This window comes from Lucilia sericata, unplaced genomic scaffold (assembly GCF_015586225.1).
Source record: "Lucilia sericata isolate MDLA Ls3-8-SP2 unplaced genomic scaffold, ASM1558622v1 Contig000289F_arrow, whole genome shotgun sequence".
Classification (NCBI taxonomy): Eukaryota; Metazoa; Arthropoda; class Insecta; order Diptera; family Calliphoridae; genus Lucilia; species Lucilia sericata.
Genome location: NW_023994314.1, coordinates 90,004 through 371,119, shown reverse-complemented (window position 1 = coordinate 371,119; position 281,116 = coordinate 90,004). Strand labels below are relative to the sequence as shown.

Below are 281,116 nucleotides of genomic sequence, written 5' to 3'. Positions count from 1 at the left end.
TAAAATAATCGATTTAAAAAGTTTAGGGCAGTAAACATGAAAAAGTTTTTAAACTGAACTAAAACTAGAACTGAACTAGAACTGAACTATAACTGAACTAGAACTGAACTAGTACTGAACTAGAACTGAACTAGAACTGAACTAGCACTGAACTTGAACTGAACTAGAACTGATGGTCCTTAGCATAACGTACTTTACACATTTATTTTATTCCTGACTAATGAATTTAACAATATGAAATTTGATTAGTTAAAAAACTTATATGTCCTGTTATTTGCAACTATATTCAATACTCTAATGAAAACACTGCAAAATTGAACGAGCTTTCCTATTTATAGCAATCGCCTATGTACGTGGTAATATAAAGCAAAACCACTCAGCAAAAATAAACTACAACATATGCCAATTAGGCAAATGGTCTAAGTCATCGCCTACAGAAAATTCATCAAATCATGAAAAGACAATTTCTAATCATGCTAAAAATAAATTCAATTTCATACAAACGCTAATAAGCTTTAACTATGTCACACATTTTCTTATTATTTTCATACAAACTCCCTACCAGAGTCTTAACAGCTTAATACGTTTCAACTGTCACCTTGTAGTATACGAGTACGATTGAATGAATATAATCGAATAATCAAACAAAATCAAAACAATATCGATTTTTCTTTGCTAAGAACCAGGAAATTAATTAAATTTTATGAAAGAATGAAACAAGAACTACGACAAAAAGAAATTCAATTCGTTATACTACTCGGCTAAATACACATACAAACATATAAGTAAATATTTATTGGGGAAAGAGATTACGATTCTTATTATGAAAAAAAGTAGCAGCATCATCATCATCATCATTTGCTTTATTATGACCGGGACACGAGCAAAACAATCAATATTATAAGGATTCTATACTGTACAAATACTTTTATATGTAACAATACAGATTTATTTTGCTTTATTCTCCTGATTCAAGTTTCACTGTTAGTTAACATCATTATCATCATCGGCATCGCCATCATCAAAATGTTGTTAAATCATCTTTATTTTTTGTTTTTGTGCCAATACAAACTCAATGAAGCTGTATGTGGAAAATGACAAGAAAAACTCTAATCACAGACTATAACTGTTGTATGGTAGTGTTATTGCCCTCTAGTTTAACCAAGTCAGAGTGTTAGAGCCCTAAATACACAGACGAAAAAAAACGAAAAAAAGCAAATCATCTATTCACTATTGGCATCCAACTAATATCGGGTGTTTTTTGTAGGGCCGATAGAACTTGAAATTGTAAAAATTAGTCAAACAAGTAACTTTAAGTAAACATAGTTTTTTTCCGAAAGATCGGTATTTAAAAATGATTTTAGGCCGCTGTTCTTGACGGAGTGTGCTTTTCTCGTAAAATATTGGTAGATTGTTTCGAACATTTCCAAGGAGTCATTTGCTGTCGGTTTATCATCGCTAAACTCAATTTTGTGATAAAGTCAATCGATTCATGATAATTTACCCGAGATCATAAATGTCAAAAAGTACATTCTACGGTTACTTTCTGACATATATGATATTGGGAAAATCATCATGAATCGATTGGTCTGATGTTTAAACACCGTTCGTTTGAGACTTAACCCTTCAGTTAATTCGACCTTAAAAAGACACCCTTTACTAGTAATTCACAATCTACTACTTTATTCATCATTTAAGTATAAAGTGTCCGTTGTCTATTGGAAAAAAGACAAACGTTTGTATTAAGGTGTGTCAAAAAAAAAAAAAAAAAAAAAAAAAAAAAAAAAAAACTTTTTTGAAACATCAATTTCTTATTAAGGGTCAATATTGTATCGATTACAAACGTAATTAAAATATCTCTGTTCTTCCGATTTTAATGCGTAAATATGAAATGTTGTAGAGTTTAAGCTAAAATTTTAAACTTTACTCTAGATTAGTTTGGATCAGATTATTTCAAGTGGTCGTATAGAATTCTATTTCGAACTTTACAAAATTTAAACTTTTTTAGACAAGTTTTAACTTGTTAATGTTTTTGGAAAAGTTATTAAGATTATGTAAATATATTTGTTTATGATTAAAATGACTTTTTAAACTGCTGTCGTAAGTATATGTATGTATGTTCATATTAGTAGTGAGTGGATGTTTACATGTCTATATGTGTTTTTGGGTACATATTTGTTGCTTCGTCTACAGTTTTATGCTGAATTTTCGAAACACATTAAGGAAGACATTCAAATCGAAAACGATTAAGGATAAAACGTTGATAAACAAAATTGTCTAAGTTTCTAGTTTCACAAAGTATATGTATAGATGTTTAAACATATACAATGATTTACAGGGTTTTGATAAATATATTTGTTATAATATTATAAAATATTTATAATATAATATTTGTTAGCGAAACAAAAGTTTTTATATTTTTGTGTTTTTTTATAATTTATTTTAGATATGTATGCTGAAATTTAGCAATTTATATACAATTTTTTACACTATGCGTATGATTGATAAAATATTACTCATACCTGCAGTAGAACAAATTTTTATTTCGAATTGAAGACACATGAAGAAGTTTTTTTTAAAAAAATACCAATTGTAACACCCTTTATTTCAAACTACTTTTTCTACTAGTTTATCTCTCTTTTGAATTCCATTAAATTTTTGTGTGTTTTTTTGTATGTGTGTATTTATACAACTACTGTTTTTTATCCAATATTAGTTTTGTTTTCTATTTAAGTTTGAGTTATAGTTTTTTTTGTTGGTCTTCTATTTTTCATTCGTTAGCATCCCAGCAAAAACTCGGTAATGGGTTGTACTTACATAACCACTTACTTTTCAATGACTACTACTTACCCTCTGCATTACATAGAAGTACTCTAGTAATGACTTTCTTATAATCTGATATAGAAGTACTTTATTTTCGGCTTTGTCATTTTGTTTGCACATTTTATTTAATTGCTTTCTAAGAATTGTGTTTTACAAAAAATAAAACAAAATTAGTTTTGTTCGTGAAAACCATTATTTGACGCGCAATAAAATAGCTAAGCAGTGGTGCAGTGTGTAGAACATTTGACTAACAAACCGAAGTCCCTGGTTCGTATTCTAGCTGGCTCTTTTTATTATTAAAAAACAAAACAACTTACTCAACAACTGTTTTGTAAGAGAAATTGCAAGTACTTCTTTAACTCCCTATTTGTAAGCGTGCGTAGAAGTACTTGCCTCCAATGACATCACCGTGTAAAAATAATGACTTTAAATGCTAATGAAGAAGTAGTGAAAAGAGGTTTTATTAGCTTTTTAACTGATTATTTTTCAATGTAAGTTTTTCCTGGGATAACTAATGTCATGTCACATTAGGGCATTCAAATATAAAATTGTATATGTGTTTGTTCTCCTTACAACTATTGGTTCGAACAGAGTACAAATTCTCTATCTCAACCATTTAAATATATGTATTAGGCTACTTTGACTGCATCCAAAGGTTTTTACTTCCATTTATAGGTGTATGGGCAAATTTTTGTATATATGTCGTTTATTTTTGTGTATCTTTTTTTTAGACAAAAGAAAAACACCTTTTATGTTAAGGATACAAAACAAATATTTAAATAAATTTTCAATATACAGTCTTACTTATGTATGTAATAGATTGGCTTGATAGGAAAATGAAATATGAGAGGAACAAAAAGATAAATAAAGTGGGAAATAACATGTTATTTTGAACTTGTAATATACAGTGGACGTCCAATAGTACGTATACTCTTTATTACGAATATCCAATAATACGAATGGCAAAATTGTTGCATTGTCTACTCTATAGTACGAATAAAGTCACAATTTTTCTGTTCGATAGTACGAATAACGCATTTTTTATGGGAATTTTGGTTTTATTTACGTATGAATGAAGTTTTTATTATGTTTTTATTTTATTATTTCGGTATCATTCACCTTAAGCTCAGTAATTTTGAAGTTTTTTTGTATTTATTACAAGTGTTTTGTATTTTTAAAAATCCTATACACACAATTTACTGCATGTATATTTACAAATCCACAATTATTTAGTATTATTAATTTATTTTATTGGAATTTTGATGACCCAAGAGAAGAAATTAAATTGGATGATAACGCCAATGAGGAAAGTATTTTGTTAGTTCCCGACAATAACTCTGCTGAGAACAATATTGAAGCCTCAAAAGCGCTGTTATTGAAAAAGCCGTAAGAATCATTTTACAATGTAATAAACATCGATGTTAAATGATGGATTTTTTAATAAGTAAAATGATATTTATATACATATGTATGTATGAACTGTTAATTTTGAAAGTAGTGTGACTCCACATTCCAAACAATGGGTTTAAGGATAACTATTCTAATTTTTAAGAGAAAATTATAAATTAGAGAATTGTGGTATATTCCATTCAAGTTTCTAATAAAAGTTTTATGTAATCTGAACATTTTAATACATTTTAGAACACATATGTAAATTGCAAATTGTCTTTGGCACACATCTTTTTAAAAAATTAAAATTTAAAACCTTCTACATATATCTCATTTCAACAATTGGACTCACGATACTTTCAAAATTAACAATTCATATACGTAAATATGTCCCTTTTATGCCTGTTTATGTACAAGAAATTTATTTAAAATAATACACATTTATTATATTTTGTTCCGTTATGTAATTTTTCATGAAAAATAAAACAAAAATAAATAAAATCCAATATTTTATGTGTATTATTTGAATTTAAACATACAAAATGTGTTGTTCAATAATACGAATTTTTCGGTATTACGAAAGGGCCTGACACTATATAATTCGTACTAGTGGACGTCCACTGTAATTTGTTAATAAATGTTTGTATTTTTGGTTACGTATTAAAAATGCTATGGCTTTAAACGGGTTATAAAAAGTGAAATATGATAAAATTCGTTATAAAAATGTAAATTTTTTCAAAATTGTAACAAATATCTGAATTTCTTATTAAGTAGTGAGTTTGAAAGAGAGATGTATGTTACATAAGATGAGAAGAAATACAGTTAGGCCACTATCAGGCAATATTCGACATTTTTGGCTACATCTTCAGTAATTGAAATATAAATGGGCGCAATCTACAGTGGGTGTGGCAATTCCCTTTAAAAGTAACTATTTTATTACCATTGTATGTTATTATTATAATAATAAGCGGATTTAAAAAAGGGGCGTGGCACTTAAATAAACCAGAAGCCATTTTAGAGGTTGCGAAATAAAAACGAATGAAATTTTTGAAAAAAGTAAAAATTGGGCCGAATCCGCTCGAATCTAGAAAATTGCATTAAACAAAACATTCATGGGCTCTTTAAATGTTCCGCAATGGAGGGTACTTCCTATAGAAAATTTCATTGCAATTAGATTAAATTTGGCCACGAAGACAATTAAAGAAAATTTTCAGTTTAAAAAAATTTAAAGGAATTTTTATCAAATTGTGGTGGAAAGAACCACAGAGATCCTTTGAGCTGAACCAAACGAAATGGGAAGAAAAAGAATACTGAACATTTTTCAGTAATATTTACTTTTTTTAAAACAACAAATATGAGTTAAAAGCTTAAACTCGGCAATGCTTTCTTTTATTAAAACATTTAAATAACATCATATATCGTATAAATATGTATGTGACTTGCTGAATAATCAGGATCCCAGGTCTTAGTGTACGGTTTTTAAATCCTTTTTCTTAATTTTCTTTAAATATTTCTTTTTTTTTCATAAATATGCTTTATTTAACGATTTAATGGCAAAAACTTTATGTTCCAGATAAAGAACGAATAAAAGTGTATAAAAAGTAAGATTGTAAAACATTAAAGAAAATTAAATTATTGTCTCACCTATAAACACAATCACACATATGCATTATCCTGCAGTTCGGAGGGGCTATCCTGAAATAGTGATTTTAGAAATCGTTTACTTTTGTAAAGATTACTTAATAATCACAAAGTGACTATAGACAATCTCTTTGCATAACGTGAGATGAAATTTCCTAAAGGTATACATTGACCCCTAGGAAAACTGACGGGATATAGACTCACACAAAGAGATGACATTGAAGCATACTGACGCAATGTGGCATGTCATTCGTTTATGCAGCCTTAAAGTATGCAACCAAACAAAACTAATCATATTACAATAATGTTGTTTTTCTGCTCATACTATACAGGTGGCAGGAGTCAAAGGCAGACCACTTGGTAGGATAGCTGGTCGGTTGGTAAGTTGGTTGGCTGGTTGGTTGGTTGGTTAGTCTGCGTATATTGCTGGATATTTGACATGACATGAGAGTGATACATTGTTCCGAACGTTAAATGTCAGCAACATGTGTTGTACTGTGTGATATGTTCCAAAGAAGTGTGCGCGATTATATTGTTTTTTCCTTGAACACAAAAAAAAATTATTGAAAAACGAACGGCAAAAAAAAAAGGAAGAAAAATGAAACAGGAAATATGTTCAAGCCATAAATTTGTCATATTTGTTGTATTTATTAGAACTCTAATATACGTAAACATCTCTAACCTTTATACATACACACAATATGAATGTGAGGTTAGAGGTTGGAAAAAAACCATAATATTGTCATTGTGTTTGTTAGTTTTTTGAAAAAATAATATAAAAGTAAATAAAAAATACATATAAGGATATAACATAAAATATGTATGTACATTTTACAGTGCTGGTGCTATATTTTTATATAAAAAGATATTAGAGTGATTCTACTTTATCTAACGTTAGCAGCAAAAAAAAACTTAGACATATTTCATTTCGTCTTCAGATTCAACTTCGTTGCTGTGATAATTTAAATGTTTGTATAATGAATTTTGTTTAAATTATCTGGTACCACCCTAACATACATACTTTCACGAACACTTACTTTATGTACAATTTCCTTTTTAACGGTGTATTTGCGATATTGTTAAAGATAACACCATTTTACTGTAGGATTATTATACTAATAAATGATAAACTTATTGCAACCACACATTTATGTGTTTTCATATGTTTATGTATATATATGTATACATATTTAAATATTTACGGTTATATTGGTAAACTTGGTAAACTCTTTTAGAGATTTCTTTCTTGTTTATCCTGGTTTATTAAAACTAATAAATTTGAGTACTTTTGATATTCAAGTACTTTATCTTGGTAATTTATTTAAACAAACTTTTATTTTATATACACACGTCAAATCTGGTATAAGTATATATCTCGTGTTATGGAAAATTATGTTTCATCATCTTAGCATGAATGAAATTGTTTACTTTTTTTTGATTAGTTGACCGACTAGCTCCTTCCAGAGACAGATTTACATAGGTAGATCGACTTAGAATCGAATAAGGACTTAAAATATACATATACATTTTGCGTGTTGATCCACATTAAAACTTTTTAATCTCTATATTCTGAAATCAAGTGGGAATCGATCTCAAATCAAGTATACATTTGAGATAAAATCAAACCAAAAATTCTTAAAAAGTACATTTTAAGATCAATTTGACAAAAAAAAAAAAGAAAACAAATAAGATTGTATAGACGGGCATGGCCGACCATATGACACAACACATTATGTTAAAAAAGCACAACTTCATCTTGATATTAGCATTTATAAGTGAATTTTGACTTTCAAGTCATGTTTTTGAAGGTGCCTTTGTATAGGGGCTTGAGTAAAATTAATCCCGAACATTACAAACTTACCGACTTTTGGAGAGATACAAAAACATTTAACATATTTACGACTTCAAAAGCCCTATTCGGAGGTTTTATGGGGCTACGCGAAATAATTGGACCGATTTTAACCATTTTTAATAGGCTTCGTCCTTGGACCAAAAGAGAAAGAATTTCATTAAATTGTTTCAGAAATTGCGACCTGTAGCATGCGCACAAGGTTTACATTGCCACACTGACGGACGGACAGATGCCAAATTTCATCAAATAATCTTGACAGACGGACATAGGCAAATCAACTCAGAAAGTGAGTATGAGTCGATTGGTATAATTTAAGGTGTATATCCAATATTTTTGGGTGTTACAAACGTCAAACGCATAATACCCTCCCCACTATAGTGGTGTAGGGTATAATTATTAAATTATGTGTTTCGTACTTAATGACTTCAAGTATTTTATTTGGTATTTGGTTCAAGGAAAACAGTACTTAACATACTTCTGAAATCACTATGGATTGATTTAAGAGCGGATTCTTTTTTTAATGGATTGAGCTAAATTCACATAAGGTTTCCTCCGATAGAGAAATTTTGACACCAAATTAGGCCTTTATTAGGCCTTATTTCTAAAGTTCGTTTAAATACAGTTCCAAAAAAGAGAGGATCGGTCAGTATTTGTCAGAGCTGTACGGCATAATAAGTTCGAGCATGATGACTTCGTAGGGTATTTTTGTAAACATTTCGTTCCTAAATTTAAGTATAAATTCCATTAAAAATTTGCAACCTTTTTGCTGGTTTATCCTTTTGAAGTTCTAAATGTTTATAAAATTGCAAAAAAAAAAAAAACGAATAAATAAATATCTAACTTATGCAAATGGTATTTTTCAAATGAAAGTATTTTGTTTTTGTCTTAAGATTTGCCATGTCAAACAAAATATTACCCAAAAGTTTTCAGAAAAAAATTGTTTGTTTACACAGAACCTAAGAAAAAGGTTGTCTTTAAAATATGGTATTAACTGAAGGCATAAAATTACTTAAAAAGCTAAATATTTGGTTAAAATTATTACTTTTTTTTGAAATACTTTATTAATTAAAAAATGTGTTATCAAAGTAAAAATTCTAATTTAATCTAAATAAAGGCTTAAATAAACTTAATGTGTAACAAAAGCTAAAATATTTAATTAAATTGTTTGTTTTATATTTAAGTTTTAAACAATTGTTGCTGGTAAATAAGGTAACAATGATTAATTTTGAAATATTAAGCAATTAAATTTCTTTTAACTTTAGAAACTATAAATTTGTGGATATGGAATAAAAACACAAAACATGAAAAAATTTTAGTTAAACTCCTGCCACAAGTACCAGTATTGTAAAGCAGTTTTTGACATATAAACGTAATAAATCTTTAAAAGCTCTAACCCTAAATCTTTTATTAAAAAACAATTATTTGCTCAAATACGTTTAATACTTGACAACATTTAGGCAATAATTTCAAAAAAGGATTACAAGATAAAGAAAAATCGATTTAAACCTAAAATGTAATAAAAAGAAAAGAAAACGACAGATTAAATGTAAGAATATTTTCAATTATGTTGCTTTAAAATAACCTCTATCAATACTTTGTGAACATTAGGGTGAATTTGTTTTGAATTTAGAATAGTGTTGACTCATGCTGAATCAATTTTGAAGCTAAATTATTCCACCGGCACCTTCAATACCTTGGAAAGAAATTGTATTTGTATAATTTGAATTACGTTTCGGTAAAATTAAAAAAAAAAATGTTCACCCTAATGTACATACATATATTTACTTTTCATTATAATTTTCTACAAAAAAGAACTATACAAAATTAAATAAAATAAAGGTGTTAATGTTAGTAAACAACCTTTAGGCTAAAAAAACATTTATTATTGAATAAATAGCCCAATATTCCAGTTGAAAAAAAAAACTAATACGATTAAGTACGTCTGTTTTTTATAATACTCAAAATATCCATTTAATTTCTTATCCATAAAATACATTTTATTGTTTAATTGTAAAATAACATTTTTACGACACTTTCAATTTAATAAAATTTTAATTGAATTTAAAATAAAGTAAAAAAACTAAAACATTTTATTATCCTTAACAAAATCTACTAAAAAATTTATTAAATTCTTTTAGCACATGCCCTTAATGCTTTAAAGTGTTTGGATAAAACAACCAGATATTTTTTTTTTGTGTATATGTATACTAAAATATATAGTGTTATCTTAGTAGTAAGAAAAAAATGCCAAAAAAAAAAAAAAAAAAGTAAATAGCCGAAAATACTTAAGTTTTATGTAATAACAACAGAGAAAAACATAAAGATTGACACAGCTTTACAACAATTTACAAAATACTTTTACTACTATTGTTCAGTCACTCATTCCCCCATTTATTCTCCTTAGTGATTCATTCTGTCATTATGACTGTCAGTACATATGAACACAAGAGTTCGACAACATTTTCATCAAAGACTTTTACGCGAACGTGTTTGTGGCCACAAACGTGACGGTCGGTAGATGTTTATCTCTTAAATAAAAGGGAATTAATGTTTATGAATCTTAACATGCATGTCCTGGTTTATAAGTGTGTGTGTGTTTTAAATTATACATATGCATAGATAAGGGTGGTACATATAATCCTGGGAATGTTGAATTAGAATTGAACATGACTGACCTACAACTGGACTAGAACTGAACTAGAACTGAACTAGAACTGAACTAGAACTGAACTAGAACTGAACTAGAACTGAACTAGAACTGAACTAGAACTGAAACTAGAACTGAACTAGAACTGAACTAGAACTGAACTAGAACTGAACTAGAACTGAACTAGAACTGAACTAGAACTGAACTAGAACTGAACTAGAACTGAACTAGAACTGAACTAGAACTGAACTAGAACTGAACTAGAACTGAACTAGAACTGAACTAGAACTGAACTAGAACTGAACTAGAACTGAACTAGAACTGAACTAGAACTGAACTAGAACTGAACTAGAACTGAACTAGAACTGAACTAGAACTGAACTAGAACTGAACTAGAACTGAACTAGAACTGAACTAGAACTGAACTAGAACTGAACTAGAACTGAACTAGAACTGAACTAGAACTGAACTAGAACTGAACTAGAACTGAACTAGAACTGAACTAGAACTGAACTAGAACTGAACTAGAACTGAACTAGAACTGAACTAGAACTGAACTAGAACTGAACTAGAACTGAACTAGAACTGAACTAGAACTGAACTAGAACTGAACTAGAACTGAACTAGAACTGAACTAGAACTGAACTAGAACTGAACTAGAACTGAACTAGAAACTGAACTAGAACTGAACTAGAACTGAACTAGAACTGAACTAGACTACTGAACTAGAACTGAACTAGAACTGAACTAGAACTGAACTAGAACTGAACTAGAACTGACTAGAACTGAACTAGAAACTGAACTAGAACTGAACTAGAACTGAACTAGAACTGAACTAGAACTGAACTAGAACTGAACTAGAACTGAACTAGAACTGAACTAGAACTGAACTAGAACTGAACTAGAACTGAACTAGAACTGAACTAGAACTGAACTAGAACTGAACTAGAACTGAACTAGAACTGAACTAGAACTGAACTAGAACTGACCTAGAACTGAACTAGAAACTGAACTAGAACTGAACTAGAACTGAACTAGAACTGAACTAGAACTGAACTAGAACTGAACTAGAACTGAACTAGAACTGAACTAGAACTGAACTAGAACTGAACTAGAACTGAACTAGAACTGAACTAGAACTGAACTAGAACTGAACTAGAACTGAACTAACTGAACTAGAACTGAACTAGAACTGAACTAGAACTGAACTAGAACTGAACTAGAACTGAACTAGAACTGAACTAGAACTGAACTAGAACTGAACTAGAACTGAACTAGAACTGAACTAGAACTGAACTAGAACTGAACTAGAACTGAACTAGAACTGAACTAGAACTGAACTAGAACTGAACTAGAACTGAACTAGAACTGAACTAGAACTGAACTAGAACTGAACTAGAACGAACTAGAACTGAACTAGAACTGAACTAGAACTGAACTAGAACTGAACTAGAACTGAACTAGAACTGAACTAGAACTGAACTAGAACTGAACTAGAACTGAACTAGAACTGAACTAGAACTGAACTAGAACTGAACTAGAACTGAACTAGAACTGAACTAGAACTGAACTAGAACTGAACTAGAACTGAACTAGAACTAGAACTGAACTAGAACTGAACTAGAACTGAACTAGAACTGAACTAGAACTGAACTAGAACTAGAACTGAACTAGAACTGAACTAGAACTGAACTAGAACTGAACTAGAACTGAACTAGAACTGAACTAGAACTGAACTAGAACTGAACTAGAACTGAACTAGAACTGAACTAGAACTGAACTAGAACTGAACTAGAACTGAACTAGAACTGAACTAGAACTGAACTAGAACTGAACTAGAACTGAACTAGAACTGAACTAGAACTGAACTAGAACTGAACTAGAACTGAACTAGAACTGAACTAGAACTAGAACTCAACTAGAACTGAATTAGAAATGCACTCTAATCGATAATATAAATCGTAAATTTTCTGTTCAAGTTCACAAAATCGTCCATATTAATGAATGCAATTTTTAAGGTCATTTTAAACAGTTCAATCGTAGTACTAGCTCAACAAGCTATTAAAAAAATTAACGCCCTAATAATTTTATGCCTGTGTATTGCCGCCCATAACACATGTAACTAAACAATTTGTACTATATTATATTAAAACTTTAATTTTTCCTTTTGGTTTATAATTTAAAGAGGTTTTTACTTATACTTTTCCGCATTTAATACTTAATTGTATGCAAAAGGTAGTAAAATAAATATAAAAAGAACAACAACAATTTCACACCTTTTTAAACTGTTTCTTCAATGTTGGTATGAGAGTTTTAATGTACATATACATATGTAATACATATATGTATGTATATTTAAAATTTTATATATGTATTTGAATTTGCATAATTTAAACTGTCCAGATTTACGTATGGATGTATGTGTATACAACACATGTATGCATGTACATTAATTACTTTACACATGCAAACTTAAACATGAGACTTATGTAGATTGTATACAAATGTAAATAGGTATACAAAGTATTCTTTCATTTGTATTTAAAATTAAATTTCATATCTTTTCATTCAGTGCTGTGTTTTTGTGGTGATGCTTTTTTATATTGCAAACAAAGCATGTACTGGGTATGGTGTTTTATTTTATTATTTTTTTAACTTTTTTGCAATTTAACACATAAAAATGTAAATAAGGCAAATGTAGAAAGGAAAATATTGCCAGAAGTTTTGATATCTGAGGAATTTATTTAGAGAGTAGAATAGAATAATTATGTTACTATGGAAAACCTTTAATTATTGCACTTTTTGCAACAGTTTCGAATAGTTGCTATGACATCAATTCTTTTAAGAGAAATCTCATTTTAAAAACGTCATAAGTTTTTAAATGTATTATAATTCCAATACATTTTTGTATCAAAATAGGTTATATTTCAAATATTTTTCAATACTCCACTTCATTTCTGACCATTAAAATCGTTTACTTATATTTACCCCAACTATTTCCTTTGCAAACTATGACATTTCCTGTGTTTCTTAAAGTTTGTTATTCCAACAAATAACTTCCTGATTTCTTGTCAGGTTACGCGTTTCCGTTTTCCATAAAACTATAAATCTGGCATCTTTCTCCAATAAATAGTACAATGTATATACTCAAGTTAATAATGTTAACATGCTTTAATGTATGTAAATTAATGTTGAATGATATAAAGAAAATAAAAAAACAAATGTGAAAAAATAAAGTTGCAACATACCACCGACTACTGTAATATTAAACATTAAACAAATAATTCTTTTTTTTACAGCACGGAAATACGTATGTATGTAAGTGCCCAGCAGTTTAAAAAGTAGTTATGGTTATATAGTAGATATGGTTTCATTGCGAAACTAATTATATAAAACTTAGTTGTGCCGATTTCTGAAAAGATACTTCTTTCTTTGTCATAGTTATGAGCTAAAAAGCCTAAATCGTAATATCCAGTTGTATGAGGTCAAGGTGAAATAATGGAACGGTTTCAACCACTTTCAATAGACTTCGTCATTAGGCCGAAAAACAAGTAGTTAAATTTCGATCAGAATATCTTGCGCACAAGACTTGCATGGACAGCCAGACAGCTGGACAGACGGGTATAGGAATTATTTTTATTAGAAATTAAATATTTTTATAAAAAGTATCTTAAGATTGTTCTTTTCGTTTGCCCGATTTTTTATTTTTACTTATCTTCGACAACCCCCTTCTATTTTAGTCTATTCGCTCTATATGAATCACGTATTGTGAGTTGTCTGTACGTACACAATATCTGCAGCTTATGATAGTCTTTTTATTTACCTTTAAATATATATATAAAATAAACACTCTCATACATAAGTGTAAACATTTGCCATGTTATTTTTAAAATTTTTCTGCAAAATATAGCATTTTTTATAATTACTGTACCGTACGTGACAGTAAATGGCAAATTTTTCTTAAATTTACAATGATAATATTGGAACAACGTGTATTTGAATATTTTATATAAGTATGTATATCAGAAATTACATAAGACTCTTCTCATATCATTTCATTATCAAATTCGTAAATAATTTCATCAATATACATATTTATAAAGCACTTTCCAATTCGTTTTTACTTTAAAAATTGATTTGTTAACATTATTTTTACACTCCTTACACTTACACTTTAATATTGCACTGTGCTATGCTCTGCTTCACTTACTTTCTACATCAACACTTAAGTTTCCTGTTTTGCAATTTCCGCTTCTTTTTATTGCATATACAGACATACATAATTAACTCATGTCTAAATGTTAAAATGAATAAAAAAAGAAATGAATAAAAAAATAAAATGGCATGTACAAGTATGAGTATTAAACCAGAAAACAAAAACAACAAAAGTGTGTTAACTAATGCATTTTATTTTCTTATTGCACATATTTTTATTATTTTAAAACATGTTTCTTTATACTTAATTGTATACAATATATATTTATATTTATTTATATGTTTAAGTACACATATGAGAGCAGTCTTAAAAGCGATTTTAAAATTGAATTAAAGTTTAATAAATCAGTTATCTGCACTAACGGAACATTTCGCCCATTAAATAATTTACATTTTTGTTTATTAACGAAAACTATTAGTACCCAGCAAAAACTTACATTGAAAAGTAATGAGTTAAAAAGCTTTTACCTTCTTCTTTTCAACATTGTGTTCGATACGGCTGTGATTACTGGGACTTGGGAATCTAACGATATTAAATATGATCTTAATCCAAGTCAAATCCAAAAGTAAGAGAAATTAGCTGACCTTGAAGTCAGTAGCTAAAAAACCAAATGGGAACTAGTATACTTATGCAAAAGCGATTGAAAGATGTTTTAGGAAATACGTTGAGGAAGCTGAATATTCAGAATCAGTTCTTAGTCGATTAAGCCAAATATGTCCGGCTATATCTCCATGTAATAGGTCTATATATAGGTCACAATTTTCAAGATAATTTGGTAAAAAATTGTGGAAATCGTTTCATTATTTCCACAAATCCTATACAGTCGTCCAAGCTCATAATTATGTTAAATGTTTTAGTATCTATACAAATGATGCCGATTTTCGTCATGATCGGGTTTCAGTTAACCCTAGCCCCATACAAATTCCCCCTTGGTAAATGAATTAAAGGACAGTAATTCACTTTTAAACATTAGTACCACGATGGCATACTACATAAACAACTTTAATATAAAAGTAAATCCCTCTACCAAAATTTACAAGTTGCGCTCATATTTAGACTTACTCCCATATAACCCCTCTTTCAGAAAATCACTTTTTGTCAACAAAATTTTAAAATATTTCGGAATTGAGGTAAGCAAGTAAAAGTTCTATATTCGGTTGTGCCGAATCTTATGTACCCTTCACCATAGTGTGTTTAAAAAAACAGTCAAGCTTACTATTATAAATTTTCAATTTATCACGGCCCTATATGTATAATTCTAGATTCAATAATTCATAAAATCAAAAAGTACCACTTGAATGACGAAAAAGTACAAGAAAATAATTAAGTAAATTTTAATTCAGTCCGTATGTTGCATGTTAATTTTGAGCTCTTTTAGCATCAATATTATAATATATTCAAAAAGTACCGTTTGAAGAACAAAAAGTATCAACAAATTCTTTCTTATAGATTTTAATTATGTCAGGATATATGTACATTGCACATATGTCTGACTATATGTTTCAAGGTTCAATATTTGTATTAAAGCCAAAAGGTACCAAAAAGCTTAATTTTATATGTTGTCAATTACTTCAATACTTCATGTTTCTACTTTCAATATTATAAAAATTTATAACAGTACCTTCTGAAGACGAATATACCAAAATATCCCTTTTTATACCCACCATCAGTGGCCTCCGGTAGGTTAGTGGTTAGTGTTTTAGTCTAGTAGACCGGAGGTGATGGGTTCGATTCCCATCTGAGGTACTGGTTAAGGAGCGCACAACAGGCCCGATAGAGGCCTAGGTGTATTTTTTCGGATTTGATGTATATACATCCTCCTTTCAAACTAACTAACTAACTATACCCACCATCAAAAAAGATAGGGTGTATATTGATTTTGTCATTCCGTTTGTAACACATTGAAATATTGGTCATAGACCCACAAAAGTATATATATTCTGGGCCCTACTTAAATTCTAAGACGATCTACCTTTAAAGCTCATTACTGGCTATAAAATACGAGTAAAGAGATGAAATTCGACACACATAAGTGAGGATCGGACCATAATTGACACTAGCCGTATATAGAGTCCCCTTCAGAAAATTACTTTAATGATTATTTCTGGCTTAAAAATAAGCGTACAATTATGAAATTTGATATAAGAAACTTTTATAGGAACTCAAATCTTCCTACCGAATTTCATGCGTAAAGTTTCTTTAACTTGACCTACCCGTCCATATAAGAACGCCTCCAGAAAATTGCTTTAACGATAATTACTGGCATAAAAATGCGAGTACAGCGATTATATTCGATGTAAGCATGTTTATATATGGTGGGTATATGAATATATGGTGGGTATCGGAACAGCCGAATATAATACTCTCACTTGTTATAGGTTCTTATTTACTCCGGGCTCTACAGGCTTAACTTCATGTTTCTAGGTTCAACATTATAGAGAATTCAAAAAGTACCTTTTGAAGAACGAAAAAGTACCAAATAGTTATTTTTACATGTTCTTATTTACTCCAGTTGCAGGCGATTGTTTTAAGTACTTACTTAACTCCCCACTTGTAAGCGAGCGTGGTAAGTATTTGACTTCAACGTCATCACCGTGTGTAACGTGTAAGTAAATTTTAGCATTTTAACCCTTTTTTTTCTCAATGTAAGTTTTTACTGGGTATGTACGTTTTTATAATTTCTCTTTTTTATTCCAACTTCAGGCGATTGTTGTAAGTACTTACTTAACTCCCTACTTGTAAGCAAGCGTGGTAAGTATTTGACTCCAATGTCACCACCGTGCGTATTGTATAAGTAAATTTTAACCAAATACTTTTCAATGTAAGCTTTTGCTGGGTATGTACGTATAAGATTCAACAACACGAATAATTTAACTTGTTATAATTTCTAGATTTTTTTTAGATTGCCCTCATAAGTATTCAATGACTTGTACTATGATTGACAAAAGTAAGTGGATACCAGTATATTACTTTATGTGCTTAAAATAAAAAATACTAGAGTTAAATTTATAAAAGGGCTTTAAAATCGACCAACTTTTCAGAAAATGTTGATGAAATATTCGCTCAATTTAAAAAAAAAGTGTACTATAAGAATTCTAAACAATCTCGCACTAAGACAAAGCGATAAATATTCGAACTGTGTAAATTTTTATAAAATAAACAAACATTAGTTTCGTAATCCTTAGTGAACTTGTTAATAGATGCAAATCAAAAAAAGTTAAATAATAATTCATTACTTTTCACTTAATTTTGACACTCACAGTACCTATTGCTGATGGCGTTTAACATTTTATTTTTAATTTTCTATAAATTTTTTTTTATTATTTATTTTTCATGTGGAAGAAAAATAAACTTTTCATATGAATGTGTTGCAAGTATTTGTGTTTTTGTACACGCTGGCGTTTTTACGGTTTAACTAAAAGTGTTTATGAAGTGTTTTGTCTATCTATGAGAATTTTGTTGCATGTATGCCTGTATGATGGTTGTATATTCATGTGAGTATCATTGTATGTGTATATTTGTTTTATTCATTTATATGTGTGTTTATCGTTTGTTTGGTAGCATGAGATGGTTTTTCAAAAGTTAAGTGTCATTTGAGTGACATTAAGTGCTTTTGAAATATAAGTGCATACGTAGTGAGTTTCTTATTCCGCAAAGTTGGGTACTTTTGCATATCAAAGCAAAGTGAAAGACTTAATTTATTAATAATTTAACTGGCCATTTTAGAAATCAAACAGTAGAAAAGACATGAACAACTCAACATGCGGCAGCGAAATCATAAAAAAAAGTAAAGATATTTATACTTTTAATTTGAAGGAAATTTTATGAACCTGAGTTTTTATAACATTTTATTTAAACTCTTATCTTTAAAAACCAAATTTAAATAATATTAAACACTCATTCCATTCTTAATAAAATACTTTTTTTAATTTCTGTTAAATTATCATTAATTATTAAAATCTATTTATCTTTAGCTCCAGTAACGGGTACAACATACAATACTTCCTCTTAAGTATAAAAAATTTTAAATGTGTGCGTGTGTTTTTTTTTTGTAAAACAAATACTCTCAAAGTACTTGTTAAGTACAAAGATATACTAAAGTCAGCAGCATTTACTTAACCTTAATTATTTCAATATTTAATGACAATAAAGAAATTGTCAAACACTCATGATAGAAACTCATAAGTGTGCGTGTGTATATATGTTTTTATAATGGACCCTTAACAATGACAGAGACAATATTCTGACTGGGTGTGTGGGTGCTGCACATTGAAGTTGTGGTAGTATCAATTTAAAATTTTCCCTTTTTTGTGGTTCGAGTTAAAAACAAGTTAAAGTAAATGAACGTATTCTCCAGTGTAAGCAATTAAAGTGAACCGGAGGTATTGAGAAAGATATATTTATATGTAATTTAGGGTGGCCAGGTTTGTATGGAGAAAAAATAAGGTGTTGATTTTCCCACCGAAAATGAAAGCTTGGTTCATTCCAGACGTCAATATTTGGTGGATGCGATCAAAGGATACAAATTAACTACATTTTCATTTTCGGCGGGATCATAAGCATTATACATTATACGAAGCTTATTGATAATACCGAACTTTCCAATAACTACGTCAAATATACTAATATATCTTCAGAAATCGGCACAAGCAAGTTTTATACAATCATAAATGACACTGACGATTTATGCAATGATCGGTCCTCATTTGATCCCAGACACCGTAAAAATTTATTTTGTCTATTGTTCCATATCGTCGGTCATGCCCAACAATACTTCTTTAAATGACAAAATAGTTTTTTTTTAATTTAGTCTTTTTAGAGTTAGTACTTTTTGAATATATGAAAAAATCTCTTAATAGATTATTTTATGGAATATGAAAACTTTTCAATAATCCTCAATATTTTTTGTAAATTAACAAACGGTGACAACCTAGGATACTTATATAGAGTATATAGAGTTTTTATACATGTACCCATAACTATTTACTTATATACATAGATACATATATACCTAGATTGAAATAATATTAAAAAGAAGTGTATCCTTAAAATACTTAAATTTTAAAAAAATGTTAACAATTTGATCAAATAAAGTTGAAATCTGTATACCTATGCGAAATCTAGAGCCAAAAGATTTTAAGTTTATAAATTATAAGTGTTATTTTTTTCCCGTTTTTGTTTGGATTAATGTAAAAGTTTTTTGAAAGCCATTGTTTGCGAACATGACATCTAACATTTTCTAATTCTAAACTAATCCTACAAACATAACTACATACATATTTGCCTGTATGCTTAACACTGTGCAAAAAGTAAAATAAAACGGATGTAAAATAACAAATATTTTTTTTAGAGCAAATTCCATAAAACGTTATGAGTACTCGTGGAAATGTCCTTAAAAAGTTTTATAGACAACTTTTTTTACACGCTAAAACAGAAACCCACAAAAGGAAAAAAATGAAATCTGACAAAAAAAATCAACAAATAGGTTGTATAGAATTACATAAGTATATACTCTGGGGAAAGGAATGTTTGTATATGAATATATTGTTGGGACTAAAATGGCACGTATCTCGAAAATAAAAAGTACACAAATAAAAGAGGAACCATGAAGTAGTGAGGCTGCAACAAATGGAAATAAAGCTCAACGCAAGAAACTTTTATAGCTGAAAAGTAAATGTGTAACGAATTTTTGTTTCAGCTGTTTGTTTTCCATGTATTTCCTTATTGTTAGACTTAAAAATGGAAGGTTAAAATTATTTACTTAAATACACACACACATGTGTAGAAAAAGTAAATAATTTGCACATTGTTGTAGTAAGAATGGACATAAACGTGGAAAATATAGGTAAGGGCTAACGAATATATGCGTTAGGATAATCTCGTTAGAATGGAAAACAATTTGTGAAACGTTTTCGAAAGGTTTTTATTTGTAATTATCAATATGAAATATAGCATCCATCCATCCAGCTAGGGTTACGTTAGGTTGATAGGAGGATGTATCTACATAAGTACCGAAGAAATACACCCAGGCCATTATCGGGTCTGTTGCGTGCTCCTTTTCATGGAAAATACATTGGAATCCGCACGTCCAATTTTGTATAGTAGTGCCCGTAGTGCGTGTCCACTCAGGATACGTACCATCATACTATCCATAAAATTGTTCATTTTGAGCTGGCTTCTCGTCCTGCTCTCGTTAGGGTCAACCGATTCCGTTATTGTGCAGACTTTTTCCTGGAAGCTAGTGATGTGATTAGGTAAACGGTGATATCTTTTTATTTCGGGTCTTCAATATACTAACTTCAAGGATTAACTAACTAAACTAACTAACTAACTAACTAACTAACTAACTAACTAACTAACTAACTACTAACTAACTAACTAACTAACTAACTAACTACTACTAACTAACTACTAACTAACTAACTAACTAACTAACTAACTACTAACTAACTAACTAACTAACTACTAACTAACTAACTAACTAACTAACTAACTAACTAACTAACTAACTAACTAACTAACTAACTAACTAACTAACTAACTAACTAACTAACTAACTACTAACTAACTAACTAACTAACTAACTAACTAACTAACTAACTAACTAACTAACTAACTAACTAACTAACTAACTAACTAACTAACTAACTAACTAACTAACTAACTAACTAACTAACTAACTAACTAACTAACTAACTAACTAACTAACTAACTAACTAACTAACTAACTAACTAACTAACTAACTAACTAACTAACTAACTAACTAACTAACTAACTAACTAACTACTAACTAACTAACTAACTACTAACTAACTAACTAACTACTAACTAACTAACTAACTAACTAACTAACTAACTAACTAACTAACTAACTAACTAACAACTAACTAACTAACAACTAATCTAACTAAACTAAACGAACTAACTAAACGAACGAACCTAACTAACTAACTAAACTAACTACTACTAACCTAAACTAATAACAACTAACGAAACTAACTAACTAACGAACGAACGAAACTAACTAACTAATAACTAACGAATCGAACTGAACAAATAAGAACTAACTAATAACTAACTAAAACTTAACAACCTAACTCTACTAACTAATAAAACGAACTAACTAAACTACTAACTAACTAACTAGAACTAACTAACTAACTAACTAACTAACTAACTAACTAACTAACTAACTAACTAACTTCTAAGGAAATGGCTTCAGCTTTCTTTTGAGTAAAAAAACAATCACATCCCGTTAAGCGGCTATAAAGTCGTTAAAGGAAATTTTATAAGCTTTCTTTTGAGACAAAAATAGGGGCCCATTAATAAAAATTAAAAACAAAAATTCTTTAAATGTTTGCTCTCACCAGTAGGTGAAAAGCTACACTCATTTGAAAAGAAGCCTGTATGACCAAAATGTTAACTCTGACCCCCTCTAACTGCAGTTCTTGTCCTGTAAAGCTAAAAATTCTGTCTGGCCTATTATCCAATAGTACTAAACTTGATACAAATTTCATCTAAATCGATTTTAAAGTCAAATTAAACATACAAAACCTTTTTAAAATTAAATGCTTTATAACAAAATAAAATTTGTAGATTTTCATAAGTCCCTTACATATAAAAAACAAATGCAAAAAATATTTAACTTTGCTAGGAAAATAGCAACACTTGTTTATGGCGTGTGAATGATTTTATATTTCTGTTAAAAGATTGAAAATCTGGCACATACACTCAACCATATTTAAATATTTATATATTATAAAATGCTAAATATTAAAAAAAACCTTAACAGTTTTTAATTTCTTTTAAAAATCACTTGAACCCAACAAAGTAAAAGACTTTTTGTTCACATTGCTGTAGAAAGAGAAACTGTCAGTATGTTGTCAGTTACATATTTTAGATTTATTTTGTAATTTTTTTTTTCAAACTTTTTCATTTTATCCTCTAGGGTCATGAGTATAAACCTCATGGTGCCTTTGAATGTATAAATAAATAAATGCGTTTGAAACCAGAATAAAAGTTCATATACATTGTATCATTTTTATTTAGAATTTATTCTGTCATAGTTTAGGTTGTTTTTCTGCAATTAGTTTTGTGTATGTGTAATTATGCTTTATTAACTTTACCTGAATACTCGAATTTGCATGAAGTTTAATTTTAAATGATTTACGTGGCGTATGATCGATATGTAATTATTCATACCACATGTGGTACGTGTTTTTTTGATAGACAAGTTAAAGAGAAAATTTGTTCACAGAAAATTAAATTAAAATTTCTTTGTTTTAAATTTATAAAAATTATAAAAAAATCTTGGATGATAAATCATATGATTTAGTTCAACTTGAAAAAGGATTTTTAATATAAGTCCATAATTGATTATATATAAGTATATATAGTTTCCTTCTTTTTAAACGAAAAATTTGAATGAAATCATTTTAAATCTGTTCATATACATATCTGCAAAATTTCAATTATAATTTAACATCTTTTATATTATTCCCTTCATTAAAACTCAATCCAGTGAATTGAATTGGAAAATGATTTCAATAAATTTCATACATTTTAAATAAATAATATAAATATGTAGAGTAAATACAATCCAGAAGCATTTTGCAAATAAACACAAAGATCTTTTTATCAAAAAGCAATTACTGTTCATACTCCCTGCTTGTGTCAAATGTGGCAGTTGTAAAACACTGAGGGTTGTCTATAACAAGATTCAAGATAAAATGTTGATGATATAATTTTAAATTTTGCATCATTATTTTGAATAATTTTATTTTTTGTTTGCTCTTATTTTTTTGTGCTGTGATAAACCAAGGCTGAAAGATATTCGATTTATTTTAACACGTTTGGTCTACATCATTATTTAAAATAAAAAAATAAAAGCTGTTAAAAGTTGCAAAAATCTTGGTAACATAATAAAATATTAATTATATTCAATTGTCAAGGAAATCTACAGACGCACGCATAAACACATCCTTAAATATATGTACATACATATGTATGTATAATATGTATATATTCTGTAATATTGAAATATCTACTTGTATTCCCTTAATCCCAATTCTGTATTATTTTGCAAGAAATAAATAAAAAGAATATTTTTCAAGACTTGTTCTTTAACTTAAATTTATCGTATATAAACGTTTGTAGTATTATGAATTTTACCCTGTAAATCATCGAACGGATACGATGGGTATATTATTAATTGTTGATTTGTCGCAGAGAATTTTATATGTATATGTAGGTATGTTGATTATATTCAAAATAAATATGTACTTGTTTTCAAATATAGAGAAAATTTTTACTATATAACGTCCACTTCGGGTAGGTATGGTAACTAGTAATTTGAAAAAGTAATAATAAATCTATCGCAAGTTTTCCAGTTGGCATTTGCAACCTGCAGGGTACTGCCCTTATATAGTGATATATTATTTACTGCATGACTGGTATATCTCAAAATTCTGAGTACTATAATATATGAGACATTCTAAAGGATTTCATATAGATTTGTATGACGCCTGGTTCAAGTGTTAGTTAATACATGCAAACTGTTAAATGTAAATGCCGAAGTGATTTACGTGAGTACCTGCCGTGTTGGCCCAACTCACGGTGGTCTTTTTCATCCACAGGGTGAGCAAAAATACATTACTCACTACCGCCCCTATGTGTTTGTTACACACAGGTTGCAATTTACGTATATGGATGCCGGTTCGTTATACGCGCACTTTGTTCAGGTACTCTAGCTATCAAATCTCTTGCCATAGTAGTCCCGTTGATGAAAAACAGGTGTCATGAGCAAGCTCAATCTAACCCCGACAAAAGTAAAACCTTATATGTCACTCAACCACACTATTGAGATGGCTCTGTTGATTCGGCAACAGCACCTAGGGGACGTAGTTGGTAGTCCGAAACACGGATCATTTTAACAGACAAGACTTATTTCAGTGGCCACAAAGACCCACTGTGATAAGTTGAGCATGTTTTAGAGTAAACTCCAACACACTCTACCGTGAAAGGAAAATTACCGATAATACAAAACCGATCCCGTTCTAGCTACCTTATCTGCCTATTTAATTTAAAGTATGCACAGGTACCCAAACTATGGTGATGTTAGACAGAAGACCCTTGTCAGATCATTCTTACATTGTCTCTCCAATAGAGAAGTGGTAGTGGTAACAATATAACAGATATCTGTATTTAACAATTTTCAGTGGGAAATCGGTTTTTTGTTATAAACATCAAAGCCCTTATTCATAAACAAATTTTTATTTTATAAACCGTTTACAAATCAAATTTTGTAGGTAAATTTTGTTTTATAAACCTTTTATAAAATAAAATGTTGTTTATGAGTAAGGGGGCAAAAGTAAAACTCATGTTTTAATTTAAAGTGATAACGATGCTTTTTGAGTTACACCATTTTTGTAGTAAACAAGCTATATACGTATATATTTGTTTGTGTTGGTGAAAGTTAAGATTTTCTTTATCTCTTAAGAAAAATACATACATACAAGTCACTATTGATTGTATGTGTGAATTCTAAAGTTGTAGATGTGTATGTACGTGTTCATGCATATCCTTTTCTTGATTTTTCCTTTTAATTTTCCTCTTGTTTATGTGCACGAAAGTGTATAGTGTATATATCTTTTTATTTTCTTTACTTTATTCGCAAAAATCTCTATATAAGGATGTACAGTAGTGCAAACAAAAAAACTAGAATAAAATTATATAAACTTAGTTTATATTGCTTTTTTGCCTTCGAAATCCAAGAAGAACATTTTTTAAATTATTAAGTCTGGAAAACTAGTTCAGATTGATTATGGCCATTCGGAAATTTGAGCCTCTCAACATTTTATGTCTGGTATTCGAACGGGATTATAAAGCTATTTCTTCTTTCCTCTTTCTCATCCTTATACCTCATCTTGCATCCTTCATATATAACACATTTGTTTACACGAAAGGGACTAAAATTTGCAAAGAGCTAATTTCTTTTTTTACAAAGAAAATCTTAAAATTTCTTTCACAATCTCGACCCACTGTAAAATAAACAAGTAGTTATTAAAACGTGTATATGCATGTATGCCTGATAATTTCACTTCCACAATCTACTCTCACAAGTTCACATTTGCACCTCCTTTCGTTCTTACAGTTCGTTTAGTCATTTCATTTCTTTGCTTCCTTTTTTGTCGGTGAAAAACAAAATAAAATTTTAACATCAGCACGCTAAACAAATAGACGATTCACCAAATTGCTATCATTTGTATTATTTTTGCATGGTAACGTATTTTCACAACTTCAGCTAAAGTCTCAGCCACCAACCATTACGCTTTCCTTATGAAAGTCAGTATAGCAATGTGTGCGTTTTTTAAATTGTATTTCCTACACTTCTTTTTTATGTTTATTCCATACATACTATAATTTCGAGTTGTCGAGCATAAACTTGCTTAGATATTTGCCGAAGACACACGTTTACAATATTGGTTCTATTCCCGGTAGAATTTTGTTTTAGAAACAACTTAAAAAGTGCATCATTTTCATTTATTCTTTGACGATAATTTTACTTTTCTTCTTTTATTTTGTGAAAAGAAGTGCGATTTCTATTATTTTGCTGCGCTAGTTTTAAAAGCATGCATATATATCATTTTGCAAATTGTTGTATTTTTTATTTTTTGTTCTGTTGAATTTTGTTTCCTATTTTTTCTTTTGCCTGCTGTTGATTCGTATGCCTAAGAATTCAATAATGTTGACGATGACAATATTAAAGCACTGCAAATAAAACTGTATCTAAACTCTTTCTCAGCTGCTCAAATAAAAACACAATACATTGTAGCAGACATGGAAATTTGAAATTTTAAAATGGTACTAACATATACAAAAAATATTATTGACTAAAAGTACACTACTTAGTTTTCGTCTTATTAAATATATTTCAATAAAAAAGCTACAGTCTTTTAGCTATAGAATTCTCAACTATAGAATGGACTATATACTAGACTATAGAGTAGACTATACTATAGACTACATTATAGACTATATACCAGACTATGGACTAGACTATAGACTACATTGTATACTAGACTACAGACTAGACTATAAACTAGACTATAGACTAGACCATAGACTAAACCATAGACTAGACTAGACTAGACTATAGGCTAGACTATAGACTAGACTATAGACTAGACTATAGACTAGACTATACTATAGACTAGACTATAGACTAGACTATAGACTAGACTATAGACTAGACTATAGACTAGACTATAGACTAGACTATAGACTAGACTATAGACTAGACTATAGACTAGACTATAGACTAGACTATAGACTAGACTATAGACTAGACTATAGACTAGACTATAGACTAGACTATAGACTAGACTATAGACTAGACTATAGACTAGACTATAGACTATAGACTAGACTATAGACTAGACTATAGACTAGACTATAGACTAGACTATAGACTATAGACTAGACTATAGACTAGACTATAGACTAGACTATAGACTAGACTATAGACTAGACTATAGACTAGACTATAGACTATAGACTAGACTATAGACTAGACTATAGACTAGACTATAGACTAGACTATAGACTAGACTATAGACTAGACTATAGACTAGACTATAGACTAGACTATAGACTAGACTATAGACTAGACTATAGACTAGACTATAGACAAGACTATAGACTAGACTATAGACTAGACTATAGACTAGACTATAGACTAGACTATAGACTAGACTATAGACTAGACTATAGACTAGACTATAGACTAGACTATAGACTAGACTATAGACTAGACTATAGACTAGACTATAGACTAGACTATAGACTAGACTATAGACTAGACTATAGACTAGACTATAGACTAGACTATAGACTAGACTATAGACTAGACTATAGACTAGACTATAGACTAGACTATAGACTAGACTATAGACTAGACTATAGACTAGACTATAGACTAGACTATAGACTAGACTATAGACTAGACTATAGACTAGACTGTAGACTAGACTATAGACTAGACTATAGACTAGACTGTAGACTAGACTATAGACTAGACTATAGACTAGACTATAGACTAGACTATAGACTAGACTATAGACTAGACTATAGACTAGACTATAGACTAGACTATAGACTAGACTATAGACTAGACTATAGACTAGACTATAGACTAGACTATAGACTAGACTAGACTATAGACTAGACTATAGACTAGACTATAGACTAGACTATAGACTAGACTATAGACTAGACTAGACTAGACTATAGACTAGACTATAGACTAGACTATAGACTAGACTATAGACTAGACTATAGACTAGACTATAGACTAGACTATAGACTAGACTATAGACTAGACTATAGACTAGACTATAGACTAGACTATAGACTAGACTATAGACTAGACTATAGACTAGACTATAGACTAGACTATAGACTAGACTATAGACTAGACTATAGACTAGACTATAGACTAGACTATAGACTAGACTATAGACTAGACTATAGACTAGACTATAGACTAGACTATAGACTAGACTATAGACTAGACTATAGACTAGACTATAGACTAGACTATAGACTAGACTATAGACTAGACTATAGACTAGACTATAGACTAGACTATAGACTAGACTATAGACTAGACTATAGACTAGACTATAGACTAGACTATAGACTAGACTATAGACTAGACTATAGACTAGACTATAGACTAGACTAGACTAGACTATAGACTAGACTATAGACTAGACTATAGACTAGACTATAGACTAGACTATAGACTAGACTATAGACTAGACTATAGACTAGACTATAGACTAGACTAGACTATAGACTAGACTATAGACTAGACTATAGACTAGACTATAGACTAGACTATAGACTAGACTATAGACTAGACTATAGACTAGACTATAGAGTAGGCTACAGACAATACTATAGACAATACTATAGACTACACTATAGACTACACTATAGACTAGACTATAGACTAAACTATAGATTAAACTATAGACTGGACTATAGACTAGACTATAGACTAGACTATAGACTAGACTATAGACTAGACTATAGACTAGACTATAGACTAGACTATAGACTGGACTATAGACTAGACTATAGACTAGACTATAGACTAGACTATAGACTAGACTATAGACTAGACTATAGACTAGACTATAGACTAGACTATAGACTAGACTATAGACTAAACTATAGACTAGACTATAGACTACACTATAGACTAGACTATAGACTACACTATAGACTACACTATAGAATTTTATTTTATAGCTTTTTAATTTTTGCAGTTAGTACCAAAAAATTAATAAAAACATTTAACCAACTCTGAAACAAGTAGGAGGCTTTTTCTATGAATGCACACATTCTAATACATTGTGTTAGAATGCCTTTGACACGTAAAGGAATCAACAAATAAATGTCTTTAGTAAACATATTGAGCACAGAAAAATGTTATTCGTATCTATTAATATGTATGAATGTGTGTTAAGTTAACATGCAACAATGTTTCTTCTATGTGACATTTGTAAATTGCAATTTAATACAAATAAGAAACAAAACGAACAGTAGCTGCCATAACACACAGCTCCTCCCATTTGCAACAGAAGTTTCACAAACATTGTCAGTAACAAATTTTATTAAATTATCAATGCTGCTGCTGTTTCTATTGTTTTTGTGTGTTAAATGGAAATGAGCAAACTAGAAAAGGAATATGAACATTGGAAGATTGTGCAAATTAAATGTGATTTAAATATAGTAATTAAGACTTAAATGGAATATTTATGCAGAAATTAGATTGAAATTAAATATTGATTTTATGTTTAGAAATTAGAAAATTTTTTAGAATACCAATGACAACTCGATTATTATCTAATAAATTAAATTCACTCAAAATTAATTATGTTAGTAACTATATACGTGGCTTTTATAAATATAGTTAGTTATATTACTAATGAACTGAAATGAAATATTTGTATTATTGAGAAGTGTAAATTTTTTCTGTATTTACGGACATTAGACATTTATATCTCATTTTTTCAATATTTCTCACGAACGAATTCATGTTCAGCCATTTGTATTAAAAAAAAATTACAATTCGATGGAAAAATTAATGAATTTGAAATGACATTTAATCTGTGAAATTCATAAAAAGAAAACAGCTCCAATATACATACCTAAAAATATGTACATATGTAATTGGAAAATGTATTTGTGTATATTAGGGCATCCTCGTTTGAATGGTGAAGAAAGTTTGTTTCAGGATACCGTTTTCTTTTTTGTCACGGAGTTAATAGTTGGTAAACTGATTCAAATTAATATTGAAAAAATAATCACATATATCGTGCGACATGTCTTTGAGAGGTGCTTTCAATAATATTCTATCATTTTTACATTCATATGAGAGGGCGTGGCACCTCCCATATGATATAATTGTATAAATTCCTAGAACTGAGAATATATTAGAGCTTGAATCCTTAAAAATTTGCATGGGTAATAATAAAATTCATATAAGGAATTTGGAGAAAATTTGTCGGACTAGAAATTGGTTGCGTGGTACCTCCCATATGAATTATATACAAAAATTCCTATATCTGAGAAACTATTGGAGCTAGAATTCTTCTTTGCTAGCATCAATCTGACGACCAAGTTAACATTTGGTTGTTAAACTGGCAGATTAGCAGAAGGGGGCATAACTTCCCGCATATGAATTAAATACAAAATTAATAACTGGAAAACCATAACCATAATCCTCAAATTTTGCACGGGTACAGCAATAGTGGGCGTGGCACATCACATGATGATTAAATACATATATCTGGAAAACTATAAGAGTTGGAATCCTCAAACTTTATTAGGGGAAAAAGTGGGCAACTTATTATTACCACAAAGAAAGTATGAGGCACACAAGTTCGAAATGGAAATGGATTTTTAAATATTAAAATGAAATACAAACTAAATAGGGTTTTGAAAAACAGAAAAAATTACTGTGAAATTATTAATGTGTAGATACAATACCGCTGTAGATTTGAACTACCTTAATATTATAAGTACTTACGTACACCAAATACAGTTCGGAACACACACAAACAATATTGGGAATAAATGTTACAAAAAAAAAAATTCATGTCCTTGTTTTTCTCACAACCATTCAGTCATTCTATTTAACCACTATCCACATGTGGCCGTTTTTATGTATTGGTATAAACATATAACAACACAGTGTCAAATTCACACATATGTATGTACAATCTGCACACACATTAAGTATCCTGTAATTTCTGCTTAGTTGGCCGTGTTTAAATATTTACCAAAAAAAAAAAGCAAAAAACAAACAAAAAATCCAACATTAGTGGTGAATAAACGCGAGTGGATGAGTCTGTGTGTCAGCATCATTTAAAATAAATGGAAAATGAAATTAAAGTCTTTTTTCCTATTTGGTTTAATGATAATTAAAATACTTTATTTTAATGGATGTTACACAAAAATGTCATTGCTTTAGTTTATTTTTGTCACGACACAAAAACGATGTCGGAGTGAAATGAACAATTTAAAACATTCATGAATATTTGTTTAGAGTAATTTGTTGTGTTTATTGTTTAATATGTAATTAAATTTTATTATCAAAAGTTATTTTTATTCTATTCAATATTCAAATCACCATAACAATTGAGGTTATGTAAAAATTTTTAGTGATTATGTCATGGTGTTTTTAATGTAAAGGAATTTAATGAATAGAAACTTAGAGCTTTAAGTAGTAATAGTAGTAGTATAAAATAAAATGAATGGTATTGAAGAGAAAATCATTACTTTAGTGTCTCTAAGTAATCTTTAAAGTGTCTACTTTTAAAAGTAGCAATCTAAATAAATAAAATGTATTAAATTTATAAAAGCATATTTTGTGAAATTGGTTTGGTGCTCTAACCTCTTGTGAATTTAATTGTTTTCGTTTTCCACAAGCGTTTTGTTACTATAATAATAAGAATATCCATCAATGTCTATTTTTTTTTTATTTTTTTTTTTTTTGCTAAAGATTAACTATTGTTGGCTTCTGTTTTTGTATAGAAACAATTGGCAACATAATCAATCAAAAAATAGAAGTCCTTAAAATCCCAATGTTAAACTGCATAGCATAAGGAATATAAGTAATTCAACTAATATACAAAGAAAACAAGTCACAGACATTTTCAATAAAAATCTTATATTATACTATTTTGTTCGAGGCTGACACTGGTTTCATTTAATATTTTATATTTTACATCACTATCTATATTTGTAAGGATAATAACTGTTTGTACTAATATTTATAAAAATACGCAAAATAAAGGCTGCTATACCCATCTCTATGTTTGTCTGTCTGTCTGTTTGTCTGTCTGCTTGTCTGTCTGTATGTCTGTCTATCCATCTGTCAGTCAGTGTGTATGAATGTCGAAGTGCTTTACGTGAACACCAGCCTTAAATGCCCTATTTTACAGAGGTATTTTTCAACCATTATGTGAGCTTTTGCAACAACTCACTGTCGCCCCATTGTGCTTCTTACATGCCAGTGGCAATTTCGGTATATGGAATTTCCGAGTGCTCGAGCTATCTAATCTCTGACCATTGCTGCCCCGTTGTTTAACTTTCGAGATACAAAACATCACTTCCGTTTACAACCATGCAGATGGGATGGCCTCTGTTAAGTCAACTACAGCAACTAAAGACGTAACCGGTAGACCGAAGTACGAATCCATCAAATAAGCCCAAACTTTGTTCTTACTCACAGTGGCACTTAGTGGTAATTCTGGTATGAACAGAGTTTACTCTCAACATACCTGGACAAGGAAGAAAAATTCAATGGTATCACTTGTATAAGATACCTTTCATCCATTACCATTCAACCCAGCAAACATCTCATTTATCCAACACACTCATAAGAGAACAACATACGACACACTTATTCTAGTTATACGGGTTGACACGGGCCCGTATACTCCTACATTCATACTGTATCATATACAATTAACACCAACTCATTTCTAACGCTTAATCCCACAGTCACTACTCTGTGGGGTATCTGTTGTCATTCGACGACAGCTCCGAAATTATCCCAAAATATAGACTTCACCGTGCATCAGTCATTTAAACGCAAATCACTCTTCCCGCGAGTTTAAACCACAGCCACTACGTGGGTCCCGAAGGAACCTCAACCAAATAACCAGCCAGGATAAGTCCTGCGGGAAACTGGCCAACCATAGTACCAGATTATGTGGTTCTCTGGTTAGACCACATATCAAATCATTCCAAGATCTAGCCGGGGAGTGAAGTGGCATCACCAGTTTATAGTCCCAGCAGACTAGAGGTACTGGTAGCACCTCTTTATCCTGGGATTGTAATACACCAAGATGAGGGTCTTTCATCAAGGAAACATGCAGCTGGGCGTCAGTCAGTGTGAATGTTGAAATCAGTTTTCAGAAGACCTCAGATATCTGCGATAATCTTGGGAAGAACGGTATTTAAAATCAGAAAAATCGGTCCATAAATAACGTAGATATGAGCAAAAATCTGAGACAACCTCTGAATATTTCATCAAAAACAATCACCAACAACACACATATCATACGGTAAATTTTGTTCTTGAGCCTTCTTGTTTATAAAAATAAAGCAGTGCAAGAACAACACGTTACAAAGTACGGACAACCTATAAAAGGCGATATTTTGGTACTTTTTCATACTTCAAAAGGTACTTTTTCGAATTTGCTATATTATATTAAACCTAAAAACATGAAATTATGAATGTAAGGCCAGGAATAAGTGAAAACCTATAAAAGGGACATTTTTTGGTACTTTTTCCGTCTTCAAAAGGTACTTTTTGAATTTTCTATAATATTGAGCCTAGAAACATGAAATTAAGCATATAGGGCGTGGAGTAAATGAAAATCTATAAAAGGTTACTTTTTAGTACTTTTTTGTTCTTCAAAATGTACTTTTAATAATATAGAATCTAGAAACATAAAACCAAACATTCAAATCTATAAAAGGGAACATTCAAATACGTACTGTGTGTTTTTGTTTAACACACTATGATGAAGGGTATATAAGATTCAGCACAGCCGAATATAGACCTCTTGTTAATATTCTTGTTATTATAGGTTTTTTATGAAACCAAAAATTACTGGTTAATTTTCTTGACATTATTTTTCATTTAAACACATTATAAATTTTTTAAACGATTTTTAATCTTTGGTCATTAAAAACTGTAATTATTATTACTTGTTTTTGGCTTGATAATGTGTTTAATGCATCAGATTTGCATATAAAGTGGAGTAATGTTATAAAAGACATACTTTTTGTGGTGATATAAAAATACAAAAATATTTTTGTTTTTTATTTATTTAATATTAGGGAAATAATTTGGTAACTTCTACATAAACGATTTGTCCGATTGTAATGAAATTGCACATACGTAAAGAGGAAGTGTTGTCGAATTTAAGTTTTGAATTTGGTTCTCATGGGCCTTGTATGAGGATTGGAAATTAGGTTTACTTTTTAGAAACTGTTTACTAAATAAAAAATTTATGGAAGACTTTTGTAAAAATGTGACAAAAATACCTTTATGTTGCATTTTTTGTGAAGATAAATATTTATATGGATGTCAATGACATTCTTTAAGACTCTTACTGCTGCAGTTTCTTATTTAGTTTTAGTTTCAAAACAAAAAGTAATAATTCCTTCCAGACATCTAGGAAGAAAGTGTGAAAACTTCATATATTTCTGATCCAGATTAATGTTATATGCATACACATTGTGTTAATTATCTTATGAAAGTATACCAGTTTATAAAATAAACTCCAACAGTGATTCGATTATAACAAAAACATTAAATTATGTACATTGAAATTTTCGGATTAGAAAATAGCATTTAAAAGTTTGAATCCGATTGTACCAAATATATATTTTTGCAAATTTATATCAATATAAAACAAAAGCATTTCAAGCCGACTTCTTCAGCCAGTCAGAACTAGTCAATATTTGTATGTTTCAATAAGTAAGTTCATTAGTCAATATTGACTAGACAATAAGCTATAGAATAGACGGGAGATTAGTCTATAATTAGACAATAAACTAGTATATAGAGTTTTTATACTAGTCCAAAGACTTCATAGAATAGTCCTTGAAATACTTTAAAGGTCTAGTTAAAGGTACTTTAAAACTATAGATTAGTCATTATACTAAACCAAAGACTTCATAGAATAGTCATTGAAATACTTTAAGGGTCTAGTTAAAGGGACTTTAAAACTATAGATTAGTCATTATACTAGTCAACGAATAAGACCATTTAGTCAATACACTTGTTCTTAGACTAGTCAATAGACAGTATATTGTCTTTCTAGAGGATAGAGTAGTCTATAAACTAGACAAAAGACTAGTATATAGATTACGCATTAGATTATTTAATTGTCTGGTCTCTAAAATTGTCCATATAATAGTCCAAAGACTACTTCCAGGATTCTTTACAATATCCACTTTCGACGTTTAGTAAAAATTAGACCTAAGCCGGTACATCTTTGAACTTTGTGTTAAAAGTACAATTTTTAAATGATCATTTCAATAAGGGAATGTATTTTGAAATTGTACAAAAAAAAAAGGTCATTGCTGTACAATTGTACTTTTGAAGATCGAATTGTACAAAAAAGTACAATTGTACCAGTTCTGCCAGTTCGAATATGTATTCGAAAATTAGGTAAAAAACAATCATTTCTAAAAAAAAAAAATTAAATTCTTACTATTTCAAACTATCTTCTTATAAAATTGTTATGCATCTTCAATAATTTAACGTTTTCTTTTATATTGAAGTATTGTAGAAAGAAAATATAAAAAAATAATATTTAACAATGACAAACAGAGCAAAAAGGAAAGAACATATTAATTTGACCCAGTTTAGATTTAATGACAACATTTCTAACAAAAGGCACCATGTTTTAAAAAATAATAATTGTTGTTCAAGTAGTAGACAGAGTCACAATAGTAGTAATGGATTACTCTTTGCATCCCTAAACTTATCAGGGTTAATTAATTACAGGAATGCGAAAGAATTAAAGCAGAACAAAAAGGAAAATAAGGAATTTTTTTAAATATTTAAAAGAAATATTAAAAAAAATTTTATTATACTCAATGTTTCTTTCCCATTTTACTATTCTAAAGTGGCTAAGTGTAAAGTAATAGAAAGTCATGTTATAATTTATGTATTCATTTCTTACAATTCTGATTTAAGACATTACACAGCAAAAATTCCTATTACCAAGTAAAGGATTGAAATTCTGTTATAATCACTTTTCTTTACTTAAGCATTACAATTTGATTCGTTATTAACTATTACATGAAGTTCTCTATCGGAAACAAGTTATGCTATTCACCACTCAAACTATTATTTAATAAATAACATAAACTTTTACAAAACTAATAATGGTTATTCCGAGAACATTTTTTTAAAAATTCTGTAACAAATTCCTGTAATAATATTATTTTATCATATAAATTTAAAACAGTTTAAAATAAATAAATAAAATTCATAGAAAAATAATGCCTTAAAACAAAATATTTTTAAATAAAAACAATTCCAATAAAGACCATAAACCAATACATACATATTTATATACATTAGGGCAATAACCGCTAAAAGAGAATTTTCGCAAATATTAAAAATATCATAGCAATACCTTGTAGAGCGTGAAAAAATGTTACGTAATTTGATATTATTTTTTTCGCGATCATGCAAAAAGTTCCCGCGATTAAATTTTGTAAAAATATCACATTTTCTAAATGAACAAAATTAATATTTTGCTTTAATATTTTACCTTCCAAAAATAGTTATCACCCTAATGTACATGTATATATACGTATACACAAAAGCATTTATTGTAAATAGTCACTTACATACATAGCAATTCATCCTTTTTTTCGAACCAGAACTGTCAAACGGTTGGAACATTTAGAAACAAAAACTAATTATAAAAAAATAAAGAGGTCACTAAAAGGTTCACGTGGTGGCCTTTGTTGGACCTAAAACGTGGAAAGAGTATGATGTTTAAAGGATTGATACACAGTGAAATCTATATTTCGAGATAAGTTTCATGCTATTGCCGAAGAGACAACAGATACCGCTCAGAGTAGTGACTATGGGGTTAAGCGTTTAGAATGGGTTGAGGTCAAATGCATAATACGAGATATAGGGAATGAAATGAGAAGATATTTGCCATCAAATTCGACCGGATGGAATGTCGAAATAGAACAATACATAAATTAAAAAATATTATATCAGATAATATTATACATTCTGATGGAATAAATTCTGAATTTAAAATTACTTAATTTTTTTTATGTAAGATGTTATGCTGTTGAAGTAACTATTCGACCATCCCTCGTAATCTATATATATAAAATTCTAACGTTACTGACTGACTGACTGATTCGCTGACTGATTCATCATCGCACAGCCTAAACGGTTGAAGCTAAAGAGCTGAAATTTGGACAGGAGGTTGGTCTCCCGCCAAATAGATCCACTAAGACGGGATTTTTGGAAATTCGAATGTTTAGGGGGTAAAAACGGGTAAATTCGGTAACCTTATATCTCCTAAACTAGAAAAGATACAAAAACAGTTTAAAGCTTATCGCCGTTCATTTAAAAAATAAACGGACAGGTATCTGGTACTTTTTTAAAATTCGGCCCCTTTAGGGAATAAACGGGTAAAAACTGTATTTTGGTACTTTTTTCGCACCCCATGTATCTTTTAAACCAGTGCACATTCAAAAAATATTTTTGACTCCTTCATAACTTAACGAAAAAAAAATATATATGAATTTAGTACTTTTTGGATATTCGGACGTTTAAGGGGTTAAAATTGTACCTATTTTTGGTACTTTTTTCATAAAACATTGTTTTTGGTTTATTAACTTATACATATGAATACATAATAACAGGCTCCCACTACGATGTTGCAACTTTTTGGAATATAATTTTTATTTCGTTAATGGGGAGGAAAAAAGTACCAAAAGGGGTAAAAACGGGAAATTTGATTTTATTCAACCACAATGATCCAATTTAGATAAAATTTTTAAATTTAGAAACACTAAATATCCTAATGGGGTGTTATTTGGAACCCCGGTATCAAGTGATATTTTTTTGGTACTTTTCATTCTCCAACTGGTCCTTTTTGAGTTTTCTATGATATTGAAATAGAAACATGAAATTAATAATAAAGGGACTTTTCGCTACTTTTTCGTTCTACACAGGTACTTTTTTGAGTTTTCTTTAAAATTAAAGCTAGAAACATGAAATTAAGCATGTAGAGCTCGGAGTAAATGAGAATCTATAAAATGGGACTTTTTGGTACTTTTTCGTTCTTCAAAAGGTACTTTTTGAATTTTCTATAATATTGAACCTAGAAACATGAAATTAAACATGTAGAGACCGGAGTAAATGAGAATCTATAAAAGGGGACTTTTTGGTACTTTTTCGTCCTTCGACTGGTACTTTTTGAGTTTTCTATAAAATTTAACCTAGAAACATGAAATTAAGCATGTAGAGCCCGGAGTAAATGAGAATCTATATAAGGGGACTTTTTGGTACTTTTTCGTCCTTCGACTGGTACTTTTTGAGTTTTCTGTAAAATTTAACCTAGAAACATAAAATTAAGCATGTAGAGCCCTTAGTAAATGAGAATCTATAAAAGGGGACTTTTTGGTACTTTTTCGTCTTTCGACTGGTACTTTTTGAGTTTTCTATAAAATTTAACCTAGAAACATGAAATTAAGCATGTAGAGCCCTTAGTAAATGAGAATCTATAAAAGGGGACTTTTTGGTACTTTTTCGTCTTTCGACTGGTACTTTTTGAGTTTTCTATAAAATTTAACCTAGAAACATGAAATTAAGCATGCGGAGGCCTTAGTTAATGAGAATCTATAAAAGGGGACTTTTTGGTACTTTTTCGTCTTTCGACTGGTACTTTTTGAATTTTCTATAATATTGATCCTAGAAGCATGAAATTAAGCATGTAGAGCCTGAAGTAAATGAGAATCTATAAAAGGGGACTTTTTGGTACTTTTTCGTCCTTCGACTGGTACTTTTTGAGTTTTCTATTAAATTGAACCTAGAAACATGAAAATAAGCATTTAGAGCCCGTAGTAAATGAGAATCTATAAAAGGGGACTTTTTGGTACTTTTTCGTTCTTCAAAAGGTACTTTATGAATTTTCTATAATATTGAAAATAGAAACATGAAAGTATGCATGTAGAGCCTGGATTAAGTGAGAAACTATAAAAGGGGACTTTTTGGTACTTTTTTGTTGTTCAAAAGGTACTTTTTGAATTTTCTATAATATTGAACCTAGAAACATGAAATTAAACATGTAGAGCCCGAATTAAGTGAGGACCTATAAAAGGGGACTTTTTGGTACTTTTTCGTTCTTCAAAAGGTACTTTTTGAATTTTCTATAATATTGATCCTAGAAGCATGAAATTAAGCATGTAGAGCCTGGAGTAAATGAGAATCTATAAAAGGGGACTTTTTGGTACTTTTTTGTTCTTCAAAAGGTACTTTTTGAATTTTCTATAATATTGATCCTAGAAGCATGAAATTAAGCATATAGAGCCTGGAGTAAATGAGAATCTATAAGAGGGGACTTTTTGGTACTTTTTCGTTCTTCAAAAGGTACTTTTTGAATTTTCTATAATATTGAACCTAGAAACATGAAATTAAGCAAGTACAGCCAAGATTAAGTGATAACCTATAAAAGGGATCTTTTCGGCACTTTTTCGTTCTTCAAAAGGTACTTTTTGAATTTTCTATAATATTGAACCTAGAAACATGAAATTAAGTACGTAGAGCCCGGAGTAAGTGAGAACATATAAAAGAGGACTTTTTGGTAATTTTTCGTTCTTCAAAAGGTACTTTTTGTGTTTTTTATAACATGAAATTAACCATGTGGAGCCCGGAGTTAATGAGAATCTATAAAAGGGGACCCTTTGGTAATTTTTCGTTCTTCAACTGGTACTTTTTTAATTTTCTATAATATTGAACTTAGGAACATGAAATTAAATAAAAGAGGTCTTTTGTTACTTTTTCGTACTTCATTGGTACTTTTTGAGTTTTCTAAAATATTGAATATATAAACATAAACTTAAATAGGGGGCTTTTTGATATTGCAGATATATATACATTTACAATAATATTTATTTTATTTCATTACGATGAGGGTAGCGAAGCACACTGGGTATAGCTAGTTATAAATAAAGAAACTAAAATAAATTGGTCAGCAGCTGGTCACAACTTTTACCATAACATTGATAAAATTTTTTTTATTTGTATTTACACTGACACATAAATATTTACATATTTACACATACAACCACTTTCTTTTTTACCTTAACAATATGCTCATACAGATGTATGTATGTACAAATCGGTCATTTACTACAAGAGTGACATAATTCCAAAATTCGGTTTTTTCAAGTGAGATTTAACAAATTTCAAATATGCAGTTCTAGGTTCAGTTCTAGTCAGTTCTAGTTCAGTTCTAGTTCAGAATTCTAGTTCAGTTCTAGTTCAGTTCTAGTTCAGTTCTAGTTTCAGTTCTAGTTCAGTTCTAGTTCAGTTCTAGTTCAGTTCTAGTTCAGTTCTAGTTCAGTTCTAGTTCAGTTCTTAGTTCAGTTCTAGTTCAGGTCTATTCTAGTTCAGTTCTAGTTCAGTTCTAGTTCAGTTCTAGTTCAGTTCTAGTTCAGTTCTAGTTCAGTTCTAGTTCAGTTCTAGTTCAGTTCTAGTTCAGTTCTAGTTCAGTTCTAGTCAGTTCTAGTTCAGTTCTAGTTCAGTTCTAGTTCAGTTCTAGTTCAGTTCTAGTTCAGTTCTAGTTCTAGTTCAGTTCTAGTTCAGTTCTAGTTCAGTTCTAGTTCAGTTCTAGTTCAGTTCTAGTTCAGTTCTAGTTCAGTTCTAGTTCAGTTCTAGTTCAGTTCTAGTTCAGTTCTAGTTCAGTTCTAGTTCAGTTCTAGTTCAGTTCTAGTTCAGTTCTAGTTCAGTTCTAGTCAGTTCTAGTTCAGTTCTAGTTCAGTTCTAGTTCAGTTCTAGTTCAGTTCTAGTTCAGTTCTAGTTCAGTTCTAGTTCAGTTCTAGTTCAGTTCTAGTTCAGTTCTAGTTCAGTTCTAGTTCAGTTCTAGTTCAGTTCTAGTTCAGTTCTAGTTCAGTTCTAGTTCAGTTCTAGTTCAGTTCTAGTTTCAGGTTCTAGTTCAGTTCTAGTTCAGTTCTAGTTCAGTTCTAGTTCAGTTTAGTGTTCAGTTCTAGATTCAGTTCTAGTTCAGTTCTAGTCAGTTCTAGTTAGTTCTAGTTCAGTTCTAGTTCAGTTCTCGTTCAGTTCTAGTTCAGTTCTAGTTCAGGTTCTAGTTCCAGTTCTAGTTCAGTTCTAGTTCAGTTCTAGTTTCAGTTCTAGTTCAGTTCTAGTTCAGTTCTAGTTCTTTCAGTTCTAGTTCAGTTCTAGTTCAGTTCTAGTTCAGTTCTAGTTCAGTTCTAGTTCAGTTTCTAGTTCAGGTTCTAGTTCAGTTCTAGTTCAGATTTCTAGTTCAGTTCTAGTTCAGTTCTAGTTCCAGTTCTAGTCAGTTCTGTTCAGTTATAGTTCAGTTCTAGTCAGTTCTAGTTCAGTTCTAGTTCAGTTCTAGTTCAGTTCAGTTCAGTTCTAGTTCAGTTCTAGTTCAGTTCTAGTTCAGTTCTAGTTCAGTTCTAGTTCAGTTCTAGTTCAGTTCTAGTTCAGTTCTAGTTCAGTTCTAGTTCAGTTCTAGTTCAGTTCTAGTTCAGTTCTAGTTCAGTTCTAGTTCAGTTCTAGTTCAGTTCTAGTTCAGTTCTAGTTCAGTTCTAGTTCAGTTCTAGTTCAGTTCTAGTTCAGTTCTAGTTCAGTTCTAGTTCAGTTCTAGTTCAGTTCTAGTTCAGTTCTAGTTCAGTTCTAGTTCAGTTTCTAGTTCAGTTCTAGTTCAGTTCTAGTTCAGTTCTAGTTCAGTTCTAGTTCAGTTCTAGTTCAGTTCTAGTTCAGTTCTAGTTCAGTTCTAGTTCAGTTCTAGTTCAGTTCTAGTTCAGTTCTAGTTCAGTTCTAGTTCAGTTCTAGTTCAGTTCTAGTTCAGTTCTAGTTCAGTTCTAGTTCAGTTCTAGTTCAGTTCTAGTTCAGTTCTAGTTCAGTTCTAGTTCAGTTCTAGTTCAGTTCTAGTTCAGTTCTAGTTCAGTTCTAGTTCAGTTCTAGTTCAGTTCTAGTTCAGTTCTAGTTCAGTTCTAGTTCAGTTGTAGTTCAGTTCTAGTTCAGTTCTAGTTCAGTTCTAGTTCAGTTCTGGTTCAGCTCTAGTTCAGTTCTTGCTCATTTCTAGTTCAGTTCTAGCTCATTTCTATTTCAATTCTATTTTTTTTCGTTGTGGGATTGGTATTTTGTTGTAAACGTAGAAATTAAAACTAATGTTTGCACGAATATTAGATTATTAAAATTTCAATCTCGTGAAACGATTTTTTTTGGATTATGCTAGTCTTGTAGTAAATGAGCGATATGTATGTATTATATAAAAGATATGTATTTGCATTTAGTATGTATTTAATTTTGCTAGCTCTTTTTTGCCATTCGCTATAAGTGACAAAGAATTTAAGTATATTAATTTTTCAATCCATTTGTGTCAATAAATTTAGACGAACTAGTCAAAAAACACCAATATATGAAATGTCTCTATGGATTTAAATAAGCTGCATAATAATAGCTAGTCTCAAAGTTCTTTAAAAGTTCAATAGGGTAGAGTATTCTCTAGTACATTATCCTATTTATATTTTTAATTTCTAAAATCTTTTTGTAATGAGTGAAGGGTATTTATGATTCGTGACAGCCATACGTAGTTCTTTTAGTTTTTTTTCGTAAGCCTTAAACTGTTTACATATATACTGTGTCGGTGCCGTATTGCACTTGATTCTATATGTATGCCTTTTGTAACTAAATTAACCCTAAAATAATGAACATTTTTTTTGTTGTATTTTGCTGTTTGTTATTGCTTTTAAGGATGCAAATTGTAATGGAAATTTGTCATTTTTCAAAATGTCATGAATTGAAATGAGACCCACAACCAAAAAGAGATGTGTTGTGTCAAAGCAAAAGGCAGATGATAGACACCAAAAATAAATTAAGTTAAACCTCATAAATTACTGGCATCAACTTTTGATGTCATTTTTTTTTTAAATGTAAATTTGACAATTTGATTCTGTATACATATATATTTTTTTGCTTTCCAGTATTAAGTGACTCATTTTTTTTAAACATAAAAAGCCAACATAATTTATTATGGGTTTTTTGGGATAAAAATATTATTATTTGTATGTATAAGAAGCAAGTAAAACATAATGTTGTTTGATGTTTTTAATTAGCATTTTTTATGTTTTTAAATAAATTATAAATTAATCGCTCCCTTTAATGAATATTGCATGTTAATGCTGTTTAAAAAAAGAAGAGCTTAAATAATTTATATGTGACAAAATGAAACCAAATATTATGTAATTAAATATTTAAATACCAGATCTTTAACTACAAAATGTTTGTTTCAACTAACTCTTTAATTTGTACAGAATCTCTATTCAAATTTCTACAAAATTCTTTTTTAAACCATCTTATCCAAAATTTCTATGGCAACTGCATTAAGGCAGTTACAAGTAATGACCACAATGTGATGCTGCATGAACATTGAATAATATTATTTCATTAAATAACATTCTACTCAGTTGCAGTGTTAATGGACTAAACGTATTTATATTTTAAACAAAAACTTTAAAGAAAAAAACTATAATGGTTAAACAATACCACTAAAAGAGAATGAGAGAGAAATGTAGTGAAAGAGTTGTGCGCAAAAGTTGATGAAGAACTGCTTTATTGTTCACAAAAACAAAAAAAAAAAACATAGAAATCATTGTCTTTTTGGTTACCATGTCAATTGGTCATATAGTATAAGCTCCATTACTTAATACTTTTTATTTGGTTTTGCTTTTTCCATTGTTTCTTTGGAAAATTTAATAAAAACAAAAACCTCATAGCTCTGGTTAAACTAAATACATACATACAAGTAAGAGTATTATACAGTGCTAAACCGAATGTTATATACCCACCAATAATGAATGTATCCCTACATTCCAGAAGAGGGGTTGAGATCAATGTTGCGCTGATCCTCATAAAATTTGTTAGAAAGATACCCAGCAAAAACTGGGTAATTGCTTTCAATGGTAAGTACTTTACTAACAACATACTTTTCAATGACTACTACATACGGTCTGGATTACATAGAAGTAGTCTAATAAGGTCTTACTAATAATGTGTTATATAAATACTTTCTAATTCGTTAGTCATGTTAGCAGTGAAGATACTGATGCTGTATACGTTCATGTGATTTACAATGATTACTTTTTCTAATTACTTGTAAACGTTTGTGGTAAGTACTTGCCTTCAATAACATCAGCGTGTTAAAAAAACAATTTCCATTGAAATACTCTGTAATTAAAAAGCTTTCGAAAACCAATGTAATTATTATATCCCTCGTGAGATACCAACATTGATCCTCAACAGATTAAGTGTCATAGAGCCAGATTTTTTATGCAAAATTACCATAATGTGTGTAAGAGTAACATATTATGGTTAAATTTATGATTGTCGTCTAAACATACTATGGTTATTGTAACTATTTTACAATATCGTATTATGATTAAAACTAGTTACAATATTTTATCATAATATTTTCCTATTTATCATAACATTGTCAAACATGATCATATTATAATCCAAAGTGATATATTACAATTTCATTTCAAAATTAATTTTAACTTTTGAAACCAATTCGACTGATTTTATTGTAATTTTACCTGCTGAACCCGAATCTGATAACTGTTTTTCTCTATCACCCACCATTTTCTCGCAAAATGGCATTGAATATTTTGTTCAAATATAACGGACTTTTTTATGTAATTATAAGGGTTAATTTTGATTTTTTCAACGTCATCATAAATACGGGTTTTCAAAATATATTTTTCCTAAGTTTCATTTAAATCGGTTGAAAACTAAATAATGTTTTACTATGACTTCAAGAAAATTTCACAATATTGCATATCTTGAGTTTGACCTTCACTGTTAATGGGTTAATATTATTCGATTTTACTAAAACTTCATATATATGTTTCATATTATCGTAAATTGTATAATCTGGAAAATTTTTATATAAAATACATAACAGTAAAGAATATAACCTGTTTTCCATAAATTTTAACAAAAATAGTTTTCTCCGAAATTAGGTACTTCTTAACTATTTGATTCCTTTCTTTATTGTCCATATGTCGCATGAAGATCTTTCCAAAAATTAAAAAATTGCTTAAAAAAATTACTAAAAGTTTGAAACTGGAGTTTTGAAACTGCCGGAAACGGCTTACGCTATATAATGAGGATAAAAACTCACATTTAAGTTAATACGAATATATTTAATGTAATGGTATCATTTTATTTCCCAAAATTTGTTAAGTTTTTCTGTTATTTCCTGTTCAAATCCGAAAAAAAAATTTTATGCCAAAAATTTTGTCAAAATCGTTATCCACTTCAGACCCCTGGTGCCAGCAGATAACGTGGTCCTATCGCACTAAATTTGTCCACAATCCATTTCTATAACTTAAAGTATATGTCTACACAGAGGGAAAAAGACGTTTTAAAATTATACACTCCTGGTACCAAATTGACATCAAAGTGTTTATAATTTTTCAATAACATCCGTAGTCAAATTATGTATGGAACATACTTTGACAACAACAAAAATATAAAAAATGATCGAGGTTATCAAATCAACAAAAAATTTTAATGTGTTACCAAAGTGACAACGATATGTTGTCAAACAGAACGTTGCGCTGTCGAAATGACAACGATTCGTTATCAAAATCACAACGATGCATTCATAAAATGACACAAAGATCGATTCTATGGAAATGATGCATAAACGATCCAAAAATTCTGAACTATAGTCCTTCCATTATGTAAGATAGAATAATAAACCAACAATAAAGACTTGGAAACGTGGACAAAATTTTATAAATACAGATTTAAAATATATTTAATTGAGTATTTCATTATTCTTAACTCAAGATTTATACTAAATTTTGATTTTTCCTCGACTTTTCGAATAATTGCAAAATTATATTCCAATAAGTAGTAAAATTTTGAACTTAAAAATTTTAAAAATGATTTCAAAATGTTTATAAACAGAATATTAGACAAATATTCAAAACATTACAGAAAACTCTGATAAAATTTCAAGTGTTACAAACACCCTTCTTTTACTATTATAGTACTGTAGGGCTAAAAAGCAGCTTGAGCAATACATAAAATACTTTCTAATAATACAGTAAAAAAACGAAATACAAAAGTTTATTAACTGAAAAAAGTCGTAAACATTTAAAGCTGACCATATGGTCTCGTCAAGAAAATAAGCTTAAAAGAGATTATATTTATTTTTTATAACATTTAAATGTAAACGAATTTAATCGCCCGGATGTGGAATTAAAAAAAAAATAAATTTTATGTATAATAAAAAAGCGGAGTATTTGTACATTTTAATAGGGATCAATATTTAAATAATATACGAGGGAAATAAGAAAAAAGTTTAAAAATTGATAAAACACCTTACTTAACTACCTATTTGTAAGCGGGCGTGGTAATGACTTATTTAACTACTTATTTGTAATCGTGCGTGTAACTATGCAAGTTCTAATCCGCAATAAACAGGACATACCGAGGTTGCTTGAAGTAATAACTCACGGCTATAGATTGGGTATAATACTATACATGTAACGATCTACTTGACACTTTGCGCGATGGCATGTTAAGTAAACAATCGATGCCATGGTAAGTAAACAATCGAGCATGTAAGTACTTGCCTCCAATAAAAAGTGGATTTTAAGTTCATTATTCTTTGAGTGCGAAAGACATGGGTGGTCTTTGGGAAACTCATTTAAACTAAAATACACAACGACTTGGCAATATTGTCTTAATATTTTGGAATTTTCCTATATTACAAAACTCAATTCTTCCCCTTTTACCACAATATGGCATTTTCATTAAATACTACATTTAACTATACTTCCGCTCTATATTTAAGAAAATACAAAAAAAAAAGAATAAGTTTCCGTTACAGAAAACTTTTGTGCACTTTTATAGATTCATTTACAGAAGTTATAGAAAAAACAAAGACTGCAATCTATTGTCTAAAATTAAGTATCATAAACTAAGTATTATTTGCATTGAGAAAATGTTTATATGAATATGTAAAATAACAATATTGTTTGTTCTAAATTTTTTTTATTTTCTCGTTTCTACACTCGTATTCAAGTGTATTGTCTGAGTCGAAAAATAAAAAGTTTGAAAACTTTAATATTTTTACAAACTTTTCAACAGCATTGTATGTACTCGAGTGTATTGTTATCTAGCAACAAAAAGTATGTAATTCTAAATAATTTTTTTTTATACGAGTTTAAAGCCTTTAAACAATGTACTTTGACAAGTTTATTTAGTTTAGTAACTGTTAATGAAAAAAAAAAAAATTTTGTGTCTAATGGTTACCACAATCAAATGCCTATGTGGCAAAAATTTATATTAAATAAAATAATTACAATATTTTGCCATAGTGTTGGCAAAATCAAAAGCAATCTAAAACATTAAGTTTTGGAGAAAAATTTACGAAATTCGATGGTTGATTTCAAGATGGATTAAAATGATTTAAGTATAACATTCCATTAAAGTGTTTCACTTCACATTTTTTTTTGATATAAAATTCAAATCTCTTGTTTACGGAGTGATTTAAGTTATTTATTCTTAATTTAATTAAATCATTTTCTCAAAACTATTGATTTTACCGATCAACCTTAAATCAATTTCTTAGTCGATTTAGCTTTATCGCTCTGTCCATCCATGTTAACAGTTTAATCAGATTACAGATTTAAAACGAAACTTACTGCGAATTGTAGACCCATCAGACCATACATAATTAATACCAATAACCAAATACTATATAATATCTGAGTCATAAAGATATCTAAGACAAGACTTAACAAGTAAGAAACAATAGTCGGGCGTGGTCGACCATATGATGCCCTACACCAATTGTGAATATATGTTGAATCTTACATAGATTTCAAATGTACGATTGTATGCTGACTAGGAGAAATAAAAGACCGATTTCAATAATTTTCAACAGTTTTTGTCATTGGACCCAGACATGACACATTGGAACCATGTGACAAATTATATTAAAAATTTCGATCTGTAGCGTGCACACACAGTTTACACGGTCACACAGACGGACATAGCTTAATCGAATCAACCGACTGGTATACTTAAGGACAATTTTTTTTTGAGTGTTCCAAACAATAGCACATTGTGCCGATTTTTAGATAGATAATAGACGTTGTTAAGAGATGAAAGGCTCAAATCGTAAGGTCCGGTTGTATGGGGGCTAGGGCAGAAATTGAGCGAGTCTTATAAAATTTATTGTTGCGAATTATGTTTATATAAAAACTTATTTGTGCAAAATTTCATCGTGATACTAGTGTTTATAAGTGAATTGTGGTCATTCAAGTCATTTTCTGAAGGGGACTTTGTATGGCGGCTAAGATCAAATAATACCCGATTATTATGACGTAGTTATGAGCTAAACAGGCCAAATAGGAAGGTGCGGTTATATGGGGGCTAGTAACGATCCTTATAAAATGTATTGTCAGGATTTATGTTTATATAAAACTTATTTGTGCCAAATTTCATCGTGATACAAGTGTTTATAAGTGAATTGTGGACATTCAAGTCATTTTCTGAGGGCGACTTTGAAGGGGGGTCAAATGATGACCGATCTATACGAAAATTGCTGGAATTATTAAGACTTATATAAAACTAATTTTCGCTAATTTTTGTAGAGATAGTAGATCATTTAACATTATTATGAGGTCAAAAGCCCTATTCGTGGGTCAAAAAATTACCAATCTTTACGAAAATTGCTAGAATTATTAAGATTTATATAAAACTAAGTTTCGCTAATTTTTGTAGAGATAGTAGATCATTTAACATAATTATGGGGTTAAAAGCCCTACTCGGGGGTCCGGTTGTATGGGAGCTAGGTGAAATAATGGACCGATTCGTCCTTGGATCAAAAGAAGAGCACGTTCCAAATTTCATCAAATTATCTTAAAAATTGCGACCACAAGGTTTACATCGACACAATGACAGACTGACGGATATATGGACATATCTTAATCGACTCAGGAAGTAATTCTGAACCGATTGGTATACCTTAAGATTTTTGGGTGTTACTAACATCAGCACAAACGCATAGTACCCTCCCCACTATAGTGGTGTAGGGTATAACTAAGAGGTGGTGTGTAATACCTAGGGCTTCAAATAGTCATAATTTAGGATATGCTTAAGAATTATCCCAGATAGCTCCTCCATTCCTGACAGAAAGTACAAGAGTACCAATGAAATGCTCTCTGTTCTCGATAAATGTCGGGTAATACATTAGTAGATGGGAAACTGTCTCATATTCCTCTTCATTATGACAACTTCTTCTGGCATGGGTGTCCATGGCACTGAGTCCTGTAATTGCTGTTTAAAACATTTAAACATTTAAAACCTGAGAACATCATATAAAGACCTGGTTCCACCCGATTCGGACTTCTTCGTACAGTTCATTTTGAACAAGTGTCTTACAAAGGATAGTACCAGTAAATAAGTCGATTACTTCATCCCTTTTCAACGAGCCGTTCCCGTCTAATTCATGCATTTACCCTGACATTTGTTATTAGTGTTTTACTAGAATGTCTAGCTAGATTCCTAATTGCAGCATTGCTGTCAGTATATATACATACATGTATCCCCCGATATATGATATTACCTCAGCCAGTTCGCTGCTCGTCTGATAGCAGACATTTCTGCCTAAAAGAACACTTTAGTTAGGCAAATTGTAGGATAATTTACAATAAAGAAATCACCACCCACTACACACAGAGAAAAAACATGATTCGATGTGGTTACTTCAACTATACTATGTTCATTGTAACAATATATTGTTAAACAAAAAAAATCATTTATATTTTTATTAAATTTGAACAATGTTTTAGTTACTGTAAACATTTTAATGTTAAGGAAACATAACTGCTAAGGAAACATAACTATTGTTCCAACAATGAGAGAATGATAACAATGCAAATATATTATGAATTTTCAACCATTTAACTCACAAACAACCATTATATATTACGCTGTTATATGTCTGTTGGTACAACAAGAAATAACTAAGGGTAGCCACCTATTTGCAATTTGTTTAAGAATTAATGCATTCCACACCTTTTATCTAATATCACATACTGTATGAAATACCATTAAATGAAAATTTATATTAGATCGACTCACTTTAGCATGGGAGGCAAAGTGAAAATTCCTAATATATTTTGAATCTAGCTGACTTGCTGGTCGTATTTTGTAGCGATTTAAAACAATTTTTTTTTTCAGTTATTTTTTTTAAATTATTGTTCTTTTTAAAGTGGAGAACAATTTTGAATTTAACGTTTCAAATTTTAGTTGAAACTCAAGAACGGTCTACGCTAAAGTCCAAATATTTTGCGAAACACCCTATGACAGAAACAAATATATTTTGAAAAAGCTAACACAGCGCCACTATTTTCTGTGAGTTGGTCTAATGAATATACATATTTGGTTAAATTAAATTAAATATTTATATTTGCAAATTGATTTAATAATTTAATTTAATTAAGTAGTAACACTTACTTATCATCTTATGCCGCCTCAAGTGAAGTTAATCCTTTTTTTATTGCCCCCAAAAAAAAGGATCTAAAATTTTATAATGAAGATTTTTTTTTGTGATTATTTTTATAGTTAGCTATACTTTCGTTCCTGTTAGAGAAGATTCGGCTCTTTTAAGACACTCTAATTTATAGTATTATTGCAAAGTTTTAGAAGTTTTTTTTTTTGTATATTTTGTTATTTGCTTTCTTTTGAAACTGGATTTAAACTTTAAAAACACTAATTAGCACATGAGGGTAAAAATTTCCAAAAACTTTTTGTATTTTCTTTTGTTTTATATCTTTTCTTTATGATAAAATTCACTTTATGTTATATTTTCCTTTTTCTTTGATGCTGATAATTTGATGCCCGAAAACTTTATATTTATCCTTTATTTTACTTATTCTCTTCCGTTTATTTTTCAAATCCGTCTGGTTTTATTTTTTCCTTTTTTTTAATTTAAAATATAAAAAAACTTTTTTATTTAAGACGTTTTAAGATTTTAAACTTTGTTGTTTTGTTTAGTAAAAATAATCTTGTTTGTTTGCTTTTTTATCGTTTGATGACTTTCACTATATTGTTGTTGTTGTTATTGTTGCAATAGACAACAACACACTTACACTCTGTATATATTTTTCTATTTAACAACAACAATTGAAACAAAATTTATATAAGACATTAACTTGTCTGCTTGTTGTTGTAGCTGTTGCCTAATTCTTTTTTACTACACTTTACTATATGTTGGCACTTTTATTGCAGGATTTTCTTAGGTTATTTTTGCTTCAATTGAAATGCGTTGCGATTTGTTAATTTCCGCGTAACCGTTGCAAACAAGTCGTAGTCCTTTCACAAACTGTGGTGCGTATTTTTGCGAAATGTTCTTATTTGATTGTTGCTCCTTTTTCAGTTCTTTGTGTAAAACTGTTATACCACAACTGCTCACGCAGTTTTTATATCAGAGAGAGATATAGAGAGAAAGTCTCAAAATTATAACGGCAATTTTAACTAAAGAGAGCTGTTTTATACTGTGTGTTATTTAAAAAGAGCGAAAGCATCCCTAGAAAAGAAATGAAATAAAATAATTTTGTTAAAGACAAAAATGTTAATTTTTTAAGCAACAGTGTTTTATGAGGGTAATAAAATATAATTTTTTTATACCGTGATATACAAGGATATTTTTCTTTTGGTTTATTAAAAAAATGTTAAGGTTATAAATCAAAATAATAATTTATTAGCAATAAAATGAAGTAAATGGTCATTAATATTTGGCATTTTTTATTTTTTTTGTTTTTAATTTTTAAATTTTATGTTTATGAAAATACAAACAAGATCAAGTACAAATTTTACTAATGATTCAGAGTTACCCAGGGAAGTGATACTATTTTGTACCCTACACCGCCATAGTGGGGAGGGTATTATAACTTTGTGCTGAGGTTTGTAACGCACAAAAATATTGGTGCTACACCCACCTTAAAGTATATCAATCGACGAGAATCACTTTCTGAGTCGATCTGTCCGTCCGGCTGGCTGGCTGTCCATGTAAACCTTCTGCGCAAGGTACAACTCGCAATTTTCAAGACCATACGGACCATACGTGTTTTTCGGCCCAACGACGAAGCCTATTGGAAATGGTTGAAATCGGTCCATTATTTCACCTAGCCCCCATACAACCCTACCCCTCGAAAAGGGCTTTTGAGTTCATAAAAAATCGGCAAAACTTAGTTCTATATTTGTCATAATAATACTACCGATTTTCGTAATAATCGGACTATATTTGACCCTAGACCCCATACAAAAGCCTCTTCAGAAAATGACTTAAAGATCAATAATTTACTTATAAACACTAGTATCACGATGAAATCCAGCATACATAATTCTAATGTAAACTTAAAGCTATGTACCAAAATTTATAAGGATAGGCCCATATTTACCCTTGCCCCCATATAACCTTCTATCTATCTATCTATCTATCTATCTATCTATCTATCTATCTATCTATCTATCTATCTATCTATCTATCTATCTATCTATCTATCTATCTATCTATCTATCTATCTATCTATCTATCTATCTATCTATCTATCTATCTATCTATCTATCTATCTATCTATCTATCTATCTATCTATCTATCTATCTATCTATCTATCTATCTATCTATCTATCTATTTATCTATCTATCTATCTAAAAAAAATCTATCTATGAAAAATTTTAAAAAAGGCGATTTTGGTACCTATTTTTGCCCTTTATAACTTTTAAACTAATAAACTTAATACAATTTTTGTAAATATATTGAATATATCTTCAAAAATTATGAGACACCTGTTTCGTACTTTTTTAAAGTTTTTTGGGTGTAAAGACTGTATTTTTGGTAATTTTTTAGCACATTAAGAAAACTTTTTCGACTTATTGACGTATACCTAATTTATTAATTTATTCAAACAATTTGAGCCAATTTTTATAAAATTTGAAAAAGTAGTTAATTTATTCACACAAAATAAGCTATTGGTATATTATTTTGGAATTCGAGTACTAAGATCTATATAGGACAAAATTCGGGTAAATTGTTTAGTACTTTTTGAAACTACAATTTTTCTGGAACAAATGAATGCAGATTTCAATCGTTTGAGTTTTATCTGTGATATATAGATTTAAACACGGCATATTTTGTAAACTGAATTCTCGAAAAAGTCTATTCCTTGACGAAAAGGAGGAAATGTTATTCTTTTTATTAGTACTTTCCAAAAAGATGGAATTTATTCCACTTTTCGTCCTTTTTCTTTCTTCAAATGATACTCTTTGTATGTTCTATGGTATGAGTCCAAAACACATGACTATTATACATACTCTATCCGTTTAAAATATGATTCTTTAAGAGAAAACTTTTTAGTACTTTTTATCTCTCAAATTATACTTTTTGAATTTCTAAAATATTCTACCTTGGAACATAAATTTGAACATACATGGTCCTGACTGAATAATAATATGTAAGTGGGGATTCTTTGGTATTTATCCATTCTTCAAATGGTACCTTTTGTATTCTTTTTAATGAGAAACAGGAACACATGATACAGTGTGGAAGCTAAAAGAATGAAAATAAAAATACACGCTCCTCTTTGGATGCGAATTTATTCACATGATAAATTTCGATAATATTGAATATAAAATAACAGAAATATTAAAAAAATGTTTATTCAATTAAAATTTTCTATAAAAGTAATAAAAATTGTGTATGTATGTATTTAATTTTGGTTAGGGTAGCGAAGCACTCGAGTTATTCTAGTTAACACTAAATCAAAGACGTTATTTCCATCAATATATAATTTAAAAAGAAAAAGATATGAACATTAATAATAAAAATATTTAATAATATTCTACGAAATTGTAAAAATTGGTTAACATAGCTATCGTTAGAAATTTTTAAATTAATATATAATTAAATGTTGAAAAACATAAATAAAACCCCAAAGTATGTAAGTAAAAGTTTTTCTATGCTAATTATTTACAATGAAATGAAAGATCCATTCATATAAAATGTATTTACTTGTTATCAACGAAAAAAAGGAACTTTATGGCAATTACTTTTACAATTAAAAACTCCTACATTATGAATGTTAATTGAAAATTTCGCTTGAAATATGAGTTTATTACTTTGAGAAATGTTTGTTTTTTTTAATGAATTCATATTGTCCGTTAGACATTTCATGTCCATTTGAATTAATTTGCTTTAATTAACATTTGTGATTTCTTTTGCACTTGATTTCTTATGTCTTTTTTATATTTATTTTCACAGTTTTCCGACTAAGGCTATAATTATTTGGATGGTGTTGTATGTTTGTTAATAAAGTGCTTTTGTTTGTCTTATATAAACGAGGATAGAATGGAAATTATTTTAAAATCTTACCAGTAAAAGATCATCAATAACATTTTTTCAACGATTCTTGTTGTTGTCTTTAAAAAATATATAATAGTCAATCATTACAAAAACCACTTTAAAAAGGGTTCGTATATGGCAGTGTAAAAAATTTGAAATAAATTGAAAAATTTATTAACTTATAAATCTATCCTCATAAAGTTTACCAAAAGACTTACTTTGTCTTCTGTTTTTAATTCAATTTTTTGTAATTTAGTTGTTCGAAGGCGTATACTTAACAAATGTTTGAAAATTAAAGTCGTTCATACGCCCCAATGAATCTTGATTAACAGAACATTCTTTGTGGTAATAAAAAGAAAAATTATTGTAAAATAGCAAAACACATGCATATACAAACGCTAAAACTTTTAAAACTTTTTTATATTTTATTTCTCAGAAAAAAAAACAGCAACAACAACTAAACAAAGAAAATAAGTGTTTTATGTTCTCTTAGCAAAAGTATTTCAAAACAAAAAATGAAAAAAAAATTAAAAAAAGAACAAGTAGCCAAAAAACTTCTATGACAAAGAATTATGCTAAATTCAAAGTGAAATAAATGTTGTAAAGTAAAAGAAAAATAAGAGAAAAATATAATCAGGAGTGATGAATCAATTATTACGCTACAACAGCTAATCGACCTGTTTATCGCGCATTTTGTGCAAATTATAAAACCAAATCTACAGAGCCCATGAAGAACCTCGATATTGATAAATTAGATTAAATTAAATTTCCTAGATTAAGGACACATATGAAACGATCTTGATAAAAATTTGGAATTTGGTTATAGATTCATATAAAACTTATTTATGATGAATTTGTTTCCGCTATTGATGAATTAAGTTAATTATGAAAGTTGGGATATACTTAAATCAATTCAGAAAGTTATTCCTACTTGCAGGCGTACTTATAACCATCACAAACATTATCATTGTTTATAATATCCTACTAAAGTTTGAAGTTTATAAACACTAACATCAATGGCATAAACATCAACTACTCTTAAGATTAGTTCTAAAAAAAACTTTAATACTTTTTAAATCTTATGCATACTCCAGCAAATAAATATATAGTACTTCTCTTTTCCTGTTCTCCACTACAAAATTGCCATTTCTATACGAAAATTCAAGCAGATTTTTTGAAAAAATTATACAACAAATAACGGCAATAGCAACAGCAACAAATTGTTGCTTCTCTCGCAACAGTTTGTGTTATATACGTAATATTTATATAATAAAAGGAAGAAAACTGTTATACAAATGTTAAGTAAAGAATTCTCTCACAGAAGTACAACCACCTAGCAGTTTAACAATGAGCCATAGCATCCGTTTAGCCAATATTTTTCAAGAAATGTCTAATCGTTACCAAAGTGGTGCTTAGTAATGAAACTTCTAGTCAATCTTTACATCAATGTTCCTAAATAGTCTAGAGAGGGCTCACTTGATCTTTTGTAGTGCAGTTATTTTAACTGGTAATCTCCTAGATTCAGTTTAGAGCCTACATCGGCAGAGAGTAAAAAATAAGTTCTCTTACAGGTTTTTATCGTTTTTTATACATGTTTAAGCATACAAGTGTGAAATTAAGAGTGCAAGAAGGCTCTTAACAAAGCTCTTTGCCGATTAGGGGTTTAGAGTGATTCTTGTATGGGAGTGACCAATTGAATTTTACGGTACACGTTTTTGTCACAAAATTATTCTGTAAACAGCAGTAAAGCAAAAGGTAAATAAAAATGACTAGTTTTGGGATAGCCACCCAGTACTGCAGGGGCACTTTCTTTCAATATATATACATATGGAAGTTTTTCTCTCTTTATTTCTTATATAAGCGTTATAAAAATGCACAAATAATCATGCTGTATATTTTTCTGCGAAATGAAAAGTATAGCAAATGCTGTGCACAGTGGTTCCATTATATACGAAAATCTCTTAAGGGATATTTTAAAACTAAGTATTAGGCCCATAATTTCAATCTGTGGTTATTTTTATAGGAATTCCATTTAAAATTTACAACATTTTTCTTATAGTCATCGATAACCTTTTGAAAACTGTGGTAACCCTATAGCTTTAAAAGTGCATACAAATTTCGTAACCATGTGATGGTAATTAAAATTTTATTTTGAAAATGACCTTTCATTGGATACATTCCCTAGAAAAGTTTGTTTTCCTGTCAAAGACTTATCACTTTTCTACTATTACCTTAGCATTTTTGCCGCCAAAAATTGCGCTAATGCATCACTGTGCACTAAAACATTATAAAAAAAAGTATTTTAAAATTATTTCTTGTATATTCCAACATACACTAACTCACGCACACAGATCATCATGCCATACACAGAGGGAAACAGAAATATACACGCCTAGTACCAAATTGACACCAAACTGTTTATAATTTTTCAATAACATCCGTTAGCAAAGTATATACGTACGACAACACTATGTAATGTCGACAATATTGCAACAATTCGTTGTTGAAATCTAAAGTTTATACACATCCGTTGTCTAAATGTTAACAAAAGTGGTAAGTTTACTATTGACAAACAATCCGTTGCCAATAGTGAGCTTACCACGTTTGTTAACATTTAGACAACGGATGTGTATAAACTTTAGATTTCGACAACGAATTGTTGTAAAGTTAACAGCGTTGCGTTGTCAACATTAAATAGTGTTGTCGTACGTATGTATATACATTGACAACAGATGTTATTGAAAAATCATAAAATCTTTGGTGTCAATTTGGTACCAGGCGTGTCTTTTTCCCTCTGTGTACTTACTAAACAAATAAACATGTTCCACAAACTGGCAAAAGGACTTTTCCTGCTTAATGTCAGTTCCTAAAACAGAGATATCAATAATGTGCTACCCATTCTTAAGCCATATTGTACGTCAACTCCTTATTATTTTCGGCAAAAAAAAAAATTCAACAACAACTTTAAGATTATTTCTTTAAAAAAAAATGTGAAAGTAACACAAAAGAATGGGAAGATGTTAAAAACAAGAGGAAAGATATTAGCAACAGGAGCAATACAGAAGCTTAAGCATCAGCTGCTTCCAAACACATAGTGTTTTCATACACTGAATATGAGAGTGTGTATATTTTTTGTTATGTTGTATGTTTTGTCAGGAGTTTTATGGGAGGTATGACTGGCAAGGAGGGGATTTAACACTGTAAGTAGTCTTCTCATTTTCAATACGTACATTTTAATAATACACAACCATAAACCACAGCAACAGTTTGGCGTTCTTGTGTGTAAATGTGTTTTCCTTTCTTTAATTTTTTTCTTCCACATCCTATATATAGCTATATGGGAAAGGGAATTATATATGTATGCTGATGTTTGTAATGTACTAAAATCTTGGCCTAAAACTCTTTAAGAAACTCTTTAATCGATTGTTATACATACGTTTGTCTATCTGCTTTGTTGTCTCTGAAAACTTTATGATTTAAGAAGAAACTGTTTTTAAAATAGTTGAAATTTTTTTAGGATTTAACCTAGCTTTCAGGCAAACCTGGTTCCGAAATATTCTTTCATCGCCTTGTTCTACATATGGTCGGCCATGACCAACTATACTTTTTTTCCTTTTGGTAAACGAAAATTATCATCACCAGAAAAGGAATGAATACTTGTGCATTTAAGCATAATTTTATGTTCAACACACAGGAGGCAATACTATATAGCATTCTGTCCTGAGAACCAAGAGAAAGCAAACATTTTATTTGTTTTTATACTTGTTGGAGGCTACAGTGCCAGAAGCTTTACTAAAATGCAAAATTCCAGCTGATTTTATTATACCCTACACCACTATAGTGGGGAGGGTATTATGCGTTTGTGCTGATGTTTGTAACACCCAATAATATTAGTCCTACACCCACCTTAAAGTGTACCAATCGGCTCAGAATCACTCTACAGGTCGCAATTTTCAAGATAATTTGATGAAATTTGACACATCTTCTTCGTATAGACCCCATACAACCGTACCCCCCGAATATGGCTTTTGAGCTCATAAATATGTTAAGTGTTCTTGTATCACTTCAAAAATCGTCAAAACATAGTTTTATATAAGTCTTAATGATACTACTGATTTTCGTAATGATCGGGCCTCATTTGACCCTATCCCGCATACTTTGTTTTTAAAAAAATAATCAAAATTTGTAACACAATCACTGATGTAGGGTATCTATCATATGGTCGGTCATGCTCGACTACAAATTTTTACTTGTTTTTTTTTTTCATAAAATTAACTCAGAATTACGCCTTTTGAGAATACTTAACTAGATTCCCTTCATAGGCATTTTTATAGCAATACGTTTACTACTCATCTGCTAATTTAACACACAAAAAAAGGAACTATTAATAATTTCAGCCACCTTTCCATGAAATATGCCACAGTGGACCAGCTTAAATATATTATGAAAGGTTAATTTTAGTAACAAATGTAGTAAACGACATAAAATGTCGTGGAAATAAAAGGAAACGAAAAACAAAATAACATGTAGACAGTGGAAGTGGTTAAAATATTTAATGTATGAACGAGTATAAGTTTTAAAAGGAGAAAAAAACCCAACTCAGGAATTTGTAGGCTTTAGTAAAGTAAAAAAACCAAAGAAAAAATATTTCTTACTTTTACTTTACCAACACACATACATACAATACAAATACTATAACTTTTAGTATTTGATTTTACTTTACATGTAAGCATACTTGCATGTACGTATGTATGTTAGTAACTGTATGTAAACTTCCACATTGTAGGTATGTATGTGTAGGAAATTGAAGCATTTCTGAATTCCTTTTTTTTTTGCTCTTTAAGTTTTGCCCCAACTTTGTTGTAGTATATGTATGTATATGTGTGAGCTCTTTGTATGGTTTTTGGTTGTTTTTTGTTGTTGTAAAGTCGAGTAGTATTTCTTAGCTGATGGCAATAGTCGTCGACATTTAACAACAGGCATTAGCATAATCAAGAAGGATTGAAGTAGTATTTTTCTTTATTTCCACTTTTATTTACAGAAATGTCCAAACTAGTTTTTCATTAATAGTGTGTAATTTAAAATCTAAGATGAGTACATTTACTGAATTTATTACATTACAACCTACTAAACAGGATAATTTTTGAAACGAACAATATCTATTGTGACTAGTTATTTCACCTACTTCCCATATAGCCGAATCATCCGTTTTTGACATTAACGTTCTCAACTTATGTGATCTCATATATATGATTTCCAAACAGAAATTTACAAATTTATTTGAATAATTTGATATTAATGACACAGGCCGACAAAATTTGAAAAATGTCGAAAACCTGAGATCATGTTAGACGTTTCTAAAGGATTCTAGAATGGACTTTCAGATGGTATACAATATTTAACAAATTAAGTTGCCATGGCGCTGTTATAACGGTCATAAATTGCGATTTTTTCAAACTTCATGACACAATAGCTCAAATCCCAGAGTAATAAATGCGTTCAAATTGATTTCTCTCGCGAGAGATATTCGAGCGAAACAAATTGTTTACTTTATTGTGAATATTTTTTCTTTTCTCCTGAGCTTTTATAATATATTTCACGAGAAATATTTAGATTTAAGGAGCGGAAAATAATGTTCCCTCACGAAACGAGTACAAATGCATTTATCGGGACTTTTATAATAGTGTACATAAAGTTAATTTATTGAAAAAGACATTTCTCAGAAGTTCGGTCGGACAGTCCCGAACTATCTAGGCCACCGATTTCCCAGGTAACTAGCTATTTTAAAATGTGCTTGTCCTACGAAGTCAATTGTCACCCCATAGATTACGAAGTTACGAAAAATAGCTTAAGTTTGTGTTTTAAGAGTCCACTATCTCGCTTACAAAGGGGAAGCTAAAGTGACGATGATCTTCACTATCGTTTACAAAGAATATATCCGTGACGAAAGACGAATTAGAGCCAACCAGGTGGCTAGATGTTAGTGGAAATCACTGTATTTTTCGGATGCATTGATTCTTTGTCGAACTGATGGGTTTACATCGCACAATCATGCACACACACGCACATATGTGAGTTTTATTCAAATTCTATTCATTTTGATATCTCTTGTGAGAGAAATTAAATAAAGCAAAATGCATAGATATCGTTCATGAAGTGAACATAAAAAATGAAGAGTTTAAATAAAAATACTTCTCGTGAGTTTAAAAATAAAACTCATGAAAATGAGTTGTATAACGAGAGAAATAAATAAAATAGTTTTCAAGAGTACAAAAACTAGGTTTATTAATTCTATAAAAGTTTAAGTTGAAAAAAATTTATAAGAACAAGTTGTGTTAAACCATACAAATCTTATGAATCAGGGAGAGAGATAGATTAGCTTGTGTTTGCTATAAGCTGACCGTGTTGAATTATTATTGAACATTCAATGCTATTCTCTGCTTCATATGGATATTTAGCCACTCAACTGTGATCAACTGCAATTACTTGGAATAATGGAATATTGGCTAGAACCATCACAAACCAAACGAAGGCATTCAATGCCAAATATTTTGACCGTGATATTATTCACAATATTACCTTCCTCAGGGGGACTTATTAGAACTACATACAGGAATGTGGGTTTTCAAACTTTTCACGATAATACTTTCATAGATCATTCTATAATGTTTTTACTATCAACCTAACTATACTATTATCATGATTTTTAAACGATTTATTGACATTAAAGGAGTGGGGTCAATTATGTACCGGTTCTATTCAAATTTGATAGAGAGATTCTTATTTGCACATAAAGAAATCTGTATCTCGAAAATGTTAATTTCGTTTCATTATTATAAAAAATATTTTAGAACCAATTTTTCCAAAACAATTATCCAATAAATTTCTTTACTTCCGTGCCTTATTATGGGCACGGTCCATGTCCATATCCTGTGTTGATTATTATTGTATTGTAATTTCTTTTTTCCGTTCTTAAACAGATCCTTTTCAATAAATACTGCTATATTTGCAGAAATACATTTTTATTTTATTTAAATCCATGTTCTTAATTTTTTTCCTTTTTTATTCATGCCAGTTTGAATTAAGGGAGTTACCATGTGTTGGGTTTTGCAGAGTCGGTTGGTTGGTTGTTTCTATGGTTCAGTTGTATTGTATTGTTGTTTCTGTTTCTGTTCATGTTTGTTGTTTTTGTCACTAATACTTTGCACTTTTCCTTAATAATGCCCTGCCATATTATTATTTATGCAAATTTATGTTAATGCATTTGCGAGAAAGGCTACAAGGATGATAGATGATGATAAAGATGGCGGTGCCAGCGGTAGTGTTGGATGGTGTTGAGGGTAGGTGTTAAAGTTAAAGTGCTGAATAAGTTGATTTAGTAAAAGTTGGCTTGAATTTATAAATTGAAGTTGGTAATTGCTAAAAACTGATTGAGTTATTACAAAAAGGAAAGTTTAGGGGGAAAGGCTAATAAGGTGTGTATGTGTGTGTGAGAGTAAAAGTTTACTTTCATTTCGTCTGGGCTTGCTACTTGTTGAATAATAATACAAAAAAAAGGAAATGTTTACAAATATAAAAGAACATTTAGTATGTCATTTATAAAATTTGATTTAATAAAATTCTACTTTTCAACACCTTTCGTTCTTTTTTGCCTTTCTTTGTCCTCTGTTGTTCAACCATTATTATTTAATGACTCGTTTAACAAAAAAAATAGCAGTAAGAAATTGTTTCTGAGAATTAAAAAAGATAGGAAAAGGGTGCGGTGTTGTTGTCGGTTAGTTGGGGTTAAACTTTCGAATTAAATGAACATTTACTTTTCGTTGACATCAGCATAACTAACATACATTTCATTTTACTTTGGAAGAATTGTGTTTGAACTTTTGTAGGTTGATAAGAATTTATAAATGTTTAGACGTTTTATTATCATCTAGCTGAAACTATACGCAGTATGTATGTATTCTTACACACAGCCATTAGCATTAACATCTCCCCTCAAAAAAAAAAAAAAAAAGAAATAATGTATTGAAAATTATAAGGAAAGCAGTCTAGAGGAAAGGTTTATATGTATGTCCTTAGGTAAATAGATAAAACTTGAAAGGTACAAAAATATACTTGGATATACATACAACACTTAAACTAACATATAAACGTCTATATTCAGGCATATAATCTAATAGTTCAGTAAGCCAGTGTGTATTAGGGAAATCAAGAACAGAGTTGTCCATGTTCAACAACTGGAGATTAATATGTAAGTAGAAATATGTCGTATTATCTGTATACTTTTACAGGCTTGAACTGTGATAAACAGGTGTCTTTCTGTTCAGGATGATGCCTTGGTCAAAGGTAAGTCGATTGTATTGCCGAAGCTACTTTAAATTTGGGAGGTTTATATATTTTTGATTACATGAGTCGTTCGCAATTAAGGCTATTTATAGTTTCTTATAATTTAAGACAGAACTTACTAGAATCTAGTGGATTGACTGGTTCTTCAAATAAATTTCCTTTAGCGATTTAATAGTCGATCTCATGAAAGGCGTTTGTATCATGATAACTGAATCTGTGTTTCCTGTACAACTCCCATGGTACAATACCAGGAATTTTTCATATAGGAATCCATGTCTACGACTTGCTTGAGAGTTCCATTCAATCTCAGTCTTTGTTCAGATTTTCTTAAGATATGCCCAAGGCGTTGAAAGTCGTTTGTATCATGATAACTGAATCTGTGTTCCCTGTGCGACACCTATCGTAAAATACCCCGAATTTTTCATATAAGCATCCATATCTATGACTTTCTTGAGAGTTCCATTCAATCTAAGCCTTTGTTCAGATTTTCTTAAGGTATGCCCAAGATATCGCCATTTTCTTCTAAGGATCTATTCTTTAATTTGGCTCATTTAATGCAATAACATTTGGTTTTAGATAGTTCTAACCCAAAATATTCTCAGTATTCGTCATAGGCAGTGGTTTACAAAAATCTGAACAGCGTTCTTATCCTTCCCAGAATAATTTGATATGCATTAGCTAAGGATAAATATTATCCATTCCGGGAGCATTGTCACTCTTTAAGAATTTATGGTGGTGGGTTTAAAGAAATATAATCTCTTACAGAATGGAACACACAATTAATGGTGTCTGCTTTCTTTGTCTGCAATGGTTTGCTGTTGGAAAAGTTCTTGGTTTCCATCTTCTTTTATCCCAACGGCTCCTTTCTTATCAAATGAGTATTTACCTTATTTTAAAGGAACTTTGCTTTGCCTCTTTGGTCAATTGTGCTCCAAGTTTGCTCAGATATCGGAAGCTTTCTATTTGTATCCGATGACTAGATGATGGTCTATTTGGTTTTGGTTTGGTGAAGAAATGATATTCCTAACACTACCAGATGCTTTGGGTTATTCCACACAAGGCCGGACGACAGATACACATTTGTTATTCGCAAAATGTGTCACTAGCAGAAGCAGTTGCCAGTTGAGTAGAAGGCGCTATAAGAGCTGAACATCACTACCCAGAGCACTAAGTCCTCTTTCTAATATCAAATTTTGTAACTTCTAAAAATCCATTTTACACCTAGCATATAAAAACATCTAAAGCCATTAACAATTTATAGACTCCATAAAATTTCGGTAATTTTATTAAATACTTTTACAACTTAAAGGTTTAACATTTAATCTACACAAATATTTGTCATTCTCTAAAATAATGTAAGAAAAAAACGTTTATTTAACAACTTCCTACCTCAAAAACGTCTAATTAAAAATAGTTTTACCTGAAGAAACATAATAAATAAAACATATAAAATAAAACTATAAAAACTTGTCTAACAGAAAAACTTTATAAATAGTAACTTAAATTATTTATCTCAAATTTAAGATTTCGTTAAAGTTAGTTGAACTTTTCGTTTTGGAGGAAAAAAAATATAAAACATTTTGTACGACATAAATACCAACTAAAATATTAGGATGGTGGTGTTTTAAGAAATTTATATTTGAGAAAAATCTACTTGGCATAAAAGATTTGAAATGGTATTGTGCTGGTCAATAGGTTTGGGAGTCGTGGATTCGATTGCCACTAAAAGCTCTAGTTGGTAGTGTTGGGGTCGATTCCCCTCAGCGACATTAGCCTGTTCTCACTACCTTGTTACCTTCTTGCTCAGTAAATTAAATTAAAATATTAGACAAAAATTATAAAAAAAATTACAACCTTACTAATGCTTAAGAATTTATACCATTATCCTTATTGCCAGTGTGACTGGTTAATAAAAGGAACAACAACAACAACAAGAAAGTACATAATAAATTTTTTCTGTGTAAGGCCCTAAAAGTACATCTGGGATAAAGATGAGAAAAACAAAATGAACATTAAAAACATTGTCATATACTCGTAAGTAAATTAAAATGATGACACAAGTACGAGTTGTATGGATGATGTCCTGTTCGTGGTAGACTATTTTCTACAATCGAAAGGTGGCGAAAGAAATATTTAGTACGTTTGCTCTTTGTACTCGTAACACATCCGTTTTATATGGACAATGATGTGTATAGGCACAGTGTACTGGATTAGTTTTCTAGAATTCAAGAAGATGACGAGACTTAACATGTTTTTATTTCAAGAATTGTATTCTTGATTTATGTACGAACTCATACTTAATTCCAGAAATCAAAACATTTCAGCAAAAAAAGTTCATAACCAAAAGCAGTTATTAAATATGACATTTTGAGGGAGCGTTTTACTTTGATCGAAATAAATAATAGTCGAACGGGGCAAGGTCAGGACAATAAGTTGGTAAAGAAAAACGTTCCAATGTTTTAATAAGTATTGCAACATTAGGACGAAAGTTATCGGTGTATGTTCGCTTTAAACGAATCAGTTCTGCAGCTCCTAAAGATAGAACCTTTTTAGCCCCACTAAATACAGAGCATTACCTTAGCGCCAAAAATATTTGACTTTAGTATCGATTCGGCAGATTGGTCCATCTTTTATGCTTCGAATTATCACTATGAATCGATTTTTCATCGCAAGTAGTGATCGCAAAATTATCTTTCGATGTATCTTGACTTGGGTAAATACTGCTGTGCGTTATTATTTTGAAATTGCTGCTTGAATATCTACCAACTCTTGTTGAGTTTTACATTAATCTTTATGGAGTAATACCTTTAATTCCCTTGGCTTCATAGAATATTCACGTTCAGCCTCTCTCTCAACCATATTCAGGTTAAGGTCATTTTTATTCCCAAAAGGTGTCAAAAGAAGTCAAAAACTTTCGTCCAATTAGTCTTTCATCTTTTCAGATCAAAACGCTGGGAAGACTCATTGACTCACATATTAGGCAATGACTAGACAAGTGATCGCAACTTTCAACTAGGCAACATGCTCACTTTAAAGCACGATCTACAGATACAGCTCCACTTGAGGTTTTCAGAGTTATAGAAAGATCACTCAAGTTTAAACAGTATACTATGGAAGCCTTAGATAGAAGAATGGAAGCCTTAGATAAAAGAATTCAACAAGCTCTTGCTAAGAGTATATCTGTAACAAGTTAGCGGCTATATTGAAATCTATAGTTACGGCAAGTTTTGGTAAGAACGTCAAGTCCAAGTGGAACGAGACACACCACAGGCCGGCGTATTTTCTCCACTACTTTGGCTCATTGTTTTTACCTCGATTCTTATTGAATTGGACAACAGAGGGATAAAAGTCGTTGCTTACGAGGACGATGTTGTGATACTGGTATCAAGAATCTTCCCGATATTATGTTTAATGCTCTGGTGCTACTAAATAACGGGGCCACAGACAATGGCCTACTAGTAAACCGAAGCAAGACAGAGCTGGTACTATTCACAATAAAGACCAAGATTCTAAGCTTCAACTTGCCGCAGTTAAAGAACTGTGAAACCCCCTTATCAGGCAATATCAAATATCTAGGAATTCTCCTAGACTCCAAATTAGCATGGAAACTTAACATCCAAAACAGATTCAAGAAGGCTATGGTCACCTATTATTCCGGTTGTAAGGTAACAGGACACTGAGTGCTAGGCAGATATGCGCTCGGCTTGGGCTTCCCTTCAATGAGTATTGTCGCAGTTTCAAAGACAGGGAAAGGGAATAAATGGTCTTCCATCTTATCTATGAATGCCCTGCTCTAGCCGCTAAGGGATCTAGTTATCTTAACAGATACTTCATATCCTACCTTTCGGAGATATCTGGGTATATACTTAATGACTTCCTGAGATTTCTCACGACTACAGGCTGGATCTAATACTACATCTGAGTGGTGGAGTGGAGTGGTCTGGTCAAAATGGGACCACTTCGACTTTGTCAAAGGCCCAACTTCTGAACTGCACAAACAATATTTTGCACGATGCAACCTATGAAATACTTTCACCATAACCTTGGTTTAACTTAAAAATTAAAGAATGTAATTTTTCTATCTGTCAAGTTGGAATTATTCATTGCTTCGATCTATTTATATTAAAGTTTGTATAAACTTTATGACAATTCCAAACATTCACATGGATGTTTTATATTCCACTGTAAAACGATAATAATTTAAAATCTATGTAGCAATAGTACATATAGACAAATTTTAATTCTTAACTTAAAACCCAAACACGGTATATTTATTTGTAAATGTCTTACATGAAAATGATGTTATAAAAAATGACACACAAAGGATCAAATGAAAATTGAGACGTGTGTTGCGTGTAAAGGATATTAATTATTGGAGACATACTAGACCATTGTATTATGTAATACACACACACATACATACGTACATACCTCACATCCGTAAATACCTACTAGTACAAATCTAAGTAGATAGGAAAAGAACAAACAATAGAAGTACCGGTCGCAAGGATAATAACTAACATTGGAATTTAAGGCAATTTTTCTTTATTTTTGTTTTCTTTTTTTTACCTTGAGAGACAAAGATAAAGGAAAATAATGAAACTGGAAAATATTAAGCTTTATATAGGAGGAGACTATCAGTCTCCTCCTCAGTGATGGTTTAAAATTTATAAATTCTTTTAAATTCTTTAAGAAATAAATGTTTATAAAAAATGAAATTCAACAAATTTTTTCATAGGTTAGGTTATAGGTTCCGATATATCTGTATATAATTTCGATGAAAGCCTGGCAATAACAAAGAAAGCATTCCTATTTTCACCTGAATAAATCATACAAATTGAGTTCGTACCTCTGGGTAGTGACAATCTGCTAAAGAGTGCGAGTGGCGGATAGTGATGGACAAACTGTCCTCTCCCAACTATGGTTTCATCTATGGTGAGAATATCAGATTGTTCACCATTGATAAAAATTGAATAACAGATTAATCGATAGCCTGGACTTATCATCCACTGTACCTTTCGGAACGCTCTTTGCTTTAAAAAAAATCTGTTAACTTTGGTTTTCCAAAACCGGTTCCAGATAAAGTCAACACTTGTGATCGATGTAGGTCACACACAAGATAAAGATTCAGATGTAAACCATTTTCTTCAACCATTTCTGAGATCACCACGGTATTGAAAATTCAGGGCCGGTGATCACGTTAAGCATTTACTCTTAGTTAGTGCCCACACTAATTTGGTTTTGGAAATATGGTATCTTTTTTTTCCTAAACTAAGCTGTACATAGTATCCTTCTAAGAACAATTTCATTTACTTCGTTTTCTTGTCCCTTTGTATTTTCTTTCTACAATTTTTGTTTGTCCATGAGCAGGAAATGAAAATAAAATAAAGCATAACCTAAAGCAAAAGGTGTGCATGATTTTGTACCTCTTATAGGTGAGTTATACGTGCAGTTGTTGTTTATTTAACATAAAATAAAACTCATTTATAAAAGGAATATTCCATTTTGTGTAATTTTGTCTGGCTACCGAAAACGAAAATAAAACAACACGGAGAAACCAAGTTGTTGACCCGAAAGTTTAAGAAAGGGAGGTTGTATACGTATGAACGGAAATGGCTATAAAATAAAAGAAAATAAATTTTGTACAACAAAAACCTGTTGAGTTTTCTATCAATTTGATAAATTATTAAACCATTCTATTATTGACTTTTTCTGTTGATTGTTTTCAAGTTGAAATATTTGTTTGCTTTTTAGAAAATAAAGATAAATACTCATTCAACTGTTAAATTTAGTTTTTAATAAAAAATTTATAAATTTTCTAAATAATATTATTTAGTCAATTTTATATAAAACCATACTACTATAGTTTTATAGCAAAAAAAAAGAAACAAAATGTTATATGTCAACTTAACTTGTGACACTTTTTTTATCCTTAAAGGGTCTCTACTCCTGTTGCATTGCTGCAATTACAATCCTTTTCAAAATATAGTGTTTACGTCTATTTGTTATGTGAATGTTTGCATGCACTTACTTGCATGTACGTAAAAATATTATGTGCATCCGTTTGTCTGACAGTTTGTACTTTTCAATGACAGTTAGTCTGGTTCCACTGCTGGGTGCCTCGGTAGTTGTGTGCTTGTTTTTAAGCTGTTATGATAAAAGTTCGTCCCATCACAATCAACGACATTTGTTTCAATCCCATAATGACACATTTCACTTTTTATTCGACTCGTTCTGTTTTTGTAAAGTAATATGTTTTAGTTTATCTGCTGAATGACCGCCGGATAGACAGACAACTAGATAAAAATGCAGTAAGTTTTAATGTGCAATAACTATTTACAGTGATATTTTAGGAAAAAATAATTTTTTTTATAAAATTATCTTTAAAATTGCTTTCAAGAAATATTAATTTTTAATAATCAATTGAGTTTCTTGTATTTATACCACTTTATTCCCAATTGTTTTGCAGTAGCAAAAAGACTCTCCCTATCCACTGCCCTCAAATGCCATTGCAACCAATGGTGGTATGTTTGTTTTAGGTCATGTCTTCAATTGTTTGTTAACAAAGCAGCAGCAAAAAAAAGTATAAAGTTTTTGTTCTAACTATTTATTCCTGTCATAATAATCGTAACTGAGAGAAAAAGAATTGAACTCAACACAATTGAAGTTGTTGCTTCTGATAAGGTCCTTTTCAATTTTCTATGTTTGTTTTTAAGTTGTTGACTCTTGTACGTACCAACCATGATTGTTTGAAAACAAACCCAACAGTTCGACACAATGATTTGTTTCATAAGAAAAAATTATAAAAAGAGTAATATATAAAATTGTATGTTTCTCAGATAACTTTCGTATTTTGCAATTAAAAATATAGTATTTTCAAATCAGTGTTCTGAAATAAAATTGCTCCCAAGATCGTTGAATCTCATTTCGACGTAAGCCTTGCAAGACAGATAAAGTTTTACAGAGTTACACTATCCTCTCCGTTCGTCTGAAACCGTTCGCTCCATTTGTGTAGTTGAGCACGTAAAACCGTGTATACCGATTGAACGATAGTACATATTTGTTCAATCGGAATACACGTACACAGAGGGAAAAAAATCAATAATCAAATAATAATCAATAACATCCTTTGTCAAGTATATACATATATACAAGAACAACATGTAATGTTGAGCACGCAACGTTGTCAAGATTGCAACAATTCGTTGTAGCAATCTAAATTTTATGCACATCCGTTGTCTAAAAGGTAACGAACGTGGTAGGCTCACTATTAAGAACGGATTTTGAGCTTACCACGTTTGTTAACTTTTAGACAACGGATGTGCATAAAATTTAGATTGCGACAACGAATTGTTGAAATGTTGACAACGTTGCGTGCTCAACATTACATGTTGTTCTTGTATATATGTATATACTTGACAACGGATGTTATTGAAAAATTTGGTGTCAATTTGGTACCACGCGTGTATATGTTTTTTCCCTCTGTGTACTAATTCCCTAACATCCATCTCTCGTTGCAGTCACTCCATATAGTTTTTGTGGACCTTCGGTCCATAATAAAATTGTTCCCAAGATCGTTGAATCTCATTTCGACAAGACAGAGAAAGTTTTACAGAGTTTCACTATCCTCTCCGTTCATCTTAAACCGTTCGGTTAAGGTCCTGACTAGCTTCTGTTAGAAGAAAGTCATACTACACAATTTCATAGTTTAGAGCCATCCATATAATAAAAATTCTCGTTCTAATGTTGCCAACATTTTCTGTTTCCGGCATGCTATGGGGCAAGTCTAAAGTTTGTGTATAGCTCTCCACTATTTCCACTATATATTCTGTAACCGGCTTTGTTCAATTCTCCTAAAGATAAAAGTCGCTCAGTTGTAAGTGCCGTCTCGATTGAAGGGATATCCAGAAATTTCTTCAGGGCTTTGGTAGACGTAATCCTCATGGGATTTCTTATATTCTTGTTCGAACAAGTCCTACAAAACTAAGCGCAAGTTAAAATTGAAATAATTTGGCTTTTATAAACCCAGAGTGTGTCATGGTCGGTTCCTATAAAGAGTGGGCTCTTGATATGCTTTGATGATTTTATTCTTAATTTAGTATTTCAACTTTATTTTCTGATGAAGGATTGCATCTAAGTATGTATAACTATAACAGAGTCTATCACTGATATCGTCCAGTTCAATAACCAAGGTTCAGTATATGTAAAAATTCCTGTAAAAGGCATATTTTGTTTTCTTTATGTTAACATTCAACTCTTCTTGCTAAGCCCATCAAAAAACTATATTTTGAGCCTCCTCGACACTCCTGCATAAATAATTTGCACATTAGAAGTAAGTGACTGGTGTAAATCTTTCATCGGTAAAGGTTGTTAGTAGGCCATAAACATGGTTACATAGAGTAATGACAATAAAATCCAATCCTGTGATGTACAACACAGGTTGTGAACCTTTTTCCTGATAGTTACCTCGTAAATATCGCCTCTCATTTGCCTATTCCTTAGTTTTTAGTTGAGTATCAATACTGACCCCCATGTATACAATTTTCTATCGAAATACAAAAGCTCACTCAAAGTGGTTTCCAATGATCTACCTCTTACATAGAGAAGCCTTAAATGAATACACCGGCCATTTGTAAAGCTGCTGGGTACCTACACACATGCCCTATTCTATTGCCACAAATACTCTCATACTCTAAGGAGTCACTAAAGTCCTTTTTACATTTCAACAATTATTTTCTGTTTTCTGTCATGCTAGTGGTGGCTTTCACCTTTCATAATGTCATTTCTTTTTAGAAGTGGCAAATAAGGTGAGCTGTATCAAATGCTTGGTAATTGCTTGATATAAAACCATAATCGTTTTATTCGCATTTGTGGCTAATAATGTTTGTCTGCCATTATTACTTGTTTCTCATGTTGTTTCTTCTTTCACTTTTCAAATATACTGACATTCTTCATTGTATAAAAGATAATGGTAAAATTAATAATAATAATGTTTAAACTTGTAATCTCATAAATGCAGCATTTTATTTAAACATAGTGAAAATGCTTAAATAGTTAATTCTTTATACTTAATAGTATTAGATATTAATTATTATGAAAAGGAATATTTATGGATAACATTAAAAACCACAAAGCTGACCAATAAAATCTATATTGGCTTTAAGTTTTGTCCAAATTCCGTACTAAAAATCAATTTAAAGCGTTAAGTATTAGTTAGATCACAGAATTAATTTTTGTTCCTAAAAAAAAACTCTACAGTAACGAACTTACAAGGGCTTTTAGTTTTAATTTAATTTTCGAATTGAAAAAAGTTTTTTGTTGGGAAGAGATTTTCATAATAAAATATGATTAATGGTGATACATTTTAGTGGTTATCGTTATTTTTTCAAGATTGCTCTTGGGTTTTCTTACTAGAAATCGGTGTTTAGTAAGAAATTTTACTACTCCCCATATAAGATCCACTTCAGAAAACGACTTAATGTCTCATATCTTAAAAACATAAATATATCAATGAAATTCGTCATAAAAATCTCTTTACTAAGTTTTATGATGATCGGTTCAGAATAAACCCTACCCCCATATAAGGTCACCATTTAATAGTATCTTTAACGCTCATAACTGGCTTAAAAATACAAAAAAAAAGGTTAAAAATACTAGTCGCAAACAAGAATAAAAAAATGCAAAATCTGTGACAAGTGACCCAACTCAAAAAATCGATTTTCATAGATTTTCAAAACAAACAACAATTTTTAATACAAATACAACAAAGCAGCCCATTTTGAAAAAAAATGGTGGAAAACTAAGTGACAAATATTAAAAAAAATTGTATTCTTAAGTTAAAAAAATATTTTTTTTTAAAGATATCCCACTTTAGGAATATAAAGCCCTTAAAGGAATTGTCTAAGCTTTTTTTGATGAGTTTTTTTGAAAAAAAAAAAATAATAATAATAAAATAAAACAAGTAAGAAAGTATAGTCGGGCGTGGCCGACCATATGATACCCTACACCAGTTATGAATATTAAATGTGATTTATTTTTCATAATAAAGCATTTATCCTCAATATTCAATTGTTCCGATACATTTAAGCAATTTATGGATGCAAAACTAATTTTCTGAAAGAGGCTTTATATGGGGGCTAGGGGCAAATATGGACCAAGCCCGATAAAATTTTGTGAATATATTTATATTTACATAATATTTTATTGTGCTAAATTTCATCGCGATATTTGTGTTTATAAGTTAATTTTAGACATTCAAGTAATTTTCTAAAGGGGACTTTGTATGGGAGCTAGGGTCAAATGGGGCCCGATCTTTATGAAATTTGGCAGGGTCATCAAGACTTCTATAAAACTTAGTTGTGCCGCATTTTATCGATATATCTGTATATTTAACATAATTATGAGCTCAAAAGCCCTTTTCGGGGGGTTCTGTTCTATGGGGGCTAGGTGAAATAATGGGCTGATTTTAACCATTTTCAATAGGCTTCGTCCTTGGGTCAAATAAAACGTTCGTGCCAAATTTCATCCAATTATCTTGAAAATTGCGACCTGTACCTTGCGCACAAGGTTTACATGGATAACCAGCCAGACGGACGGACGGACAGACGGACATAGCTTAATCGACTCAGAATATTAGGACGAATATTTTTGTATGTTACAAACATCAGCACAAATCCAATATACCCTCCCCACTAAAGTGGTGTAGGGTATAAAAATGGATATTTTCAAAATATTACTTTGCCATCAAAATCGTATTTTCATGAAAATGACAGATAGAGACTATTGAATATAGTTCCTCGATATGTTTCAGTTTTTGTGAAATGAGCTTAAAACGCATTTTTCAGTTTTGCATATTAAATAATAATCTATAAAATATATTTGTTCTCTTACCTCGAAAATTTGTGTACATAGTATGTATTTCTGCGTAGATTATTATAATGAATGTTAATTTCATTATAATAAAAAAACGTTACATTAGCAACATTTCTCTTTATTCGTAATGTAAACAAAACACTTGTTGACAAATGCAGACACATTTTTGCATCACACGCAACAATATAAACAACAACAACAAAACAATGGAGCACCCGTAATTCTTACAAATTTCATGGAAATCTCACCAAACTTTACACAAAATTTTAATCCATTTTCAAATTGAAATCCATAAAACTTTTATTAAATTTATAAACTTTAACACTTAATAAACATTTTTATGCAAAAATATTAATAGAAACACACTTTTATTAATAATTAAACATTGAGACAAAATTTGCAAAGAAAACCACAACTGCTGGTGAAAACCAATGAAAACAAACTGAATTTTTTTTTTTGATAAATGTCAATACAAAAGATAAGTTGTGGTATTGCCAGATAATAAGATTATGTTTTAGTAAAGACATGCTAACATAAATATTGCCAATTTTGTAATTTTCTTACTTAGGAACTGAACTTTACTGCAAACATTGCCAAAATGTATAAATTTTGATAGTGCTCTTTTGTAAAAGGTGCTTTGCTAACCATGTTTTGTCTGTGCTAAATCTAAGAGAATCTGGTAACACCACAACTTATCTTTTGCATATTTGTTATTTATCTCCATCACTTGTCAAATAATTTTAGTTTGTGCGCGTTTAATTCCTCGGCCGGTTGTGTTCTTCTTGCTAAATTTTATCTTATTGTTTAATAACTAATTAAAATGTGTTTCCGTTAATATTTTTGCATAAAAATGTTCAGTAATTGTTATAGATTTTAAATATAGTAAAATTGTATGGATTTCTATTGTTAAGGTTGTTAAAATTATGTGTAAAGTTTGCATGAAATTGATTGCAATTGCGGGTGCTCCATTAACGTTTGTTGTTTTTTTATTGTTGCGAGTGAGTTAGTGGGTGTGTGTGTTTGCATTTGTCAAAAAAGTGTTTTGTTTATGTTTTAATGCAAAGCAAGGAAAAAAGTGATGTCAGTATTAGCTGTCTTAAAAAATCGCTAAATATTTTATTTGTCAAAATTAAAAAAATATAGATATATCTTAATAAAAATTAAATAATATAAAAATGTGTCTTTTTAATAATGAGTATGTTATGTAAAATGATTTTAAAAAATTGTTAATGAAATTAATCAAAGTATAAAATCGTTTTCTTTTTAAATAAAAGCGCAATTAATGAAAAATATTTTTTAGGATTTATCAGGTAAGTGAATAAAAAGTTTATTTCTTATTTAATTTTTAATCATATATGCATTTAATTTAGCTATATTTGGAAAGTTGATTGCTTTCGACATAGGTTGGATAAATTTTGATTTATAAAAAATTAAATGAATGTTCATTTTTTTTCAATTTTCAATAGTTGTTATCACAAGTTAGAGCAAACGCAATAAACGCAAATAAAATAAACGCAATAAAGTTCGTGAAGATTTAAACTTTTTATATAATATTTTTCTACGACCCTATATATATAATTAAAATTTTAATTTTGCGTTTTTTCCAAAATTATTTACAAATTTATAACATGTTAGTGTTTTTTACGAAAATGTTCATACAACCAACAGATAGATAGTTTTTTATAGTAATATAGAAATTTTACTTTGGTTTAATATCAATAAATATTTTATTCAATTTAATGACGTAAAAGATGTCAAATTATTAAAAAAGCAACAGAATATGATGTTTTTGTGCAAAATCAACTGTATGTATATGGTTAAACACATTTAAAAAAATAAACTAATAATTATCATAATGGGCGACATCTTAAAAACCATTAAGACGATTTAAAATATTTTGATAGATCTGTATGCAGTATGTAATAATTAGTAAGAAAACTTCTTTTGCAACAGAACATTAATTATAAAATAGAGTTTAAAGCAGAGTAGGTAATTTTTGCACTCGTGAATGCTATTTTATTTATTTCTCTCGTTATACAATTCACATTCACGAGTTTTATTTTTAAACTCACGAGACTTATTTTTATTTCAACTCTTTATTTTTTATGTTCACTTCATGAGCGATGTCTATGCATTTTGTTTTTTTTTAATTCTCTCACAAGCAGTGTTGCCACTTATTATTAACCAAATTTGGCTATTTATACCCTACACCACTTTAGTGGGGAGGGCATATTGGGTTTGTGCTGATGTTTGTAACGCACAATAATATTTGTCCTATACCCACCAATCGGCTCAGAATAATTTTCTGAGTCGATTTAGTTATATCCGTCCGTCTGTCCGTCCGTCCATGTAAACCTTGTAATCAGAAGATAATTCAATGAAATTTGGTACATGATATTCTATTGCCCCAGGGACGAAGCCTATTGAAAATGGTTAAGATCGGTCCATTATTTCACCTGGCCCCCATACAACTGTACCCCCGAATAGGGCTTGTAAACATTGTAATCAAACTACAGGTCGCAATTTTGGAGATAATTCAATGAAATTTGGCGCATGATCTTCTATCGTACCGTAGACGAAGCCTATTAAAAAGGTTAACATCGGTAATGAAGTAATAGAAACCAAATTGTTGAAAATGCAACAGATTATATGGTTTTGGTCCAAAATCTATGTTATATGGTTAAACACGGCAATAAAATTAATCAAATTAGTATCATAATGAGCGATATCTCGAAAACTATTAAACCGATTTTGTGGCGGTTTTGTGTTCAGCATATCCAAATTAGTAAAAACACTTATTTTGCGACAGAAAATTATACAAAATAGTAGATAGTATAGTAGTCACTGATGCGGGATATTTTGCCATCAAAATGTTATTTTCATGAAAATGACAGGTAGAGACTATTGAATATAGTCCCTCGAAATGTTTCGGTTTTTGAGAAATGCGCTTAAAACACACTTTTCAGTTGATTTTTGGTTGCCCTGGTTATTGCATATTAAATAGTAATCTATAAAATATATTATTTCTCTTACCTCGAAAATTGGTGTACATAGTATGTATTTCTGCGTAGAGTTTCATAATGCATATTAATTTCATTAAAAATAAAAAAAAAAACTTTACATTAGCAACATTTCTGTCTATTCGTAATGTAAACAAAACACTTGTTGACAAATGCAAACACACGCAACAATAAAAACAACAACTAAAATTTATGGAGCCCCCGTAATTCTTATAAATTTCATAGAAATCTCACCAAACTTTACACAAAATTTTAATCCATTTTCAAATTGAAATCAATAAAACTTTTATTAAATTTATAAACTTTAACACTTAATAAACATTTTTATGCAAAAATATTAACAGAAACACACTTTTATTAATTATTAAACATTGAGACAAAATTTGTAAAGAAAACCACAACTGCTGGTGAAAACGAATGAAGACAAACTGAAGTTTTTTTAGATAAATGACAAATAACAAAAGATAAGTTGTGGTATTGCCAGATATTAAGTTTATGTTTTAGCAAAGACGTGTTCCCATAAATGTTGCCAATTTTGTTATTTTCTTACTTAGGAACTGAACTTTGCTGTAAACAATGCCAAAATGTATAAATTTTGATAGTGCTCTTTTGTAAAAGGTGCTTGCTAACCATGTTTTGTCTGTGCTAAATCTAAGAGAATCTGGTAACACCACAACTTATCTTTTGCATATTTGTTATTTATCTCCATCACTTGTCAAATAATTTTAGTTTGTGCGCGTTTATTTCCTCGGCCGGTTGTGTTCTTCTTGCTAAATTTTATCTCATTGTTTAATAATTAATTAAAATGTGTTTCCGTTAATATTTTTGCATAAAAATGTTCAGTAATTGTTATAGATTTTAAATATAGTAAAAGTTGTATGGATTTCTATTGTTAAGGTTGTTAAAATTATGTGTAAAGTTTGGCAAAAATTGTATGAAATTCGTTGCTGTTGCGGGTGCTACATTAACGTTTGTTGTTTTGATTGTTGCGAGTGAGTTAGTGTTTACATTTATCAACAAGTGTTTTGTTTATGTTTTAATGCAAAGCAAAGAAAACAGTGATGTCAGTATTAGCTGTCTTAAAAAATCGCTAAATATTTTATTTGTTAAAATTAAAAAAAAAAAAATATCTTAATAAAAATTAAATAATATAAAAATGTGTTATGTAAAATGATTTAAAAAATTGTTAATGAAATTAATCAAAGTATAAAATCGTTTTCTTTTTAAATAAAAGCGCAATTAATAAAAAATGTTTTTTGGGATTTATCAGGTAAGTGAATAAAAAGTTTATTTTTTAATCAAATATGCATATAATTTAGCTATATTTGGAAAGTTGATTGCTTTCGACATATGTAAGTTGGATAAATTTTTATTAATAAAAAAAAAAAGAAATTAAATGGAAATTTTGAATTTTTATTAATTCTACGTTCAGGTTTTTTCATTTTCAATAGTTGTTATCACAAGTTTTCAATTCAGCAAACAACAATAAAGTTCGTGAAGATTTTAAATTTTTTATATACTATTTTTCTACGACACTTTCTTAAACCCTTATACATATATAATATAAAAATTTTAATTTTGCATTTTTTCCAAAATTATTTACAAATTTATAACATGTATAGTGTTTTTTACGAAAATGTTCATTTGAACTCACGAGAACTATTTTTATTTCAACTTTTAATTTTGATATTCTCCACCACCATCAGTGGCGATAGAGGTATGTTTGTCATTCCGTGTGTAACACCAAGAAATATTCATGTTAGATCCAACAAAATATATATATGTACATATTTTGGGTCCTTTTCCCTTTTCTGTCTGTCTGCCTGTGTAAAACTCGCTCACGTTAAAACTAAGCAAAGGAAATCAACCAAATTCACTGAAAAAATTTGTTATTAACCTCAGCAGTTTGGTATTGAAAATCAGCAAAATCGGTTCACGACGTAAAAAGTTATGAGTAAAAATTTCAGACTGCCTCGAATAAAATTACGTTTTGTACCCAATTCTTAAGTAGTTTTCTCAGAAACCACCAAAGATATTTCGATAAATTTTATCACACACCAATAGGTGAACAGTTACACTCATTTCAATAAAACTCTGTATGAATAAAATGTCCAAATTTGACCCCCTCTAAGTCCGGCAGTTCTTGACTATAGCTGAAAATTTATGTCTGACCTACTAGTACAAACCTTGCTGCAAATTTCATCAAAATCGATTTTTTGAGTTGGGTCACTTGACATGAAATTGCCCACATATAAACTTAAATTAAAAAAAACATGGTATTAGCCACATTTTTTTTAACAAAACAATTGTTGACAAATGCAAACACTCTCTTAATCACACACTCAAAACAACTCACAATTTCAATGCATTTCATAAATATTTGTCCAAACTTTACACTAAATTTTAACAAAATTTTAAGACTTTAACACTAAATAAACATTTTTATGCAAAAATATTAACAGAAACACACTTTTATTAATTATTAAACATTGAAACAAAATTTGTAAAGAAAACCACAAATGCTGGTAAAAACGAATGAAAACAAACTGAAGTTTTTTAAGATAAATGACAAATAACAAAAGATAAGTTGTGGTATTGCCAGATATTAAGTTTGTACTTTAGCGAAGACACGATGCAACTGAACATTTTTAAGAGTTGCCGATTTGATAATTCTCTTACTTACTACTAAAACTTTACTTTAAACATTGCCAAAAATTTATGAACTTTAATAGTGGCTTTTGTAAAAGGTTCTTTGTCTGTGCTAAATCTAAGAGAATCTGGTAACACCACAACTTATCTTTTGCATCTTTGTTATTTATCTCCATCACTTGTCAAATGTTTTTAGTCTGTGCGCGTTTATTTACTCGGCCGGTCGTGTTCTCCTTGCAAAATTTTATTTTAATGTTTAATAATTAATTAAAGTGTGTTTCCGTAAATATTTTTGCATAAAAATGTTCAGTAATTGTTATTGATTTTAAATATAGTAAAAGTTGTATGGATTTCTATTGTTAAGGTTGTTAAAATTATGTGTAAAGTTTGGCAAAAATTGTATGAAATTCGTTGCAGTTGCGGGTGCTCCATTAAATTTTGTTGTTGTTTTTATTGTTTTGTATTAGTGCATGTGTGTGTGTTAGCATTTGTCAACAAGTGTTTTGTTTATGTTTCAATGCAAAGCAAAGAAAAAAAGTGTTGTCAGTATTAGCTTTCTTAGAAAATCGCTTAATATTTTTGTTTGTGAAAATTAAAAATATGAAAATGAATATAGCGTAATTTTATGTAATGAGTTTAATATTTAAAAAATTAGTTAATTAAATTAATCAAAGTATGAAAGCGAGATTTTTAAATTAAAGCCAATTAAAGAGAAACATTTGAAACAATTTTGAGGTGAGTGAATTAAATATTTTGTTTTTTAATTTTTTTAGAAACTTTTTTAGTACAATATTTCGTAAATAATTGGAAATTTGATTATGTTCCATACAAGTTTATATACATATAAGGGAATTTCGTGTCTAGTGACCCAACTTTAAAAATCGATGTCTTCCTATTTGGATGAAATTTGCACCAATGTAAGTATCGGGCAAGAACTGCCGAAGTCAGAGGTTGCCAAAGATGGACATTTTGGTCATACAGGTTTTTATTCAAATGTTTGTAACTTTTCACCTATTGGTCATAGGAAAAATTGTCCAAAGGAGTCCAGATAACTATGTCTTCATTCTTTCCATTTTTTTTAAATTTCAAAAAAAAAAAAAATTAATTTTTTTTTCTTATTTTTTTTCAAAATGGATCTTTTTTTCTTAAAATAAAGCTTATAAAATTTCCTTGAAGGGTCCCATTATGGGATGCTAGTGGAATATCTATCAAAAAAATTATATTTTAACTCAAAAATATTTTCTTTTTAATATTTTGCACTTAATTGTCCCCTATTTTTTCAGAATCGACGTTTTTGTTGTATTTTTTTTACACAAAAGAAAGCTTAGACCATTACCTTTAAGACCTTTATAGTTACATAGTGGGATGCAAGAGACTTCTGTAAACAAAAATAATATTTTAACTCAAAAACATTGCTTCTTGAGTTCAAATATTTTTTGTGGATATCCCACTTGCATCCCACTAAGTATTTATAAAGCTCTTAAAGGAAATGATCTAAGTTTGCATTTAAGTAAAAAAGCAACGAAAACGTCTATTTTGAAAATTAAGGGGAAAATTGAGTGGCAAATATTGAAAAAAAAACTTATTCTTAAGTTAAGAAATATTTTTGTTCTTGAGAGATATCCCACTCGCAACCCATTATGGGACTATATATAAGGACGTTAAAGTAAATTGTTTAAAAAATTTTAAAAATTATTTAAAAAAAATATTAATTTTAAAAACTTAAAAAAAAAAATTGGAAACATTGAAGAAATAGCTATCTGAACTCTTTTGGACAATTTTTTGCTAGGACCAATAGGTGAATTGAATTGAATATAACCCTGTATGACTAAAATTTCCAACTTTGACCCCTTCTAAGTCCGGCAGGAAGACATTGATTTTGAAGTTGGGTCACTTGACACAAATTTGTGCAAATCAAAACATTTTTGGAGTTGCGTAAAATAAATTATAAAAGATAAGTTGTGGTACTGCCAGATATTAAGTCTTTGTTTTAGCAAAGACATGATCCAACAAAACACCTTTTAAATATTGCCCGATTTGTTTCCTTCTTTATGGGGCCTTAAGGAAACTTAAAACTTTAGCAAACATACTATTGTCAATTTTAAAAGGTGCATTTAATGTTGTCTTTGGTAAAACTACAACAATCTGGCAATACAATAATTTATCTTTTGCCAATTGATTTCCTCTGCCGGTTGTATTTTTCTCTTAGTTATTAAAAAATAATTAAAGTCCGTTTCCGTCTATAGTTTCAGATAAATATGTTCATTGTTATGGGTGTCAAATTTAATAATATTTTTATGGATTTTATTAGTTAAAGTTGTTAAATTATGTGTAAAATTTGATCTAATTTATATGAAATGCATAGGATGTTTTTGTAATTAATTCTAAAATATCAATTAGTATTTGGAACTTTTTCTCTAAATTTTTGAAAAACTCTTTTAATACCTCATTCTTCGAAATTTAATGTCTGTTCAAAAACTAAAAGTTGTTACTAGTTTTCTTAAAAATATTTGAAATTTGTCTTGAAATACAAAAACATTTTGTGATAGTTTTTAATAATTTTGTGTTATTGAACAGCGTTCTTTTTGAAAAGCTTTTTATAACATCTGTACTATATAATTTAAAAATATTTGAATTGAATGCATTCATAAAGTTTTAGCCAAGCCACACACCATCTTATTTGGAGAGTTTATTTTATATACAAGACAACAACCATACAATAAATACGTTTTAAATGGTGGTACTATTTTAATTTTGTCATACCTTGTGTTACACATCGAAATATTGGTCGTATGGACTCTGTTTGTTAGCTCATAAAAGAGAAGCTAGGGGTATGTCATTTTGACAAAGTGTTTTCTATTGATCAGAAGTGTTTGGCATTGAAAAGAGACAAATGCTAGAGTAAGAAATGTCTGTTGACGTTACGTTTGTACACCCGGATTAAGGTTTAATTTTACTTTAATAAGCCCCTTTGTAACATATATATGGTCAATTTCGTGTCAAGTGACCCAACTTTTAAAATCGATGCCTTCCGATTTGAATGACATTTGTTCCAAGGTTGGATAGTATGCCAGAAACAAATTTTCAGTTCTAACGGTCAAGAACTGCTGACTTAGACATGGTCAAATTTGGAAATTTTGGTCATAAAGGGTTTTATTCAAGTGAGTGTAACTTTTCACCTATTGTCCAAAGGAGTTCATTGTTTCCAAAAAACATGTTTTAATTATTTTTATACCCTTCACCTTCGTGAGAAGGGTATATATACGTTTGTCATTCCGTTTGTAATTTCTATAATATAATTTTCCGACCCTATAAAGTATATATATTCTGGATCCTTATAGATAGCGGAGTCGATTTACCCATGTCCGTCTGTCTGTCTATGTGTATGTTGAAATCAGTTCTCAGAAGACCCCAGATATCTGCGAGATCCGAATTTTTAATAATTCTATCGAATAGAACGCTATTTAAAATCAGCCCAATCGGTCCATAAATAACGAAGATATGAGTAAAAATCCGAGACCACCTCTGAAAATTTCATGAAAAATTTAAATTTTTCGTGCATGCTTATTCAAAACAGTAAACAAACAAAACACAGTATCAAACGGTAAATTTTTTTATTATTGTGATTTCTTGTTTATAAAAAAGATAACAAACGTTACATTGTTATTATCCATAAAAGAGGACTTTTTGATACTTTTTCGTTCTTCAAAAGGTACTTTTTGAAATTTCTATAATGTTGAACCTGGAAACATGAAATTAAGTATGTAGAGTCTGGATTAAGTGATAACCCATAAAAGGGGACTTTTTGGTACCTTACCGTTTTGCAATTGGTATTTTTTGATTTTTTGTAATAAAATTCGTACTGACTATTTTTTAATACATCACATCTTACTTGTTAAAAATTGAAAATCTTTTTTTTATTTTTTTTTTCCAAAATAGACGTTTTGTTGTTTTTATACCCTCCATCAAAAAAGATTGATTTTGTCATTCCGATTTTGTCGTTCCGTTTGTAACACATGGAAATATTCGTCAAAGACCCATAAAAGTATATATGTATATTCTGGGTCCTTATTAAATTCTAAGACGATCAAACCATGTCTGTCCGTCTGTTTGTTGAAAGTACGATAGAATCCGAACGGAAAGAGCTTTTAGAGTTGAAATTTTCCACAAATATTTCTTAGAGATAAAGTTTGTTTGGTATTGAAATACAAATGCCCCCCCCGAAAAACAGCTTTAACAGTCATAACTGTTTTAAGAATACGAGTATAGCGATGAAAATCAACATAAATAAGTTTTATATTCACTCCAACAAATGTTATGACGATCGGTCCATAATTAACCCTACCCCTAATATATGGTCTCCTCCAAAAAATGACTTTAACGCCCATTACTAGCGCTGAAATTCGATATACGTAAGTATCTTAGGAGCAAAAATCTATCTACCAATTTTTTATGAGGACCAGTGCATAACTTACCCTACCCCCATATAAGGTCCCCCTTACAAAATGAATTTAACTCTCACTACTGGCTTGAAAATAAGAGTATATCGCTGAAATTCGAAATAAGTAAGTGTCTTCGTTTCGAAATGACGGTTGCAATTCTTATAGTTATGTACACATTGTCAAGGGTTCTGATGACCGCTTTACTCTTAGTATATTAATTGATATTTCCTACCTATTTGATACTGAATCTGTTCTTCTGCTGCTACTGTAATGTCTATTTCTTTGGTCTGCATTTAGCTACCAAAGTAATATGGCAGCCTGACTGACAGTTGTATTTCCAACTAGCTCGAAAAGATCTTTAATTACTTTGAGGCCCCTATCTAAAATATTTCTGAGATAAATATTTAAGTATTTTTAATAAATTGCTTTTGGAGGATCCAGATATCTCCGGAATCTTGGTTGTTATTATGTATTTATGAATTAAATCAGAAATAAGATTGAATTAGATTCAAGTATAAATTTAAGTAAACTCTCTTTTCATCTGATCGACAAGATTGAAGTACGACTTTAAGTTCTTTTTACTTACCTTAACAAAAATAAATTAATAAAACATAACAATAATTCGTATATTTTTTTTAATATTTAATTTTATTTTATAGAAAAAAAAAATCATTTAATTTTAAACTTAAAATATAATTTGTTGTTTAATTTATACAAAGTTAATTTTCTTTTTGTTAAATATTTCTTTATTTTCAATTTAATTTTCATCCAATAATTAAAACGTTTATTTTTCTTTTCTTTTAAATAAATTTTCTCCAATAATTTTTTAATTTTTCTAAATGTTGCTGTTGTTTGAACTTTAACAACTTAAAAGAAATTAATTAATTATTATAAAAAATTGTGCTAATTAAATTTTAAATAATTTTATAGTTCTTGTTTTTGTTTTATTATTTTGTAGATAATAATAATAGTAATAGTAATAATAGATCCAATTAAATTTTGTTTACAAACAATGTTAATTATGAATTATAGTTATTTTATGTATAGAGTTTTTTTTTATTATTATTTAATTAATAATATTAAGTTGTGTTCTTTAGGTATTATTAACAATTACAAATTGTTATATATATATATTTAAATTATATTTTACGTTTTACGTATTATGTTGTTTTTGTTGATTGGTTTTAAATGATAAAAACTAAATAAAATATTTACAAAAAAATATATATATATTAAAGATAGAAAGAAATAGTTATTGTAATAAAAACATTTAAATATTAATTCTTCAATTTTGCCAATTATTAAGAAAGTGCAATAATTGCTGTAGTATAACAAAAAAAAATGGCAATATGTATGTGTGCTGTTGGGCATGCATAAGCAGGCTTCAATCATAATAAGATTTTAAGTGATTTCTGTTATTTTAAAACAATTCTTGCACTGACTTAATTAAAAAAATATATATTATTTTATATTAAATAATTATTATTTAATAAGTTTATTTTTTGTTTGTTTTAAACTTATTAATTTATGGTTTTATTTTACCTGTTTAATGACCCTTATTTATTGTTTATTTTAATCAAGTTTTCATTTATTCATTGTTTTTTTTTCTTTCTTTGTTTTAAATTTTAAATGTTTTGTTTATAAATTTTTACTATTTCTTGTTAATAGACTTAACAACTAATAAGTTTCTTATTTATTTATTGTAATATGTATTTTTATTTGTTGTTTATTTATAATTTTCTTTAAATTATTCTATGTAAATATTATTAGGCGACCAGATATAACCTAAAAATAGAAATAAGAGAAAAAATATTAATATTTGAAACTAAAGTTCTCCAGCTCTGTATTAAATAATTAGGCATTAAAACAAATTAAATTGATCCTTAAGGTAGGCAACACAATTCATAGTATAGAGACCTAGAAAGTAGGCAAACGCTTAAAATTGTGATAAATTTTGTTTTATCATACTTTTCCTGGGAATCTCTTCTACTAAACTAAACCAATTTCTCTCATTCTCTTATTTAATTACCCTAAATAAGTCAAGCAAGTACATGGAAATAATCCCTAAAGTGTTGTATAAAACAAACTGTAAAAAATAGTATAAATCTTTGACAGTTTAAGGAAAAAACTTTTAGTTTTCTCTAAAAAAAAGGAAATCAGGAAACACCAAGGTAACTAAATAAATTGACAACAAATAGAAAAAAAAAACGAAATACAGAGTCCTTAAACATCATTTATTTATTTATCAGCTCAATTCAAGCAGAATTTATTAATGATGCTCAAACAGGAACCAACAAAAAAGAAAAAACTTTATCGTAAAAAATTAAAATTTTATCATGAAATTAATTTGGACGAAAAAGTTTTCTTTTTACAGCCACCAACAAAAGGTGTCAGCCACTTAATACTCACATAAGTTTAAAACTTTTTTTCCATAATATTCGTTTTTTTTTTTGTTAACACTACAAAACAGTCATTAAACCATGACAACTTGTTCATCAATTTTTTTATTGAATTATTTAGAAAAAAAGTTTTTTTCCCTTTAAAAAAGAATTTTAATAATAAAAACTCAAGTAGAACTTAGACACACATTCAACATATTTGAGGTAGCGTAATGGTGATAATTTTATGACAATTTACGTTTTTTTGTCATTTGAAATTCTTGTAACAAAATGCTACTTGTATTTCTAGCGTAAAAATGTATCGAAAGTATTTGACACTTGAAGGAAGGTATCATGTACTAGAGAAAAATTTGTCTTCCTTTATTCACACCATATTCTGGTTTATAAAATATTCTGCTTTAAATGAAAAAAAGGTCCTTGACAGTACAGTGTTGTATGATAAGTAAAAAAAAAAATGCTGAATGTAGTTTGAGGGGGTGACAATATTTATTAAACATTTTTTTCCTTAACTTTTTACTCCTGAGGGGAATAAACGTTTACCTAAGCAGCTTTGAAAGTGTAACAATCAAAAATTGCTTTTGTCAAATCACTTTTTCTAAGGGGCCTTTTTGATCGCTTTTATATGGTCCCTATTAGGGTTTGTTGTTGATGGTTTCGGGCTTAATCTTAAGAATGATTTTATAACCATTTTAAGGACTTCAATATCTTTTTTTATTCTACTTTCGACCTTTAACAAATTTTTCGTTTAAAAAATATTACAAAAAAAAACTCAGAAAGAAAATAATTTTGTTTTTATATTTTTATTTAATTTAAATATTTAAAATTTTTTTTTAATTTTAAAATTTTTTCTATTTTACATCATACAAAATGTTCCATCCCTGACTCTAGCGTAAACTTTTGGAATAACAAAACTATAACAACATACTGACTGCTTCATATGTCACTTGTTGTTGGTTTTTAGCCACTAATACAATAACAACATATACATAACATATGAAAATGTATGTTGTTGTTTGCAATAGTTTCATGGGTCGTTTTGGAATTTTGTTCATATCTTATGGATTGATTCTGGAAAGCATATACAAGATAGTGATTCATGAGATATCTGATGACTTAAGAAAACTGATTTCAAGAGGCATACTGACAGACGGACATCACTATATCGAGATCACTATCTATGGAATCATATATTCTTTACTTTATATGATCGAAAATATATAAACCGATTGACTCAGAATCCCTTTCTGAGTAGATTTATCGATGTTCGTTCGCCAGACCGTGTGTCCATGTAAACGTTGTTATCATAGTACTGGTCGCTATTTTCAAGATAATTTGATGTAATTTGGCATGTACGATTCTTCTGGTCGTAGCCCATTGAAAATGGTTAAAATCGGTCCATTATTTCACAAGTGAACCCCCCGAAAAGAGCTTTTGAGCTCATAATTGTGTAAAATATAATGGAATCTCGTTAAAAGATGGCGCAACTAAGTTTTATACAAGCCTTGATAATTTGCCGAATTTTGAAATGATCGGGCCTCAATGGACCCTTCAAAAAGTTACTTGAAGACCCACAATTCACACTAATATTGCGATGAAATTTATTACAGATAATTATTATATAAATATAAATCTATGAAGCACATTTTATTGGGCTCGGTTCATATTTGCTCTTATCCCCCATATAAAGCCTCTTTCAAAAAGTTCGATTTTCGTCAATAAATTGCTTAAATAAATCGCAATAAAGGTAATATTCCAGATAAATGCTTTATTATGAAAAATAAATTACATTTAATAGTCATAACTGATGTAGGGTATCATATGGTCAGCCACGTCCTACTTGTTTCGACCTTAATTATTGTGTTATTATTAATTCTAGCCCCCATATAAAGTCCCCTCCAGAAATTGACTTGAAGATCCACAAATTACTTATTAACACTAATATTGCTATGGAATTTAGCACAGATAATTATTATATACATAAATATAAATCTATCCAGCACATTTTATCGGTATCGGTTCATATTTGCTCCTATCCCCCATATGAAGCCACTTTCAGAAAATATCGATTTTTGTCAATAAATTGCTTAAATAGATCGAAATTAATGTAATATTCCAGATAAATGCTTTATTATGAAAAATAAATCACATTTAATATTCAGAACTGATGTAGGGTATTATATGGTCAGCCACGCCCGACTATACCTCCAACTTGTTTAGACCTTAATTACTGTGTTATTATGAATTCTAGCCCCCATACATAGTCCCCCTCAGAAAGTGACTTGAAGATCCACAAATCACTTATTAACAATAATATTGCGCTGGAAATTAGCACAGATAATTAATATATACATAAATATAAATCTATCCAGCACATTTTATCGGGATCGGTTCATATTTGCAACTTTTCCCCATATGAAGCTTGTTTCAGAAAATTCGATTTTTGTCAATAAATTGCTTAAATAAATCGAAATCAATGTAATATTCCAGATAAATGCTTTATTATGAAAAATAAATCACATTTAATATTCCGAACTGATGTAGGGTATCATATGCTCAGCCACGCCCGACTATACCTTCCTACTTGTTTAGACCTTAATTATTGTGTTATTATTAATTCTAGCCCCCATACAAAGTCCCCTTCAGAAAGTGACTTGAAGATCCACAAATCACTTATTAACACTAATATTGGGATGGAATTTAGCACAGATAATTATTATAGACATAAATATAAATCTATCCAGCACATTTTATTGGGATCGGTTCATATTTGCTCCTATTCCCTATATGAAGCCACTTTCAGAAAATAAATCACAGAAAATTAGTTTTTCTTCAATAAATTGCTTAAATAAATCGCAATAAAGTTAATATTCCAGATAAATGCTTTATTATGAAAAATAAATCACATTTAATATTCAGAACTGGTGTAGGGCTATCATATGGTCGGCCACGGCCGACTATACTTTCTTATATAATTATTGTACATTAAAGTGTTTTCAAATCCATTTTATTTGTTTGGTGACCGATGACTATTAGAAAATTCCAAAACCCAATTTTCAACAAGTCGATTATAAATCCTTTAAAAAAATTAAAAAGGTGTATCTCTTCCCCATCTTGATCAGAATGGGGAAGTGATCGTGATATGTGATACTCACATAATTATGAAGACATTGTTGTCAGTAGTTAGAGAAGAGTCTATCGATATAACGATATCTTGGCGCAATTCACTCAATTTGATCCAAATTTTTTCAGGCCCCATCTACCAGAGCGCCTTACCTCCCTTGCTAAACCACAAACTAAATACTTCATTATGTTTGATGTAGAGATTTATGATGTATAATGTAAGGACAAAACGTTCTTCTTCTTCTGATTTTTTCATAATTCTACTTTTCTTTTTTTATGTTTTACAATCCTAAATACACTCTTGAGATACTATAACGTGTGCGTGTATGTAACAAGAAGGCGCGTTTTTTTTTTTACAAACAGCAAAAAACCATGTCAACTTTATCTTTTGTGGTTTCTTTAAGTTTCTTTTTTTATTTTTTTCTGCACTTTTTTATAATTTATAACAAAGGGGGACTTCTTGCTATACAACTTTAGTGTTTTTTTTTTGTCATCCGCGAGTGTTTCTGTGGAAATTATTACAACAAGATGTTAAATTAACAAAGCCACCGTCATTACGAATTTGGTTGTTGCGTCTCTTATTAAGTAGAGAAGACTATGTACATGCACACCACCATATTGTTTGGTGTTATTAAAGTTGCAAACAAAAAAAAAAAAAAACGAAATTGTAACAATGTATTATGAAATGAAAAGAATGACAAAAAAAATTATAAAGTCCCTTGCCGAGTGGTACACGTTTCATATACCTCCAGGTCTACAGCTCCACGGCAACATTGTTTCAATAGGAATGTGGTTTTCTTCAGAACACAAAACATAAACTGAGTTTAAAAAGCACTCTAGGAAGTCATTTTAATGTTTGACATTTATAGTCTTCTGTGTCAAGTGTTTGTAAGATTTTGTTCCTTGTCGAATTTGGTTTATAATAAGCTAATAAATTGTGTGGCAAATTGACTATATTCTTAGCGCTGTTTAACTAGGTGTATATACTCAAGGGTATGAATGTGACAAAGTACAATACAATTTAGAAAATTAATTTGATTTTAAATTGTGGAAACCACATAAATGTTGAGAACTACATTTTCATTACAATAAATTATGTTTAAATTCCTCTTAAAGCTGTATGCTATAGTTAATTTAATATTCACACATTATGTGTTCTTTAAGTTTTTCATTTAACCCTTAAATCATTTATCAATGTAATAATTTATTGTTTCCGTTGTTGTAAAATGCCTTTAATCATAATTGTTTACAAATTGTCAACAGTTTTAAAAACGTTTACCCTTAAATAAATTGTAAACATTAAGGAGGGAAGTAGAAATTCAGAAAAACAGAAAAAAACACCTTCTTAATCTTGATTTATAAAACCACTTTAAATACAACATTAAACACCATCATTTAACGACCGTTGTACTCACTGTGATAAGTTCATACTTGTATTCCTTGACTTGACTTATGATGGGAAAACAATTGCTATTAAGTCAAGCACAATGGATGAAGGAACAAATGATGAAATACACAGAAAGAAATAGGTTATACTATTTTTTTGAAAGGGAGAATGCTAAAAAGCTTTATATTGTGAAGATATACAACTAGGTCGCTACCGGGACTGTTGTACTTTCTTTTTAATGGAAACCTTATTAATTGAATTTTTTTAAGAGAAACTGTAGTCCGATGATTCATAATATCAGTATTCTGGAAGTAATTATATACAATTTTTCAATCACTGTTGTTCCCCCCCCCCCGGGGGCATGTTACCTTGCTGATCTTCCCATATCTTGGCGTTATTGCAATCCGGGGGGAAAATAGGACTATAAACGGGGGATGATCAAGTGTATCTTCGGTCTTCCATTGGAATGATTTGACATTAGGTTGAATTAGAGAACCACACAATCTGGTATCAAGGGAACCGGTACCCAAAAAGGTAGAGTTTCAGATTTTGTCTTATCCCTGTTATTGGAGAGGTTTCTTCGGGATGCACGTAATAGCTGTGGTTTAAATCCAAATTCGAGGGAAGGGAATGTTGGTTAAAAGACTGATACTCGTTAAAGTCTTTAAATCTGTATAAGTTCGGTGCTGATGCCGAGACAACAGGTAACCTACAGAGGAGTGACTGTTGGACTGAGCGTTTAGCTGGTGTCAAGGGCCTCACCCATCCGTATACCTAGAGTGATTGTGTCGGATAAATGAGAAGTGTGAATGAATGTTAGATAAAAGAAAAGTTAGATGATAGGGGATGGACGTTCGGGTATGCGTGACTCACCCATCCGTATACATAGAGTGAGTGTGTCGGATGAATGAGATGTGTGTATTGTTGAGTGGTGGTGGTTGTATGGTATCTTATACTAGTAATAACATTGAATTTTCCTTTCTTGTCCGGGTATACGTATGGTCTCTGTGAGTAAGAACAGGTCCTCGACTTATTTGAAGGGTTCGTATTTCGGTATAACGATTACGTCTCTAGATGCTGTTGCTGAATCAACTGAGGCCTTTGTTTAAAATTTATAGACATTGGTTACAGGCAGAGAGTCACTATTAAATGAAGCATTAGAGCGAATGTAAACATATTTTTTAAGAGGTTTATTAACTGATAGAGTTAAGTCTTCCAGTGGAAAGCTCTGTATGTGGGTACCAGCAAACTTGATATTTATCGCTAATGAAAGAATTAATATATTCGCCATTAAGGCAATGAACTGGCGAAAGTTACCAGGTATGGTATCCATTGGATCAAAAATCCTTTAGTGAACTCAGAATTAAGTACATGTTTAACTTGATGTTCAATTCCTAGATAGTTGTAGATATTATAGAGAAAATTCGATTTTGACAGAAATTAGGTTGTTTAGGAACTTTGTAACACTCCTCAATGGATTGCAAAAAGAAGATAATAAAATATCAGATCCCAACATACATAAAAAACCAAAAACCGGAAGTTTCTATAGTTGAAGGGTGATTCTGACAGAAATTAGGTTGTTTAAGAACTTCGTAACACTCCTAAATGGATTGCAAAAAGAAGATATTAAAATATCAGATCCCAACATACATAAAAAACCAATCACTGCACTTTGTAACTCTATCTATAACCTGTTGTTATCTTTATAATTTTATTTTTCTCCCAGTATATTTTGTCTTTAGAGAACAATGAATTTCTCAAGGACTGCAGTTTATTCATGTCTCAATATATATCTATCATTCTATAAGTTAGTGTATTAATGTATGTGTATTTAACACTAAACGATTATTACGATAGAACATTAAACGAATCTAAGACATTTTAAGATGTTTATAACAGCCATAGGGTTGAGAATTTTAAATCAAGTTAAACACAAACGAAAGACAACTAAAGCATAGACAATCATGACAAGCTGCTTAAAATCCTTAAGGACTTGTACAATAAATACAATACACATACCTAAATCTGTACAAGTACATGTGAGAGTGTGTGAAACCAGAACTATCAAAAAAAAATATATGAAAAAGCAAGAAAAAGGTTTAACACTTGTTGCATGTCTTATGGTTGGAAATATACAACAAGGACTAAATATGAAGTATATTTAGGATTGTAAGTGTGACTGTGTTAAAGTTGAGGTATTAAAATGTCAAAAAGGCAAAAATGGTTCAACGAAACAAGCATTCAATTTTTGTTGTAAGCATTTTCTTTATTTTTAGAAAACAATAAAATATTACAAGTGTTTGAGTAGAAAATCGTATACAGGAAACCTTTAATGTAGAAATACACATTTACAACTAACTGACACACTTGTCGAAAAAGTACACACACACATGCATATATTGCAAATAAGTGTGCCTTTCTGCGAGTATGTGTTTACAATGTTTGTTCTAAGTTCAACAGCCAAAGGGTGTTTAAATATAAATATAAACCCCTTAAGTTGTTTCCTATTCCCACACCTAGTACAAACAACACAATTGTAGGAATGTCGAGTATTTGGTGCGTGTAAATTACATTGTTATATGTTGTAAGAGAAAATCACAATTGACAAAAAAAAAGGTGCTAAGCAAACAATATATAAAATTCTACACAAATTACATACACTTATGAATAAGTATGTGTGAATGACTGAGCGATTTTCTATGTTTACATTACATTGATATTTTTTAAGTGTATTGAATATTAAGGAAGGATTCCTTTAAATTACACATTTAAAAAAATTCAAAACTCAGAGAATATCTCCATTACATTATGTTTTCTAGATATCGTGTCCGTTGTGGCCATATTTGAGATGTTATAAAAGCGCGAACACAGTTTTATTTGTAAAATTTTTTATATCGTCTGAAAGCCCAATCCATAGACTTATATATAAAAGTATAACTTCGGCTATATCTTCTTCTAACTTGGACAAAGTTAAAGACAATTATAAATTTCTAAAATTGTTATTGCCTTTAATTTACGTCGAAAATTTCAGAAGACGACATCTCAGCGAATACAAGTGATTTTTAAACAATTTTAGTTAAAACTATTTTCATGGGAAAATTTATGCGAAATTGTAAAAGTTTGTCATAGAATAAAGGCGAAATATAGTTAAAAATTGAGTTCTTGTAAATTTGTTATAGTTTCATGCTTTTGGTTAAAATATCTCGAAAAGAAAGGAGATGTAAACCTTATTTTAAAGTCGATACATTGGACTTTTAGATGATACAAACAATTTTATAAATAAGGATATCTTCACGCTGTCATAACGTTTAAAAATGGCCAACAATGGGGGTTTTTCGATTTTAAGGACGCGATATCTCAAAAACTTGATCTGATAAATCTTGTGGCCAGGATTTCACGTAGCTCAATTCTTTAGAAAGATATAATCTGGCCTGTTGGCCTGTGTAATCAATTGAATTAAGGGAACTTTGTTTCTATTGTAGTTTCATTAGGTCGAATCAGAGTACCACAAAATCTGGTATCAAGGAAATCGGTACCCAAAAAGGCAGAGTTTCGGATTTTGCTTTGTCCCTGTTATTGGAGAGGTCCCTTTGTGGTACACGTAGTAGCTGTGGTTTAAATCCAAATTCGAGGGAAGAGAATGTTGGTTAAAAGACTGATATACGTTAAAGTCTTTAAATCTGGATAAGTTCGGTGCTGTTGCCGAGACAACAGGTACCCTACAGAGAAGTGACTGTTAGACTAAGCGTTGAGTTGGTGTCAAGTTAAAATATCTCGAAAAAGGAAGGAGATGTAACAGAGTTTAAACATTTATTTTAAAGTCGACACATTGGACTTTCAGATAATACAAAAAATTTTATAAAGGGCCAACAATGGGGGTTTTTCAATTTTAAATACATTATATCTCAAAAACTTGATCTGATAAATCTTGTGGCCAGATTTGGATTTCACGTAGCTCAATTCTTTAGAAAAATATCTCGGAAAAGAAAGGAAATGTAACAGAGTTTAAACCTTTATTTTAAAATCGACACATTGGACTATCAGATGATAAAAATTGGATAAAGATGTCTTCTCACCGTTATAAAGTCTCTAAATGTACAACAACGGTGTTTTTTTTTTTTATTTTAAGGAGACGATAACTCAAAAACTTGATCTGATGAATCTTAAGGCCAGATTCGAATTTCGCGTAGCGCAATTCTTTAGAAAAGTACAGTCTGGACTTTAGGTTCTTTGTTAACCTGTTTAAATGTAGGGAACTTTGAGATAAATCTGATATTTGAACGTACCATCACTCGACTATATATTATCAATGTGATTAGATTTAAAGTAGCCACTTGAGAAGATGATAAGCTATCAGATATTCGGGAAGATTTTTATCTTCCTGCTGTCTGTATATTGTAAACATCTGGTCGTGATCCGCCTTAAACTCGGATTCTTCAATGCATAACATAAAGATTTTAAGATTAAAAAATCTATATGTAAGAAGATACATAGGTTAAAATATCGGTTAGAAATTGTACAAATTGTGTTTTAAAAAATGGATTTTCTTTTCCCCCATTTTATCCCTAGCTTTAACACACTTGAAATATCCATAATTTCTTATAAGAAGGGATGGAAACCTTCTTCCTTAAGATTTTAATAATATGGTGTCGCACCGTATTTGTATCATCAAACCACTTAAATATGTTCATATTTGCCAAGCTGTCAACCATATAATTTGTACTTGATTAGACAATAAATTGTTATAAATATTCAACTATACTAGAGCATGTTATGTACTTACTTAAACATATGTACACGCGCATAAATATATAATAAACATACATACTTATACATATTGACACAATATTACATATAGTCATCAAGTTTTTTGTTTGCAAATTTTATATTTACGTATTTAAAAATTTATAAAGCTTTTGCAGGTAAAAGTAATAAACCTTATGTCAATAAACCCACAAACTTTTAAAGAAATTATAGCCCAAAGCTTTAAAATATATTAAATTATATATAAATATATAAAAAAAAATCAAATTAGAAAACTTGTGCACAATTTATATGTAGTATAAAAATCTTATTAAAATCTTATCACAACATAATTATCACAATAAGTATCACATACGTATTTACTACAAATATGAAAATAATTTCGCACAAAAAAGGGGCTACTTAATGGTCGTTGATATTTGACTAAAAAGATTAAATTTGAATATTTATACAATTCTTCACAAAAATCAAAAAAAAAACTAATACAAATTATTCCCCCCCCCCCAAAAAAAAAACTGTAAGTGTTGATGATAAGCAAATGTGACAAAAATATTCATGAGTACTGAGATAAGAGTGTTGAAAAGAAAGTAATTTGCATATAAAATCGGCCTAAATGTTATGCTTAGAAATATACCATAAATAAGCGCCAAAAATTATGCTATAAAATTTTAGTACATTCTCTTGCCACTTACAGCCTAAAAATCTACTATACAATTTATATTTTTGGCTTTTTATATAAGCGGGGTGTTATAATAATCATAAATTCTAAACTAGTTGTTGGCATTACTTTTTTTTCAGATTTTTTTTTTAACTTCAATACAGTCATAAAATTTTAACAGATTTTTTTTTCATAAATTAGATTTTTATGTTCGCTTATTTTCCTCTATACGCCAGTTTGTTCTCTCAAGGCTTTTATAATTTGTCACAATCATTTTTGCTTCTTTATGCACAATTTTATGTCATTCTTATGGTGTTAGTTTTAATATTTATGTAATTGTATGTAATTGAATTTTATGTCTTACATTTAATCTAACATTTTTTTTGGGTAATAAATTAGGAAATTATTATTACTGGTTATTAAATCTTTTTAATAACAATTTATTTGATAAAAAAAAAACATACATACATTTTAAGCAAATTGATTTAAAAACTAGCTAGTTTTGGGAAGAAAGTATCCGTATCGAATAGGTATGTTTTTTGTTGGCCTGATCGATTTAACTTGACAAATGTTTACTATTAATATTGACGGTTACTCGTTTCCGTCTCTTTCTTCTTAATCATACATACAATAAGCATTTGATTTCTCAAGGATCTATTGCAAATAGGAAGGTATAAAACCCTTTCCACTTTCGCAAAAGAGATGTTTCCCATTAGATTAGGAAGTTCTGATACTGGGATATGAATTTCAAATAAAGTGCATCCAAACTAGTCTTGTTTATTACTAACTGGCATTTTGAACCGTTATAGTCATTTTCTGAAGGGGGCCTTAGATGGGGGACCGATCTTTATAAAATTTGACAGAGAGATTTTAGTTCCGATGAAACATGTTTGTGTCTAATTTTGTTGCTTTGATGGCAGTTTGAAGCAAGTTATGAGCGTTAAAGTAATTTTCTGAGGGGGGGCGTTATATGGGGTTTTGGTCATATGCTTACAAAATGAAACGACGATATTTTAGTTTCCATAAAACATGTTATGTAGAATTTTGTTGTAATATTGGTATTTTTAAACTAGTTATGATCGTTAAAGTAATTTTCTGAAGGGATCTTTATATTGGGGGGTAGGGTTATCGGCCGATCCTCATAAAATTTGAAAAAAAAGACTTTGGTTCCAATAAAATTTGTTTATGTCAAATTTTATTCCTAAACATGCTGTTTTAAACCAGTTATCCGCATTATAGTCATTTTCTGAAGAGGACCTTATATGAGGGCTAGGTGAAATCGTAGACCGATATTGCCCATTTTCAATACCAAGCAAACCGCATCAACTAAAAATATGCAAAATTTCTCGTCCCGTTTGGACTCTATCGTGTTTTCAGCAGACAGACGGACGGGCATGGCTAGATCGTCTTAGAATGTATTAAGGACCCAGAATATATATACTTTTGTGGGTCTTGCAAAATCTTTAAAAATTATTAATGGGAATATTTTTGCGCCTATAGGCGAAAAATTGCAAAAAGATGTTCGCCTCAGATTTTCTGAAAATACATGGTGAAAGAAAACTGAACTTTTGGATATTGTAAGACCAGTGATGCCAAGTGTAGGGATTTTTCCCTTTTTGTAGGGAATTTTTTCAAAAATTTCACGTGTAGGGAAAAAGGGAAATTTTTCTTACTATTGTAAAATTGTAGGGATTTTTCAATTTCATAGTTTTTAACAACTAAAAATATACTCTTTCATGTACTAAACGTTAAAATTAAAAATGAAATCAGTTTTAAGTGTATCGTTAGTAAAAATTCCGCTTGTAATTTCTACAATATATGTACCTACATATCGCTACAAGACTGGCATAATCCAAAATTCGGGTTTCTTGAACTGAGGTTTACAAAACATACTAAAATCTTTTATATAGATTTATCAAATTTCAAATATGTCTATTATTTTCGATGTGAAATCGATTTTTTGTAAACGTAAAAACTAAAACCCACGTTTTCGGTAATATTAGACAACTAAAAATTTAATTTCAATTTAGATGAGAAACATATTAATCTCAACTATCTGAATCTGGATTTTTAAAATCCCTTGATTTGTTTAAAAGTTATTAAAAAAATTGTTAAATGTCATTAAATATTCATATCCATTTTTCTTGAAACGACTTTTTGGATTATGCCAATCCTGTAGGGCGATATATTCTGACTCCTTATAGATAGAGTAGTCGGGGGCTTAATGCAGTAACTCAGGATTGAAAGAATGAATTTAATGTTCTGAAAATTTATAAAAGTAAACCGCAAAAAGTAAACGCAAAAGTAAACCTTATTCAAAATAATTATTTTATGAAATTTTTTTTGTTGGAGGTACATAAAATAAATTTTTAACATCGAATCGTGATACTGCCATAAATCTTTCAATTGTCTTGTTTTTTTTTAATCTTAACTGAAGAGTCAGGGTTGGAAGATTTGTATGATGTAAATTGAAAGAAAAAAAATTTAAAATTTAAATTCTACAAATTTCATTCCTAAAAATTAAAAAAATACATATATACATATATATGTATATAATAAAACGGAGCTAATATTTAAGTTTTTTATGTATTTTTTTAAGATAAACTTTGAAAAAAAATGGAAAAAGTAGTGTAGGGAAAATGTAGGGAAAATAAAAAGTGAGTGTAGGGAAAAAAGGGATTTTTTCTCATAAGCGTAGGGATTTCTGGAAAAAATCTCCTGGCATCACTGTGTAAGACCAACATTAAACCTTGAAACATAATAAGTATATTTTTACAGTATATTTTTACGACCCTAAAGAATATATGTAATTCTGAGTCCTTATAGATAGCGGAGTCGATTTAGCCGTGTCCTTCTCTCCTTCTGTCTGTCCGTATATATGTTGAAATTAGTTTTTATAAAACCTCAGATATTATTATTAAAATAAGTAATATCGGTCCATAAATTACGAAGGCAAATGAACAAATCCGAGACAAACTCTGAAAAATTAAAAAAAATAAAACAACAACATTGTTCGATCAGTAGAAGTATTTTTAAATATTTTTTGAAAAATTTACTTTTTAAAAATGACTGAGGATCACGAAATGAAAAACAAAAAAAAAAACGAAGGTTTTCTCCATTGCATTTATAGTTTCAGACGTATGTATATCATCCGGTTCGTGTATAACGAGTTTTTTTCTCTTTTTGTCGGACTGTGTAATATAATTTAACTATTTCACTATTTTCGTCCCACCCTAATGTAGATAGAATAAATAGTTGAAAGGGAAGATTTCATATCAAGATGTAAGTAAGATCACATGGGAGTTTTTAAGTCTGGTCGATTTAACCACCCAGCAAAAATAAAACGAAGTACTTCCAAAAGAATTTATCACCACTTAAAAAGTAACACTAAGTGATATTTTTTGCCTTCTGTAGAAGTGATGTTTAATGACTTCCGAAGAAGCGAAAATAATTATATTTTTCAATGCTGAAGACATATTTTTTTGTTCTTACATTTTTATGTTATCTTTTTATAATCACCATCAAAAAAGATGGGGGGTATATTGATTTTGTCATTCCGTTTGTAACACATCGAAATATTGGTCATAGACCCACAAAAGTGTATATATTCTGGATCCTCATTAAATTCTAAGACGATCTAGCCATGTCTGTCCGTCCGTCCGTCTGTCTGTCTGTTGAAAGCACGATTGAGTCCCAATGGAAAGAGCTAGAGGGTTGAAATTTCACATTTCATACAAGTGGCCCCTCGAAAAGCAGCTTTAACAGCCATAACTTGTTTAAAAATACGAATATAGCGATAAAATTCGACATAAGTAAGTTTCTTATGATCCAGTCACTATGCAAAATTTTATGAGGATCGTTCCATGATTGACCCTACCCCCCATATAAGGTCCCCTTCAGAAAATGACCGCAACGCTCATTAATGGCTTATAAATGCGAGTGTAGCGATGAAATTCGACACAAATAAATTTAATACAAACCAAATTCTGTCTACCAAATTTTATGAGGATCGACCCATAATTGACCCTACCCCCTTATATAAGGTCTCCTTCAGAAAATTACTTTAACGCTTATGATCGGCCTAAAAATACGAGTATATAGATGAAATTCGACATAAGTAAGTTTCATTCGAGCCAAACGAGGTTTGATGGTGGGTATATTAGATTCGGCATAGCCGAATATAACACTCTTACTTGTTAATTTTGTATTAAATATGTATGTCTATTTCCCTTATTACCTATTACTTATTGAGAATGACTTCAGAAGTAGTGAGTTTGGAATCAAGTAAAAAAGACATCCCTCCTATGACAGTTTTTCTTTCAATACTTCCATAGAGTAAATTCAACTTCTTTTTCGCTTCTTTGGAAGTTGTATTTCGTTGAATATTTAAACAACTTCAATAGCTATTTACAACATATGCCAAGCATTCACTTTAAATAATATTAAATTACTTAAGTGAAAATGTCCAAAAAGGGACAACTTTTAAGTGGTACTATGTTACAACATAACGACACTAAATTATCATGTAAATTAAGTGAAAACTTTCGTCCTTAAGTACAAATTCTGTATATTACCAGTCATTTAAGCTGTAGCTACTTGTAGCTGAACAAATTTTTATACACTAAGCATAAGAAAATTTTATGAAAAATTAATTATGTCCCCGGGGTCTAAACGAGCAAAAGCAACATAAATAAAGGAACAATTTAAAGGACTTTAAAGCAGAGATGTGTAAAATAAATACCTGTCCTTTTTAATTTACCATCTAATTTTTTTTTACAATTTGGTTTCAAATCAAGCGTAAAAAACGTAGCAATTTGTTGCAAATAGTCTGGCGTATGGTTGGGTGTAAGTAGCAGAGTAGAGTACAATATCCTGAGGTATAATTAATTTGTGTGTATTAAATTACTAATGAAAAAAAAGTTGTATATTCCAGCAGAGTATGAAGAGTTAAATTGTTTATGAAGCTTTCAAATAGCTTTTCCACTTTGACCGCTTTACCAAATGTCCATCACTATTAGATACTGTTACTGGTATACTTTACATACATACTTTTAGTGTAAATTATTTAAATTCTTGGAAAAGTAGAAAAAGAACTTTCTTTGGTTGCCAAAAGCAAAAAAAAATAAAAGAATTTTTTTGTTAAAAAGTTGTAAAAAAAAACTGATGATAAAGAATCTTTTTAAGTCAGTTTTACAGATAAATTAATTTACGACAAACAATTTTAACGGCCAGTGAATTTTGTTGCCAACATTACCACCGTTGGTGGTTATGACGCCATGCCATGCCACCTTCATTTAGGACCAGGCCACTTTGTTAAAGTAATTCATTTGTCTTTTTTTTCTGTTTATTCTTTTTCTTTTTAACTCTCTTGGCAACTTTTGTAAGCTGTCAGTACGCATTTTCTTCAACTTTTTTTTTGCCGTTGACTTCCATTCATTTGTAGAGTTTTTTTATGCTCTTTGTGGAAAAAGTTTTTTTTGTCATAGAAAAAAAGTTTTCGTTTTTTTTTTGCTTTAAATGTTGTCCAACAAATTGAATTTTCCCTTAAGTCTCTGTAATCCAACAATTAGTGGCAGTAAAAAAAAATTCTTCTCTTTCTCTTCTCGTACAATTTTTGGACAAGTGGCATCGTAAAGTTTAAGTAAAATGTTTGAATAGAAAAAAATTCAAAAAGTTTGACACAAATCATGCTTCTCATAAAAATCAAATTTTATAAAAAGTTTCAAATTCAAATTCTATTTGAGTGAATTAATTTCGTTTGTTCTTTTCTCTAATAGAGCGAATTACTTATGTTGCAATATGATTTGATTTGGTATGAGATAAAAGTTACTACTACTTTGTTAAAAGTAAGTGACAGTTAAATTGGAATTATGTTAATTTTTATTTTATTTCCTTCATAGATTTCAAGGTGAATATTAAAATAGGTTTTAGAAAAAAAAAGTGGTTAATAGATTTAAGACATAATTTAAATTTCTCAAGAACTCATTTATATTTAAAATATATTTTTGAATTTCTATGAGAATTTCTTAAATGTTTGCGGAAGATATAAAGGATTTCCGAATTTTGAAATTTTCTTCTTACCTATTTTCTTATTTTCGGAATATTTCAAAAAGTATACTTTTGACCCATATGATATTTACAAGACATATTCATAGGTCGTGTAGCTATCATACACTCAAATAATCTTCAAAATTGATTTAAGATATCATCATTTAAGAATGATAAAAAAAACTGCTAGAGCCATGCCTAGACCCGCCTTAACAGAGTATGTATGTGACAAAACTGTGACACTATTCTTCAAAAACGTATATACATATGGGCGATTCCCTGAAAAGGTAAACCACGACTGAAAAAATATATAATACAAATATGATCTTTTGTAGCACCAAAGACGAAGACTGTTGAAAATTTTTGAAAACGGACCCGCAAATATCACTTTTTACCTCATAATTATGTTAATTATAATACAATCCCTTCAAAAATCGGCAGATCTAAAGCCATTATGCCGATTTTCATAATGATTGGACCTCATTTGACCCCAGTTCCATTCAAAGTTTAATTTCAGAAAAACACTTAAACTCCCGTAACTCACTTCTAACCACTAGTATTATAATAAAACAAAAAAGATACACCTACAGAATTCGCAGATTTACGTAAATATTTACATGTACTTTAAAATCTCTTCCGTTTTTTGTCGCGTATGATATCGCCATATTTTAATCCATATTTTGGAAAACATAATAAGACAACATAAGACTTTTTAAATCAGAATACTGACAAGGAATGATTGGGCCGCGAACACTGTCCTAAGGGACGATATGATCTCAGTCTACACTGATGGTTCAAAGACAAAAAGAGGTACAAGCTCGGGAATTTTCTCAGAGGAACTGGACCTTCTGCTGTCTCTTCGAATACCTGATACCTGCGCGATCTTCCAAGCAGATATATATGCCGATACAGCCACGAGTGGTCGACTATAAATATCTACTTGGACAGCCTTGCATTAATCAAGACTCTTAACTCCAATATTATCAGGTCCAAATGTCTTCTCAACTATATCCGATCATTAGCAGTACTCACACAACATCACATCGAGTTGATATGTGTCCCAGGACATGAGGGCATTCGGGGAAATGAAATATCTGATAATGGGCAACTAAAGGTCCATAGACAAATGGGCTTTGGGTGAAACGGAACTCAGGTGGTCGAATATCACCAACTGCAGAATATCGAGATTGCTCTGGACCACTCTGACAGAGGTTGGAAATAGGACTCTTTTGTCTTTTAATAAAAATTCGACCTGGCTTCTCACGGGTATAATTACTGGGCACTGTATGATAGGACATATGTCGGAGCGTATCGGTTACCTTCGTTATAGCTATTATAGAAGTTGTTTAGATGAGGAAGAGGTGGAATCGGTAAAACACCTTCTATGTGATTGTCTATCCTTACAAGAGCGAAGACTAATACATCTTGGTAGTACTCTTTTTCATGATCTGAACTGCCTAAGGGAAGTGAATCTGGTAAATATGGTTAGTTTTATCAGAAGTAATGGTTGTTTCTCACGAGGACAACAGGAATCACATAGTTAACGAAACTAGGGAGATTAACCATTTCCCTTTATGTGTGAAACATCAGCTATTAAGGTACCACAATGAGCCAAAAGGCCTACGAGTGAACTCGCTATGCGAGCAACCCACACAACCTACCTACCTTGGAAAACAAGATTCCGAATGGGATGATTACATTTGCAAATAAAGTATTCTCTGAATGGAACATAATGACAAAATTGTTTTCCAAGTACTCCTATTTTTACAAAATCTATACCACTCTGAAGGCGTACGAACGTCACATACAATCGTATGGAATTGCTCATATATGGGTGTCACATTGTGGGAGATTATTTGGTTGTAGAAGGAACCATCATTATATCAGATATATTATTTCTGTCAGCAAATATGATTCAAAGGGAATTTAAACTTTGATTAGGAATTTAAGATTTAGTTCATAAAGCGGCTTTAATCTTTCTAATCTAATTTTACTTTTACTATGGGAGAAATGAGAAGTGCAGCCCGAACAATTTATAAATAAAATCTAATTTTCTTCAGTCATATATTAAAAATTTATAAATATTCTAAAAATTAGCATTATAATTTAAATATCGAAAAAAAAAACGGAAAACACAAATCTAAAAACTTTATATTTAAGGACATAAACTCCTCTGCTTGAAAATGACTCCCTAACAACCTATTACGGTAATTGTACACGTGTAATTGCCCGCAAGATTTTCTTTCTATATATTTAGGGCAATTACAAGATTTTTTTATTAGTATTATTATTTTGTTATTACACATAATTGATGTACTCTTACTCTAACAGAGCCATCAAGTGATTTTGTACTTCTTATTTGTCCTTTTTTTTTTTAAAGCCACATTGAGAGATGTTCTTTTTTTCCCTTAACATTTCTATTTCAATTGAATTTGTATTAAAAAAAAAACATTGCTGGAAATTATTTTAAATATAAAGATTTCTTCACATTTTTTTCCTACATATTTTCATACAATAATAATTTGTCTATCAAGTGGAAAGAAAAAAAAAACGCGTTGAAATTAGAACAAATCGTACTGCGTTCATAGTGTCTAGAAGAGGGGGTGTAGAATTGCTTGTCGTTATGATTGCTACAAAGGACTTAAATATTAAAAACTGTTGGTGGTATTTGTTTCAGAAAGTTTTCTTTTATAAGTACTAGTATTTCCTTTCTAATGCTTTAGTATACAAACATGAGGTTTTTTTTATAAATTTTTGTTTTCTTGTCATTATTGTGAGTTGTATAAAGAAACACTCTGTTCAGTTTATAAGAAGTCATTCTGTCAGTGATTTTTTTTTCTTCTGAATATTAGAGGATATTTAATGTAATGAATTAGAAAGCAAGCGGAAATAAACATTAGTGAAGGATGTAGAGGCGTAGAATGTTTGATGTACTTGGGGGCGACTTTAAATTTTATATAAACTTTAACTTTTTTAGAATGATGGATTTTGTACGGCGTATAAAATGTAATGTTATTTTCCGAAAGCCGTAGGTATGAACCCGTATTAGTCTGAATGAAAGCTAGAACTGACTTTTTTGCGGTAAACAGCCTTGCATCAATCAAGACTCTTAACTCCTATATTATCAGGTCGAAATGTCTTCTCAACTATATACGATCATTGGCAGAACTCACACAACATCACGTCGAGTTGATATGGGTCCCAGGACATAAGGGCATTCGGGGAAATGAAATATCTGATGAATGCGCAACTAAAGGGTCGTCTCTACGTAACTCATGCACAAAGGAATATTCACACTCACTTGTTGACCTTATCGAAGTGATAGACAAATGGGCAATGTGTGAAACGGAACTCAGGTGGTCGAATACATAAACTTTAACTTATTTAGAATGATGGATTTTGTACAGCGTTTAAAGTGTAAAGTTATTTTCCGAAAACCGTAGGTATGAACCCGTATTAGTCTGAATGAAAGCTAGAACTGACTTTTTTTGCAGTAAACTATATATCGGACGTGAATCTCTGTCCAGACTGGACACACAGTACTAAAGCAGTAATTACACCAATTTGGACAATCAGAATCTCACAAATAGAGGGCATGTGGTGAGCATAGTGAAACATTAGAACACTTCCTCAAACATTGCCAAGCCTCGGTCGAAACTAGATATCGGATATAACATCCCTTAAAAACATTGATAAGAACATTAAAGAAATTACGTCCAGGAGACTAAGTTTCTGAATAGAACAATAATAATTGCACTTTAAAGGTGATACAGTCGTCAAGAAATTTCCATACAATAGACCCTCCTGTCTATTGATCAGAAAATGAGCCTAGAAAACCGATTATTTGTACAAATGTCTCTTGCTTACATCTAATATACTGTATCACTCACATTAGGGTGCCTAACTTTAGGCTTTATGTTCTAATAATGAATGGAGATCAGTGATCAATCCAGAATTAGTTCCATAAGATTTCTGATTACATTTTTCACGATCGATTTACGTTAAAACTTTTTGAAATTCGAATTTTTAAAGAGCATTCAAATAAAACTAAAATTTAGGCAATACTGTTTGCCCTTTTGGCTAAAGATCAGTTGACAACTAATGCCATAAGAAAGATCCTTAGATAAGGTTCACAATCGATTCCGATTATGGTTGGAAATCAGTTTAAGACGATAATGTTCTTCAATCTTTTAATTTGTTCAATTGAGGAGAATGTTATAAGAACTTCACCAAAATCCTAATCATTGTATGTTATTCAGGATAAAACCTTTATTATCTTAGTAAACATGGGATAATTATGGGATCATTTATTGAACCTTTCGGGAGAGTATTTGGTTGTAGAATAAAACCTCAGTGTTTATTCTTTTTGATTGCCTACGAGAAATAAGAGTTCTGAATTACGCTCAGATTCTTATCATCAGATATAAGAAGTTCGGCAGCAATTACGTTGTATCTTATACCCCAAATTGTATTAGAGATGCACAATATTTTTGTAGTGTACTTTGGAAAATAAAAGACACTATCGGTTTAAATGAAAGCGAGTCGATCCCAAGCTAAACCCCAGTCAATATTATCTTTTGATTATGGAGAACTTATGATAACTATGCGATCATTTATTAAACATTGTGGGAGATTACTTGGTTGTAGAATGAGACTTCATTTTATTCTTTTGGAATGCCTACGACAATGGTTCACAGAAGATGTATAAACTCTGTGATGAAATATGATTCAATGAAAACTTAAAATTTTATGAGCGATTTAGGATCAGATTTAGTTCAAGGAGCTCAAAGCTTCTTTCTAATCTAGCATCAAGTTTCTATATCAAATATAGAAAAAATAGTACTTTTACTTTTAACATGAGAGAAATAAACTTCAGAAGTATATAATCAGAACTAACAGATTCCTCAGTTACGTCCCTGTGGATTACAAAAATCCAGTAAAAATATAATATATTTTTAGCCAAAACAGCAACTTATTTAAAAAAAACATCCCATCTTATTCCACGAGCCTGATTTCACCAACAACTTAAAGATAATTTAATAAATTAAGTGGGTGGTGGTAGTTGTTGGTATGAGCAAGTTTGATCCGGGGAAAAAATGTATAAATAAAATCAAATTCAAGTTGTTTAACATGTCTACGCAACATAAAAATTACAAATTTCTTAAGAATAGATTTAATTTATTCATCTTATATAGACATCTAATGCCACCAAAAAAATAATAAGAAAAAAAACATTCATATTCATAATTCATTTGTTGGAAAATTATATTATTAACATAATTTATGCATAAATGTCAGTTTAAATTAAACGAAACTAAAGTAGAGCCCTGTATAATAAATTCATAAAAATTGTTTTAACAAATTTCAATACTTACTTTGTTTTGTTTATAAATTTTTCAACGTTGCAAAAATTTTAAAGTTGTTGAGTTTAGATTGGTTGTTGTTTATTTACACTATTGTCCTTAAAATAACGGTTATTATTTTGTTTGAAATTATTAAGAAATAGTTGATGATTGTTGGTTGGTTGGTTGTTTGCAGCAGTAGTTTTCGGTGTTATTCCTAATACAATTAGTTTATAGGTTGTAGTTTTCTGATGTCCTGGTTAGGGATTTTGGCAAAATATGATTCCTTTTTTTTCTATGATACAATTCTTTTAAAAAAATATATCAAATAATATAAAATTTAATTAAATTATATTTTATATTATTTAATTTGATAACTATAGATCTTTTGGCGTCCAATAAATATGTTTATATGTATAATCTTGTTCTGAAATCCTTATTGCAGGATTAAAACTTTCTCTCTTATATTTTTAGTTTTTAAAGATTTCTCTGTAAATTTTGCCTTTAAACTATAATTGTATCTGTGTGTTTCTTTGCCGTTTTTTATGTGTTTCTATTGTAAGGAATAATAGTCGACCCGATGATATCAATGGACCCATGAGGGCGGTGTCACCACATTCTGTTGGGAATATTGTACTCTGGCGTTGAGGTTGGCTGTCGGTGCTTGTGTTGACAATTCTAAGCCAGTTGTCATTGTTGTTGTATTATTATTGTTGTTAAGCATTGATGGCAATTGTTGATGATGTTGTTGTTGCTGTTGTTGTTGTTGCTGCTGCTGTTGTTGTTGTAATTGTGCCTGCAATTGATTAAGTTGTTGTTGTTGTGTATTTAAGGCTGATGCAGCCGTAGTTGTTGTACTACCAGCAACCATTAGTCCTGTATTACAAACACTATTATTCACTGTACTACTGTTCACAGCTGTCAAGGGTATATTGATGTCTAGCAGACCATCAATACTAATTTCTTGTTGCATTAACTGGAGAAGAGAAAGACAAAGTAAAATATATGTTTAAAACTTTTTAAAAGGTAGATATTTTTCAAATGGATCTTTGGCCTAATTGAAGCACACGATATCTCAATAAAGTTGGAGTTAAATTTGAAATTACATTCAATATTGAATATTGTAATCCCAAGAATCTTTTTAAAACTAAGTGCCAAAACTGAGTCCATTCGACTCTACTTGATGGTTTGTTCATAGTGAATCTTCACTATAACTCATTCCAATAAATATTTAACCCACGACCAAAGTCTATTTATACCCTACACCACTATAGTGGGGAGGGTATTATATGTTTGTGCTGATGTTTGTAACGCATACAAATATTGGTCCTACATCCATCTTAAAGTATACCGATCGACTTAGTATCACTTCTGAGTCGATTAAACGTTCTGCGCAAGCTACAGACCACAATTTTCAAGATATTTTGATAAAATTTGGAACATACGAGTTTTTCGGCACAAGGACGATGCCTATTGAAAATGGTCCATTATTGCACCTATCCCCCATACAACCTGACCTTCCGATTTTTGGTTTTAAACTCATAACTACGTCAAATATACTACTATCTCACCAAAAATTTGCACAACTAAGTGTTATATAGGCATAAATTACCATGCATAATGATCGGCCGTCGTTTGATCCCTAGCCCCCATACAAATCCCCTTTAAAAAATATCTTAAACGTTCAAAAATTTACTAGTACCGCGATGAAATTCTGCATAACTAACCTTTATATAAAAATACATCCCTCTTCCCTATTTGTTGAGGATCGGCCCATATTTGACCCTAACTCCCATATAAAGCCTCTTTTAGAAAATTTTTAAATTATACCTATGGTGTAGGGTATCATGTCCGACATATCCTACTAGTTTTCCAATGGATTGACCCGCACCGAATCCGAATCTGGCTTTAAATTTCTGCATCGAATCAGTTTTTTTGAGATATCGTGTTCTATAGATTGAAAAAACTACGTTTTAGACATATTTGAGAAATTTAGAACAGCGCGAAGATTTATTAAAACTGTAATATCATCTGAAAGTCTTATCTGTTGACTTTGAAATAACTTCTGTTAAATCTTCTTCTTTTTCTATTTAGGATATCTCAAAACATGATGTGATGGGGAACTTCTGAGATTCGAATCAAGCGTAGCTCTTTGGTTTTTAGATTTTCAAGTTTTTCCCAAGTTTTATTGACCTATGTAATCAATCAGCGTCATAAGAACAAACTCTCTTAATGGACATTACTGACATACTCCGTATAAATAAAACGTCAATACTGAAGCCACAAATATGGTCCGAATTTAGAATACACTTTTTTCATTTCCTTTTTCTGGAAAATTAATACGTCCGGGAACTCCCAAACCACTAATTTCGAGAAAATACCTCAAATGAAAATTAGATTTATACGATATTAACTGAAAGTTCAGATATTGATTCTATGTCCATCTTCTTACCTCTTCAATATTGCACTCTAAACCACCTTGAAAACTTTCAATATTAAATTCGTCAATTGGTGCCTGCTCATTATTCAATGCACCCAAATATTGTCCTATTAAAGTTGATGCGCAATTATTATCTGAAAAAATAAATAAATAAATAAACAATAATTAATATGCAACATTTCAAGGGATTTACTAAATATAAGACGAGATTATGTGTGGCAGCGAGTGTTGATAATAAACCAGCCGAAAGATAAAGATAATGACAACGATATTAAAAATTCAAATAAAATAACAACAGGTTAAAATCAAAACACACATCACATCCTTGTAGACAATAAAGGATTCGACAGGAAAATAGGAAAAAAAGGTGTTGTAGCAAAATGATGATTGTTGTTGACAATTATTTTTTTCTCAAATTGTTACTGCTTACCTTCTAAATTTGAGCTAAGTTGTTGTGTCTGTTGTTGTTGTTGTTGTTGCTGCAACTGTTGCTGCTGCTGTTGTTGTTGCTGTTGTACCATTAAGACATTAGAACCACTATTATCGGACGTTACCCCTGATTGGCCATCAATGACAACATTTGTGTAGGTATTTAAGGAATCCGATGAAGGTTCACTATTTTGATAGGCGGGTGACATTGTATTTACTGAATTTGGTGAGAGACCCTTGAAAGATTTATAAAGCAAATTGAAAATATTAAGAAATACAAACAAAAACAACAAAAATAATTTCAACTTACCTCACGTGTTGAATGCAAACAGGTGCAGGTTAATGAACGGTGCAACATACACTGTTGAGTTGGTAAGTTGCTGTAGCCCTGTGAGAGGGGTCCATTAAGCGTGTAGGTTTGTTGTTGTGTATTGGTAGGATATGGTGGTGGTGGTTGAGTGGGCATGCCCGTGCCTGCACTAAATCTGTGCCAACCGTATGATCGTTTGGTTTCAAAGATAGTAAAAAAACAACAAACAAAACTAGACTTTATTTATCTGAGCTACAATTTAGTCTCACAGTTATTTCATTTATAAACATAGAAACTATTAAATTTTATTTAAAAACTACCAACATTTATTTAACATGCCACTAAATATACAGCTACATGCTTTTAATGTTAAAATTATAGAATAAAAAATAAAAATTATTTTTATTTTTTTTTTTTTTTTTCAAATAAAAAAATAAATTTTAAATTAAATTAAAAATGTTAAACAAAGACAAAAAAACATAAAATTAAAACTGACCCTTGTTGCTGTTGTTGTTGCTGCTGCTGCTGTTGTTGTTGTTGCATTAGATCCTTTTGTAGTGTCAATTCTTCAGCCATTGAACCAGCCAATTTATCCATGGTGGCAGCTGGTGCTGAGTTTTGATAATCAGAAGGAAAGCCCCATTCAAATTCCAAACCAACAACATTTTGTCTTGGACTTAAACGTCCACAGGAACTAGCATTCGATGAAGCACGTTGACGAAAGTCCGGCGATATGGGAAAACCACTGTGATTTTTGTTTTGTAATGTTTGGTTTTTTAATGAAATAATTCATTGTTTTTTTTTAAGAAAAATTAAAATAAAAAGAATAATGTTTAAAATTAAAATGAAAAAAATTAAATAAAAATAAATAAATTCGATTTGCAATAAACTTAAAAATTATTTATTAGTTGAATAATTGCTGCTAGTGGTAATTTTGAATAAAAAAATATGTTATTAGTAACATGCTAAAAAGGTTTTAAAATTTTAAGCTAAATTCTAGAATTTTTATTTATTTATAGAAAATTTGATAAAATAAAATTTAAAATATTTGTACAGTTATGCGGAAAATTGTCTATAAGGAAGGTTTCAGAAATTCACTCCCCACACATAGGGGAAAAGAAATAAACACGCCTGGTACCAAATTGACACCAACTGTTTATAATTTTTTAATAACATCCGTTGTCAAAGTATATACATACGAACGACAACACTATGTAATGTTGACAACATTGCAACAATTCGTTGTCGAAATCTAAATTTTATACACATCCGTTGTCTTAATGTTAACAAACGTGGTAAGCTCACTATTGACAAACAAACCGTTGCCAATAGCCAGTTTAACACGTTTGTTAACATTTAGACAACGGATGTGTATAAAATTTAGATTTCCACAACGAATTGTTGCAATGTTGACAGCGTTGCAACATAGTGTAGTCGTACGTATGTATATACTTTGACAACGGATGTTATTGAAAAATTATAAACTCTTTGGTGTCAATTTGGTACCAGGCGTGTACATTTCTTTTTCCCTCTGTGCAGCTGCTTTCGATCGGACTGTATCGTGCTAGGTCGTTTTGGGATCTAATAAGAACTCAAATATATAATCTTTAGCGGAACTATAAAGTTTCGATGTTTTAAAATTGAACTTACTTTTTACTACTTTCGATTGACATTGATCTTGACCCTTTCTTATTTGAATCGAAAAAAAGTAATAAAAACCCACTATATTTTAATACCTTTAATTTATAATTTATAATTTTTCAAAGTTTCATTGGATGTACCGAAAGTGGCTCATACAACTCTATTGAACTATGAGTTCACTGATCACTTAAAATCTAATGTTAACGATTTACAGAGTCCAGATTACAGATTATGGAGAGAAGTGTCTACATTTGACGTGAACAGAAGTTCGAAAAAAATTGGTAGATCCTACCACATTATTGGTTTTTAAAATGATCGGTCTGCATTTGATGTGAACAGAAGCCCTAGATGTAAACCAAAGATTTCGGAAAAAGCCCGACACAGTATCAGATCTTCCATACACTTAGATCTCTTGTGAACTCCTTTAAATAAAAACTGTTGGTGAATAAACCTTACAGAGTGATCAGGGATTCAGAACTGACGCCCTTAGATTCTAATCAGATTTCATCAGGCTAAAGGTCATAAGTATATCGTTTTTAAAAATTAAAAGGATCGTGAATTCATATACTAGGGAGATATAAAACAAATTTAAGAGTCATATAAATAATAAAGATTCTTAAGACAAGCATTTTTCTAATATTTAACCTCAATTATAACTTTATATCGAACAGTTTAAGAATCACTGACTTAAATTTTTTATATAAAAATTTAAAATAATAAAAAATACTCTATTTTTAAAGAAAGCAAGAAAATTAAAGCTATTTTTTTAAAGAGCAGTCAAAATTTTGAATAAATTTTTCAAGCAAGTGATAAATATTTTGCATTTAAAATATTACTACTACTAAACTACTATTTGCAACTATTTTTTTAATTATGTATTAATTTTTCATTACTAAGGTGATTATTAATTAGCAAAAAATAATAGAAAACTAAAAACTATAATTTTATTAAAGCAAATCACTACTTTATTAAAGCTAAAAAAAATATGAAATATACTTTAGCATTAAATAGTTACCTATGCAAAGGACTTTCAGGAAAATGATCCAGACCCTCACTTATACTACTGCTAGGCGAGGGGGTATTATCATTGAGACCCGTTACACCAGCTTGACGCAAAGCTTCAACACGTTTTTTGGCACGCCCCCGACGTTTCTCATAACGTGACGTTTCCATTGAGGCAGCACGTCTACGCACTGATTTACCCTGTTTAGCATCAGGATTCAACATCCACCAGGATGATTTGCCAGTGCCCTCATTTTGAACACGCATAAAACGATTATGTAAAGAGAGATTATGTCTAATTGAGTTCTGAAAAGAAAGAGAGAGAAGAAAACAAAAATTTTATAACAACATAATTTACAAATTTCTTTTGATTTTATTAGTTTAATTTCTTTTTTTCGATAGCTAAACTGTTACCCATCCCTCTTAACTCTTGAATTGACTTTTGTCTTTCTTTATAATTTATGTTTAAATTGTAAAATCGATAACGATAAAATCAAACACAAATCACTTGTCGCGTTTGCAATTATTATGCTTGACAATGCCAATTTTTTGATTTCATTTTTGCAAAATTTGCACAACCCAATCCAAAAAATTTAACCCCCTTACGAAAGTATTTGTATGTATTTCTGCCATTTCCCCATATAAGATCAATGTTGATGTAACAATTTGTAAGCACTGGCATGAATAGAATTCAATAAAGTGTGTTGTATACCACAGAAGACGAAGAAACATTATAACTTATAGTTAGTTATGAAAAATCCAAAAAAAAAGAAAAAAAAAAATATTATAATAAAGATATAGAACACAAGACTTCCTCCCTGAAATTATACTCATACAACTTAAATGCCATTCAATTGTCTGACGACAGTTTTATAGTCTTTTCTTTACTCATTTTACATTCTGCGAATAAAAAGAAAAGAAGCTGAAAAGAAAAACTCTAGGAAAAACCATACTAATTGGATGTTGGCTTGTGTTTTAAACAACCTAAGACGCTACATCAGCATCAACCTTCATTTAACGTTTTCTATCTTAAAGATATATATTTTACTGCTCTCCTCACTCACTGCCACCAAGTATTTACGAATATATACAGTCATGGAAAAGCATCATCACTTAAACTGTCAATTCATATTTTATAACACGCAGTCATAAATATGTTGCAAAAAGTAACATTTCAACATTGCCAGTAGTTGGAGTTGATATTCACTCATTCTCCTAAGAATTAGATAGACGGACGAACGAACCGACAGAGGTTGGTTGGTTGGTATCAATGGAAAATCTATAAAAAAAAAACTGTAACAGTCATAAAAATAAACGGATACAGAAGGTTTTGTTGAGAGTGTGTGTGTTTGTATGTGATAATGTGAATATGTGTTTGAAAACCACCTTACATTAGCGTTTTTTCCCACACACATACACACATACATACGTTTTCATACGAGAGGACTGACAAAATGTCTATAAATTGAACAAAGTTTACGAGTAGTAAAATGATTTCATGGATTTTTAACAACAAATGTGGTCGGGCTTGTAGGTTGTTAGATCATAATCTGAAAATAGCTTCAGTTATAGACTGATCTTCACGATTCTATAATTTGGTTATAGTCTAGTCTATAGTCTATAGTCTAGTCTATAGTCTAGTATATAGTCTAGTATATAGTCTAGTATATAGTCTAGTCTATAGTCTAGTCTACAGTCTAGTCTATAGTCTAGTCTACAGTCTAGTCTATAGTCTAGTCTATAGATAGTCTAGTCTATAGTCTAGTCTATAGTCTAGTCTATAGTCTAGTCTATAGTCTAGTCTATAGTCTAGTCTATAGTCTAGTCTATAGTCTAGTCTATAGTCTAGTCTATAGTCTAGTCTATAGTCTAGTCTATAGTCTAGTCTATAGTCTAGTCTATAGTCTAGTCTATAGTCTAGTCTATAGTCTAGTCTATAGTCTAGTCTATAGTCTAGTCTATAGTCTAGTCTATAGTCTAGTCTATAGTCTAGTCTATAGTCTAGTCTATAGTCTAGTCTATAGTCTAGTCTATAGTCTAGTCTATAGTCTAGTCTATAGTCTAGTCTATAGTCTAGTCTATAGTCTAGTCTATAGTCTAGTCTATAGTCTAGTCTATAGTCTAGTCTATAGTCTAGTCTATAGTCTAGTCTATAGTCTAGTCTATAGTCTAGTCTATAGTCTAGTCTATAGTCTAGTCTATAGTCTAGTCTATAGTCTAGTCTATAGTCTAGTCTATAGTCTAGTCTATAGTCTAGTCTTAGTCTAGTCTATAGTCTACTCTATTAGTTAGTCGATCTAGTCTAGTCTATAGTCTAGTCTATAGTCTAGTCTATAGTCTAGTCCTATAGTCTAGTCTATCGTCTAGTCTATAGTCACTCTATAGTCTAGTCTATAGTCTAGTCTATAGTCTAGTCCTATAGTCTAGTCTATAGTCTAGTCTATAGTCTAGTCTATAGTCCTAGTCTATAGTCTAGTCTATAGTCTAGTCTATAGTCTAGTCTATAGTCTAGTCTATAGTCTAGTCTTATAGTCTAGTCTATAGTCTAGTCTATAGTCTAGTTCTATAGTCTAGTCTATAGTCTAGTCTATAGTCTAGTCTATAGTCTAGTCTATAGTCTAGTCTATAGTCTAGTCTATAGTCTAGTCTATAGTCTAGTCTATAGTCTAGTCTATAGTCTAGTCTGTAGTCTAGTCTATAGTCTAGTCTGTAGTCTAGTCTATAGTCTAGTCCATAGTCTAGTCTAGTCTATAGTCTAGTCCATAGTCTAGTCAGTCTATAGTCTAGTCTATAGTCTAGTCTAGTCTATAGTCTAGTCTATAGTCTAGTCTATAGTATACGTCTATAGTCTAGTCTATAGTATAGTCTATAGTCTAGTCTCAGTTAATCCACATAAGAAACTCATCACTATCTTAAATTCTCTAGACTTCGATTTATAATTGATCTAAGGCTCTCTTCTGAATATGATCCTGATGTTCATCGATATTGACCTAAAATATATGAGAAAATAATGTTAGAAAACCGAAGGGATAGATCTGTGATGATCACTGTGTTGTTCAATGATTACATAAACGTATAGACGGACATCATTAAGATTGATTATGAATCCGCCGTATCAACGATCAATCTTTCTGATAGTTTAAGTTATTAGCACAATCATTTTTTAATTGACTAGGGTCAATTTTGGACCGATCTTTATTAATTTAATAGAGTTTAGAAGCCAATTATGATGACATTAAATTAATTTCGGAAAGGATATTTATTTGAATCCTAGGTGAAATCACGAATCGATTAAAATGTGGCCTGATCTGAGGACTTAGATCTAAAAACGCTATAACACTTAAGTACTATATTGGTACTAATTGTTATCAGAATTTCCATCTGGGCTTAGTTAAGAACTCCTAAAACAAATGTTGTTAGTACCTCTGTACAAATATTTACAATATGAAATAAAAAGTGGCAATAAAAAAATATAACTCGAAATAGATACAACAACCGTGTGGAAAACCCAATGAAAAGTAAATTTCAACAAAAATTTTCTTTAACATAAATATACATACATACATACATTTCCAAATATAAACGAATTTCCCAAATAAAAACCTTAAAACGCTGATGACGTTTTTTTTTTTTTGTTCCTTTGCCACTACATCTCCTAGTGATTACGCCTTATTGGCGCCATTTATCAACGTGTGTTTTAACCCCACAACTAGTTACTACTTACATACTTACTACTTTTCCTAAACCTAGTTAAAATAAAAATATTAGTTCGAAAAAAAGGATTCTCTTGTAACCCTGTGCATATAAAGTGAGGGTGTTGTTGCTTCCTTCGAAAAAAAGAAATAAAATCATAACTTTACTTTTAGTTGCTTTAATGCCATTTGCGGGGGTAAGCTATAGAGCATTTTAGTTAAAAAGAGTTGGACGCTGTGAAAAAAAGAAAAGTTTTTCTTCTGGCGTCACTTTTGCGAGACACAGACATCACTTAGTACTTTTGTTACATTATCCTGTAAACCTTTACTTTATTCTTTTACTTTTGCCTGTAGTTGACTGGTTTTAGTTTTTTTCCCCCCAAAGGTTATTAAAGGATGTTATGAGCATATTTATTTAAATATAAAATAAGTTTTTAGTCTCATATGGGTGAATGTAATAAGTAAAATTTAAATAAAATAAAATCAATAACTAGTTTTTATTAGGTCTATAAAAATGTTTAAGGTTATTCTTTAAAACATATGTTTATAGTTTTTTTTATTTTCTTCCTGGGACTTTAAGGATAATGCTGTGGAAGAGTTAATTTAAGTGTTATATTCAAATTAAACAAGTTTTTAAAATATATTTTTTTCGATAAACTGAGGAGTTTTTTTGAAGTCATCCGGAACTGTCTCGGTAACTCGGAAGAAAACGGGTAAAAACTTTATTTTGGTACTTTTTTGAACCTCTTTTTTAAACTTTCAGATTTTTAAAAAAATTATAATGCGGTTTAAGTCTCAGGTTGTCAATAAACATCAGGGTGATATTACTCGACAAATTTACTGAAGAGGACCTTATATGAGAGGTTTATATGTTTACATCGAATATCACTTCCCGACATAAAATTCGGTAGGATTACGTTCCTAAAAAAGTTTCTTAGGTTTTGGATCCTAAGAAACTTACTTATGTCAAATTTCATCTCTATACTCGTACTTTTACGCCAGTAATGAGCATAAAGTAATTATCTGAAGGGGACCTTATATGAGGGGTATGGTCAATAATGGACCGATCCACATAAAATTTGGTAGAGAGGATTTTGCTCATAAGAGACTTATGTCAAATTTCATTGCTATACTCGTATTTTTAAGCCAGTAATATGAGCGTTATTACCGTTTTTTGAAACGTACCTTATATGGTGGGTAAATTATGGACCGATCCCCATAAAATTTGATAGAGAAATTTTGGCTCTCATGGAACTTATGTGTGTCGAATTTTATCGCTATATACGTATTTTTAAAACAATAATTAGAGTTAAAGTCATTTTCTGAAGGGGACCTTATACGGGATATAGGGTCATTTATGGACGATCCTCTATGTTAAACTTATTAATGTCGAATTTCATCGCTATACTTGTACTTTTAAAACAGATATGCCCGTTAAATGTGTTTTTCGGGGGTCCACTTGTATAGGGGCTATGCGATAACGTGGACCGATATTGCCAATTTTCAATACCAAACAAACCTTATGTATAGAAAATATTTGTGGAAAATTTCAACCCTCTAGATCATTCTGTTCGGACTCTATCGTGCTTTCTAAAGACAGACAGACGGTCGGACAGACGGACGGACATGGCTAGACCGTCTTAAAATTTAATAAGGACCCTGAATATATATACTTTTGTGGGTCTATGATCTATATTTCGATGGTGGGTATAAAAATACATAGTCTGACAATCTATCTGCGCCACTTTTTCATAATTTTCTCTCATAAAATTATACCCACCACATTAATATGGGTATAGCATCAATTTTTAACACATTTTATCCATAGCTTCGATTTCAAAATGATCAAAATTTGACATAACAAAATAGATAGAATAGATTATTATGTCTAAATACACTTTCAAATCGTTAAAAATTTAAGATCATAAAATATAACATTTTATCAACTAAACTTACAAATCTTTAGCCAAAAAGGATAAAATAATTTTCTCTTCCGAAATTTTCTTCCGATTTAAGTTATCATGTCCCAAAACAGTTTTTTTCTCATTTTAAAAACTATCTACGTAATTAATTTAAAATAGACACGTTCCTTTATTTTATGGCGTAATTGATAGAATACAGACCTAAACTTTATTATAAACAAATAAAATACTAAATAGTAAAATGAGCAAAAAAAAAAAAAAAACAATTCAACATTTTTATTAAAATGCTAAAAGTAAAAGCAAACATTTTTTTTACAATGTTTGTTCTCATCATCAACACGATCAGTAGCGCATTAAACAGATACCGATTTCAAATAGTACGCTTCAAAAATTAAACGTTAGGTACTAGAATTTTTTTGTTGCTGTATATATTGCTTTGTTGTTATTGTAAAACTGGCAATGTGCAAATTATTTGTCAGCACCTACTATATTTTGAAAATAAGGCAAAACGTGTATATATGCCAAAATTCCATTCATACAGAAGTCCAAAAACAAACAAAAAAAATATGGCCAAGAAAATAGGGGGAATGTACTTTTGAAAGATATACAAAAGCTTATACTACTATAACGTACGATTAATCACTTTTAAAAAATCTACTCTGGTTTTAGAAATTTTGTTTAAATTCTTTAAAAACCTGGATTTTTACTTCCCAAAAGTTGTTTGGTAAGTGATACCAAGATCATATTAATATTTTGGGTCAGAGCAGTATTTTCTTATTAAAATCATTTTGTTTTTTAATTATATTATAAGGAAGTATGAGAAAACACTAACATAGACAGACCCGCTTCCTATTTGAACAAGTAGGAATTTCGAAATACCGAAAAAATATTTTACTTATCTCAGGTATTCATGGTTTAATTTATTAAATTAATATAATTGTAGCTTAACAAAAAAAATATGAAAATCGTATATAGCTTTTGGCCAAAATCAACATACATACAAACAGGAAAAAAAACATTACCAATAAGTACTTTGATCAAATGTCATGACATCTCAGAACTCACATGTAAACGAAAGACCTATCACACACACCATATAAATATATACTTTCACATTTAATATTGTTAAGAAGACCGTCGAAAAAAAAGATATGAAAATAAATTTTGCAGCATGAAAAAAATATGCCCATAGGGTCACTTACAGACAGACAATACAATACACTCTACACATGATTATTATTTACATGACGAGTGTAAAGTTCCCTTGTGATAATACATAAGTGACTCCTCATCATGTATCATTTTACACATTCTAGGAATTGTATATTAATATTTATTAAAATTTATAAATAAATTTGAGGAGCGAAAAAAAAAACTTATGAATCATTTAATAATCGTGACATGTAAAAAGTTTTTTTTTTTAATTTATTAATGAATATTTTTTACAACGAGTGTGAATATCTTTTATGCTCTGATGTAATGTGCTGAAAAAATATAATTTCATTTTTATAAAATTGTAATTTAGGTTAAAGGCACAGTACTGTGTTGAAAAAAAATCAAGACATGGGATGTTATTGTTTAAAGATAAGTAGTTGGGTTATATATTTTTTTAAATAATCGGCAAACAACTTAATTTTCAATAACTACTACGTATTGTCTGAATGCACTTTTAAGCACTTAAATAATGACTTACATATAAGCATATAGTACGTAAGACATGACTAGATCGTTTAATCTTAAAATGATCATATATGCGCTCATTTTCTAATAAATAATGGGAGAAAATGGTACCCTACTCGCGACTCTTCTAAACGACTCTTTTATGAGCCCCACTTCTGACTCATTTTTTAATATTTTTTGAGTCATTAATGAGTCAAATTACTAGTCGTTTTAGAGTTATTTTCTAATCATATTTTAGTCATTTTTTAATCTTTTCCAAATAATTTTTATAATAATTTAATAAACGAAATGAGAATTATATCAACTCATATTACACCATAATATTTTGTCAACTCTACTAAAACAGTATTTTCCAATCCCCTTTTTTAATCAGTTTCGACTCTTTTTTGAATCATTTTTGAGTCATTTTTAAGTGTATGTGTTCCTCTTTCATTACAAACAAAAACAATTACATAAGAAACAAGTTTAGATCTTCCAACTGTTTGAAATATGATCACAAAATAATTTTCGAAACCATAATATTTTAAACACTAGGATGATAATTTTTGATTGCTACATATTTTGATATTGTTTTTCAAATAATCAGTTGTCAATCATATATCGGGATCATTTTCGAATCATTTTTAAGCGCTCAACTTATTAATCACTTTTAGGTCATCAAAAGTAGTCAATAATGACTCAGTTTACTGATTAATCATCTAAGAATCTTCCAAATGCTAGCTGGGTATCTTCAAAACTAATGCTCATTAGAAAAGTTAGAATAAAATCGAATAATATTAACCCATAACCTGTGAAGGCCAAAGTCAAACTAACCAGCAAAAACTTACATTAAAAAGTAATGTGTTAAAAAGCTAAAAAAAAACGCTTTTCACTACTTATTCATTAGCATTTTAACACAGCGATGACATTGGAGGCAAGTACTTGCCACGCTCGCTTACAAATCACTACTTAAATAAGTACATACTTACAAATAGGATATTAACCCTTGAACGTAAACATATTTTTATATAAAAATATAAAATTTACGTAATACATATATGAACTAAATATTCAATAGAAAAGCCGATATCAGATTCGGTTTCAGCATCTAAAAATACTTGAAATCAAGTCAGTTTGCTTTAAAAGATTTTTTAAATCTTTATGCAGATTTGTGAAAACTTTTGAGACGATTTTTAATGTGTTTTTAGCTGCTGAAACCGAATCTGATATCTGTGTTTTTCCATCATCCACCATTTTCTGGCAAAATTGCAATGAATATTTTGTTCATATATTACGGATATTTTATATAATTATAAATATATATATATACGTTTAAGGGTTAATTTTTTCGATGTCATCATAAAAACGGGTATTCTTTATATATTTTTTCTAAGTTTCATTTAAATTGGATGAAAACAAAATAATATTTCACTAGGGTTTCAAAAGAATTTCCCAATATTGCATAACTTGAGTTAGACCTTCACAGTTTATGGGTTAACATTATTCGATTTTACTAAAACTTCAGATGTATGTTTAATATTATCTTGAATTATATATTCTTGAAAAGTTTTATATAAAATACATAACAGTAAAGAATACAGAAAACAAAAAATAGCTTTCTCCGATATTCTCAAAATTCAAATCGCAGGTACCGCTAATATGTGAGAGATATCGACCTAATTTCTTTACTATTTTATTCCCTTCTTTATTCTTCATAAGTCACATGGAGATTTTCTTAAAACTTTGAAATCTGTTGAACAAAATTGCTAAAAGTATGAAACTGGATTTTTTAAAACTGTAGGGTTTCCCTTTTATGGATAAAAACTCAAATTTCAGTTAATACAAATATATTTTACATAAGAACATAATTTTTTTATTATTTCCCAAAATTTGTTAATTTGTTTTAATATTTCTCATAGAAGTGTTTTGTGACACTAAATGATCGGAATAATTTGTAATAACTTTTAAAAATTTTGACCGATTTTTGTGTTTTATATCTTATTAAAACGATAATGGGATATATATTCCGATTTTTTGTGGTTAAAAATGTGGCTAAATTTTTCCATAATTCAATTCTATAACTTTAAGTATAAGTCTAGAGCCAGAAAGAGCCACTATTTGCAACTTCTACAAAATTACAGAATTTTTTATTTAGGACTTTATACTTAACAGTCAGAAGGACTAAAAGCTGAATATGTGGAAAATTGGTGGGTGATAAGACTTTTTTATTGCCATATTCGGAATCAGCACACCGAATAATACTGGGATTGGTGAACAATATTTAAAACGTTTTTTCATCGTTGGTCATTATTATTTCTTTTTTCTGGAAATTAATTTCTCTAGAAATCAAAAACATTTTCCCATGCGAATTAACTTCAAGTATCTTTAATAATTAAATAGCTAAATAAAAATTTAAACATTAAAAGGAATATAATCTATGTAGTCATGTAAATCATCTTCATCTTATTTATCCTAGAATTAAACAAAGATAACCATGGTTATAATAATTCTGCTTAAAATACACAAACTCGTGCAGCAAAAAGTGGCAATTTAACGTACATTTCATTTTCATAAATCGTAAAGAAAACTGTTTTACTGGAAATATGACCTAATTTGGGCCAAATATAAAAGAAGAAAAAAAAAAAAAGAATAAAAGAATTACTAACAATTTATGGATGATTTCTTTAGAACATGTTATACGTATTTATAGTGACAGTTATAATTTATAAGTTTTTCAGATGAAATGAGAGCAACGAGCGCTCGCGCGCAAAAAAAAAGAAAAATTAAGAAGAACTATACATGAATGAATATTCATTGAAGTAAGTATTTTATAATAAAATACTTGTATTTGAATTCATACATACATATATGGCAATATTAATAGTTACAAATAAATTGTATAGAAAGTTTATTTTTTGCTATAAATATTGTTAAATTTTCTTTAAGCCGTGGGGTGGAGGGTTGTTACTACTTCCGTTTAGCTATTTAAAATATTTGTCAGATTTGTTCTGCCTTTAGTATTAAAGTAGTATTTATGTTCAGCGATCCGTGACGTAGGCAACTTTAGACTTCCTCACAAAAGACGCCAGAATCGTTAAAGCACCTCCGAGTTTCTTTAAGTTTTTATTTCACGCTTCTTTTTAAGAGGGCTGGAATCGTTTTTGAACCGACATTTGAAGAACAAAAAACTACTAATAAGTAATAGTGCTGATTTTCAGGAACATATATTATTAATTTTGGGTTATAGTTCAATGAAAGAGGTACCATTTGATAAACGAAAAAGTACCAGAATGTTCTCTTTTATGGGCTCTAATTGAATCAAAACGATGTGTGTTTACTTATATGTATGTTTCTAAGTTCAATATTACTAACATTTTAAAAGTACCAGTTAAAGAACAACAAATTACAAAAAAGTTCCCTCTTATAAGTATGTGTATCCTTTTTCAATCGTGACGAAGAATGTTTTAATTCTTTTAAATTCTGCTTTTGGAAAAAGTACTATTCATTTGTACAAAAAGTACGTTTTGAAAAAGTACCAAATTATTCATCCAATGTTGGTATTAAGTATTGGAATTCGAGTTCTAAAATGAGTTTAAATAAATTTACATATTCCCATTTTTACGCCTTTTTGGTACTTTTTCTCTCTCTCTCTTTTATAAAAAGTACCAATTTCCTAAAAGTACCAAAGTTGTATTCGTAATTTTTCGATAATGGTATATAAATTTTCCTTTTTTGTTCACAGTTTCAAAAGATACATGAGGTCCAAAAAAGTACCAATATAAAGTTTTTACCCCTTTACTCCTAAAAAGATCCTAATTACGAAAAAGTACCAGAAACCTATCCACTTATTTTTGAATAAACAACGATTAGTATAAATTTTTTTCTGTTTTAGTTTAGTAGATATGAGGTTATCAAACTTACCAGTTTATACCCCATAAAAATTTGAATTTTCAAAAATCCCTCCTTAGTGGATGGGATGAAGGGTTATATGGGGACAGGGGGTTAATATGGTCCTATCCTTATACATTTTGATAGAGGGATTTACGTCTACATAAGTTATTTATGCAGAATATCGTCATGATATTAGTGTTTATAAGTGAATTTTGACCATCAAGTCATTTTCTGAAGGGGACTTTGTATAGGGTCATTACAAAAATCAGCAGTGTCATTAAGACTTATATAAAACTAAGTTTTGCCGATTTTTGAAGTGATACAAGAAAAAAGCCGGGGGTACGATTATATGGGGGCTAAACGAAATAATGGACCGATTTTAACCATTTTAAGTAGGCTTCGACCTTGGGCCAAATTTCATCAAATTATCTTAAAAATTGTGACTTCTAGAGTGCGCACAAGGCTTACATGGACACACAGACGGACGGACATAGCTAAATCGACTCAGAAGTGATTCTGAGTCGATTGGCATACTTTAAGGTGGATGTAGGAGCCATATTTTTGGATGTTACAAACATCAGCTCAAACGCATAATGCCCACTAAAGTGATGTAGAGTATAAAAATGCCTCCATAGTCATAAACGCTACTCTTTTATATGTATAGATTCCTATGAGTTTTTTGTCCTTATAAGATGACAAGAACAATAGATTAGGGAATAGAACAGTAAGTCAATACCTCTTATATATATAGATATATGTATTTTTTTATTTCGGGAAAACCCCATTTTTATAATATTTTAAAGAATACGTCTTAATTTAATACTGTTATATATTTCAAATCAAATATTTTCAGAATATTATAGACGAAATAATACAACATATATCCCCAAAGATTGATTCAAATCGAGCAATCTTAACCCATAAACTTCTGGAGGTACAATTTTGCAATATTTGGGAATTCTCAAAATACTAAATAGAAACATTAGCACAAGTACATAATATCTTCACTAATTTAGTGTAGGATATACCAATGTTAAGATTACTTATTACTGACATTTCTTACCCAAAAACTCTTATCTAATCCTAAATCATGTTATATTAACATTTAAAAAAATGCAGTAATGAATTATAGCTTAAAATTATTAAACAAGTTTCAACTATTTTTTTTACGAATCTTCATTTATTAACTTTCAAATAAAATATTAACTATCGGTCAGTAGTAGTAAATCATCATTTAATACAAACGAACTGCCGAAAAGAAACAGGTTGTAGTGGTATATATGCATTTAAAAGCACAATGCTTTAAATTGAATTTAATTTATGAACAACGTCATTAATTTTAAAGAATTTATTACTTATTTTATTAAAAATAAATTTAAAACAAGAAAAAATAAAGCTAAAAATAACATGAAAATCTATTTTTATAAAGCAAAAAAAAAAAAAATAAAACTAAATTTCTGCAAAATTTATACTTAGTGGAATTTGTTGTCAACACAACGCAAAATTTATAATTTTTTTTGTGAAAAGCAAAAAAAAAAAAAAAAAAACTAAACTACCATCAACTTGTTTTAATAGAAAAACAGCTGCAAATATTCTCAACATCAATATTGTTGGCTAAAGCTACAATTAAAGGCCACAACTGGATAAAACTGCAAAAATAATAAAAAAAAAAATAAATTTTCATGTGATTTTTACCATGTATTCGTACAATACAAATCACTTTTAGAGATAGTGAACCTTAGATAAAAATATATGGATTTTTTTATTATAAAAAAAAGAAAAAAATTGACCCTGGACACCTCCATGTAAATTTAATTTAACACTGATAGTATATAAAACTAGATAATAATTTAAAACTGGTTTAAAACATGAACAATAAGAAATTTTTAAATATTGCAGTTAAAACTTAATAAATCATTTTATAGCTTCTTGCATTACTTAGTAATGACTAGTGCTTATTTTTCTAATTACAATTAGCATGATTCACCTGTTATTTATTTGCAACAAAATTTTCTAATTTTTCTTTGCAAAAAAGAAAACAGGGAAACAACATGTTGCACGTTATAAACATTTGGCTAGTTCTAAATGAAATATTTTTAAAATATTTTTTTTTTAGATGAATTTTTTTTAATTTTATTTTGGCAAAGTGGAATGACCACATACATACATATGCATGTATAGACGTACAAATATTTACTTGAAATGAGGTCTTTTTTTCTTCGTACTCAACTGATATTTGATTTGATAATTGAGTACATGTGTACTTAAATCAATATCAATGTGTGGCGTTTGTTTTTCTTTAATATATTGATCTTGTTTTAGAAATGATATCAACGTCATCAGGAAATGGTGAGTTGAAATGCATTAAAATTGCTTGGTGTAGAAATTATGATTAGTTTAAATTATGTCTATCAGCAAGTTGTCTAGACATTTGAGAATAAAATACCCTACATTTGGGCAATAACGCTTATAGTTAAATAAATTTAGTCACTATTGATGTTTTTTGAGGTTTACTGGTTAAAGAGTTAATCTGTAGGCGGGACTAGAGCTCCGTCAATCGAAGAGACTATAGAACAGTCTATAGTTGTGACTATAAACCAGTCTATATTTGAGACTATATAGCAGTCTATAGCTGAGACTATAGAACAGTGTATATCTCAGAATTTAGATCAACCTAAGACTATTCTATAGTTGAGGCTGTACCCAGTTTATAGTTGAGACTATACACCAGTCTATAGTTAAGACTATACTTAGACCAGCCTATAGTTGAGACTATTGACCAGTCTATAGTTGAGACTATTGACCAGAGACTCAATAGTTGAGACTTTAGACCAGTCTATAGTTGAGCCTATAGACCAGTCTATAGTGGAGCCTATAGACCAGTCTATAGTTGAGACTATAGACCAGTCTATAGTTGAGACTATAGACTATAGTCTATTTTTGATACTATATTTGAGCCTATAGACCAGTCTATAGTTGAGACTCTATAGTCTATAGTTGAAGCTATAGAGCAGTTTATAGTTGAGGCTATAGACCAGTCTATAGTTGAGGATATAGACAAGTCTATAGTTTAGGCCTTAGACTAGTCTATGGATGAGGCTATAGATCAGTCTATAGGTGAAACTGTAAGCCATTCTATAGTTGAGACTGTAGACCAGTTTGTAGAATATACTATAGACCGGTAAATAGACTAGACTTTAGACCAGTCTATAGACTAGACTTTAGACCAGTCTATAGACCAGACTATAGACCAGTCTATAGACTAGACTATAGACCAGTCTATAGACTAGACTATAGGCCAGTCTATAGACTAGACTATAGACCAGTCTATAGACTAGACTATAGACCAGTCTATAGACTAGACTATATACCAGTCTATAGACTAGAATATAGACCAGTCTATAGACTAGACTATAAACCACTCTATAGACTATACTATAGTCCAGTCTATGGACTATACTATAGACCAGTCTATAGACTAGACTATAGACCTGTCTAAAGACTAGACTATCGACCAGTCTATAGACTAGACTATATATATATAGACCAGTCTATATTTGGGCCTACAGACTAGTCTATAGTTTAGCTTATAGATTCGTCTATAGTGTAGCCGTCGTTGACACTAAGATTTAGATTTGAGATTTTAGAGTGATCTACAGTTGAAACTTTTTACCAGCCTATAGAAATTCTATAGAAGTCTATAAAAATTATGTTTAAATCCTATAGTTATGTTTTAAATTTAAAAAATTCATCTCAATATTTTAGACAATAAAAACTGACATTATTTTTTTTTTCTCTCCTCATCACTCCTTTTTCCTTCCATATTCAATAAAAAGAAAAAAGACCATAATGTTAATGATGAGGCGATAATATTGAAATTGCTAAAGTTTTCAATATTATTTCACATTTTACTTGTAAAAAAAAAAAACTTTTTCAATACCAAATTACTCAACAGAAAGAAAAAGTAACGAAAAAGTTAATAAAGACCAGCTAAAAGTAAATGCACAAAACTTTAGTTGGAAACAAGAAAAAAGTTGCTTAAACAATTGTTAAGCAGCAAATGGAGACAAAATAGATAAATACTTATGCAAACTATGAAATACGTACAATTTACTCTAGCATACAGCAAAAAAAAAAAAAAAAGAAAAATATGATAAAATAGTTTGTAAAGAATCATGGCTTAATAAAAATGACGTTATCACTTTGTTAAAATTAGTAACAAATCGAAAAAAAAGAACTCATACGAAATAGTTTTATCTTTCTATCGACTGTTGCTACTCAAGGGTGGCTGTTCGCGATTAAACCGTTAAATAGTTCAAAGACTATTTGGCGCCTTAAAGTATGCTTATATTTGGTGTAGGAGTTTGTATGTGTGTTTGTGTTGTGTAATTAAACCGGAAGCTTTTTTTTAATATCCGTTTCTGTTGGTTTATAAACGTTTTTTTTTTGTTTTAAACAAAAACCCCTTATAAAATTTTGTCATTATTTTTTTATAACAAAATATTTTTAGAAGTTTTGAAAATATTTATTTTATTAATTATTTTCTGTTATAAAAACTACATTTTTATTTCTTCAATTAAACATTATTAAGTTTGTGTATGTGTTATAATGTCAAAAAACTTTTCATCATCTTACAGATATCCCAAGAATTTCAAATCGTCTTTGGTGGCAGAAAATAGTCTAACATCGTTACATAAAACATGTCAAAATTTCAAGGTAAGTAAAGATTTCTTTTAAAATTTAATAATTTTTTTTATAAATAACAAGTAAGAGTGTTATATTCGGCTATGCCGAATCTTATATACCCACCTTCAAACCTCGTTTCACTCAAATGAAACTTACTTATGTCGAATTTCATCTATATACTATATTTAGGCCAGTTATAAGCGTTAAAGTAATTTTCTGAAGGGGACCTTATATGGGGGGGTAGAATTTGGTTCGTATTAAATTTATTTGTGTCGAATTTCATCGCTACACTCGTATTTTTAAACCATTAATGAGCGTTGCAGTCATTTTCTGAAGGTGACCTTATATGGGGGGTAGGATCAATCATGGACCGATCCTTATAATATTTTTTAGATAGATTATGACTCGTATGAAACTTAGTTATGTCGAATTTCATCTATATACTAGTATTTTTAAGCCAGTAATGAGCGTTAAAGTCATTTTCTGAAGGGGACCTTATATGGGGGGTAGGTTCAATTATGGACCGATCCTCATAAAATTTTGCATAGTGATTTTGGATCACTTATGTCGAATTTCATCGCTACAGTCGTATTTTTAAACAAGTTATGGCTGTTAAAGCAGCTTTTCGAGGGGCCACTTGTATGGGGGCTATCCGAAAACGTGGACCGATATTGCCCATTTTCAATACCAAACAAACCTTACCTATAGGAAATATTTATGTGAAATTTCAACCCTCTAGCTCTTTCCATTCGGACTCTATCGTGCTTTCAACAGACAGACAGACAGACAGACAGACAGACGGACGGACAGACATGGCTAGATCGTCTTAGAATTTAATGAGGACCCAGAATATATATACTTTTGTGGGTCTATGACCAATATTTCGATGTGTTACAAACGGAATGACAAAATCAATATACCCCATTTTTGATGGTGGGTATAAAAACATAATCTTAGTTAATTTAACGTCTCTGAGATGTAAGCTTTCTTCAAAAGTATAAAGTGCATAATTTGACAAAAACATAATTTCACATAAAACAAGTCTCGCCATTGACCATTTAAACAGTTGCTTTACCCTCATTTTTTTTGGAAAAAAAAAACTATTTATTTAAATGTTGCTTACAAATGAACTTGGCTCTAGTTATTTTCTACTCTTAATATTTTTTTTAGTCCAAAAAAATGTATGTTCAAATCGTGTGCATTCATTTATTTAACTGATTCCTGTTCTTTTTCACATTTTTGCTTTATTTATTTTTTTCCAACTTTTGTATAAAAATTAGCTTTTTATCCAACAAGTTTTATATATTTTTTTTTTCTTAAATAATTTCCAAGTCAGTTAGCTAGATGGTCTTGTGTTTAGTAAGTATTTTTGTGTGTCATTGTCCTAGTCATTGTCATGTCATAAGTTTCAAAACTTATGCTCATATGATTTTTTCTGTATCTTTCTTTCATTTATCGACAATTTGCTTTTTATAAATGTGTGGTTTGTCTGGTGACGGACCAACTCATTGGAAAATGTAACTTAATTTTTTTTTTTTGCTAATTTAGCTCAGACTGTCTGTAGACAAAATATGACATTTATTACACAAAATCTATATTTTATAACATTTTATTTTTATCATTTAATACATTTAGTTTCTACAAACTGGTGTTTGGTCAATGTTTGTATTTTTTTTTTTTTTTTTTGGTTTGCAATTTATTTGCTTGATTTAGTTTTTTTTTATTGATTTCTAATGAGGAAACTGTCAGTTAAAGTTTGCAAATGAAAGATATTTTTAGCTTAATATACATACATATTTCCGTTTAAAAGTTTCTTTCAGGTTTTTGTGTAAAGCGGTTCCTAGATTTTTTTTTAAAGTATATTTAAATGTTTACTTATTAATAATCTGCATTTTTTTCTCTACTTGCATGTATGTTTGCTGGTTTCACTCAAAAAAAAAAAAAAAAATTCTTTTATAAATATTTATAGTTGTTGGCAAAAGTTCAATGTCCATTGAGATGTGATTGTCAGCGGACATAAAGCAACAAATTTAATATTTATAAAAATATTTATTCTTTCCTTTTATTTTATTTTTTTCCTAAAAGAATCAAGTAAGAAATTGTACAAAGAAATTGTAAAAGAAACTTATAAATTATAATTTTATGTAGGAAAATGCTATAGAAATAGACATTGTTACATCACTTGAGATATTTGTGTGCGTGTGTGTGTATTTGTTTGCCATCGTATGAGTTAATGCAACAATGTGGCATAAATTATTAGCTTGATAGGGGAAGGATAGCTAAGCCAAAATTTCAAGCTATATAGACTATAGCATAGACTATAATCTAGACAACAGTCCAGAACATAGTCCAGACTATAACCTAGTCTATAGTCTAGAACATGGTCTGGTCGATAGTCCGGACCATAGTCTAGACTATAATCTAGTTTATAGTCTAAGCCATAGTCTAGACTATAGTCTAGTCAATAGTCTAGACTATAGCCTAGTCAATAGTCTAGACTACACAGTCCAGACTATAGCCTATTCTATAGTCCAGACTATAGTCTATTGGAGTAGACTACCATACTCCAGACTATAGCCTATTCTATAGTCCAGACTTTAGTCTATTCTATACTCCAGACTTTAGTCTATTCCATATTCCAGACTATAGTCTATTCACACTATGGTGTATTCTATAGTCCACACCATAGCCTATTCTATAGTCCTGACTATAGTATATCCTATAGTGTATTCTATAGTTCAGACTATATTCTATAGTCTATTGTATAGTACAGACTATAGTTTATTCTATAGTCCAGACTATAGTACAGTCTATAATCCAGATTATATTTCAGACTACAGTCCAGTGTATAGTTCAGACTATAACCCAGTCTATAGTCCAGACAATACTATATTCTATAGTCTAGGCTATAATCTAGTTTATAGTCTTGGCTATAGTATATCCTATAGTCCAGACTATAGTATATTCTATAGTTCAGACTATATTCTATAGTCTATTGTATAGTACAGACTATAGTTTATTCTATAGTCCAGACTATAGTACAGTCTATAATCCAGATTATATTTCAGACTACAGTCCAGTGTATAGTTCAGACTATAACCCAGTCTATAGTCCAGACAATACTATATTCTATAGTCTAGGCTATAATCTAGTTTATAGTCTTGGCTATAGTATATCCTATAGTCCAGACTATAGTATATTCTATAGTTCAGACTATATTCTATAGTCTATTGTATAGTACAGACTATAGTTTATTCTATAGTCCAGACTATAGTACAGTCTATAATCCAGATTATATTTCAGACTACAGTCCAGTGTATAGTTCAGACTATAACCCAGTCTATAGTCCAGACAATACTATATTCTATAGCCTAGGCTATAATATAGTTTATAGTCTTGGCTACAGTCAATTGATTTTAGTCCAGACAGTTTATTCTATAGTCCCGACTACAGTTTATTCTATAGTCCAGGCTACAGTTTATTCTATAGTCCAGACTATAGTTTATTCTATAGTCCAGACTATAGTCTATTCTGTAGTCCAGTTTATAGTATATTCTGTAGTCCAGTTTATAGTCTATTCTATAGTCTAGACTATAGCCTATTCTATTCTATAGAATATACTATAGTCTGGACTATAGAATAGACTATAGTATATTCTGTAGTCCAGACTATAGTATATTCTATAGTCCAGACTATAGTTTATTCTATAGTCTATTCTATAGTATATTCTATAGTCCAGACTATAGTCTATTCTATAGTATATTCTATAGTCCAGACTATAGTCTATTCTATAGTATATTCTATAGTCCAGACTATAGTCTATTCTATAGAATATTCTATAGTCCAGACTGTAGTGCATTCTATAGTATATTCTATAGTCCAGACTATAGTCTATTCTATTGTATATTCTATAGTCCAGACTATAGTCTATTCTATAGTATATTCTATAGTGCAGACTATAGTCTATTCTATAGAATATTCTATAGTCGAGACTGTAGTGTATTCTATAGTATATTCTATAGTCCAGACTATAGTCTATTCTATTGTATATTCTATAGTCTAGACTATAGTATATTCTGTAGTCCAGACTATAGTTTATTCTATAGTCCAGACTATAGTTTATTCTATAGTCCAGACTATAGTTTATTCTTTAGTCCAGACTATAGTTTATTCTATAGTCCAGACTATAGTATATTCTATAGTCCAAACTATAGTATATTCTATAGTCCAGTTTATAGTCTATTCTATAGTCTAAACTATAGTCTATTCTATAGTCCACACTATAGTATATTCTATAGTCCAGGCTATAGTATATCCTATAGTCCAGCCTATAGTCAATTCTATGGTTCAGACTATAGTATATTATTTATTTGGACTATAGTCTTATCTCTGTAGTCCTTATTATAGCTATAGTTCTTCCACTTGGTCATTTTTTTATGAAAAATATTGGAAATTTTTCAGAAGTTCCACATACTGTAGAAGAAAAAACTAACTTTCATAACCTCTTGATTTTCTAGTGAAGAGTGCAAAAATTGCAATACCTAGCGTAAAAATGTGCCTTGAATAAATCATTGATTAAAAAACAAGACTGACATTCAAACACATTCATTCATATATAGTACGTTCAACAAGCATGACTAATGACAACATACCAGCGGATATTGAATGTAGGTACAAAAAGGAAAATGTTTTAGAATTAAATAAAATTCTTGCATATTTAGAAAAAGACACACACGTGCATTTAAAATATGTGCTAATATTAATATTATAAAATTAATTTATTTTCTGTAAAAAAATTGGCGTCGTTACTAGTCTTTGCTGCGATCACCAGAAGGCACATTAATCAATCATGTGAATTTCTATTAATTATTTCATTCAAAGTTTTCTTGCACTTTTTTCTAATTGGAATTTATTTTAAATAAATCAGGGACTGTAAATAACAGTTATTCTGAAAATTTTAACCCAAAAAATCTCCATATTGGAGTCAACGTAGACCTATACTTTTATATACCAATATAATCGTATTGAAGTGCTTTTTCGGAATATATGGTGATTTAAAAAAACGCTCTTAACTCTACAAATAACAGTTATTTTTTAACGGAAAAATAAAAGTCTGATTGAAACAGTTAAAAAATGAATTTTATTTTTCCGTCATAAAATAACAATTATTTGAGGAGTTTTATTTTTTCCATCAGAAAATAAAACTCATTTGGGAAGTTTCGTTTTCCCCGTCAAAAAATCAAACAATGTTTTTATATATTTTTTCAGTCTCTTAGACCTGGTCCACACTAGGAAACTTTTGTTGAGAAACTACATATTAATTGCATTGATTTGTTGTTGTACGAATGAGAAGAATAACAAAACAAGTTTCCGAGTACGAGTAACTCCGTACCGCGAGAGAGATGAATAATATTCTTTCTCTCTCACGCAAAATCAAAAGTTTCCCAAAAAAAGTTTCCTAGTGTGGACCGGCAGTTATTTTATTGAGTTTATCTGACCAAGTCCATTAAATAGTTGATTTGAACTGACGTTGAAAACATCTGAATCACAAACGGCAAGTGGTAATTTTCTGTTATGACTGAACACAAGCTTTTTTAATTTCTTCGGAAGGCATTATTATTGAAAATGAGTTTTATTTTCTGACGGAAAAAATAAAACTCTTCAAATAATTTTTATTTTATGACGGAAAAATAAAACTCTTTTTTTAAAAGTTTCATTTGAATTTTTATTTTTAGGTTGAAAAATAACTTTTTCAGATGGACTTTTATTTTTAAAGTCACAAAATAACTGTTATAAATTAACTTTTTTGATATAACTTATAACTGTTACGGTCCCTGAAATAAATTAATTTTAAATGATTTCATTTTTATTTCCAATTATCATTGACAGTGCTAATAAGTGTTGGTTTTGCTGGTGGTCATAAATCAAAGTTACCTATCGAGGGATCGTTGTTGAGCAGTGTTGTTATCGTGTGGAGCTAATGTCAAGATTTTAATTGATATAATTTCTTAATATAAAGTCATTGTACTTTAAATTGTATTAGTTTAGTCTTAGTTTTAGATATTTCTTTATGGAAAATAACTGTATTTGATTAATCGGTCGAAAAATTTTGGGTAAATGACTGATAATAAAAAAGTTGTGTTTTTTTTTTTTTAAATCAGCAATAGAGTAAATATATAGAGCAGAGATGCTCAAACACATACTACAATAGACTAACATAGTTTTGTTTGTGTTGGTAAAGCAGCAGAGAACAGAATTCAATTCAAAATAAAAGTATACTAATAAAATGACTACAAACTATAAAGTATATGCTTACTGTCAAATATTTTTTACGGATTTTGACAGCCAGCGTATATCAAAGTCTATATATAAAAAACTATCAACTGTTCTCTCATGTTCTCCTACATTAATTCGGCTTTCTCAAAATTTTGTTGTTGTATTTCTGTGTGTATTTTAAAAACGTCGCGCACAGACCTTGCTTCGACAAGTGCTGATCAGCAACTGATTTGATTTTGTTTTTCAAGTTGAGAGCAAACCAACTGATATTGCTCAATATAAACAGAAGAAGAATTAAACCTATAGTGTATGTGTATCAACTTAGCGTCAGCAGAATTTTCTTACCCTATCACGCGTGCTATGTAATGGTAATATTGAGCTCCTCTGATATAGAGACATGGGTCAATACTAGACCGATGGTAATGTATTCTCACATAAACTAGTTTATGTACAAATCTGTCCATAGATGAAAATTAAAATGTCTATTATGAAATTCCGCAGAAAAGATACTCTAATTTTATATCTGCAACAGAAATTGAAATACACACCCTCACCCTCGAGAACTACGAATCAAAACATAACCAATAAATCCAGTAAACATCATTAATTTATTTTAAATTGCTCTATTAAATAAACATTTAATACAATTCCATTCTTATCGAAATTACATCCGTATACAATTTACACGTCATTCGAAAAATTTATGACACTTAATGATGACACAAAATCCGATTTAAACATTTGTCAAACTAAACAAAAAAACAAAACTTCCTGGTCAGTAGACACAGAAAACCCAACCAACCAATTCTACAATACAAATAATGTAAATTCAATACAAAATTACAACAATTGACATTGAGCAAATAATAAAAAAAACAAAAACGAAAAAAAAAACTATAAGAAATATAAAACTTGAATGAAACCCCTTAGAAAATTATAGAAGACGATGAGGAAGATACAGAAGGAAAACTATAACAAATCTTTTGTAATGCTTTGACTACAAGCGGATTTGAAATAAATTTTACAATAAGCACAATGACCAACAAATCAAGCTAAAAGTAATACAGGAATAAAGAGACACTGCTACCACATTCCAATGGCAAGTTCTCTGGTTCACTACAACTTTCAATTTGCTGTTGGAGTTTGTTTAGAGAAATCTCTTATGTCTGGAACAAGTATGAATGGCATTTAGTTAAGATGTTGCAAGTCGATCAATGAACACAGCCATTAAAATAATATAAATGTGATGATAGGGTAATAAAAATTATTTAACATCATTTTGCAAGACTTGAAAATACACTATGAATGCACAGTGGGACACTAGGGGATCACGGCTAAAACATCGACAGACATGAAGTCTTTTAAGCTTGGGTAAGAAATTAAAGTTCGGACTTCGGTTTACATGGACTCAAAGCAGTTATCATGTTATCTAACAGAAACCATCAGATACTCTTGAAACTTGATCGGAAACCCCAGAAAAAAGGGGCCGTCAGGGACCATGTTGTAATGTAGCACAAACCAAGTATTCTAACTAAAAATAAGTCTATACACGTTCTTAACGTTTTTCCATATTCTGAAATTGTTTAGGAACCCTAATTTTAAAATGCGGACTTGTAGTTCCATATTCGAACAATTATTTGCCTAATATCAAGTTCTAGTTAAAAACCTATATAACATCAAGTTTTTAATATCGAAAGCAATTATTATTATTTGTAACTTTATTGTAATTAACTTTTTTGCTAAAATTTTCTGAATTATCAAATCAAGTACAAATTGAACTTAAATCAAGAACATGTTGGGATTAATTTAATACTTTGCGTTCTTAAGTCAATCTTATTTTCGTCTCAAGTCAAAAATGCATTTGAGCTTTAATCAAATCGAAAATTGTCAAAATAAGTACATTGATCCGTACTTGAATCTAGTATTTTGTACTTGATTTAAGATAAACCATCGTTACCGTATTTCTGAAATCGCTCGTTGACCCAGAGAGGATGGTCTCGGTGCACAAAAACTCTCGATAATAAAGTTGAAAATAGTCGGAAACGTTTGCTGATTTGAACACATTAACTATAGATCTTATAAATAATATATTTTGTAGGTTCTTATGGAATTCTAAAAGGGACTTGTAGGCCAAGTGGGTCTAAATATGTATATTGAAACTACAGCTTTCAGGAAAATGTATGTTCAATAATGGACTGTGTAAACTGGATTGCAATAAATATGGCACCATTAGAGGTTAACAAAGTCACCGATAGCCGGAAGGTAACTGAGAGTCATCAGGTGATAAGGATAAATCGTAGACCGTATTGGACTGTAAGAGAGCCTTAACAGAATAGTAATTCAGAAGTAAGCTGTGCATTTTGTAGGTACCAGGCTACTCGGGAATAATCGGTAACGAAAGTTATATAAGTTAAATGTTATTCCAGATATTACGGATCTGACGTAGCATGATCTAGTTAAACCCTTCCCATAATCCTATTTGCCTGTTAAAAGGCCAATTATATCTAGTTTGGGTACTCGGGGGTTACAATTATGCACAAATACAATCAGTTGATCACAAATTAGTGGAATATAGGAAAAATCGGTTATACATAAAAGATTATTGGAAAAATTTTTCAGTCGGCCTAAAGAAAGGATCAAAAAGTGGGGATATTCAGCGGTATTTCGGCATTAATAAAAAGGTTTTTAAATCATGACATCAATTATCATCTGTAAATATGTATATAACGCCAACTATAGGGCGCATTCAAATAACAAATCAAAGAAACTTAAAAAAAAACTACTAAACCTGCTAAATCTTAAAATGTCATCCTCTACTTGAACAAAAGTAAGAACTTGACAGAAGCAGAAGAGCTGAAATTTAGAATTATACAACAAGGTAACCAATATTTTACGACATAATACGAAACAACAATAACAAAAACATACATTTTTACATGGCTACAACGAAATGTCAGAAAGTCTTTAGCAAACGAAACATAAAATATTAACAACATAAAAAATTAAATGCCAGAACAAAGTACAACTTAATTATTTACAGAAGAAGAAAAATAAACGGATTTGTTTTTATTATTTAACAGCCACGCCTATTAACTGCAAAAAAATGCGCCCGTTTTTAAACACCAAAATGAATGAATAGACCGAGACTGTAATAAAATCTATAACAACTTCCTTGAAGCAGACACAGTGAAGTCGTTAAAGCAGCGATGGGTAGATCAACAAACAAATTTATGTTAGTGTTGGTAGAAAGTAGTATAAACGAAGTTTTATTTAAAGAAATTTTCAAAAAGGTTTCCTATTTGTAAGCAACTAGTTTGTTATCATTTTTGCATCCAATGCTCCCATACTTAGGATTAAAAACAAATGCCCATGACTGCCTTTGACAAAAGTTGCACAAGTAAAGTATTTGTATATGAAAAAAAAAAGAAACTCTCATACAAAAATTTAAGTACTTTTTAAGTTGTTGAAGAGTCCATAAAAACTATTTATCTTTAGCACTTTACAACCTCCCAGTAGTTTTATTTCTGGCTTGCATCCCCCAATAACTTATGGACTGACTGGCTGACCATAAATATTTATTTGTTCACATGTGTTTGTTCTACTTCTTTTAACATTTTCTATGTGTGGATTTTTTTATGGTCTTTGGACGCGTGTTTGTTAATCCTTTTATTTTCAAGTCTGTTAGTTGCTGTTCCAGCTTCTTTATTTGCAGGATTTTTTTTATGATATTTTAAAGTTTTTTTTTCTTCTTCTTCGTTATGATTTTATTATGAAGTTATTAAATTTTTATGGCCATAATTCTTTTCTTGTTTTTTTTTTTTTAGTTTTATTTTATATTTAATTTAACCATAATTGTATTTTAATAATTTTCATATTTGTGGCCATTAAATGGTCAATATATGGGATTTTTAGTTGTTCATATGTACATATACATATATTAAATTGTTTCATTTTATGGCTTTTTTGAATTTTTTTTGCCTTTTTAGCAAAATTGTCTTAGTGTCTTAATTGTTGACCAATATTTTGTGTTATTTTTAATGACATTTGTTGGCTTTTTCATTTTTATATGTCTTAATTTTTATGGTTCTGAGCTCTTAATGTGATACAGATATAAGTAGATAAAGATAGATATAAAAGTTTATGAGAATTTATGTTCATATTGAGGGCAACATATACATAAAGTTAAAAAAAGAGAAATAATTTCAAAGTTTTTAAATACACATGCAGGCTCTAGAATGCTTTTATGTTTTTTAGAAAGTTTTACATATTTCTAGATTTTGTTAATAGGCTGAGGTCTTTTTAACTCAAGGCACAAAATCAGTCAAGGTCCTTTTTCGTGAAAATAGGGCCAGAGCATTTTGGATATTCTGCAACTCATAATAGTGTTCTACTAGAGTCCGGTTCTCTGTGGTTCTTTTGTCAATCGTATTGAAAACATAGTTTTCTATAATCCATAATAACCTTAGCCCATATATAGATCCAGATCCATTTAAATATTTTAAAAATTTCAAAAATTCATCAATAAAATGTTGTTTCAAAAACTTTATTATTTGATGTACAATTTCTAATAATAATTTTTTTTTTTTGCTGGTGGACTGAAACCTGACCTCTCCCAATACCAAGACCAAGACCATAAAATCTTTAAATTTTAATATTTATTTTTAAAATAATTTACTACGCATTATTATTAACAAATTACAACGAAAATTAAATAGTTACTAAATACCTTTTAATAATTATAACTAAAATTGACGTAATTAATTTCTGCAGAAAATAAACTATAAAAAAAAATTAACTTGAATTTACTGCGATTTTAACTAAATTCTTAAAAACAAACAATAACAAATAAAAAACAATAATATTATTGTTTTTAAAATAGTGTTTTTATAACCTAAACCACTATAGTGGGGAGGTTGGTATTATGCATTTGGGCTGATGTTTGTAGCACATAGAATTATTATTTCTTCATATTCACTTTCTGAAATATTTTAAGGATCAGTAATCTTCTAGTGATCAATGATCTTTTAGTGATCTATGGTCTTCTAGTGATCAATGATCTTTAAGTGATCTATGGTCTTCTAGTGATCAATGATCTTTTAGTGATCAATTTTCTCTTAGTGATCTATGATCTTCTAGTGATCAATGATCCTATAGTGATCAATGATCCTATAGTGATTAATGATCTCATAGTGATCAATAATATTTAGTGGTCTATGATCTTCTAGTGATCAATGATCTTTTTGTGACTAATGACACTCTAGCGATCTACAGAACCAAAGATGATATTGTAGTGATCTATGATCTTCTAGTAATCAATTATCTTATAATGATCAATGATCTTCTAGTGATCATTAAGCCTTCATACAAAAATTACCCAAAACTTCGATGTATAATTATGATCTATGATCTTTTAGTGATCGATGATATTTTAGTGATAAATTATCTTATAGTGATCAATGATCTTTTAGTGATCTATGATCTTCTAGTGATCAATGATCTTTCAGTAATTAATGATCCTCTAGCGATCAATGATTTTCTTCTACAGAACCAATGATGATATTGTAGTGATCTTTGATCTTATAGTGATCAATGATCTTTTAGTGATCTATGATCTTCTAGTGATCAATGATCTTCTAGTAATCATTAAGCCTTCATACAAAAATTCCCCAAAACTGGATATATTCCGGAAAATCTTTATAAAGTTGCTAATTATATCATTACAAAGATTTTCCAAACATTATTCTACATTTGGACCAAGTTTCCTAGAGGTCTTTCTTTAAAAATCCACAATAAAAATATCATATTGAAACTGAAGACCACCGAATATTTATAGGACCTTGAACACCGTAATATCGACTAATTACTACGCTTCAAGTTTCTTGCTCCGAAACGAAGCAGTACTAGGTCTCTCAATTTACGTCTGGACGCAATGTTTCTCTTCCAATGTTTCATTAGAGATGCGAAAAATATTATATAATTAAATCTTAAGACAGTTAATATCTTAATCTAGATTCTAAACTTCTGCATCTATTCGGATATAACAAATCTAAGAAATATATCTAGGCCACTATGGATCCTGTTCTGTGAGTTTTGAGAATGGAATTTAAGACGAACAACTTAAATGTATACAAACTATAAATACTTTTTGAAGATCGGTTCATAATTGGTTTGTTGTAGATCTTTTATATGGATCGGTGTAGGGTATCGTCTAATGGGGGCTTGGCTGACTATACTAAATTACTTGTTATTCTTAGTGTTGTTATAGTTTAATAATAACCACCAAAATAAAAAACAAATGTTAAAAAATAAATAGTTTTTTTTTTACAAGCAGCACATTAAGAAAAAGTGCGCAATAGAGGAAAATAGAAAAAAAATAACATTAAACAAATAATAACAAGAAATACAACAACAATAAATGCACTCATTACAACAACTGTTTGCAAAGAGTATTAACACTTGCTCTACTACAACTAACACCAATACTAATACTATGACTAAAACGACTATGTACTCACGCTCATATTTTGTTTTAATTTATTATTAGTGAATTACACTTGATCAAATGTAAAAAGATGTAGAAGAAGAAAACATAACAAAAGAACAACAATTGCATATACGGTGTGTTAGTAGAGAGGGTTAAAATAAAAAAATGGGGGGCTTGTCTCTTTGCCATGTTAAAAAACCAAAAAAAAAAAATAACAAACACAAAGTACATACATATTAATTTATACATACACTCTATTAAAGTGTGTTTTGAGTACATGTTTAATTGTATGTGTGCGTGTTTCAATCATTTTGTGGTTATAGCAGCTGTTTTAAAAAACGTATATGTGTGTGTCTGTACTTTGTATTAAAATTTAATTTCCGCATTGTATGATTTGTTTTGTTGTTGCTATTTATGCACTTGCATTTTTACAACAACAGTTATAATAATAATAGACATGAAGGTGTTTAATACAATGACATCGAAATAGTAACAATAACAAACAAACTATCAAAAAGAAAATAATATTAATACGTTTTACCATCATGTGACAATTTAAATTGTACTGTATAAACTATAAATTAAGGGGGTGTGTACCCAAGGTTAAATTTTTACACAAACACTCAACCAAAACATTCATTCTCATGCTCGGATTTATTCAAACATACAAATATGTTTGTATGTGTTTGTTTGTTTATTTACATTACATATATATCTTAAATGTTGGGTATTTTTTATGTTTTTTTTTTTTCCTCTATTTCTATTTATTTATATATTTTTTTCTAAATTTAATGGTTAACAGTCAAGACAACTATTTATTTAAATTTTGTGATTTGCCACTTTTCACACAGACACAAATTAAGCGCCACTAGCCATTAGTGTTGTTAACTTTATAGAAAGAAAAAACGCTTATAAAAAAACATAATCAAATTTGAAAATACTTAATTTATTGAAAAACAAACCTCAAAACCTTGGTATTGCTTGAGCATCAGGGTGATTTTCGAAACAGTGCGTTTTACGGGAACTTGGGTCAATTTTAAACCGAACTTGAGAGAGTGAGACATTTTTGTTAATAAATGCTTTTATTTTTAATTTATCTTTTTACATTGATTGTTTATTGACAACTAGTGGCGTCCGGTCCGCATTGCAGGCCCTTGACCCTTGACATGTAAACTCTACACGTATATGTCTATATATCCCTCAAATTTTAAAATATGTAATCGGTTTAGCAGTTCATGTGTAATTGACTGAAAATTAAAACTTCGACGCCATCTGTCGGACAAATTTAAAACTTTACAGTAACACTTCTCACTAGAATTCTATAGTTGAAACGAAAAGTCGACTTTTTGAATTTAGTTAAAAGTCGACTTTTCGACTTTTTTCATTTAAATAAAAGTTCACTTTTTCACTTTTCGACTTATAGTATTTTATAAATAGTCGACTTTTCGATTTTTTTTCGACTTTTTTAATATTTTCGACTTCTTTCGACTTTTTTTCGACTATTTTTGACTTTTTTTCGAATTTTTCCGACTACTTTAGAGTTTTTTTTCCACTTTTTTAAAATTTTCGACTTTTTTTGACTTTTTTCTACTATTTTCGAGTTTTTGACTTATCGACTTTCCGACTTTTCGACTTTTATTTACAAAGTCGACTATTTTCATAGACGATAGTCGAGTTATCGACTTTTTTGGAACAAAATAGTCGACTTCGACTTTTCGACTTTTTTCGACAAAATAGTCGACTTCGACTTTTCGACTTTTTTCGACAAAAAGTCGATTGTTCGATTATTCGAACGTCGATTTATAGAACCCTACTTCTCACGATAGTTAAAAAAATGCTATGAAAATAACTAAATTTTTAAATATATTTTGAGTGCTTTTCATACAAAATTTGAAAGTAAAATTTCCATCCGATATACTAAATGCGGAGGTTAAAGTCATATCCTGAAGGTGATCTATTATGCTAGGAACTGGGGTCAAATTTGAACAGAGTTCGCCATTTTCAATATAAAATATATATTTCAGCAGACAGACGGACATGACCAGATCATCTTAGAATCTAATAGGGACCAAAGAATGCAAATCTGTAATAAAAAAGTAAAGAAACCAATTGCTTCGACTTTGAGACGACTTAATAATTCGCTATTATAACGTCTCTCATATGGGGACAAAAGATTTTCTTCAAACTGAATATTAAGATATCTCGAAAACCCGATGTGTTCACTTTAAATTTTGTTATCCCTTCTTAACTTTTTGATAGGCATAAAGGTCTAAATAATCCATTAAATTTTTCTAAAAGTTTTAGGGTCTTTTTCATAATCATTCAGTTTGATTTCTGGAAGAGGAATATTTGTAGGGAACTGGTTCAATTATGACCAACGAAATCATTTTCATTAATCATAAGCTGTTTTTTTAAAAGGAAAGGGTATCAATTATAGACCGATTCTCCTGAAATTGTGTAGAAATATTTTGTTAGTAACATTAAAGCCAAAAGTGGCTTTATGGGGGTTAAGTTCAAATGTGGACCAATACTTTACGGTATGATTACTTTAACTTGTACCAACAGAAAATATTTATGAAAAGTTTAATCTTGTGATTCAACAGGGTGATTAAATGTAATTATCTAAAAGATTATATCCACCTAAGTTATAAAAGAGTTGCATACTTGTAGGCTTTTTTAATGTTTTGACATGCACAGGGAATTGTTAACATTAAATACATAGTTGAATTTTAATATTATATTAATTGTTTACAAAAGTGTACAGTGTCAATAAATTTTTATCTTGTTAAAAAACAATTAGCAAAATTGAAGCCGGAATATTCTTAAAGTTTTAGGTCAAAATTACAAAATTAACAGTTTTAATTATAACCGCTAAATGGCCTACATTGTTTATATTGTACCTAATGTAATTGCTGCTCAAGTTTGTTTCATTCTATTAAAAGTGTTTTTTTTTTCTACTATATAATGCATACTCGTGTTCTATACTATATATAGTCACAACTACAACTATATATAAGAAATCGTACGAGTATATATATATACATTCATATATGCATTTAATGCAAATATACGTCGAAAAAGTAATACAAAATGCAATTTGATTAACATTAAATTTTCAAAAACGCAAAAACTTGGCAGGCAACTTACACGACACACCAAATACAACAACAACAAAAATTCTAGTATAAAGTTTATTTGCAAAAAAATATCTATACCAAACAAAACGTAGAAATAAATTTCAGAATAAAAAATGTTTACATATAACTTGAAATATTTATTATAATTATTACAAACACATTGATGGAAAAAAATCTAATCAAATGGAAATGAGTACAAGTACTTGTGTTATAGACGTTGTACTCGTATTTAATTTTAATTTTTTTTTTAATAATCGTGATACTCGTTTTTTACGTTTTTTTCAAATACTATAGCAAAATAAAAAAAAATGGAGGGAAAAAATAATTTGCGACATAAAATATATAAAATTTTTTGATTAATAGACTATAAATTGTGGCGTGGAATAGTTGGGTTTTTTTTCATTTCATGGACTGTAAGTATATATACAATTTTTTCATTATATATATTTATAAGGAAAAAGGGAAAGCTGAGAGTGTTTAAATACCCCCTTTACTTCTATGATTTATTAAAAATTTTGCATATTTTTAGGAGTTTAGGCAGTTTTGCTTACAAAAGGTTGATTAGTTGGTTTTGCAGAAATAAGGTTATTGTTTATAATTTATTGGTCAACTAACCAGACCAGTTATAGAAATTGTTAATAGGGGCTAAAACATTTAATAAATGTTGCCTATTTTAAGGCTTTTAATTGAGTTTTGTCATGCACCGGGAATTGTTACTTTTAACTAGTTCTAATTGTTTTAAAAAATTTAAAAATTTTTCATCTTTCCGAGATACAAATTTTTGAAATCTTTTAAAATTGTAAATATTTTTTTTAACAAAATTGCAATTTAATCATTTAAATATAAAAAGCAACCCCGGAGAAAAATTTATTAGTTATTCAACTACTTCTAGAATACACATTAGTTTGTCATTCTATAGTCATTCTACATTTGGTGATTAATGATTTTTTCGAAATAATCAAAACTGGTTCTATGGAATCGTTCAGGATCGAACTTTTATATATCTTTTATTTTTGGAACTAGTTCTTTTTCTACGATTTTTGTTTCAAATTGTTTCGAAACTAGTAAGTATTCTATTGGGTGTATAAGTAGAGCCAAAGTTCCAGTTCTTTGAAATCTCTTTAGAGTACTTTAGAGTAGTAATGGCGACATCAGTTGTACTAAGGTTTGCTGTTGATGTATCTGAATTAGTTCTTATTTAACGTGGAAAATAAGTTAAAGTCTTTCTTATTTTACAATTATAACAGTTTTATAACTTTTTTTTAAATAAATTTTATATACAATTTTTATACGAATTGCAGCAATAATTATTTATTAAATGCGCTGTTAAAATATACAAAAAATACAACAATAAAATATAAATATATATTTTTCACACTATAATAATTAAATTTATTGATCAATTATAACTGCCATGTGTAAAACGCTAGTTGCAATTTAATTATAATTAAAAACGAAAAAAAACACTGAATTTATAAAATCACTAGAAGTTGTCGTGATAGTTGCAGTTTTTTTTTTTTTTTTTTTGTTAAATTATTTATATTATTAATTCTCAATTAATTATGCAAATTTGTTGTTTTAATAAACTCTTTTGTTATTAAAGAAAACTGAAAAAAAAATATTAACTTGAAATTCGAACATTGCTCATGTTTAATACTTGTTTGTGAAAATTTACTACATATTTTTTTTATTAAATTTGTTTGTTTATTTTTTATAGTTTATAAAAAAAATAATTTAAATTATAATAAGTTTATGCTGAACAAAGTGTTTCAATATGACAGTTGAACTTTTTTTAAAAGAACTTTGAATTGATCAACTAGATCTAACGATTTAACAGCTGCAGATTTTTTTCTCTAGCTTTGGTAGTATTTCAATCGGCATGGCTCTAGTACGGTACAGGTCGAAATTTTCAAGATAATTCCTTGAGCCAATAGCCAAGCGTATTGAAAATAGTTGAAATACGATCCCTGAACATAATTTAAAAAGGTCCATTCTGAAAATTACTATAAAAAGAATCCCTCCAGAAAGTGAGGATCGGTCTATATTAAATCCTTGCCTCCATACTAAGGCACTTTTAGGAAATCTGCTTTTTATCCATAAATTGTATAAATTCCATATCAAACGCTTGTACTTACTTTTCAATGACTACTTTATACTATCTGCATTACATTGATGTAGTTTTGTAACGACTTACATATAATCTGATATATAAGTACTTATTTTGAGTTGATTTTCATTTTATTTGATCGTCCATTAGAAACAGTTTTTAAATAATTTTTATACACCACTATAGTGGGGAGGATATTATCCAATCGGCTCAGAATCTGTCTGTCTGTGTGTCTGTCGGTCTGTCTGTATATCTGTCTGTCTGCCTGTCCGTCTTAAAGTATACCAATCGGCTCAGAATCACTTTCTGAGTCGATTTCCGTCTGTGTGTACATGTGAACCTTGTGCGCACTCTACATGTCGCAATTTTCAAGATAATTTGAAATTTGGCACATACTCTTCTTTTCAATAGGCTTCGTCCTTTTAAAAATCGGTCCATTGTTTCGTATAGCCCCCATTCAATCGTATCCCCCGAATAGGGCTTTTGAGCTCATAAATATGTTAAATGTTTTTGTATCACTCCAAAAATCGACAAAAATTTATTTTATATAAGTCTTAATGATTTTCGTTAAGATCGGGCCTCATTTGACCCTATTCCCCATACTAAGTCCCCTTCAGAAAATAACTTGATGGTCAAAATTCACTTATAAACACTAATATCACGATGATATTCTGCATACATATGTATGTAACTGATGTTATGTACCAGAATTTATAAGAATAAGACCATATTAACCCCCTGCCCCCATATAACGTCTCTTTTAGAAAATCTTGTCAAGAAATTGTTAAAATATTTCTGAATTGAGGTAAAAATTAATTTAAAATTCTTTATTATTAAAAAATAATCTAATTTTGTAACATAATCACTGGTGTAGGGTATCATATGCACGACTATAAATTCTTAATTGTTTTATATAAATAAGTGTCATTGTTTGTCCCACGACATTTAAACGGAGAAAAGGCAAGGATAATAATAATAATAATAATTCTGTATTTAAAATTCACTTTTAAATCCCTTAAAATTGAGTCATCCTAATATTAACTTATTAAATTACAAATAATTAAATCACACAAATATTAAAAAAGATGCAAAATCATTATAATTAATAAATAACAAAAAATAAAAATACAAAAAACTGCAACAAGTAAACAAATAAAACAATATTAATGACATGCACTCGAAAACCAAAAAACAAAAAATTAACTGAATCAAACGTCAAAAGCAAATAAACAAGAAAATATTTGTATTTGTTTAAGATCAATAATAAAATTGCTGTTAAAAAACAATAATATCTTTTGATATACAATCACACAATTACAAACGAAAGTCAAATAGTGGTAACAATGAGGTATTGCCAAAAACAACTACAAAACAACAAATACAATTACAAAGTTACATATAACAACTGCAAGTAACAGCGTCGTCGTCATCAGCATTATCATCATCATTTTTTATGCCGGTCAATGGAAAATTTTTCAATAATAAACCTCAAAAAAAAGCGCAAGAAGAGAAGAGCAAAAACCAAAAAAAGAAAAACAGGTTGCTTTGTTAAAAAGTTCCTTTATTGAGTTCATAACAGGCAACAACAAAAGTAAAAAGTATCAAAAACCAAAAAAAAAAAAAAATTATTTAAATACAACTACATGTGTATGCATATAAAAAACACATAACCCCAAAAAATATATACATATAAACCAAGCCCCCTTTTTTATATAGCAACAAAATACTGGGTATAAAATTTAACTGTAATTGTGGTTTGAAGAGGCAAAACCAGAGAAGTGGTGAGAGTTTTTAACATCATGCAATTTTTTATTATTGCATGCGTATAAGTAATTTTTTTTATTGTATGTAATGATGAGTCTGTATTAGTAGGGCCTGCATTTTTGTTTGTAACAATAAAATCTCATGTTTAATTTAATGACGTGTAAATATGTATGTACGTGTGTGTTTACGCATTTATTTATGCGTGCTCTTTTTTTGCTACTAGCTGTTTATAGTAAAGCTGTAAACATTGTTTAAATTCCTAGCACTTGTTGCTCTATTGTTGTTGTGTTTTTGTACCTATTTTATTTTAATACTATTGTGTAAAATTTATGGTCTGGCCCCAAATACTTAACTGCGTTTGCCCCACATACGATTGCCTGTCAAAGGCAGAAGTTTAAAGGAAACTAATCAATCTATTAAATAGTAACAAGACTAGACAATAGGCAATAGACTTGGGAATTTGTAGTCAATAGCGTATTTGAGACTAACCAATAAAGGAGTTAACAGCCTAATCCATAAAGTAGTCAACAAACTAAACCATAGGTAGTCGATATACTAGTCACATACTAATCTATATATTAGTCCATAGTCTACATAGTTTTGTCTATCTGGTAATCTATAATTTCTCCATAGACTAGTCAGTGGTCTAGACTAGTAAGTAGACCAGTCCATAGACTACTCAAAAAACTTGTTAATAGTATAGTCCATAGATTCATAGACTAGTTTATCTAGTCCATACACCAGTTCATAGACAAGTTCATAGGCCAGTTAATTGACTAGTCAAAAGACTAGTTAATAGATTAGACAGTAGACTAGTTCACAGACTGGTCCACAAACTAGTCCACATAATAGTTAATAGTATAGTCAATGATCTTGTCTACGGACTAGTCCATTACACTAGTTAATAGACTACACCATAGCCAAATACATAGACTAGTCTATATAGCAGTCCATAGACAAATACATTGACAGTTAATTGACTAGTCAATAGACTAGTTAATAGATTAGTCATTATACTAGTTCACAGACTGGTCCACAAACTAGTCCACATAATAGTTAATAGTCTAGTCTATGAAATTGTCTACAGACTAGTCCAATAGACTACACCATAGCCAAATACATAGACTAGTCTATATAGCAGTCCATAGACAAATAAATTGATTAGTCCATAGACTAGTCAATGGTATATACAAGGGTATAGTTCATAGTTTAGTCAATAGACCAATTTGTCAGTAACTAGTCCATATACCACTTAATAGTCTAGTCAATAAACTAGTTAATGACTAGTCCTCACACTAGTGCATATAACCAAGTCAATAGACCAGTTCATAGACTATTTACTAGACAAGTTCATCGATCAGTGAATGTACTAGTTTATAAAATAGTTCACAGACTAGTCCATAGACCAGTACATAGGCAGTCAGTGGTCTAGTCCATAGAATAGTCCACACTCTAGTTCATAGAATAGTCGACAGACTAGGTTATAGACTAAGCAACGATCTAGTCCTTAGACTTGTCTATAGAACAGTCCATTGATTTGTTAATAGGCTAGTTCATGGACTGGTCCCAATTAAACTAGTCCATTATTTTAACATGGTGAAGACATTGGAGGCAAGTACTTACCATGATTGTTTATAAGTATGGTATTAGGAAACTATATACTACGATCGCCTGCAAATAGGGAGTTTAGTCCGAGAGAATACGTCCACTGCATCTACTACACAGAGGTAAAAATAAATATACACGCCTGGTATCAAATTAACACCAAATTTTTCAATAACATCTGTTGTCAAATATATACATACATACAACAACAACAACATGTAATGTTGACCACGCACCGTTGTCAACAACGTTATAAGCTCAAAATCCGTTGTCAATAGTGAGCTTACCACGTTTGTTAACTTTAGACAACGGATGTGCATAAAATTTAGATTGTGACAACGAATTATTGCAATGTTGACAACGTTGCGTGGTCAACATTAGATGTTCTTGTATATACTTGACAATGGATGTTACTGCAAAATTTGCTGTCTATTTGGTACCAGGCGTGTATATTTTTTTCCCTCTGTATATTAGTTTTTTCAAATAAAATTAATTTTTATAATTTTTGTAAAAAAACATACTGTTGTAGCAGTCATACAGGCAGTATGTAGTAGTCATTGAAAAGTAAGTTCTTGAGTAATTACAAGTCATTACCATATTTTTGCTGGGTATGTAATCTAAGAATCAATGAGACCTTCTCTGCATATTTTTTATTTAATAAACTGAACAGACAACAACAAATAACAATACATATTTATCACAGACCAAATTTATCGCCATTATTTTAAGGAGGCTCTTTTAATAAAAAATTTAATTTACTCAAGTTTTTTTTACCGAAAATTTTACTGTTTGTCATTGTTTTTTTTTTAAATATTTATTTCACATTGTTTAATTTGTCTGACTTTTGGTCTGGCTTTTTGCCTTAAACATTTGTTTACACAATAAATAATAGCTGGTTGTCAAAATTGACAACAAAATTTTGTTGTTAAACAAAAAAAAAGGACAGTTTATCATTTTTCCCATGGGAGTTGTTAAATCGAAGATGGCAAACCAAAATTAAAATTCAAAATTTATTATTCTGTAAGCAGAAGTGTTAATTTCATTTGTTTGTCCGTTTTGTAGGTTTGTTTTCATATTTTTGACGTTGCATTCGTTCGTTTATCAGTCTAAATGTTTGTTTACATTTTGATATTGTTTTTGTATTTTTAAATTGTTTGTAATTTTTTTTTAGCATTTTATTATTATGTTTATTTATTTTTTCATTTTCATTTTAAAATATAAATCTTATTTTCAATTTTCATTACTTTTAAATGTGCATTCTGAACTGAACTTGCAAGATGAACACAACAACAATAACAACAACATTCAACCATAATTCAAATTCAAGTTCACGGCCATCATTTGCTTACTCATCACTGTCATCGACTTTTTATATATTTAGATGTATGTATGTACTATGTACGTAAGTACGAAACGAATGAAAGATACAACAAACAAAAAAATACAATAATAACAAATACGTTGACTTAATTGATTTTTTTTTCGCCGTTTTGTTAATTTATGCAAATTTGTAAAAAAAAGATTATAAATTAAATTAGTATTAAACGGAGGTGAAATTTGCAATTTGTGTTTAGTACTTTTTTGGTACTTTCTTGTGAAATAAAAACATTGTTTTTATATCAGAACCTTGAAATTTTTGATGATCGAACAGACAACCGGCTTTAACAATTTATCAGTACACAGAGGGAAAAAGAAATATACACGCCTGGTACCAAATTGACACCAAACTGTTTATAATTTTTCAATAACATTCGTTGTCAAATACGTACGTACAAATACGTACGTACAAATACGTACGTACAAATACATACGTACGACAACACTATGTAATGTTGAAAGCGTTGTCGTTGTTGAAATCTAAATTTTATACACATCCGTTGTCTTAATAATAACAAACGTGGTAAGCCACTATTGACAAACAATCCGTTGTCAATAGTGAGCTTTCTTAGATTTCGACAACGAATTGTTGCAATGTTGACAACGTTGCGACATAGTGTTGTCTTACGTATTTATATACTTTGACAACGGATGTAATTGAAAAATTATAAACAGTTTGGTGTCAATTTGGTACCAGGCGTGTATATTTCTTTTTCCCTCTGTATAAAGTCTCATTTTTAAAAATAAACATGTCTGATGCATAAATACCATTTAGTACCACTTTATCCCCTTAGATCATATTTTTATCCCTCTAGATCATATATTTTGGGCGATGACTTTAAAATAAAAGTTTAATCTCTATTTTATCTCCTTATGGAATCCAGTTTATTCATATTATTAGCAAAAATTATGTTAGAAGTTCTTCTTGGTACTTTTAAAAAAGTACCCAAGAAAGTACTAATCAATTTTAAAAATTCCCTTTTAACCATAACCAATGATGTTTTGTCTTCAGTGTATAAAATTTTAATTAATTTTAAGTATAGAAAATATTCCTAAAAAACTCTGGAACTTTTACGTTTTGGTACTTTTTTTTTTGGAACGATTTTGATTTTTCTTTTATTATAAAAAAAGAGAAATAGAAATTTCCTTAACTCACCTTCCAGCCCGCACTACTATTCGAATCACCTTTGTCCTTAAAATACGGTACATTATGTACCATCCATTCATAGATCTGGCTCAGGGTCAAACGTTTATCAGTGGCAGAACCAATGGCATGTGTTATAAGATCAGCATAAGATAAATTGCCCCAGGCATTACGACGCGATGAATTCTTTTTGGCGGCACTCACATTAGGAACAGTTTGTTGTGAATCTAAAAGAAAGCAAACAACAAGGAGTCATATTTATAGCTTTTAATCAGATTTTTTTTCCCTTTTCAACCCACCTCCAGCCAAATGTTGATTACTAGCCTTTGTGCTCTCCAACTCATCGGGTGGATCAACGAAATTTTCTGGTCTTGGACATGGCCATGTATTTGATCTGGCTCTTGTCTGCGGCTCAAAACCACCATCATGTAATTCTGCTACTAAATCCATTTGCAGAGCATTATTATCTGTACGTGACGTTGGCGTTGGCCAATCATGGGCAAAGCCGTCCATTATAATGGCGTATGGATCGTTTAATAGTTGCAGTTTTGCGCTTTTTATTAAAACGTTTTTTGAGAAAAAAAAAGTTTTATGTTCAATCAATTGTAGTTGTAGTTAGGTTTTTTTCCACTCTAGTTCTCCGATCTATTTACAAATAAACGATATTTTCTAATCGCACTGCAAAGAGAGAAAGAGAGAGTGAGAAAAAAATGTTAAGGAAATAATTATAATTTAAGTGTTTAATGGGTTGTTATTATTGCTAATAATAATTATAACACTTTGTTATTATTTATAACATTAAATCAATAAGTAGAAGTTATTTATAAATTTATTAGATAATTTAAGAACTACAGAAGTACGATCACCAAACAGTTATTGTTTGGTGGTGATCGATCTAACTTATTATTTAAAATTCATTTGTGCAGCTTTAACCAAATAGTTATGTATATTTTGTTAATGCAAAGTCCCGTTAAAAATTTACCGCCTCTAACCTGACACACGAGTGATCGAATGTGTTTGAAGGTGTACAACTAGTGATCTTATGTTCATGTGCTCATGAGCTCTCTGCCGATTTCTGTTCTGCAACTAAAAGTGTTTTAATCGAACATTTTCGGTTCGGTTGGAACACTGACGTCTTTGTTGGTCTATAACAAGTCTAGAAGCAATAAAGCTCTCTGCCGATATCTGATTTGCTAGCAATTCCAACCAAACCATTCCAAACTGAATATCAAAATCAAACAATTTTCAAACGATTTTTTTTTATTCAGAGAAAATACTTAGACTTTTAGAAAATATATATAAAATATTTTCTTTTTAAATTATTTATCAATTTCCGTTTTCCTTTAATATAATTCATTAATTTCATTAGCTAATAAATATTACGAAAATATTTTATCTTTATTTTGAAATGGTATGCGATAATTAGTTCTAAAGAATTAGAGAAATATATCAAGGTCAGGGTCAAAATTCTTATAATTTAATAATTAATATAAAATAAAATAAATAAATCAATTAAAGTTATGGAAAAAAGGAAATTGAAAAATAATTTCTTAAGAAAATATTTTATATATTTTTCCTAAAAATCTAATTATTTTCTTGGAATGCCAAAAAAACAATAATTCTAGTTAAAATAAATAAAACAATAAAATTTTAAAATAATAATAAAAAAATTCCAAAAAATCCGGGTGAGCTAAAATAGATGTTAAATTTCATCAGATTTTTTAAAAAAAATTTTATTTCAAAAACTTTTTTAACAAAAAAATTACATTATTTTCTTCAAAAGACGTCGTTTTGTCTACTGCCCAAAAATTAAAAAATCAAAAACAGCTCATATCTAAGAAAACATAGTCTCCAGACAGACATTTCTTTATAATACCAGTACCTACTTACTGACTGATGAACTTTATAGTAAAAGCATTCCATTTAAAACATATATACATATATTTTTTTGATAATATTCTAGGTCTTTTTTGGTTTATTTTTGTTTCTTATCTATCGTTTGCATTATAAAATTTAAAATATACTTATATTATAGTATTTTCATGATTATTAAATGGCATATTAATTTACGGAATTTATTTACACAATTTATTGGCAGCTCAATGACCTATAATACATATGCATGTGTGTCTGTATGTACATATTTTACGAGTAATTGTTTGAAAAATTATTTAAATCTATAATATTTGAAATACTACAACATTTAGTAAATTCTAAATGAATATTTTCAATTTGCTTATTAATTATACGATTAACGCTAACAATAATAAATAATATGCATTCTAATATTATTAATACTAATGTTCTATATATAATAGAATTTTAACATTGAACAATTTTTTTTTATTAATATAAATTTTAAATTTACTCAAGTATTTAACATTCTGTATAGTTAGTAAAATATTATTATAGATTTCTATTGCTAAATTTATTGTAATTTTATTTCCCGTTTTATTTTAATGGAAAATTTTGTTTTATTTTATTTAGTTTCGAATAGTTTGTGTGGGGGCTGTAAATTTATACTATTTCTCTTAATAATTTACCTTAATTTGATAACACGTTAGAAACGTGCTTTAGAACTGTTATTAGATTTTATCAAATTATGTGAGTTCGTTATCACCAGACATTTTGGGACAAACAAAAATATTCCCCGAATTTTAAATGTGCCAAATTCTCTTCACACCCCCTGTAGTTGAATTAATTTTTTGTCATTATTTTGTTTATAACTTTCTCCAGTTTGGTTATAAATTTTGTAGTTAAGATTAATATTTTGGGAGATATTTTTTGTCTCAGTCATATCTCACGTAATTTCTGCCGTTTTAAGTCAGATCCTAAAAAGTATATTTAAGTATTCTGAATACTTAAATTAAGAATTCTTATTTCTGAATGGTTATGTGTACGAAACTGATAAAAATAAGAGGTCGCTACAGCTGTTCAGTTCTAGTTTAGTTCTAGTTCAGTTCTTGTTCAGTTCTAGTTCAGTTCTAGTTCAGTTCTAGTTCAGTTCTAGTTCAGTTCTAGTTCAGTTCTAGTTCAGTTCTAGTTCAGTTCTAGTTCAGTTCTAGTTCAGTTCTAGTTCAGTTCTAGTTCAGTTCTAGTTCAGTTCTAGTTCAGTTCTAGTTCAGTTCTAGTTCAGTTCTAGTTCAGTTCTAGTTCAGTTCTAGTTCAGTTCTAGTTCAGTTCTAGTTCAGTTCTAGTTCAGTTCTAGTTCAGTTCTAGTTCAGTTCTAGTTCAGTTCTAGTTCAGTTCTAGTTCAGTTCTAGTTCAGTTCTAGTTCAGTTCTAGTTCAGTTCTAGTTCAGTTCTAGTTCAGTTCTAGTTCAGTTCTAGTTCAGTTCTAGTTCAGTTCTAGTTCAGTTCTAGTTCAGTTCTAGTTCAGTTCTAGTTCAGTTCTAGTTCAGTTCTAGTTCAGTTCTAGTTCAGTTCTAGTTCAGTTCTAGTTCAGTTCTAGTTCAGTTCTAGTTCAGTTCTAGTTCAGTTCTAGTTCAGTTCTAGTTCAGTTCTAGTTCAGTTCTAGTTCAGTTCTAGTTCAGTTCTAGTTCAGTTCTAGTTCAGTTCTAGTTCAGTTCTAGTTCAGTTCTAGTTCAGTTCTAGTTCAGTTCTAGTTCAGTTCTAGTTCAGTTCTAGTTCAGTTCTAGTTCAGTTCTAGTTCAGTTCTAGTTCAGTTCTAGTTCAGTTCTAGTTCAGTTCTAGTTCAGTTCTAGTTCAGTTCTAGTTCAGTTCTAGTTCTAGTTCAGTTCTAGTTCAGTTCTAGTTCAGTTCAAGTTCATTTCTAGTTTTAGTTCAGTTCTAGTTTAGTTCCAATTCAGTTCTAGCAAATGAAAAATTTTGTACTAGGTCGTTTTAAATTATTCCTTTTAAATGACGATTAATGTAAAATTCTTATTTTAATAACTTTTAATAACAAATTAATATGTTATTAAAAACATTTAATTACATAATTTACAAAATTATTCAATTAACAATTTAGTTAAAGAAGTAATATATTTCTTATTTATGCAATGAATATATAAGAATCGGGGTGTTAAATTATATTTAAAATAAAACCTTTACTAGAATTACGAGCAAAATGTGCCAAGTTTTGAAATACTTTTGCAAAGAAGGTTTAAAACAAATTCTAAAAACAAACACAAATTATGCGTCTTTTTATTGTTGATGTTTTGTTTTGCTAAGAAATATACCTATTTTTCACTGGATTTAAATACGTATTTAAAAAATTTATTTTTAGAAAAAAAATTTAAAAACATTTATAAAATTGATGATTCAAATTTGTTGTGTTTTATTTCTTTATTTCTTTAATTTATTTTCAAGTTCAAATATTTCACATAAATTTATTAAGAAAAATGAATGGCACGTGTTGAGACAAATACATAGATGATGCATTTGAATCTTTACAAAATGAAAATGACAATCATTTAAGATGTTAGGTGTGAATTTGTGTTGTTATTTTGACAAATCGATTTTAGTTAGTGAATGAAATAAGATTTAAAGATTAAAATAACTTTACTTTAACTATGAATTTTTTTTATTAAAAATTTGCTTTATTTTTTTCTTTATTGATGCTTTTAATAATATCATCTTTATATTTTAAATTGCAGGTTTTATTAAATATACATTTTAAAATATTTTATAGTAAGTATTTTACACAGTGTGTTGGGAAAATAAATGTACATTTTTCAAACGTATGCACAGGCTGTAAAAAAATAAAGCAAATCTGAATCTCTAAAAATATTCTAGTTTGCGAAACTTTTCAGTTAAATTTGAATGGATTTCATATTTGTACATTTATTTTTCGTTTACCCTGTTTCTAAGTAAAGCGCCACAATGACGAGTAAAAGGCTATATAAAGAAAAAGAACCACAAACAATTGTTGCCACAACAATGTTTATAGGTGATGATATTTCTTGCATCAGTTGATAGAATCGTAGATATTTAGACATTTTTCTATTCATACGTAATGCCAAAATAAATATGAACTTATAGAAAATGGTAAGACTATTTTTTTAAATAACTCATAGCAACATTTGGCAATAGTGATCGTGCATCGATTCAAATGTTGATGTAGCAAAAGCGGTTGCATTAGTATTGCAAATCGTGGCAATATATAATTGGGTAACTGAGTAAAATAAAGTCTAAGTTTGACACTAAATCTGCTAAATAATTTCACTATTAAAACTAATAGTATACATTTTAGCACCTGTTAACCATTTTTTCGTAAATTATGAAAAAAAGATCGTTTCAAAAATTTTAAATATTTCAATAAATTCAAAAAAAACTGCTTCTATAAACTTTTAAAATTTTGCATAATTGTAGCTGATCATCAAACATACACATTTATCTGCATGCAACTTAACTCAACTCCAACACAACCCATAAATGACCACAATTACCGCATTTAAATTTTTTCCATTTATTAAATTCATTTAAAAAGACTAGTCACGATATCAATTCCATTGCCTCCATATAAAATATTAAAATTAAAAGAGTCAAACCAACAAAAACAACAACATGTTTGAATATAAATTCCGAAAAAAATTCAACAAAAAAAATAAATAATTATGACATAAGATATAGATATAAAAAAAACGCCAGAAAAAAAGTAAAATAAAAAGATCAAATTATTTATATTTTTTTTATAACAAGTGAATAAGAAATGAATTTTGTATGAATTTATGAATGTCTTATTAAATAAATTAAATAACAGAAAGCAAATAGCAGCAGTAAATAAAACGAAATTGTTGATCACTACAATTTAGGAAAATTTAATTTAGATTTAGATTTAATTTTTTTTTTTTTTTTTTTTTTAAGACTTATCCCAACTTTCTCTATATTTTATTTTTATTTAACAAAACGTTTCATCTAATTTTCTATTTAGAGAAAGAAATTTTAAGGTAAATTATCTATAGATATACATATGTATATAGAAAATTTTGCGTAAATTTTCTATAAAATGAAAATTTAGCGTAAATTTTCTATAAAGAGATTTACGCTAAATTTTCTTTCATAGAAAATCTTCTTTCTATAGGAAATTACGCTATATTTTCTTTCTATAAGAAAATATATACTAAATTTTCGCAAAATTATCTTTCCATAGAAAATTATTCCATAATTTTCTTTTTTGAAAAATGTTCGCTAAAGTTCCTTGTTATAAAAAACTTTAGGTAAATATTCTTTATATAAAAATTTAAGCAAAATTTTCTTTTTATAGAAAATTTGCGCTAAATTTTCCTCTTATAAAACATTTTTTGGAGAATAATAAATGTATTCTTTATCGGTCTACGTTCAATATTTCAATTTGTTACAAACTGAATGACAGAATTAATCTTTTTTGATGGTGGGTATAAATATACTATAAAATTTCAGTTTGTTACCAAGTGTCTGGTAATTTAAACATATTTTTCTTAATATTCTTTAAAGAGTGTTTCTTTAAAAAACTTTAATGTTTGAGAACAACATAAATAAATTGACTTTAACTTTTTTTGTTAAAAAAAGATAAGATAAAAAATATAACTTTCAGGAAAAAAGGTCTACACTAGCATTTACAATTTTTCCATTGATTTCAATCACAAGCAGAGGCGTCAAAAAGTTATCGGTGTATATTTTCATACCAGACACAATGGCAAGTATCAATTTAAAATTAAGCAAAAAAAAATCGTTCAAGTATGATTGATATATGTAGAGTGAATAACAGCAAGGTTGAAATTTGTTGGACCCTACAATAATAAATTAAATTTTCTCAAATAATTGTTTTCAGGAGAATATTATTTAATTACTTTTTCAACTACTTTCATTAATTTAAATAAAGCTTACACTGAAAGAAAAGCGCTTCGTAACCCCAATGAAAGTTTTACGTTAACCTGTTTACGTTAAAGCAATGAAAAGTTTCGGTAATGATACGAAATTTTACTTCAACTGTAGGTGAAGTCTTAGTTACCATCTACTCTTAAAATTAAAAGAAGGCTTAATCCAATGTAATTTATTAGTTAATATGCAGCTCCTTTTCTCTCTCTCTCTCTCTATCTCTCTCTCTTTGCTGAAAATAAACCATAGTTAAACGAAGTTTAATTTATAAACCTTTAAATGGACTAAAAACTTCATTTAGTTGAGGTACAAAATAATTTCCTCAAATAATAAAATAAACCGTACAGTTAAACTCTAATTTAAAACCACATCCCAAAACCACAGTTTTCATTATAATACCTACATAACCAACAATGTATCTATAACTGTGGTTAGAACATCATTACAGAAATCTTGAAAATAGGGGCGTGTAACTTGTTAACTTTTAAATTTATTATAAAAATAAATTTTATATTTTTTGTTAAAACCACAAAAATATCATCACAGTAGTTTTTGTTCTGATTTTAGTCAAGATCGCAGACAGCATTAAATTTCGTTATGGGGTCATTAAGATGCTTAAATTTTAGTCATTATATATAATCCATAATAAGTCGTAGACAGACTATTTTTACACAAAGTGTCATAAAATAAATTTCCTTAAAAAATACACGATAAAATCAGTTTTGGAAATTTACATTTTAAAACAAAAATCAAATATTTTAATGACTTTTTATAAGCACTATTAAAAATTAGGGGCAGTATATTAATTTTTTTATATAGTTTGTAACACAACGAATTATTGAATTTAGACACCACAACACCTACTTTTGTGAGTCAAAGTTTAATATTATGGTTCCTTATTAGATTCTAAGACGATCTAGGTAGAGATGCCCGTCTCCCATTCGGAGTGTCTAACTGTCGAAAGCTCGATAGAGCCCAAACGTTAGAAGCTTGATGTCTGAAATTTTCAACAATACTGCTCATGTTGGTTTGGTAGTGAAATTAAGCAACATCGGTTCACTTTTACACATTTGGTCCCAGAATACTGCTTAAATACAATCTAAATAAAATTTGTTTGCGAACATCGGTTCATATTTGATCGTAATAACATAACAACATCTTCAGCAAATGTAATTTACGTTCCTAAGCTTTAGTTATGAGAATTCTAAAGTTATCTAGCCATGTTTTTCTGTCCGTTTGTCTGTCTGTTGAAAGCTGGATAGATCCCAAATGCTAGGAGATAGATATCTGAAATTTTCCGTAATATTGCCTAGATTTGTTTGGTATTTGAAAATGGACAATATCGGTCCACGTTTTGTACTAGGCCTGCTAAAGAAATCATAAAAATATTAATTATGCAGCAATCTGGAAGTATGGTGGACATCGGTCCATATATGACCCCTATAGAAAATATCCTTTACGTTCATAACTTTGTCAAAAAATTGCTTCATAAGAATCAATATTTGTCTTTCATGAGTCATTGGGATAGATAACACAAAAATTTAAGATTTGTTAAATTAATGTATTAAGAAATTTATCACACTTTCAAATTCTGTGGTGATCGGTCCATAATTGACTCAAATTCCCATTAAAGAATTATCCTGAGAATCACATATTTGTATCGATATACAGTTTCGTGTCAAGTGACCCAACTTAAAAAGTCGATTTGGTTAAAATTTAGGCCAGAAAGCTCTTAAAGGAAAATGTCAAAACTTTCTTTTGGTCAAAAAGAAGGGCCCATTTTGGAAAAAGTGTATAGTTCGAAGAAATAGCTATCTAAAGTCCTTTAGACAATTTTTGGTAGGACCAGTAGGTGAAAGGTTGCACCCATTTGAAGAAAACCCTGTATGACCAAAATGTCCAAGTTTGAACCTCTCTAACTTCGGAAGTTTTAGACCGATAGTGCTATGTATGGGCTACCATCCAATAGTACTAACTTTGGTACAAATTTCATGAAAACCGATTTTTTAAGTTGGGCTATAATATAGTACGATAATAATATGATATGATCGAAACGAAAATTTCGATTTATAATCGAAACGGGTAAATAAATAATACTCTTACTTGTTTGTGACCCATTTCTCTATGTATGATTATTATTTTAAATTTAGTTTATTATTTTTAGATTATTTTCACACTAACTGATTATTGAAAATTGTGCTGATAACTTAAAGTATTTTTAGTAGACATCCAAAAATTATACGAGTACTTAACCATTAAGCAGCTGTACTAAAATTTTTTAATTGTTTATTCAATTAAAGTAAACAATTTTAAAAGTTCTATGTGTATTTCTTCTTAACTTTCGATGCTGCCTTGTTTGGGAGGGTTTTTTTCTTGAGGGGAAATTAATTTTCTTAATTTTTTTTTCATTTGCTTCAATCGAAACATTTATATAAAATGTATCACTAGAAAAATTTTAATAAACGGAAGTTTAACAAGTATGCAAAATTTAGCTAGTGATAATTGCCAGACAGACGGATAAATATTTAAGCAGACAGGCTGTTATTAATTAGGTAAACAAGTAAAAAAAAAATACGGAAAAACTTGCCAAGTGTTGGTACGAGACAAACTACTTGAACTGCAAAATCGAATTTAAAGAGAGACGTGTATGATGTTGACCAGGGTTGGGGGGTAATGACTACATTTTTAATTACAATTACATTTGAAGTAATTGTAATGGAAGCTTTACCAATTACAATTATTTGTAATTGTAATTGAAGTTTTCACAATTACATTTACTTGTAATGGTAATTGAGGTTTTGCCAATTACAATTAATTGTATTGAATTTTGTTCCTTATAATTACATGTAATTTGTAATTAGTAATACCTTAATGACAATTGCAAGTAATTTTAATAAGAAACTTTAATAACAATTACAAGTACTTGTAATTGGCAAAAATTCAATTACAATTACAAATAATTGTAATTGTTTATTGGTCAATTACATATTACAAGAAATTGTAATTGGAAAAACTTTAATTACAAGTATTTGTAATTGGTTATTGCTCAATTACACATTACAAGTAATTGTAAGTAACCATGTAATGAATTACTTTGTATAATCATTACCCCCCATGACTGATGTTCACACATTTAAAATGATCAAACTATTTAAACTTTAGATATGCACTCTGAAAATAATCATACTCTGTCAAAGATTGACAACTTAGTAAAAGCTATATCAATTAGTAGTAGTATTAAGAAAGAAGTCTTGAACTTATGCTACACCAGCTGAGAATATTTGAGATAATTTTCGAAAGGTCGCTCTGGAACGAGTTATATGCGTTCAGTTTTATCGCTCGAAAGTTTCTTTCCCTAAAAAATAATACACAGCAATATTGGAACTGATAAAATAGCACTTATCGTTCAGCAAATAAGAATATTTAAGATAATTTTTGGTTTGGGACGATTATGGATCTTTTACGAATATATAAATATTTTTTTTTCTTTTGTATGGTTATCGGCCAAAAGGTTTGCCTTAAGCATAAAATGGTTTCAAAACTTTTATTAACATAACTATTACATTGTAATACATTCCTATTAACAATTTCATTCACTATTCCTATCCTTCTCCATTTTGTGAATTTAATTGAATTACAATTTTTTAATTAATTGCATATTTTATTGTATTTATTTGTAATTAAAAAGTTCCCCCCATATTTAAGTACTACCTGTAAAGTAAAAGATTTAATTTCACAATTAAGAGTGTGAATTTTGAGCGAAAAACGTGTAACAAATTTTACATGAACAGACGCAAATAATTCATTAGATTTGTAATTGAATTGACTAAACCCAAATAGTTCTCTCTGTAAAAATTGTTAAGTTTATATGTATGTGTGTATGAATGTAAATTATTTAATTTTCTAATAATAACTGTGTGATCACAATGACAGAGTGTATAAAAAAAAGGTAAATAGTGATTAAATTTGAATACCGTTTTAGCAGAATAAATTATTATTCTACTATAGAATCCGCCATAGATTAATATTAGCAGTAAAATTTGATGTTTAAACGAAATTGCTATTCATTATACATATAACGCACGAACGGAGCATACGATGATCCGATCTCAATTTTTGGGTGATAATTTTATTTTCTGCAAGACTTCATTACGCTGCACCGTGCCACATTTAGTACATTCTGCTACGACAAAAGTCTAATTTTAGAAGTATGGACTTTATATTTAGTATGTAAGTTCATTATTAGAAGAGTTAGAAGAACTTCACCAAAAAGGGGCGGTTATATCATGTCCACGCCCACTTCTTATGTTAGTGCTAATTTTGGTCTTCTTGATTACAATAAAAAGTAATAACTTAAAAACTGACAAACTGAATAAAACCTTATAAGATCGGAATGATTTAAATAAGTAGGCGTAATTATAATAAGGACACGCCTATATTTTATATAGAAAATGTATACATGTAAGTGAAAAAATGCAAGGCAATTAAAAATAAAAATTATTTTTAAATTTATTAATATTTATACGATAGTTAGTTAGTTAGTTTGAAAGGAGGATATATATACATCAAATACGAAGAAATACACCTAGGGCTCTATCGGGCCTGTTGTGCGCTCCTTAAACAGTGCCTCAGGTGGGAATCGAACCCACCACCTCCGGTCTACCAGACTAGAACACTAACCACTAACCTACCGGAGGCCACAAAATTTATACGATAATTTAATATAATTTGTATGATAACCATGCCCACAAACAAACATTTCGCCCACATTTCGCTATTATATTTTTTTATTATTTAGTAAAACCGTTTAATGTATACAAATATTTAAAACTCATGATAATAGTTTATTATTTTTAACATTATAGTACATTTTTGAAAGTTTAAAAAGTGGGCGTGGTCAATAAACATATGTTAATCATAATTTTCCTTCCCCCGTGGATCCGCGCCTGGACTACAAGAATAGTCGATCTTCTGTAATGTTACTTTCAAGTTGCAGGACCAATGGACCACTGATTTGGAGATTTTGCCCTTCAGTTCAATAACATGAATATTCGATTTATTAGACAACAATCACAAAATATTCTCTCGAAGAATTTCTCTGAAACTTAGGACCGATTTGATTTAGTGATTTGATCTTTTTTTAATTTTTTATTTCACGGTCCCATGAAGAACCCATGAATAGGGTATTTGCAAGTCTTTGATAATCAAACTCATGATGAGAAACAATTATCTAATACATTTCTAAATTTATACAGACATATCTAATCATAAAATTACTACGATCACTTAATATTTAAGTCACAAATAACGAGCAACGTTTATAATAAATTATTGAACTTCAGTCATAAAAATCTAAAAATAAACTTTCATTATAATTAAAATATATAATAACACAATAAAATTCTTTAAATAACAACAAAAAAATGTGTCAACATGTTATTACAAAAGGTCACTGATATACACTGATCGAAAAAAAAAAAACAATATACAGAGAGTGAAAGAGAGAGAGAGGGGAAAGCTTGCGATACTAATGTTTGTAAAGAGTCAAGAATTTTATATGAATTTTATATAAATGTGTAATATTATCACGATTTTTTTGTGTGTTTTTTTTTTATATATATATATACAAAAAGCCAACAAACATTTTTACATATAAATGTTTGTATTTGATTTTTTTTTTTCTTCTTTTTTGTTTAAAAAATTTTCCATGCTGATAATTTATTGAAGAGAGCACACAACCTATTACATGGACTATATTGTTACATTTATAAATTCATACACTCGTGCCGAGAATTAGAGATACGATCATTATACTTTTAAAAAGAGTGTAATATTTCAGATTATTAGGTGTTGATAATTATGTTTAAACCTTCAGAATGCAATTAGCTGATGGGAATTAAGAAGATTTAGGGGGTAATGTTAATGTCTGTCGTATACTTGTGAGTTCTTCTTATCAGGCCTAGTTTTAATAACCTCATTATATACTAAACAACTATTGTTGGCTGAGTATTCAGGGTTTCGGCTAAGGTTTGTAATATGCAAAAATAATGATCCTACACTTATAGTATAAGCAATTGGTTCTGTAATTGAACATTCTTTTAAGATTCAAACTTTTCGTAAAACTTTGATATCTAATATAATTCGGCATAAATCTGGATATGTATAAAACGTACTAGATTTCGGTTAATAATTGACTCAAGTCCCTTTCTCTCAATATATTCATAAAAAACCATCGAGCTTAACCGAAAATTATAAAAGCTTACAATCTCGATCATAGCGTGCATAATTATTGTAATATACATATGTATTTATGTCTGTAAAAAGCACTTAGCAACAACTTTTTATAATAAGGAAATGATAAGCACCAATTGCTTAATTATATACCCAATATACAGGCCTTTAATCTTTAAATAAGTAATTATTGTATTGCATATATACAAAAAAAAGTATTTAATAATAAATATATAATTTTATGTGGATTTTATTTATAATTATTTTAATGAAATAACGTCATCAAAAAAGAAGGTTTAACAAAAAAAAGAACAATTATTTGTTTGGAATTGGGCCATAACAGAGAAAAAGGGAGATAAAATATAAAGAATAAAAGACAAATTATTATAAATGTTGATTATGCAGTTTATTACTACTTATATCAAAATTATAACTAAAACCTGGTCAAACCACTTTCTATACAATTCTTTACCAGAGTCTTAAAAGTTTGTTATTACTTTTAAAATTTTTCCAAATTGTTTGGGATCAATTGGTTTGGATCAATTATGGACCAAAGTTTACCGAATTTGAGTTATCGTTTAGTTTCTTATAATAACGTTATCTTAAAAGTCCTTATTGTGTTAAATTTCATCACATTTTAATAGTCTACTAAGAGCATTAAAATAGGTTAGGGTCAAATATGGACCAATGTGTCCTATACTTTTCAATATGGTATCTGATTACATTAACTTACGCCTAAATTCATCACGATTGCAGCCTAATAAACATAATTATGACTGTTTAAAGTATATTTCAGAGGACATTTATGGGCTACCAAAAATCGGAGGGTATTAATAACAAGAAACCCATATCAAAAAAAAATATTTGGGAAAAGTTTTTTTTTTTTTTTTTTTTTTTTTTGTTCCAAATAGTGCTTTCAACAAGGAGAGATCATCATAGATTCTAAATAAGGATCTACAGTATATAGTATACCCATCATCAAAAGGGGCCTTATATGTGGAAATACGTGTTTATGGATTTTATAAATTTATACATTTTTTTATTAATTTTCTATAGGGGCCTTATATGAAGGCAAGTGTCAAATATGGACCGATGTCCATCATAGTTAAAGGTTAAACTTCTAGTTGTATAAAACTAATTGTATCCAGATTATTTCGGGAGGGCACTTATATAAAAACTAGGGGAAATTGTGGACCAATATTACACATTTTCATTAGCAAACAAACCTGGGCAATAGAAATTTTATCTGATATCTAGCTCCTAGCGTTTGGGGCCTTATGGTACTCCATACAGACAAATACAAACTGACGAATGATCATGATTTGATCAACAAAAACAATGATGGGTATTTTAATATAGTTGTCATAGCCGATCATATGACATAACTCATATGAAATGAACTCTACAAATTTTGATAGAAATTTAACAATAAATAGATTTTTCCTGATATTGGGTTTATGCAGATGTTTGCAACGTACAAAAATATTGGTCCTAAAAAGTATACCAATCGGCTAAGAATCTTTTTTTGAATCGATTAAGCCATGTCCGTCCATCAGGCTGGTTGACTGTCCATATGAAGCTTGTACGCAAGGAAAATGGTTAACATCGATCCATTATTTCACCTAGTCCCCATAAAACAGAACCCCCGAAAAGGGCTTTTGAGCTCATAATTATGTTAAATATACTTGTATTTCCTTAAAAAGCGACACAACTAAGTTTCATACAAGCCTCGATGACCTCGATACCGTATAAAGATCGGGCCTCATTTGACCCTAGCTCCCATAAAAAGTCCCCTTAAGAAAATGACTTGAATGTCCAAAATGTACTTATAAACACTACATAATATCGCGATCGGCTCATATTTGGCCGCAGTCCCCATATAAAGCCTTTTTCAGAAAATTTGTGTTTCGTCCATAAATTGCATAAATATGTCGTAATTCGGTAATATTCAAGATAAATGCTTTATTATGAAAAGTATATAACAAAAGATCACTGACCTAGGGTTAATTTTGAACCGATCGTTATAAATTTTTAAGTTAAACATGTATTTCAATTTTAATAAAACATTTTTGTGTCAAATTTCATCTCTATACTGTTTTTTTTTTTCTGAAATCATTCCCCATAGCAACATCTCATATATAAAATAGTATAATTGAAAAGGTCAATGATCATAAATTGTTTGTTCGTGTTTTTATTGCTATTTTTATTTTTAGAGAAATACTAACTTTGTTATCAAGTTTGAAGCAAATCATTTTATAAAAATAGTTTTTGAATTTTAACAAACAAATTTTCGAAAAAAAAAATATCAAAATTTTCAAAAAAAAATCAAACAAAAATATTTTTCCCATATGAGATAATAATGCTAATCTGCCGTAAATTTGTCATAGAAGAACATTTTAATTACAAGCTAAACAACCTTTGACCATTGCCTATGTACATAGACGATATTGAAATACAGTTATTTGTTTTCATTTTAATTTTAATTCATCTAGCTGGTAAACGGTTTAATTAAGGGTAAAATTTTTAAATAAAAAAAAACTAATTATCAGGGCAACCAAAAATATGCAATATCATATTTTTTGCTGCGCGTCGTATGGACACGCGAGTTGGCTATTTATCCATTTCAGACAATTTAACGAATTTTGGCATCGATTTGTAAGAGCATATTTTTGCATATTTGTTCTTTACAGCATATTTTTGCATAGTTTAAATTTTACAGCATATTTCCGCATATTTTATTCATAATCGCATTTTTTTATTGCATATTTCGTCCTTTACACCTAACTTTTTTAAATTTTTTTGTAATTGTGTTTTTAAATAAAAACAAATTGAAACATTTTTTTGGGAAATTAATGAATAGGAAATGTTTTTAATTTTTTTATTATATTTTTTTAGAAAGGTTCATTTATGATCTAAATTGATATTCGAAGGATTGAACGTTATATTTATTATACCCTACACCACTACAGTGGGGAGGATCGGCCCATATTTAACCATAGTTCCCATATAAAGCCTCTTCTAGAAATTTAGTTTTTCATCATATAGTCGGCCATGTCCGACTATACTTTCCTATTTGTTTTTATTTAGGAAGCATGTATGTAGTTACCAAATTTCTGAAATTATGATATTCTAAAAGTTTTTATTTAATTTAAATTTATCTTCTGTCGATTAATTTCCACAAGATTAAACAATTTTCTTCACAAACATGAAGATTTAAGATTTTCATGTATAAAATAATAAAATTTCTGTAATCCCGAAATCCCGTAAAATCCCGGGATTGCAATTTTCAAAATCCCGAATCCCGGGATTTGTAAAAGCCAGTCCCGTTTAGCATCCCTACTATGTATATTGGGGTCCTTATGAAATATTGAGTCGATTTAGCTATGTACGTTTGAATAAAAAGTTTTTAAATTTAGAGAATCAAATTAATTACACTATGCAACAAATTTTGGGTCTTCGAATCTTTCCCGAACAAGGCCAACGGGAAATGAAAGTAGACAATTAATAGACCCAATTGAAAAGTTAGCTTGCATTGTTATTTTATAGCCATTCTAAACTTACCGTTTTTCAGGAAAATTTTCTCATATGTTATATGAAAAAATATTTTACTTTGAAATAAAGCAAAATTATGGTACATCAAACATAATTTTCAAGAAAAAACCTTTATGAATAGAATCCTTGAAGAGTACAGATCACGTTAGCTTAAACAAGTTAGGCCCATTATTATAACTTGGCAATAACTAAAGATAGGATTTTATAACTTGTATAATTTTATAATTTGTATCTCGTTAATATATGTATACGGGAAGGTAAGCTGGCGGAAAGGTCTCCGTGTGCTTTACCGATGTCCTTTAACTAAAGTACAATTCAAATGACTAGAAATGAATTATCTGCATTATAAAATCCTACCTTTAGTTATTGCCAAGTTGTAATAATGGGGTAAATAAAATTTTAAACCCATTCCCTAAAAATAAATTCATAAAGTTAAATTACTTTTTGATGACACAAGAATGAAGATTGTTTAAAATGGTTGAAATCGGTCTACAACCGTACCCCTCGAATTGGCCTCTCGAGCTCAAAATTATGTTAAATGTTTCTGTATCTCTACAAAAATCGACAGAACTTAGTTGCGTTTAAGTCTAAATGTTACTTACAATTGTCGTAATGTTTGGGCCTTATTTCATCCTTGCCCCCATACAAAGTCCCCATCAGAAAGTCAACAAATTGTTTAAATATTAACCTACTCACTGGTGTAGGTTATCATATGGTCGGTCATGCCCGACTATATATTTTTTACCTGTTTGTCTTTCATATATAAAAGTTTATTTTAGAAATTAAATCAATGGAATGTAAAGCAAAAGAATTAGGCATCTAAATCCTTTCCTAGAAAATTATACAGGTCGGCAAAATTTGGAAGAGAAACCAAAAGACCAAAGTTTACTTTTCTGAATTATTAGCATCGCTTAATCTGAATCCAATTTCTTTGTCACATCGTGTCCTAAAAACTGAAAAATCCTGTTTTTTGGCCATATTTAAAACCTTATAAAAGAGGGAAGACACCTTCATTTATAAAATCCGTTATGTGATTCGAAAGTTCAATCTGTCGGCTTTAACCCCCGTATTCAGTATATTAGACGGACATTTTATTTTTAAAATTTGTATGAAAATTACTCAGTTATTAAATATTTTTGAGAGCTTTTCATATTAATATTGAAAATAAAATTTCCGTCCGAGATACTGAATACGGGAGTAAAATAAAAGTTTAAAAAATTGAAACAAATAAGTTTGTCATAGAATAAAGGCAACCTTGAGTTTTTGTAAGTTTATGGTTGTTCCAAGCTTTAGGTTAACATATCTCGAAGAAACATGGTTAAACTTTTTTTTAAGTCGACAAATTAGACTTTCAGATAACATAACGGATTTTATAAATGAATGATTCTTCCCGCTTATATATGGTATCAAAAATGGTAAAAACGGTGTTTTCATTTGGAAAATGGGAAATTTTAAGTGCATATTTTGTATATTTTTAGAGCATATTTTTAGTTTTTAAGAGCATTTTTTATACACATAAAACACTTTTTTTAGAGCATATTTTTGGTTGCCCTGCTAATTATCCACATTGTGAATAGGTGTAGCTAATAACACCTATTCGAAATAGTGTTAAATAAAAGAACTGAGCAGAAACCCAAACAATTAACTATGACATTTGAGTATCTCCATACAAATACTGTAGAGTATAAATCAGAGGCCGGCGTTCATAGCCAACAGGAAACGAATGTTATTCGAACTTTAAATATACTCGAAACGAAATTCAAAGGGTTTTTATAAAATCAAATTAAGATCATAATAACCAAATTGTCAAGAACTCGTTATGCCGAACACGGTTTTAATATAAATAATTGCCTTTTTTAAGCTACTCATAGTGGTAATCATTGTGTTTTTTTCGTAATCCATGGTATTGTTGTATTACATATCTAATTGAATCACTTAAAATCTGTGTCATAATATGTACTTGCATATGATTTGTTCTTTATGATTTCTATTTTTTGCACTGAAGGGTATAACTAGGGATACCAAACGGGACTGGCTTTTACAAATCCCGGGATTCGGGATTTTGAAAATTGCAATCCCGGGATCCCGGGATATTTCGGGATCCCGGGATTTTTCGGGATCCCGGGATTTTTCGGTATTTCGGGATTTTACGGGATTTCGGGATTACATGAATTTAATTATTTTATATATGAAAATCTTTAAATCATCATATTTGTAAAGAAAATTGTTTAATTTTGTGGAAATTTAACAGACAGAAGATATATTTAAATTAAAACAATCCAATTAATTCCAATTTTTAAATAAAAACTTTCAGAATTGAATAATTTCTGAAACTTTTTAAATACATACTTACTTCCTAAATAAAAATAAATATCAAGTTCCGAAATTAGACATAAGCACTTTTTAAAACCTCATACTGTTCCATGTGAACTAATAATTATAACAGATACCAATTCAATTATTCGAACATCAATTTAGAACCTATTCTTTGAAAAATATTTGGAATTTTACTCAAAATACATATTAGTTTTGGAACATATTATTATATTCGTAGTATTAATTTAAAATTTTAGGTGCATTCAGAACAAGGTAATTTACCTTTACCGGTATCATTCAGATTTGTAGAAAGTTAGAAATGTAAAATCCTCTAGTATTGAAAAATAAAGTTTGTATTCGACTGTGCCGAAATTAAATACCCACCATCAAAATATTGTAATGTATTGATATTAATATCAGCATCAATGTGATTTTCAGAGGAGGTCCAATTAGGTTTTTTTGTGTCAATTTTGTTCCAAATTTGCAGCCCAAATAGAATGAGTCTTCTAACTCGTGTTTTCAGCTTACAGACACAGAATGTGTATACTTTTTGGGTCGGTCTACGACCAACATTGCAATGTGCTAACAAGTAAAAAGTTATAGTTGGGCGAAGCCTACCATACCCTACACCAGTTATAAAAATAAAATGTGATTTATTGTTCATAATAAAGCATCTAAGTTGAATTGTACCTTGCCTCAGATATAATTTAGCTATTTTTTGTTGAATAAAATTGTGTACATTTAAGTCATATTTCGAAGGGGGCTTTGCATAGGGGCTAGGGCCAAATGAGGCCGCATCATCAAAAAATACATCAGGGTCATGAAGGCTAGTATAGAACTTGGTTTTGCAGCTTTTTGTCGAGTTACGAGTATATTGAACATACATAATTATGAACTTAAAAACCCTATTTGGGGGGTTCAGTTGTATGGGGGCTAGGTCAAATATTGGACCGATGTTATCCATTTTCAATAGGATCCGCCTCTAGTACAATAGAAGATCATGCAAAATTTCATTGAATTATCTTCAAAATTGCTGTAGTTTGATTACAAGGTTTACACGGACGGACGGACAGACGGACGGACATAGCTAAATCGACTCAGAAAATGTTTCTGAGCCGATTGGTATACTTTAAGGTATAGGACCAATATTATTGTGTGTAACAAACATCAGCACAAACCCAATATACCCTCCCCACTAAAGTGGTGTAAGGTATAAAAACGAAGTGAATAAATAAATTTATATGTGCTATGTGTATGGACTCATACCACTTTAAAAAATAAAAGGTTCAAATATGTATAAAATTAGCTCTGCGGAATTTTGTTTTGCATGAGTCAAAAATAAAATAAGATCGTAATTTTCAAATTAATGAAAATTATGGCTCAAAAAAAGAAAATAAAAACAGTTTTTTGAAACAAATCCTAATCCCGAAAAAATCCCGGGATTTATTTTCCAAATCCCGGGATTCGGGATTTACCAATCCCGAAAAATCCCGGGATTTTCGGGATCGGGATTTCGGGATTGGCATCCCTAGGTATAACATTCGTGATAAGGGTATATATTGGTTTGTCATTCCGTTTGTAATTTCCACAACATAATTTTCCGACCCTATAAAGCATAAATACTCTGGTTTCCTATAAACAGTGGAGTCGATTAAGCCATATCAGTCTATCTGTCTGTCTATCTATCTGTTCGTATGTGTGTCTGTTGAAATCAATTTTCTGAAGACTCCAGATATCTTTGGGGTTCAAATCTTCAATAATTCTGTCAAACATGATTTCGAAAAGTTTCCTATTGAAAATCAGGAAAATTCGTCCATAAATAACGGAGATATGAGCAAAAATCCGAGACAACCTCTGAAAATTTCTTCAAAAAACGGCTATTTTTTGCATGCTCTGATATAAAAGCAACAACAACATAGCTTATTGAAAAAAAACGTATGTTAGGATGTGTTTTGTTTTTAATCCTTTGCGTATTTTGCTTTTTTTGTGTTTTATTTGAATTTAATTTTTGTTGTTTTGTTATTACTTAATTAATTGATCGGAAAAATTAAAAAATTAAAATTTTACAAAATTAATCTTTTTTTAAACACACTATGGTGAAGGGTATATAAGATTCGTCAAAGATGAATATAGACTTCTACTTGTTTTGTCGAATACCGGAAAATTTTATGGTCAAAACTAAACAATCGGGAATTAAAATAAAAAGAAGCAAGTAACAATGTATAGTCGAGCAAGTCTGACCATATGATACCCTACACCGAAGGTGTTATGTGGGGTAAATATGGACCTTTCCTTACAAAATTTGGTACGTTTACATTAAAGTTATTTATGCGGAATTTCATTTCATTCATACTAGTGTTTGTAAGTTAATTATTGTCTTTTAAGTCATTTTCTAAAGAGGACTTTGTATGCGGACTAGGTTCAAATGAGGCCCGATCATATAACTAAGACTTGTATAAAAAAAGAGATACTAAATCATTTAACATAATTATGAGCTCAAAAGCCCGATTCGGGGGTGCGGTAGTATAGAGACTAGGTGAAATAATGGATCGTTTCAATAATTTACAATAGTAAAGAGAGGAGAATGTGACAAATTTCATAAAATTATCTGGAAATATGCGGTCTGTGCCGTGCGCACAAGGTTTATATGGACACATAGATGGACTGACGGTCATCGCTTAATTGGCTAAATGATTCTGACATTTCAAGATGTTCCTATAAAATCGTTTTGTCCGTTACAAATATGTATAAGCATAAACACAAAATACAATTTAAATAAATATTTAGTAATCAAGAAAAAAATATAGTCGGACCTGCTCAATTTTCTAACACACTATCAGAGGACCTTGTATACAGACTAAGACCTATAATGATATGTTCTTTACAGAAGTTCTTAGAGTGATTGTCAAAAGTTTAAGTTTAATAAGAGGTCTGTTAGCGTGAAAAGAATTTATATAGAGCTGTTAGGGTGCGGACTCGATGGAATTCGATTTTGATTATGAACCGATGTTGTTTTAATAATAATGATGTTTCAGTTATTAAATAATTAAGAGTCCTTATGTAGGGCATATGGTCGAATTTGTTTGATTCTTTTATAAATTTGCAGCATAATTTGTACAATCAAAATTGTTAAGTATTTCATAAAAGAATATTTTTATAGAGTACATGTGGGCCGATTTAACCGAAATTAATGCGCTCCCTATCCGAATTATTTTTAAAATTTTGATTTGCAATTAGATTACCACGTAATGGTGTACAGTTAGAGTGAAGTACATTTCTTAATCGGCTAACCTATTATTGAACTTTAAGATGTTTTGAATCCATTATTATAAGATGTTACATACCTCATCTGAAATGCATAATACCCTCCTCCCCACTGTAGTGGCAAAGGGTGTATAAAAATTAAGAGAGCGAATGAAAAAATAAAATAAACTAATAAAATATAACAGCATGGTTTTTATAAGTACACAGTGGTCATATTGTTGCTATTTTATTCTACAATTTTGCTCTTATTTAATTTTTTCATGTTTATTGTTTTTTTCTTCTTCTTTCTGTTTTTTTTTTTTTATTTGTCCATAAACTGTGTTTGACTCTCTACAAAAAATGTTGTGGTATTACCGAAAAAAGCAAAAATAAAAAATAAAAGTGAATGAAAAAACCCGACAACAAAAACCAGCAACAAATAAAGATGAAATAAATACAAAAACAAAAAAATAATAATAATACAACAAATATTTATTTAACTCTTTTTTTTTGTTCCTCTTTTGGGTTTTTGGAGGGTTTAATGAGATGTTTGTCATCAATAGCTTAAAAAAATAACTTATAGTCTGAAAACATTTATTATATTATTTAGCTATTTTCCAGTGTCTCGTATTTTGTATCTAGTAGATAAATATGCTACATATGTATTCATGTCTAATCTTATATCAGTGGGTATGTTTATATCTGTGTGTAGTTTATATCTACATGTGGTGATAATTTTTAATCGCCATATGTTTATATCTGCGACAGATACAGTTACTAAGACGTTATCATTTAACCGCTTTTTGAAGGTAATATTAAAAAAATATTGATCAATTATACAAATATAGATTTGTTTTTCTCTAAATAAAAAAAATCAATATATTTTAATTTGTTTGTGTTTAATACATTCGTAAAAATATATTTTCAGAATGTGTTACTAAGCGCCAAGAGTTTGTCAGAAATTTCCTTTATAAAACGACTCAGCATTACTTTTCTAAGTTCTTTCGGAAAATGCTCATAATGTTGCTAATTCTATCATTCTCCAAACTTCCATTCTATCAGATTCTCCAAACTTCGGTCAAGTTTCCTAGAGAGCTTTCTTTCAGATATCACTATTAAGCTTATAAATATCTTATTGAGGAGGAATGCTATCGAACATCATAAATTTCAGAAGCCAACCTTATATGGTGGGAACCTAGTGTGTCCACCATACTTTCCAATATAGTCGGTCGAACATTTATAGGGCCAATAACATCGGACTACCGACGATGTCTTAGGCTAAGGCTCATTAATCCGAGATGAAACAGCATAAGTATTTGCAGAGCGATGAATTGCAACGATCACTTGCTCTCTCGATTTACGTCAAGCTACACTGTTTCCCTTTCAATGCATAGATACAGATGTGAGAAATATTCCACAAAAATATTCTCAACATCTTTCAATCTAGACTCTGAACTTCTACTTTGGTTAGATTGAAGCGCTTCCTATCATGGAAACTGTTGGTAGAAAAGATCTCTCTCTATGAAGGTTTCATCGTTCGATCTTCAGAAATTCAGTCTCGGGACCTAGTTCTTTGGAAATTTCAATCAGTGTTCCTGGAGCATATAATATTCCAAATATTATAACATCGCTTCAAAAATATTTGAATCTAATTTAGATGAAAGCCTGACAATGATAGTGTTCCAGACTTCCACTATTCTCTACGCATGTTCCATATTCGTTTGAATCCGTTCATCTAATTTAATACTAAGCTTCGACTTTATCTTTCTGATGATCTTCAGAAATTCAGTCTCGTGGACCTAGTTTTTTGGAAATTTCAATCAGTGTTCCTGGGGCAGATATTATAACATCGCTTCGAAAATATCTGAATCTAATTTAGATGAAAGCCTGACAATGAAAGTATTCCCAAGTTCCACTATACTCTCCGCATATTTCATATTCATTTTAATCCGTTCGTTTAATTTAATACTAAGCTTGGACTTTCTCATTCTGATGAGGCTTCTAGCTCTCCTCTCTTTCTATGTGGTTTTCTTTCTATGTTGGATTCTCTCATCCATGTTTTTATTTCTCTCTTTAATCTCTCATTGCATTGACTGGTTTTGTATTCGTCAGGTTAACTACATCGATTTCTTTCCCTTCAAAGCAAATACATTCGCTCTTCCATTGCCAATTATTACCGAGTAGAGAACTAGCATCTAGGAGAATATTCGGCAAAGGCCCTTCTCCTATATAACGTCCAGCACTGAAGTGTCTTGAAAATCCTATTATTTAAGTTTAGTGTCCATTATAAAATTCATCGAAGAATTTCACCTAAGTACTTAACTTTGTCGGTAACCGGTATCATTTTGTCCAGGAAACAAAGTTCAATGTACTCAGGAATTTTCGTTTCATTCTTGTGAAACAGACAGACTTCTTTGAGAAAATCTTCAGAACTTATACCATGACTCAACGTAATTGATTTGGAATCTGGACATTGTACTATCTGGGGAAATGTCGAAAGTGACTCACCAAAAAGCGCGATTAAAAGTCCTTATATTGTCATATATACCAAATGGTTCTTAGGAGGCAAACGAGAGTATAAAGGAAGGACAATTATTTGTATATGTGTGGTTGTAATAATATTGAAACATACTAGCTTACATCTTCACACTAACAGGGGCCTAAAAATTAACATGTTTTCTGGTCTTACGTGCCACAATGATATGGTCCTTCATAATCCATTTTATTAAATGTAATTTAATTTGGTATTAATGCATTTTAAATCTTTAGAAGCATTTTCACCTTATAATTTAAACCATAATACTTATAATTAAAATCACAAGTGTAGCTTAAAAAGATACCTATTATACCCAAGTCAAGCTACCACCAAGCCACGAATAACACACCCTACTTCTTGTCTGTTCCAACTAATTGTTCGAACGGGCTTTTCAAGGTAATAATTTTACAACAACAATAAAAAAAACCTTTACATTTTTATGTGGCTTTTTACACCATTGAACAATTATTGCATGTTGCCAGCAAATAAAAAAAAATAGAATTCTCATTTCATTTTAGAATACCCGGTCTATAGGATGATAGCATGTCTTAATTTTTTTTTTTTGTTAATGCAACAACATGAAAATCAAAATTTGGTTATAGAAATTTTATGCTATTTTTTTTCCCGAGAATTAAATATAGAAAATTTATATTTATTATACAATTTAATTATAACACGAGTAGATTTTTTATTAATTTATTCAAAATTTATTAATATATTTTTTTATATTTTTTATTCTATTTTACTTAATTAAACAACAATCTCTCTACTCTCCATAGAACACATGCATTGAATATACATACATTATTAAATGCGTTCTATTTAATGTATTTAGAAAATAAGCGAGCAAAAAAATACATATGGAAATTAAAAATTTAAATATTTATATATTTTATTTTACAAGTAACTACGTAAAAAAGGCAGTCAGGTAAATATTGGCAACTTTTTTTTTTAAAGAAATATTTTACACGTGTAGCGTCAAAACAATGTATTACAACAATATTGCAGTTACACTGTGCAGCAGACAACAACGTAATATGTAGTTGTCGTATAATTATTGTACGCTTATGTCTGTCTATACATTCATTTTCATTCATGTGCATAATAAGATTTGATTCCATGTTTTCTCCATACACGTCTTTCTATATATTTTCTTCTATACTTTGCTGTCGCTCTGTCGGTTTTTATGTTTGTCTGCGGTCTTTGAAGAGATACGTCTCTACTACTAGATCGTAATATTTCTGCAATACAATAATTTGATAAAAGCTTAAAAACTGCATACATTTATAATATGCTTTTAATTTGCATTATTGTCAAGTCACTGTGGGTCTAAGGAGGAGAAAATATTACAGTTTACAGAGTGTTATATAAATGATTGGTTACTTTTACCCTGTTTTGGTTGTTGCTATTGGCAGAGAATTTTAGAGTAAATTTTAGGCATACAGCTTTATTCCCTCTTTAGTATTTGAATTTGGAACCAAAGATTATTAGATCATTTGATGGAGGGCCTCACATTTATTTACACGATCGAGCCATGTCCGTATGTCCGTCCGTCTGTCTGTGAAAAGAGCTAAAGGGTTGAAATTTTCCATAAATATTTTCTATAGGTTTCCACAAATATTTCCTGTAAGGTTTGTTTGGTATTGAAAAGGAAGAATATTGGTCCACGTTTTCAGATAGCCCCCGAAAAACGTTTATAACAGTCATAACTGTATATCGAGTATAGCAATGAAATTTAACATATACAAGTTGTATACCAGCTAAAATCTATTTAAAAAATTGTATGATGATCGGTCCATTGACCTTAATCTCCATAAACAGTCCTCTTCAGAACACTCTTTAACACTTTAAAAATCAACATAAACAAGTTTTGTATGAACCAAAATCTCCGTACATAATTTTATGAGAATCGGTCCAGATAGACCCAACCTATACTATATGAATTGATCTTTTTGTTATTTATTACCACAATTTGCTCTTCTTTTCTAAATTTTAAGACCGATCCCTATTAAATTTTACCGATAAAACATATTTATGTCGAATTTCGTTACTATATTGGAATTTGGAATAATAGCTTTTATGGTACACGATCAAGGTCCGATCCTTATAAAATTAGGTGGGGTGATTATAGTTTTTCGTTTAGAGTTTCGTCGCTAATAATGGCATTTTGAAGCCAGTTACAAGAGAGTTTTAGTCATTTTTGAAGGGGACCTTGTATGGAGGGTAAATTATTGACCGATCCTTATTAAATTTGACAGAGAGATTTTAGTTTCTATAAAACATGTATATGTCGAATTTCGTTGCTATACTGGAATTTTATAGCAAGTTATAAACTTTAAAGTTATTTTCTGCGGGGGCCTTATATGGAGGATAGGGTCAGTTATGGTCCGATCATTATAAAATTGAGCGGTGAGATTTAAATTCCCATAAAACTTGTTAAGGTAGAATTTCGTTGCTATACTGGTCATTTTCTGAAGGGGACGTTATATGGGGGCTAGGTTAAATCGTGAACCGATATTGTCCATTTTCAACATCAAACAAACTACATCAACTAAAAATATGTAAGCAAAATTTCAGCTCTCCAGCTTGTACCGTTTGGACTCTATTGTGTTTTCAACAGACAAACGGACGGACATGGCTAGAACGTATTAGAAAGGATCCAGAATATATAACCTTTTGTGGGTCTTAGACCAATATTTCGATGTGCTACAAACGTGATGGTGGGTATAAAAATCTTTATGTTTAAATTAGTTTTAAAAGAATTTTTACAAAATCTCCATTTTTAGAACATTTTTCTCTCTTTTGATAATATTTTCGAAAAAGAATTTTCTAAAAAAATCTATAGAAAAAATAGTTTATAAAATTTTAGAAAATTAAAAAAAAAAACAGTTTTAGCAACTTTTTTCTAAAAAAAAACAAAACTGATTTTGAATAAAAAAAAATGTCCAACTTTTTTTAATTATTTAAAAAATAAAAAAAAACATTTTAAAATAACATACAATGAAAAAACTACAAACATAAATATGTCATTTTAAGTTTTAAAGTTGAGGTTTAAAAACATTGCATTTACGCATTTAATGAGGACCCTACAATGATTTGAGAATTTTTAGATTTGTGATTAACTGGATTTATTGGAAAACCATTTTTTTTATGATTTAATCGGTGCCGATCATGTTAACATGTCTGCTCAGTTTAAGTCTCTTATTTTTAATACTCATTCATTAAAGTAGAGTATTATCAATTCGTTCTAAGTAACTACAGCTAAAACTGATATTAGCCTTGTTTTTTCTTTTCAAATGTTTATTTATTTTTATTTATTTTTTCCTATATTTTAAATTCTTATCAACAAATAAACTTGTTTTTTTCTAATTTATATTTGTATAATTAGGGATAAACCCAACTATTTGGAAGCAATTAATAACACTATTCAGAGAGAGAGAGAGAGTAAAAATTTTAAAAATATTCATATTAAAAACAAATTAATATTTTATTTTGAAATAAATATTAAAAGTCATTAATATTTTAATAATTACCAAAAAAATAACGATTTATATAGATAAAAGATTGGCGGTTTATAAAAAAGAGATCGAGCTTTTTAAATAGTTTTTTTGATTACTAGTACTTGATCTAGACTGGTTTTCGAGCATTTCTAATACATTCATTATTAATAAAAGTTGTTTAAAGCGGTTAGGATTCAATGTTTAAAATATCCGGGTCTATTATTTTAATATTTTAAAGATTTATTTTGAAATAACGTATTAAGTCTGCTGCTGAAGATAACACAGACTAACAAATTTTTAATCCAAAGACCAAAGTAAACTTTTCTAAAGGATTGAGCAGCGCTGAATTTATCCATTACATCAGGTTTTCCAGATATTAGGTCATGAAGTTTAAAGACCCCGTTTTTAGCCACATTTGAGAATCTATAACAGAGTGAAGACAGATTTATTTATAAAATTTGTCTGAAAGTCCTAACTTTCGGCTTTAAAATACAAATTAAATCTCTGCCATATTTCCTTAGTTCTTCTAGATATCTTAACCTAAAACTTGGAATCACCCTAAATTTTCAAAAACTTAAGTAATTTTTCACTTCATTCCGCTCTAATTTTATGAAGAAAGAAGAAGATATAAGAGTTTTTATAACTATTTCAAAGTCGACAGATTGGTATTAACGACTCAAATATGTCCAAAAACAGGGTTTTTTCAAACTTCATGACACGATATCTGGAAAAGATTTTTGACTTTTTTGTTGGCCTCCACCATAAAAGTTGTGACAAATACTGCTTTTATCATTTCATATATAACACATACATATATGTATATTGGTCATAGACTCACGAAAGTCCTTATTAGATTCTTAGATAACTTTGTTCATTTTCCTATCCGAACGGAAGGAGCTACATAGAGATATGAAAATTTCTACAAATATTTTATAGTTCTTTTCGGTTTTGATAATGGAAAATATCGGTCCACGATTACACCTAGTCCTCTATACAAATGTAAAATCGTTGTAAAGGTTAGTGTTAACTGTAATATTTGAGCCATGTTGGACCTAAAACCTATATAAAAAATGATTTTAATCTAAACTAGAAGTTTAGCAAAAAATATCAATATCAATGAAGTTCTATAAGAAATATTTAACAGATTTCATAATGCACTATGGTCTTTTATTTTGGAAGGTATAAAAATATCTGTTTCTGTTAAAATAAAAATTTGCAAATAAGGTCTGAGTTAAAGAACAACTCGTGCATGATCGTAGTTATCTCTTAAAGTCGGTCAGGCTTGTGGCCTAAACCAATTAAAGTAAATTTGGGGTAAATGGAAGATTTGTTCCAACGTTTTGTTAAATATCTTGAATTTTGAGATCGTACTATCGGTAATGAACGCCTTCGGTATGTTATGCGGAGTTAAACTTAATAATTACCTTTCTTACATTTTTTCCTTAAATTTATGTCACTTATATTAATAAATTAAAATATTTTTTGGAAATTTAGAATGTTAAAAAAATAAAAAATTAATAAAAATGTTTAACTTACCCGTTTTAAAAAAGTATTTCTTTAAATTATAATAAAAATTCAATAAACGCCTGCTGCTGTATTTTCTCTTTTCAATTTTCTTTCACTCTCGTTTTATTAGTTGATATTTCTGTTTTTATTTTATTTATTTAATTATTACTTTTTTTTATTTGATTTTGGGGGGAACACTACAATAAAACCACTACCACTGTTGATTGATTCAAATAATAAATATGATGATGTTATTGATCTTAATATTTTTGATTTGTTTTTTTTTTTTTAATTTTCTTTTACTTTTTTCTATATTATTTTTTAAATTTAAATAATTCTACTGAAATAAAGAGAATAAAATAAATATTTTATTGTTAATGATTAATTTTTATTAAACAAAAAAATTTAATAATTTTTAATCATAATTTTAATATATTTATTTTAATTTGTTTTCACAAATTCTCAAAAAATACTCGGTTCACATGTGATCGGAACGGGCGTGAGTGATCGTGAGAGAGGGGCACTACATGTGATTAGTGTTTTGTATATTGGCATATATGGGCAAGTGTTTGTGCCTATTTTCGTGTGTGTGTGTGTGTGAGTGAACGTAGAATTATTATGTTGTCTATTTTATTTACCACTTTGTTTCGTTTTTTTTTTTTTTTGAATTTTTTGCGTACTTTATTTTGACGTAATATTTAGTATGGATTTTTTCGGGGTTTCTTTTCTAATTTTTCTTTATCACTATTATTTATGATTAGTTTCTGTGTTTTTGTGCGTTTTTCTATTAATTATTTGTTACGTATAAAAATTCTAATTTTTTATGCTCTTAGTTTTCTTCTCATATAGTTTTTTATATATTTTCTTTGATTATTTTTAGTATGGTTTGCGTAAAATTTTGTGATTCTTTTTGATAGGTATATTTAGCAGAAATATTTATTTTTATAGATTTTAGTTCTTTTTTTAGAAATTTTTGTAGGTGGACATTTGAAAATTGCATTAAATTTTTGGATTTATTATTCAAATTACGTGACTTGAGTTTTTTTGAAATATATATAATTTCCGAGAGATTTAAAAGAAATAAAAATATCTATCTTCTTAATTTTATTAATAACAAGCTTTTGAATTTTCGAACCAGCAGTTAAAATTTTCGATCCTGTTTTATATTTTCAAAATGTTTAAATTTGAAATGGGATATTTTATAACATAAATATTATTTTTTTAAGCTTTTAAGAAAGTTTAAATACAAGTTTGATTTTCGAATAAATTTTAAAAATCCTGAAGATCTAGAGATTGTTCTTTGAAATTATATCAAAATTAATCATATACATATGTTATAAACAAAACTAACTAAAATTAATTTAAATAAAGTAAAGCTTGAAAAAAGCTTAAAAAAGCTCGCCATATTTACTTCATAAAGAGAAAATGTGAGGTTTTTTGCATTTTATCTGGTAAGTATTATTGGAAACCTAAAATATTAAGATACCTAATTGGGTTCTAAAGTTTTTTTAATAACTAGCTTCCCAATTAAATAGAACTTGTTCTAAAATATGTAGTTTTAGAACAGATCCACTTCATATTTTTGAACTGCAGCATTGGAACTATTGATGTACTCATTAGTTCCAGAGCCTGATATGAGAAATTGATTCCATATGAGAAATTGAATTCAAATAACTAATTCTAGAGAAGGACTTAAGATTCTCTGGCGCTCACTACTGAACAGCTACTGGTGTTGCCGATTACCCACATACATGTTTTGTCGTCCTAAAACCGAATCTAGCACCATTATTATAGTGAACTTTATACCTGGAATACTATTGCGATTCTAAAGATTATTCTAGGAACCGGTTCCATGGCACTAGTTTGTTGCTTCTACAGTTTTTCTGCAAAACATATCGGAGTACTACACAGAAAAAACTGAAAATATGTTTCAATTATCAAAATAATTGTATCAAGCAAGTTTTGCACCTATCACCAAAATGATGATATCAATTATCAAATTTGTAAAAAAATTAAAAAAACATACTTTTTTCAAATAATTAATCAGAATAATTAATATCGATAATTGAGACAAAATTTAAAATTGATTAATTCATTAATTGTATAAATTAAATATTTAATAAAAATAATATCTAATTTTTTATTAATTTATTAATCAAATGAATTTGTTTGTTTTAAAGGAATACTTTACCCTTAAACAATGCGTTGAGCATTTACAAAAAATATCACTTTATTATCAAATTTGAACATATGAAGTGTTTTATAAATTGTCAAGGAACTTGAATATTATATGCCTAAAATCTTATTGACTATTTAAGAATTATAAACATTGTTAGCATAAGAAATCAAAATAAAATACTTAAAAAAAGCTAAAATAGAAAAGTTGGCCAGAAAATTTTTTTCAATCAATTAAAAATTTAATCAAATTTGTAAACTTAGGTTTTAAACAATAAGATAATCAAGACAAATAAAAAATTGTTTAAATTAAAATTAAAGAAAGAGAAAAACATGTTAATTGAAAATAAACTACCGATAATTTTTTCTGTGTATGTTTTCTATTGCAGATTATTCAGATGTTGATTTATCACATCTATGATGTAAATTTGTAAGAAAAATCAATTTGATAATGAAGAACAGGAATCGGTTAAAATTTGTATTTTAAATCGGTTGAATTGTTAATATCAGTCATTCGATGCAAATTTCTTGACTAATTGGCTTCAGAATATATGTATGCAAATATTTAAAGCGATGTCCGCCTGCATTTTCTGGCGGCAACAGTTATTCTGATCCGTCAAAATATGTACATATTGAAAATCGGTTGAATTGCTTTCGTGATATCAGTCATTTTGACGCAAATTTATTGATATATATTATCGGATTTAACTTTTTGCTCCTACAAAATCGACTTTCGACTTCAGAATGTATCCATCATTTATGACAGAATCAAAAAAAAAAGTCGTTTCAAATCAAGAGATTTGAAAAATTAATGCAAATTCAGATAGTAGAGGTTAATATGTTTCTCACCTAAATTGAAATTTAATTTTTAGACATATTTGAGATATGATAAATCTATATGAATGAATTTAGGATATTTGTATTTTCTGAAAGTCCCAGTTATACTGGTGATCCATATCTTGAATATAAACATCTGTCATGTTTTGAAACAGGCTGCCAGAGGGAAAAACCGATAGAAAAGTAACAAAATTGAAACAATCCGTTGTCAAAAGTGATCTTACCACGATTGTTAACATTTAGACAACAGATGTGTATAAAATTTAAATAACACCCAGTTATCATTTTGACAACCACCGTTGTCGTTATTACAACGCATCGTTTTCATTGCAACAACGCATTGTTATCATTTCGAACAACGCAATGTTCTATTTGTCAACATAGCGTTGTCACTTTGATAACACATCGTTTTCACTCAGAAAAGATAACCCAATATAAATAAATATAAAAAAAAAAAATTTAATTTTCGTAGTTAGCCGCAGATCGAATCAGATTTTATGATTTGAATACATGACTACTTATTTTTATTGTAGATTGGCCCGATGGAGGCCAATGTATATTTACTCGTATTTGATTTAACATTGAATCTGCTTTCAAACTAACTAAACTAAATCGGCAAAATTGTTTAATTTATAATGGAGATATCATAAAAATTCTATAAAAACCTATATCTAGAATTATGAATATCTTTCGAAAACCGATTTAAAATCATAAAAAATTAAAAATATTGTGCTCTAAAAATTTCATAGAACTTATAGTTCCGGCGATAATAATTTAAAGCAATAAATATTGCTTGAATTGATCCGCAAAACGATTAATCAAGCTTCTACAGAACCATTTCCGATGGTGACATTTTTGAACAGAAATCGTTGGTCTCAATGCCAATCTAAAAAAATAAGAACAGGTTATATTCATGGTTTCTACTACACCATTTTCAATTGTATTTCAGAAATTTTCATTTGTATTACAGAATTTAAATTACAATTAGAAAGTTGTGGACTTATCACACATTTTCCCGATAAATTTTTTATTGTTCCTATTTTTTGTATGCTTAGCTTTTTTTCTTTTAGTATAGGTTCAGATAAACCTCAAAATGTTTTGTTAATCAAATACATTAAAAATATAAATATTTTAACGTTTTTTAATTTACTCTCGATATTTTGAATTTATTTACCGCACAAAGGATTTAGCTTGTTCTTCTAAAGGTTCCAATTTGTTTGCAATTTTCCGTTGTTTCTGTTTTGTTTAAAATTTTTTTTAATTATCTTATTGCAAATTTTAGTTTTTAATTGTTTTGATTTTGTTGTTCTTTTAAATTTTTTAAATTTTGTAGATTTATTTACGTCATTAAAAAAGTTTTTTTTTATTATAAATTTTAAAATTTCAATATTTTTTATAAATTTAAAGCATTTATTGCGCATATATTTGTTGTTATATTATATATTAAGTTCATTTTTTTAATTATATTATATTTTTTTGATTAAAATTATATTTTTATTTATTTAGAACACATTTTTTTTTTGTATTTTCAAAAGAAACAAACGAACGAACGAATGAAATGACAAGGAAAGAAATCAAAAATTATATAAAAAATAACACAAACACACAAAACAAAAATAAAATAAAATTGTAGCGAATTAAACTTGTTGACTTTTTTATTATTTATTTATTTTTTTATTATTTAAATACCCGATATTGTTGTTTTTGTTATTATTGTTGTAAATTTTTAGTGATAGTAAAAAGTGTATACAAAACAAGTAAAATAAAATTAAAACAAAATCTGTAAAAAAAACCAATGTGCACTCTCTTCAGTGATCATATTTATGCTCTCTTCTTTATTATTATTTTTTTTTTTTTAAATTTATCATAAAGTTAAGGTTGATTGCTTGAGACAGACGAGCCAGCAAAAAAAATGTATATGATCATTTCTTCTTTTTTTATATTAAAATGGAATTTTATTAAATTTTTATTAAAATCACTATAATTTTTTTTGTAAAGAATTTTTTAGTTTTCTTTTGTTGTTATTTAATTCTATACCCAAAATTTATGTTTGTTTAAAGAAATTAATATAAAAAAAAAATGTTGAAAATTGTACAAAAAATATATGAGCATGAATATTTTGATTTGATATTTTTTGTTTTTATTTTCTCTTTTTAGGTCTGTTTTTATACATATTTCGTTGTATTTTATTTAATTTCATTCTTTTATGACTTCGTTATTCTTTAAATTTTTTTATATTGAGCGATTAAAAAGATCGTTTAGCCTTATTTTCATTTATTTTTTTTTTTTTTAGTTTTCATTTTTATATTGGCATTTGCCTACGATCCCCATAATATTCATATGTATACAAAAATTGATCAGTTGAGTTCAAAAAAAAAAAAAAAAAAAAAGCAAGAAAGAAAATAAAAGCTTTTTTGAAAATATCTCAACACCACCACACCTCTTAACCCACCATCAAATAATTATCATCAACTATAGCACTTTATTTAGTCAAAAGTATATAAAATACTTTATTTATAAATTATTTTATAAACCAAATTAAAAGAAAAACAATTCCAATTTGAAAAATATTTCGTAATATTTGTTTATAAACCGTTTAATTTTTGTAGTTGAATTAATCCAGATTTTTGTAAAAAAATTTTTTTTGAGTAACAAACGACCTCGTGGCTTTTAAGCTTAAAACATTATATACGGTCTCTACCTGCTTACAAGTTGGATGCGAACTGACAACTGATTCGTTGCTATTTACCAGCTATACGATTTAGTGGTTAAAATACCAATACAATCTTTATACACATACGCACACTCATACTCACATTTTACTCATACACACACACACACTCGTTCTCTTGAGTCCATATTAAATGTTTTCAATTTCTTCTTCCACAAACAGCAACAACAACAACAATAATATTTAGCCGAACATTGCCCAACAATTCGTATTAGTAACGCTCAACCCATACATCCGATGAAAAGCTATGAAAACAGACGAAAACGAATCATATAACGAAGAGCAATACGAAAAAAACAGCCCCAACTATTTATTAAAAGGCCTGCCTCACATTTCTAAACAAACTCTCTGTTAATAAGAGAACCCAGTTCAGACACTCATGTAGCTCCCCATTTTTGATTTGTGTATATGTATGCGTGTCTTAACCCATATACTGATTTACTCTCACATTTTTTTCATTTTATAAAATACATTCCACATGAAAAGGTATTCATTTTTAGCGGCCCCATTTCTAGAAAATTTTACAGCGTGGTTTTGCCTCATTATCATCCAAATACTACGACTTCAATGTTTACATTTCTTATAAGAAGCAAAATATTTGTGTTTATTTTTTCAAATAAAAATATATATACTTTTTTGCGATTTGGAGCTAGAAAAGCCATAGATGATTTCCTATACTATTAATGGTGATCGATTCACTAGAGATATTTCTATTTCCTTAACCTTTAAATTTCGGTGAATTGGAAATAACTTGGAACACTGCGTAATAGATATTTTGAAAGATGTGCTACCAATACCTTTAGTTTTCCGGGACTATAAACTGGTGTTCTCAAATGTATTATCGGTCTTTACTTGGAATAATTTGACCTATGGTCGATTCAGGGCGCATTACATTCAATTACGCGGGAACCGGCAGCCCACATGGCAGAGTTTGTGACTTAGTCTTGTTCCAGTTATTGGAGAGGTCCCTTCGGTGTGCACGTCTTGTCTGTGGTTTAAACCCAAACTCGCAGAAAGATAATGTTGGTTAAAAGAAGTCTGGATAAGTTCGGTACTGTTGCCGTGACAACATATACTCCGCAGAGGAGTGAATGTGGGACTAAGTGTTGGAAATGAGATGGGTACAAGTGTATATGATACGGGTGAATGTAAGTGGTATGCGACCCTAACCCATTTTTCTCAATGAATGTTTCGGTAAATAAGAAGTGTGTTGGGTTGAATGGTGATGGATGTAAGTTGTCTTATACAAGTGATACCATTGAAATTTCCTTCCTTGTCTGGATATGTTCAGGGTTTACTCTGTTCCTAAGAAAATTAAAACAGTGTGTTTTCTGTGAGTAATAACAAGTCTTTGGCTTATTTGAAGAATTCGTACATCAATCTACTTATTACACCTCTAGATGCTGTTGACGAATCAACAGAGGCCGGCCAATCTGCGTGGTTGTAAACGGAAGTGATACTTTTTCAGCAACGGGGCAGCAATGGTCAGAGATTAGATAGAACGAGTACTTGATATTCATACTTGCCTTCAGAACCATGTACAAAAATTGTGACCGGTGTGAAAGAAGCACAAACAGTCGGTCTCCTGATCATGCCATCTAATCCATTCATGTTCAGCAAATCTGGTCTTAGTTGATCTACTTCCATATTTCAAAAATTGTTCTCGATCTGCAAAGTATTCATTACAGTTCAAGCAAACGCTAAAGACAGATCTTTACTTAGGTGAAACATCCCAAATTGTCGTAAGATTGGATTACCAGTAAAAAATCGCGATGAGAACATAGTTCTCAACAACTCAAGCACTGCAGAGTTTGACTTTTATGGGCTAAAAAGTTCTCTTTTCGGTAATTTCTCTTCATTAAAAAGTGATTTTCAAATTTCTAGTGACTATCAGATCCATGGGGTCCTGTTCTCAAATAATGTGCAACAAATACTTATTTTTAGTTTAGTTTTGGAACTGTAGAATGACATGCCGATAACACTGAAGTGTCAGTCTTCGTGCGTGATCCTACGGACTCTACGGATCTCGCAGAGTCAACAATACAAGAGGCAAAAGTGAATAGAATCCATTCTAGGTGGATAACACTCAATGTCACCAATGCACACACATTACTCCCGGTTCAATTGAGTCAACAAATTACTTAACGGTTCCACACACCGCGAGTGTAGGTGATCGTTCAAGCTTTGAACTATGTTAACGCTAGTACACATCTCTCCCATTGTTTAGGAATACCACATCTTAACATATTTGGTGTTCCAAATATGTATATTACTAGTCTTGAACTTTAACATACTTTTCCTTACCGCGATTTGGCTTTAAACCACAATCTCCACGTGATCCTCCAGAACCAGAAGATAACTTTTACAGAACGAATACATGTACTCGTAGTACCCGATCAGAAGTATGGTTAGTTATGAAAGTTTAAGGCATATGTTGCTCTAGTACCATCTCTTTAATGCAAAACTGCAATAATATCGAGGTAATGAAAGTCCATTAAGATAACATGTATCTATGGGGCAGGTGCTATTAAAATGAACTACTATTGACCGTTGAAACCTCCCTAACACATATTTTTAATATGATTATATCTACCAAAACAGTGGTCAAATATGGGACAATGTCGCGCAATGTAATCATTTCATTAGGGTTTTACATTTTTACGATACTCTCTGAAAGATATCAGACTATCCGGAATCTGTTCATTCGAAACAACCACAACCGTGCCATCCCTAAGCGCAGTTGCAGTGTTCGTGTGGTTCCACATTTGCAGCGATATAAGTTTCGCTATGGATACGTTTAATCTGAACAAAGACCCAATCCGTTCGGTGCATTGACAATGGAATGTCGGTAAAAGGAAACGACTTAAATGTTGTTGGGAGATCATATTACTTTGAATTCGAATCCTGAGGTTCTCCCAATTAAATCCAATGTTAGCAATTTTATGGAGTACATTTGATTGGATGTAACAACTCTTCATGAATGAGACATTTGTATTTATATGTGCATGGTTATTATCTTTATCATTCACACTAGAAATTCATGATCAAGTACTTTTGGTGATATATTACAATGAAATTGTAATCTACAGCTAAAGTACTTGATCTATTACGTGTAAATTATTTCCACTTTTGGCCAATTCTCCAAAAATCGTTCACTTATATCTAAATGGTATTTATCGCTGGCGTAACCTGCTAGGTAGCGATGTTATCGCAACTCACAGCTGTTCTTGAACGACCTTCACACAAAATTAAAAAAAAAACAATCATGTATCTTCAGGTGTTGTGGTAGTGAATAGATATTTTAGTAGTTCCTTTTTTGCTCTTGATCATTATCTATATTTTTTCTGTTGGCCCGCTTTTCATTTAAAGTTCACCCATCTCAAACACTACAACAAACCTTTTATTCACCTTTTCAATCACTTTTTTATTTTCATTTTTATTATTTTTGTTTTTACAGTAGTTTTCCGATTTAACGAACCCATATGTTGTCAGGCCTGTTCGTAAAATTGAAAAGTTCGTTATATGCAGTACTAACTAAAACATGGGTTTTTGGTAGGAAAATAATTAAAAATAGGTATTTTATAAAAATTAATTCTTTTTTTTATAAAAATAGCACAAAACACAAAGTTCCGGATCTTTTATACCCACCTTCAAACCATATTTGTGTCGAATTTCATCGCTGTATTTTTAATTCAGTCATGAGCGTTAAAGTTATTTCTCGAAGTTCATCGCTATACTCGTATTTTTAAGCGAGTAATGAGCGTTGAAGTAATTTTCTTAAGGGGCCTGATATGGAGGGTAAGGTCAATTATGGACCGATTCCCATAAAATTTGTTAGAGATTTCGGTTAGTATAGAACATGTTTGAATCGAATTTAATCGTATTGTTAAGCGAGTAATGAGCGTTAAAGTCATTATCTGAAGGACGGACGGACATAGCTACATCGAACTAAAATTTAATAAGAACCCAGAATGTGTTACAGTTTTGGGTATAAAAGCACCGCTACAACTTAGGTTATTTGTTATTTTTGATAAATGTCATTTTATCTTCATTTAAATAATAATATTTTTATTAGTTCGTTAAACAGAGTACAAAAAACAAGTTTTATTCGTTATTTAAGGTAGTCAATAGGAAAAATTAGCTTGTTCGTTAAATGCGATGTTCGTAGAATTGAATGGTCGTTAAATCGGAAAACTACTGTACTTTGATTTTTTTGATTTTTGTTAAATATTAAGATTCATTTAAGTATTTTTTTTCTCTTCATTCTATTACATTTTCTTCTTGTTTCGATTCTAAATAAATGAAATACGAATTTGTAGAGGAAAATAAACAACAGAATAAAACTAATGCGCAAAAGTATTTTGTTTATACTTGATCAGACTCTCACTTATTTTTTTTTTTATTGGATTCGATCGTTTTTAAAATGTATCTCTCCCTGTAGACTCTCCTCAGAGTTTATTTGTACTGTTACTTGGAGTTCTCTTATTTTTTAGCAAAGTATTATTTCTGAAATTCATTTACCTTTTGCGTTCTTACAAAAGTAGCGTGTGTGTGTTTGTGTATGAATTTGAATAGAACAGTGTTGGAAAATATTTAGCATTTTTGAGTCTATTTTAATTAATTCGTTTCTTTTCAAATTAATTATGTATTTCTTTTACTGTTTGTGGTATTTCATTTAATATTGCTCTTTTATTTCTCTCGTATCTCTCTTATTCTTCCTTTTTTTAACCATTAATAACCTTTATTAGTAAGCAGTGATTATCTTCTTTTTTTCACCATTGTTTCACAAATTGTTGTCTTTTATGTTTCCTAAGGTAGAGGAGTGTGATTTTAATGTTAAAGTGCCCTGGCATGTTGATGCAGCTGTTTTTGGAAATGCAACTGGTTTTCCAATTTGATTTAAGTTGATAGTTAAGTTTAAGATAATGATAATGATGATGTTGCTATTGATGATGACGTTGTTCATTTATTTTGTATAGGAGTGTAGATTGAAAAGTTTTTTAAAAAATTTAAAACCTTTTAATTTAAGAAAGCCGGTTTTAAAATTTATTTTTTTATATCTGAAAATCTATCAAGGAAAAATAATATTGTTATTCCTACACACCTATATTAAATATTAGCCGACTTTAACTTATTATTTTTTTTTTCATTTTCAGGTAAGTGTCAAACCCTCAAGCTTTGTGAGTACAATTTGATCTAATTTCCAGTAAACATGTATTAGATGGTCAAGGGCGTATTGAATTTATTAACCGGTGCAAAATTTTCTAAAATTCGTACATTAGATTTCTGAAAGTCCTCGAAAATGTTCGAAAATTAAAAAAATTAAGTCTGAGGCGACTACAGAGTCATAGAGTGGATGCGATCTTGATTTTAGTCGAATTTTCAGATTCATTAGTTTATCTTCACGAAATCGATATATGGCAGAATAAAGTAAATAGTTATTCCTTTATTTCTCTATAGTTTATGCGAACTTTATTGAGCGAAGAAATCTATAAGAATCACTTATAACTTCCATGTATCTAAAAAAAGGGTTCGCTGGTTTTAAACCTCTGCGCTGGGCCGAAGACTGGTTGTTGTCCACTACACTTTTTTAAGGGAATCCAAAACTTAACATATGCCAAAGTTAGAAGTAACCCAGCTAGCATTTTTTGAAAATTTTGACCACATTCGAGTCATTTATGACTCTTCTGCACGATTAAAATGATCATATATGCGCTCATTTTCTGATCATAAATGATACATTCGTTGGGAGAAAATGGTACCCTACCCGCGACTCTTCTAAATGTGTCAATAATGAGCCCCACTTCTGATCAATTATGACTTATTTTTTAATCTTTTTTGAGTCATTAATGAGCCAAATAACTGGTCGTTTTTGAGTTATTTCCGAATCATATTATAGTCAGTTTTGAGTCTTTTCTGAGTAATATAATACAACAGAAAACAGTTTTTTAAATTTAAATTTTGATTGGTATACATTTTGTTCTTGTTTTTCAAACAAATCAGATTTTAAACATTAATTGGAATTATTTAGACTTAGTTTAGTGATTAGTCGCCCAACTATCTTCCGTAGAAGATCATTAAACATATAAAATTATTATAATTAAAGCATAATATAATTTCAATTTCCTTGACAGAAAATCGACTTTATAAATATCACACAAATTCAAATACAACTCATATCAACTCATTTTAGGCCACACAAAATGTTTTGCTAACTCTTCCAAAAGAGTCTTTTCTGAGCCCCATTTCTAATCAGTTTCGACTCATTCTTAAGTGTAAGTGTTGCTAATTCATTACAAACAAAAACAATTACATAAGGAACAATTTTAGATCTTCCAACTGCTTGAAATATGACCACAAAATAAGTTTTTAAAACCATTATATTTTAAACACCAGAATGATCAATTTATGACTGCTATACATTTTGTTATTGTTTTTCAAATATTCAGTTTTCAATCATATATCGGGATCATTTTCGAATCATTTTTGAAGCGCTCAACTTATTAATCACTTTTAGGTCATCAAAAGGAGTCAAAAATTACTCAGTTTACTGATTAATCATCCAACAATCTTCCAAATGGTAGCTGGGAATTAGGTATAATCTGGAAAAGAATATGTGTTACTGTAATATTAATCAAATATTTCATGATATAACATTTTTAACAGTGTCATAATATCAATGGATACAATGACAACGTTTAGTGTGTTTAAACCTCCATAGACATTATGACTAGTATTTAAACGACTGAGACGTTTTTATCCTCAGGGAGTACATATTTATTAACTGGGTCTTAGACAGTTATCTGACTAAAAAGTATTATTATTATATCGGATTGCATCAATAGATATTATTTTTGACAACTCAGACCGTATTTATATCTTTTACCTTCGTGAGAAGGTCATTTGTCATTCCGTTTGTAAGTCCGAGTCTTTATAGATAGTCCGTCTCTCTGTCCTTACGTATGTTGAAATCAGTTTTTAGATTGCAGCGAGACTCGAATCTTCAATTATTCTATCAGACATTCTTTCGAGAAGATCGCAATCATAACTAGTAGTTAAGCGACTGAGATACAAAACGTTTATATCCTCGGGGAGTACATATTTATTAACTGGTCTCAGACAATTACATCAGTAGTTTTTGTTTTAGACAACTCTGACCGTATTTATACCCTTCACCTTGTCATTTGTCATTCCGTTTTTAATTCAGAGTCTTTATAGGTAGTCCGTCTCTCTATCCGTAAGTATGTTGAAATCAGTTTCCAAAAGTCCCAAGATATCAGTGTAAACCGAATCTTCAATAATTCTATCAGACATTCTTTCGAGAAGATCGCAAATCAGAAAAATCGGTCCATAAATAAAGAAGATGGAGTTTAACATGGTTAAATTAGAATCAATTAAAAATTTCATATAGCTCCCATGGCGTCATGAAATAACTCCCCAAAACAAAAATGAAATATCTTCCTAAAAATTTGTTCAGAAAGCAAAAACCACGATATTTGGAGACTTAATTCGCTTTTGGGGAATTGTTTCACACTTAAAATGGGAAGTTATTTCATTATGAAATAATTCCTCAAAATTTAAATATGAGGATTTACTTTTATCACATAAAAATAAAAAATATAGAAGAATTTCAAGAATTTCCTCCCTTGAGGTATATTGGACACCGGCTTCGCTAAGAATACACTCTCCATGTAACAAGAGCGTTCGGCCTTATGCCGGCTATTTAAGAAATCTTTACCAAGCCGGGTTTGGGCGTATTATAGAGCGGCAAATCCTTGCGTCCGGCAGTAGGCCGTCTATTTAAGGAATATTTATTAAGCGAAGCCGTTTTTGGACATACCATAGAGAAAAAAGTCCTTGCTATTCAGGAAATCTTTATTAAGCGATTAAACTGAAATGTATTAAACTTTGTAGCCCCAATCGAAAGTATGCGTGGCTTACTTTTACATTAACAAATAATAATATCGGGACCAAATTTTACATTCGCATCGGGACCAAATTTTACATTCGCAAATTATTCAGCGAATTTTTTTCGGATCGGTCCATAATTAGTCATAGCTTCCGTATAAAATTCACTTTCGAAAATCACTTAAATGTTAGTATACGATGCTTATACAGAAATTATTATAATACATTTTTCCGAATTGGCCCATACTTTGTCATATAGCTCCCAAATAAAGCCCTCGTCTAAAAATCACTTTATCGTAAATAACTCATTAGCTAATTATGGTATCCAAATGAAATTCCACTCGAATAGATGTTGTATATATGTACATATATCAATCACTCTGCAATTTTTTTCTGAATCGGTTCATAATTGGCCATAGCACCCATATGAAGCCGACGTTTTGGTTAGCAAGAGCTAAAATCAAATTGGATACAGAATTCTTATCTCCAAACGAGAAGAAGCACATTGCATCTACCGAATTGTCGATAGTAGTTTACAGTCCTTAAAAAAGATCGCAGTAGCTTTATTTGTAGCTTAGTTCCATCAACGACCCAATCGCATCCTATAGATGCAAGGCATAGGCATATATGTATGTAAAATCGATTTCAAAATAAGATGGAAGCAAAAACTGTATAAAAATAAAAAATCTTTCTTCACCTAAATATTATTGTTAGAATATTAAAAACTGTAAACATATTGAATTGAAAGAAGAAAAATCGATTTTTTATAAACATAAACAAAATTCAAGTTCAATAACCACTCATGAAAAAAAATATACTAAGAAATGCGGTTTGAATACCGCAAAATGCCTATAACAATTGATCCTAAAGGCAATGAACCAATGCAAATATTAAATAAAAAATTAAATCATAACAAAACCCAAAAGATCTCATAAAAAGTCAGGATGTACCCAAAAACAAAACCACCAGCCAGTAAACAAGTGAACAAAGTTTTTTGAGAAGAGACATTTGTGCATTTAAAGAAAAACTGAAATTCAAAACAAATATTTGCAAACAGTAGCAGATGCTAGAGGCTCTTCTTCTGGTTATCCCCTTCAGTTTCTGCTGCTATTAGTATTTTCGAATTTTATTAACAAACAAAACTTTATGGCAAATAGAATTTGGAATAGCTATGTATAATAGCTAGTGCTAAAGTTATTTAGCCACAACATTAACATTCTTTTCGATTAAACTAGAAACTTTATTAATAATAAAGAGCCTTGAAAGAAATGATAGGTTTTCAATCTCATAGACCGGTTTCTAAGATCACCAACAGCAGCGTGCTATTTCAAGCATCTCGTATTTACTCACTTACTGACAGACAGACAGACTAACTGAATGACTGACTGCTTGACTAACTGACTATAACCATTCGCCGCCATCTGGTACGTCTAGACATTTAAGCATAATTTTATATTTAATATGAACAACAACAACAATAAATCGAATAACTAGAACTTTAATGAAACATTGTTTGAAGTGTGACAAAAATTGGCTTTAAAGATCTTTTGAGACTATCTAACTAACTATCCATAGTTAGCACAAGTTCTATTTAACCTTAATCGAAATCCTTAAAATATTAATAATATGTATGTACAATTTCTCGTGGTTTAATCCAAACAAATAAATTTAAATACTCATTAGTCTGGTTATAAAAAGTATAAACAATTTACATTTAGTATTATAACAAGAAAACGTTTTTATATCCTACCTTAGGGGGGAGGGTATTATGCGTTGGTGCTGATTTTTGTAACACCCAAAAATATTAGTCATATACCCACTTTAATGTATACCAATCATCTCAGAATCACTTTCTGAGTCGATTTAGCTATGTCCGTCCGTCCGTCTTTGTGTCCATGTGAACCTTGTGCGCACTCTGCAGGTCGCAATTTGAAATTTGGCACATACTCTTCTTTTGATTCTTGGGCCTATTAAAAATGGTTAAAATCGGTCCATTATTTCGTATAGTCCCCATACAACCGTGCCCCCGAATAGAGCTTTTAAGCTCATAAAGTCGATTAAGCTATGTCCGTCAGTCTGTTCGTCTGTGTGTCCATGTAAACCAGGTGCGCACTCTACAGGTCGCAATGATATATGTATGAATGTATATAGTATTTTCTTTTTAGCTCATAGTTATGCTAAATTTTCTAGTATCTCTACAAAAATCAGCACAATTTAGTTTTATATAAGTGTAAATAATACTGCTGATTTGTCGTAATGATCAGAGCTTACTTGATCCTAGCTCCCATACAAAGTCAACTTCTGAAAATGACTTGAACTTATAATGAGTTACTTATAAACACTAGTATCACGATAAAATTCTCCATAAATAACTTTAAACATAAAATCGATCTACAAAAATTTCCTTTTCAGGAAAATCACTTTTTTGTCAACCAATTGTTAAAATATTTCTCTTGAGGGTACTGTTAAGAATACTGTTAAGGTATTTGACTTCTGTACGGAATTTAATTGTTAACTAATTCGGTCTCAGATATAAGATTTTCAAGTACATAATAGCCGACAACCAGTAGCTGGTCTTATAAATTATTCCACCTAAGTCTAACTAAATCACTTTACATCTCCAGTGTCAAGCACTGAAGCACACGTCCATAACTCATTTTTATACCCACCATCCCAAAGATGGGGGGGGGTATATTGCTTTTTAGTCATTTCGTTTGCAACACATCGAAATATTCATCTAAGACCCATAAAAGTATATATATATTCCGGGTCCTTATTACATTCTAAGACGATCTATCCATGTCCATCCGTCTGTCTGTTGTAAACAAGATAGAGTCCACATGAAGGTACCTAGCGAGCTGAAATTGCTAAGATATTTTATATTGATGTAGTTTGTTTGGTATTGAAAATGGACAATATAGGTCCACGATTTCGCCTAGCCCCCATACAAAGTCCCCTCAGAAAAAGACTTTAACGCTCATAAGTCTCTAAAGTGATAATATTTGCGCAAGTATGTCTTATAAGAACCTTAATTTCAGTGTAAAATTTTAAAAGGATCGGCCCATAATTGACCCTGTACCCCATATAAGGTCCACCTCAGAAAATCACTTAAACGCTCATAACTGTCTAAAAGACGCATCTATAGCGATGAAATTCGAACTGAATATATCTTGTAGAAACCTTAATATGTTTCTTAAATATTGTAAGGATCGGTCCATTATTGACCCTACCCCCCATATAAGGTCCCTTTCAGAAAATTACTTAAACGCTCATTACTGGCTTAAAAATGCGAGTATAGCCATGAAATTCGACATGAATAAGTTTTATGAGAACAAAAATTTCTCTATAAAATTCTATGAGGATCGGTCCATTATTGACCCTACTCCCCATATAAGGTCCCCTTCAGAAAATGACTTCAACGCTCATTTCTAACTTAAAAATGCGAGTACAGCGATTAAATTCAACATAAACGAGATTTGTATAAACTAAAATCGATGTAGAAAATTTGTCGAGGATCAGGCCATAACTGACCCTAACACCCCCCCCCCATATCAAAACGAAATTTCTTAAAATTAATGAAATTCAAGATCGCTTTGACCCAAATTGCCTTAATCTGTACTTGAATCAAGTATTTTGCACATGGTTTAAGGAAAACTTAGCGCACTTCTGAAACCGCGTAATAAACCTAAAATAAACAATAAATATCTTTATGAATATAGAGGTTCGTGTATCACTTCAAGTTATCTCAAAATACATAAAATTATGTTCTTAAGAAAAGTATAATAATAACAACTCAAATTTTAAATATTCAAACTAGTTAAAATAAATAACAATAAAACGTTTATTTGCCACTAAAAAAAAAAAATATTTAAATCAAATTTGTTTAAATTCATAAAACCACAAAGTGTTGACGACGTCTGCCACGGCTTAAGCAGACCAGTGTCGCTTGATTCGAGCGGACAGCGTCAAGCGTTCACTCCAATAAACTTTTATAAATATACAAATACAAAAAAATATATATATGTATAAATAAACAAAATTTTGGCTTGATTTGTTAGCTTCTTTCTATAAACAGTTTAAGATTTTTTGAAGGCCAACTCAAAATCAAATAAATAAAATGAAAAAAATTAAATAAACTCAACAAAAATTTAATTCAAACTGGTATCATTATTTCATCTAATTCCAATTACGTTGACCATTAATTCTGAATTTTATTTTTTTTTTTTTTTTTGTTAAAATTTTTAAATTTTATGTAGTACAAATTAAAAACTGCCAAATAAATAATGTTTTATTAACATTTTCAGAGAAATTCCGTATAGTATTTTAATTATTTTTTATAATTATTTTTAAAACTGTATGATTTGTTAAACGTGAATTTTTTTATTAGCGCGGCATTACGCCGTTTACATATAAAATACAATCATCAGTCGTACAATATTCAAAATAACAGCACGTAATCGATTTAAATTTTTTATTATTATTATTATTATTTTTTTTTTTTTGAAACATGTCACCCCCACTGTGCTGAATTCGATAAAGACAGATAGATCATACTTTCAGACCTTTACTACGTAGAGTGAGTTATAGAGAGAAACGTAGGGAAGTAAAAATACAAAATAATACTGTTCTTTGTTATGAGTTAGAAAAAAAAAACTTAGATCTTCATGATCGAGACAAACTGTTACTTATTGTGTTGTATTTGTGCTAGACTTGGTTTGAAAGTGAATTTATTTCAATTAAATGTCAATCAAATAAGTTGTGATTCTATATATTTGCTTTTTGAACGAACATCTGAGTATAAATATAGTTTTATAGTTTGATTTTTATTTCCTTAATTGCTATTGTGGAACTAAGATAAATTCAATATATATGAATGTATATATTTACGTATGAAACTTTTGATTATTTTCGATGAAAATTTAATTTTTTTCATAAACATAAAAAGGTAATATAGTTTTTTTTTTACTTGGCAGTTCGACTGGGTAGAGCACTTCAAATATGGATCTTATAATTCAGAATAGGTGCTCATTTTCAAAAAGTCAATTCATTACAATACACTCAGTATTAACTAAAACACTATACAATATTTCTTACATACTATATGTATCAGCAAAGAACTTTCAAATAATATCATTTAAATAGCTTAGCCTTGTCCATTTCCTCTAACAATTCTATTAATTTTCATATTTTTCCCCAAAAAAGGGATTAAAAGGGGCACATTTGATGCTTGAAACTACACCAACAAGAACTTACAACTAAAACACTTAAAACTACTTAATTAAAAACTAGAGATAGAAGAAGAAGCTCCCCTCAGGGTCAACAGATCCACAGGGGAAAGATACCTAGACATCCGAACGGTCTATAGACTAGACATCCTATCAAAGCATGCTCTTACGAGCTCATTGTCCAAGAAACTATATTTTTCCAAAAATTTTAAAGCCATACCTATCATAAAGGAGTTTATCCTCTCAAACACAGGCACATGACGGTCTACGCAACACCCTATCAGGTCCCAGTCGAGGTCGAGGTCTCCTACGCCTCTCCATCTGGCATGAAGAAATTCCAAACCAGGCTGGAAAGGCATAGGAAATGAGAGGACGGATTATCTGCCTGTACAGGAATAGTCGTAGCCTTCTATCAAGGCCACCATTGCGCTTCAATATCCCCTGATATGTCTATAATATTCAAAATTCCCAGGTATCTCATTCTATCGGAGGTACTAATCAGTTGTCCGCCTATCTTTACACATGACACGTATGGTCGGCAATTCCTCTACAAAGTAGAGGACAGGTTCAAGCAAGGACCCCTGCGGCACTCCAGCAACAATGGATTCCTTTTCGGATAGGTGCTATCCTACCCTAACCTACAGTCCTTCAGGAAACTGTCCACCATCCGACACACACCAGCTCCAAATCCCATGTCCATCATCTTGTAGGCTATTCCATCATGCCAGACCGTATCAAATGCCTTGGCAAAGTCAAGGCTAACCGTCAATGTCGGCCGTCTGTTGTTCAGACCACTTGCCACATTGTCTGCGAATACCATCAAGGCATAGGTTGTGAAGTGGCCACTCCTAAATCCAAACTGAAATTCCTTAATTATGTCCCCGTCACGTATTCTTTCATTATTCCGTCGAGAATGAAATATTCAAGTAGGTTTTCAAATGCAGTTAGAAGGGAGATTGGCCTGTAGTTCCCTCCCTGATCGAATAGTTTTGTAGGAAATGGATTCATAACCTAAAAGAAAAAGAATTATTTCGCACGAGGCTTTAGAAGCTACCAAATTAAAAATTGTTCTCTTATAATTTACCTTTTGATTCCGGTTCATTGTCGGTCAATTAATGTTACGATTTTAATGATTCTAAAAGTTCTTATGGAACTGTAAAGAGTCTTATATACGATTCTAAATCATAGTAGTCATCAGCATACCGATAATAGAATATTATGTTGATATATTATGTAATTTATTCCAAGCTTCATAGAGGGGTTACGGTTTTATAAACCTCTTCCAGGAATATCTTTTATACAAGTATTTTTTTTATAAGTTTTTATAATTTTATATTATTTGATTGCATTTGATCAATCACCTCGTTAACTTAAAGACCCAAATTTCTTTTAATTTGTTATTGTCGTTAAAGTTCGTCCAATAAACCGATGACGTCTTTGAGCGTGTTGGTTTTGTGACATAAAACTTTTTGTGTATCATTGACATTGTTTTGGATAAATTGTATGTACAATGTGCTACAATTGCGCAGTTAACTAATAGGTATGTGCCTAGAAACGTGTTTATATTACATATATAACCACCTTAGATGCGAAAAAAATTTTTACTTTTTTCACGAGGGTAGTTCGTAAAATTGTTTTCAATGGAGATACTATGTCTGCCTTAGATGTAAAGATACATACATATGTACGTAAATTTCTGGCCATTTTTGAATTAAGACTTTTATTCTTATCAACATTATCTTCTTCACCGGCACTTTATCTAAGGAACTCTAGTTGTGAACCCTGAAGTTCATAAAACTAAAACGGTGAAATATTTAACTATGCCGAATCTTATAAACCCACCATCAAATCATATAAAATCATTATATATGTATAGGGTCAATTATGGACCGATCCTTACAAAATTTTGTAGAGATTTTGATTCCTATAAATCTTGTTTGTGTCACATTTCTTCAGATACATATATGCACTTTTAGGTCTGTAATAAGCGCAAAACGTTTTTCTGAAGTAGGTCTACTATAGAGAATAGGGTAAATTTTACACCTATTCTATGGTTCTAAATTTCGAATTTCATGCTATACAGATATTTTGCAGCCAGAAATGAACGTTAAAATCATTTTTTGAGACCTTATATAAGGGTAGAATCATTTATGGACCGATACTGATAAAATTTGCTATAGATTTTAGTTCTTATAAACATCTTCGAATTTCATCGTTATACTACCTTTTTAGACCAGTACTGAACGTTAAAGTCATTTTCTGAAGAGACCTTTTGAGACCTAGATGAAATCGTGGACCGATATTTTCAAACATACCATGTCAATAGATAATATTGTGAAAAATGTCAGTGCTCCTTCCGTTCGATCTCTAGCGTGATTTCACAGAGAGACAGACGGTCATGGCTAGATCGTTAAAGAATCAAATTTGGATTTGGAATATACATAACCTTTAATTACCTACCTGGAGTCTCTCAGACTCCAGCAGAACTGTTTTTGGTTATAACTATTCCTATAATCATCTTTTCTGTTCGCGTCTTCCTGTAGCGTCTGATCTCCGCCTATACTATCATGTCTGCGTTCATCACTAACGAATTAAAGTTCTATTAGTGTCTGAGAGACTCCAGGTAAAGTAAAATTTTTGGATTCTAAAAGATTCCAGACAGTAACTTAGTTCTTGCTTCAAATCGGCTCAAATACACCTTCTAGAGCTTAAGAACAGTTTTTGGAGTCTGGTAATAAAGAAATTATATTGGAGTCTGAGAGACTCCAGGTAGGTAATTACGTAACTTCCTGTGTTCCAAATTGACTAAAATATAACGCAGAACACTAGGGTAAATGGTGCTAAACTCGAGAAAGGCTAAAAATCCCCAATATTGTACCTTAGAGTTGCAAAAGTCCGAATATACAAGTAGATACGTAAAGTCTGCGGCTTGCAATTTTATAAAAATTCTATAATTTTTATTCTTGATCCTATTGGAGCAACTCATTAATTAATGGTATTTCGAGGTTGTAAAATAGATTTTATATATTTCAGAATATTGGAGTCTGAGAGACTACAGGTAGGTAATTACGTTACTCTTTTCGGGGGTAGGTTATTAAGGGATAAATATATACATATTTGCCACAGACCAATATTTCGAAACTGAAATAAAAAAATCAATGTAAACCCATCTTCGAGAGGCATTTTCAATAGGTATATTTTATGTAAATTCTTCTGGCAACATTAATCTACAATATAAATCAATTCCTATTTAGTGATCCCCTTCCTAGGGGAAATTAAAAGTGTTGTAGGTACTTTCTAAAATACTTTTCATCCTGACCCACGTTTTCTAACACCCATTAATATTACCAATAATAACACATTGAAAATCCTACAAAACAAACACTTCCGTTATTGTTTTTTAACATTTTTTTTAGAATAAAAAGTCATGCTAATTTATACAAAAATTACAAAAGCAACAAAAATGTAAATAAAACATAGACCGCTACTTACCCAGATAAATAAAATGGACTAGAGAAAAAAATAACTACATACATACATATGTATGTATGTATCTGAATTCTTTTTTTCGTAAAATTGAAACGCAAATAATAAAAAACAACAAAATATAAACAAACAATTACGATTTGAAAATTATTATTGTTCAGTTAAGAAAAAAAAAAATAGCGCCAAATATGTTCAACAATGTGTAGAATAAGAAAATAAAGACAAACGATTAAAAAAGCAACAAAGAAAAATAAAAAAGAAACATTCAGTCCACAATTCATTTTATACATTTGGTATAAAGCCAAAAAAGAAACTAAAATGAAAAGAAAAACAAATAAAACAGCAAACAGGCAAAAACACGTGGTTTTCAAGTTCACTTTTCGTTTTTTGTATTTGAAATACAACACACATACCAATAGATATAGTAACTTACACACACATAGATACAAAAGCTACGTTGAACACACAGATACTTATTTGTGATAGTAGTAGAACTCTCTGTAGTTTTTGTAGCAATATTTTTGATGACGATTACGTTGAATATAACAACAACATCAGCAACAAATAAAGTGTTTATTAATGACAACATCATGAATAGTGTGTGAAATGAAGCTGAAAGCTGACGAAGAGAAACAGACTACAAAAGATACAAAAGGCAAAAAATACTTTTTTTATTCTTTTTTTTTTTTTTTTGAATTGTTAATATTAAGTGTTGTTTTTACTTCTGTTTAACACATGCTACGCAAAAAAAAAAATATATATAAGAGAAGACCCGTACCGATCTGTAATAGGAAAAATACATAAATTAAATAGAATAAAAATGAATGATCTTTTAGTTAGCAGAGCTTTAAACGAGTTCATTTATATTTCATTCGAGTGCACTTGTACTCAGTATTGGAAATTTTATTGGTTGTCAGTGTAGTGTCGAAAACTGCAATTTGTATACGCTTATGGTTAAATTTCAGATTTCTATAGATCGTCCATTCGTTTGGTTTAGAACGACTCTAAAATTATTAACAGTTCATTAATTCATTCATTAGATCATCTGGCTAGATAAAGTCTATGGTAGTTAAGCTGTCATAAAACAGTAACTTCAAAAAAACCCACATGAAACAAGTAAGAATGCATAGTAGGGCCTGGCTGGCCATATTATACTCTACTAACAGTTAGTAGTTAAAACCTGAATTATTTTTAATAATCAGGTTTTTTGTTACAATTATTCCGAAATATTCTTTACAATTTGTTAACAAATAAGTGATTTTCTGAAAGAGTGGTTATATGGGGTCAAGAGTAAACATGCGCCTATCCTTATAACTTATTTTCGCCAAATTTCGTCGTGATACTGGTGTTTATAAGTGAATTATTGATCTTTAAGTCATTTTCTGAAGTGGACTTTGTATGGGGGCTGAAGTCAGATGAGGCCCGATTAATACGAAAATCGGCTGTAACATTTATCTATCTATATATATAAAAATGAATGTGTGTTTGTTTGTATGTTTGTATGTTTGAACGTTATAGACTACTAAACGGCTGAACCGATTTTCCTGCATGTCTGGAATAGGTAATAGGCTACTTTTTATTTCGAAATTTCAAGTGGGCGATGAGCCACGCCCACATTAAGAAAATATAAAATCCGTATATTTTAGATAATATAACAGTTAGAGTCCTCAAATTTTGTCGGAGCCATTTTAGTGTCAATATGATCATTTAGGACAAAAAGTAGGCGGACTAGCATTAGGGGGCGTGGTACCTCCCATATAAATTAAATACAAAAATTCGTTTATCTGGGAAACTAATAGAACTAAATTCTTAAAATTTAGCACGAAGAACTTTAACATCCATATAAACATTTTGGGTAATAAATTGGCCGACTACCCATGAGGGGAGCGGCACCTCCCATATTAATTAAATACAAAAATTCGTTTATCTGGGAAACTAATAGAACTAAATTCTTAAAATTTTGCACAAAGAACTTTAACATCCATATAAACATTTTGGGTAAAAAATTGGCGGACTACCCATGAGGGGAGCGGCACCTCCCATATTAATTAAAAACAAAAATTCGTTTATCTGGGAAACTAATAGAACTAAATTCTTAAAATTTTGCACGAAGAACTTTAATATTCATCTGAACATTTTTAAGGAAAAAAGAGCGGACTTTCATCTGGGGGGCTTGGAGCCCCCATATGAATAAAATAGAAAAATTCGTATATCTGAGAAACAATTAGAGCTAGAATCATTAAATTTTACTTGAAGAACTTTGACATTCACCTGAACATTTAGAATATAACGGGCGGACTTCCAATGGGTTACTTGGTACCTCCCATATGAATTAAATATAAAATTTCGTTTAACTGGGAAACTAATAGAACTAGATTCTTCAAATTTTGAACAAATTATTTTAATAATCATCTGAATATTTTGGAGGAAAAAGGGCGGACTTTCATCCGGGGGGCTTGAAGCCCCCACATGAATTAAATTCGTATATCTGAGAAACTATTAGAGCTAGAATCTTAAAATTTTACATGAAGAACTTTGACATTCATGTGAACATTTAGAGAATAACGGGCGGACTTTCAATGGGGGGCTTGGCACCACATATATAAATTAAATACAAAATTTCGTGCATCTTGGAAACTCTTATATTATTCAAATTTTTTGTAGATAGATAGAAATTGGCGATAGATAGAAACTGGCGAACTTGCAATAATTTGCTTGACATCTTTTATATGTAACATATAAAAAATCTGGTATTTATTTATACATATTCCTTTTAGGGTAGCAAAGCACACTGGGTATAGCTAGTACTTATATAAAACTAAATTTTTCAATTTTTGTAGAAATTCCTTCAGGAGTAAGGTTGTAAGGGGGCTAAGTGAAATAATGGACTAGGTCTTCGACCTAGGAGAGTATATGAGAGAAGTAACTGCCTAATTTTATTTCATCACGAAAATTGTGAAGTAAAGCGTGTGCATAAGGTTTACATATACGAACGGACATAGCCTAATAGACTCAGAAAGTAATTTTAAGTGGATTGATATACTTTAATTGTACGGAATCTCTGTCGAAACTATTTGAAATCGCTGGGTTTATGGGAACAGTGCAAAGGTTTAAGCAAATTTTATTTAAATCATAGTATTAGCCCCTTTTTTCAATAGTCATGTATTTGTTTATCAGTCTGCGATATTTAATAGATTAGATAGGAAAGAAAGAATGATTTCTTTAAATTTTGCAAATACCCATAAATATTTATTCATTAGGGTGTCCCGTGGACCACTTTTTTGTAGGAGTACCTATTAAACGATAAGTATTGAAGTCCAATAGCGATTGAAAATCTTGATCTCAGTACAATATCAGTGCTCTTGAGGGATGCTTATATATGGAATTATATTGCTCCCAAAGAAATTTTTGTTATGTGGGTGGCCCCAAAATATGTTGTTAAAGTTCTCACCGAAAATGAAAATTCATTTCATTCTGTGATAACATTTCCCAAAATTTTTGTCCTGAAGTCAATATTTCGTGAGCTGGATCAAAGGATAAAGGTATCATATGAAAGATATTTGAAAGGCATTTTCCTTGCCATACATTTATGTTCATTTACAAAAGTATTAATCAATTTTTAATTTTTGTAGTTATTTTTTTAAATTTGCAATCATTTTGATCACAAAAATGTCTGATAATTCATTGAAACGCTCTCTCAAAGACAATTCACAATGGATCCAAATTTCATAACCTTCCTTTGCGTGAAAAGTGGAAAAAAATTGGTAACCCCTTTTGAAAGGACCTTTTATAAAATATTGATCACCAGGACGCTATCTAAGAATACAGTAAACTTAAATTGGTTGGGGAAACTTGAATGATTAACTTAAACGGGACGCCCTAATGTACATACATACATATGTATGTATGCAGGTATGATCCAAATAAATCACCGGCAATCATAATAATAGCATAAGAATTTTGAAACACCTGCTAAGTAGAAAAACTTAAAACCAGAGCAGCAATAAAAAATATAACAACAACAACAGCAACAATAACATTTTGCGGAAAGCCAAAAAAAAAACCTAACCTTACCTAATGTATTTATAACAGTTGTCATCATCATCATAACCGCGAATTATTTGTTTTTAAAATACGAAATAAATGAAATAAAAACGAAAATAAAGACAAAAACAAACAGCAAAATAATTAACAACAAAAACAACATTGCCATCCTCACCAACAGCAACAATTTTATAGCAATTGTTGTTGTCATTTACGTCGTAGTACAAGATATAAAACTACGTAAAGAGTAGATTCAAAAAAAGGCGCACAAATATCAACGTCAGCAAATTGTCACAAAAAAAAATAATAAAAATCAAAACAAAATATTTAATAAAAATAAGAAATGTAAAGAAAACAAGAAAGAAACTTGAAAGAAAACAAGCAACTTACGCAAGTTTGTTTTTTTAAGTAAGTTCAGGTACTCAATTTCATTAAACATAAACCAAAAAGAAATTCAAAAACCCAAAATAAATTTATCTTTGGCGAAATTGTTATAAAAAAGGAATGAATTTGCAATACCACAAACTTTTTTTTAAAAATTTAAGAAGTAAAACTAGTTCCTTAAGCTTTCTTATTCATCTCATTGGCAGTGGTTAATTTTTTCATGCAATACACTTATACCTCGTTGTACGTTATGTTTTATTAAGTAAGATGTTACTTTTCTAGAAAACCAAATATTTTCAATCCTTAAATGGAAATACGTATGGCCATGTGGGTCATAAACTAATTTTAATTTTTTCATTACTCTACATCTCAAAAGACTTTCGAAATCAGCTGATCACGAATTTCAATCGCATGAAAAGAACTGAGGGCCGTTCCAAAAAAAATTGGAAGAATCGACAGATCTGAACAATATCTTTACATTTGTAGAAGTTGAAGCCAATACCATTTATAAACGTCTAAACTAGTTATGTCAAATGTTTTTCGGAAGAAGCTCCCAAATTTAAAATTTTGTATATCTATATGTGTATTTTTGTATAACTTATGAATGGATCGTAGGATCTGAACCAAATTTTGAAGTATTTAAATTAGAATTTTAAAGTTTTAGTTTGGAGGCGTCGATATGTTCCAGGGAATTCGGCGATAATCGACAATGACAGAACTTATGCACTTGCTAAAAAAGGAAGAGAACTTGAGGAAGTTAGTCTGAATGCTCAGTTAGTTTCGTTCCGTGATTAATCAGCTTAGGGAAACTTATGTAAGTCATTAGATTAACCGTGATGTTTTCGTTGAGTTTCTGTATGAAAAACACGAATTATCTGATTCGTCTCGAATCGGAACCTAGAGAATAACTGAACTGAGAAAGAATGGCATATGGCAACTTGAAATAATGGATAGTATTGCAAAGCTCCTCCTTAGAATGTCGGAAGTTTGTATGATGGTGTTTGGAGTGAACACACAGGATTATGTGCGCAACTTGAGGAAATTAGTCTTATAACTCAGTTCGTTTCTACGTTCTTTTTTTGGATTGTTTGAATTGTTGTCTGAGCTCATAACCATATTTCCAAGGTATCCCACGTTGTTTTAAAGAAATCCTCCAAGTCGACCTATATCTTCATATAGGATGCTGGAATTCCTTAAACACTTTAGTAAAATTTGAGTTTTTAATGGTAAAGTAAAGTTGAAGAGTTTTAATGGTCTCCACCAGGGCATATACGTTTGAGTATTTTATGGTCTCCACCAATAAAACATAACCTCACTTGAGGTGATACGAAAGCACGATGTTAATGTAGACAACATATAACTTAAACAGTTATATAAAGTAATACACTACACCAGTGCGAGCGAGACATAAAACTATCGAAAACAAGGCAACAAACACAAGCCTGAACGTGTTTAAAAAATAATCGCGAGAGTTATTCCCCAACTCAGATCTGAATTACGACTGCTTTCTACGTTTCGCTATGAATCGTTAGATTGTGGTTCCGGTTGGATTTTGTATGAAAATAGAGAATTAGCTGATTCGATTCGAATCGAAACATATTAATTATCGAAGACTGCATTAAAAATATGGGTGATAGACCTGGAATAATAGATAGTACAACAAAGATCCTTCTCAGAAGGTATAATTCCAAAGTTTTGTATGATGGTGTTCGGATTATACAAAAGTGCATGCTCTACGAATGAAGGAAAGGTCAATGAAATGCTAGAACAGCAGGCTTTTGTCGAAATTAGATCCAAATTTCATGAAAGCGATGTTATTCCAGACATTACATCCCTCAGGGACACTGTTTGGAAAATTCTAAGAGACTACGTTCAACTAAATTTCTGAACATCGGACTATAATCATCAGGGATTTCCTTGAAAGTGCTCCATGCAAAGGATCGCCCAACAGATTCGATGTCATACTTGGTGTATATCTTTGAATCTGATGTATTACCTAATCTGAATACTAAGTAGGAGTAAGGTACTTCTCCAAAATAATTATGTTGGTCTGAATCCAGACGAAAAAAGCATGTAATAAATTAAATTTACGAGTATTAAGTGTATTAAACATTGCAAACAATGACTTCCTAAATGATTTTCAAAAATACCACAAAAAAACCAAAATACATATATTGTATATGTATGTAGGTGAAACCTGCGCTTTCAAAATTCATATAAAAAAATACCAACATCATTAAGATTACGTTCCAAAAACCACAAACAAATGAAAACAATCAAGAACAGCAGGTATGGCAACAACAATATAAAAACAGAAACAATCCACAATTTATGTGCTCTTTGGTGGACAGAAACACTTGTTGTTTCAATTACTAATACATAAACAACATTAATCGTAGCCAAGGATTCTCTTTATTATCCTGGCTCTCTTTTGAAAAATAAAATAAATTCAAGTATGGGTTTTCTTATTGGAAACACAAATAAATATAAATAATTTAAAAAATGAGTGAGAGAGAGTGAGAGAGAGAGTGCGTCAAAATTTACTAGAGTTTGGGGTGGTTAGTGAAATTTTAAAATAAAGTATCATTAAAAAGGACTATAAATTGTCACCAACAGTTTAAACGTTTCAATTTTGTGGGTTAGAAAGAGACCTACTTTTGTGGTTTATTTGGAAAAACACACACACACACATACACTCCCTTTCTCTAATATGAAAAAACAAATCCTTAATGTTTTCTTGAGCATTAAGAAGAAGGCAAAGATTTCTTTAAGTTGTTCTCTTTTACACCTCATAAACATAGATAATAATTTGTATACTAAGTAAAATGCATTAAGGACTTTTTACGAGTGTGTGTGTCTGTACGATTTTATGAATGGGGAGTGTCCAAGTTTTTACCTTAAAAATGAGCCTGCGCCTTAGGAACCTATTTAGAGGTTTTTTCTTTACGCTGCAAATCATTTTTTAACATCATTGGCTGTTGTCCTGTTTTAATAAATAGGTGCTACAGCATTTTTTACATACATCAACTATTGTTTGCCGTCGGGGTTTGTCCTTTAGATGAAAGAGTATGTTATGAATGTGCGTTTGTATTAATTTGAAAAAAAAAAATGCTTAATATATGCGCCACCAACCTGCCACTACTCTCCAAGTAAGTGTTGAAAGGACATGCCAAACCTGCTGCTGCTGCTTCCACTACTACAAATACTAACGGCTGTCATCTACTACGCAATACTATTCGTAGTCGTGGTGGTACTCGTATTCTGTAGTATTTTATGGTTTTGCATTGAAATGTCCTTGAATTCATTCGTTGTCATTGACGTAATTTTATCATAAATATGTTAATGAGCTGTTGGTTGTTATAAATTCATGTTTGTTCGTCGGTAGTTCTTTCGTTCATTCTCCTTATTTTATATGTATTTCAGTTCATTTCTTAGCGTTTGTTAACTTTTCTTCAACAATCATTATTTTGTAGGTGTAAGTGGTATTAGAAGAAAGTGTAGGATGGTTTTTTTTTTTGCAAGATTGGAGGTCTTTTACTCGGTAGTTATTGGCATCGCCTGAATGTTTGTCGTTAAAATATTGTCCTGCCTTTTCCTATTCCTTATACGTGCTTAAAGCATATTATAGCATTGTAGTATTTAATGATATTTAAACTTTGAAGGTCTCAATTTCATGAGGATTTCGTAAGGAAAATTATTTCTTGGAAATTATTACAGTATTCTATATCCTTGAAATACATATAAATAAATTGAAAAGTACCCTAAAGTATGCTTTATGAAAATTAATTTTGCATAAGTATTACATGTTATATGTATGATATGATTTATGTGCCGATGACATTTTAAATTATTTTCTAGAAATTAAATTTTGGGAATAAGTTTTCATAGAAGTATTCAATCAGAAAAACTAAATTTCATTAATTTTTAAAAGGTTGTCAGTTTAAAAATTAAAATTGAAAGTTAACCACATTTTCCTTCAAAAATCGTTCTTTTTAGTCGAAAACTGAAAATCGCTTTCGTTACTAAATTGTTAGTCCAAAATAATTTTTTTTTTTGCAAAAAAAAACCTAATAAATCTGAAATCGCTTGTAACTTCAATGAAACATGTTTAACAAATTTTTCTTTAAAAATCGAGCTTTTTGATTGAAAACCTAAAAAAGGGTGTCCACTATATATGCTAATCCTTCAATAGCAACCTTCATATATATATACTGACATAGACCAGTTTCATGTTGACCGAATGATACATACCTGTACCTACTACATGCTAAGGAACTGATGGATTAGTAGCGAGATGTACGATGTTACTATCAGAAAAGGGGTAGGTATATAGGGGGATACCACAGGATGGCGTTTTGCCCCTTTCTGAGTAACCACGATTAATAGCCTCCTAAGAACCCTAACCAAAAATTGACTTAGACCTGTATGCTATGCAAATTTCTAAGGAGAAAGTATCCTAATAACTTGTGTAGAATGAAGGGGCTCAACCGAGAGGCCTCGCAAAGACTGAAATCTGTCTTTTCACAAGAAAGATAAAAATTGCTAAGTACCTGGGCAAGAAAATAACGAGTTACCGGAAATTAAAATGGAGACACCGGAAATAATGAAGGCACATCGACGCTGGGCTTTGTGTAGAAGAACCATAAGCACGTAAAGAGGCCTTAGTCCTATTATAACACATTGGCTTTATAAAAGTGTGATTAGTTAATTGGATTAGTTAAACTAGGTTATATGTTAAAGACCCAGAAATGGAAATAGACGACCGTTCACCTAATCCCAACACTAGCTTCCGAACAATAACTGAATGTATATAAAATCAAAGACCATATTGAATTGTAAGAAAGCTAATGGTCTCCCAGATGTTAGCTTTGCATCATATCTGTACCAGGCCAGCCGGGAGTAGTAGGCAACGAAAGGGTAAATTTAATTGCTTTCAAGAATTAAATTTACCCTTTCAATTTAATTGCTTTCCCTCGAAATGTGCAAAACTGAGGTGACGTATTTAAGGCACAACTGTACAAAATTGGATGTGCGGCTTCGGACGAATGAAGAACATATGAAGAGGACAGTGAAACTCTAAAGTAATTTATTTGTCATTGCCAGGCTTTCGTCAAAATTACATATCTTGGGAATGAAATTATTCTGGATATAACTTCTCTCACAAACACTAATTGGAAATTAGGAATTACTTTCAGGATACTGAGATTTCGAACATAGGACGATAATACATTCAGTGAATCTTATATAATGTTGGTTTTATCAACAATAATTTTCCATGGCCTAGGTCAGACGAACATTTGCCAGACCATTATGTAGATACTTTAGGAACGAGAACATTATAAGTATTTCGGGAATTATGTAATTTTTTCAAAAATGTATCTTTTATTAAATGACTGAATCTACATATTTTGATTATTTTGTCCGAAATACGCTAATTTCAAATTATACATATGAATTAACTATAGGATATATTGAATTTATCTAAACTGCCCATAAACCGGACTTATACGGTTCAATTAATTTGTATTAATATCAAAAAATATCATCTTCAATTCTAATTGCGTAAATTGACATCACCATGGTAAATTAGTAAATGTATGTATTGTTGCTGTTGTTCCTGCTGAAGGCCAGCAACAACAAAAGAGTAACATTAAATAATAATAATTTGATTACGACATTATATCAAAATTTCTATAGAGAAACATTTTGAGACACATCATCAGGAAAGAAGATAAAGAATGAACGAGATATGAGCAGAAGCAACAAGTGTCAATATACAAACAATTCTAAGTAGTTAGAAACACATTTACGTTTACAATTTCACACAAACAAAACAACTGAACAAGAGGAGGAAGGAAGACAAGAAAACAACAATGAAGAGATGCCATAGAAACAAATATCAACAACATTAATATTATCGTACACTTATAAAATCACAGCTCATCATAGCCCAGTAGTCTTGTCAGGAGTCAATGTGTCCCTTAATGGTTGACTCGAACATATACAATATTTTTAAGTCATTTATCATGTATGTATATCCTGTTTGTTAGAAGTGATCCTAGTTATATGGTGGTAGGCCAATCGTCACTTTATTGTAATCTAGGAAAAAGTAACTTTAAATCGTTTTTTAGTTTTCTATATTACAGTCTTGGGTGGTAATGATGACATAAAGTAATTCATTACATGGTCAATTACAATAACTTGTAATGGGTAATTGACCAATAGCCAATTACAATTACATGTAATTGTAATTGAAATTTTGCCAATTACTATTATTTTTAATTATAATTGAATTTTAACAATTACAATTACTTTACAATTACATGTAATTATAGGGTAAAATTTCAAGTAATTGTAATTGGCAATTCTTCAATAATAATTACAAGTAATAGTAATTGGCAAAACTACATTTACTTCAAATGTAATTGTAATTGAAAATATAACCATTACCCCCCCAAGCCTGGTTATAATTCTTTATCAAGGAGTAGTTTGAGACAGTTACGCCGTACTATTGGAATGCACACACGTACGAATGAAAATCTTACATTATGAATGTATGAAACTTTTGACCCATTTCTCTTCTTAAAGCAAAGAACGACGTATGTACTTATTCTTCCCTTTGGTAGGAGTTAGGTGATGATGGAATATGGAAGCAATTTTTGTAGGAAGGAAAAGTACTTTTTTGTTTACATACATTTTTCTGTACAAGTAAATATTTTACTAATTGAATCTAGATTACACTGGTATTGAGCATTTGTTGGTTATTCAGGGCACTGTGGGACCTTATGGAAAAAAATTTAAATAAAATATTCGGTTTTATTGGTCAGTTCTTCTCTTTCAAGTAATCACTGTGTGTTCCTTTAGTTCATCATGACAGAATAAGTTGACCTATAAAACTCAATATTTAACCCTGTGTGATACCAAAAAAAAGTTTGTGATTAGAAGAATGATAGACAAGTGTCGCTATTGGCCGGGAAATACCATATATATATATTACCGGAAAGAATTCTATGAACGTTGCCTTATGAAACTCTAGGTTTCTTCCAATGGGAAACTAATATTGATCCTGTTGGTCGTACATTACCTAAAAGATCTTCAGGGGAAATTTCGTCTACCCAATTTATATAAAATATATCAACTTTAAGTCAAAACCTGTTTGCGTCTGTTTATTTATAGCACAAATTTCCACTCCATTCCCCCAACTATAATCCCTAATTTATCAGCACTGATCATTTTTTATGATAACCTCAAAGGACTCTAATGTAAAGTCATTCATAAATATTATTTGTTAAGGCTTGAAGCCTTCTGATAACATTATATAGATTCCAATTTGGAGTATTTTACTGTCAAAAATATTTCCCATCATAAAGTTTGAACAGTTGCTTGCTGGATCCTTTTCGATTACAGATAGATCCATATCGGCAGTATAGCCATATTCTAAGTTGCCCCAGTGTATAATCTTTGGCCTAACAATGGCTTTGTTGTTTGTTGATAAAAATTAATTTAAATTAGATTAAACTGGTGATACGAAGTGGAAACTTTCTGAATAAACTGCGAGGATCCTATTCCGTGTGTTAATTATTTTTTTTACGGAGGCAAAACTACAAAATTCTATGTAGCTCCGCCTTGTTGAGAGATACTAGACGTGGATAAAAATTAATTTAAATTAGAGTAAACAGGAGTAGGTTAGGTTGACAGGTTGACTACATCAAATCCAAAGAAATACACAAAGGCCACTATCGGGCCTGTTGTGCGCTATTATTCATGGAAAATATTTGTTTACAAAAAATCTTATATACATAGTATTCACTGAATATATAATCGTCCAATATTCAGAAACTCAGTTTTCTGGACGTAATTCCTAAGAATTTTTCAATCAGTGTTCGTGAGGGATGTTATAATCAGAATAACATCACTACCAAGATATTTGGATCTAATTTCTCTCTACATGATAAAAAGTGGACTTAATAATTTTGACTTGTGAACCATCCATTTGAACCTCATCGAAAGTATGTAATCCAAAAATCCGAAGGATAAATATATCTATGAACACCAAAGTCATGTATAAGTATGATCACTTTCGGAAATTCATTTTAAATTTAGAATACTTATCTGTATATAACAACGCTCATTCATGTACATATTTTGAGTTTTTAGATATTTTTCACATTTTCCTCACAACTTACCACTGTGCAAAAGGTTTGTGTGTATTTATGTATATGTATTTCAAAAGAGCAGCAAACTTCTAAGATGTAAATATACAATAGTTTCTTTTGTTTTAATTTCTTTATGTTGTTAAATAATAAAATCTGAAACTACCAGTTATTTACATTACAAACATACACACGTATTAAGTAATTAGGTGTAAAATTACATCTTTTGTATCCTGTGATTTTAATAAAGATTCTTTTGTATGTAAATATGCCTTTTGGTCACTGACAACAAGTCAAAAAAGAATGAGTATTAGAAATAAGAAAAATCTTTTGACTTGTTGTCTATTATTTTCTTTCTCTTTACAAACTTATTAGGGAAATTACAATACTAATGGGGTATTTTATTATCAATTAATGTAATACTATAATTAAAACCCAAACTATTTTTCATAAGAAAAAGTTAAAAGGAAAAAAAAAATATTAAAGAAAATCAAAAAGTATTTTTATTACTGTCCTAGTTGGAAGGGAAGTAGTTTCTTGACTGGTTCTTATAAGGATAAGAATCGGTTCTAATTTATACTTTTTATATGAAAGTGTATAATCTGATAGAGTAACAGATCTCAGAACTAATTAGTTCTGATTTTGTCAAATAACATATTTAAATCAGTAAAGACCTGTATGGGACTGATAACAGAATGTCTATTTGTAATATATAAAGTGATCTAAAATATAATATTTAAATCGTTAAATAGTAGTGACACTTTTTGTCCGTCTGTCTTTTTGGTAAGATAGCTGTCAGGGGGAGAATCCAGGGGATAAAATTTTCCCAAAATATTGTCAGAAATCTTAGATATTGAAAAATCAGCCAAACATAAAACAAATATTAAATTAAAAGCCATAGGATTTGAATGAGTAAAGTAAACTAATTATTCGATCAAAAGCTATTAACCTAACATTAATACCCACCTTATCGGTTACTTATAAAACGGCCCTAAATAGAAAAAAATTCCATGTTCCAATTAAGGTTTCTACATGATTTTTTGTTCTTGCTTGTTACATTTAATAATCTTCTTATCAGTTAAATATTTAGTTTTTTTATTATTTGTCAAATAGAAATATCATAGTTTCTATACTTAGACAAACGGGGTTTCTTTGGTACAATAACACAGGCCGACAAATTTTGAAAAAAACTTACCTTTATTTTAATGTGGCTTCAAAATAAAGGTTTAATCTAGAGAAAAGAGCTGTTATATCTAATTTTCTCTTTTAAACTTCCGATTAATACCCATCAAACTTACTTGATAATGAATATCAAAATTGATAATGAATATCAAGTAAGGAGTTAAAATGCTAAAACTTACTTACACACCCAGCAAAACAAGAACTTCCAAAGAAGCGAAAAAGAAGAATTAACTAGCTAACACAGGCTTGTCATAGAAGTGATGTCCTTTTTATTTGATTCCAATACTTCTGAAGTTATTTAGAAGTTTATAAGTAATTAGAAAAATTAGTCAATGTAAGTTATATGCCCTGCAGGAAATTTCAAGAGTAAAACTTTACTGACTTACTATTGACACAATCACCAGTACTAGTGACTTATTATATGACATACAATGCTTTCTACTATAGACATTTAACATGTGCGTGTCATTGAAAATCTACTACTGACTCTTGTCTAGGTACTTCTTTTGGGACCATATGTAGACTTTGGAACCAGTGAATCACTAGTAAATTTTAACAATTCTAGTCTACACTTTTGGTATTGTTTGTAGTAAATAGCTAATAAAAATGTAAATTTTGTCAAAATTTCATATATGTATTTTATTAAAAAATAAAAATGTTCGAATTCAACATCTTTTATTAAAAGCCTTGCCGTTGTATGTAAATTTTTCGAATATTTAAAGAAATTTAAAAATTAAAAACTTTTTTGTATATTTGCAATTTAGAAACAAGCATTTTTTAAATAACTATTTTATTGCAATTGAAAAAAAAAAACTTGATTTATAAACCGCCGACACATATTAATCAGCTGCCGCCAATCATTTGTTATTGACGATTGTTCGTTGACAATATCGCCTATAAGTCACCAAAATAGTCGACCAAACTGTTTACTGTAATCGACCATTTTATAGTAGTTTTTGGAAGAATATAATCTGCGGATCTTCGATCAGTTATGCATCGACTTCTATATAATTTTATATCTATCTATCTATCTATCTATCTATCCTATCTATCTATCTATCTATCTATCTATCTATCTATCTATCTATCTATCTATCTATCTATCTATCTATCTATCTATTTATCTATCTATCTATCTATCTATCTATCTATCTATCTATCTATTTATCTATCTATCTATCTATCTATCTATCTATCTATATATATCTATCTATATATATATATATATATATATATATATATATATATATATATATATATATATATATATATATATATATATATATATATATATATATATATATATATATATATATATCTATCTATCTATCTATCTCCCATATGTAAAAAAATTTATATCTTGAAAACTATTATAGTTACAATCTTCAAAGTTATTATGTGGGTTCTCTTATCTATATTGTATTTAAGGTAGCAAAGCACACTGGGTATAGCTAAATAAATATTGGGAAATTTCAAAATATAAATTAATGATTTATAGTTGCAAGCAACAGCATCACAAACACATACAACCCTCTTAAGTAGAGTAGCATGTAAAAAACATTTAGTTAACAATTTTAAATTCCAAACCATTTGTTCCACAATTCTCTATCTCTATAATGAGTTAAAAACTTAGAGGTGTGTACGTAACTATATGCATTATTCTATTCTTATCATTATTGTCAATATATATAAAACTTATCAGTATTAATGACATTAAATATTACATTATCTATTTATTTATATTAATATTTATATAGTAAATACATAAGTATTTAGTTTTTTTACTTTATGACTTACTATTAAGTAGTGAGTATATTTTATTATTTAGTTTACCTAATAAAGTATTAGTACGACTATAAAAGTAAATAAATAGTACTATAGTAGTACTACAAACACTGACCTTTGAGTAACAAAAAAAAAAAAAAAAAAAAAAATAGCAACATTGTACGTATACACGAGTTTGTAAATATTTTATTAATTGCATTCGGGGAAGTGTTGCCAAACATAAGGAAAAGTTCTATTTTCTATAGGAAATTTAAAAAATCCCCTTTTTTAAATTTAACACAAAAATGTGTTAGAAATATGCCTAAGTGATAAAACGGCCATTCTCATTTTGTGAGCTTTTCAAAAACATTTAATTTAAAAGCTTTGATCAAAAACATAACTGACTGATCGTGTATCCCAAATATTTTCAGATTTGTTTAGGAACAGAATGAAAATTATTTTTAGTTTCCAGACATTATCAGCTTAAAGTCGAAATTGTGAGAAATCTAAAAAATTAACTTTAGTTCCGAAATATGAAAGATCTCTGGACGTTATTTTAAGAAATCGAAAAAGTAACTACTGATCCGAAATATGAGAGATCACAGATCGAGCTACATTTCTCTACTATATGCTTTATATCAAAAATATAATAATTTGAGATTTATTCAGTTTTTAAAACAAAATCAGAATTTTGGATTTCAATCAAGACTTGAAGGAGTCAAAAATATTGTATTTTTACTTCGAATTAAAGACGATCACAGGATCAATTTAATTAAATTAAATGCGATTTTTAGAAAGTTTTTGATTATATAAGAAGTAAGCCTATTACAGGTCGTGATCCAAACATATCATATAAAGTTTTTATATTTTTGTAAAGAATTATTTACATATGATCACTGATCAAGTTTAGCCCCGCTGATCGCAGATTGAGGTTTTCATATAACGATCGACTTTTGGTATTACATATGGATGAGACTTGTATGCACTTTTATAAAGATTATTGTTTACAGATCAAGCATTTCATAAGAATCAGCAGATATATAAGAATCAGCAGATATATGCTGATTCTAAATAGTTTTATTTATTTAGTAAGAGATCTAATTCGCTATACTCTGCCGATGCGAGATATAAAAAAAGGGTTTTCAATTGAATTTCAAGTCAGAAAAAAAAACATTAAAACTATTAGAAGTTTAAACCTCTAAAACCACAATAATGATATAGTATCACTTAACATTTATTATGTCTAGATCTAAGATTTATTTTTTAACTCCTGACAACTCATCACATTTAATTTGGAAATATATTTTAAAAGGATTTAGGGAAAAGTTAGACATAAAATTTGCAACTATTAAATTACAACAATCAGCACTAAATAAAATAAAAAACTAAATATACGCGTTTTTTATAATCCAACAAACATCATTTAACTCATGACATCGTAAAAGTCCTTTTAAAAAGCTTAAAGGCATGAAAAAGAAGAAGATCAAAAACTTCAATGTATCAGCAGAATGAGAATATCTAGTAGTGGTAGTAAAAATATATAAAAAATTGTAGTATTTTTACGATACAACAATATAAATTGAATGGAAAAACGGTTGTCAACGTTTTAAAGGTTATGACATCTAAACACACACACAAACAAATACACACTTACATATACATACTATCAATTTACTAAAGGATCTTATATGTATGAGAAAAAGTCCTTTTTTAAACTATTAACCCGATAGTAGTAGTGGTGTTTGTCTATAATCGACTTGTAATAAAATCATATATAGTCTGAAATCTATAAATATGTGGTTGTAGTGGTGTGTAGTCAACGCAAGTAATTTATTTGAAAATAATGTTTTATTACATGCATGTGTCAAATATTATGTTTTATTTTGTAATTTTTTTACGATTCTTTTTTTTCAGCGTTTTTTTTTATTGAAAATAAAAAGAAAATTTAAAACCATAAATCTATTACTAAGATAACATGTTTTGGCAATTTATTGTGACACTTTTAAACAATTTGACCAACAAATAAAGAAACTACAAAAATTTCTTCTTTCATTGTTAGTGGTATGAATAAGGATTTTCTTCTTGATTATAGCAAACAAACTTTTTGTGTTATATTTTATAATCTCAATATAGATAGCAGGATATTTGGATATGTATGAGAGAGTGTATGTTTTACTTTAAAATACAGGATATACATACATTGCACAGTGGGGCAGAATGGAAATTTTTTGGAAATAAATCTGGCATTTCTAAACGGCTGATCCGATCGGGATAAAATTTGGCGTGAGCGTAGCCAAGGAGTATTCGAGTTTAAGTTTTGAAGATGAACCCTGCAGATGCCCCAGGGACGGCGCTGTGGCGGCTCAAAGTAGGGTACCTACGACATGTAAAATTTTTAAACTCGTGCCATTTTTTTGTTTTTCACCCAAATACAAAGATTTTTATATTTTGTGAAAGCGCTCGACGAGATCTTGAAAAAACATGCTTGGACATACTACTTATCTCATATAATATCCGAGTTATAGGCAATTAAAAATTTAGTGATACAAAATTTACCATACCTTGGTCCGCCTTTTTTTGAATACCGGGCGTAATTTTGGACCAAATGGACTCAATTTTTTCTTGTTAGTTAGACAACAAAATTTCCAATAATATACAAAAAATTTCAGATCAATATTGTTTACAGATCCAAAAATATACGTTTTTTAATTTAAAAATTCAAAAAATTTTAGATTTTTGGCGTTTTTTTGCCAAAAATGTGTCTTAACTCTTTTATTAACAAAATAAAAGTTTTATTAAGAACATATAACAATTTTATAGTTTTCTAAAAGGTATCTTTACGCAGAACGCTTTGGCGTAAAAAACTTGTCCTATTTTTTGAAAATGTTGTCACTGCGTCCTTCCGAATATGACCTATTTTTTATCAAAACTTCAATTTGGGCGACATGTTCTAAAATCCCAAAGCTGGGATCAGAAAACTGAAAGCAGTTTTGGAAACCTCAATATGTTTTCTATTTACTCCAAAAGTATTTTCCCAGCCCTGAAAGAAATGTGGACCCTATGGGCAAAAAAGTAAAAAATCCCATTTTTGGGATTTTCATTCCTATTTTTGGGAATTGCGGGATGCCCTTTGACCTTTTCAATTTTTTTTTTTGCATATTCTTATTTGAAATGACAAATTTAACAAGCGTTGAAAATTTCATTGAGTTTTGTTCATAAATAAAGATTTTGTCATATATTACATATTTGTTTAATTTCTAAAACTATGATTTATATCAAAATTTTAATAGGATCGCAGATAGCTACAACAATTTAGTCCATATTTAGCCCTTAATATCATTTTTTAGTTAGATATGGAAATTCTCGACCCTTTACAAAAAATTTCAAGCCAATATCTCAATTACATTCAAAAATATGTTCATTTAAACCTGTGTCCTTTAATTTCATCTTTTTCATATTTTAGTATTAAGTATGACAGCACATATTTAAATCTTATATTTACCTATTTTCTATTTGTTTGCTTATCCTTATAATTGAAAGGTCCTATTATGCTTAAATTTTCAAAAATTTATAACTATTTTTTACCTAAATTTTTTCGACAGATCATTTCGTTCTGTTTCGTTTATGATCATGTAGGTAAAAATATACAGGTAATGATAATTTCGATTCATTCACTAATAAGAAATATCAATGACTGAATTACAGGTTATAGTAATATAGTCCTAAATGTTAATAGATAGACAATTCGTAATTTTTTACTTTGGAATACCTGTATCGGAAATGACAAGAATTGGTATATAAGTAAACTTCTCAGATTTTAAGTACCATATTTAATAAATCTACAATGAAGATTACATTAAAGTACGAAGAGTTGTGTTCCGTTTTATGGAGTATATCTTCAAAAGGGCCAGAAAGAATTGAAGACATTTCAAATTATATAAAAACTACATATAGTAGAAAAGTAGACAAAACAGGCATATCAAAAATTGAAAACTTTTTAAAACTTTTTGATGTAAAAAGTAAGTCTGTGGATGGAAATCAAAAGAAATTTCGATTAAAATTTTGTAGTTGGATGGAAACTACTACGGAAATCTCAACTTACAACACATCAATAGGAGCGCCTTGCAAGTCATACGAAGACTTATGTTCAAGGTAAAAAAAAAGAGGGTCACACAAAAACTTTTTTCAATCTCAAATGAGGAAATTGCTGATACATTTAACGAAATGCTGAAAAAGGAAAACCAACATATGGATGTCGTACATATTGCAACTATTCTTCCTAATGCATCACCAAAACGACTTAAGCGAATTGTGGAAAGTATACCAACTCCAACATCATAATCAAATTTTACTGAAGAGGAAGCAATAGCGCTTATGTTGGAACTGGGTCTCAGTCGAAATAAGTACCAAATATTAAGGAAAGCTCTGCAAAAAGGACACAATATATTATCATCATACAAGGCGATCCAGGAAAAAAAAACAAACTATCCTACTAAATCAACAAAAAATAATGAAGAATTGAAAGAACTGAGAGCTGCGGAAAAAAGCAGAATCCAAGAAGAATTTAAAGTTCAGATGAGATTAAACATCGACAAACATTAGGAATTAACTATATAAGTAGGTTGTAAGAATTAATTGTATTATGTTTAAGATAAACAGTTCAAATAAAAAAAGCTATTATACTAACTGATGATATTGTATTAAATTGTGTTTTATATTTCGGTGGGCGGGAAAGGTAATTTGTGTGGGGTGATTTAGGTGTTGTTGTGCGTGGCTCATAATAAAATTATAATTTTTTTTATTTTATATACAATATTATAATAAAATAATTAACTAAATAATTTTTAAAAATTGTCCAAATATTTTATTCAACACCAAATGTATGTTCTGTCATACTTAATACTAAAATATGAAAAAGATGAAATTAAAGGACACAGGTTTAAATGAACATATTTTTGAATGTAATTGAGATATTGGCTTGAAATTTTTTGTAAAGGGTCGAGAATTTCCATATCTAACTAAAAAATGATATTAAGGGATAAATATGGACTAAATTGTTGTAGCTATCTGCGATCCTATTAAAATTTTGATATAAATCATAGTTTTAGAAATTAAACAAATATGTAATATATGACAAAATCTTTATTTATGAACAAAACTCAATGAAATTTTCAACGCTTGTTAAATTTGTCATTTCAAATAAGAATATGCAAAAAAAAAATTTAAAATGTCAAAGGGCATCCCGCAATTCCCAAAAATAGGAATGAAAATCCCAAAAATGGGATTTTTACTTTTTTGCCCATAGGATCCACATTTCTTTCAGGGCTGGGAAAATACTTCTGGAGTAAATAGAAAACATATTGAGGTTTCCAAAACTGCTTTCAGTTTTCTGATCCCAGCTTTGGGATTTTAGAACATGTCGCCCAAAGTTGAAGTTTTGATAAAAAATAGGTCATATTCGGAAGGACGCAGTGGCAACATTTTCAAAAAATAGGACAAGTTTTTTACGCCAAAGCGTTCTGCGTAAAGATACCTTTTAGAAAACTATAAAATTGTTATATGTTCTTAATAAAAATTTTATTTTATTAATAAAAGAGTTAAGACACATTTTTGGCAAAAAACGCCAAAAATCTAAAATTTTTTGAATTTTTAAATTAAAAAACGTATATTTTTGGATCTGTAAACAATATTGATCTGAAATTTTTTGTATATTATTGGAAATTTTGTTGTCTAACTAACAAGAAAAAATTGAGTCCATTTGGTCCAAAATTACGCCCGGTATTCAAAAAAAGGCGGACCAAGGTATGGTAAATTTTGTATCACTAAATTTTTAATTGCCTATAACTCGGATATTATAAGAGATAAATAGTATGTCCAAGCATGTTTTTTCAAGATCTCGTCGAGCGCTTTCACAAAATATAAAAATCTTTGTATTTGGGTGAAAAACAAAAAAATGGCACGAGTTTAAAAATTTTACATGTCGTAGGTACCCTACTTTGAGCCGCCACAGCGCCGTCCCTGGGGCATCTGCAGGGTTCATCTTCAAAACTTAAACTCGAATACTCCTTGGCTACGCTCACGCCAAATTTTATCCCGATCGGATCAGCCGTTTAGAAATGCCAGATTTATTTCCAAAAAATTTCCATTCTGCCCCACTGTGCATTGGAGAGTTTATAACAATACAAACTTGCGTAATTTTAAAATCAGCTGAATTGCATCAGCAAATATTTACACAAATTTCTTTAGACAAATTTATGTGTTGGACCAATATTTAAGTGTATGTATGTATAGTTCTTTTAAACTTAAATTATCCTTAAAACTTAATTTTTGCAACATTTTTAAAATCATATTTTCAAATCCGTTCTGTTAAAACTTTTTAAAACTTTCAAAGAATCCTTTTCCCTTTATCAATTTAAATATGATTGGCAAAGTTTTTGGAAATGTAGATTTTAAAATATTTCATATCTTATATCAATATCGGTTCAAACAATTTTATTAGAATTTTTGAGATTTTTTCTAAGACCTATATAACTCGTAAAAGAATTAAGTGTCGATACTAACTATGGTTTTTATACCTCCCATTAAGGGCAATATCGGCCCAATATTTCTCCTATCCCCCATGCCAGTGGACCCACCCCGAAATACAGTTTAAACATTCATAACTGAAAAACAAGTAGGAAAGTATAGTCGTGCATGGCCGACTATATGATACCCTACACCATGAGTATATTTTAAAAATAATTTATTTTTCATAAAGAATAGTTGAATTATACCTTAATTCCGATGTATTTAAGCAATTTATTGATGAAAAACTAAATTTCTAAAAGAGGCTTTTATATGACAGTTAGGGTCAAATATGGGTCGAACCTCTAAAAATTGGAAGGAGGGATGAATTTTTATATAAATGTTAGTAATGCTGAATTTTATCGCGATACTAATGGTTATAAGTCAATTTTTGGACGTTTATGATATTTTTTAAAGGGGGGGGGGGGGGGGGTTTGTATGGGGGCAAGGGTCAAACGATGACCGATCAGTACAAAAATCAGCATGGTCATTTATGCCTATATAAAACTTAGTTGTTTTAGTTGTTTTTGGAGAGATGGTGGTATATTTGACGTAGATATGAGTTAAAAACCCCAAATCGGAAGGTCAAGTTGTATGGGGGCTAGGTGAAATAATTGACCTATTTCAGCCATTTTCAATAGGCATCGTTTATCAAAATACATATCTTAAAATTTGTGTGCTGTAGCTTGCACAAGGTTTACATGGACAGCCGGATAAACGGACGGACGTACATGTCTTAAACAGAAATTGATTCTGAGTTGATCGGTATACTTTAAAGAGGGTGTAGGACCAATATTTTTGTGCGTTACAGACATCAGCACAAACGCATAATACCCTCCCTACTATAGTGGTGTAGGGTATAAATATCGCTATGATATTCGACATAACCAAGTTATATAAGAACGAAATCTTTCTCCAAAATTTTATGAAACTCGATTAAAAATTGATAAAAGGACCTCCTAGGATTCCGATTAACATCGTGGAGACATCTTTATTTATAAAATTTATTGTATTATCTGTAAAAGACCAATGAGTCGGCTTTAAAATAAAGATTTTTAACTTCTGTCTTCTTCGAGATATTTCAACCGAAAGCACGATATCGATAGACTCCGTTTGGTTAGTATTCAGTGTTCTAGCCTGTTCAAACTAAGTAACTTTAGTCAAGTTTGTGGTTTTATAGTGAATATAATAGTCGATATCAGCAAGTCATCCGTCATACTGAGGAATGGTTTCCCTAAACTCTAAACTCTCGCTAGCATATACAAAGCGAGAGTAATACATAGTAGACCTCAAACACTCAATTACATCCTGAAAAATGGATATTCACCAAAAATGTACACAAAGCTCGGGTTATGGCTAATTGATTTGGCAATAACTTGATCTACATTTGGCAATAACTTGATTTCGAGAAATAGACCTATTAATTAGCCTCCAAGGTCGTGCGCTTCGAAACCTTTCAATTATTTATTAGAAGTTCAGAATACGCTTCGTTATGAATAATCGTGGTGACCACATGTCCAAAAGCATTTTTCGTATAAAAACTTGTTTTGGAAATTTACTTTTTGTGTTAATATTTTACGATTTAAAACACTTTTGGTCACAATATCAGTGATCATAAATCAAAATCCTTAACTCTAGCAAATACTTTTTAAAAATTTTTACTAATTTATGATCGAGTTGGATTTCTTAATTAAAAGATTTTGTACAGAATTATGTTTTTTATATAAAAGATCGATTCTTGTTCGAAAACCAGATCGATGATCGTGCTCTAAATCTTAATTAAATGATTCTTAACAAAGTTAAATTTTTTGAATTTTTAAGTTTAGATACAATGATAGAATAACCTCAAAATTTTGAATTAATAAAGAATTAAGGTTATACTATTGGAAACAGTTTATTTCGATTTCCCACAAAACATTCTACGAAACCAACTTATCAGCATTTTTATTAATTTAATATGTGTTTTTTAACAAAGTTTGAATAATTCCACGCTTTTAGAATAAAAAGACTAAACTTTGACGGAAGTTCAAGTGAACATAACCAAAAAAAAAAGAAGATAAAAATTAAGTTCATTACACATGCACAAACATGCCAAAAATGTTGCAAAAGTTTAGAAAAGTCTTTTTAAATGTAAGACTCAGACCTATTATTAAATTTTTCAATGTTGGTTAGTTTGTTCCAGCATATATACGCATTTCAAAGTATAAAACCATATAACCCAGTTGGCCACGATTTTGAGACCTTTTCAAAGATGTAGATATGAAAATCAAAGGGATATATGTAGGGATCAAAAGTTTTTTTAAACTACAATATTTTAAACAATTTTATTGATTTATGTCCTTGAGCCCAATCGTTGACCAATTGGCTTACTACAATGTATGACGCCTGTTAGTCCTTGCATTACTTAGTTTAAATATTTCAACCACCCCCATTCGGTTACTCACACGCATTTCTACTTCGTGATAGTTGCTTAATTTTACACAATTTTTTTTTCATTTTTTCTTGCAAATCTTTGGAAACGATTTTACACAAAATCCAGTTGAAACTTTTTTTACTAATTCTTTTAAAACAATTTTCATTCCTTTACACGGATAGATAGGAAAAATTTCAAAAACTTTACATAGTAGTTTGTGTTCAATAGGTGTAGTGTATTAGTGTTTGTATCTCTCGGATGGGCAGTAAATATTTGTAAAGGGGGCCCAGGAAAATTGAAATATGAAATATAAATGGGTGAACTTACATAGTGGGTGTTGTACCTCCCATATAAATTTAATACTAAAGTGAATATAAAATTGTAAAGGGTTATTTCAGTTAAATTGTTTCAAGGGTAGCGAAGTACACTGGATATAGCTAGTTTCTATATAAATCTTAACACGTATTATAATAGACCTTATAAATAAAATGGACCAACCTAAGCCTATATAAAAGGTCATCATATAAATATTATGTTATACTCTCAAAGCTGATCTTTCAAATACAATTTAATTTTTGAATGTCTAAATATATAGGGGCTTCCATAAAAGTCAGCTTTGCCTACGCTGCTATACAAACAAAAAAACTCTTTCTAAAGGATATAAATTATCGTTTGTGTGATACCTTTGGCACTATGAATTTTTTGTACAATATTTCGTTGTTCAATTTTTATTTTATTCTACTTTTTACTATCTCTTCGAAACAAAAAAAATGTTTAGTTTTCTATAACATAGATGAAGATGTTTGGCGCCAACAATTTTTGACTTGTACAAATGACTCTATACCCGCTATTGTTGGTGTGTAACATTTTAGACGCACATCCTTGTGTCAGTCAGTTAGTGTGTTTGTGTTGAAGGTGTTTTTTGTTTGTGAGTGTGTGTGTGTGTGATCGGAGAAGAATTAAACTTAAAATAATAATAAAGTTATCTTACGGATGTTAAATCAAATGGATAATTTAACAGTTTTTTGTTAAAGAATTTTTCTTTAGAGTTTTGAAGAAGAAAAAACTGTCAGAAAGTTTAATAAAGTGGAGATAGATTATATTTAATTTTTAGTAGTTAAAATAAATAAAAGTATTAAAACTGAATTATAAAATAATTGTAATAGAATTATAGTTGGTTATAATGAATTTGTCATTAAGAATTAAGAATTAAATCATTTTCGGAAATTTTGTAGAGTTCGATCGATAATTGACCCTATACCCATTTTGAAAAAGTTACTCTGAGGCTTACATTTAGAACACATTGTTTCCGTTTTATGAATTTTATTGTATTGGTAGGAAATGATGACGTTCTTTTAAAGTCGTAGAATTAGATCTTTTGAGGACAAAGTCGAATCAAGATAATTTCGGAGACTCTGTTTGGAAGTAAAGCGAAAACCAGAGGAAACATTCTGATACGATAGAAATAAATAGTATACGGACGGGACAAGGTCTGGAGTATAACAGTTTTTTACTTGAAAAATTGTGCGTGTGGTATCTGATTTTAAACGATCTCTTCTTGATTTTGTAATTTTAATATATTATGAGATCTTATTAAGTAGAATCTAAGATAATCTAGTCATATCTGACTGTCTGTTGTCATAACCATAGAGTCCATACGGAAAGAGCTTGTGAATTGGCAAAATAGGTCCACATATACGACACATACCTGATGATGGGTATACAAGACTAATCATAGACGAATATAATACTCTTATATTTTTCAGAATGACAAAAATATATGTACATATATAATAGCAAAAAATACATCAAATTTTGTTCAGTTAGTTTTTAACGACACTGTATATCATCAAATAGCAGAAAATCATAAGTAAATGTCAAATTTATTTAAATTTTTTTATTATTTATGCCATTTTTAAAATTTTAACTAAACACTATAGCATAAAAGAAATCCAAATGAATTAATTTAAATAAATTATTTTCTAATTTTAATGAGTTTTTTTAAATTTTTTTTTTTAATTTCATAAATAATGTGTTTTTGTTATTTATTAATTTTAATTTGTTTAGATAAATTTTAAATTCTACAAAAAAAAATATTTTTTGCCAACAAAAATGCAAAGCACTGAAATGTTTTTAGAAGAACAAATAAATTTGCAAAAAAACATAAAATAACAACAACAATAAAAAAGCATATAGTTAATCAATTATGATAAGAAAGAACATTTTGTGTGTGCTTTTCGGTGTCTTTGAATGTCACAATATTTGTGTTGAGCTTTTGTCAGCTGATTGTCAAGTGACGAGGTGGCCGAGTGGTTAAGGCGTTGGACTGCTAATCCAATGTGCTCTGCACGCGTGGGTTCGAATCCCATCCTCGTCGATTAGGTTTTTTTATTTTTTTAATTTTTATTTAATAATATATTGAATTTGTTAATTATTTAATTAGAAAATTTAATTTGTACCATCCATAAAAAGTATGTTAATATTGTTATTATGTATATTTCAATACATCTATTGGTCGTAAATTTTATAGATCCACATGTCCGTTTATGTGTTAAATATTCACTAGACTGAAGACTAGAATATAGACTGTAGACTAGACTATAGACTAGACTATAGACTAGACTATAGAATAGACTAGACTATAGACTAGACTAAAGACTAGACTATAGACTAGACTATAGACTAGACTATAGACTAGACTATAGACTAGACTATAGACTAGACTATAGACTAGACTATAGACTAGACTATAGACTAGACTATAGACTAGACTATAGACTAGACTATAGACTAGACTATAGACTAGATACTAGACTAGACTATAGACTAGACTATAGACTAGACTATAGACTAGACTATAGACTAGACTATAGACTAGACTATAGACTAGACTATAGACTAGACTATAGACTAGACTATAGACTAGACTATAGACTAGACTATAGACTAGACTATAGACTAGACTATAGACTAGACTATAGACTAGACTATAGACTAGACTATAGACTAGACTATAGACTAGACTATAGACTAGACTATAGACTAGACTATAGACGAGACTATAGACTAGACTATAGACTAGACTATAGACTAGACTATAGACTAGACTAGACTAGACTATAGACTAGACTATAGACTAGACTATAGACTAGACTATAGACTAGACTATAGACTAGACTATAGACTAGACTATAGACTAGACTATAGACTAGACTATAGACTAGACTATAGACTAGACTATAGACTAGACTATAGACTAGACTATAGACTAGACTATAGACTAGACTTATAGACTAGACTATAGACTAGACTATAGACTAGACTATAGACTAGACTATAGACTAGACTATAGACTAGACTATAGACTAGACTATAGACTAGACTATAGACTAGACTATAGACTAGACTATAGACTAGACTATAGACTAGACTATAGACTAGACTATAGACTAGACTATAGACTAGACTATAGACTTAGACTATAGACTAGGACTATAGGAACTAGACTATAGACTAGACTATAAAGACTAGACTATAGACTAGACTATAGAACTAGACTATAGACTAGACTAATAGCTAGACTAGAGGACTAGACTATAGACTAGACATACTATAGACTAGACTAATAGACTAGACTATAGACTAAGACTATAGACTAGACTATAGACTAGCCTATATAGAGACTAAGACAGACTATAGACTAGGACTATGACTAGACATACTAGACTATAGACTAGACTATAGACTAGACTATAGACTAGGACGATAGACAGACTATAGACTAGACTATAGACTAGACTATAGACTAGACCTATAAGACTAGACTATAGACTTAGACTATAGACTAGACTATAGACTACTATAGACTAGACTATAGACTAGACTATAGACGAAGACTATAGACTAGACTATAGACTAGACTATAGACTAGACTAGAGACTAGACTATAGACTAGACTAATAGACTAGACTATAGAACTAGACTATAGACTAGACCTATAGACTAGACTATAGACTAGACTAATAGACTAACTAGACTAGACTATAGACTAACTATAGACTAGACTATAGACTAGACTAGACTAAGACTAGACTACTAGACTAGACTAGACTATAGACTAGACTATAGACTAGACTATAGACTAGACTATAGACTAGACTAGACTAGACTATAGACTAGACTATAGACTAGACTATAGACTAGACTAATAGACTAGACTATAGACTAGACTATAGACTAGACTATAGACTAGACTAACTAAGACTAGACTATAGACTAGACTAATAGACTAGACTATAGACTAGACTATAGACTAGACTATAGACTAGACTATAGACTAGACTATAGACTAGACTATAGACTAGACTATAGACTAGACTATAGACCTAGACTATAGACTAGACTATAGACTAGACTATAGACTAGACTATAGACTAGACTATAGACTAGACTATAGACTAGACTATAGACTAGACTATAGACTAGACTATAGACTAGACTATAGACTAGACTATAGACAAGGACTATAGACTAGACTATAGACTAGACTATAGACTAGACTATAGACTAGACTATAGACTAGACTATAGACTAGACTATAGACTAGACTATAGACGAGACTATAGACTAGACTATAGACTAGACTATAGACTAGACTATAGACTAGACTATAGACTAGACTATAGACTAGGACTATAGACTAGACTATAGACTAGACTATAGACTAGACTATAGACTAGACTATAGACTAGACTATAGACTAGACTATAGACTAGACTATAGACTAGACTATAGACTAGACTATAGACTAGACTATAGACTAGACTATAGACTAGACTATAGACTAGACGTATAGACTAGACTATAGACTATACTATAGACTAGACTATAGACTTAGACTATAGACTAGGACTATAGACTAGACTATAGACTAGACTATAGACTAGACTATAGACTAGACTATAGACTAGACTATAGACTAGATAGACTAGACTATAGACTAGACTATAGACTAGACTATAGACTAGACTATAGACTAGACTAATAGACTCGGGACTATAGACTAGACTATAGACTAGACTATAGACTAGACTATAGACTAGACTATAGACTAGACTATAGACAGGACTATAGATAGACTATAGACTAGACTATAGGACTAGACATAGACTAGACTATAGACTAGACTAGACTAGACTAGACTATAGACTAGACTATAGACTACTAGACTATAGACTAGACTATAGACTAGACTATAGACTAGACTATAGACCTAGACTATAGACTAGACTATAGACTAGACTATAGACTAGACTAGACTAGACTATAGACTAGACTATAGACTAGACTATAGACTAGACTATAGACTAGACTATAGACTAGACTATAGACTAGACTATAGACTAGACTATAGACTAGACTATAGACTAGACTATAGACTAGACTATAGACTAGACATAGACTAGACTATAGACTAGACTATAGACTAGACTAGGACTAGACTATAGACTAGACTATAGACTAGACTATAGACTAGACTATAGACTAGACTATAGACTAGACTATAGACTAGACTATAGACTAGACTATAGACTAGACTATAGACTAGACTATAGACTAGACTATAGACTAGACTATAGACTAGACTATAGACTAGACTATAGACTAGACTATAGACTAGACTATAGACTAGACTATAGACTAGACTATAGACTAGACTATAGACTAGACTATAGACTAGACTATAGACTAGACTAGATAGACTATAGACTACTATAGACTAGACTATAGACTAGACTATAGACTAGACTATAGACTAGACTATAGACTAGACTATAGACTAGACTAGACTATAGACTAGACTATAGACTAGACTATAGACTAGACTATAGACTAGACTATAGACTAACATAGACTAGACTATAGACTAGACTATAGACTAGACTATAGACTAGACTATAGACTAGACTATAGACTAGACTATAGCTAGACTAGACTATAGACTAGACTATAGACTAGACTATAGACTAGACTATAGACTAGACTATAGACTAGACTATAGACTAGACTATATAGACTATACTACTAGACTATAGACTAGACTATAGACTAGACTATAGACTAGACTATAGACTAGACTAGACTATAGACTAGACTATAGACTAGACTATAGACTAGACTAGACTATAACTAGACTAGACTAGACTAGACTAGACTATAGACTAGACTAGACTAGACTATAGACTAGACTAGACTAGACTAGACTAGACTAGACTAAGACTAGACTATAGACTATAGACTAGACTATAGACTAGACTATGACTAGACTATAGACTAGACTAGACTATAGACTAGACTAGACTAGACTATAGACTAGACTATAGACTAGACTATAGACTAGACTATAGACTAGACTATAGACTAGACTATAGACTAGACTATAGACTAACTATAGACTAGACTATAGACTAGACTATAGACTAGACTATAGACTAGACTATAGACTACTAGAGACTAGACTATAGACTAGACTATAGACTAGACTATAGACTAGACTATAGACTAGACTATAGACTAGACTATAGACTAGACTATAGACTAGACTATAGACTAGACTATAGACTAGACTATAGACTAGACTATAGACTAGACTATAGACTAGACTATAGACTAGACTATAGACTAGACTATAGACTAGACTATAGACTAGACTATAGACTATACTACTAGACTATAGACTAGACTATAGACTAGACTAGACTATAGACTAGACTATAGACTAGACTATAGACTAGACTATAGACTAGACTATAGACTAGACTATAGACTAGACTATAGACTAGACTATAGACTAGACATAGACTAGACTATAGACTAGACTATAGACTACTAGACTAGACTAGACTATAGACTAGACTATAGACTAGACTATAGACTAGACTATAGACTAGACTATAAACTAGACTATAAACTAGACTATAGACTAGACTATAGACTATACTATAAACTAGACTATAAACTAGACTATAGACTAGACTATAGACTAAACTTTAGACCATAGACTTTTCTATTAACTACTATGTGGACTACTTATCAAAAGTTTATTAGTTAGAGGAAGTACCGAAAATATCGTGGAGTTATGCGGTATTTTTCGATATCAAAAACTACTGAAAAAAGTACTAAAGTGCTGAATTTTCCATACCTGGAATGTGTTAATAAATAACTATATTTTTGTATTTAACGTTTTGCTGAATTCGGAATCAAGTGCAAATCGGACTCAAGTCAAACCCATTTCATTTATTTTCTTAGTTGTAAATTTGTCAGGACCAATAATAAAAAACATTTAACGTAAATTTTTACAATACATAGAAACAAAAACTTTTTACCACAATTAAAATATCTACACTTCTCAATCTCAATTTACTATACATACTTTTCAAATTTCTACAAAATAATATATTCCTTAAAACCCCCTCCTCTTGCACCACCACTTTTTTGTGCATAAAATTTGTAATACCACTTATTGGATTGTGGCCTCCATATTCGCTATCCAGCCAATCGATTATAAAAATTTCCATATTACCAAAAAGAAATCCTTTTGCCACAATTGCTGCAAATCACAACCACCACAAAAACAATTTACATGTGTGCGAGTATGCAATGAAATAAATTCCATAGACAACTAAATTGAATTGAAAAAAATCCTATAAAAAAAGTATAAATCTTGTCGCAGAAAGGAAAATCAAAGCGAAAAAAATATTCACCAAAAAGTTAAACTATTTGAAACTAAAACAGTCTAAAGCGGGCCAAAAAATAAAAGATGAAATTGAAATCCTTTATCGTTGTTTGACATTTGGCAGCGAAAAAAACGAAATCTTAAAGAACCTTTTTTTTAAATCCATAAGTACTATACATATGCATGGATCATTTATGACTTATGCGATGTTGTATGTATGTATGTATGTATGCGGGACTGGTCTTATGAATAAAAGTTTGCTCTATTACTAGAACTTATACGTATGTATATGAATATATGAATGTATATTTTGTAGTTATAATGAGTTCCATCATCATCACTGATGACGATTCTAGGATTTTATTATAATACAGAATACACATACATATATTCATTCAGCTACAAATAGGTCCTTTAATAGAGTTGATATGCAAATTTAAGCAGAAATACATACACATATGTACGTAGATATGTTCATATGTATATTTCAATGATTTCATTCCTTTCATAGTGTAAAAGTAGAGAATGTAAGGATGTTTTATAAGTTTGGTTGGTGTCAGTACTATATTTTTGGGTGAATATAATGTGAGTGTGTATGCATACATCATCATTTGAATTTTTTTTAGTTGTATGTGTTTCGCAGGAATTTTAGATGATATGAGTAATTTAGAAAATAAATTTCATTTGCATATGTATATTTGTTATTATTACATACCCTTCCCTTCAATTCATTGCCAATGCTATAAATTGGTTAAGAGTTATGAGTGAGTAGGCTTATTTAATTTTGTTATAGAATTAAAATCATTTTCTAAAATTTTTAAGTAAAGTTATAGATATTTAAAGACATATTTTATATACCCTATTTTGTTTAGTCAGCAAAACGATCTAAGAGCTTTTGGACCAATTTTCTAGGGGAGCCTTAGAAATCTCCACTTTGTGATAACTCCGAATTGGCATATGACTCAATCTTGCCACACTCAATACTTTGGAAGAATTACCGAACAATATTGATTATTGCTCGCCGAAACCATTCTTTATTAACGACTTCTCCGTTTTGACTCAATACGAACAAAGCATGGAGTTGATGGTGGCTTTATGTTGCGCACACTGGAAAGAAAGTTTCTTTTAAACTCCCTGCTTTGCCTTTTTGGTCAGGTTTTCAAGGTAAATGCCACATAGTGCGCCATCAATCTTGCTCCTTCAATGATGGCGAAACATACCCCAGTGATAGATTCCAGGTCGTCAACAAATTTCCTGGGTAGTTCAAGATTCAAGAGAATGCTGCAAACCCTAGATTCTTGATAAACTCCACGAGAATGCACAATCTAAGTGGTCAATCGAGGCTACCTGTAGAATGGCGAAGATCATGTTGCCACCAATAAAGCTACTATAAACCTTGTTATACCACCCGGGTGCTCAGCCAAGAAATACAATTATAGTGTTTAATGGACTTAAATCTTCCTAGAAATCACCAGAAGCTGGTAGGTAGCACGTTAGGACAAAAAAACTCAATTGAAAATACTTAAGAAAATAAACTACTAGATATTCACCCCCATTTTCACCACCCCAGTTATCGTTCAACTGGTAGTTATACTTCTATCTATCTATCTATCTATCTATCTATCTATCTATCTATCTATCTATCTATCTATCTATCTATCTATCTATCTATCTATCTATCTATCTATCTATCTATCTATCTATCTATCTATCTATCTATCTATCTATCTATCTATCTATCTATCTATCTATCTATCTATCTATCTATCTATCTATCTATCTATCTATCTATCTATCTATCTATCTATCTATCTATCTATCTATCTATCTATCTATCTATCTATCTATCTATCTATCTATCTATCTATGTATCTATCTATCTATCTATCTATCTATCTATCTATCTATCTATCTATCTATCTATCTATCTATCTATCTATCTATCTATCTATCTATCTATCTATCTATCTATCTATCTATCTATCTATCTATCTATCTATCTATCTATCTATCTATCTATCTATCTATCTATCTATCTATCTATCTATCTATCTATCTATCTATCTTATCTATCTATCTATCTATCTATCTATCTATCTATCTATCTATCTATCTATCTATCTATCTATCTATCTATCTATCTATCTATCTATCTATCTATCTATCTATCTATCTATCTATCTATCTATCTATCTATCTATCTATCTATTTTTGGCAAGTTTAATCAAAATCCGTCCATAAGGACCATAAGGATTAAATTTATATTACCAGAAAAATAAGTTTTTAAATCCTTCAAATTTAATAATAGATAAAAATATTTATTAACAAAAATAATCATAAAAATGCGTATCAATCGTTTACAAAACGTTTACATTATTAAAATTTCATTTAAGAGTTCGATTGTAAATTTAAGTTTTTTTATTTTTATACTCATATGATATGTATGATGGATGTCCTTTTTATATGATTTTTATATCTAAAATATACTCGTACATGTGTTTGTGCATTTTTATGATATAAAAAATAAAACCACACTACAATCCGAACTCTCTCGCCTTGGCTATAATAACTTAATAGACTGGTGACAAATTTATATCCTTTCAATTCCTTGGATTTCATATGTGTAAGTGAGAAAAATTTCATCACTTTACAGTTTTTACGTTTATTCTTCTTTTCCTTTTTTTTTAATAAATTTAAGAAAACCCAAATTAAATTTACTACTTTCCTAGTTGTAGTAATATTGCTCTGGCATTCAATAGAAATACTATAAAAAAAGCGTCAAAACTATTGCAATCTATCTCTTTTATGCGATTGTATTTGCAATCATATTAGAATGACTCCTTTGTTAAATTTAAATTCCTGTATATGATTTTCCCTGGAGAAACTAATAAGAATGTGTTGTGTTTGTTTGGTGGAGTGGAATAAGTCGGTGTGTTGCAGATACATATGTGGATGGTTTGATGACATTTCGATCAAAATAAAATTTATCATTTTTCTTAGTACATACATATATGTATGTATTTTTTTTTATTATAGTTTGTATTTCGATTAGTAGTTATTTATGTTCGTATACTTTTATATGTAGAAATATTTGTAAATAATCCTTTAAACATATGCTGCAATTCAATATCGTATGTATTATCTGAACATATGTAGATATTTAATATGTTTGTGCCTTAAAGGAAGCTAAACTACTGGATAGATCTTCTTAAAAGTTTTTTCAGTCTGGCAGGAAAAATATTCAACGTTCTGTTTCGAAATGTCAAGTGAAAGTGATATTTCTTATATAAAATCAAGGAAATATCTAGGAATCCACAAAAGTTAAAGTTCCAAAATTGTGTATGAAATTATGCTGTTTGTTTAATTGTTTGAAGAAAAAATAGGCGGATAAGCGAAAGTGGGCGGGAACTTTGCATATAAAGTTATTTAAAAACTCAAATGACAAGAGATCCGCAATAGCTAGAGTTCAAATTTCAAATTTGGCACAAACTACCATGATACATATGTATTGGTATAGTATTCTTTTTATATTTACTTGTGCCTATATCAGATACCCAAAAGCACTGTTCCTCGGGAAACCTTTAAAGAATATTTACGACTAAATCAAAAGGTAATAAAACGGGCGGACTGGCAATAATAGAAATCAAATCTTATATCAGAAAAACTGTGGCTTAAAATCTTAAAAAGTAACTATACTGTTGTCATATGAAAAAAAAAACGCACATTCCAACAAGAATGGGTATGTTTTATTCACATTATCACGAAATTAGCGAAGAACACCGGGTATAGCAAGTGCATATAATATAATGCATTCATTGGTGTGTGTTGCAGTTGCATGCATCATTTAATTCTGCTTTCATTTTATCATCGAGTAATAATTCATATGAAAAGAATAATGTATAAATGAAATACGATTGAAAAAAGTTTAAATTCAAAATTTTTAAAAAATATAATCTTTGGTGAAAATTAGTTATCGACTGTAAAAATAAGTTTTTGGAGAAAAAATATGTTTTGGGTGAAAAATGTGAATTTTTAAGTGATGCTCATATGCATTCCAGCTTTAATCAAATCAAAAATTTAAAATTATATTACGAGAAATATTATTCAGAAAGGTTTAGGTTAGATTGATAGGAAGATGTATACTACATAAAATCCGAAGAAATACACCTAGACTACTATCGGGAAAGTCGTGCGCTTCTCTTCATGAAAAAAAATTCAATGAAACTCAGTTTACTGAACGTAAATCCTAAGAATTTTCCAATCAGTGTTAGTTAGGAATATTATTTCCAGAATAATATCACTTCCAAGATACTTGAATCTAACTTCGACGAATGCCTGACAGTGGCAAAAAATGTGTTTCACTGTCCTCTCCGCATGCTCTACTTTCTTCTGAATCCGCACGCCCAATTTTGTATAGATGTGCTTGTCCTGTCCTGTTCACTCAAAATACGTACCATCATACTAACCTCGGACTTGCTCATTTTGAGGAGTTTTCTCGTGTTGCTCTCATCAGGGTCACCCCATAGGATTTTTGTTGTTCTACCCACCATTTCATTATTTCAAGAGCCTTTATGGGATTCTCTTACCCATATTTTTAATTCAGCTTTTGTTGCGTCGAATGGTTTTGCATTTGTCAGGTTAACTACCTCGAGCCCCATTCCCTTTAAGGCTATTACATTCGCCCTTTCGTTGCCGACTACTCCCAAGTGATAAATTTAATTATATCACCTGATATCGCCCTACTTGACTTTTGGCTATCGGTAAATATATTAAGCCAAGGGTGCGCCATATTTATTCTAAACCAATTAACACATTCCGGTATTGCTTAGACTTCTGCCTTGAAGCTTGTGTTATGATTAGGTAAACGGTGATATATTTCTGTTTCTATGTCTTCAATATAGAACCGTGTAACAACGGATTCCTACTTGTATTTGCTCTAGTGTTCCACTTGACTAAGACATTCTATCTGGTATCAGTGTTTCAAAGTTTCCGACATATTCTGTGTCTGGTATGAGATCAGGCACGTCTGATGATTGTGTCCAGTATACATTGATGACGTGTCCTATAACCGCTTTTGGCCTTGGTTGAAGTAGTACAGAAAGATTTAAATAGCGCTAAAATTAAGCTTCAAGGTTCCGTACTTGAATCAAGTATTTTAGTAAGTCCGTACTTACCGTACTATTGACACCGCTCTGGATTGACTCAAGTACGAATTTGACAATTCTTTCTTGAGTTTAAGTCCAGCCGTCCTATTTTCTAATTTCTTCTAAAGAATAAGTCACTATAATAATTTTGAACAGTTTGCTTAATGATTAACATACTCCTCCACATAGGGATTTCTACAGAAAATCCTCCGAATGAACATTAGAAACTGGCTAATTACTCCTGACCTTAATGACTGAAAAAGCACCAGTTAATATATTTACTTTACTTCGGAATTTGGAAAAAAAACTGTCTTTTTTGTGTTCTTTCAATAAGTTACTGAAGAACTAAAAATCTAGGTTTTTGCCCAAAAAAAAAACTAATTCGTTTAAATATTTAATATTTTCTTATATTATTTTAAAACCGCATACTAATGAAATTTGTGATTACACGAAGGACACATTGATTGGTATTAATATATTTCATTTTTATACATTTTCCATATCATGCATACTCTAAAAAAGTTTTGCAAAAAAAACTTCAAATGCATTTATAAAAATTAAATAAAATTTATGTGAGGTGAATAGATGGTGAATAGTTTTTTATGCTAAAACTGCACCACTACATATTCTTAAAATATGTAACAAAAAAGAAAACTTCTTTTCAAACGTGCGTTAGTTTGAAGTTTATTGAATAAGGAAATAAGAATAGAATAACGAAAAAGAATGAAAAAAACTGAAGATACAGAAACGAAGAACGCATTAAGATTAAGTATGTTTGAGTAAGACGCCTGAAAGTCTTTACAATAGTTACGTATAGAACACAGATGAAGTAATATATCTTTTTTTATAACCGACCATATCCGATGCTACTTAAGGTAAAATGTAAAATTTCCAAGAATATAATATATATCTATAAACATACCACCAATAACTTGTAGTATATGTGTATAAGTTAGAGACAAGAAAAAATTGTAGCATACTTTTAAGCGGCAACCAAACAGAATTCTTCACTTGTATGTAGCAAACAGACAGACGGACAAGTACAGTAAAGAAATGTGTAGGAAATTTGTGTTTTAAGTGAATTATTGTCACATTGGCGTCCTGAAAAATTTCTTTTCTTCTCTACGCACTTCTTGCCATTATAAATTTAAAACAATAAAAAAATTTTCAAGAAACATTTTTTCTCCGTTTAGCCGTTACAGAAAAATTTGAATTATTTCTTTAGAAAATGATTATAAATCAAATTTAAAATACTTATTTTGTAAGGTATTCAATACTTTCGTTTTGGCAATTGATAGTAATAAATTTTGTTACTTTTACTGATTTTTTTAAACATCTTTTTTTTGCTTTACAAAAAAATTCAATCTTTCAAATTAATGAAATTAATCTTGCTTGTAAATTCAGTTTTTTGTTGTCCTTAGTCATACGTGTGGACTACACTGTATTTCGAGCGAATGAAAGATAATCAATTAAAATCTTGTCGAATTAAATGCTTGCCTGACTTCAACTAATTATGCAATTCTCTTTCTTTTACTGCTTCTATTATATTCTAAACATTCCATCACCTGGTAATACCATTCATATGAAGTACACATACTAGTATAAAGCACTGCTCAAAAATATAGCGAATTTTTTGTTTATTATTTTCTCTTTTTATACCATTAAAAAAGCTTTAGGTAATAAATTTTTTTTGGGGGTAAATTAAAGCAAATAGTCCACTTTATTAAAACAATATTGAAATTTATTTTAAAATAGCAAAATAACTGCGCTGGAAAATATTTTACGAAACAAGTCCATAATTATTGATTCAAAATTATAGCGCATTTATAATCAAATTAGCAACAAAATATTGTTAAATAAAATGTTTATCAATATTGGATCTCGGGATGATAAAATACTTCTACCCCTATATTTTAAGACCCATTTAGTCCCAGTTGGTATTTTGTTGCCTAAGTGTAGCAAACATTTTGGGTTTTTTTTAACAAATTAATTTTTTAGTATTTTACAATCAATTTATTAATTAATTAATCAATCATATTATAATTTACAAACATTTGATAACAATTTGGTCAATGTTATATAAGAATATTTCCTTGATAGATCCAAAATTTCTGAATTTCGCGCGATAGCATTGAGCGTTTTTAATATTTCAACTAGGCCTATGTTTAAATAGGCCCAAAAATGTGATCATATTTTCTCCAAAAGGACTCTAGTATTTTCATATTCTTAAAAAAAGATAATAGGCCAAGAAAAAGCATGCTAAAACATGCACATGTGCTAACTGAAACACCACCAAAAAATATTTTTAAAATTCTTATAAATGGAAATTTTATTTCCATAAATGGAAATTTTAATTTCAAAACATGGAAAATAGAGGTTAATTCGAACGAAAACTATTATTTTTATTTAATTAATATACAAATTTATTATCAAATCGATGTAATACGATATTAGATATTTGCGGATTAATTCTTAATTTTTTTATATTACATGTGAGGTTTAGCTTGCATAGAATTAAGCATATTCAGATCATAGTAATGATGTGTTATATTCCATATATAATTATTAAACATTAGAAGCAAGTTTTTTAAGGTTTTATAGTGAAATTTGATAAAATTATTACAATTTGTATCATCACAATCTCAAATCTGCCAAAAAGTGACCCATGTTAGAGGGTCAGACTGTTTCATGTCAAAGTTATCTCCAATGTCACTAGATATAATTCTCATTAAAAAAATTGGACTATTGACCAATTAGGGGCATATTTTGACATAAAGTAATTTACTAGTACTACAAGACACATTTCAGCAAAAATAACCCAAGACAACTGCTTAATATTTGTCACATCAAATTAAATTGCATTTAGAAGTATAGACAACTGTCCTTTCATAATAATTAGTTGCAATTTTTCAAAATTAATTAACATTTTTCAATATTGTTTCAACGTATTTCAAAGATGCGCTATAATTATGAAGCAATTTTTTATGGTTAGTTTAGTATAAAAAGTCCTATTACCGTTATTTTTGCCGTCTTACACCGAATTTGATACTTATTACATAAACTGGACTTCGTTCTTGAATTTGTCATGTTTTTCTAACTTAATTTATTATAAATAATATAAAAAGAAAATAAAAACCTAACACAAGGTGAGCTATATTTTTGGAGCAAGTACTTTAGATTTTTATATAGTTAATGGTTATTTAGCAGCGGGGTGTGATAAAAGAGCGGAATATCAAAAGGGAAAAATGTGAAAAGTTTAAAATAAGCGATCTATACGTTACGGGGTACAAGGGAAAAATTGAAAACAAAGGAAACTGAAAAACAGGGAGGGTAGCATCCAGAGGGAGCGGACGAGCGAGCGAGCGAGCGAGCGAGCGAGCGAGCGAGCGAGCGAGCGAGCGAGCGAGCGAGCGAGGCGAGCGAGCGAGCGAGAGCGAGCGAGCGAGCGAGGAGCAGAGCGAGCGAGGAGCGAGCGAGCGAGCGAGCGAGCGAGCGAGCGAGCGAGAGAGCGAGCGAGCGAGCGAGCAGCGAGCGAGCGAGCGAGCGAGGAGCGAGCGAGCGAGCGAGCGAGAGCGAGCGAGCGAGCGAGCGAGCGAGCGAGCGAGCGAGCGAGCGAGCGAGCGAGCGAGCGAGCGAGCGAGCGACGAGAGCGAGCGAGCGAGCGAGCGAGCGAGCGAGCGAGCGAGCGAGCGAGCGAGCGAGCGAGAGAGCGAGCGAGCGAGCGAGCAGCGAGCGAGCGAGCGAGCAGAGAGCGAGCGAGGAGCGAGCGAGCGAGCGAGCGAGCGAGCGAGCGAGCGAGCGAGCGAGCGAGCGAGCGAGCGAGCGAGCGAGCGAGCGAGCGAGCGAGCGAGCGAGCGAGCGATAGCGAGCGAGCGAGCGAGCTAGCAGCGAGGAGCGGGAGCAGCGAGCAGAGCGAGCGATCGACGAGCGAGCTAGCTAGGAGCGAGCAGCGAGGAGCGAGCGAGCGAGCATAGCTACCTACTCATCTACTAGCTATCATCTATCTTCTATATCTAGCATCGACTCAGCAACGATCTCATCTATCATCTACTATCTATCTATCTATCTATCTAGCTATCTAGCCATCTATCTATATCTATCTATCTATTACTATATATCTATCTATCTATCTATCTATCTATCTATCTATCCATCTATCTATCTATCTATCCTATATATCAGTCAAGACTTAACGAAATTACATATAACCCCGCCACTATTTATTGCTCATATCTGTATAATTGTATCTAGTATACTCAATCTATTTGTAAGTATGTATAGCCGTAGCCAAGTATTATATGGTCAAAGTATTTGAACTTAAAGCGATTATAAGAACACTAATACCACATAGAGAAGCAGTGTTGTATGAGAAAAAATGGAATAAAACGACTATTCATCATTAAAGCAATCAATCAATTTAAGAATATTTAATCCACACAAATCGTGTGTAACACAAGGCACAAGGTTGTGTTTAAGAATTTTGCAAAAAAAAAACTTATAAAATTAATTGATAGAGCAGCGATATTCTAATGTTCGAGTTCAATCTAAGAATTGTTACAAAGTAGAAAGAAGAGTAAAATGTTAAATTGTTGCACAAATTATAAAAAATAAATGTTCTAATTAAAATAATACATAGAAATTACGATAGGAGTAATGACTTTATGTAGAATTTTTGTTAACTAATTAAAAAAATTAAACGTCATGCAATTTTGTAATTTAACTCTGGGCATTTTGTTAATATTATTGAAATTGTCCAAAATAAATCCCACTTTAATCAACAAAATTTCTCTTTAAGAAAAGTATTGAAACCCTCTTTAAAAATTTTACACCCCAATTCCTAATAAAATCAAATTTCATTGAACACACATTCAACTGTACTACAAACCATCCTTGAAAGGGTTGACATAATTGTATAAAATTTTAATTTCAAATGTTTTTTTATTGTGAATTAACTAAAGTACAAGGTCTTCACTGAATACAACAAGCAACAATTCCAAATACACAACCCAAACGTACGACATCCATTCAGGACAAACCCTAGAAGGATAAGGATAATTTTCATGCATAAATAAAAACTTAACCAACCAAAGATAATGAAATGAAATCGAATCAAATCTAAACTCAATTGATTTAATCATTGAGTGCAATTACATTAATGATACTTGTTTTAATATGGTGTTTTTTTTTTTTTTTTTTGCTTTGTTGGTGATAAAAGTGGCGACTAACTTTGATTGTTGGCCAACTAGCAGCCAGTCATTTTGAGTGTCAGGATAATAAAAGAATAGTTTCAATACAAAATTTCCAAATTAAATGCGTCAAGGAAGCCTTGTGCATATTGTAAATTTTTCATAATATTTACTACCATATTCATTCCAAATATGAATTATTTTTTCTGTGTATGTATTCACATAGACAGTAAATTCTAAATATAAAAATTTCTCGAGCTCGTCGCAACGTTGTCAACATTTCAACAATACGTTGTCGAAATCTAAATTTTATACACATCCGTTGTCTAAATGTTAACAAACTTGGTAAGCTGACTATTGGCAACGGATTGTTTGTCAACGGAGACAACGGATGTGTATAAAATATATATTTCGACAACGAATTGTTGCAATGTTGTCAACATTACACAATGTTGTCGTACGTATGTATATACATTGACAACGTATAGTATTGAAAAATTATAAACAGTTTGGTATCAATTTGGTACCAGGCGTGTATATTTCTTTTTCCCTCTGTGTAGATTCATCAAAATTTAAAATGGGACAGAATATTAAGAATAATTATCAGTATGTAGGTGCAAAAACTATTAAACTTTAAAATAATCATTAATAAACTCCTTTAATGTACTGTTTCAAATATATTCCCCATTAAAATGGCCTTCACAATAAATGAACGAACAAATAATTCAAATAACATTTAATTTTATAAATTTTCTTAACTAAATACCAATTGTTCTTTTGCCTTTAAACGTTTGGACACAGAGTAAAAAAATATAAACTTCATTTCCTCTATCGATTGTTACTAATTCGCAAATTGACTACAAATTATTGAACAATTTACAACAGAATAAAAGAAAAGTTAAAAAAAACACACAAAGAAAATAAAGTACATATGTATTAGCCAAGTTTTGAGATTTGTAATATAGACAATTGTAATAAAATAAAACTTTGCTTACGTACTTTTTACGAACAAGGCAGCAAAAGAGAAAATATGCCACGCACTCATGCCATAAACCAAATATTGGATTGACCATTAATTTTTTTGTTTCCTTGTACGACAATTTTGGCAAATTTTTTTTCTTCTGGTAAATGTTGGCTTATCTGTGTTTGTATACGTTTAAGTTAAAAGTGTGTGTACACTAACGGGTTTGAGACCTATTGACGACCTTTATCATTTTGACCATAAACTATAATCTATAAGTGCTGGCAACCCAAGTTCTTCGTGAGATAAAAGTCTTTGTAATATGCTTCGCTAAAACTTAAGGTTAGATTTCTTACTCCTTCTTTTCGTGCAGCACTTGAATTAACGGATGTATCAATAACGGAAGCAAGGGTCATTCATTTAAATGTTGTCTACAAGTTGGCAACTTTTGAAGTTCCTTAAGAGTTGCTGTTGGTGATGAAGTTAGTGTTGTTGCACTGCTGTTTGCTATTACATACTATTTCTAAGCATGATTTGGTTTGCTGTTATAAAGATTACCTTGTTCATTCTCGCATTTAAAGCGTTTTTTTTTTTCTACGAATTTTCTTTTCCACAAGTCTTAATTCTTTTTGTTACATTTCTTTTTATGTTTGGCGCCAATGCGTCGTCATTGTGTAGTTTCTTTTAATCGTTTTAAATTTGTTCTTATATAGTTTTTATATCTTACTTTTGGGTTAATGTTTTTATTAGTTTAAAGACTTTGGGTTGGGAGTTTTCTACTTAATATTTTGCAGGTTTTATTATTTATATTTAGAGTTTTATAGTCATTATGTTAGATTCAAAATCATGTAAGGTTTTAGTTAAATTGAGTTCGTAATCCTGATATAGTAGTAAAGTATTTACCCAGTAAAATCTTTACTTACCTGGTAAGTAGGCAAGTAATATTGGAGCAAAGTGTAATTACTTTCTTTTTGGATGAATAACTACTTAATTTTGTTTGACGAGGACAAAAAAATAACTGGTTACAAATGTGCTTACCCGACTTTTCCGAATTTAAACCTGGCTTTACAGTTATTTTCTGTGTTTATTAGTCTATTCTATTAACCAACGCTCCATTAACAAGTTGTTTTATCGTGCTATTTGGAATAGTTTTTACACAAAGGCACAAATCAATATTTCTTCAAAAATCTTCTAATTTCGACTAGGATTAAAACCATTAACTAATTCCCTATTGGTCATACACTCTATACATATGGCTACTAATCCTATCCAAAAAAATGAAATAATTTTATTAATAAAGACCACTCATTACCAAGTAATGTGTGAAATAACTACATTACCTACAATACTCATTACCAAAATTTGAAAATATTTTACTGGGTCATAGCAATAGATCCAAATAAAGTTTAAACTTTTATATTTAAGTGTATTTTAATAAAATATTTTGATATATTCAAGACTCAAATAGTCAGACATACCGACAAATGATTGTAAATGTCATGGACAAATTTTCCGACAAGATGGGATCTTAGTCTAAACTGACTGTTGAAAAACTGAATTTTATGTGGTAAGTTTGACCTAGATGTTTCCATCACACTCAGTCTGCAAAAGCACAATTTTACAAAATACATGCAGGATAAACATAAAAATTCGGGATTCTTTGATAACTTATACGCCCTTCTATTCTCTCTTAGTCATTGAACGAAACAGCAAAAAGATGTTTAGTTCGAAAATGTCAAATTGTATACCAGAAAAGTAACGGGATACTATTTAAAACGCTTTAAAAAACACTACATTTTGAATCGAATCATGGCAATAAAAATTAAAGAGCAAGAAATGCTATGTGAGACCAGACCTATTAGCTGAATAAACGCCAAAGTCAAATATACATGCTGACAAGGTAATGCTCTTTATTGGTGGTACTAGAGAACTCCCATCTATTACGAGCTACTCAAATCGGTTCAAACGATCATTGAATTTGTTTAAAATGAGCATTGACACGACCTAAAAAGACTTTAAGTCGAACTATTCCATTATTACATCTCTTGGCAACATGTTGCAAATACGACTTGAAAACTATTCAGGAAATAGTGGTTAACCTCGTTATAGTCTAGAATCTAGATCGTTCGTGGTCCGAACACTATAATTTTAGATTGATGCAGACAGAATATTCTCACTGGAATATAATTCACTACAAAACAGGATTGATTCATTCTAAGGTTCAAAAAATTAGCACTGAATCCATAATATGGATTTCATATGTTACCAAACAGATGTATCAATATTCGTATTATAGCCTGAATAAGTCCTGAACATGATTGACTAATAAGCGATAAATTGGGGAGAACTCAGAAGACCCAACAAAAAACATTTTTTTAGAAAGCAACCTAACTTGTTTGCGTCTAGCACGTGATTGACGAATGTGTGAACTATTCCATCATTACAACTCTTGTCAACATGTTGCAAATACCACTTGAAAACTATTTAGGAAATAGTGGTTAACCGCGTTATTGTCTAGAATCTAGAGCGTTCGTCGTCCGAATACTATGATTTTAGATTGATGCAGACAGAATATTCTCACTGGAATATAATTCACTTCAAAACAGGATTGATTCATTCTTAGGATTCCATATGTTACCTAAAAGATGGCAAAAGGTCATAGCTAAATTTATATTGTACCAATATTAGGTTTATAGTCTGAATAAGTCCTTAACATGATTCAGGACTCAGAAGACCCAACAAAAAACATTTTTTTTAGAAAGCAACCTAACTTGTTTGCTTCTTGAACGTGATTGACGAATGTGCGATAAAAAATGCGGAACATATGAATGTGATTCATGAACAAGGATTCTTTCTGGGGAACTTCTTAATTGAAACTAGAGCACTATCTACAGTTGTTATCATCTGTTTTCAAAAAAGTGCCAGATTAAGAGGCACACGTATTTAGATTATTGTCTGGAAATTTGAAAATCAATTGTATTTAAATCGCAAGATTTAAAAATTATAATAAATTTCCCTATTAGTTTTCACAATTATCAAATTATAAAAATATTATGATTTTGTCAATCAATCTGCCTGTAACTCACTGATTCAATGAGTTCTTGTTAAATCCTAAGACGATCTAGCTGAAACGCTTAGAGCCATACTAAACTTAATTATTCTATACAAAATACAAAAACAGATATTTGCCTTCCTAATAAATCTTATTTAAAATTAAATGATGTATAAGTGATGGAATTATTTAAACATATTTTCAAACTACATAAAACAATTCAATGCAATGCAACAATTTTAAATCTATTGTCTATGTTTGTAACCCTTCAAAACCAAAATTCATACTCTAATTGTGTATGCAAAAAATGTTCATCAAATAAAAAACCAAAAAAAGTCCGGAAAACAAGAGGCAGTCAATCCCCAACTAAAAAATGTAAATCACTGATTATAAGCTCAAAATACAATACAAAACCAGAACAATACTATAATAAATGTAAATGCAACAGGCGAATAAAAATAAATACTTGTACAAACAAGGATTCAACAGCACACACAAGGATTCACATCCAAATAACATGAAATTTACGGACTGACTGACTGAGAGAGAAATATGATGATGCAGTTCTGTTTACAAATAAATGCAAACACTTTGCAATGGCAAGAGTATGAAGTGCAAACAAAACCCCCCCAACAAAGTCCTTGTATATTTGGTTGTATGACTGACCGACCAACTCGATGTGTGTTGAAATGTTGAATTATTAAAGTGGCAGACGATAAAAAATGAATTTTTATTTTCATTCATTATACAGGAAAATATGGATATATGTATGTTAGGATGTGCTGAGTGTGACCTTCTATATCCATGAATGTTCGGTTCACTTATTATTATTTGTTTCCTCTAACTACTATGAGCAAGTAGCACATACATACATACTAACACACACACAAATTAACCCAAAATATCATGTTGTAAGGAGCAACCACTCAATGGCAGCTTATTAACATTTTTTTACTGTTACTCCTGCTACAGCTAGTGGGACTTTTAATGCCTTGTGTTGGGTGGTTAGAGTTGCCATGACGTTTTCGATCAGAGGCTGCTGTCATAAGCAAATTTGAAATAAAGTTATTATTTTCTTTATATATATTATTAACTTCAAAGTGTGAGATTTCTGATCAAATTTGAGAGCTTAATTAGAAATATTAGTAAATTGTTCTGGCAAAGCATTATGCAATATTCCTACATCAATCGAAACAAATAGGAGTCAGAGGGGCAAGACTTCTCAACCTTATAATCTAAATAAACTGAAACAACTTATATAGCAATATATAAAAGTAGTTATCATCCAATGTATAGAAACTTAGTTTCTTAAACGTAGTTATTTATATTACGAAATAACGAAGGCACCATTTGGATCTAAGTTCTAACAAAGCCTGTCAATGACATAGAAAGATTTCCATCACGTGCTCCACATTCGTATGAACCTGTTGGTCCAGTTATGTATACTTGTACCTATAAATCGGTTCAATAAGATTATGTACCATCGTACTAACCTCGGACTTATTATTTTTGGAAAATATTTTTGTTCTGGTCCCGTTGGTGTTAATCCATGGGACTTGAATGGTCCTCTCTGCCGTTCCAATGGCCGTTTGTTATACCCTACACCACTTTAGTGGGGAGGGTATATTGGATTTGTGCTGATGTTTGTAACATACAAAAATATTCGTCCTAGACCCACCTTAAAGTATACCAATCGGCTTAGAATCGTTTTCTGAGTCGATTAAGCTATGTCCGTCCGTCCGTCTGGCTGGCTGGCTGGCTGTCCATGTAAACCTTGTGCGCAAGGTACAGGTCGCAATTTTCAAGATAATTGGATGAAATTTGGCACGCACGTTTTATTTGACCTAAAGACGAAGCCTATTGAAAATGGTTAATACGGCATAACTAAGTTTTATAGAAGTCTTGATGACCCTGCCAAATTTCATAAAGATCGGGCCACATTTGACACTAGCTCCCATACAAAGTCCCCTTCAGAAAATTACTTGAATGTACCAAATTAGCTTATAAACACAAATATCGCGATGAAATTCAGCACAATAAAATATTATGTCAATATAAATATATTCACAAAATTTTATCGGGCTTGGTCCATATTTGCCCCTAGCCCCCATATAAAGCCTCTTTCAGAAAATTAGTTTTTCATCCATAAATTGCTTAAATGTATCGGAACAAGGGAATATTGAAGATAAATACTTTATTATGAAAAATAAATCACATTTAATATTCATAACTGGTGTAGGGTATCATATGGTCGGCCACGCCCGACTATAATTTCTTACTTGTTTTTATTTAAGTTCTTGTTGCTTGAACAGTTTTACATTTGTAAGGTTAACTGCGGCTAGATTTTGACATCTAATAATATCACCCTAATTGACTTTTGGCTGTCAGAAATCTGTCGATTCAATTTGCATATTCTGTGAATCTAGTGTTAACAACACTAACAGACAACAGATTCCCGCATGTTCAGATGTTCCGCTTACAGTTCTGAGATCAACGTCTTAAAGTTCTTGACAATTTCTGTTTCTAGTAATCGTCTAGTCTTAGTAAATAATCGTCCAATATGTTTGGTATACATTGATTACCTATCCAGTAACCAGTTTTGGTCAATTTGCCGAGAAGTCCACCAGATAGAAGCTTAAGTTATAATTGGTCGTATTACCTATTTATAAAAAATGTTAATAGTTGGACCAAGAACCCAGGTAGTAATTAAGGTTATTAACAACTGACTTTTTGGTTCCATACTTTAGTTTCAATTTGAGTTTCCGAACCTTATAGGTGATTGATATCGTCCTATGGGTTGACCCTGATGAGAACAATGCGAAAAATCTGAATGATCAAAATGAGCAAGTCTGAAGTTAGTATGGTGGTACGTATTCTGAGTGGACACACAGGATTTCGAGCACATCTATGCAAAATTGGACTTGCGAATTCAGAAGAATGTAGAGCATGTGGAAAGGACAGTGAAATTCTGGAGCACTTTCTTTGCCACTGCCAGGCATTCGTCGAAGTTAGATCCATGTATCTTGGAAGTGATGTTATTCCGGAAAATAACATTCCTGACTAACACTTATTGGAAGATTCTTAGGAATTACGTTCAGAAAACTGAGTTTCTCAACACTGAAAAATAATTCATTCAGTTCCCTTTTTTTCATGATAAGGAGAGCACTGCGGGCCCGATAGAGGCCTAGTTGTATTTCTTCGGATTTGATGTAGTATACATCCTCCTATCAACCTAACCTAAATGGATTTTTAAAATCCGCGAAATTGTTGTTTCCTTTTATAAAACTTGGATTTACATAAAAAACATAAATGAAGTAAATTTTTTCCGAATCTAAGACTAAAAATTTTCATTAAGCAACTCTATTTTATTTTTCAAACATTGACTTGTCAAAAAATATGTTCATTGACATGTCAATTGCGTAGCATTTTAATATGATTACATTTCATATGGTGTCCTGATTTTAACTTCAAGGTTTTTTTCTTCTCTTTTTTTATATGGTTCATTCATTCATTATAACTTTATGCAGATATTTGCGACCCCACCAAGAAGAAAAAACTTACATCCAGTAGATAATTTAATTCCTGAAGAGTTTGTCTGCACAGTTTTAAAAAATTCCACAGCAACAATTTAAAGGGGGGAATTTGTGAAGGGTAGATATGAAAATAAATAAAATTGATGCCAGCCTGCTGTGATAGATTCAATTTAATATTATGAACCAGAAATGAAACAAATGAACAAACAAAAAAAAAAAAAAAAAAAACGAGTCCTGTTCCTCATGTGTAGAAAATTGCACTTGATACTTCAAAGCCACTCTATACACTTGTGTTATAGCAAGGATTTGAAAAAAAAGACTAAAGGATTTTTGTGGGCACATTGGTATAACAAAAATAATGTGGGAGTATGTCTGCAGATATCGGTTTGTGTAAATTGTTGGATTTGTTTAAGCATGTGTCTACAATAGCTTTATTTCACACAGTAAATTTAAGTCCCATTCCTTTAAGTTTTACTCTTTTTCCTATGACTAACCAAAAAATGTTTGTAACCGGAAGCATTTAATTGAAATTTATTATGTTTTATTTTTTTTTCAAACACTTTTAAATGGCAAAAAACTTTAATTCGTAATTTGTATTAAAGATAACAAATCTTTAGAAACTTTAGTGTATTACATAATTAATCTTAATAATAAACTATGGAACTACATATTAAATCCTTCAAACATCTACATTATTCATTGAGTAACAAGGAAAATGCTGTGTTTTTCCTTGTTCCAGTATTTACAATTAACACAAACAATTGTGTGATGACGTTATGTCCAGTCATACAAATGATACATGCAACACAGTTTTGACCTCATCACATACAGTGGTGTTGAAAAAAGGTTTATGTATTTCTTAGCGTAACATTATGAAATGAAAATTTGTCATTAGGAAGTTTCTTGAAAGTTGATGTTATTCCAATTTTTTTTCAAATCGGACTAACTACGTACTTATTAAAAATTTTTGATCATAGATCCCAATGTTAACTGAGGCCCAAAACATGGTGAGGCCAAAACAAAGCAGGTTATCCAAGAGAAGGAAATTTGCAACTCTTAGGTCCCAATATGTGTTGGAATACAAAAATTGGTGTACAACTTAAACCTGTAACAACAACACTTCACTAGAATCACATCACATCCATATAATCATAGCAGCTCAGAATGGAGTTGATTCCAAATCCTGAATGTTTTTAACATCAAATTATTAGAAATTTAGAAAAAACTGATAATAACTTAAGATTAGATTAATCGAAGAAAAATACGAAATAAAATTATGGACCGTGAACCATTTTAAATATAAGGGTCTTAAAGAAAATAGACACATTCTGAACTGTTCGAAATCGAACATTGTTCAGATATTTCTCTCTAACAACCGAATCGTTCTACCATAGAAAAACGAAACTATGTTTGTTGAAGCCATGCGATTAAAAAATCTGAAAATCCTTTAAAAGTGGCTAATGAGTCCTCAAATTAACATATCATCGTATATAATGAAATTCGGCTCCAGCACCCCAGTTCTAGATCTGGCATTTTGGTTAAATAGGTATGTGGATTAATTCTACATTCGATATGTCCCATTTCCAAATTCTCACTGAATCGGCTGTTTATTAGGAAAGTCAAAATTATGTTGACTTCAATGTCATAGTAATTTTAATAAAACTAGGTCTTCATAAAATCCCAAATAATAAGTCTGACTTTGTCACATCGTGCAATTCGCCGCATATTGAGATTAATAAAAAATGGTTTTGAATAAATACGTACCAATCCAATGTAAAAGAAACAGTGGGTCGATATCGTCATTTATATAGCATTTTATTTTATACTAGCGATTTGTACTGCCCATCGCTTAAGATAGTATTAAGCAACGATTATCTTAACGAACACTTATCATTGGGACATACTGTTCAACTGTGTGATAAACGATCGAATGATCTTCCGTTTCGAAAACAAATTCCAATTGCGAAGTTGATACTACAATTTACAAGTTTCGCTAAAACAACACGACGGTCAAAGAGCGTGATCCATTTCGAGGTTCCCTACTTTTTTAAAGAAAAAACACAAAAAATTCAAATTTAATGAAGAATGTTTATTATCATTCGAAAGAACATTATTTGGCATTTATTTTTTGAAGATTATGTCTATTAAATGTTGGCCGTTGCTACGTTGCAGATGGTCCATCCGTTGAGTCCAATTTTCGGTGATTCGTTCGAGCATTTCGACTGGTAACTGGCGAACGACACGTGTGATATTTTCCTCCAAGGCTAGAATCGAAGCGGGTTTGTCCGCATAAACTTTAGACTTTACATATCCCCATAGGAAAAAGTCCAACGGTGTGATATCATACGATCTTAGTGGCCAATCGACCGGCCCAAAATGTGAAATTATGTTCTCACCAAAATGTTCTCTAAATAAATCCATTGATTGGTGCGATGTGTGGGACGTGGCGCCGTCTTGCTGAAACCAAATGTCACCGAGATCACGAGCTTCAATTTCAGGAATCAAATAGTCGGTTATCATGGCATGGTCGCCATTGAAGGTTACGTTCGCACCGGCATCATTTTTAAAGAAATATGGACCGATGATTCCACCGGCCGTTCTTGAATCCCTTCAGGCTGATCTTCGTCCTAAATGCGGCAATTTTATTTGTTTACATACCCATTGAGCCAGAAATGGGCCACATCGCTAATCAAAATTTGCCTCGAAAACGTCGGATCTTCTTGGAAGTTTTTAAGAGCCCATCGAGCGAAGCGTGTCGCTTGGAAAGGTCGAGCAGCTTCAGCTATGAAATGCCAAACAGTACTAAAGAAAAATAACATCACAGCATGATATGACTAACACTTGATCTGTCAATAAAAGGCTATTGAAAAAAGGTACCTCTACATGAATCACCCATTATTATGAAAACAAACTTTGAAATCTAAAATAAAAAATAATTATTTCATATTTGCGTTTCACTGTATAGTGCAAAGGATAAAAGTTTTTTCTATACTTTAGATTAAAGTGACAATTAAATAAATCAAGAAAGCAGATTATTGTGTCAAACATAATAAATACATACAACAACAAAAAATCTAACATACATACGATGATAAGCACAATGACTGTGATGATGATGATGATCACGACGACAACGACAATGGTCCTTTTAACATGCTGTGAGGGATTGTAAACATAAGGATACATAGCCTTAACAAATTCTCTTTATACTCTATACAAAAAAATCTCACATATGAATGTACTCATATAAGACTATAAAAAAAAACCGAGAAGGATATAAGATAAAAAGGATATCCAAACGAACATTTTTTTTTTAAACTTTAGTAATTAAACTGACATCAACAGTAATTTCATCATGATTATATAGATAACCTCACTAAATAATTATATATTTAAAAAAATAATAAAAAAGGATCAACTTGACAAGTTTGTTTATAGTAAAAAAACATATGTATCTGTATATAAAAACTTTATCCCAACCTATTATATCACAGACTAGGGATGCCAAACGGGAATTTTCGATTCCCGAAAATCCCGGGATTTTCGGAATTTGAAAGTACCGAAAACCGGGATTTTAAAAAATGAAATCCCGGGAAATTTCGGGATTTTAAAATCCCGAATTTTTAAGTATTTTTCCGCTATTTTATACATTATAAAGTACTAAATAAGAGAAGTTTAATAGTTTTTGGACTTAAGATGACTCTACTAACTTACAAGCTGAAATATCAAAAAAAAAAAAAAAGTAAGAGTGCTATATTCGGCTATGCCGAATCTAATATATCCACCATCAAACCGTATGCCGTAAAAGGTCATCAAATTTACTGATAGGACCTTATATGAGAGGTAGGGTGAATCATTGACCGTTTTTATAAAATTTTTCATAATTTTTTAGACCAATTTTGGTTCATACACTTTCCGGTAGGAAGATTTACGTTCCTATAAAAGTTTCTTAGCTTTTCGCGAGTAAGAAACTTACTTATTTCAAATTTCATCTCTACACTCGTACTTGTAAGCCAGTAATGAGCGTTAAAGTATTTATCTTATGTAGGGGTAGGGTCAATTATGGACCGAACCACATAAAACTTGGTAGAGAGATTTTGACTCGCATGAAACATATGTGTATCGAATTTCATCGCTATTTTTAAGCCAGTAATAAGCGTTAAAGTCATTTTTTTAACGGGACCTTATATGGGGGTAGGGTCAATTATGAACCGACCCACATAAAATTTGGTAGAGAGGTTTTGGCTCGTCAGGGATTTACTAATATCAAATTTCATTGCTATACTAAATAGGCATAGATACTATCGGATATATAAAAATAAGAAGTACGAAATTATAGGCGGGCGAGGCCGACCATATAACCCCATACACCAGTTATGAGAGTAAAATGTAATTTAGTTTTCATAATAAATGTATACCTCGCCTCCGATATATTCTAGCACTTTATTGTTAAAAAACTATTTTTCTGAAACATGCTTGGGGGAAGGACGCCATCATATGAGTCGATCCTCATAAAATTTGGAGGACGAATTTACGGTTACATAAAATGTTTTATGCTGAATTTCATTGCGACAGTTCTCTTTTTAAGCGAATTGTGGACACTAATTCTTTTTTAAAGCTGTGTTTTGGATGGGGGCTCGGATCAAAAGCCCGATCATTTCAAATTTCATCAGCGTATTTTAGGACAGTATAAAACAAAAGCACTACTCCGGAGAAACCCAATATACCATCCCTACTAAGGGTATAAAAAGGGCAATAAATAGGCATTGATACTATCGAATATCTATAATGGAAGTCAACCTGTCAATAAGATGGCGAGAAGATAATTCCCTTGGTTAGTGAACACGGAATATAAGGTGGAGGAGATATAGGTGCAGTACAGGTGCTCTATGTATCCTCGTATGGATCCCCATTACACATACTATTTAAATATTATTTGGAAACCATTGTAAATTTGGATATCATGGGTATTATTTTAGGTTTTTATTCTACTATTCAGTGCCTGGGATGGAAAGATTTTTATTCTAAGTATGTACTTTGAATTAATTTGTTTTTCTTTTCACAAAATGCTTATAGGAAAGTAAACACCTACTAAGAGTATTCATATTGCAATATGAAATAAAACGTTTTATTTTTGTCGGTAAATTATTAAGATTTTTTGAATTTTTTTTATATTTTTCGGGATTTAGAAAACCCGAAAATCCCGGGATCCCGATATCGGGATTCCGGGATTTATTTAAAAATCCCGAATCCCGGGATTTCTAAAAACCAGTCCCGATTGGCATCCCTATCACAGACATAAAAGCAACACAAACATTTCGTTTTATAAAAATAGAAAAAAATATAATTCGTTTTTAACTAGTTTTCATTTAAATCAAAATAAAATTTCACCAAATAATGAGTAAGAAAACATAAATAACTTTAAATGCAAAAAAAGGAAAACTTGTTTTTAATATCCGACTTCTCCAGAGATTATTTGTTTATTTGTACTATATGTAAAGTAAATATTTTTGTTCAAAAAAAATTTAAGTTTAATTAGTTTGTGAGTCTATAATAAAATGTCAAGTATCATGGTAATATTTTTATATCTACCACCATCAAGGTGGGAGTAAATTGTGTTACTTATTACCAGCTGTGAATGGGAAGCTATTGAAATCTCATGTGTCCGTTAAATCTGATAAAATTAAAATAAATCCCATTATGGGTTTAAATGTCATTAAAGCGATTTTTCCAAGTTCTTTAACTGACGAAAGTGGAGTAATTCTGCTCTTATGCGAATTAATTCTTAATTTTAATGATATTATGCGAATTAATTCTAAACTTTTTCAGTGCTTATTGGATCAAGAATTATTAAAGACTTCTCTATATATACAGTATTTGTGAACGTACCTTGAGTCGAGAGCTCTCTTCATTATAACTTTATAGATTACTATCACATGTCGGATTTAAAGATCATAAACGAAACACACAAAAGTATATATATTCTGGGAACCTTTTAAATTTTATGACGATCTAGTCATGTCCGTCCGTTTGTCTGCTGAAATTACGATAGGGACCACAGAGAAGAAGCTAGTCAGTTGAAACTTTGCGTAAATATTTTCCATTGGAAGGTTTGTCTGATAAATGATGCAAAAATGTAGTAGTGAAAATGGATCTTATCATTCCATTTCTAACACATATATGTAAATACCACCTGTTCTTAAATAGTTCTAAACTTATGTATTTCAAAAAGTATTCGCCACCCATTTGACCATTATTTAAATAGATTTTGCCCCACTGTATAGTACATTTTTTTTTTTTTTTGCCAAAATACATGGAATTTATTGATTAATATTAACACTCACACACAAATCTTTCTGACATATACTATTGACCTTTTCTTAATTTATACAAATCATTGTGGCGTGACTATTAAATAATTTCTATACTTTCAAAACTCCTCCCCGTAGATTTTGCTACCACATGTCCAGTGATATATCATTTATTACAATTTTTGTTTAAATGTGTGGTAAAACGTTTACATATGTTTGTCAAACTTTTATTTGTTACTACGAACTAGAAAGAAACGAATAAAATCCATCATCGTTGTATGAAAGTGGTAAATTGATTGATAGGACTTTGAAGGATTTGTAAAGAGTCAACGGTTATCAGTAAACTTTAATTGAGCAATGTTTGAGAGAAATTGTCGTTAATTCAATTAATTACTGACAGTGATAAAAAATTTAAGTTAAATTACACTTGAGTGTATAAATAACCGTGGATATTTTTTATGAATGTATGTATGTAGTATTAGGTGATTTGCACTTAAGTATGGAATTCCTTGGAATTTATATATATTTCTATCTAATACATATTATGTATGAATATATATCAAACACATAATTTAAGTTCAATTATTTTTATAAATTAATCTCAAATTATTCTAAATCTCCCGAAAAATAACGTTATCAAAACAGACATTTTTCAAACTACATGACACGATATCTGAAAACCTAATGTGATGATTAAATTGTGATGTCAGTTCAGTTAAGTTCTAGTTCAGTTCTAGTTCAGTTCTAGTTCAGTTCTAGTTCAGTTCTATTTCAGTTCTAGTTCAGTTCTAGTTCAGTTCTAGTTCAGTTCTAGTTCAGTTCTAGTTCTATATCAAACACATAATTTAAGTTCAATTATTTTTATAAATTAATCTCAAATTATTCTAAATCTCCCGAAAAATAACGTTATCAAAACAGACATTTTTCAAACTACATGACACGATATCTGAAAACCTAATGTGATGATTAAATTGTGATGTCAGTTCAGTTAAGTTCTAGTTCAGTTCTAGTTCAGTTCTAGTTCAGTTCTAGTTCAGTTCTATTTCAGTTCTAGTTCAGTTCTAGTTCAGTTCTAGTTCAGTTCTAGTTCAGTTCTAGTTCAGTTCTAGTTCAGTTCTAGTTCAGTTCTAGTTCAGTTCTAGTTCAGTTCTAGTTCAGTTCTAGTTCAGTTCTAGTTCAGTTCTAGTTCAGTTCTAGTTCAGTTCTAGTTCAGTTCTAGTTCAGTTCTAGTTCAGTTCTAGTTCAGTTCTAGTTCAGTTCTAGTTCAGTTCTAGTTCAGTTCTAGTTCAGTTCTAGTTCAGTTCTAGTTCAGTTCTAGTTCAGTTCTAGTTCAGTTCTAGTTCAGTTCAGTTCTAGTTCAGTTCTAGTTCAGTTCTAGTTCAGTTCTAGTTCAGTTCTAGTTCAGTTCTAGTTCAGTTCTAGTTCAGTTCTAGTTCAGTTCTAGTTCAGTTCTAGTTCAGTTCTAGTTCAGTTCTAGTTCAGTTCTAGTTCAGTTCTAGTTCAGTTCTAGTTCAGTTCTAGTTCAGTTCTAGTTCAGTTCTAGTTCAGTTCTAGTTCTAGTTCAGTTCTAGTTCAGTTCTAGTTCAGTTCTAGTTCAGTTCTAGTTCAGTTCTAGTTCAGTTCTAGTTCAGTTCTAGTTCAGTTCTAGTTCAGTTCTAGTTCAGTTCTAGTTCAGTTCTAGTTCAGTTCTAGTTCAATTCTAGTTCAGTTCTAGTTCTGTTCTAGTTCAGTTCTAGTTCAGTTCTAGTTCAGTTCTAGTTCAGTTCTAGTACAGTTCTAGTTCAGTTCTACTTCAGTTCTATTTAATTATGACTTTTACATTCTAAGATTTTGAAAAGCTGTTATACTTTATTATATGCAACCCTGTTTCAAATATTTAGCCAATACACGAACCCAAGATAAATATCCATTTTTCCTGTAATTTTATCCACTACACTAAACAATCTAAACACAGCCGCGGATAACTTGATAGAATCTTTGACATTTCCAACAACCAACTGTCAAATTGCAAAAGGGGGTGCATGTGTGTGTTTGTGCGTATGCACGAATAGAACAAGAAAAAAATTTGAGAAGTGAAAAAGTGATGATGAAAGAAAATTTTTATTTAAAAAGAAATTAAATAAAATAAATAAAAAAGAAAGAAATTTAGCTATATAATAAATGAAATTAAGAAATTTATAATTCATTAAGTGTAAAGAAAAATAGAAAATATAAAAAATAAGTGAATGTTGTAGAAAAATCCGTAAAAAAATTTTAATTTTTGCTTTGCCCACTAGAAAGAATATAAAATTAAGAAAAACAAAGAGGATTATAAGATAAATACAAAAAACCACCAACAAAAAATATAATTTATAGAGATATAAAAGGTAAATTTCTGTTGAAATACACATCTTAAAATAAACATCAAATTTGTGAATATTCTTTGTTAATAAAATTTAAAAGGGAAGTTGTTAAAAAAATGAACTAAAATAAAAAAAAAATTGCCGAGTTTTTGTAAAAAACGCTGCGATGTTTGCAGCGCAGCACCTCCGCCCAAATACAAAATGTAAAATAAAGCAACAACAATAAAAACACGGTGCTTACTTATTACATTGACAATAATAGCAACAACAAAACACCAATAAGAACAATAATGTGCAGAAAAAACAACAACAATAAGAAACAACCTAAACCAAACCATTCATGCAACAAACCAAACAGAACAAAACCAATTTCAGTTCAATTCATCCACTTTGACACTAGTATATGCGGGTTGTAATATTTTCGTACTGTTGTTGTTATTTTTGTTGGTTTTTTTGCATTGTTGTAAATTTTATTTGATTTTGCCATGTGATATTTTGGGTAATTTTGTGTAAAAGACTACTAAACAAAATGTAAATACCTACATTGACCGGCATGGTTCAGCCACTTTATGGGTTGACCACAAAAGTGACTCAGAATTTAACACTTCCATTAGAACGAAGACAAATATTAACATTCTTTTTACTTGCATTTTACAACAATATTAAATTTCTTATCTAATTGTGGTCCACTTAAATATACAAGTAATTTCACTTTACTTCTTCAGGTATAAACTAAATAAATTCTTTATGTAAACATTAAGTCGCCACTTTTTATTTGTAAACAAATGTTCGTTTATCTTGTTTAAATTATATTTTAACATTTATCGCAAAAGTGTCTAGTGTAAATGTTTATCTAGAATTATTTTCAAAATCCACAAAAGCATATATGACTCATTCAAGGACCATTCATATAAAACTCAGATAGGTATAAAGTATGTACATTTTAATGGGACTTTATCTTTTACCACTTAAAATAAAAATAATTTCCACTTTTTATTAATTGGTCGTCAGTCTATTGTCTACTAAATTATTCAGAATTTAGTGAACATACCGTTCAGTTCTGTCCTAGTGCTGTTCTAGGTCGGTTCCAGTTCAGTTCTAATTCATTTCCAGTTCAGTTCTAGTTCACTTCTAGGTCAGTTACAGTTCTAGTTCTGTTCTAATTCGTTTCCAGTTCAGTTCTAGTTCATTTCTAGCTCAGTTTTAGTTCAGTTTTAGTTTAGTTCAGTTCTAGTTCAGTTCTAGTTCAGTTCTAGTTCAGTTCTAGTTCTAGTTCAGTTATAGTTCAGTTCTAGTTCAGTTCTAGTTCAGTTCTAGTTCAGTTCTATTTCAGTTCTAGTGCAGTTCTAGTACAGTTCTAGTTCAGTTCTAGTTCAGTTCTAGTTCAGTTCTATGTCAGTTCTAGTTCGGTTTTAGTTCAGTTCTAGTTCAGTTCAGTTCTGGTTCAGTTCTAGTTCAGTTCTAGTTCAGTTCTAGTTCAGTTCTAGTTCAGTTCTAGTTCAGTTCTAGTTCAGTTCTAGTTTAGTTCTAGTTCAGTTCTAGTTCAGTTCTAGTTCAGTTCTAGTTCAGTTCTAGTTCAGTTCTAGTTCAGTTCTAGTTCAGTTCTAGTTCTAGTTTAGTTCTAGTTCAGTTCTAGTTCAGTTCTAGTTCAATTCTAGTTCAATTCTAGTTCAATTCTAGTTCAATTCTAGTTCAATTCTAGTTCAATTCTAGTTCAGTTCTAGTTTAGTTCTAGTTTAGTTCTAGTTCAGTTTTAGTTCAGTTTTAGTTCAGTTCTAGTTCAGTTTTAGTTTAGTTCTAGTTCAGTTCTGTTCGGTTTTAGTACTTGCTCCATTCTAGTTAAGTTCTGTTCAGTTCATATTTAGTTAATTTTATTTCAGTTTTTTTTCAGCAAATTAAATAATTTAATAGATTTTTAATTTTGGAACTGTATTGAGCAAGTCCTTCTAACCTATCATTATACCTTTGCCTTATACGCAAAGGTATAAGGCGATGTATTATCTGCAGCTTTTCTGTATTTCTGTATATATTGCCATTCATTACATTATATTATACATTCATTTATATACAGTGTCTCTCATAATTATCCGAATTTGGGTAAACTATAAAAAGAAACCAAATTTAATAATATATTTTGTGTGCAAAATAAATAAATTAATTTGTTATATTGTCTAGATAGTCCTTATGTTTGATATCACGCTTTTAAAAACTTGAAAAATTTGCATTGACTTAAATTAATTGTGCTTTTTTAAAAAAAGTCCATGAAATTGCCTCACAAAAGTATACGAATTTTTCCTGTATTTCATATTTGATCATATTATACGCAACACAAATTTTAGAATCGAATGGTTTTTATGCGTAATATTGTTTTAAGGGGTTACTATCCACGGAAAGGATATATTTTTGGCCTATTTGGTCCACAATTTTGGGGAATTTGTACCCTCTTTTCATGTAATATCATTAAAATAGCGATTTTTGGCCATAATTGTAAATTTTTCTCCTTTTTTCCAGAGATAAAACAAAAATTTGATATTGGGACTTAAAAGACCCCTTGGGGTATGTAAAAATAATATCTTTTGTTACAAGAATCTGTATTTAAACGTTCCACGATAAATTATTCGGATCATTCTTCTTTCGCTAATTCAATATATTGGAACTTAAGTCCATTTTTATAATACTAGGATCAACTATTTTCGGGGAAAGTTTTCTGGTATATATTCTTTTAGATATCAGCTTTTATACATTTTAAGTTTTCAATGTGTTGTGGAATTGTACAACTCCAAAACATGCCTCGAAGAAACACCATTCAAAATAGTAAAATCATTATTTTTATATACCAATGGCCTCCATGCTGCATGGCACGATATCATTATGATCACATCAAAAAGGTTGATATGTGTTTAAATATTATTTACTATGATCAAATTAAAACCAAAATTTAGGACTTACAGTGTTATTGTAACGGGCAACATAGGCGTGAAAGTTACGGGTAGTAAAAACTGAAATCTACTATATAGGATGACGTTTTGTTAAGGCATGTTTTGGGGTTGTATACCGCTATAATATATTGAAAATTTAAAATACATTAGTGCCAATATGTACATGAATATACACTAGACAACTTTGTCGAAAAATATCGTCCCTAGAGGTACGAAAAGGGACTTATGATCCAGATAATTCAATTAGAAACTGAAAAACGATACCAAAAATACATCTTGGAACGTTTTAGTACAGATCCTTATAACAAAAAATATTATTTTTAGATACCCTATGGGTTCTATTAAATTTCAATATTAAATTTTGATTTTATTTCTGGAAAAAGGGTGAAAACATTACAAATATAGCCAAAAATCGCCATTTTAATGATATTACATGAAAAGAGGGTACAAATCCCCCAAAATTGTGGACCAAATGGGTCAAAAATATCCATGCGGTTGACAGTAACCCCTTAAAACCATATTAAGCATAAAACCATGCGATTCTAAAATTTGTGTATCGTATAATATGATCAAATATGAAATACAGGAAAAATTCGCATACTTTTGTGAAGTAGTTTCATGGACTTTTTTTAAAAAAAGCACAACTAATTTAAGTAAATGTAAAGTTTTCAATTTATAAGGGGCGTGATATCAAAACTAAGGACTATCTAGACAATATAATAAATTAATTTATTTATTTTCCACACAAAATATATTATTAAATTTGGTTTCTTTTCATAGTTTACCTAAATTCGAATACTTATGAGAGACACTGTACATATTGATATAATCTAAAGTTAAGAAGATAATAATTTTAAGCCTATTACAGTAAATCTACTTCAAAAATACTACCAAATGTCATAAGAATTAAAATCAAATACATAACTTCAAAAAGAAAAAACTGAAAGATTGTGAAATGACTTTCTTTCTAACTCAATCGTATTTCTTTTTGTTTTTGCTTTTTTATCATAAAGTTTGTTCATCTTTTTATGAAATAAACTACAAAAAAAAAAAAAAAAATCAAAAAGTAAATGCACTCTACTTAATCAGCCACCCATGGCATTACATGACTCTGGTCTGCTTAAAGATTTGTTGCAGCAGTTTTCAATGCTTATATGAATTTAGTTGTTTTTGTATATAATTTGTATTTTGTTTTTATTCGTATTTCTTATACACACACGTACACATATTTCTATTATAATTTAGCATCACGAATATTTGAAAATTTTAGATAGAGTAAAGAAAAAAACCCACTCATATGTACTTTAGTCCCCTTTTTTGGAAATTAGCTTTTAATATCATGATGCATCTAATGCCAGACTGTGCCACTTGATTTCGTGAGTTTATATAAATATTTTTTGCTTCATTTTGTTTTTATTTATTTAGTGTTTTTTTTTTGTATTTTTTTTTTCTTTTGGGTATTTTTTATTAATTGCGTTTATTTTTAAAACATTAGACAACCGACCGGCGTCATTTAAGCATTTTTGACTTGTAGCTTCCAACAAACAACCAAATATACACACATGCAGTCATGACCAAACAATTTGAGCTCCCCCCACAATTTGTTTATAATTTAGTTGTTGAATATATGTATATAAAATTTGTTTCATTTATTTAAAGTGTCCCCCCTTGTTCTGGTTATTTTTCTTTTTTGTCTAAGTATTGATGCTTTTTCACTTTGGAAAATCCCTTTTTTTATGCAGAAAAATTTATCAACGTCTCTTGATGATCTAAGATTTAGTGTGCTTTTCCTTAGTGTTTTTGTGTGTGAGCTATTTTAAAATTTCCCCCCATTTTAAATTTGCAAACAAGAAAAAAATTAAACTAATGTCGTGCTCTCTTTTTTGTACGTTGTGACAAATTTCTATTCTATTTTTATTTTTAATGTTCACTTCATTTTTAATTTTTTTTTTTTTTTTGGTTTAATTTAGTTTTTATTTTTTTATTATTTATTTTAATTCTGTTTCATTTTGTTTGTCTCATTTCGTTTGTCATTTTTAATGATTTTTGTATCTTGTTTATTGCCATTTGCCACTCCTTAGAAATGTGTTTTTTATATATTTCACAAAAAAATATTCTCCATAAACAAATGTTTTGCAAAATCATGTATGATCACCTACCTCATTATTTGTGGTCAATGCACTATGGGAAATAACAAGTTTTTCGGCTTATTTATTATTTGGAATTGACATTATGTCATGTCACACAAAATTTTAGTATTTAAACGGAAATAATAAAATGTTAGTGTTAATTTTTTTGTAAATACGTTTTATATTGTTAAAAGGTGCTTTAATATACAAGTTAATAATATAATTCTCTTAAAACTTCAAGAATTATAATTAAACTTGATTTAACAATTTTGTGGCGTAAGATTTAGATATTTCCCAAAGATATATTGATATGTCTAAACATATTTTTGTTGAGTTTTAACAACTGATAAATTTAATTGCCAACCTGGCAAAATCTAAAAACCTTGAAATTTTTAATACCTTAATTTTAAAACTAAAACTTTATTAAATTATGAATTATAAAGAGCAATAAGACTTAATAAGAAATCACTGTTATGGTACCAATTGCATGATCTCTTAAATGCGTGTAATTCCACATTTGAGTAGTTAACCGTAAAGATTATCTAATTCGTTATTGGATCTATTAACAAACAGTAGTTAAATCGACTTAAACAGCGTAGATTTGTATTAGGAGTTAATAAAAAACTGAAACTTCAATTCGATAGTGTTTAATACAAAACAAATGTCAAAAAGTGTGAATATCTATTTCGTTGACATTTTGTCTAAAACGATAATATGCATAACCGATCAAGAAACTACGGAGAATCGTCAATAACAAATACTGCTCTAAAAAACAGTGGCTTGTGTGTTATCTATGAGGCACATTGGAGAGCATTGGTTAAAAATCAAAATATTGTAAGATGAAACTAATATGTTATTTGGACTAATTTCAGCATTGGCTTTCGATCTTGTTGAATATTCTGCTGGAACTCTACTCATATGATTGAAATTGTTAATTTGCCTTACGAGTATAAAATTAATATAATGTTAAATGATTGATTCCAGACATTATGCAGTTGTTAACCAAGCGGTGTTCATTCAAACGTTTAGGTTCTGATACAGAGTTTGTAATTGTTGCACCAAAAGTTCTTTCAAAAAGAAGTAAGGTTTTAAATTTGTCCCATAGAGGGCATCAACGTTTTGGATTTTATTCACTTACATCTAAACTGCTTAACCGTGTATTTAAACATTATCGGCCTTATTCATAAGGAAAAACGATATGCTAACTATCTTGCTGCAAACTTTTTTGTGTGTAAATTCCCGTAAGGGAAAGTTGACAGCTTGTTAGCATGTAGATCTTTATGTAAAGAGGTCATATTAATGACCAGTAATCCTGGTAGGGTTCAGCTAATTCTTTATAAGATAATTACAAAAAATAATAAAACTTTCGGAATCGGTCGAAATTATAAAACAAAGAAGATAATGCCAAATCTTGCTCCCCCAGTTGTAGTCTATTCCAATTGTAAATCTTTGCTACATTGTCGCAATAGATTTACAATAGATTTAATTGTCAATGTTCGTTCCATGCCCCTGATATCGTTAGGAAAACTTCAAAAGTTTATCCGAATGTCAACGTATTGTACCCCAGTAATGAGAACAGGAGGACAACCTGCTAACCTATGTAGATGTTTCGAAAATGAATATTCATTATGGAAATTTGATGGTTATGCAGTGCGGAACTGTCTTATCAAAAAGATTTAATGTTGGCTAACCTACAGACATATAGATATAATCAGTAGCTTCATTCATGACCCAAAGTGTTCTAGACTATCTGGCAATATATTTCTTACATTTTCATTGTTTTAATGCAGATTAAAGATTATCAGCTTTAACACAAATTAATATTGTTTCAAGATCAGTTATGTTGACCAGATATTCTGATATTTTTAACATTTATATTTTATGATTTAGTAGTTTATCCGAATGACTACTGCTATACACCTGTCTCAAGTCCTGATGGAGTATGGTGATTGAGAAATGCTCTTTTAGGAGCAGAAGCAGTAGAGTAGAGATATTTCGAGGTTTTTCACGTCAAAATCCAAAAGACTTTAAGTTAATCTAGAAAAAGATACATATATGGTAATAAACCCGTTTTTTATTTCTTGATACGATATCTCGAAAACCTATTATGATGGAAAAATTTTGATTCCGCTGCTTAATCCATTAGAAAAGTATACTTTAGTCTTAAAGTTTCGAATTTTTATTATATTAAATAGATGTTCTTTGTTATAATTAACATCAATTTGTCTAAAAAGCTTTTATATACAAATGTTTGTCTCCAAATTTTTAATTAATTATTAAAAACATTAATTCAATATTAAGCAATTTAATTAATTATAATACAACAATCTGAAGTAGTATTTCATTTTATTCAAAAAAAAAACCAAGCACTTTAACCGCTCAAAGGTCTTGAAATTTTTAACCTCAATTTCCTTTTCTACTCATACTACATAACATTAACATTTCACATACAATTAAATAAATATATATTTTTGCAAACCATCAAAAAAAGAACTATTCTTTGGTCATACATTTAAAATTCCATAAATTCATTACTACATACTATACTTTAATCAATTTAATTAGAAAAAGTAGCAAACAAAAAAAAAGAAACACATTCTATAAGTTCCTCATTGCACGCAACACCATGCACTCACTCCTCCGTCATGTCCAAATGTACACACTTGAAACACAAGTATGGGTTGCTGTTTTAAAAAAATAACATTCAATTGTTTAACTTCATTGAATTGTGAATTGTATGAGCTAAAAAAAAAGTTTCAACTTAGTTTTCATTTTGTTTATTTTTTTTTTATAATTTGTGTAAAGTAAAAAGACAACATTTATCATGGAATACGTAACGCACCACATATATTAAATTTTTGGACAGAAATTTAAAATTTTGTTATCTTTTCTTTTTGGTCTGTAAGTTTACTACACGAAAACTGTCATATAGAGTCGTAAGGATAAAATGTAACGATCAGTTATCAACAAAAAACTTTGAACTTCAATTTCCAAAGAAATTTTGAGCTAAAGTTTTCTATAAAAAATGTTATCGATAATTTACTTTGAATATCTCTAGATTATTTTTGCATAAATCTATACAAAACTTTTTCCATCAATATCTTTTTAGGTCCATAGTTCAGTTTTACATTGAAAGCGTTGACGATCAGTTTTCTTTAAATATGAGTTTTCTATATAAACCTTGGTTTCTATTGACGATCATTTAAGATCATTTTTTAATAAATAATCATTAAAATCCAATCTCTATTTGATATAAAACGATCTGTTGGCCAAAAAAACTTCAACGATCAGTTTTTTTTAGAAAATTTTAAATTTAAATTTTTTTTAGAAAAGTTAAAAAATAACTAAATAATTAACTCTTTTACAAATCTGCCTTTTAAGCAAAAATAAAACTATATTATAAAAAAAAAATAATATAAAGAACTTGACGACAAACGTAACATATCATGTCTTCTTTTATTTTACAGATGTCAACAGGAAGACCCATCAAATGTGTTGTCGTTGGCGATGGTACTGTCGGCAAGACATGCATGTTAATATCATATACCACAGATAGTTTTCCCGGTGAATATGTGCCTACAGTGTAAGTTTCACTAGCAAATTAAACAACAATAACAAAAAGAAACATTTTATATAACAAAAAACATTTTATCAAATGCACACTTATATAAAAATGTTTCTTCGAACTTTATATGAAAATGGTGTCATGTTGTCTATATTTCTATTTCTGCAGTTTCGATAACTATTCAGCACCCATGCAAGTAGACACAATACAAGTATCACTGGGTCTATGGGATACAGCCGGGCAAGAGGATTACGATAGATTACGGCCACTTTCATATCCACAAACGGATGTATTTCTGATATGTTTTTCAGTGGCGAGTCCATCATCGTTTGAAAATGTCACCTCAAAATGGTATCCCGAAATAAAACATCACTGCCCCGATGCGCCCATTATATTAGTTGGTATGTATTAGTTGTTATTTATTATAATTTTAATTGTAATCCTTATATATTAACATTCTGTTAAGGTACGAAAATTGATTTACGTGAAGATCGTGAAACGCTTAGTGCTTTGTCTGAGCAGGGCTTAGCGCCTTTGAAACGTGAACAAGGACAAAAATTAGCAAATAAAATACGTGCTGTTAAATATATGGAATGTTCAGCTCTAACACAACGAGGCCTAAAACAGGTTAGTGCATTTACTATTCTTTCTTTTTTCTATATTTTTTTATTATATTTAAAAAAAACACCTAAAAACGTCTCAAAAAAACCCCTATATGTATTTCCTCTAAAGGTATTCGAAGAGGCTGTGCGTGCCGTTTTAAGACCTGAGCCCCAAAAACGACGTCAACGAAAGTGTATAGTTATGTAAAAATATATTCTTAATGTTTATATTAACAAATCTCCTACTTTATTTCTCCAAACTCCTCTCGAAAACAATCTCCGCTACATCGATTCTTTGCCCTCTTAACCCTGTCCAAACAAATTTTGGTTGTATTTTGGTTTGTGTCACCTGTGTATGTATGTCTTATTTTAATATTCATTCTTTTTAAACTAAATTAAACAACTACTGGTAAATACGTTGAGTAAACTTTACGCAAATAAGAATCCTTTTAAGTCCTATATTTATAAACTACATCTAAGTGAGAGAGATACACAAAATAAGAAAAACCACTAGTTTTTATACCTTTTAAACCAAATTGCTAAGAAAAAAAAAATTAAGGAAAACAAAATTTATAAAATAAAATAAGAAAAATACAAAAAATGTCCTCGAATTGATTATCAAATTTATTAAGAAAATCAAACACAAATTTATATTAAAACCAAAAGAAATATAAGAAAACCTACAATTAGTTTCACTCATTCTTATGATTTTGTTAAACATACCACTTCATTTTCATGTCATTCATATTACATTCAAAACTCATATTTTCGTTATAATTTAATTTGCTCAAATTCGAATTTCGTTTTAACTTTTAAGTTTTTTTTTTATATATATTTTTATTTCTTTTATAAGAAATCAAATAAAACAAGAGTTCCAAAGAATTGTTGGTTTATTTAATATTTACATTGGAGTTGAACGTGAGATTTTTCTCATATTTTATTAACTGTCCAGAAATTTAATTTAGATTGCGGTATATTTCATTAAGATTTGACGCCAAATTTAGTCGATTTTTTTAATTTTTGAACCCAAGTTCGTGGACACACACAAATTTTAGAATTAATTCATAAATATGTACCTTGAATATTTGAAAGTTCTAATTCCAAAATTATGAATAAGGTCGTTTATGTCTGTAGTTCAATTTTGTCCTCTTTATTCTAAATTGTGTTGAATATACAAAAGCAAGATATTGATCTGTTTCATGAACACATTTTGAAGGAACTCAGATCCATATTTTAAAGTTTTTGTATGACCATAGGTTAGAAAGGGACCACTTGAAGACCGTTATTGTCTAATGTAACGTAGAAAAGTATAAGTAGAAGCTAGCAGAAAGTAGTCTAGTTAAGATTTTGAAAGTAAGGGCTATTTCTTCTGATAAAACCTGCTATATTGCATCCATCAATATAACGCGGTTCGTCGTGAAATATATTCTCTAGCAATTTCTCCTTGAGACCCTGTAATCTAGGACTGGGACACTGAATAACAAATTCTCAGGGAGTTCTATACCTAAAGCACGCAAAAGGGAAAAAACTCCCGGAGGATATTTATTCATAATTGACCTGATTATACGTTCTACGTCCGGTATAGTCATGTTCCATTTGCTAACAAAGACCCTAATAGAACAATGGCCCTTTAAAATCAATATCACTAAGTACATTGGTTGTTTTTGCATTATGTTTTGTTCATAAGGCGTTGATAGCATGGAATTCAAATTAATGTTCCATAACTGGTTAGTTATGTCCCCAAAATCTATCAGAGATTATCCTGTAATAGTGATAAATGGTTGACTTAACCCTATTGATCTTATTATAAACAGTCTTATAATATCACCAAAAAACACATGTATGGCTTATTAATGCTCTGAGAGAAGCCTGACTATTGACATAAATTTTCACCTCAAACTCCAGATCAATGTTATCCCGTATCAGTGCGGACGCTTTTCAGATTGTTAAGTTTTTCACTAAGAAACGTCAGTGAATATTGCACACACCTCGAACAGTTTATCGGATCTAATCCAATCTTATTTAGTTGGCAACTCTAACATAGCCTCGCCGTTTAATGTCGTAATTCTATGACTACAAGGAAAATTAAGACAGATGCCTGTCTTAATTTCCTGTAGGAACTGTATTATTGCCCTAGTAGTTAAGGATCTCACCCGGCCTGCTGATCTAGACTATATATTTTATTATCAGCTTCAGAACTGCCAGAACTCCATTTTAATTTATTCCTAATGTTATCAAGGGTTTATTAAACAGTTATTTTAAACAAATTTCCTGTTTTATCAATAAATTTGTTAATCATTTATCAATATGGGAGTTAATTATTAGACGGAATATATTTAATTTAGTTTTTTTTAAGAAAAATTCTAACCTAATGAGAAGATCACTAAATGGATTTATGTCCGAATTCAGAAAGAAGAAAATTAACAATTTTAAACTATTTTGTATGAAAACTACACAGTTTTTGTTAGTGTTTTTCATACAAAATATTATATATTGTTTTACATTTTCTATCCGGATAAGGGCCGTAACATTAATATGTGTTCCAAAACGTATTCTGTATAAGAATGAAAGATACAAATAATTATTTGTATCCTTATTTAAAGCTTATAAAACTTGCTTCAGAAATCTCTCAAGACTTTTGAAAGCTTAAACCAAACAGCATATTCCAATTCCATTAAAAAAGGAAAATTGTTAAATAATCTTAATTTCGGAATCTGTTTAGCTCGTATTTTTATAGAAGATTTTTCTTAATTCCTCTTTCAAACTTTATCTATACAAGTTTTTTTATTCTGTTATTAATATCAATTGATATCTATATGTTCATATAAATTTTCGGAAGGTTTCGGACATTTGACGGTCCCAAATTTTAGTTCAATCTTTCAGGTATACGTTTGAGAATCTGAAAATTAATTATTTATTTGAAATTAATAAAATTATATATTAAAAAATATGATATTCGTTTTATAAAAAAAAAACATTTATCACTGACATTTTGTTGATAAATATATAAATTTATTATTGAAAAGGGAGGGGGACGTACATATTTTTATACAAATATTAATTATGAGATTATAATGTAGCAGCAAGAGAAAAAATATATATTTTATAGAATTGCATATAGAAAGGGACTCATTGTTTTATTTTTTTTTTAATTATCTTTTCAATTATTATTTTATTTCTATGAGTGAGTAACTAAAAACAAATACTAAACACAACATGAGCTTAATTACAAAAGAGCAAAAGTTTTTTTTAATAAAAATCAATTTTAATTTTTTTCCTTTTTTGCCAATTACATTAAAAAAACTTAAACTCTAACCAGCAACACAAAAACCCAGCCTGTAAAAAAATAAATTATAAAATTTTTTGTTTTTTTCTTAAAAAAAAAGAAATGCTTATCTAGTCAATTGAATATTTTACAAAAGTATTGTTGTAATGCAAAGAACAAAAGAAAAGAAACCTAAAATTATTAAAAAATAAAACTCACATATATTTTTATGCATTCGAACAAAACGTAAATCATATAAACATTAATTCATTTAGCGCATATCACAACCATAAACATTTAATTGTTTTTATTTTCAATTCAATTTTCTCTAAACTTTAACTAAACATTATATTTGCATTAATATTTTAATAATATTTGTTTTTTGTTTAAAATAAGCACAAAATATATTTAAATTTAATTTTAACTACATATTTTTTTAATCTGCATTTTAAAAGGAAAAAAAAAAACGCAGCTTTAAAATTAAATTCCCTAAATTGTCCTTTTTTTATTGATTGTTATTATTTCGTTTATTTCTTTTTATTACAATTTTATTTTAAAAATAATACATTTTTATAGTTACTATTATTAACAACAAACAAATTTGATAAACAAGAAATATATAAAAAAAGAAAACCTATGTTTTGTGAATATCTCTATATATGCATTTATATATTAACTCGAATCAAAAAAAATTATTAATTATATATATTATTAATTTCTTTTTTATATAAATATATATTATACAAATAAATATTTAAATGTATTTTATTATGTTCTTTTATTTTATTTTCCAGTTTAAGTCTCATTGAAACGGTTAGAGATGAATTAATGGAAACTTTTGTTAAAATATATTTATCTTTTCTTTTATCGTATCTTTATCTATTACTGAATAGTCTTTATTGAAAGAACTGTTCTTTATTTATAATTTTGGCTTCTAAGACATTACATTCTAAATTTATATTTTCTCCAAAATTCGACAAGATTTTACCTGTAAATGGAATAATGTCCAAAGGTCGCATTTTTTAACCTTGGGAGGGTATTATGCATTTGTGCTGATGTTTGCTCTAATCTGTTCAGAATCACTTTCCCAATCGCTTAAGCTATCTCTGCCTGTCTGTATGTCTGTCTGTCTGTCCGTACGTCTGCGATGGTCACACAGACGTAAACCTTGTACATATACTAAAAATAGCAATTTTCAAGATAATTTGATGAAATTTGGCACATGCTCTTGACCCAACGACGAAGCCTATTGAAAATGACTGAAATCGGTTTATTATTTCACCTGGCCCCTATACAACCGTACCCCCGGAATAGGGCTTCTGAGCATATTCTATAATCCCTGCACGAATCAGCAAAACTTAGTTTATATGAGTCTAAATGATTCTGGCAATTTTCGTAATGATCGGCCCTCATATGACCGTAACCCTCATAGAAAGTCCCCTTCAGAAAATGACTTGAAGGTCAATAATTCTCTTATAAACAACAATATCACGATGAAATGTAATGGAGCATTGGGGCATAACATAAATTTTATACCGAGACACAAGCTCACGTTATGTACTTTTAAACATCGTGAGCGGTTAAGGTTTAATTGACTAAAATTTAAAACTATGATGATGTCCACTAGATGCCTTAGTTCTTGAGTTTATCGACTACGAAGGAGACCGAAAAGGGAGAAAAACATATTTTATTCGATTAGACAGTTTTGTAACTCTAAAAGAGTAAAAAGTGGTTGGTTACTTTTTGCTTGAAAGACGCCCTTATTAAACTTCGACATCGGAAGAAAACGGCATATTACCCCAGCAAAAAAAGTGAGGAAAAAGAAGTAGAATTTTCACCACAAATAACATACTTGAAGTACTTCCAATTATGGTGAAAAACCTATGAATTTTACATTAGCGTGTCATTGGAGGGATGTTGTTCATTTTTGACAACTTTGAACTACATTTAATCTTATTCATAGATGCTGTAAAAATCCGATATTTGGATGTCAAAAATAAACCACATTCTTTCAATGACACGCTTATGTAAATTTCATTGGTTTTTCATCAAAATTGGAAGTACTTCAAGTATGTTATTTGTGGTGAAAATTCTACTTCTTTTTCCTCACTTTTAACTCGGTTTTTATTTGTAAGGAAATATTTGGTTTATAGAAGCGAAAAATATGCAATCGCATTTTTAGATGTGATTAAGATGTCGTTTGTAAAGTATGACATCAATTATTTTTTGCTGGGACCTATTAAATGAAATGACTAGTTTTTGAGTGAATTGCATGATTCACTTTCTATACCCATGTTGTTGAACGTATATTTCGGTCCATAATATCAATTGATCTGATGGCATTAACTAGAGAATGCCGGGTATCTCTCAAGGAGATAGCGAGACATTCAAGAATAACACTGATATGGGTTCTTGATCATGGTAATTGTCGCAGAGCTAATGATTTAGCCAAGAAAATAATTTTAATGGAAAACACTTTCCAGGGACATATATTTTCAATGACTTGTACGAGTTTAGTTTAAAAGGGTTGTATACCAAATGTATACATCCACTCGGAGACCCAAAGGTCCGTTGTGAATCCCTATTAATAAAGAACAAGGAGAAATGATAAGACAGAAGAAAAGAGAAAGATTAGATGAGTGAGAGTTTCCCTCCAAAAAAAAAAAAAAAAAAAACAAAGAAAGAAAGTGGTCATGGAAGGGAAATCCATTCCATTAATTACACATCCTCATGATCATTAGTTGTGGTTTTTGTAACAGTTCGTCTGTGGCCGATAATTCTTTTCTTGGAGAAAAATCTTTCAGTTGATACAGATTTCGCTGGATTGAAATCTTTTGCCGAGTATGAATTCATTGGGTCGTTCCGGAGTGAAGATCCATTTGTGGTGGAAACGTCGATTTAAAAAGAGGATCATTAGTTGTTGTTGTTGTAACAGCTAAAACTATACAATAATCTAGTTGGTTGCTTCTACATCAATGTCCAGGCCTAAAAATTGGGCTACCTTAACTGGATGCGTCCATAAATCCATTGGACGGAGTGAAGTAGGGTTGGTTGGCAATTGAATATGTTCTGGGTGTCATGATGACCCTGACCACATGTAGGACATTCGTTGGTGACGGCACGGTCTATACGTGACCAGTAGGCATTGAGCCTCTTGCTCCATCCCGATCTTAGTTGTGCCAGAACTATGACGTCTCTATGAATGTCGTTCATAGCTGCCGTATATATATATGTTTTCCTCGTATATACGAAGATCCTTCCTGACATGCCTCGGGGGAGCATCCAACTGTGTGATGTTAAAGTTGGAATGACTCCTCCGATGACATCCCAGGAGGAACTGTTTAGCCAACATGACATTGTGTTCATTGACTGGGAGGATTTTCGTTTCCTCGTGCAGGTGATGTTTCGAGGTAATTTGTAAGCAGCCCTTTACAGACCTTAGGGCAGCTTTGGCACTGGAATGTTTCTACAGTGGGTATCACTGAGCGAAGGTGACCACACTGGAACAGCATAATTAACCACTGACCGACCAATCGTTTTATATGTAGCTAACAAGGTTTCTTTATCCATACCCCAAGTGCTGCCGGCTAGCGCTTTGAGGACCTTGTTTCTACTTCGCAATTTGTGCGTGATTGCAGTGGCGTGAGCTGAGGAAGTAAAGGGGCTATCAAATCATTAGCAAAACTGGTTGGTTTATTTGGTGTGCAGAAATATGTAGATTGAAATGATCCGCTTGTTAAATGGTTGCCTATCGATTATAATGTAAAAATTTCTCAATAAAGTATTGGAATGACACTGGGCCTATTCGAATTCTATAGAATTTTGAACTTGTGCTTTGCAATTTTTTTTTTTAAATAGTTGTAAACTAGAACGAATACTAGCTATATGGATGTGTTGTAGAACTCCTAAAAACAATTACATATATGATTTATGAACTAAATATTCATAAATAGTTTCCATTGTTTTGTCTCTCACTGTTTTGTCTTATTGAAATTTCTTAACAAGATACGAGAGTAAAAATAATGCTATGTTCTGCCCTCAATCTACCTTAATTTTATATACAATGGCGCTTTTTTTAATATTTTTAATAAATTAATTGTAAGTTATATAATCGAGTATAAAAGAAAACTTTTTTTAAATTATTTATATTTAATACTAAAATGAAAGAGAAATTTAAATAAACACAAAGAAAAGAAACATTAAAAATAACACACATATTAAATAATTTTAGTTTTATTAAATTTAAAGATTTTTTTATATATAAAAAACAAAAGAAAAATAAATAAATAATAAATCAAAAACAATTAAACTATACAAAATGATTTACATACTTACATGAGTTCTATTTTAAAACAATTAATAAATAATCTGAAATTATTAAATTTTTTTTATATATAATTTTTATTAAATGCTTTTATTACAATAACATATTTTAATTTTAATTATTTAATGTAAAGTGTATGTATGTTTTATTGTTGTGAAAAATGTGTTTAATTTAATGATTTTCTTTTTTCAAACAAACTTTAATCATAAATTTCTTTTTTTTTTAAATTTTCTAACGAAATTTGTGAAAAGTTGTTTTCATTACAATTTATTTAAGTTTTTTTTTTTTTTTTTTTTGTTCTTTTGTTTAAAATTTCAACAATATTACAATGGATATTAGTTAATTTTATTTTTTTAAGTTCGTAAGAAATTTTTACAACTTATTCCCAAGTTATAAAGTTAAGTTTAAAATTACTTTAAGTATTTAAAAATGATCGAATAAGAGAGAACTCTACTTAAATATGGCGAAAGTTATTCATAATGAATCATTATACAATTTAATTGGAGATTGATATTGCAAAAATAAAACAAAGTACT

General features: G+C 29.9%; 2 protein-coding genes and 1 non-coding gene across 6 annotated transcripts; 2 read left to right on the top strand and 1 right to left on the bottom strand.

The window, feature by feature from the left end:
• Nucleotides 1-85,253: 85,253 nt before the first annotated feature.
• LOC119603296 (forkhead box protein O) lies at nt 85,254-188,373 on the bottom strand. Of its 3 annotated transcripts, none has more exons than XM_037955289.1 (11): nt 188,091-188,373; nt 182,657-182,963; nt 153,242-153,620; nt 152,955-153,169; nt 113,212-113,504; nt 111,052-111,300; nt 110,556-110,730; nt 110,247-110,481; nt 109,829-109,950; nt 107,410-108,352; nt 85,254-85,443 (listed from the first exon to the last, which is right to left on the bottom strand). In XM_037955289.1, the coding sequence occupies exons 3-10, from the start codon at nt 153,453-153,455 to the stop codon at nt 107,963-107,965; spliced, it is 1,893 nt and encodes a 630-aa protein (XP_037811217.1). In that variant the 5' UTR covers nt 153,456-153,620; nt 182,657-182,963; nt 188,091-188,373; the 3' UTR covers nt 85,254-85,443; nt 107,410-107,962. The 3 variants fall into 3 exon arrangements, with proteins under 3 accessions (XP_037811217.1, XP_037811216.1, XP_037811215.1); XM_037955288.1 differs by having other exon boundaries at nt 182,657-182,966; nt 188,091-188,370; XM_037955287.1 differs by having other exon boundaries at nt 182,657-182,966; nt 188,340-188,362.
• On the top strand, nt 128,884-273,534 carry LOC119603299 (ras-related C3 botulinum toxin substrate 1). 2 transcript variants are annotated; one of them, XM_037955297.1, is made up of 5 exons: nt 128,884-129,078; nt 272,292-272,407; nt 272,558-272,790; nt 272,856-273,016; nt 273,122-273,534. In XM_037955297.1, exons 1-5 carry the CDS (start codon nt 128,971-128,973, stop codon nt 273,197-273,199), a joined length of 696 nt encoding a protein of 231 aa, XP_037811225.1. In that variant the 5' UTR covers nt 128,884-128,970; the 3' UTR covers nt 273,200-273,534. The 2 variants fall into 2 exon arrangements, with proteins under 2 accessions (XP_037811225.1, XP_037811227.1); XM_037955299.1 differs by lacking the exon at nt 128,884-129,078 and adding an exon at nt 263,464-263,780.
• Trnas-gcu lies at nt 231,788-231,869 on the top strand. The gene has a single exon. It is a non-coding gene; the product is annotated as a tRNA-Ser (tRNA).
• Nucleotides 273,535-281,116: the final 7,582 nt, after the last annotated feature.

What these genes read in the sequence shown, in the direction of transcription:
- LOC119603296 (XM_037955289.1), bottom strand. Translation starts at nt 153,455, where the DNA reads ATGGACGGCTTTGCCCATGATTGGCCAACGCCAACGTCACGTACAGAT. An exon ending in TAATCAACATTTGGCTGGAG is followed by an intron (nt 153,170 to 153,241) that starts GTGGGTTGAAAA and finishes GCTTTCTTTTAG; the next exon opens with ATTCACAACAAACTGTTCCT. An exon ending in CCTGAAAGTCCTTTGCATAG is followed by an intron (nt 111,301 to 113,211) that starts GTAACTATTTAA and finishes CAAAAATCACAG; the next exon opens with TGGTTTTCCCATATCGCCGG.
- LOC119603299 (XM_037955297.1), top strand. Translation starts at nt 128,971, where the DNA reads ATGTCAAAAAACTTTTCATCATCTTACAGATATCCCAAGAATTTCAAA. An exon ending in GGTGAATATGTGCCTACAGT is followed by an intron (nt 272,408 to 272,557) that starts GTAAGTTTCACT and finishes CTATTTCTGCAG; the next exon opens with TTTCGATAACTATTCAGCAC. An exon ending in TGCGCCCATTATATTAGTTG is followed by an intron (nt 272,791 to 272,855) that starts GTATGTATTAGT and finishes CATTCTGTTAAG; the next exon opens with GTACGAAAATTGATTTACGT.